This window comes from Leptosomus discolor, chromosome 2 (assembly GCF_034619465.1).
Source record: "Leptosomus discolor isolate bLepDis1 chromosome 2, bLepDis1.hap2, whole genome shotgun sequence".
NCBI classification, from domain to species: domain Eukaryota; kingdom Metazoa; phylum Chordata; class Aves; order Leptosomiformes; family Leptosomidae; genus Leptosomus; species Leptosomus discolor.
Window position 1 is genome coordinate 117,135,478 of NC_141392.1, and position 288,358 is coordinate 117,423,835.

At 40.7% G+C, this 288,358-nt stretch overlaps 2 protein-coding genes across 2 annotated transcripts; one reads left to right on the plus strand and one right to left on the minus strand.

Moving 5' to 3' along the window:
• The first annotated feature begins 14,538 nt into the window (after window positions 1–14,538).
• GDF7 (growth differentiation factor 7) lies at window positions 14,539–18,454 on the plus strand. Its single transcript, XM_086461617.1, has 2 exons — window positions 14,539–14,875; window positions 17,532–18,454. Exons 1-2 carry the CDS (start codon window positions 14,539–14,541, stop codon window positions 18,452–18,454), a joined length of 1,260 nt encoding a protein of 419 aa, XP_086317743.1.
• Window positions 18,455–32,554: 14,100 nt separating this feature from the next.
• Window positions 32,555–198,062, minus strand: LDAH (lipid droplet associated hydrolase). The gene is made up of 10 exons (XM_086460479.1): window positions 197,870–198,062; window positions 194,391–194,517; window positions 157,278–157,340; window positions 155,238–155,812; window positions 141,546–141,704; window positions 122,447–122,581; window positions 99,779–99,948; window positions 68,142–68,382; window positions 45,956–46,038; window positions 32,555–32,746 (listed from the first exon to the last, which is right to left on the minus strand). The coding sequence occupies exons 1-10, from the start codon at window positions 198,060–198,062 to the stop codon at window positions 32,555–32,557; spliced, it is 1,938 nt and encodes a 645-aa protein (XP_086316605.1).
• Between the last annotated feature and the right edge of the window lie 90,296 nt (window positions 198,063–288,358).

Genomic DNA, 288,358 nt, shown 5'->3' on the forward strand with positions numbered 1-288,358 from the left:
TATTAGAGCCTCAGTGGTTTCTGACTAGATGAGGCAAGGTCAAAGATGACTTCTCCAAGTGGAAGAAGATGCTCAAAGAAAAGGAGGCCAGTGTGATTTCAGTCTAAGGCCTCTAGAAAGTGAAGGAAAAGAATGAATGGGAGACAAGTAATTAATCTCAGCAGGAGGTTGAAGGAGCTTCATTTGTGTTCAAGATGTCTGAGCACTGGGAAGAGAAGCACTGGGAAGTCTGAGCACTATACGAGAAGCTCTTGCTGACAGAGTGTCATCCTGAAAACCTAAAGTAGTAGCCCCCACAACACAGGGGTCATGGAGAAGCCAGTTTTTAAACAAAGAATTTAAGGAGAGATGCATATAACCTCTACAGCTGATGTAGCTGTTTGAGGAGTCAGTGACTGTTTCAGTTTTTACCATCACCATCATAAAAAATCTTTTAGCTGCCATTTCACAGAAATAAAAGGAAAAGGCAATGAGTTATTCTCAAAACTCAGATACCTAATGTAGGCAAATCCCAATTGCAATAGTGTATTCTTATAAATCTCATAATTTTGGGACACCTTTTGAACATTTGTGTTCAGTAATACAGTTCTGCTGATCTGGGAGCACCCACTACTAACCACTTTATGGCCTGCGTCCTGAGCTGACTTCCATAAAAACCTTCTTGTCGCACTGAAGTAGTCTAAGTTTCCAGTATATCTAGTGGGTTATCACTTTGTGCTATGAAACAAGAACTGTATTCCCTCAGAGGAGCTATGTCTAGCACTGGAGAGGCTCTCGGAGCAGAGGGCACCTGGTGGGTCAGCAGTGGCTGGTAAATGAGTTGATACAATTTTTCCCCATCCCTTCATGAAATACCTTTCATGACCAAAAAATGTTTCTACTCTCCTTCCACAGTACCTATCTGCCCTTCTACCTGCTGACTGCACACGCAGGAGCAGGTCCTGCCCATGTTTCCTTCAACGCAAGGAGAACCACTGAGAGGCCGTGTAATGGGGAAGGGGTTGGATGTTACCTTGTGCTCCATGTGTGAGCTCTTATCCGACGAGTCGTGCATCCCCCATGACCCTGCACTGCTCCCACATCAAACCTCTGCCCTGCAGGGTCACAGATCAAGAAGACCCTGCTCGGAGCCACCCCCCAAAAGCCTGCTCCCGGACACTCAGCACAGGCCCATGGTGTGTACATATTACAGACCCAACGCCTCAGATACCGAGTGAGGGTGACTTTGACTCAGCTGTTTGCCTAGGAACTAATTTTTCCGTCCACTAGAGAGCACTCAAATACAACCTATAGACGAGGATGGGTTGCTGGTGCTAACTGCAATCCCCAAATGTGTCTCACACTTCGGGAATCAACTGCCCAGCTCCTAGCCTGGCACCATTCACTTGCACAGTCAATCCCACTGACTCCAGTCTAACCCTCAACTCACACTCAAAACCTGACTCTGAGACAACTGGGATTTTCTACAGAGCTGAAGCCAGTCAGTGATACGACCACATTTGCACTTAGGGCTGATGTATCTACTTTTTATACACGGTTGTACTCCCAATAGCTAAATTAAGAGCCTTTCACTGACACATAGCCTAGAGGAGATTTCTCAGCCACCTGCCTCAGCATGAAGAGGGTTGTAGGGGACCAAGTGCAAGTGGGATGAAAAAGGGGGAGAAGAAAGAAATGCTAAAGGTTAGAAATCAGCAGCTTGCAGCTCCTCTTCTCTGTGACTTCTCCCTGCATTAGTCCAGGGCCTTTCTGCCAGACAATAGATCGTTCTCCATCCATTGGCCTGGAGCAGGACAAGCAAGGAAATACAGGGAGAAATGATGGAGATGCAGCAACCATCCCCCTCACCAGCACTCAGAAAGGGGCACAAACACACTTGCTCCCTTTTGACTGACGTAACTTAAAAGCTCTCCCCTTGGTCCTCCCTGTGGCAACCTGAAAAATGCGTGAAATAAGTTTGCAAGGACTTGGGCAAGCTCAGATGGCTTAGGGGCTGGCAGATGGCGGCAGAGCTTATGATCTGACACCTGTGAGATAGCCAGGTCCTCTGCAGAGTCTGTAGTCTGATGCTTGTGAGATAACCAACAACCAGGTTCTGGCCTCCTTTGGGAATAGCATGGTGCCAAATTGGGGACTCATTTGGTGAGCAGGCAATGGGGTGCTGGTGAAGGGGTTGGTCCTCCTTGTCCCTTCAGACCTGTCTGGGACATACGAAAAAGCAGGTTTGCACCAGGTAGCCTTTCACCACATGTGCTGGAAGACTGCCCACTGGCCATCTTCTACAGGCCCTGAGTTCCCACAAAGGGTTAAAGTGAGGAAGAAAAACTTCCCAAAGCTTGTTAAAATATCCAGTGATTTGTGCAGGGGTCTATTCATTCAGTTCGATGAGAAGCAACTGCAGCCCTACAGTTTAATCCCTCTCTGTTCCTCGTGAGGGCGCAAGGGGACAGGGGTCTTCATCAAGGCCAAGGTGTGACTCCATGATCTCATTCCAGGGTATACACATCTGTCTCCTGGCCACCAAGCAGGGACCAGCTCTCATAGCACTGCATCCCTGCCTGGGTGTGATTCTTGGCAGCTTGTGGATTTGCTTTTCATCTCCCCCAAGACAGCAGGCAAAGAACAGTGAGTTTATAAGCCCAGGGGGAATCGTCCACCAATATTTAAATCCCTGGCAAAGGACCCTGCCTGTAAACATGGCAGGATGAGGAGAAATCAGAGCCCTGCTTAGGGTATAGTAAATAAAATGGGGGGGTGGCCCTGGAAGCAAGGGCAGAGGAACATATTTTAAAACAAAATATATTGGTGGTGAAAACACAGTTTAAAGGCTGAACATGAAACTTTTTCAGCCTTGATTCATGTTGGTAGAAATACGATATTATTTAATTACTGAAAAATGCTGCACTAGAGTAATAGGATTCCAGTGAGATGACCCATCACTTATCACTCCTACTGCTCTTTGTTTTCAGACGACAATTACAAAACCCAGTTGTGAACCACTAGGAGGTTTTATATTAGGACTGGGCTTCTCTGTGAGTTTCAAAGTAGCCAAAATGGTAGATTTAAAGTTCACTCTTGTTATATGATGTTGTAAGGTTTCTGATAGCTTGTCAAGGCAGTCTTATAACCTACACACCTCCTAAACTCAGGGTAGATTTATTCGGGGGAGAAAGGAGGAGAGTTATATAGCTATTCTTCATTATGCCTCATGCTTTTTCCCCTCCTTTGAACAGTTAAACTGTGATATGATGAGCCACATGTCAGGAATAATCTAGTAGAAACCATAGGTAATCCCTGCTGAAAGATAAACCTGGTTCTTGACCTGCTGCAGCCCTGGAATTCCACCTCTCTTAAGTTTGGGGGCCTAAGTGAATCATGGATAAATTTCATGGAAGCCAGTGAGGAAGAAAAGATGAGATTTCCTCGTTTGCCCCAGTTTAGTAAAACCAAGCCTTACAATACAGAAAATTGTCTATATTATTAAAAAGTCACAGTAGATTTTTTTTTTCAAAGAAAGGGTAGTTTTTGCACAGTTGATTCTTTACATAGGTGCAATGAAAAGTGTATTTCCCCAGCTCAAGGAAAGGTGAAGGAAAAGTCAGTAATTACATAAGTTTCCAGGTAGAATCCCAAATATATTGGCAAGTTTTTCAAGTACATCTTCACCACACACCTGGCTTAAGCTGTTGCCCAAGGAGTTTACCTTGGTTTCCCTCACTCCCACCAAGTAAACTCTGGAGGTATTGTTGTCCATGCTCATTTATTTCGTTGGAGATAAACAAGAGCCCAAGGTCTGCTTGGCTTTGGTGCTGACTCCTGGTTGCTCATCGCCTGCATGAAATGTGGAGATGATTCCCTTTACGAAGATCCTGCCTGCAGCAATAAGAAGAGAGGTTCTTAAGGGGGTTCTGAGGTTCATGGATACCCAGACTCCACTGCTGAACTACCCGTCGCAGCAGAGGGCAAGCCAGTCAGGTTAGAGCTGGCCAGATTTTGTTCCTGGGTTTCTTTTTAAAATCGGGAAACTTTTCAGGGACACTGTTGGAACAATTCCTCCATTTTATGAGTGATTCTGGACCTGACTGAAATTCTCCCAAATGGAAAGTTTTCAACTATCTGAATTAGCAAGAAAAAGTGAAGGGGGTGGGAGGCGGGAGGGTGTTAGTATGTTATTCTTCAGCATCTCTTCCTAAAAAGGGAAGGTGTGTGCAGTTGCGGTCTGTCTGTCTGTCGCTCCATGTGTCTGCCAGTCTAACTGTCTGCTCCCCACCTGATAACATTGTAGTAACCTGATGGCCAATTTTAGCCAAATACAACAGAGGAGGAGATGGCTGGAGAGCTATTGTAAAGACCTGGCAGCTCAATAGGTGACAGGCCAGCATTTGCGTCCCAATAAGGGAAAGACTGAAGCACAAGCTCAGCAGATACCTGTTTGATTTGGCTTGCCAGTAGGCCAGTCGCTTGTTGTGTACCTCCGGTGTGGGAGGGATGTAGAAGGCAAGCACAATATAGATTTTTTGTAACATGAGTTACATTAGTTCTGCTGCTCTGTGTTCAAGTCAAGATAACTTGGTCTTGTGCTATGTCTGCATCTCTGGGCAGGTGTCTTGGATCTCTGGTACACCTCAATTTATGGTGTCTATGGGTAGGCAATGGAATGAGGCCTAAACAGTTGTAAATTATGACCTTAGAAGCAGATGTCACCATGTTGAGCCCTCATGTGCATTAAATATATATGCATTTATTTCAGTAATTGCACATCAAGTCAGTACAGTCTCTGGAGCTAAAAGAGTGATACAGATGATGTATGTCTAGCAAATCTCACATTTACGTTGTAGATGAAGTGAAATAAATTCCTCCTAAATGCTTCCTTGTCACACTCCTCCAAAACAGTAACTACTGAAATGATATTGTATGAGTGTTGGAGATTTTATGGAAACGGATGACTATCCTTTAGTAAGACAGAGGAAAATACAGCTCTAGAGACAGATGTAATGTTACAATGGTACATTTATGGTACAATGGCATAGCACACACTTTGGATATTTTTCTCATGAGTCAAGTTTTCAGCTTTCTGTAATGCAAGGAGAAGCAACTGTCATCTGGTGACAGAAACAATCAGACTGAGGAAAATGGAAATGAAGTCTCCTTGAGAGATCACATTGTTCTAGTTGGTCCTACAACCAACTGTATCCATTCCTTCTTCACATGGTTGGAGCCTCTGCTGAAATCAGTTACTCGGGTGTTCAAAGCTACAATTACAAAACCAGAATGGTAAATGCCACCCAAGCATTACACAGTCAGGTGAATTGGTGTGGGCTGTGCTGAGCTGGAGAGTAGAAAGGCAGAACCAAGAATCATGGAAAAGCTAATTGCATGGAAAGTGCTCTTCCTTCCCAAGACTCCATCAGGAACGTCCATACCGACCCTGTGCGAGGTTGGAAATACACCTATAGAATTTCCTTAATCCTTTGCCCAAGCTGCCTGCAAGAGCAGGCAGGGACCCGTTACTACAGAGAGGGGAAAATTAAGATGTGAGGGAGTGTGGCTGTCCCAAGGTCCTGGCCAGTACTGGCTCAGGTCCTTCTCCAGGGTCATGCTTTTCATTGCTTTCACTGTCAACTTAGCTGCCCAACAAATACCAAAGGTCTGGACCTTTCTTTCTTCAAAAGAAAAGCCACTGGTTTTGGATAGCTAAGGTTCACCCCAACCTTGCTGAAATAAGCTTTTGAATGAACGAAGGCAAGACTGTGGTCAATCTTGACAATGAGCTAGGTTTCCAACACACAAGCCCATCAGCTACCCTGCCCTGGTCTGCAAGGTCCCCAGGGCTCCATTTACACAAGCAAATAACGCCAGGGAGCAGTGGCAGCGCTGTGACATTGTTAAAAGGATCCCTGGCATGTTTTCAGCCTGAGGCTCTGCTGCACAGCTCCTGGGGGCAGTCCAGTTGTTAACACAGACCAGGGACCGTTCTCAACCAACAGCGTGTACGTGGCCATCAGCCTTGGAGGCTGAGGGAGTTTAGCCATGTGAACATGGGCTGACCCACAGCACTTGACTTCGGTGCCAAAGAGTGGGCCTGCAAACTTTTAATTTGCCTGTACAGATGTAGCCTAAGTGGCTAGCTCTGCTTGCACAAATATGTCCATCTGGAGAGCTCATGGGACAAGTCTTTACATTCACAACCTGTCTTATACATTCTGTATCCACAAGCCATCGCCATACAGAGGAAACACTACTGAGGAGATTCAGAGCTGGTTCACATGCAGTTTCCACATCGATAAATCACCAAGGCCCAGGAAGACCTTTAATTGTCCTTGTGCCTTTGGCTCTTATTAAAACTGTCAGCCCAGGCTTAATCCACAGTGCAGGGTGAGGCCCTGTAGAAAGAGTAGAGCCAAAATTAACAGCTCCTTGTTTCATGTGCAGAGTGCTTGCTAGCAAACCAGCAGCTGCCTGCCGGACAATCATTTTGTTTGTTACAGGAGCCAGTCATATCAAATCATTTTCAGCTGCACTTTTCTTCTGAACACAGAGTAAGGAGCCAAAAATGGCATATTTTGACTTACTAACCTGGTGGGATCAGTGTGTGAACCACAGAAATAGGCAAATCTCCCCATACACTGCTGAAGTGACCCACATTGTGGTGTGCTCTTCAAGGTTTTCTTTAATATTGGAAAGTCCCATCTTATATATTTTTTCCTATTAAATTCTGATCATCTCCTCATAAGGGAATATGCTTTGCTCAGGTGCTAAAATATGCACCTGTGGTCCCTCTGCAGGCTGCAGGGCACCCAGGACATCCACGCGGTGCTGGTAGATGAGGCAGAAGGTATAGGACAAACCCACTCTTTTCTTTGGCAGCAGCTGGAGGTCCAGATGTCTCAGGTGGCACCAGATGCTCACATTTAAGCATCTGAGACAGTCTCAGGTGCCTGAACCTGCACATGAGTGTTTGGGTGGGTAAGAACAGGCAGGCAGGCAAGAAAAAGCGAGCGTGTTGCTTGCATCAGAAATTAAAGGCAGAAACACAGGTTACCAAAATACTAATGTCAGTGCAGCCCACACCAACTTGCAGTCTCTGTGAAGAGCTGTAGACAGGCAGTTGTGAACACGTGCCACTGTAACGTTGTAAGAAAGCAAGGACATTGCTAACAGGGCATTTGACATCCCACCCAGTAGTGTGTATCTCTGGCTTTGTCCACACAGCTGTCACTGCCCAGAGGCCTGCCTTTAACTGTGGTGGGAGCGCTTGATAAATGTGCAGGGACTGCAGGATTTAATACATTGTGTCTATCTCCTTTTCATACATCTATCTAGGTAAAGGTATCCAGGCAAAAAGCTTGCTTTGGCCTATGTAGTAATACTATGCAAAGAACCCTTAAGTGAGATGTGATTTGCTCATTTTATTAACTTGAGGGCTCTTTGAGACAGAGATGGTGCAATGCAAAATAAGATGGAGCTTCACCCGGTACACCTACAGTAAAAGCTCTGTAACGGCTGATCCTGCAACATTTACACACTCAGAAGTCCCTCTGACAGCATGGCACAAAGAAAAAGGGATATGCTCACCTAATGTGTTCCTGTCCACAGCCAATTTTCCATCTCTCTCTCTTATATACGGTAGATACTTTTACTGGGCTGTTTTACATGTGTTTCACAGCCTAGGGGGAGAGAGACCAGAATGAGTGTCTTCCAGACTGCTAGCGCTTTCCAAGTTTGAGCTGTGCATCGGAAAACACCTCGCACGAAGGCTTGCTGCTATAAATCCCTTCACCGGGAGATGGTGCTCCTGCCCTGGGAGTGATCCCTCCCTGCAAGGCCGGGCACTTCCCGGTACTCGGCTTTCTGCTGGTGCTGGGACCCACTGCAGCCACCCAGCCCCTCTGCTGAGGTTGGTCTGGATGGATGGCCCTGTGGAGTGGTTTCTTCTCCTCTGAGCTTCTCGTACTACTCAACAGCTGAAGGAAAAAGATATCCAGGGCATGAAATGTCTACAAAAATGGTTGGAAAAAGCAAGATGGAAAAGGAAAGCAGAAAGTGTCAGGTTAAAATACAGAACTGGACAGGAGGCCAGAAGATACGGTGGTGGCAAAAAGTAGTTTATAAGCTGCTCGGTTTGCCCCATGGTCTATGCTGGTCTTGCTGGGGCCTTTTAGGTGAGAGGCATCTCTCCTGACTGCCAGGTGCCCAGCCTGAATCACCTGCGTCTCCTCCATTGTGGACAGACGTATTGCCCTGGCAAGAAGGTCAGAGAGACATAGTCTTTGAAAGAAGTAGTCCAGGACATGCAAATCTGCAACCACACAGGACTTTTGACCACATCCTTTTCCCCACCGAGACACCCACCTTCACATCTCCTCTTCCTCGAAGCCCCAGCACAGCAACAGGCAGAGGGAAGTGAAGGGAGGAGGACTGGGCTGAAGCAGAGAGGGTGGCAGGTCTGCTCTGACCCTCTCCATGCCTCAGCTGGCCCCTATGGTTCGTTGGTGTTGCCAGAGTAACTGTCAAGGAAACCAAAGTTGATACCTCCAACTAGGTACCTTGTGTTGTTGTCTGCACTTAGGTAGGATGGGTCCATCTGTTGATTCCTGCTCAAGGTGATGTTCCCAAAAGGGAGAGAAATCAGTTCTTGGGGACAGGACTTTCTTTGCCAGACCCCTGTCACTGTGAAGAACTATTGGGCTGGCCTTAAAGGCTTCAGAGTTTAGCTCCATTTGGCTGGTCTACCACAGAAAATAAAAGCATGGGATTAAGAGCATTGAAATTAATAAGAAAGTGAAAGGAGCCCTCTGACAAGGAATAAACAATATCAAAGGATGGGAAGATAACCTAAAAGGGAAAAAATAACCCCTACCTTCCACCCATGCTCGTAGTGGTGAACACCTGCATCCAGAAAGTTAGGAGTGAGCCAGAACTGAGGCTCTTGGTCAGACTTAGCATTTGGATGGAGAGCAAAGGACTTGGTTTTGGTACAGAGAAATTCTTTGTCTCAAGTGGCAGAGAAGTGAGTATGACACAACAGCCATGAGCAGTGCTGGCTGGGGAGGGATGGGGAGAGGGCAGAGAAGGGATCTCCTCGGAATAGCTGGGAACTGGAAAGACTGAGGTGAAGTACTGTGTGCAATGTTCCCTTTCTTACGCTCCCTTGGGTGCCCACTGGCAGACAGTCTCCTGATCAGGTCTCCCCTTTGAGCCTGGCTGATACCTCCAGGTTTGAGGAGCCTTCACAAAGGGGCTGGGAGCTGGAGGACGAGAAGTTGGGAAGAAATGTGATAATTTGAGACACAGATGAGAGAAAGGTACCAAGTGGAGGTCAGAGGATGAAATATGTAAAAATAAGGAAGCATGAGTAGAGCTTGAGGAGAGCTGCAGAACAGCACTTCCCCTGGTGACATCTCACATGGGCAGCCAGAACTGGGGAGGCAGCTGAGGTCTTTCTGCAGAGGCAGACCAAAACCTCTGTAATTGCTCTCTCAGCTGAACTCTAGCTAACGCTGTAGGAATCACTTTCTGGAGGTATGGCTCTCCCTCCAGTAACTATTAGTGGGAGGAAGGTGGTTAGTGAGACTGAGAAAGAAGTTAAAATGAAGCAAGGTGAATCCCACCTCTTCTGACCAAACGCTAGCCTAGGCTACCACCATAAGGACACTTGGGCTGAGTTATCGCCCCAGCTTGGCATCTGTGGCTTGGTGCATTGACAAATTACCTGCTCAGTCTGCACTTTTCAAAAAGAAAATGGGCTTTTTTTAAAAAAAATTCAGGTGGCTTATGCCAGACCCTGTCAATCAGATGTTGAATAGGACAATTTTGCTCGAGGGGAATAGAAAGTCTAATCCAAGAAACTTTTATGTTTCCAGAAGGATTCAACTCTCAGCAAAGCGTTTCCATAAGTCTCCTGTCCCCTAGCTAGAGCGTGGTGTTCAAATGGAAAGTGATGTGAGACAAGCACAGCTTTAGACACCCAGATTGCGGTGACATAAGGTCTCTGGGCCTGAAGTAGAGCAGCCCTACAGGGTCTTTGAATACATCTGATGTTTCATGCATGGACTGTGTACCTTGATTTGTCTTGTCTTCCCTGGCTTTCCCCGTGCAGACAATCAGGAAGAATTCAGCTTGGCTTCAGTTTCAGTAAGTTTTGGAAGGAGTTACTGGAAGATTTGGAAAGAAAATGTTGCTGTTGCTTGGTTACTTGCTGAGCTGGCCTTGCCATCACTTGTAGCCATCTTGCTAGAAGACGTTTGTTAAGTGAAGCCACAAGACGCATCTTGTGTGGTCATCACATGAAAACATTGCTCCAAATAGCCACTAGCATCAATACCCTGACCACTCTGAACTCGCTCAAGAGTTGCAAATTTGGTTGAACCCAGGTTCCACTGGCTCAGCTGGTGGAAACAGCCACAAACACCTCCAGTTTTGAAGCATGGAGGGGGTTTGTCACTGCAGTTTATTTTTATTCTGTAAAAAAATGCTGATGGTAGGAAAATATCTGTGGAGGTACGGGGCTGTGGGAATGTGGCTATGACACCAGGTACGTGGTTATTGCTTGAGGATTTCCTTTCTGCCTCAGTTTCCTCCTTTGAGAAGTGGCCTTCTGCAGCTGATGAAATTCTGGTTAAATAAAATACCCCCTTCTTTCCTTTGCTGAAGAGCATCTGTAGGGCAGCCTCTCTCTGGCATGCAAGAGTCAACCCTTCCCAGGACTCAAACCCATGCATGGAAATGAGTCATTGCTCCACATGCAAAGGTCCCCAACCACTGTGGACAATGCAGGAGGACAGGCAGGGCAGTGCTGGGGACTGCAACGGAGGGGACAAGCCTAAGTGTCAGCCAGGCAGGAACAATTCCTTGCTGATCCTGGAGGAATCAGCATCCCAAAAATATTCCCAGTAAAAAAACAGGCTTAGTGAGCTGACTGCCCTCTTCTTTCCAAAATCCCACCCAGAAGGGCCTATTGGTGAAGGAAGGAGAGACCATGGTGGGACACGGTGCAAGCTGTTAAGGTACAGGAGCCAGGATCCCTCCCAGGCATACAGCCTTTGGCTTCATGTTATTCAGGACTGGTTCTTAGGGAAAAATTAAAGGCAAATGTGGCCCTTCATCTTCGGTTCTGGCAGACTTCTGGTTTGTTTAATACTTAGGGAACAGGGTGACAGGACAGTCTCAGAACCATGTTTTTCTGTCCATGCTGGAGGTATCCAGAGTATTTGAAAGTGTAAGAGCAAAGAGAGATGGAGCTAGTGTCACCATGTTGGTGGAGGGCCACCATGGGTAGGTGGTGGCTGTAGGTAGCACATCTCTGTACCCACAGCAACGGGGAGTGCCCTCAAGAGGAACAAGTCTATTTGCTGGTGAAGCCGAACGGACATAAGATCTCCCTTGGTTATATGGGTGTTTTTTCTGTATAAACTTGCTAATTGAGTTGTAAAATAAAACTGCAGCCTTTCCTCTCCAATTTCTGCTGCTGCAGCAGCGTGCTAATTTGGTTTTGGAAGGGGGCTGGTAGAAGGTGGCTCGTTGCCAGTGTGAAATTATGTGCAAAAGGTTTGCACTGGGAGAGAAGGGAGCCCATCCTTGGAGCGGGAAAGGGCTGGGGGCAGGAGCTGCCACCACTGTGGAGGGCTGGGGTGTCTTGGGAAGGTCCTGCAGCTGGGCTGGGCTGATGGAAATTCAAGAAGTCCAAAAGGGTTTAGACGAAGCTGCAACGGAGAACAGATGGAAAACTCAGCACTCGTGGACCTCGATAGACGCTGTGCGGTTGAGAGGATGGGCTGCAGCATTTCATGTCTCCCCTCTGGCACAGCCAGGCAGGATTTGCTTCTTGGATCTGTGTACCCACGCACGTGTGTGTGTGTGTGTGCACGTGTGTGCACGTGTGTGTGCGTGTGTGCGCACGCGCACCAGCTGGTGCGGGCATATGCCCCTGGTGTGTGCAGATGTGTGTACATGTTGCTCAGGGTTGTGTGGGCATGTGCGTGCCTGTGTTTGGGTCTCCGTACAGACGGTGAGGACAGGGATCTGCCTCTCACCACCCCGCAGCACACGGCTCTGCCGCGGGGACGGCTGTGCACGGGGACGAGGACGGTGTGGTGCAAACCGCCACGGAGGAATCAAATGCTCAGCCGTGCTGGCTTGCACCAAGTGGGGATTCAGCCCTGCTGCCCACACTGGGAGCTGAGAAGAGAACTGGTCTGGGGGTGAAAAAGATGGGGGGAAAGAAAAACCAGAGGGCACAGCCTGGCTGTCTGTTGCATCAATGTAATTTTAATTTTTAAAAGATATACAGAAAAAATGCAGTGACAGTTCTAGTCCTTGGGAATTTGGCGAAGCCTGGGGTTCCTCCCACGTGGCAGGTACACACACCCCAACATGTGGAAGGACTCAGGTGGCCCAGGGCATGGCCTGCACTCACCAATTTTGTACCTTTCTCTGTTTCCCATGATACTGGCTGCATGAAAGGATTCCAGACAGGAGGCTCCAGAAGCCATTCCAAGAAGCCCAGAGGTTTATGGATAGACTTGTCTGCCCATTTTCTAAAGCTCAGCAGTCCTTCCCGTCACATCATCCTTCCATCCTTCTGCTGACCCTTTTGGTCCCTTCCCCGGGCAGCACTGGGAAGGGAGCACTGCCGTACCCCATGGCGGGGGCATCAGGAGCACAGTCTGTGGGTCTGGGGCCACTGGTGGAGGTGTGATTGAGAGGTGCAAGGCAGGACAGAGCTTTTCAGCCTTCCCATCTTTGGGAAGGGCTGCCCTGAGCACTCAGCCCCGCTGCCACACCTGCTCTGGTGCTGTGAGGGCACCCAACAGGTGTCCCAGCACCCTGCCTGGGTGGGAGTGAGGCATCGCAGCGGGGGAAGGTCTTGTTAGGTGCTTTTTTGAAGTGACCTTTAGTGTCTGAAAGCATCAGGCTGGATTTAATAAGGGGCTGACAGAAGAAAAACAGTTAATGAAGCCTTCCTCTGCCTGCCCTTCCTCTGCCTCCTGCCCTAGCTGGGTTAGGGCTCCCGGTGGTCACTGGGTGGGGGGTGCCAGCAGCACCGTGCAAGGCCCTGAGCAAGGCGTGCGAAAGCCATGCCAACCATGTGAACGCCGCGCGAGGTGCCGTGCGAGGCGTGAAAATGGCTTCGGGCCAGGCCACCCCACGCCGCCTGGGATGAGGATTTCTCGGGACGGTGTCCCAGGAGCTGCCTCCTCTGCTTCGTGCCGTGTGTACGCAGCAAGCAAACCCGCTGGTTGGCATCAGGAACCGCGACACAGCGACAAAGCACCTGTGAAATTACAGCAGAAAGAAACCGGAGAGGCTGCAGTGACAAATGCTCGTGAGAAGCGATTGTTTGGGGGGAGAGGGAAAAAAAAAAAGTGTTTGTTTTGGCGAAACACCTACATTCCTTCAAATAAATCATGGCAGCACTTGTTTTTGTATTTGCGGAGAAATCGCAACAGACATAACCAGGGACTTAAGAGACTTGAAATAACATCCTAGTAAATACCCCACTTTGTTATTTTAATCGAGACCCAAGGAAACATCTGAATTTTACCAAGGAAACCCTCCGTGCAAGGGAAAACATTAGCCTGCTGTCCTGCCTGGCCTTTGTTTTGCTCCGGTGTCGGTCTCCCGAGGCGGAATTACCGGGGCTGGCGGAGGCGCGGAGCGGCGCGGGGCGGCGCGGGGCGGCGCGGAGCCCGGACCCCCGGGGCCGCCCCGCAGCGGGTCGCTCCGCGCTGCCCCGGCCGCTCCCAGCCCGTCCCCGGAGCGGGGCTCCAACACTGGGGCGGGGGTCCCCCCTTCTCAATGGCGCTGGGGTGTCTCCCTCCAATATGGGGCGTCCCTCTCCAATACGAGGCGTCCCCCTCCAATATGGGGAGGGAGCTCCTGTCCAAAAATGTGGGGTGGCGGTTCCTTCGTCCAAAACAGAGCCAGGGCTGCCCCGTCTCCAGTATGGGACCTGGGTCCCCCGCCTCAATACGGGGTGACCCCCCCTATACCAGGTGAAGGTTCCCCCTCCAATGTGGGGTGGCGGGGCTCCCCTCTCCGAAATACGCCCCCTCCCTGCAAACAGAGGTGTCGGTGTCCCTTCTCCAATCCCGGACCGAGGGCCGCCTTCCAAAATAAGGGTCGCCCCCGCACCCCAATAAGGCCGGGGTGACCGCCGCAGCACGAGGGCTGCGGGACCGAGGTCTCCCCTCCGAATTCGGGGTGCGGGTGCCCCCCACCGGGGGCACAGGTGCCTCCTGCAAGGCGGGACCGGGGGGGGGGGGGCCGCCGGTGGGACGGAGAGGGGGGTCCGGCAGTGTGTGTGGAGGGGCGTCTCACCTGCAAGGCGGAGGCGGGGCGGGGGCCGGGGCGCGGGCGGCGCTTCGGCGGGGCGGGGCGGGCGGCCGGCAGGGGGCGCTTCCGCGGCGGCGGGCGGGCGGCTGCGGCCGCGGCCGCGGCGGCGACGGCGGCGGCGGCGGCGGCGGGCGAAGACGATGTTCAAAAGCGGGCGGGGAGCGGCGGCGGCAGCAGCACAGCGCCGAGCACCGGCCCGCCGCCATGCGCCTCCGCGCCGCCGCCGCCGCCGCCCTCTGCCTCTGCCTGCTGGGCGCCTGCCGCCTCCGCCGCGGGCTGGAGGCCGCCGCCGTGCGCGGCCCGTCGGTGGCCGCTCCCCAGCGACCCTCGGCAGCCGCGCCTTCCTCCTCCTCCGCCTCCTCCTCCTCCTCCTCCGCCGCCTCCCCCTTTTCCTCCCCGCCGCGGAGGGACGGGGCTCTCCGCAACGGCACCGTGGTGCCGCACCACTACATGGTGGCCCTTTACCAGCGCCTGGCCGCCCGCCGCGCCCCGGGCCGCCGCGCCGACACGGTGACGGGCTTCGCGGAGCGGGCGCGCAGCGGTGAGTGCGGGAGGCGCGTCCCCCCGCGCCGCGCAGCGCAGCGCAACGCCCGCAGCGGGGCAGGGGAGCTGGGGCGGGCTGCCCCGCCGGGACCCCGTCGTCGGACGGGAGGATCGTGGATGGGTTTGGGGATGGGGCTTGGGGATGGGTTTGGGGATGGAGACGGGGTTGCGCATGGGTGTGAGGATCGGGTTCGTGCGTGGGTTTGGGGATGGAGACGGGGTCGTGCATTACTTCGAGCATAGTTTTGGGGAGGTGGTTGCACACGGAGATGGAGCTCGCACGTTGGTCCGAGCACGGCGTTGTGCCTGGGATGGGGTTTGTGCGTTGGCTGGGGAATGGGGTTGTGAGTTGGTTCGAGCAGAGAGTGGTTGCGTGGGGTGGGGTGGCGCAGGGGGTTGCAGATGGAGCTTAACGGGGTAGTGGCTGTGCGTGAGTTTGAGCACAGGAATGGGGCTGAGGACAGGGGTGGGCATGGGGCTGTACGTGGGCATGGGGCTGGGGTGGCGGTGGGGAGAGCAAAGGGGTTATGCCTGGAGCTGGGGAAAAGGGTTGCCGACGGACATACTCGTGGGGCTGTGTGTGAGCGTGGGGTCGGGGATGGCGAGAGGGTTGCACATGGCCGTCGGGGTCAAGGATGACGCTCGGGGCTGAGGATACGATTGAGGACGGGGTGCGAGGTGCAGCCCAGCCGGGACAGGGCGGGCAGGGCTGCGGGCAGGGCTGCGGGTAGCTCTCGGGACCCGCCGCCCCCTGATACGCTGCCCGGCAGCGAGGGCCAGGACGTGCGGCGCGGTTTGGCGGCAGGTTCTCCGCGCAGCATCCCCTGGACCGCGGAGGGGAGAAGCCCCTCCAGAGCCTTTGCAGCCCGAAAAACTCCCTGGGGCACCGCGACGGGCCGGGACGGCGAGGGAGCGCGACCGCTGCGCTCCCTCGCCGTCCCGGCCCGTCGCGGTGCCCCGTGGGGGGCGGCTCAGCCCCGGGCTGCCGCGGCGCTCCGGAGCCGCTGAGCTCCGCATCGCGGTCCCCTCCTCCCTTTTACCTCCTCTTTTGCCCCCTTCATACCCGCAGATCTAATTATAATAATCAAATACACACATATACGCACTTAACGATACATTTTATATATATATATATATATATATATATATATGTATTTATGTATGTATCTATATACATTGCGCCCGGCCGGCGAAGTTCGCTCGGCTGGAGGAAAAAAAATACAATAAAATCCCTATCGAATAAAATGAAAAGACAAACTGAAAAGCATCCCCAGGCTCCCCCCGTGCCTGTCGCCGGCTGCCCCGGGGTGGAAGAGCGGCGGCTGGTGGTGCGGAGCCCCCCCGCACACCCCGAACCCCATCCCCAAACCGTATCCCGCCGGCAGCCGTTGCGGGGAGATTTTTGCTACAAGCTGGTGGGGAAACGGCGGGGGAGCGAGGCGGGACGCGGGGAGGATGCTTCGATGGGAGGGTGGGCAGCGGCCGGCTGGGGGGAAAACTGCGCACAGGTCCTGGGAAGTTTCAGCGCAAAACGAAACCAGATGAACTCCTCAAAGGGATCTCCTTATCTGCTCCTCGCCGGGATTTTATATCGTCTTTTAAAATATTAACAATAACAATAGCAATAACCATAACGCTAACGATATAACAATAACAATAATAACGGTAATAACAATAATAACAATAATAACAGTAATAATAATAGCAAATGACGGGGAGAAGAGGCTTTCCCATCGGGAGGGCGCTGCAGGCTGCAGCCCGGCGGCGCTGCCCGCGGGAGGGGGCTGCGGTGCTGGGGGCATCGGGCAGGGCTCTGCCGGCAGCGGGTCGGGGGGCTCGGGCACGGCAGCAATATTTGCAGCATGCCCAGCAAATATCGTCAGAGAGGGAGAAAATAAAAACCAACCCTCCCAGAACTCATTCATCTCTTTTCCCCAACCCCGCTTCCTTTTTTTTTTTTTTTTTTTTTAATTCACATTGAGTGTATTTAGTCAGCGTCAGAAACTGCACAAGTCTGTGTTTGGGCTTTGGATCCACCAAAAATAGTGACAAATTCAAGCTGGGCTCCCTCTCAGCTTCTGGGAGTGCCTCTGTCAGATACCCCGAGGCACAGCGTCTGCGTCCCTGACGCGTGTGCCCTGTGCCTGCCTGCGAGGGGAAAATGAGATTTTTCACAGCATTTTACTTGGCATGGCTGGGGCTGGGGCGGGGTGTGTGTGTGACACTTAGGGCGGAAGAACTCGGTGATAACCTGCTGATCGGGGAATGGGACTGTGCCGCGCAGGTCCAGGTGGGGTTTCTGTTCCAAAACAGGACAGTGATGCAACTTGGGGGCACTGAAACACCCGGGAGGAGGCAGAGATGCCACCTCGGGACGGGGAAGAGTGCTGATGAGAAGCCACTTGTTTGGACTGATTCCTCCCTCCCTCTCTGCCTTCTCCTCCCCTTTTTTTTTTTTCGGTGCCTCCAGCCAGGGTGACACACTGTGTCCCCACCGGCATGCCCAGCGAGCCTTGCTGCAAGGCGAGGATCTCCCCCGTTAGCGCTCTGTCCTTTGCGCCTCCGTAGCGAGAGCTTGGCTTCAGCTTGCTGGGTGTTTATGTTTTTTTTTTTTCCTTTTTTTTTTTTTTTATTTTTTCTTTTATCTCTCCCAGACGCCTCCCCGTCCGCCCCCGAGCAGCGATATCTCTTCGACATCTCCAGCCTGCCCGAGGCAGAGGAGGTGACGAGCGCCGAGCTGCGGGTCCTGCGCACCCTCCCCGAAAACCGGAGCTTGGCTCTGTCCCCCGAAGGCACCTTCCACCACCTCCTCCTCTCCACCTGCCCGAGCCGGGAGGGCGAGGAGCCCCGGCTGCTGGACTCCAGGGCTGCAGACGTTTTGGACTCGGGCTCCTCCAGATGGGAGGTGTTTGATGTTTGGGAAGCCCTGCGGGAGCGGAGGGAGAGGTCTCTCTCGGGCAAGATGCTCTGCCTCCTCCTGAGGGTCGTCTCGGACCGATCGGGGAGGCTTCTGCCCCCCCGGCAGCTGGGGTTCGGCAAGCCTCGGCCGCAGCCCCACGAACGAGCCCTGCTCGTGGCCTTCTCCCGCACCCAGAGGAAGGAGAACCTCTTCAAGGAGATCCGGGATAAGATCAAGGCCCTGGGCAGTCCCCCCTTCCTGGAGCCCCCCGATCCCGGCCAGGAGGCGTACCCCAAGCGGAGGAAGAGAAGGACCACCATTGCCGCCCGGTCTGGGGGCAAAGGCCAGGGGAAGAAGGCGAAGACCCGCTGCAGCAGGAAGCCCCTACACGTGAACTTCAAGGAGCTGGGCTGGGACGACTGGATAATTGCCCCCCTGGATTACGAGGCGTATCACTGCGAGGGGGTCTGCGACTTCCCCCTGCGCTCCCACCTGGAGCCCACTAACCACGCCATCATCCAGACCCTGATGAACTCCATGGACCCGGAGTCCACCCCCCCCAGCTGCTGCGTGCCCTCCAAACTCAGCCCCATCAGCATCCTCTACATAGACTCCGGGAACAATGTGGTTTACAAACAGTACGAGGACATGGTCGTGGAGACGTGTGGCTGCAGGTAGCAATTTCTGCAGCTCTCCCTCTCCCCACCCCACCCTGCCCTGCCCAGCAGCCCTGCCCCAATTTATATATATATAAATATAAATATATATATATATAAAATATATATATATACACACATGCACATTTTGGTGTGTGCCTTTCCAAAAGCCAAGCTTGGAGCAGGTGTCCCCTGCCTTCCCGGGGCCACCCTGGCCATGAGCACAGGAGGGATGGGGGATGCCCCCCCCACAGACAGCGAGGCTGTAGACTGGCCCCCTCCGGGCCCTCTCAAAGAAAGAATGCCCCCCCCCCCCATGCCGGGTTTCCCGGGACTCAGCCAGGGGTGATGCGCTGTGGCAGAAGGCCAGGCTCCCTGCTCAGAGCTGCCCCCCATCTCTGTGCCTTGCCTGCTCCCCCCCCCCCGGGGAGGGGGGGCACACAGCCTGGCAGAGCCCCCAGGCTCAGCCTCCAAGCTCTGCCTCAACCACTTGGTTTGCCCAAGCTGTGCTGACACCTTCTTTCCCAAAGGTTTTGGAAAATGTCTAGCCAAAATTGTCTTGGTGGGGAGAAAGACCTGGGTGGGGACAACAACCTGGGTGGGGACGGAACAGTGGCTGCAGCAGAGGGGTCAGGCCAGCATCACCTTCTGGCTGCAGCAGTGGGGTGGAGGGGAGTTGGGAACGCTCTTTTCTTTGAGTTAAAGGAGTTTTTCTGGCTGCCTTCAGATCGCTGACCTGGGTTTGCTGGGGGAAAAATGAGGGATCCCCAGGGGGATGCAGGGGGTGGAGAACCCATGGCCGTGGGAGGCTGAAATCATTTGGTCCAGGCCTGTCTGCAGTGCAGAGAGATTTGTGAGCCTGCTGTTGGGGACAGGAAAGATGGTCCCCGTAACCGGAGGCTAAAGTGAGAGTCAGGTCTGAAGTAGAGCTCATGCTCTCAGCAGAGGTGGGAAGGTGTTAGCTTCGCTGGAAGGTGTTAGCTAAGGATGCCATGGCTCTGCGTGGTCTGAAGTGTTGGCCCTGTTGCCAATGTCCTGCAGGAGGTACCGGCTGGCGGGTCTCCTACCTTTCCTGCACAAAACCCCATTTCCAAGGCACACCAGGCACCTGGCATCAGGCCTAAGAGTCACGCAGCCATCCTCAGTATGTCTGGAGAGAAGCAAAGGTCCTGAGTTCCCTCGGGTTCTTCTTTTTCCAAATAATCTCTATAAAAGCACTAAACTCCACCCTGCCTTCCTTTGGCACTGATTTCCCAGCGAGCTCCATCCCTCCGTGGAGCACTTGCCTCTCCCTGCTCCATTAAGGGAGCCTGGATCCGCTGGGAATGGACATTTCCCATGCAAACAGCTGAACGCCACCCACGGAGACTTGCTACGTAAAGCGGGGTGCTTTGACCCATGCTGAAAGGGCTACAGGATTTTAGTAACTCAGGAGCTGAGTATAAATTGTGCCTTTAAATAGGAAAAGCCTTGCATCCATGCCAAGATGTGTTTTGGATGCTGGAAAGCATTTCTGCTGTACCTTGGTGTCTTTTGGTATCAAACTTCAGCTTCGTGGCTGGGTTGGCTTAGACCAGAGATGTATTTGCACAGATTTTACTTTTGATGGTTTGTTTTTTACTGGCAGTCAAGGTGTTGCATGGAAACGTCAGTGCTCATTAGTGACGGTAGTTTGCTTTTGGGGGAGGTAAATCCCTGCTGGAAAACGTGGTTTTCTTTCTATATAAAGCCAGTCGTCGTCCATCACAGGGGTGTTCTGCTAGGGAGAGCTGAGAGCCAAGGCAGAGAGGGGGTCACCTCAAAGAGCTCTACTGAGATCCAAATGCTTTCAAAGGTCAGGAAAGCCTCAGTGAGGGTCCAACAGCCCCCTCCCCCCAAGAAAGTAGTGTATCAGCAGGGTGTAAACCATGCACATCAGTCACGGTGATCTATCTGTGGGACTAACCCCCCCCAGCCTCCCTCCATCCTCGCCCCGCTGAGGTCTGCTCTGCATCCCAGGCTGTGGCTGGTGGCAACTCAGGACAGCAAGTGTGGTAACTGTAAGTCTCGTGTAACCCTCTTGATACACGTGGAGCTCCTCTGGCTTTACAGCTGTGTATCCCAGGGGAAAATCTGGCTCCCTTCCTCAGCATGAATCTAAATATATATTAAGCATGACGTACCTGTACCCAGGGGGCTGTTCAGAGATGCAGGTTAGTCGGGGAGAGAAAGATCAGGTCTGCGCCAGAGGGTTTTCTCGCTGTCAGCATTTGGGGGTCTGAGGTGCAACTAGTGGATGAGGAGGGGTTGGAAGAAGGGCTCATGGCTTTTCTCTGACCTTTGGCTTTAGCACAGGAGGTTAGGAGGAGGAGGTTGGCGTGAGCAGCATCATTTATAAAGTTACCACGCTTTCGCAGTACCTAATTTTTCAATCACTGTTGGTTGCTTGATAGCTTTTCTCACTGCTGAGACAATTGGTTTAATGTTTTAATTTCTTTTACCCCCTCCACTTCCTCCAAATATTTGTGGTGGAGGTTCGTGGGCAGTTCATAGTCCAGGCAAGACATATTTAGTTCCTGGCAGTCCCCGCTGGCTGGTGGCTCTTGTAAGCCTTGGCTGAATGGGTGGCCTGAGACCTGCTCCTGCAGGATTGTGTCCGAGGGGGTGTTGATGCCAGAAATCCCCAGTTCCTGTGGCTCTTGTTCATCCACAGCCACCGGGAACAGACAGAAAGACAGACATCACCCACCTGAGGTCTGGAGGTGGCCAATGGACAGGCAGGGTGACAGGTTGGATCTCACAATGCTTTACCCCAACTCCAGTACTGGGGTGCTGTGGGCTGCTGGGGCTCTGCCCTGAGCCCCGTGACAGCTTCGCTGGCCCTGGCGAGAAAAGTGGTGGCTCAGTCAGTGCCATTTCGTATCCTGGATCACCGAGATGAATGAGGAGGGGGAGGATTTGGGGAAAGCGCAGGGGCCGCTGCTGGCAGCGATGCCGTCCGTGGTTTTCCCCATGCGGGGACCACTCCTGGCTCTCCCGGCTGCAGGCACCTCTCCCTAAACAGGCATGTTTGGCACGACAGCACACTTTAGCCCCCCAGGGTGAGCCCAGTGGCGGTGTGGCCCTTTGCCTTCACACCCGTGGTGACACTGCCATGCCTGCTGCTCTTTTAAGAGAGCTTCTGTTCCTGTCCTGGGCAAACGACCTCTGGAGGACAACAGGAGGGTGAAGGATGGTGTCAGACCTTCTTTCTGCTTGCCTAAGGGGCAGGGGAGGGCAGCTCCCTGCTTGGGGCTGCTCCGAGGGGATGTGGATGAGCAGGGCAAGGCTGGAGGGGAGCGGGGCTGTGGCTTTTGGTGGGTAACTGTGCCGCTCCCCCCTGGGCGCGCCTGTGGGCCGCAGCACTTGGCGGTCACATTGCTCATGGCTCCCAGAGGAGTATTTCCAGAGCAAAAGCCACCGGTCCTCCCTTTACGAATGCCTGCGTGCCAGCTGCAAGGGCTGCCCCTCCATCCCCAGGCAGATTTGGAGACTGTGCCCAAACAGTGGGATTAGGTTGGGGCAGCAGCCGTCGGAGCCATTGGAAATGGAAGCGCTGAGCCCCTGCTAGAGTGCGAAAGCCTTCCCCGAGCAGTGAGGTTCCTGTGGCTGAGATGTTGCAGCCCTGCCGTGTCGGGGATCAACGTGGGGATGTGTCTGCAAAGGGCATAGAGGAGTAAATCCTGCCTTTGGAGGCAGGTGAGTGGGGTATTGGCTGCAGGACGGCGGTAGCCCAGCCCAGCCCAGCACCCCAGCCCCGGGGCTGCTCCTCCGCAGAGCATCATCCTCTAATGGTCCAGGAAAAATGTATTTCTGATCAGTGACCTCTTGCCTGAGGTGGTTTTTGGTCACATGTAAACATTATAAATAGGAGACTAGAGGTTGAGCATGGACAAATATGAATTCAGTAGACTCAGAGTGATTTTAATGGATAATTATAGGTTCTCAATCTGCAGTATTTATACAGCCTTTCCAGTTAAAAATCCCATAGTTTCCATGCAGAGTATATTCTCCTGGAGGATTTGTTTGACCTTCAGCACCGTTTTTATCTGCAGGATGTAGCTGCAGTGAAGCTAGAAATACTGAGCATTTCGAAAGGGCTATGTATCTGTGCTTAACTGGCTCCCTCCCCTCTTTCGGGGAACGTAATTGCGCAGGAGCAGGGAAACTCACTGAGTAATCCCATTTGACTTGAAGGCGCTGGGGCTGCGATTTGGGGAAGCACACCCAGTCGGGACAGGTCTGGTGTGTGTGTGAGACTTCCCTTGGGGCACCTTGAGCTCTATAAAACTGAAGCCTGTGCTTAAGCCACTGCCTGTGGTGTGTCCTGAAGCGCACTGTCTGTTGGAGTCCCACACCAGGGACGGTCAGAAGCAAAATAGCTTTATGCCCAGTTTAACTGCCTGATGACCAGGGGTGCTTCTGGCCTAGAAATAATTCCCAGGAAACATAGATTTTATTCTTTTTTTATTTTTTCTTTTAAAGAATAATTGGGTTTTTTTTAATTCTCTTGAAGTAAGGGGATTGTCTAACATTCTAACATTCCCCTCTTTTCTTTTTTACATCATACTTAAAATCCAATGTTAGAAGGGAAATGAGCATCCTCTGGCAGGGAGAAGGCTGTTCATATGGAAAAGGGCTTGATTCAGGCTTGCAGCAGCTTCGCCCTGGCATAGCTGCATCGATCCCAGCGATCCTACTTCTGGTCAGCACTGGCAGATGGAGCCATGTTCTCTTCGGCTGTTTGCTGATGCTTATGGTGTGTCCATAAGGAAAAGACTGGAAAGGCACCGCTTCCGATTAAAAGCAAACCCCAAGCCTTCAGCCTTCTGCTCAAGTCTGAGTGCCAGCAACTGCTGTGTATATTTGCACCATATGGATTTTAACTCGCGCCTTGATTACACAGCTCTCGCTGCTGGAGAAAATTGGGTAGGTCTGCAGTGATTTGCCACACTCCCATTGCAAACCAAGCAGCTCCTTTCAGTGTCGGCAGCTTTAAGCCCTTAGCCCACAAACCCCAAAGTGTGTGCTTAGGGAGAGTCCCCTGTGCTCGCCCCCACGTAACAGCAGATACACACCCTGCTGTTCGCAGCGCTGCCTCTTGCAGGCAAGAGGTGAGAGAGGCTGGGGCATCACTTAGGACGCCCTGGGGATGCAGGTCCCATGGGGCTGCAGCTGAGCAAGCTCCGAACAGAGCGGAGCACCTTGGGTTGCTGATGGGATGCCTTTGGCTTTGCTCTCCAGACTTAACAGGGGTTTTGCCATGAGCTTCGGCTTGACGTGCTTGTCTGCTGTAGCAGCATCTGCAGTTATTCACATCAAAAACCACAGGACATATGTCGATGTGACAGGTGGGTCATAAGTACTGGTCTGCGACCAGCTCATACTCGTGTTGGAGTAAACGTGGTGGGAAATGTCATGGTTTCCTGCCGAGCATGTAGTGAGTCCTCAAATCTGAGTGCCTTCTCTTTTGTCTGCATTGGGACAGCATGGCAATGTGTCAGGGGGAAAAAAAAAACCTGCGTGGGGCAACAGCAATGAGAGTCTGGGTATTGCACAGGGGTTGTCACCTGAAACGGGGCTGTGCCACTGGATTCGAAAGATGGTCAAGCCAAAGGCCTGTCACATGGACATTGGTTGGGCAGTCCCACCAAACTGCTTGCTTGTCCCCTGTCCTGGGTGAAACCAGAGTTGCAGTGTGATTTTTTCACTCTTCACGTCACCCTCTGGGGAGGTGAGTGGGCAGGAAAACCCTTGTGGGCAAAACCAAGCTCTGGTCTTTGAGAGCGGTGTGGTTCTTAAGTCACCATGGCCAGCAGATGAAGAGACTGTGTGTGTCCCACTGGCATCGGAGCAGCTTCCCCGGCATTGGGGATCCCTTTACAGCTACGTGGGGTCTGAATGGGGATGCTGGGTGGCAGGAGCAGAGTGCGGCAGTGTGCTCACTGCAGGGAGTATGTCCTCCATGAAAACACATTGGGGAGAGGAGTTGGGGAGTAACTGTTCCATGGCTGGGGTGTTGCTTATGGTCAGGAGCCTGTGACCTTGTGTGGTGGGGGGAGAGTTTTTCTGCCTTTCCTCTTTTTGAATTAATGGCTGTTCAATGAGCGAGATGTTCCACCAAGCTGGTTTTATGTGACACCTTGAATTTTGTCACAAGCTGGTTTATGTCTTCCATGGTAAAACCAGCTGCATTCAGTCTTTTAAGGCTCTTTATTCCTAGTACAGCATGTTGTGAGGTACATACTGGTGCAAAAATGATTCTGAAAATCAGTTATGCCCTATCGGCCAGTGTTCTGGAACTACGAAAAATGACCAAAATTTGGAACCCACTGACCGAGGACTCCACCCTACATCTCAAAGGATGTTTTACAGCCTTGTGCCTCAAGACATGTGTAGCTCATGTGGCTGCTTTTTCCTTTTACTGCACCAGTACCCAAGCAGCCCCCTGAATTTACTGTGTTGGAGAGGAGCCCGATTTAGGTGGTGGTGGGAAGGAGTGCACCGGTGGGCTGGCTGATGGACCATGTTTAACTTTTGGCTGAGCAGACTAGGGTAGGAAGCGTTGGGCAGCAGAGTGTTTTCATGTGGATTGGTAGTGAAAAATCAAACCGAAGCTTGATGCATTCCCAGAAATGGCTGAAACCAAAACCCAGCTATTTTTCAGTGGTTTTTCAGCAGGTTTTGCTCTTCATTGTTCTGTCATCACCACTTATGAGTTCATTCGGACATTTCATGAGCTCATTTTTCTTCTTTGATGCTTGTGCTCATACTTTGGGTTTTCAGGATTGGGGGTGTGGAGACTTGCTGTGGTGTTTGGTGGGTGGGGGGAGAGCGAGGAAGGAAAGGCTGATCTCAGCAGCAGGAGGCCGGGGCACAGTCGGTGCCCTTGAGCAGGGGAGAGTGAGGGGGTGGATCTGGCCGGGTTGAAGCCAGTGGGAGGAGAGGACCTGCTCATGATGTTTTCCTGATGCTCAAGTGTTTTCCTGATGGAAGATGGGAGTGTTTGGGTCTCCCCTCCACCTTGCCACAGTGTCAACCTACGCTGGTGCCATCCAGGTCTTCACCATCAGAGACCAAGAGGCTGGGTCAAGCCCAGCCTCCCTGGGAGCTGTGGTGTTGGCTTTGGTCCCAGTTTTTGGGGCAATGGTAGCGTTTTCCATGGTGTTTTGTTCATTTCCTCCATCCTGCCTTGGCAAAGAGAGAGGAGGGGAGCAGGAGGGAAAAAACAAGAGGCAAAGTTTAGGGCTCCCTTGCTCCCAAGCTTGTCATCCCAGGTAGCTGTGTGCCAGCCGGGCACTGCCGAGCGCCACGTGGCTCACAGGAGCTCAGCCATCAGCAGCAGAGCATGAAATAACATCCACAGGCCAGGAAAAGGGACGGTTGCACACAGAGGGGCTGGGCTTTAGTCCTGGAAGAGATGCCAAAGTTAAGTGGTTGTGTAGGTGGTGATCAGTTGGCGATGGGGCATTTTGCAGGAGCAGCTCATCCCCTCCTTGGCCAAGGAGGGGGGTGGTCACATTGGTTATATTCACCCCACATGCTGTGAGTAATTAACCTTTTAAATAGTGCCAAAACCAAAAGGTCTGAGTTTCTGAGGTGCTGAGCATCCAGTGTTCTCATGCGCTTCAGTCAAAGCCACACTCGTGCAGTGCCTTTGCAAACCAAGCTCTTGCAACCTGAGGAGCAGTTGGGGGCTTTGCCCGCCTGGAGGCACGGGCTCCGTCTTGTGCTGTGGCTCTTTGCTGGAAAATCTGGTAGAGATGCTGCTCACGGGAGCTGAACTCATGTCTGTGCAGGAAAGACCTGCTCCACTCTCGGTGCTCCCCACTTTAGATGCAGGCAGGAGCAACGTCAGCCCCGCTTGTGGATCCAGTTTGCTAAGTCTCTACGTATCTCATCACCGCGTGCTCTTTTTTCTGAAGTCAAGTCAGCACCCTCTGGAGCTCCTTTGACAAAACAAGCCTCTCTGCTGGTCAGTCGTGGTTTTATTTATATGTTCTTTTCTTTGATTAGAAAGGAAAATATCAAAAAATGAAAAAGGACTCGCGTTTCCAATAGCCGTATCTCTAGTAGTTATATTTTTGAAGCAATACTCGTATCCCTGTGTGTGCCTCTAAACTATCCATATATTTGTTCAGCATTTTCAGGTCTGAGTGTGTGAAATATCTCTAAAGAAGATAGCTCTGTAAGTGATGGTGTAAATGCATTGTTTGTATGTATTCTAAAGTTTAAATAGATTGTACATATGAGATTGTAAATGAACTGTAAACAGCAATCTATATTTTCTTGAATATATTATATAGCAGTATATATTTGTTAAATAAGTATTCTTGTATACTCCTCAATAACCTTTTTAATATTTTGTACAGATAAGTTTATTAAATATTTTATTGATAACTAGATCTCTGCAAGATTTTTTTTTCTTTTGAAGACTTGTGCCTGTGTCCTGCAACCAGATGGCTCATTTCACAGCAACCTACGTAAGTCACTTGTAGTTCCTGGGCTACCTAAGATGTTAAAACCAAAACTGAAAAAGCTGTTCATTTTACTGGTTCTTCGCCTTCCTTGGCAACCGCAGGTATTTCCCAAGAAAAAAAAAATCACAGAACAGTGAGTGTTTGCGATGAATCTATCATAAAAATGTACCTCCCTTTTCTTTCCTGTGTTTCTGAATACAGTTCAGCTGCCTTGACTGGTAGCTACCCAGCTCCACCCAGCCAAACAGGATTCTCTACATTGACTTGGATAGAAAGCTTTAGAGGCTCAGAAACGTTAAGTTGAAGGGATAAACACGAAAGCTAGAATATCCCCTGCTGACATTGTGCTTGTGACCACACCTGTGCTCAAGTCAGACCCATCAGGCCAGCTCCCAAGGGAGGTGTGGTGCCCCTACATTTAGATATCTAAGACCAGACAGGGAATTTAGACATCTGTTTTGGGAGCACTGCTTTATGAATTGGGGGCAAGTTAGGTAAGCGAGGTCTATTTTGCTTGGAGCATCAGTTTGCCCCTTGGTACCTAATCCAAAGTCCAGTGATGTTAGTTTTAATGCATACATTAACTTCAGTAGGTTTTGGACCAGGCTCTAGCATCTGCTTGAGACTTACCTGAAGCCTCTCACGTACTATCCCACGTAGTTTGCTGTAATGCAGACCAACTCAGAAAATGCTGTATCTGACTGCACTCTTTGCATTCCCTGTTAGGGAAAAGTAGCTCAGTCCTGACCCTGGGAAAGCTTTTCTTCCCTAATTCCAAGCCATCTCATCTTCACACACACACACATTCTTTTAGTACACGAAGCGCAGTGTGTTTTTAGAGCCTGGGGACTTTGAGGTGAGTTTGTTTATGTTCATAAACTGGGAGTGTAGGAGGCACCTCCTGCTGCCTCTTTCATTGTGAATTGCTTCAAATAGGGTGGCAAAAGCACCCCCATCGAGTGTCTGACTGGCAAAGAGTGCAGTCAGATACAGAACGAGTAAGTCAGAGGTAAGTCAGATCACTAGGGCCACAAAAATGATCAGAGGGCTGGAGCACCTCCCCTGTGAGGACAGGCTGAGAGAGTTGGGGTTGTTCAGCCTGGGGAAGGCTCCGGGGGGACCTTATAGTGGCCTTCCAGTGCTGAAAGGGGGCTGCAGGAAAGGTGGGGAGGGACATTTTACAAAGGCACGTAGTGATAGGGCAAGGGGTAATGGCTTCAAACTAAAATAAGGTACACTCAGACTGGATATAAGGAAGAAATTTTTTACAATGAGGGTGGTGAAACACTGACACAGGCTGCCCAGAGAGGTGTCAGAAGCCCCATCCCTGGGAACATTGAAGGTCAGGTTGGACAGGGCTCTGAGTGCCTGATCCAGGTAAAGATGTCCCTGCTCACTGCAGGGGGGTTGGACTAGATGGCCTGTAAAGGACTCTTCCAACCCAAACTGTTCTACGTTTCTGTTTTAAACATTCTGCATTTTAGTAGCTGCTGCAAACTACTTTCCACAACACAACGACTTTCCTGCAAGCATGTTCCTGCAATAGGTGCAATGGAAAACCCCAGTCCATTTACTATCAGCTTAAGCACTTGAAAACAGTCTCTAATTAACTCTTGCCCTGCCTGTTCCATCTGAGCATGCGTGTTAGCCTGTTTTGTAGCTCCTGCATGATGCTACTGAGAGCAACGATCACTTCTGGCAGCTGGCTTGTACTGTTACTGCTCTATCTGCTGCTTGTACTCAATCCCCATCAGCTGTTCCAGAAATATATGCTGTTTTAACAGTTCCCGGTCACTCAAAAATGCTCTCCGGATTCTTATTTTGTAAGTGTGCCAGGAAAGAGAACATTTGCCTGCAAGTGAAGAACCTCAGAAACTTATTGTAGTTGGGAGTCTGAGTGTGACCTGTGACACAGTAAAGCAAGTCTCTGGGGTCTAGTAAGTTTATCCAAACCCAGTAATAGTTTGAACGACTTCATTAATGATAACATTGAACATCTTGTTTGAAGTCTTTGCTGGCAATTAGCTAGACCAAAGAAAGGGATGGGAAGTGGATACACATATAAACCCATTTTCTGTAAAATAAATACATAAATGGCCTCAACTGCAGAGAAGAGATTATCCGTTGTGGCTCATGCACGCAATCTGTCTCCTGTGAGTCAAGAAACTGGTGTTTAGCTTGGGAGTCCAACTCCAAATTCTTCACCGTAAACACTGGGCGAGCACTCATCAAGCTTCCTGAAAGGGACGAACCTCACTAATCCACAAACTCTAGCGCTCATTCAAAGCAGCAAACATGGAGTTGGAGCAAGCAAGGGGAAACAGTGATTGATTATTTTGGAGTGGCTCTGGACAAAAATGCTTACGTGAGTCAGGTGCCTACCACCCACTGATTTTGTCTGTACTTAGCAGATGTCTACATCACATGTGAAATTTGGGGTTTGGCAAGTATTTTTGTAAATTTTATACACATGCAGTAATGAAGAAGGTGAAATAAGACTAAATAAGTTATCAAAATGAAGAATCAAGTTACATTTTACCATAAATGTCTTTATTTTTGTTATTGGAGTTGTGTACTCTTTCATAAAAGGTATCAATCTAGCAAAACACTTGAATGTGAGTCAAAGTCACTGAAGCTAGCAGGATTACTCGCATGGTGAGAATTAAGCACGAACGTGAATGGCAGAGATTAGGTGCTACTGCATACAGTCAATTCATTTGCAATAGGTTTCCCAAAAATCCTAAAATAGCCTACAATATGCAAGACCACACTGTGTTTTCATGGTAAATTGGCACATTTGGACAATAAGCACTTTTGACACTCTTTGCCTGGGGTCATGGTGAACACTACGGGCTTCAGAGGAGCTGGATTCTCATTGTGTGAGATCTGCTCCTCCTAGGAGATACAGCTGTGAAAACTACACCTGTGCTTTTTCTGCAATGAACAGAGAAGCAAATTTTCAGATCTTAGCCTTACAGTAACAGCTTCTAGGAGGAAGTTAGCAATTGAATCCATATGGTTTTGATAATCTTAGAGAAAATTGATTTAAGAAAATTGTAAGGCATTATCCTGCAGTAGTCATCATCAGTGATGACCAGATCTAATCTCAGTTTAGGTCTTAATGCAGTCAGTAGGATGTATTATAGTGGATTAACATTTGTATAAAAGGCATACACAAGTCAAGTACAAGTATTGCTAAATTAATTCCTCATACAAAGTATACGAATAATGCACTGTAAACAACTGCTTCTCATAAGTGCTTCAGTTTCCAGGCTTTAATAGTAGCTTGTCATCTTTGGTTAACGCAAGATTTTTTCTGTCCTCAGGAGATCCACTACAACAGCTGAACTTTTACAAGCTGAGTCCTTGCTCGATTACCCGATTCCATACACTTTGAAGAGCACAGGTTTTGTTCAACCAGATCAATGTGTAAACCAAAACAACCAAGTGAACTGTATTTTTTATGTTGCTGACATACAAACATGTGCATATATATATATATATATATACACGTGCACATATATATTTATCCACATATGTGAGCACCCCCCCCTCGCTCTGCCCCAGGGAGCACCTAGGCCAACAGATGCAGTCACCATCTGCCACAAGGCCATCCAACAGGAACGCATACCAACATCTGGGGGCTGTTTAAACACACACAGACACACACAACTATGGATTTCTAAAGTGAGCACAAGAATTGTTTCGATCACGACTGAATATGGTAGAGAGAAGGAAAGTCCCATGACTCTCCAATAAATAGAATCAGTTGCACGGGCACAGTCCCTTCACTTTGAACGTATCTGGTCCTCCCCATGCTGCTGCAACTGTGGTCTCAACATCTCTGCCTCAAGCATCACTATCCGTTTCATCACGTGGCAGTGTAATCTGAAAATCTACTGGCTAGTCTCAAAAGCCAAACCAGTTTCTGATGCAAAGGTGGTCACTTAAATCCACTGTCTGTCTGCAGGTTTGAAAACTAGTCCAAAATATGCAGAAACTGAACTCTCTAACAAATTGCTCTTAATATTACTGAAAATTCAAGGGGAATTTAGGGAGAAATGGGAGGTGTGTATATAATCGCGTAAGAAAAGGAATTAATTCGCCTTTCTGCATCACAGAGAATGTTCTCTGGTACCATGCTCACTAGTACCACTTTAAAACTGTTAATAAATCATGTAAGTTGGATACCAAATGCGTCATCTAAATTCATCTGCTTGCAAGGGCAGGACTTCCCCTGACTATATTCTGTAGTGTTTTGTTTATTTATAAATGTCTCTATGAACTCCACAGGGAGACTATTTCACAGGTTCATAGCTAGAAAGCTTTTCCTGATTACTTGGCTCTGTTCCCCTTTCTTACATTATTTTGACTTCTAGCTATCGCCTGTAACTTCTTCTGTTATCACAAGTGGTAGGATGTTTTTCTTCTCTATTTTTTTGCTATCTGTAAAGGAGAGGGATGAACAAATGTGAGGAACAATGTACTTGTCAGCAATGTGCTATAGCAAGGATCTGGTTCTCAACAGTAACATTTCATGCCATTTCATGAGTGCAACCATGGCAGAGTAATAGCCATTTTCTCACGGTGGACTTACTTACCTAATTTGTGGCTTGGCAGAAAATTTCATACTTCAGTCCTTAGAGCAAATAACTGAAATTTAGGCATGCATCAAACTGGTTTAATTCTTTACAGTTGCTGAGAAAGCACTGCTCTCATGGACTTCATTAGGAGAGCTAGGCCACCTATAAGTAGTTATATATGGATTCTGCAATCCATTTTAACCTTTGAATACTGGCACTTTTGATCAGCATCTTTTACCTTTTCTACTGTCAATCGAAAAAATCAAATCCTTGGCCGTGCTCTAGACAAAAGCTCCATATATATTCCCTCACTGAGCAGCCACAGTTACCTTACGGTATTTTTAATACCCTGTGGAGTCCTGGAAGCACCATAAACCCCTTCTGAGTCTTGGAGAAACTGCACACCTCATCTACACATCTCCCTTGTACTCATTCTGAACTCAGCCTGACCTCTGATTGACCACCAAGCCCACCTGACCTAAAGGAGACAACGTTAGGGTTGTCCTGGGGCCTTGGGCTGTTCTGGCTCTCATGCACCAGGGTTACATGGACGGATGAGACACGTGGAGGTGGCCAGGTCTTTCACAGCGTACCAGGATCCACTGCCAGGATCCATCCACAGGGGGATTTTTATCCACACAGAGTACCTTGCTATTTCTTTCCAAAGCAGGCCAGCTGAGCTGCCCCAAACCCATCCGGGACAGTTCTCCAGCAGGTGGGTGAGGTGGTAGTAAATCAGGCACACTTGTCGCCAGTGAATCTAGTATCAGTGTACTCTAGAGTAGCAGCAGACAATAAATATTCCACCCTTTGCCAAGTCCTGCAGAGTCCTGAAAACACAGGATGAAGGTACACCACCACTGAACCAATAAAACTATACTTTGGACCAGCCAGTCTCTCTTTAACTTCCTCTAAAACTTCTCAATAGAAAACAAGCCATAATCTATAACAAACAGAAAAAAATAGGACAGACTCTCTCACAAAAAATTACACGTTCACAAAATAGTTACATCATTTTCTTGTTAATCACTATATCTGTGTTTATAATTTGGTCAGGTCATCCTGTAACCAGTCTGTAATCATGGCAGCCATCTCCTTGCTGGCATCTAGCACAAAGGCGTGGCGGAGCCCTTTCTCACAAAGTCGAATGTCCCCGTCTGGAAAATCCATTTTGATCTCATCGTAGTAGTGCTGTGGACACCAGCTGTCTCCAGTTCCATAGTAAAAAATCAGCTAGAAATCAAAGCATATCAAATCATTAATTTGAAAAGTTACTGATGAAGCAACCAATATCCAAACAAAGAGCAGCACTGAATTATGTGGAAATAAGTGATACTTCATGACCCACGATATACTGTGAGGAATGGCAAATTGGTAGGCCTCGGTTGTTTCCAAGTCTGCAGTTACGATGAAGCCAATTGAATGCTCTGTGACTCAGCTTCCTCACACGTAAAACCGTGGGACGCAACACAGGCTTAAATCTGAAAACGAGATCTGCTGATGAAAGTCTGTCTGTCTTAAGAAATTTGTGATTATGGACCAAAACATCTAGTTGTCCATGGAGCCCACCCCTAGCTAGGCAAGCTGCTGTTTTTTCCCTAGCTATTACCTGTTTTCTATGTTAGCTTTCTTGCTGTTTAAGCAAATTGCAAAATTACCAGTAAGCTTGATGCTATGTCCCAGCTGAAGGGGCTAACCATCACGGCTTTTGTCTGGCTATAAACCAAGAGAAAGTAGGAGGTTAATCCACCTTTGTGAGTAGCTCAGTCTTACGGGCATGTTAGGTGTGATCTCAAACCACCTGCCTGGCTGGGGCCTTAAGTGGAGGAGCACCTATTTTTCTTAACCTCAGTGTTAGACGTAAACTAGCCATGTTAGAATAACAGCAATTATGGTCATTCCCAGACGCAAAATGGTTTTTGCTTTGAGAATTTTATAAACGTAGAATCTTGGAATAGTTTGGGTTGGAAGGGACCTTTAAAGGTCATCTAGTCCAACCCCCTGCAGTGAGCAGGGACACCTTTAGCCAGATCAGGTTGCTCAGAGCCCCGTCCAACCTGACCTTGAACCTTTCCAGGGATGGGGCTTCTACCACCTCTCTGGGAAACCTATTCCAGTGTTTCACCAGCCTCAGCATAAAAAATTTCTTCCTTATATCTAGTTTAAAAATACTTTCCTTTAGTTTAAAACCATTACCCCTTGTCCTATCACAACAGGCCCTGCTAAAAAGCTTGCCCCCATCTTTCTTACAGGCCCCCTTTAAGTACTGGAAGGCCACAATAAGGTCTCCCTGGAGCCTTTTCCTCTCCAGGCTGAACAACCCCAACTCTCTATATCATTTTTGTGATGTGCTGCCCATGTAGAGCACAGGCACCTCCTGGAGATCAATAAGCAATGTTCTTCTGGGTTGTAATGTAGAACTAAAATTCTTCCAAAGTCCATTTTGTTTTGATCTTGCCCTAATAACCTTGTTCAATGACACACGAAGCAGGTGCTACAGGACCCACCTAAACACAAGTCATAAATTCCAGGCAAATATATTCAATGAAGTGTCTTTTCTCTCTGTTAGAAACACTGTATGTCACTCTCCCAAGTCATTTCCCCCCATTTTCATCTCAACTTTGCATGCTATAGCTATGTTTTGCAATTTCTATACAGTATTTGAAAGGAGAGTGGTTGGGAGAAAGTAAAAATCGATGAATTTAAAACTATACAGGAACAAGATTAATGATGAGGACTCTTTATACTAAAATGTTTGAATGCAGGTACCAGAAAGATGGTGATTGCTCAACATATCACACACAGAGCTTGGCCGAATTCCTTTACTCTCATTTGTTTCATATTTAATTTCTGTACTTCAGTGAATAATTGAGCAATGCTAACATAAATTAGGGGACAAGAAGTTTTCCTTTCATCACAAAAATCTTCAATTCCATCATTTTTGTAGCCATGTGGAATATAAATAAGTGCACCCACTGGGGCAGAGGTGGGCTAAGAGCCCAGACTGCATTTAACAAAACGTTAAAAGTTTTTGTCTAACTCGCTTTTCTCTTGTTGAAGCATACCCAAATGTGGACATTATTGACTCTTGGCTGTATCCAAAATATATCTTAGTTGCATAGACACCAACCCAAGTTAAACTTCTACGTATATGTAAAACATAGAACATAAACCGTCCCATGTTAACAAGCATTATTAGTTTTCTTTGTCACTCACTAACTGCTGGAAACAAGGTGTGTTGTTTGCTTTAGCAGAAAATTTCTTTTGATCTTGCCTTCGATTCATAAATCACAGGATGTCACACTAGCAAAAATTCTTCAAAAAAGCCAACGTAAAATGGCCAGCTGCATTCAGGCCTTTTGAAAGCCAAACATCTGACCAAATGATGTTTTACCCTGGGCTCTGTTACCAACAGATATAAAGATTATGAAACTGAGGAAAAAAGAAACGGAGCAACTCCAGTTTAATGGAGTAGTCTTTGAAATGATTAGATATTTTGATAGGCTAGTCGTAGAGTCTCATCACACGATCATGTAGAAAAAGATGAAAAATCATTTACACTTACAAAGGTGGATAAAATACTTGGCTTAGTCTGCATGAACTGCAAAATGGGCTGTTCTCCAGGTAGGATTGTAAACTTGAGAGCTCACAGATTTGGAAATGCCTAAACAAAAGATTTATGTGCATTCTTAGCTTGCCCCTGGTACATTTGCATTATGGTTTAATCTTTCATTGCATAATCCAAAGGATCCTTGACTCATTCAATCCACTGACAGGATGACGTTCAGCTGATGAGCTGCTATTTGATAGTATTTTTCATTTTAAATTCTGTGTGTGGTCTGAGGATTTATTTACTACATCTTTCATGGTTTACAGATAGAATTTTTTTTTCTTATGTGCTTTCCTCTGGCACACACCACTACAGGATTTGCATGCTCACATTTATTAATTTAGTTTTGCAACACCTTAGTGGCCATTTTTATCTCCATTTTGCAGATGAGGAGTGCAGAAATTAATGCCAAACTACACACATTAATCTGAAAGTATGTAGTGCAGTCTGAAACACCTAGAGCTGATTTTCCAGTGCGTATAGCATTACACAGTATTGACTATGCTCAAAGGATAGCACTCCTGGACTTCATTTGCGGGTGCTCTGAAACACGGTCTATCTGTCTGTAAAACAGATTTCAAGGTCTTAAATGAGATACTCAGAAAAGTGAGGACAAACTGTGACCATCTATGAAAAATATGAATGACTTCATCAACAGCCCATTCTTGCATGTGAAGTTTAGGTGCATTTACTATGAAGCTACCCATTTCTACTTCATGTAGTTCCCTGTGTCCTTCAACAGGCACTTTACTGCTTCTGCCATTGAGGCAGGAGCTCTGCATCCTGCTGTCTTCCTTACACAGCTCTTTTGGTTAATGGAAGAGGAGAAAGGAAAAGTAATGTTTTAATGAAAGACCACCTCTTAATGCATACGTAAAAGGCTTCTGAATTAAGATCGGTGCTCCTAATTTTGAAATGCTTGGTAATGCAGCAATAACTGGTTTTAGCAGCGCTGGTGTATGCAGTCTGCTAGACTTCAAGGGGATAAACCAGAAAACAAGTATTTTACATGTCGCACCTATATGTACTGGCAACAGTGGTAGCACCTCTAGATCTGCTGCTTTAGGCCTCTGTCTCTTAAGGCAATGGTGTAATTGAAAGAAGGAGCACTGTCAGCTGCTGGCCAGAGGAAGATGGGGCACCTTCCTGCTGGGTGTCACACTGGGGGTGTCCAGCACAGAAAAACTTCTTTACCCCGAGGGTGGCAGAGCACTGGAACAGGCTGCCCAGGGAGGCTGTGGAGTCTCCTTCCCTGCAGATATTAAAACCCCACCCTGATGCGTTCCTGTGTGACCTGCTGTAGGTGAACCTGCTTTAGCAGCGAGGTTGAACTAGATGATCTCCAAAGGTCCCTTCTGATCTCTGCCATTCTGTGATTCTCTATTGTGGTCTTTACACGTGCGCCAGATATCCAAATTCCCCACGCAGCCAGGAAAGATATACTCAATAAAGCAATCAGTGTTTAGAAAGATTATTCAGCTGAAACAGCAGGTGTCTACTGTAAGGTGGGTGAAGCTGCACTTCAGGCTTCACTAAGAACTCAATTCCTTAAGTGCAGTTACCTACTGCCATTTGAGACGCTCTAGATATCTGATGCACCTGCATGAGACTGGCAGGTATGACAGATTTTACATGAGACCCACAACTTTCTGGCAAAACAGCTGGAGGCCAGATGGGGATATTCCACAGTGCCTAAAATTAAATCAGATGACCATCTTCAAGGGCCAAATTCCACCTTGACCTCTTCAATAGATTTCTGTCAACTCTAACGGGGTCATCTGCACCTCTAATGCCTACTGCACCTGTAGATTCCTACAAGTAAACTCACAAAGCATGATTCAGGTGTGCATACATAAATATCTGGTAGTGTTAGGTTAATGGTTTGACTCAGTGATCTTAAGGGTCTTCTCCAACCTAAACGACTCCATGATTTCATGTAACATAAGACTGACATACCAGCACATCCTGTTTGGCCTCCACTGCAGCTACAGGCAGCTCGTGCGTCTCACATGCTGGTCTTGTTTGGGCCGCTCAATTCCACACCTCATATAGCACCAGGAGCCTACCAAACAAAGGGAGCCTTTGGTTCTTCCTGCCTCTTCCTCCTCTCTGTTTACCTCTCGCTCACTAGTTCCCTCTACACTAGCACAGCACGTATCTCCTTTGGACTGGGATGAACAGCTTCCTTCTCCAAGCCAACACTTTTGACCATGAGAAAATAATGCATTTTCCCTTAAGCCTTATTTGTAGACATCGTAGAACCCTTTGCACTGAAATGAAAACTGAACAGTCAAGGCAGGATAGACACTTAAGTCATATATGCAATTAAAGTTTGGGTACATTACAAACAACTAAGAACAGTTTTATAATGGGAAGACTTGGGCAACTGTATTTGATGCTGCATTTGTTTTGTCTGCTTATTTTGTGTGCAGGTGTTAGCGTGTGCATTCTGTGTGTCTACACGCATATATCTGCAAATCTAAAACTTTAACGTACAAGTTTCTAATTAGAAACTACCAATGGAATTCAGAATTGTTTTCAAAATGCTTCCCTATTAACAGATTACACAAAAAAATCTAAAAGCACGATTGCAATTAATGTGTAGATTTTCAGTGATGCAGATGGTGGTACAGGGCATGTGAAACCTGACAGATACTTGACTGTCATTTATGGCACCAAGGGTCTCCCTTTGAATGACAAAATGTCTGTGCTCTTTGCCTATGCCACACACAGCCACAAAATACAGCTGTTAGGACATTACCTATTTACCTAATGTATATGAAGACAGATTCATTTTAGACATATTTAAACAAAAGTTTCCAGAATCCAAACATTCTCATCTTCATTTTAACATCAGGAGCTTTGCTATTGCAGCGTGCAGGCAGGCATAATTAACAAACCATGTGTAACCAGAGGCTCATGGGATCTTCATTAATGGTAGGAAACACTGGCATGCACTGTATGATTTGCACGGACCTGTAAAGTACATATTTTCCTGTGGCCTGTGCATGGCTGTAAGGACATCCCGAGTCAGCACAACCACTGTACCAGCAATGCAAAACTGCTGCCAACCTAAGCGTTCAAAAATGGTGACTCAGGCCCCCAAAATAATGAGACTAGAGCTTAAAAATAAACAGATCTACAAAACAATAAATAGAAGGTTCTTTCTATTTTTCTTCTGGGTTAAACTTTTCAGTATTTGCATATTTTCACTTTTCTGCCATGAGGGCAAGAAGATTATTTTTTATTCTCTTGCAATACTGAATGCTGAGACTTCCAGGTATTCCTGACTCAGAAGGGAAATGGCAGCTACCACTGGACATGACAAAGACTTTATACGATCCCTGATGCAATACCCTGCTCATTTTGAGTGACTAAAACATGTCCTCTTTCAGGATCTGGTGATGAGGGCAGAGTAAAGGGGATGTGGGTTATCTTTGCTGGCCATTTCAATACTCTGAAATAATTATGCAACTTCTAAGTTTCAAATAGTTTTAAAATAACAGCGATGTTCTCGTAAACTGTTTTACCATGAAATTCCTCAGAAGTATTTTCAGCCTTAGCTTCTGTAAAATAAAACACAAGTCAGAACAGGGCTCTGTCAGCCTAGTACCCAATAATATGGTATGTGTACTCAGACACTGCACACTGATGGCAGCTGCTAAGTAAACATCAGAAGAATCTGAGATTCGTATCAACAGGATGTTTACACTTTAAAGAGTTTCTAAGAAGATAATAAAGATTTCCTGCAGTTGACTCCGTTGGCACTTGTTTTAGTATGTATGACAGTCCACAGAAGTATAAATTACAGAGAGATTTCTTTTATGCCTCTTCTGTAGCTGTCATAGGTCAACACTGAAAAACAAATCCAAAAAGTTAAAAAATACTGAGTTTCCTCTATCTCTCTGGAATTTGGTACATGTTATAACAACTTTAGGATCTTATTACATAGGCAGGCACTACTCCAGCTGATGGCAAAGAGTGAAGGACTGATCTCTGTGGATATAAATGAGCGGTGCACGTGCAATGGTAAGCAAGACTGTACCAGTGTCCTTGCTGAAAACCTTGTCTCTGATACATTAACTTTTTATCAGTGTTACTCCCACATGCATTCACTGGTTGAGACAGCAGCTTCTCTCTGGGTGACATCTCTCAACAGTAACCAGCGAATGTTTCATTCGCTCTTTGATGAAAACTAGTTTAAAAGGCATTAGCCTAGAATTAATTTTAGTTTCAGTCAAGGTTTATAGAAAATGACTTAGCTTCTCTGGAATTATGAAAGCGTCTCCACCTTATCCTGCCAAAAGAATAGTATAAACGACATGGGAACAGACTGGTTTGAGACAGGCTTTTTTTTTTTTTTTTTTGGACTTGCTTCAGTTGTACTTTGGCTTTGCTAATCAGATTCTGGGAAGAATTCAAAAAGCTAACGTTGCCCTAGGAAGCCCTAAATGGTTGGGATCTGGTTCTCCAACACACCAGCTCTCTAGCCTCGTGATCCTGCCATGGTTGAGATTAGCCGGTTTGATGGTAAGGTCTTTGGAACTTGCTTCCCAGCTTGCTTTACCAGAACTGGGATTTCTCAACTTTCCAAGGGCAGTGTGAAGCCAAACTTTTTCTGCTGGACTGTTTTGAGCAGAGGCAGTTGACAATTTGGGGTACACGATACTATTTTTAAATACTAATCCGTACAGGTTATAGAAACAGTGTAAGGGGTAGTTCAAGTATTTGTGGTGATTTTATTTAACATAAGGAACACTGCCAGTTTTGTTAAACCAACATAAATAATAAACAAAACTAGCCTCCCTGTCTGGAAACGGAGTGGAAAACATTTTATTTTCAGAGAAATTAGGATGCAAACCCTGAGACATGGCCAGATGTAGTGCCTACTTTGCATGTGATTCAAGACATGTTACTGCTCTCCCTGGTGTCAGGTATGGTGTTCTACCAAACAGGCAGGGTGCAGGCTCCCTGTTTTCATGCCTTTGTCAGTGTTAACTGGAAATTTGGTAAACTAAGGCAGAGGAAAGGGCTTCTCTTTAACTTTGCTGCAGTTTGTTAGCAATGCTACCGGCTGCTCTGCATGTAGACTCAAGAGATCAAGCGAGGCCACTTCTCTTTCCACTTTCTTACAGATAACGAAGGGTCAAACTCAATGAAAAGTAAAAATGTGCTTTTAAGAAGGATGCACAGATTTATCAAAACCATGGTGATTAACTGATTTATACTATCTATGTTACTTTTAAAGACTTAAAAGCATTTCGAGGGTGGATATTTAGATGCGTCAGGAACATGAATATTTGAAAAGTCAAGTCTGTATAAATACCAAAATAAAAACAAACTGACATGAAACCACTATTTAAGCACACTATTACCAGGCCAGACTCTTCCAACCACATTTACTGCAAACAGTATTTCCCTCTGAATATCAGCCTGACCTGTCTACATTGACTGTGACTTTATCTAAGGTGAATCCTTGCAATGGCAGCATCGTCATCTGGCTGTTAATGGCGATTTTGTTCACATGCAATGAGCTCTGTGGCAGAGGGAAGGAATGTTAGCGATTAAGGGGTAGTAAGGGTTGGATGGTAACTTCTTAAGTATTCTTCAGAAGGCTGGAGAAATATTGCTGTCTTTGCTCATTGTGTGTAGCACGATGTGTCACCTTATACCCATCCCCAAAATCCTGGAAATTCATGTCATCGCTTCTTTATTAGAATACCACACAGCATGAACAATGGTAACAGGAGTTCAGTTACAGAAAAAGTGAAATATCACAGATAACACTTTGAACTTTCTGAATGCTCACTGGGATCCTCTTCCATTGAGAGGAGAAACTGCTGATCCCGGATGAGCCATTCTGGGTGTTTCACAGAGAAGGTTGTTCTTGTGGTTAAATGACACAGGCACCAAAATCCCCAAGCACATGTGCATCTTCCCTAACTTCAACTCCACACCTCCAGGGAATGCAGGCCAAAAAGGATGTGAGACCAGCCAAAAAAGAGGTGTTCTTGGCTCAAGAGAGCACTTTGCACCTATTCAGAAAGAGTGTTTGAAAGGTTTTTCACAAATGTAGGCAAGCAACTCACTCAGGCTGTGGGCAAGCAAAGTATTTGTAGTGTTCTTTTAACCACTTACCTTCAGATCATGCACCTCTCACTGGGAATCATTACTAAACCCCTGTGGATGTCAAACAAAACCACAGGGCAACATCAAAACAGCTGCTTCAGGGGTTAAAATAGTTCTTGGTTGCTCAGTTTTAAATTTTCCTCTAGCAAAGATGCTTTTCCAAAAGAAAATACTTGCATTTTTCCATGGAAATTAAATAATTTTTGCAATTTTACTTTAAATCTCTGCATATCACTGCTTAGTTGATACTCTTGGAGAACAGATTTTCTATGGTATTATTGGTGTGATACAAACTTGTATTACTTTAAATTCTAGATACACCATTGAAATAAGCATGAAGTGGTAAACATGTACTTTGTTAATTTAATTTTTTCAAAAGGGAAATTCTTCCCCACCTAACCATCTATATATGGGTGGTTGTAAGCCACCCACAATACAGAGTTTCTCAGTCTGAGTGAAAATAGGTTCATGTGTCCACAAACTTCCAGTTCATAATTTTTCCCATTTGATTAAAAATGATTCTTCTTGGACAACAGATTTTTTTTTTTTTTTTCATCTTTGTATCTCTAATTCAGATGTGTCCTGTCTTTTTGCTTATACAATCATTGTATCTGCTACACCAGGCCCCTGGCAAAACTAAACTCAAGGAGCATATAAACCTTTTTTGGTTTAACATGCTAACTAAAAGAATAACGATTTTCAGTTGCTGGAGGAGGTGACTTATGGTCTGAAGAAATTATGAACACCACAGAAAGTTCACTGCCAAACTGGTTCAAGACTTCCTGAAGTCTGTGGGAGCTCCTCTATTGATTTAGATGTGCTTTGGAGATCCTACACCTAAAAATACACTGTGTATTACACATGGAGTAAAGAACAAAATATATCTCAATAAATATAAAATGCAAGGGATGATTTTTTTAAACAAAATTTCCACTGTAAGCACCCTAGATTACCCTCTAATACAGTACATTCTTAATTACGTTTATAATCTTACTTGACAGAAAAAGTCAATAAGGTTAAGTATTAAAATAAAGCAATGAATGTGGCATGATGCAGCCTTAAAAAGAGCTGTAGAGAGCCTCTACATGGAAATACCATTGTCCATCACAGGCACAGTAGTGAATGTCCGATAACCATCTTCCCTTTCCTTTTAAAAATTTTATTCTATTTGTAAAAGCTCTGTGATGCTCAATGCTGATCCATCTTTGAAGAATAGGGAATTACACCCACTTCCTTTTGTGCATGTAGTACAATAAACTTCCTCTAAAGCAATAGTATCTTTGCCTCCAGTTTCTGTTAGGAAAGCAAGTTGGTTGTTATTACAGTGAAAGAACCTAGCTCAGCTGGCTTAGTCACAATCAGCTAATGATAATTAACCATCAAAGCTAAGCGAATCTATCAGTATCCCCTACCTTATTTGTCTGGATTTTGTGATTTATCACAAGTCCCTGAGCCATTGCAATAAGAAGCTTATATTCATGTACTGCTTGATCCAGACGAATAGCTTTAGAGTCAGTATTTGAAATTCTCTATCATATACTGCTTTGTTAGAAGACAGGTCTCCATCCTCCTAATACAGTTCCACTGCTATTTAATTTCTGTCTTTAGAAGATTATAAGTGAAATACTTCATTTAATTATCTAACCAATATTCCATCTCCCCTTGTTTCAACATAAATCTGAGCCATTAGTATTGTTAGACTGAGAATCTAGGGTCTGGAGATAAAAGTTCTCCTGGTCCCTAACTAGTAATAATTATAGTTAAACCTGGGCATGGAAAGATTGGAATAATTTAGTGTCTCTTCTTCTTTCTTCTTCAGATCACAGAATGCAAATAAGATCCAGAAATAACTTTTCTATTCCACAGCAGCTGGCAAAGTCAGGTGTTAAGATTGGCTTTTAGCATATGATCACAGGGACTACTAAACAGTATAAATTTTTTGAAGTGACAGCTTGCCAGTTCTATAGCAACTTGGACTATAGTTCCTGTTTTTATAAACTTCCAACCTTTATAAGTTAAGCCCATTTTTATTGTCAATACACTTCAAATTTAACATAATGCCAATTCAAAATTTTTCCCTTAATTCTTACATTCCCAGAAATTACTAGAAGATGAAAAAAGAGAAGCATTTAGCTTTATATTTAGACCTGCTCTTTCTTCAGTTTGCCAACTGCTTATAAGCTCGCTTCAGCTTTTTGTTTTCTTGAGTACGTTTGCCACTTTAAAACTATGAGGACACAGAAGAATCAATAAAAGAAAGTTAACACAGGTTTAAAAAAGCTCCTGCCTGCCAAGTCCATGCTTAGATTGACAGAGTCAACAAAAGCACAGATGAAGCAGGCTAGGACACCTGCAAACTCTTACTGTTGGCTACGGGCCTTCAATCAGTACAAGAACTAAGTATTTTTGTTATGTGAAGCATCTGAGCAGACCACCTGAAGTCACTGGAGCTGCAGCTGAGTGTCACCACTATTGTCCTCATCCAGTGAAGCTTTTATGCTTAACTTCAAGCATGTGTGCTTGTGATTAACATTTCCAAATGCACCTGCTTCTGCAGACTCTTCACTTTGGTACCCTGACTAACAGGGTAACCTGCAGTCTCATCCTCCGTTTCAGGGCACTAACAGGCCTTACTGGCCTCGCCTGAGACCCCAACCCATGCTCCCTGCCCATGGGTCCAGGGTCTCCATCTCTGTCCTTCACCTTTAGTTCTGCCTCTCAGGCTACACTGTAGGAATATCTGTCTCCAGCCCTGGCCCTGGCCCTGGCCCTGTGTCCTAGATTGACATTGGACCTACATTGTCAATAGCTTGTCACCTGAATTAATCATAGCATCATAGAACCATAAGGTTGGAATAGACCTCTGAGATCATCAAGTCCAACCGTTGACCTAATACCACCATGCCCACCTTGCTGCTCACCTTCCGTCATGTCTTTGGCCATGCCTCCTGGATGGACTTTGGACCCATATTGCACCCTTGCCTCTAGTCCTGTCTCTGGCCCCATCTCCTTTTGCTCCTGACTGGATTCTCTGGAGGGATGCTGGACCCGGTACATCGCTTTGCCTTGCTTGGGACAGTCGATGGACCCTGCCACCTTGCCCTGCTCAGGTGCTGTGGGACTGGACCCCGCTTGGTGAGGTCACTGCCTGTGCTGGTGTCACCCTCAGGCTCATAGCTCCCTTTCCCTCAGGGAACAGGCAGACCCTGCACCTCCCTGACATTTGGAGAGGTGATTCAGTCAGTAAAATCATTTTGATTTTGAATTCATTTGGCTTTGGATCAAGCCATGGAAAGTTTTGTTTAAGACTATTTGCAATCTGCAAGATCAGCCCTTTAGTTTCTTCACTGAGATTCCCCCTGAAGTGCAGGAGAACGTTGAATGCTCTGCAATAGAAACATGAAAACCCAGGCATGCCTAGTGTAGTGTTCCTTGTTCACACATGCTATTTCAGTTACTTTAAAAAAAACTAGAACTGAACCATCTGAACATACCTTTCAAAGTGCAGAAAAGGCAAATGAGATAAGTAAAAAATAAACTCATTTGCAGCCAAAAAAAGAAGACTGATTTACGAAGTGAACTTTGTACCATATCTGTTTACAAGGCACAAAGTAATCTTACGGACATCTAGGACCTCTGTCCTAGAAAATTCCACTCTCCAAGGAAAATCTCTGCCATTGCAAAGTGCTGAAATCATACTTCCAGCATAAAGACAGAGATGATACAAAAAAATGGAGGGAAGGAAGGGCAGGACAGTAGAATAATATGTTACACTGAATACCTACTCACACAGAGGCTACATTAATAGTAGTTTAATAAATGTGAGTTTTCTGGCTCATAAGCCATCTTGAATTGTCTGACCATGGCCACACTACTAAATTCTCTCAGCCTCCAAAACAGGGTGGCAACATCAAAATTCCAGTGAGGAAGAGTTCCTGGCCTGTGCCAACCCCTGAATCGTGCCTGGGAATTGACTGGGATAATGCTATTGGTCCAGACCAAAACTGTACCAGGATCTCTTTCAACAATAAATCTGTTTAAATCTCTGACAAGAAAGTTCAGTGCAGGAGAAACGTTCCCAAAACTACTTCATTTACTTGTATAGCAGTAGCTCCAGTCTCCTAGGAATGCACTTTCTGTATCTTTCTCTTACACTACAGTGGAATGGCTGAAACTGTGGAGCCATAATAATTTTGCAGACTCCTCTCTATTACATTTTGATGCCATGGAAAAATCAAGCCTGCAGAATCCCATGACGTGAACTGACAACACACAACACAGATGGTAGATGCTGTGCTTGACCTGTCCAGCAGCAAAGTCAGGGGATTTCGTCAATCAGCCTGCACTCATGTCCTGGCTGGCCATGTGCCTGTCTGATCAGAACCCACGTAACTACTGGCTTTGCTGGGAACCCCATCTCAGGCTTAGCCAGAATATAGATTGTTTGTCCTCCACAAAGTAAAACATATCAGATGGGATACTACATCTGATAGTGGTGAATGCTGCACCTACAAAGGTGTGGATCAATGACATTTTAATGATCAGAGATCCATTTAACGGCTTCTCCACAGTCAACAGAATGACCCTAACAGAAAAACAGAATCAAGCCTGCTGAAATTCTGATTTTGCACAAATATAATGGGATGTAACGTTTCCTCATGCACGTGAACTTCCCATGACAACTCTGAGGAATAAATAGTTACCTTCTTCAAATTTTGCTTTATGGTTGTACTGTCTCTCTCCACAACCTTCATCATTTCTTGGCTTGCCATATACAAGATGTTGGCTGCAGAAAAAGAAACATGCAATAATGTAAGCACACAGCAAACCTTTTAGAAAAAACAGTATGGGCCCAACCCTGCAAACAGGTAAGGCAACTGGAGCAGTCATCATCTTGCCAATTCCACTGAAAAGAATCCCACTGACAGAAAGGGCAGAATTCATCTCACTTCATTAAATCATTATGAATGAATTATTAAAAATCATTAAAAACATTAAAAAGGCATATAGACTGAATTATCACCCCTCATTAATTAATTCCATAATCAATGGAAAGAGAAGGACACCTTTAGAACGTAACTGTATCCATCTATCTTACAGACTTCTAAATCAGCCCATGGCAACGACTCTCTCTCTCCTGACCAGAGAAAGAACTTTGATGACTAGCTTTCATTACATGCTTTTAGAAAGGCAAAGGTAAGCATGATAAATCACCCATGAAGTGTTTGCAAGAGTGGGCTTTTAAATAAAAAGCATACAGTAAAAGGCATTATTAATTAATAGATTATTAAATTATTGACATTTCAATATGCAAGTCATTCAAATATTCAACATAAACAAATACTTAAAAAAAAAAGGCAAATACAAGTATCGTTGAAAACTGCAGTCCTGCATAATATTGACGGTACTTACCCAGGGAGGCCTGGACACCAAATGTCTAAGCCTTATCTTTCTGGAACGCAAAAGTATTAAAAATGGCTCAGTGCAATTTATTGTGAGTTGGTCTGCGAGATACTGTCTCAGAGACATAAATGATTGAGACTAACGTTTGGACACCTAAATAAAAGCAGACTAATTTTACGAGGTCTTGAGTTCTGGCAGGTCCTATATATGTCAGACAGCAGTGGGAACTAAGCACTTCTGAAAGGTGGGCCAGTTTGCCTGGATGCTTAATATATCATAAATTTAAACATTTTGACACAGAAGGATCACATTGTGTCCACCTAGCCTGGCTTCTGATACAACAGAACCTACAGAAGTTTGGCAAGAAATTTCAGCACACAGTCCAAAACTTGGCTTTGAACAAGCACATACCTGTTAGATTATGAGTTTTGCTGCTAGAATAAATGTCATGTATTCAACTACAGAATCAAGAGTTGCTACATGACCATCAATGTTGCACTGTGTCTGCAGATAATGAGAAGTCCTCGAAAGGGGGTTCAGACTTCCCCATTTTAATAGCAGCTATCCATTTCTGACATCAGTCTGTACTGAAGAAATGTGCAGATATCACTATCCAAAGAATTAGCACTTCTTTACCCTTTTTTCTGCCCAGTCAGCTTACTGCATTAACAAGATGACCAAGCCTCTCCTGTCCTCACAATCTGAAGCCTCTATGCTTGTTGGATCACAGAGACATTCATAACCTGTATGTGGGAACAAAGGGCAATGTTATTCTCCTTTCTCACCAGTTTGCAAAACCAATGGAAGACCCTGAAAGGCTAAACTACCTTAAAGCATTTCACTTTCCAGGTCCTAGAACGACTGAAAGTATTCTAAAATACAAAATCCTCTCCTGAAAAACAGGAGAAAGTGGAAAGACTCTGACAGTCAATTTTTTAAGTCTGAACCAATGAAGTGCTGTGCACAAACAGTTAATGACAGTGTTGGACCTAACACTGCTCTGAAACAGGAGTAATACATTCCCACAACGTGTGATAGGGGAGGAAATGGCAATCACACAGGTCTTTGGTGGTGACCAAAACATGGAGCTGGTTGAATTCCAGCAGTGCTCTAAGGAAACTGAACGCCACCAGAGAGATGAGTGATGGCTCCAGAGATCAAATGTTAAAAGACAAAGCCAGTGCTCTCCAGTGAAAAAAAAAAAAAATCCTGGAAAGTAGTATCTGCTTCTGAGGCAGCCACAGAAGATGCAGTTCAGCTATATGCCTGCAGAGCTCTGTCTCTTTCAACTGAATGTTGAACGCAGCTAGCGCAATTTCTTCCTTTCCCAGACAAGACGAAAGGGCTGCAGATATGACTCTATTGGGCAAAGGCACCTCCGTGCAGTTTTGTGTCTAGCAACCTGGTCACCTAATCCTGTGCTGCAGCTGGCAAAAGTTTTTCTATCCACAGCATTAAGTGTATACCCTGACATTGGTCTTCTTTTTCTCAATTCAGCTCCAAACACTGATGCGTCATACACCCTTTTTTTTTTTTTTAGACAGACACACATCTTAGAATGCACCTTCAAAAATCATCTAGGAAAACCTTAAATGAAAGGTATGAAAGGCAATGAGGAATTCCATAGGTATTTAATTTCAGATCGATTCCTGTTTCTGATGTGACAAATACGACTTTAATGACTCCTGCCTATAAATAAAGCCATCTGCCTGTCAAAAGCACTGCTCTGTGTCAGAAGGAGGCCAGAACATGGAGAGCAGCCCTTGCTACCCTAGGTGCTGGTCCTTTGGGTGATGGATATGGCTTACTATGGATTGACAAGATTTCACAAAGCACCAAGTGCAAGAGCCTGGACTTTCAGGGTATCTGTGGCAACAGCACTTGCACCCAACCCATTATATGAGGATTTTAGCATGTCAGGCCTCCTATTTTCCAGTCCAGAATAAGGTTCTTGTTAGTGGACATGATGGATAGCCTACCTGAAGTCAGAACTTTGGCCATTACCTTGCAGCATCATCACCAGATGATAGGCAAGAATGAAAATACTGGTGGCCACCAGTGCAGAATCTGACACATACTGGTTCATTCAACATTATTGGGGTTCTGCAGGCAGCTCTCCACCGCCAGTTCAGTCATACAGCAAAAGTGGGAACAGTAAGTATATCTCTGCTCCTCTTCTCCCATCTTACTGGTTTCTCTGTCCTACCTCTTGTTCTTGGTGGGTTCTGTTCATATTTCTGAGTTGCTTGTGTGTTTTTTGCAGTAAAAAATAGGAAATGAAGTCGAATTCAGTAAACTTAGATTAGTCGTAAAGATCCTAAAAGTAAAACTGTAAGACGGCAAAGGCAATAATGAGAGTACTTTAAAAGGAACCGTCTCTGAAGACTTGTGTACTGTGCAAGAAAGGGAACCAGGAAGGCAGGATTAAGCTAAACCGGATGAATGGCAAGGTTCAAGAGTCTATTTCAACCAAATAGAAATCCTTCAAATTTTGGAAACATGATCCTACGGAAGCCAATAAACAGGAACTTAAACTTCAGCAGGCGTTAAGTAAGAGGAAATTGCAAAGAGCAAAAGTAGGTTTCCAAGAACAAACACTAAAAGATTTAAAAATAAACAATAAAATATTCCTTAGGTATATCAGAAACAAGAGGCCTACAACAGAATTTGTACAGGCTAAGGGAGTAGCTAAAGAAGATAATTACACTGGAAGCTAAATGACTTTCCTTTTTTTGCATCCAACTTTCTTGTTCAATACATTCAGGAGGTTTCTGCTCTCTATATTCTTTTTCTGGCAATAATTTCTCCTTGAGTAGTGATGTATCAAGAAGCAGCAACAGTGGAGAATACAGAATATATCAGGGCTAGAAGGTACATTTAAGAGTTTTAAAGAACCTCAAATGCAGAATTGATGAGTTTATAACTATCCTGCTATGTAAGAATCACCCTGTCCTGTGGCTTGGGGAGTAGAAAATACTGTCTAATCACTACTGATTTTACAAAGGAAAATAGTATTTTACTGGTCTATAATTTCTTGAACATTTCAATAAACACAACAGATGACAAAAGTTACTAATTGCCTAAAAACTCTGTTATATTTCACACAATAAACTTTGGTTGAAACTAAACAGCTGTAAAATGAAAGGTTGTAATCTGTTAAGAAATAGTCTGAGAGCAAAGAAAAAAAGATTAGGATTAGATTAGATTAGCTGGTTTTCATCACAGCAAGGAATAAGGTCTAGGTTCATCACAAATACAAAAAAAGCAGTGACTATGACTAAAATCTTTAAATAATCATTGAACACACCTGGTGATTTGATAATTTCTGGAGTGGATTAAATCACTTCTCAAGACAACTCAGTATCTTTTCAGTGATAAGGCCTTTAGACCTTAACTTGAATTAAGTGCCTAAACTGAGGTGGGATGAATCCTGGCCAAAGATTCTAGTCCAGCTTCATATTAAAATAATGGGTAACATTTCTTAATGATCTGGTCAATGGATAAGTAGTTTATTGACATTTGCACAGGACACAATGCTAGTCAGTTTGTGAGGACCAGGCAGTGAGAAATGTGAGAGAGAACAAAAGGGGAGAGAGAAAAAATCAACGCACTAGCAAATGAAATTAAAATTCAAGAAATCGTAAGTAACAAACATGCGGGAAAAAAAAAATTAAAATATTCGTTTCCCTTACAAGCTTCTAAATTAATGCAAAGGATGGAATCAGAAAACAGAGACCCCTAAGATGACTGTTGTTCACTGTGCACATTTACTCAAAATTCCAATCAAATCATATATTATGTTTCATAAACAGTAGGAGGAGGATGATGCAGAATTCTGCAGTACTGTTACAGAAATCACATAACACGACCACACCTGAAGAACTGCGTATGGTGACAGTCATGACCTCTGTTGGGACACTGCAAAACTGTGAATGGTGGCGAAAACAGTCAAAGAAGTACAACTAAAGACGTGTTGTTGCCGTCATGTTCATGATACTTCATGATACATTGGTTTTCCCACTATCATTCTTGCTTGGTTTCCTCTGGATATGTCCAGTGGCTCCCCTCTCTCTTCAGTTTTACTGACACAGGACTTCAGCTCATGCTAGAGAGTATCTTTCTTTTCAAGAGTAGAGCTCTTTCAGCCCATGCACCTCTTCATATGTATGAAAATCATGTCTCACTTTACAACACGACATGTTAACCCATGTTAGCTTGTGACCCACAATATTCCCAGGATTTTTTCCTGCAGAACTATTGCTTAACCAGTGATTTACCATCCTTGTACTTAATTTACATACAGAACAACTTGGCCATTTAAGGAATGACAGCATTCTCCTCTCCCTGCCACCCAATCACTTCTCTTAACTTGTGAAGGTCATCTTGATCCTGTCCCTCTCCAGCGTATCTGCAGCATATTCTAGAGTGGTACTATCTGCAAACTCAGTGAACACACACTGTATTCCATCAGTTACATCCCTAACACAATTAATGAACAGGAAAGGAACAAAGATAAGACAGTTACAAAACCCTACCAGCTACATCTTTCCAGTTTCAAAAATTCTCCTGAATCCCATTTTCCAAACAGTCATACATTTGTCTAGTAGTTGTTTCAGGTATGTCATATTTCCCAAATTTTGGTATAAGAATATAACGGGAGACACTGTAAAAATCTTTATTAATGTCAAAATAACCTAAATCTACTGCTTCCCTCCAATCCACATTACACTATAAGATGTTTAATGGCTATAGAAAGCTGTACTGAAAGAGATACCATTATAGAGCAGGAATAGTAACCTTTTTCTCTTGCTGCTGTGCGATGTCAAACTGGGCTTCTTCAGAAAAGCAATTTTTTTCAAAAGCTAAGTCAGAAGTTCAGGGAGAAATCTCTGTGCTATTTCCTAATGCTATACTCTGCTAACCTTGGCATTTTTTGAATATTTAGTTCTTTCCTTTCAGAAAAAAAAATTGTTCTGTTTCCTTATTTCATGAATACTGAGCTGCCTTTTCAAAGGAAATAACTCAGAAGAATTCACTTGTTTTTTGTGTACAACTGAAAAGCCATCTCAAAAGGCTCCCAGGGATTCTACTATGAGCATTTCAGCAGCTCTGAAAATCAGGCTGTGAATTGGGCACAGTCAGAAGGTGAGACACACAAAATGAATGGCCCCTGAAATCTTTCACTAGGCTATGCAGGTTGTCTTGTGAGATCACGTTGTCAGTGCTTGCTACCTGGTGTTACATCTCTGGCAAGACTTCCAACCTCTGCCAATGCTTGCTTTAGCTGAAAATCTTGAAAGATTTCCAGAATCACTATCAAGAGTCCTGGAAAAATATTTATTGGTTTGATTGTCAAGATGTCAAGTACAATATAAAATGCAACCTAGAGCCCACGTGCTGAACTTCCCAAGTGATGAAGCTGTCCCACCAAAATGTGCAGAATGAGTCACTGCACAAACTGAAGCACATCCAGGAGCCTGCAGGACCCTCGCTCAAAATACAAGCATGAAGAATTCCCATAATGGGCTGTTTGGAAGTTGTATCAGAGTTGTGACCATGGTCCCCATGCTGAAGTTACGGTGAACGTGTAGCTTCAATCTGCTTGGCATTCACCGCTACATCTCACTACTCATTGAAGAGAGAAGTATCTGGGGTTTAGTAAAGACAAAATAAGACTGAAATTAGTATTCTGAAAAATCATTACATGTGAAAGATAAGACTGAATGGGGGATGAAAGGTCAGGAGTCCTGGAATTTTTCCAAACTACCACTGAAGTCCTCCGAGACCCTGTGCAAATTACAAAACCTGTATGTCTCAGTCTCCTCATTTGAAAAACATGTTTCAGGCTGCTATGACAATGAATTGTTTTTTGTAGACCGTCTTAAAAATACTTGAAAAGCATTGTGTAAACATAATGACTGTTAATTAGTTCTTGAAAAATATTTCTTTAACAATCATGAAATTTGTAGATACAAATTGATCATGTCCCTTTAGAATTGCCCACTACTACCTTGAACGTTGCATTTTACAGTGAGCAAATAACAAAAGTCTTCAAAGCTATCTGATGAAGAATACATCAAGAACAGAGCTAAGGGCTAAAGTGTAAGTTCCCAAAGTCAAGATGTGTCTCTGTAAGAAAATTGTACTTGTTGAAATTGAAATCTTTCTCTAAACTGACTTACTGAAGGCAACACAAAAGGCTCGGAGGACACAATACTGCGCACGTACACACTTCCGCATATGATCTGCTGCCTCTTTGCTTTTAACAGGAACACTTAAAGTGCTAATGTTAAATATTTGAAGGATCAGAACCATCCTGTAGTTTGAACTAGGTATGTCTTCCATCCACCCCTAACTGATAGTTGCTCCAACTGAAATAAGCTGATCTCGTCATAAAATGAAGGTGTATGCTGTGTTTGCATGAGCTTTATGAAAGTTGTGCAGTTTTCTACTGAAAGCAAGCCCGTTGTACCTGCTTGCCGAAGGAGGAACTTAACCAGTGATAAATCATGAAAACATTCAGCATGCGAAGAACCTCATCACAGCACAGCTATGATAAGACGTGCAAACAAGATGAACACCAAACACATTGGTTCGTTTGGTAACCTGGATACTCAGACCCCGAAATGAGAAGGGAGTTCTCGTGGACATGAAACCAAGTGCTTCAGAACTTCAGTCAGAGACCCACACAATGACTTGAGAGCACTTTACTTGGCATGGATGGTTTGCAATATCAAGGCTGGAGCTGAATCCTAAAACCTGGCTCACAGAGATTTGACCCAAAAAGCCATCTCCATCCACTGACATAAACTGCAGTCCTCTCCTGAAAAGACTTTGGAAGAAAAGAACAAAGTTTATTCTTTTCTTATCCTTTGCCTGCACGTGGCAAATGCCCAGTACCTCTGCACTCTCAATTCCCATCAAGGAAAACAGGCTCCCAAAGATTTGGTCTTGAATCAGCCTGGGATTTGTACGAAAGCAATGTATAGAAGCTCTTTAGCTTCTCCTGCCAACGTATTTTCACTTATTCAATTTGTTGATCTGGTTTAACAGTCTAAAGCATTTTTTTTTTCTTAATTTTTGTGGTCTAATCTCATTCCTTCAAATCTGTACTTATGCATATGCTGGACTGATATATTATGAGTTGGCCTGGGTCAGTGGGATAATCCAAAGCACAGAAAGTAAAGTGTATAACATGAATCTTTGCAGTATCATGGACTCTGTAAATATTCTTTCACGTGTTTTTTTCACATAGCAACTAGGAAAGGCAAAGTATTTCTCAAAAAAAAAAAAGAAAATGTGGTTGCAAACCTACAGAAACTGGCCAACGCACCTGGTGACAGCCGTAAAACCCCAAAGCATTCTACTCCATCTCCAGTTGCTGATACCCCTTGTAATTCATAAGTAGGTCACCAGAGTTTAACAATGAAAATATCTGTCATTATTCTATAATTATCATAAAGGTCTTAGAGCTTAAAAGTTAAACCAAAGTTTTAACAGAAAAATATCATGTTTATCATGCTTTTAACACACAAATGCTTTCTTAAATACCCTAGCTTTTTATATGCAGATCTTTTATACACACAGATTACCCTGAAAATAGAAGCCCTTCATTTATTCCCAGGTCAGGCTTATGAAATTAACTGCCAACTTAGTTTCTCCCCATGATCCTGCCAATGACCTTTCTCCTGCCCTGGTAGGATCATTCCCTCTCCATGGATTAAAGGTGATTAAGGATCAGTGTCAGTTTAGTCTCATACATTTGCTAAGCAGAGACGACAAACTGTGCCAAAATGTGTTTGATTTATTCGTGGTGGTTTTGTGATAGAGGAACCCTGATTGCGCTCAAATCAAGGATCCAGAAAAGAAAAGAGTGCTTTATATCATTGGTAGCTCTTTAACCCAAAGTGTCACAGCAAGGACTTAATATCCTTTAGCTAAATTATTAGTTTTCACAAACAATAATGACTGAAATCAATCAAGCTTTTCAGTGCTTAGAGTTATTTAACCACCAATTCAATTAGCCAGTTGTTAGATGAATACCTGTATCTATTGAGCTGAACTTCAAACACATTGACATAACCACAATGCAGTCAAGCAAATAACATATGAAATAGAAGATTTCCCGATTTTGAAGAAACACATGTCTAGCAGAATTATCATTACTTTCTAAAGATTTTAGAGCTATATCCTAAACCAATATGTCAGTTGACTATATGGATATCATCAGACCTATGCTGGAACTTGTAAAGCTGTGCTAATTTCAGGGAAGAAACATGATTCTAACTCAGGACAGACAAACTTTCTCTTTGTACTTGATTCTTGAAGCAATACAGAGATTTCCCGTAATTGAACTGAGATACGTGTTTTTCCTCAAGTCTTTAAACTTCTTGCTTAACTATTGAATATCCAAAGATCATTTGTTTGCTTATTTGCAAGAAAAAGATTAGATTAGGGCTAGATTAATTGCAAACTCACACTAGAAACTGAGGGGTCACATAATGTTGTCCATGGAAAATCAAGGTAAGTCGGAACTATGTCTGTATGGAAATAGATCTTAAAAAAAAGACTTACATATGGTGCACATATCCGTAAAATATAAAAAAGGGTTAAGTATTTCTGACTTAACCATGATCAACTTTGAGAGATACGCATGCCCTTGGTTAATTTAAAAAACAACTCTGTGTTGTGGTGCCATGACTAGATCTTGTTCTGTGTGGTGTTGCTCTGTTGTCTGTATCTTCATTACGTAAAAAGAATACTGTATTCTTTGTTGGGCTAAGGAGATGAATTTACTGTGACAGAAAGAATAGACAAAAAGAGATGCCATACTAATGAAACAACAGTAACAAAGAAAAAGAAAACCTTTTCAACTTCATTGGCTAATGAATTTCAGGAAATAATCAGAATAGTTCCTTTTCCAACAAAAATGAGTGGTTGTGAAGATAGCCCCAATCTGGACACTTTAATGTACGCACACACACATTCTTTAATAGCTTGTTCATCAGGTTAAAATAAACATAAGACTACAAAGGGTTACCCGAGCTCACTTCACTTCCCTGCTGCTGTTGGCTTCAGATTATATTGACCCTATCAACAAGGTTGTGGCTGCAGGTGTAAATTTATTAAGTCCCACATATCAAAATATTGCTCTATTTTGTAAATTACTAGGAGCTATGCTCTGGAATGTGTACAGGGAGAAACATGAAGCCAAATTTTTACTTCAAGGTCCAGACAGCACCATTTCAACAGCATTAGCCTTAGAAGAATATACTATATGTTTTTCCAGAGTGGACAAATTCAGAGCAAAAGGAGACCAAGGCCTAACTTCATCGTGCTTCCCAAATGCAAATCTGGTGCCACTACTCTTACCATATTTTGACCAACTGAGCCTCTGAGCAGATGAACACAGACACTGAAGAGCCTTCTTACGCTATTTTACTAAGGCCACCATATACTATTGCATTGCCTTTTTTCAGCATGAAAAGAATAAATTTTCTTTAGCTAGAACTGGAGGAGTTTGTAAGAGACCAGCGACACCCTCGCAACTGTGGTGCAGGCTGCGGGTATTCTCTGTGCTTCTGTAAGGTATTCCGAGACCCTGCAGCACGGCAAGTTTTTATCACCCCTCCTGGCCTCCCTCACCCAGACTGCTTATTGGGAAAAGTTCATGGCAGTGCTAACTCCTGAACCGTGCCTGAATACTAGGAGAATGCTAGTTGGAGAAGGCTAAAACCATACCAGAAAAGTCATTAATAATTAAACAGTATCATACTTGAGTGCTATCCAAGTCCTATGCTCATTTAGCTGATTTCTAGAGGTAACCTACCTATCTTTGGAACGTCCTACTGTAACATTTCTGTATCCTGCATTCAACCTGCAGAACGCAGATTCATTCAGACATTCAATAAGACATTTTTTTGAACTTTCAGATCTGATTTTAACTAATGCCCAACATTTTTGCCTATATTTTGGTTTCCTCAAACATTCTGTGTTGCATCTGTTAATCTGCTTTGCTTGGTTCTCGCTATGGTAAATTATCCCTCATTAGAGTTCTGAAAATCTGGATGCTACTCTTTTATCTTTAATTAGTGTGTATGAAATCGTAGGGCTGGAAGGGATCTCCACTGGTCTTTTTGTCCTAAGGAGACTCAATGATATTGTGTCATTTTTAGCAGATATGTATCCATCTTGTCCTTAGGAAGCACAGATGATGAAAGTTTCATTATCTTCCTAGGAAATCCAGTCTAGAATTCCATTCTTATCATTAACTAAAATTCAATCCGAATCATCTTTGTTGCAATCTACTCCATCACACATTACCACATCTACCATGGACACATGGATTAAATTACTTTCCTTTACTTGAAAACTCTTAGCGTGTCCTTCAGTCATCCCTCATTTAGTCTAAACAATTCTAATTTATTTATTTTCCTTGAAGGTCATAATTTCTTGATACCTGTCATGGGATTCACCTGATTAAATGTGGCTATCTAAAGCTTAATTTTTCTCCCTTCACAGTCAGTGGAAAGAACACAATTCATCTCATCCTAAAGTAGCCATCTAGATAGATTAGACAAGTGTTTCCTATATCTCTCCACTGACTATGATAGGATTTTAAGGGATTAGTGGATGAATAAAGCTCTGTGCTGTAGAAATGTTAAGTATTTCTGTCCTAGCACAAACGTTACCCTTTTGTGAATATATTCAGCCAATCTGCCTCTCACCTTCAAATTCTCTGTATCAAACTGTCATATATTTTTTGCCAATTGCTTTCTTTGCTTTTTATATATATCTATTTATTTCTATCTCTATCTCTAAAAGGCAATGTATTATAAGAACTAGCTGAACAGTCTGTATGTTGCCAGAGTCCTTCCTCTACAGACATCAAACACACTACATACTGCCCTTTGGAAAGCTCAGAATTTTCTCAGATAAAGCCTCTTGAATTTGTCTGTCATGGTTTGGTGGACATAATATTCAACAGGTCTCCCCATTCTTAATACCTGGATATTAGAACAAGTTGATCCATCCATCTCCTTTCTCCCTGCCCTTCTTTCCCAAGCAAGTTATGTCCCTTCATATTGATAATCTAGTTCTGTCAGTTATCCCACCTATGTCTGTTAAGCCAATTAACTAATAGTTTTGGCTTGCAATGTTACTTTTTTTCCCATACTTCCGGAATTCACATTACATTACCTGCATATCATCTAGCTCATCTGCCCTCTTCCTGTCAGTATTCCTTTGATCTCTTATGAAATTCTTTGATTTTAGATCCTTCATGAGCGCACTTTTGCTCATAATGATATAGAAGATTTTCTTAGCTTTCTCCTTAAACTCATGCTCAAGCATTCTTTACTAATTCTGTCAATACTAATCACCTTTTTATGGCTAAGGAAGCCAAAGACCCCATGACAACGGTCTGACTGACTGGTGCTCCAGCCTCTGTACACCTGCTCATACACGCAAATACTCTTTTGAGGAAGTACAGTGGTTTTAATAACAATGTCTTACGCCCTGTGAAAAACAAGAAAACTCATTACACTGTCATTAGTCTCTCAATTTCTATAGTTTGTTTCCATACATCTTTCATTCCCACATTAACGTTTCCCAGGACAGTTTTGACACTCTGCCTTGCAAAACTATCATTTACTGACAAATTTTTCACAGAGCGCATCTGCTATTTCACCATTTGCCATTTACCTGCTGTCATTGCTGTTACGTTAGACTGTTGCTTGTGTTGGCTGAGGACCACAGTAGAGACTGGGGACACATTTTCTCAGGTACTGGCAGTACTGCACATAGAAAAGCCTGAGATGATGCTTTCTTCTGTCACACAAGGTACTCCCACAGAACCTCCAAAAATTCTTAGTCTCCTTCTCCCAGAAGGCTTCACTGATGCCTCCCTTAGTAAATCTGCCTGGCAGAAGGATAATTTCACAATAATCTGGTATTACGAAATGCTTGAGAAAAAAATTTAAGATATGCAAAACATTGGCAAGTTTTAATTCCTATTCCTGGCCTCTGTAAAGGTAAATTGGACAATATACAAGTAAATTGATAATTTGACGGTAATTGTAGCAAAAGGGAAGAGTCCTAACTGACTGCCTGACTGGATCTTTTTTGTAACTAAGAATTAGTTACAATGTGTGTGAGTGCTAAAGGTCCCAGTCAAGAGCTGGCTTCAGTGTGTCAGAGGCTATTCAGACTATGAGGAAAACCACCACTTCTGCTCCACAGATTCTGCAGTCTTTTTCTAAATCCACGACTGTTCAACATCGAGTTGCAGATATGCATGCAGAGTTCTGCTTGTTCTTCTGAGGGACTACAAGCAGAGGGTAGGAGCAGAAAATAATTTGATTTCAATGGGACAATTATTGCTGAAGACTACTATTTTCATGTGCACCAGAGCCCAGCTGCACCTTGCCATGCTGTAATACAACTCTTTCAAAAGTCCTCTAAACTCTTAAAGCAAAATTGCTTAAATTGCAAAGTGATGAAACGATTCTAGGATTCCTAAGCTAAATCGAAATGCTCTGCAAAAAGCAGACTGAACTTTTGAAAGTAAGTTTTCTTTAGGGAATGTACTACTATCTGGTCACATTTTTTTCCTGGTAAGTTACCCGTCTTATTGTAAGGTTCTTCAGAGGAGTCTAACACTAGTTTCCTTTCCAGTTTATCCTCTGCTCTTGAGGAAGCAATCTCTGCCATTCCTCAGAAAGAGTCAGAAAACAGTGGTAAGAACTAATAATACCAAACAGCAGTGTAATTTCCTACAGGGAAAACATATTTTCTACCAGTAATTATTGCCAACAGCAATCTTGGAAATAGCGTATAACTTATTGTTTAAAACATCAAACAGAAGGAACTGCTTAGTATCAAGGGTGACTAATGTAGGAACATGTGCTTCCACACATGCAGTCACACATTAGATAAAATGTTGATGTTCAGAAGTTTACAAGATGTAAACGTTGACTTTGGGTTCTACTTAAGTTTACACTTGAATTTAGTGTGAAACATACTAGTTAATATACAACCATGATCGACATAAATAGGCAGAAATAGCTGCAATTGTTAGGATGGACTTCTCCAGACTGCTTGGTACTATAGTTGCAGGAAGGTCAGAACTAGACAAGAAAACCAGTCAGCTCTGCTTGAGAAAGCATAGTAGAGGCTGAAGACAAAAATGAGAAGTTATTATACCCAGGTGCTTTACCAACAATCAGTACTTTGTTGAGTACAAAACCCACTCATTTACCTTGTGTGATGAAGCATGTGCAGATGAAGCGGGGTGTGTGACAGAAACTGAAATATCTATGGACTTAATCCTGCCCTAAGTTACTTTCGAACAGCTCCCATCATTTTCAAATGACAGAACTGTCTCTCAGCCAGAAAAACTAATCTCCAGTTTAAGGTCTCATACACCCCGGCAGATGGCCATGATGACAGGATTTCTGCTAGGGTCCAGATTTTTGGTCATGTAGAGTGTCTGCTCTCTTACCCTGCAAGAGGGGCACAGAAGAGTCTGGTGTAGGTGGTGCTCAGTCCCACAGGGAGTGGCCAGGATAGACACTGTTTGCAGCAATTTAGCATCTCCACGCTGTGATTCCTGCCTGAGCTCTGCTGGGATTAATGCATTCTACTAGACAAGGGCTTATGCATGTGAGTAGCTATAGGGAGGTCAGTTTAAGTCCTTTTCTGGATTGAGACCTGATGCTGACTCTTTCTTGAGGAACCTTGATGAAATTTAGCAACTGGACCATCCCTTGTTTGAACAAGGTGAACTCCCTCTCAGGCAGAGTGGCTTTGATTTGTATGAAAGGTGAACTTTACACCACCCTTCATTAAACACAAACCACTGTTTCTAAAGCTCATTTTAAATACACTTGACCACTGCACTAACTAGCAAGCAATCTCCTGCACCACTGGGTTTGGTGAAGATAAACCAGCATTTCCTCTGCGGATCCATGAAGACTCTGTAGGCATTTTCTCCTTTTCAATACTGGAACGTTAAAGAATTAGGCAAGGGAGATGGTGAGCGCTGGTGGACATCGTCATGACAAGAAGCAGCAGCAAAGCAGATTGTAATATTGTTTTAGCTGACTGTAGGAATTACATCCAGGCCAGTGCTCCCTTTAGGCGTATGGAATGACAGGCATTGCATTAGTTAGCAGCTTTGTACATGTCATTTAAAAAAAAACCCTTATTCCAAGACACAAATGCCTATAGTTTACCCATGGGTATGGATATAGCATGTGTTTAAGTGCTTTGCTGGGACTGCATGATGAAAGAGCGATCAATGGATCAAGCTAAATTCCCAACCAGTAAACACAAGTTATGATAGAGCCACGAGCTCTACTTCAGATATTCCTTGAGGGAGCTTAGATAGACACCTTTGAGACAAAAGGCATGAGCCTACTGCAGAAGGGAATCCTTCCTCTGAATTCAGGGGGCTTTGTATTGGGCCAAGGGAAAATAAAGTGCCAATTTGCAGATGACTATCTGGCACTGGCTAACACAAAGCAACTGTAGCTGCTACCACTTAACTGGCATATACTTATTTTCAACATCCTTTCTGCTTCATTTATGTTACCCCTGCCTTTTTCATGCCATTTGCAAAACATCATTAGACTGACTGCAAATTTGTGGGAGTAAATAGTACCCCTGGGGATGAAACCCCACCAGGGGTGAATAAACAATTGCCCCTTCCACAATAAAATCCCAACTGTGCCTCACATTTCATGGAAATTATCAGTAGTTCTACTACCAAACATTCACGCCTTATGAGTAATATTTATGATGGGAGTTTTTTACATTGGGTTTTCCCCCCAAGAAGAAAAAGAGCAATAATTAACAGAAATAAACCCAATGAGAAATTTCCACATTATTACTATTATTTTCACAAGGATTTCACAGGAAAGTAGAAGCTTTTGCAAGTAATAAAAGTCCTTGTTAAATATCTTTCTTTCTTTCGGAAATGGGTTAAATTACGAAGCAGATTGGCTTTAAAAAATAAATAGGACTATAAATACATAAAAGTCACTGCCTTCCTCCAGTAATTTAATATGAGCATCCTACTCTGAAACAAGGAAAAGTTTAGTTCACTCACAGAGAGAATAAAGCAGATGTGAGGTTTTTCCGTCAGCTTAAGTGCTGCCTTGGTAAGGTGAGTTGTCCGACTACATTAAACAAATATTTTAGTCAGGCATCACACAGGAAAATAAACAGTAGCAAAGGAAACATGAAAATATTAAAGGCTGTTATTCTTTGGCCCCTTTTCCTGCGAAGCAGGTGATAAAATATTACTGTGTTTCCACAGGTAAGGAAACACGCTCTTAAACACTTTGCAGAAATACATATTACGATCATCACTTAAAATGTCAGAAGTGGATAGGAGTCAACTGTGACAGCACACAGGAGCCTGCTGAGAAACTGCAGAAGCAGAGGATTTAGCATGCCAGGTCAGACTGCTGGGCTACCTAAAGCAGCCTTCTGACCTCCGGCAATAATTGGCAGTAACAAACTCAGGAACAGGCAAAAAACATCTTGTAAGAGACAGCTGTAGAGTTACCCAATTTCAGGAAAGATCGACTTTTCTTCAATCCTAGTTACTTAGATGCTAGTGAGAGGGAGGGAGATTTTCTGCTGTATCATTTGGACCTCTTTCTGCCCCACTATCAAAGGAAGCACACAGGAAGAAGAGAGAAGGCCTGCCGAGCTTTTTGCCCACCTACACTACACTGTTGAGATTTAACATTATTTAGTTTACATCGATATGGTTTACTTACCAGTCGGTAATTTCTGTTCTCCATGAAATTTTGTCTAGCTATACATCATGTCTGCAATTCTATACATATTTAATTATAAGAGTAGAAAAATATTCTTGAAATGATTTCTGCATTATAGCCAGAAGTTATCTAAAACTTACACTCACCAAAAGAAACAAAGCAATCACTTTTTACTACCAGGGCTTTGATTTCAGTCAGCCTGGAAAATCAACTTGAAAATTGGTCTAGGTTCAAAGATCTGCATAGCTGTCCAGTGGCAGGGGGGAGGAAAGCTTTAATTCTCATGCCTGCTACGAAAAATGTAGTTCTGAGATCGTAAGGTGCCATCCGAAATCTTTTGTGCTACCAGTTTCTGTCTCTATTCAAAAATGCACTGGCTTTTTAAATAGACTGTCAGCCTGTCTAGTAAATGTGGTTTGTGGAAGCTGCTCATGACTAACATATGTGTGTATTCATATAAAGTTAAACTAATGGTTAAGCAGGTTCAGTAGATAAACTGTTGCCCTGGGATGTGGGTCTATGTACAGTTCTACTGATCAGCTATGTGATGCTTGGCAATAGCTCACTGCTGGTCTTGAATGTCAGGTTCTTTTTTAAATGTGCTAGTACTGTGTTTGAAATAATAAAACCTAGATGAGAATATAATGCACAACTCCCCTTGGCCTTGCATGCCTCAATGGAAGTTCTATTTCCATTCAGCACAGAAGGCACTGCTCTCGTGATTTTGTTCCATAAAACAAAATCCAAAGAGCTCAGCCTTCCATGCTGAATTTAGAGGTGCTCATCATACCTTCTTTTACTTTTTGGAGTTAACTTTTAATCTCAGTCCAAGAAAAGAACACCATTTACATTTAAAAACAAAGGAAGAAAAGTAAACTGAATTTTAGCCATGTGGTTATAAAGCTTTTTAAAATACTCTTCAGGGGCCAAAGCACTCTTATTTCAGCATTTCAGGTGAATTCATTTACCAAGTGCTTACCCAATACTTCAAACACTGTTTTTTAACTCTGAAAAATATGAAGAGAATAGGAAGAGGCACTATTGAGTGCCACAAACACAACACCACGCACTGTCCTTACCCAAGTACTTCAGTTAGATGGGTATTTCTACAGCATTTTAGTCCCAAAAAAGAACACTAAAAAAAATTTCCAATCTTACTTGTCAGGAAATAGAAGTGGAGATGTGAAATGAATTTTCAAACAAGGTACAGAACAAACAACAGGACTCTCTCTAGAAGCCAACAGATGTAAATTCTAATGCAGCCAAAGCATGGGATATCTGACTGTCCTGGCAGCAAGGGTACAGGCTACATGGAGAATTCAGATCACATTGTTTTCTGATGTCTGCAGCAAAATGAGCAGCCAGTACAGTGGGATTTATCTCCTCTAATTTTAGGTATCTAGTAGAGAAAGTGTCCCTTGGAGGTCGGTAAAGAGAAACAGTCATCTGTACGGTGTGATTCACCTGTCCTGCTCTAGATGCCAACTCTTTGGGCAGCACAATGTCCACAGTGGTCAGATGAAGACCACCCACAATGTCATATTTAAAATCTCTCTGATTAAGAAGAGCACTGGAATAGAAACAGATCTCAAGACATGACAACTCCCAAGGCTAGGATAATTCAAATCCAGGATGAAATTTTCCAGTTGGCTCCCTGGAGATAAAATTTTAAAATAACTTAGTCAATGTAAAAGCTTATGTTCCATTTTCATAGCAACTGGAAGCCTATGTTTCACGGGCTTTTGCTACAAATTTATCTCCCAGATGCTATTTGTCAGTTCTGCAAATTTTATCCTACAAGAAAGCTTTTTAGTCTACGGCACTTCAGGGATGTAATTTTGTCATCCTGTACAGCCAACAGAGAGGGGCAGCTACTGCTGGGAGGCAAGCCTCGATACCTCAGTTGGGACTCTTGCTTCCTATGCAGTCCTGTGGGCATAAGAGTGGAGAGTCTGAAAATGCCTTAGCCCTTTTTTCCCTGTAAAATGAGGGAAATGTAAACATTCCACATGAAATCTGAGTGTCTCCACGCTTGGAACAAGATAAAATTCGAATGCAAACTCTGAAGTTTAATCTTAGCTCCTTGTCTTACAACATCTTTTGGATGCTTAAAATAAACCGGAAATCCACTGTCTCCAGCCTGCATTTGTATGACAGCCTGAACCCATCCAAACTCCTCGTTTCAGGTTTCTGAGTCCTCTCCTTCCCAACCTGCCTGAACTGCACATAGCAGACCCCCCAGCTCCATATCACAGCGCTCCCCTGCTCCCCGAATAGGTTAAACAAACAGGGAGACTCCTCCAGGGAAGTCACAGGTTCAAGATCACAAAGGACACACTGAGTTTAGGCCAGTCGGAGGTTTTTCTTGCTATTGTGCTTATCTGTATCTTCACTGTCATCCAGACGTTAACCTCTGACCTGCGAGCCTGCCTCTCAAAAAAGCCTTGCGGTGTTTACCCATTATGTAATGTCTGTGCTTTTGTGGAAACTTTACAGAAACAAATGGAGGAAGTTTGCCAGTCAAATGGCTGGACAATAAATCCTGTCCCGTGTAGATACAACGTTTTACTGTCACTGTAAGTCTGCTACTGGCATCTGTCACCGAAGAAATGTTTACAAATTTCAATGTGCTGGAGTGCCAAAGTATTCCAGCATTGCAGGACTGTACATGATTTGTAGAACAACGACCACTGTGCTAGATAGGGGTAGCCTTGTTTTGCTAGCCTGAATAAACAGAGTGACAATGTTTCAGATAACTCAAGGTCACGAATGTCCAATATTTCTGCCTATTCATCTCCTAGGTTCACGAATACAAGTACCCAAATGCTAGTTTGTTCATTATAATGCTTCTGCCCTAAGAAACTTCTTCTAGAAGTTTAATCCAGGTAGGCAAACTGCCTTCAGACCTCTTTGCTAATTTCTAATAGGTCCTTTATTATCTATACACTAGTCTTCCCATCCTTCCTTACAATCCATTTTCTTTACAGTCTCTGCTGTCTCTCTGCTTTCTGCAGTATTCCCCCTGTGGGACAAGATGTTATATCTCATTATCTTTCTGCACAGTGCCACCACAACACCTTCTGCTGTGAGACTGGGGCTTCTATGTACCATCAACTATACGGTTAGGACAACGGAAAGATGAGTCTGGATAAGAAGCAGGAGCAAACATAATTCGCAATAGTGGGACAGAGAGGGAACATAATTCTTCCTTCACCGACTCTTTCAACCAAGGGACGGATTCTGCTGCAACTGAATGGAGATTCTGACTCTTGATGTCATCAGGAGCGGCACTCGGTCTTAGAGTTCTGCTATAATTAAATTTTCAAATCTCATTTCCTCTCAGAGGAGAGAAAACATTGTTGTGACTAAGCTTTGGATGTGGTAACAAATCCCTGGCAGGTTGGTTTGTTTTAACGGATGTATTAGTTTTAAGGAAACTTTTACCATCTTTTCTGCCCTTAATCACAGCTTTTATTACAATTACAGTAATGCAACAGATGTACATGCCAAAGGCAATATGTGTATTTTTAATGAGTTGACATGCAACTTTCCTGGAGAGGAGAAACAACTTCATTTGTTGAATGTTTCTGAACCATATGTAGCAGTTTATTAAGGGACAAGGAATCAATCAGAAAAAAGCATTTACCACAAATTCAGAGGCTTCAGTAACTCACAGATGAGCAGCCCCATAAGACAGACTCAGTTGTTGTGCTAGGTTTAGCAGATTTTTGCTGAATGGCTACATTTCCTATTGTCCACAAACAACACAATAGAAGGTTAACAGGCAATATCCGGAAAGCCCTAAGATTATTAATCCACACATGTGGTCCTGAGTCACTCGGCTGTAAAACAGCATCAGTTTCCAAAGATGAAACCAAAGGGGAATTCTGCTTTAGAGAGATGATATCACAAGCCCAAAGGAACTAGTTGCATCAATGAGGCCTATTTATGCAAGTTTTACAAGACATTGTCTCACAGGGGTTTTCATTCTGGTATAACAACTTCAGTCAATAAACTGAACATAAGCACAGATCACATCCTGTGAGTACAAGAGCCTTCAGCCTGGTTTCTTGACTCGATTTACCTTACAGCTCGGTGCACACAGAAAATGACAACCGGCTGACACACAAACACCATACAGGCCCATTCACCTAGGGCTAAAGAGCTCGGAGAGTCAGGCTCCAACAGCAGCACACAAAATCCGTTCTGTTAAATTATTCCTGCCACTGCTGTGGTCTGGGCCAAACAGCCCTCAGAAACAATGGCTGGCCATGCTTTTTTGGAGGTCAATGCAGGCCAAGGACCATTTCCAATACAACCCTGGATGTGGATAAGCTGTTTTGAGAGGTATAAGTTTATCTATGGGGACCAGAGAAGGACTCCTGGCTTGTGGAGATGTGACCCCACAGACCTTCACATACCTTTTTCTGAGACCAAATTATCAAAGGAAGAAGCCTGAAAGCCTGGTGTACGTATGACTGCATGCTTGCTTTCTCCTCAGTCATCATAAAACTGCCATAAATTAATAGGGACTCAAGCAACAAACCATAGGACTCCTATCAGAAATTTCCATTATTAACCAGGAGCCTGATTTTGTCAGGCAGAGGGTACCGCAGTGGAGCGACTGTCATTATGCCAGGTTTGTACGAGGCAAACGGGGCTGCCTAGGTTTGGCAGTAAGAACCCTCACTGCCCACCCTGCTTTCAGTCCCTGTGCGGTCCTACAGTGAGGCTCCAACACAGACCAACACATCCACAGGTATTCGTGAAAGGTATAGGACCTCACTGCAATCACTGAGTTACTCTGGCACATCTGTTTGGATGATTAGTAGGTAAAATTTAACTGATAGAAGACAGAGCACGACTGGAAATGTAGGAATGTTTTTACTACTATTAATGCAATCAAAACTTCCTTCTTGCTATTATTATTGTGTTAGCACGTCAATTCTATTCCAAATTGTTTTCAACTCCTAGCTTACCAAAATACCTGGAGTATAGCACAATCCACCTTCTGGTTTTCATTCTGAACTTAACATGATTTAGCTGAAATTATTTCCTTTCTTAAAGCTGTTTCTTTTGCTAGAATATGCAAAATATGCATACAATATGCACTGGAGGAATGTTAATCTTCTATCTTTCTCCGTATGCCTCAAAAAGTGCTGAAATTCTTCTGTGCATAAAGTAACTTCTCTATGTTTTCGTAGGCTGAAGGCCCTTTTCTGAATTTACCAATATTCCAATTCAGATGAAAAAATCTATACAGCTGGTTAAATCATAGCTTTTAAAAAAACAGATGTAAAGAACTCTTTACGAAACTGATTACTGATTTATTTTCACCATCCAGTATGAATGAAATGCACAAAGCAAGCAGACATAAGTAACATAAACTGGATTGTAAAAGACATTTAATTGCATGAGATACTGTTAGTAGCACAGGTCAGTTCTCTTAAGATATATATATTCCTTGGGAAAATATTTTATTTGTTATTTTCCCCTTAAGATTTTTTTTTAATTGACTCATTTGAGATTTTCCTGTACCCATGGTCTTAATTTGAGAAAAGATTAGACCTGTCCTTCTTAAAAATGTACTCATGCTTCAGTATTAAGCTTTTGGCCACAAAACTATATTAACATTTACTAAATGAGAACAATACAAAAGTTGGTGTAACAGAAAAAAAAAAAAAAAAAAGGTGCTCACCAATGCAGTCCATGCTGAAGAGATTTACGGAGGTTGTTATGGAAGATTCATCACAGGTTTTCATTCCTCGCAGAGCAAAGCGCACCAGGGAGGCTTTGACTCTCTCTGGCAGAAAGGACAGCAGGTAGACGGGCATGTACAGAACGTAACGAAGTTTGCACAGCAAAGGGGTCATGAGCTTTCCTTGAGGGGACTGAGCCATACGCTCTATGGTTGGAAACAGCAGCACGGAGCGAAGAACCTGTCAGGCCATGAGAAAACGACCGTCAGCAAAGTCCTACAGCACCACATCCCGGCCTAAGAGACATAATTTTTAAGTGAAGTTGGGTTTCCAGGTGCGCTGCACCTGAGACACGCAGGCAGGCTTTGTGGTCTGCCCAGGTTAACTTTTTTAAAAGACAAAGCAAACAAGAACGTGGTTATGAAATGCTCAGTTCTATCGGTTTTGAAACAAGTGCCCAGAGCACGAGCCCAGCCGCTTGCTTCAGGAGGATGACAACCCCACCTGAGGGTACTCGGTAGGTACCACCATCCCAGGCCGAGCAGATTTTTGATCTCATCAAAAGTATACTGCTTTTTAGTCCATCTGGTAAACTATTTTCTCTAAGTAAACCAAGCAAACAAAAAATGTGAGGCACTGTGACAGCAACTTTACAGTTTGACAACACAGGGGGTTTTCGGTTTGTAGTTCAAAACAGGTAAACTTGGCCAGAACAACAGTCTAAGCACACAGCCCCTTCACTAAGATGTGTACAGTGGTGCATAATATTGCTTTTTACATGTACAATGACAGAGACATATTCTAAAGCTGGCAATTATTTTATGTTATGATAATAGAATACACTGTAGCCTCAAAAGAGAATGAAATTAATTAAAAACACACCCACACTAACCAAAAGTGAATTAATATACCTACTCTCAATTATATTTCAATGTTATAATAAAAAATATTCTAAAAGGCTATCTGACACTTTTTTATGGAAGTAAAAACATATTGCAAGAATTCATATAGGAAAAACCCTCAAAGGCACGCGACTAGAGTACCACACAGAAGCATCAAGAAAGTAGAGAGATTCTGGATATTGCATTTGCAGATAATTAGGTGTGAATTGCTGTGCTTTGTTGGTGACTCAGCACAAATAAAATAGATGAAGTTCTCTATGTCTGCTTACTGCTCATATCATTCTATGTATTGTGAGAAGTAGATTAATATTTTTGTTAAAAAAAAAAACCACCTTTACTCTCAGATGAGACTGCATGCCACTGCAACTGTGTGCAGCACCAGTGGTCTCAGCAGCTATCCAGTAGAAGGCAGAGCATGCCACCAAGAGATGATTACGAGATCTGGGCATTGTAACATAGCAAACAGAAGAAATTCAGGAAATATCAGTAACTTGCCATACTGCATTTTCTACACTATTTTAAAAGCAGACTTTGAAAGTGCTATTTATATCGAATACAGACCTATTTTAAGAAATCCTTCTGCTTTCCAGCTGATACTACTTTGGTTTTAGACAAAGAAAAACACATTCTCAGGGAAATCAATCCTGGGCCTCTTTTTATTAAAGGCAACCAGCAGCTGAAGTATAGGAATGCAAGACTTGTACTAAATTATATGGTAGTTTCGTGATATTTCAGCTAGAAGCTGAACTCAAACTGTTGTGATCTAAAGCAGATTTGACCTGCGTTCCCAGGCACTCATTAATCCTTTGACATTACAGTTTATAGATACAGGATTAGTTGCTTGGAGTGCTGTACTAGCCGCTGGGGGAAGTTGCTAAACCTTGGAGGAAAAAGCAGAAACCAAGAAAGCCGTTACAATGTCCTATGCATTCCTGCATTTTTTAACGACACAAAAATTTAAAAGATGGTGAGAAGGTGGAGGATAATTTTATTTATTTTCTTTCTTTTTTTAATCTTTTGCAGACAATAATAGAGAAATGCAAAGTTCATATTTTTCAAACAGTTATCAACTATTTCTTATTTTACTGCTAGATTTCCAAGCCAGGATTTTGAAATGTGCATTTGACTGCAGAATAGCTTAAAGATTAGTTCAACTTCTTTGCAATAACTGCAGAAACAACAGATTTAACATATTTTATTATAATGACACACATTCATAAAAAAATATGTCATATTTGTGTCTTGAAATAAGTGAAGAAGAAATACACAGGTAAAACAAAGGAAATTAATGAGATTCAAATCACAGAATCACAGAATGCATTGGGCTGGAAGGGACCCCCAAAGTCATCTTTTCAAATGCCAGGATGTTATCTATGTGCAATTTCCACTAGCTGAAATCAAGAAGATGGCACAGAATTATATTCAAGGTACAACTTTCAGAATTATAAGACTAGTCATTCTGAAGATTCAGGACATTGCCCATCGTAAGCGCCAGTATTGTCACACCTATGAATGCCATGGCATATATCATTAAGTAATGTGGAAAGGTTAATGACCCCTTTATTTATGGAAATGCTTCTCATACTTAATGATAGAAGTTTCTTGTGATAATAATCAGTCAAAATACAAAAAAAATACTACATATAACTAGAGAAAGGAATACAGATTCACCCGGTTTAAATTACCTCCAATTCAAACTCCAGTGATTTTTATCAGTTAAGCAGTGGGAAGACAGAGACAACTGGGCAACTACAGACACTAGTTGCAGAGACTCAAGCAGATCCGGGTAGTACTGAAAGCTGGCCAGTGAATCTACTGAAAGCAAACAGGCTCTGTGCCCCGAATCGCTGAGAGCTGTGGGTCATATCAACGCTGGGTTGCATTAAGAAGAGTGTGGCCAACAGGTTGAGGGAGGTTGTTCTCCCCTCCTACTCTGCCCTGGTGAGGCCACATCTGGAGTACTGTGTCCAGTTCTGGGCCCCCCAGTTCAAGAAAAAGAAGGAACTACTGGAAAGAGTCTAGTGGAGGGCTATGAAGATGATGGGGGGACTGGAGCATCTCTCCTACGAGGAAAGGCTGAGAGACCTGGGGCTCTTTAGCCTGGAGAAGAGAAGACTGAGAGGGGACCTTATCAACACTTACAATAAGGGTGGGAGTCAAGAGGATGGGGCCAGGCTCTTCTCAGTGGTGCCCAGTGACAGGACAAGGGGCAACGGGCACACTCTGGAGCACAGGAAGTTCCGCTTGAACATGAGGAAAAACTTCTTCACTCTGAGGGTGACAGAGCACTGGAACAGGCTGCCCAGGGAGGTTGTGGTCTCCTTCTCTGGAAATATTCAAACCCCACCTGGATGCAATCCTGTGCAACCTGCTCTAGGTGACCCTGCTTCAGCAGGGGGGGTTGGACTAGGTGATCTCCAGAGGTCCCTTCCAACCCCTGCCATTCTGTGATTCTGTATCACCTACCCTTGCTATGCCTTGGTCAACCCACTAAAAACAGTACATGTATTCTTACATTATACTGGAATTGTCACTGTTAGTTGTTGTGACAATAAACAGTATTTGTAAAACTGTCATTCAACTTATTTAACCGTTATTCATTTAACATGCTATTAAATTGCACGATTTCAACACTCAGGATGACACATACACTAAATTTCAATGTGTAAGGCATAGATACTCTTTGGGTTAGTCACCAGGCAGCTACTTCGATTTTCATCATTAATTTTTAACTCTTTAAATTACATAGGGCTCAAGACCTGAACGGTTCAAGGGACTGTAATGAGATGGCAGTGTCTGAGAAGTTTTAGATCTTGTTAAGAACAAAAAGCTAATATTATCAGCAAGCTCTTCACGTAATTTGATGTGGGTGCCAAGGCAGCTCCTAGTCCTAAGTAGAGCGGTATATATATCACTGAAAAAATTAGTCGGTCATGGCCTGAGCATGTGTCCAGAGAACAAACTGCCCTAGAAGCCAAATATGCTCTGCCCTGTATTCCTTCAACACACACCACAGTAGGAAAGTGTGGGGACTTCCGGAGTTACATTTTTGTTACTGTTTATATACTTTTTTATCTAGAGCAATCAGTCCATCAATTCAGGTATGACCTGCACAGTAGATTTTACAACACAGAGGGAAAAGAAACTACTTATTTCACAGGAAAAGTGAGCCCTCAAAGCAAAGAATATTAAATGCCCACTTCCCAAAGGCATGGGACCAAGGAGCTTTGCTTAGGCAGGATCCCTAAATGAATGAGATTCACTTCATGTGATCACTGCTTCACATAAATATAAAAGAATAAACAAAGGCTTTCCAAACTACCGACACATCTGGGCTTTCTATTCAGCTTTTAACCTACCTAAAACAAGACAAAAAGGTGACAACTGAGTATCTTTGAGTCTTCACTGGATAATGGTTATGTCAACGTGTTTTTGGATTTGCAGAAACAATTGGAAGTTTTTTTGCTTTGATTAAAATGAGAAAAGAGTACAAAATGCCAAACAATTAAATTTATAATAAATCGCTGTTTATCACTGCACAATTTAATGTTCTCAACCACACCAGCAAAGGATTTTTGTAAAACATTTAAATGGTTTCCCTGTAAAAGCACTGAAAGTATGCAAATCAGATCAAGCCAAAAAAAACCCCACAGTAATATTTTTTATTAGTACACCCTACTGAAAGAGTTGAAATATATTCCTCATCAGCTACAATTTGATGTTTGAGTGGGTAATACTACTTGTTACAGGGACTGGTAAACGATGGTGCTGAGGATGTAACATCATGCTTAAGAACCGGAAAAAAATGACTCAACGCCAACAAGGAGCTCAATACTTTTGAAATCAGGCAGTTTTGATCATGCAGAAGAAATGCTGGTTACAGATTCAGGCACATCAGGTGTGTACCTTCCTGAGATCACACAGCTGAGGGCCTGCAGAGAGCTGCCACACCGTGCCACCTGCTCTTCATACAGAGTGGTGTTTTGCTAAGAGAAACAAAATGGGAGAGAAAAGCAGGCAGGACATGAAAAGGCAGACACTGACTGACAGAAAGGAGCAGGAGGCATTTTAAAGACCTGTTTCAGAAAAGACCCCAAGTAGGTGAATTCATTAATTACAGCCAGGCTTTCTCAGTTGCGTACCTTGGCTCGCAATGCCAGACCATCCCTGCCCACGACACCTCGCAGGCACGTTCAGATCATAGAATGACAGAATCACAGACTGGTAGGAGTTGGAAGGGACCTCTGGAGAGCATCTAGTCCAACCCCCCTGCTAAAGCAGGTTCGCCTTGATGTCTCTACTGAACTTGTAAAACACCAAAACTCTGACCCACTGAAGAAAACAGCAGAAACTGAAACTTCCTCAGAAATAACCTGCTGCTTCACTCTGCTCTAACAGCAGAAGCAGCAGCTGCTGGCGGCTCACACTGACTTCTGAGCAGGGGAGGTTTTGGAAAGTATTGGCTCTTGCTGCATAATCACCAGTGATGCTCTTAATCACCAGGGGTGCAGGAATGGTTGATATGATAACAACCAACAAGCAGAACATAAGGCTCAGATCCTGCGTTGCTTATGCAACTCAGAGCCCATGAGGAACCCCCGAGATCAAACCAGCGGACAGAAGCAAGGAAGTAACCTATTATGCCTTATAACCAACCCATCACACCGACCGATGTTCAGTAAAGATGCATCTGAGTACAGTTCTGCAGCTCGCCCGCAGGCCCTGCAGCCACACACCCCTGCTCCGCAGCCACAGCATCACTACGTGCATGACTTCAAATCACAGGGCTGGAAAGAAAATGAGCGAGGAAGTTTTATTTAAAATTCCTTCAAAACCCTACCAAAAGCAAAAGCTGTTTCTCTGTCAAAGGTAACACTTCTTTTGATATATATCAGTTCATTCCATATATTCGTTTGTTATTCCTCTGTTGTGTTGGCAGAGGAAAAGCTATTATCTGTCAGGTGAAACCTAGTAAATTTTTCAAAGATAACATAATGATGCACTTAATGGTAATCTACAGTCTACCCTTGACAGGGAATGCCACATTAATCACAATTTCTTTTACTCAGTATGCAGAAACCTGCAGGCAAAACAACAAGGGTCAGGGAAATATTCCCTGCTTTATTACCACAGCTGTGCCGAGCAAATTTCCAAGAAAACACACAGGACAAACCAGACAGCATTGGCTTGGGCCTTCCTCTCACCAGAGTGCAACTTTCTGGACTTGCCCGTTCACTTTGCTCAGTCATGTATTATTTGTAATACAGTATAGCGTAGTATAGTACAGTATCATATAATACAATATAATGTATATAATATAGAGTTATATTTTAAAATCTTGAATGATTTCTTCTTCCATTGTTCAAGATGACAATTTGGTTTGTTGTATCAGCAAGCTGTCTGTCACAGCTCAATATCAACAAACCCACATGACTTCATGACAGCAAAAGAACTAAAGAATGAACAAAAGTGACAAAAAATTATTTCACTTCTGGCATGAAGTAATAACATACTGTGTGCATCGCCTTCTATTTTATCTTACGGATCCTAAATGAATGTCTGGGCAAATTAAATGGGCAACAGAATAAATATCTCAAACACAGTTAACAGAAAATCTTATCACTGAGAATTTCAAAGTGCTTTATAGGAATTAAGTCCCACAGAGAAGTCTTATCATACTTAATTTTATGGATCAATAAATGGAAACTCAGGAAGTTACAAGTTTCAAGTTCCACATGAAAATACACATTGTGAAAGTAGGAAGATTTAAAACAACTGTTCGGTAATTCACAATCCTCTGCTCTAACCAAAGCTTACTTTTCTGGCTAACCAAACTGTTTCTGTAAAACGAAGTGGTAAAAAATATGTAAATAACCCACATTTTCTAGAAAAGTTTGCATTTTTTTACCATGAATGTCATGCTGGCTTAGTTCATTAGTGGCTGCTTAGTTCAAGAGAGTCTTCTGTTAGAGCATCTTCTAAAGTCCCCTCCCAACATACTGCTGTGAGGCATGGGGACGGGCACTTGATTTCACACTTTCAACTTAAATTTTCTACATTTCCTATTTATTAGTGCCCAAATTTTCACTTTGGCACCAGACTAATTTATTTTTTTCTGTTCCTTTCATTCCAGACTTCTCATTATGTTACGTATAATCTATAAGACTAAGTGACAGAAGGAAGGATTTTTTAATTTTCTAAGAAAACCTTTTGCATATGAGGAGCATAATTTGCTCCCTGCATAGCTTAATTTGTTTTCCAAACAAAAGCACAGTTAGTGCATGCAACTCTGTGAATGGGCTGTTAAAACTCTAAATAATACTTTTAGATTTTCTCTGATGGGCTGAGGGAATTATTGTTCCCTAGGAAAAGCAAACTTTTTGAGTGCCACTAACAGCATCATGGCAATGTCTGCCAGCTCGATTTTACTAAGGGGTATTTGAGTTTTCATTCTTTGAGAACAGATTGGATCAACTGTTGATCACAGGACCTTCTTGTAGAGTTTTCATAGGCATACTCAGGATCCAGCTAGAGATTGAGTTCTTCAAGGGAATGGACATGCAGGGCTGTGAAGGCATGTGGAGGATGTGCAGATGTTCACAGACAGAATTTCTCTCATAGTATCTGAAGAAATTATGGTTCAGTTGAGCAGAACTACTTATCGCCATCTTTAAGAGCACAATGACCCAGCCAGCTTTTTTATGTAGGGGAGAGCACAGTAGTGTAAATGTCACAGGATAAAAGCACAGACCAACGTGATTAAAGACAAATGTTATTTAAAAAGTCAGGATTTTTTTTTTCCTGCTTTGATACAGACATACATGAATACAAACAGTAGCGCCAAAGATATAAAGCATTAGTATGTAAACATCAAATGTACTTTTAAGGACTAAACATAAAGGCATGCAAGCAGTCCATAAGATCCATTTACCAAATAAACTTTGGATTAAATTTTGCTTGACAACTTCTGTGCAGTTACCTCTAAGGCGTTAGGTCCAGGCATTGCCTTGGGCACAGGCCAAGTCCAACACACGCACGCACACACGTACACATAGCGCCCAGGTACATGCTTCTAATTCTTTTCTGAATAAATATAGCAAAACCTAGAGATCCCCATCCAGCACACTGGTTACATGAATATTAATGACATCTTACACTAAAAGAGCAAATTCATGACAAAACACAGAAAAGTAGGCTCATATGCACAGAGCTGAGCTGTGGCCAGAACAGGAGCACGACAAACAGTTTTCTTTATGGTACCAGTAGAGAAATAACCTGAGCTTTATCATATCAGAAGCACTGATTATGGACTATCCTATGTGATTTTTCCCCCTTGTATGACTTCTGTAAATAGAAAGAGGTGAAACTAGCAGAAAATTTTTTATCGTCTATGTTTGTGGCTTCCAGTTTGCAACATAGCCTCCATTCTGGTAAACTAAACTGGGCTAGGACCTAGACTCAAGGACCAAAACTTTTTAGTATGGTCTCTGGCATGTCTCTGGCATGTTCCCAGACAATGTCTGGGTACAGGTTAGCAACTAATGCAGTCCTGGAACTGTTCTTAATAGATAATGTGTGTGAAGCAATCATGTTTGGGCTAGGGGGAAAGAAAGAGGCTTCACTATTGGAATATAAGCTGTATTTTGCCACTTGCTGTCAAGAGTCACAAGATGAGCCCTGATTTGTTTTATAGAGAAAAATAATTTAAATACTAGTTTTAGTGTATCTACCTCACTCAATCAGAAATACCTCGAATTGTTCAGAGAGACTTAATAATTGATATTGTCTAAATGAGATTCTAAAAACACTGTATGCCATCCCTGGCAATTACATACAAATCCTCCATTCTGTTATCAAGAGATCATTCCTCAGATGGTCAGCAAGGAAAGAACAATGACTCATCAACTCCATATGTCTTTACATACATACATGTTAATGAAATCTGCAGAAATCACATCATGAAACAGTGGGAAAACGAATCAGAACAAACCTTTGCCCTTCTCAGAGTTCATTTTGACTCAGTTTCATCACATTCATTCACTACTGGCTCTTAACTGAGGTGCCTAAGTTAGGAGTTAAATTACCTGAGGCTCCCAACTGAAGTCAGTCATGGACAGAGAAGATGTCGGATGAACTGAAAACACTTTCTAGTAGAGTCTTCTGCCTCTCACTAACCATACAGAGGACCTACGACTTCTAATTGGGAGCTTCATCACACAGAACAAAATGAGACCCTTCCACAGGAGAAGGAGCAGAGTATACTTTTCAATAAGTACTTTTTAGGCGAGCAAATGTTGCTATAAAGTAGTACTTGAGTAAGTGTTCTCTAAAAAGTCCCGTTCATAGCAGTGTACTGTTTCCAATACCAAAACCACTGTAAATATACTGGTGTCATTTAACATGGTAATGTAAAAAAGCTGGAATTTAGTATTTACTTCCATAAAAGGTGCAGATACGCAATAATTCCCAAGTTCTGGTCTTGAATGATTTGGAATTACTAAACATCACTTCATACTACATGCATAGGAGCTATATAAAGTGCATGACAAGACAAAAAATACAAGTCAGCACTATTAACATCAGTGCATACCTGCAATTGTAGCATGTTTAATTTTAATTTCTGTGCAGTCCCTCAGTTCTAGGCTTCCTCTGCTATTGAAGCAGATTAGCTCTATCATAACTTTCACTTATATACAGAATAAGTTGCATACTGCTTTTCTATTGCTTTTTTAGTCAAGCCGAGTCTGCATTTGCACTAAAGGACCTTGACATTAGTCTGCTTAGAAATCAGAAACATTATGTATTTGGTCAATGTTTGCAGATCTGGTCTTCAAATTACAGATAGGCAGTAGAAGAGAAGGTAGAGGTATTTCATAGTGTCACTACCTCTGTTTTCTAGCTAGACTGCAGTTTCCAATGAATGTAGTGCTTCACTGCATTCATTGGAAATGACTTCACTACAAGCCAAACCAGCTTTCTGAGATCCAGCCTGGGTATCTGCTTCATGATGCTTAAGGCAATTTTTCCAAGCAGAAGTACAGAAAAAAAAAACCCCAAAGCCCAAAGAAACGTAAAAAACAACCCAAAAACGGAAAGAAGCAGCATAATAATGAGGTTCTGTTAAGTTAAATTTGGTACTTTAGTTATTCAGCTCACAGAATCAACTCAGAAGCCACTACTATCTTTAAATGTGCCAGGAAAATAACCTAAAGCGTGAACGAGTGGGAAAAAAACTGGCAAGCAATACAGCTGAAAGGACACATGGGAGTTGGTGAATAGCAAATGATAATCAAGTTTGCAACATGATATGGTGAAGAAAGCAAACAAGAGAGAAGCTCTGCAAGGTAATGTTACATATAGTGAGGAAACACATCACAAATGCCAAAGGAAGCTCTGACTCCTTGGGAGAGAATGCAGATTGCATTCTATGTTGTACATCTTGAAAGTGAAGATTTCAACTAAAAACCAGCCACAAATACAGCATAAAATCAAGGAAGGGCTCAGATGAGAAAATTTCTGAAGGAAGTTATGCATACAGAAAGGAGTATGAATAGCTTGGCAAAATGTGAGCAAAAAGGCAACAGGGCGGAGAATCGTAACTCCACAAATTTTTAAGGGCTATAAATGCAAAGCACTCAAAATAATATTTTGGGTGGGACAAGTGACATAAGTAGATGTGATGGAAAGAAATTAAAAAATTCAAATGTTAAAGCAGGTATCAGAAGCCTGCGTTGACATCAACTTTTACGCTGCACCAAGCTATCAGGTCCCAACTGCAGAACCATTACCAACACGAACAGTACAAGAAAGAGAAATGCCACCTTACATGGATGTGACAGACACTCTTGATTTGCAAAACCAGAACATTTTATCAGGAAGCTGTAAAAAGTTAACATAAGGCCTGATGATGTTTTGTTATACATTTACTTCTCTCATGCAACCATGCTGTCCTAGGACAACAGCATACCCCATACACTGAACTAAACTAATAAGCCAGGAAGAATGAAAAGTAAATACGTTGACTTAAAATGTTTGGGTTTTTATTCCTTCTTTCCCTTCTTTTGTGTAAATGGTTATGTCATTTAAAAAAAAAAATAATTAAAGCATGTTTCAGCTATACAGCAAGCTGGCAGAATCTTTGCAGAGTGGTTATGCCCAGGAAAGAAACATACCCTTTCAGGAGGAAAAAAAACAATCAAAGGTTATTTGCAAAGTTTTTACCCCTCCTCCAGAAAAATCAGAACAAAACATGAAGTTGAGAACACTACAGAAAATATATTTTACTCTAATTCAAAGAGTGCTATTAACAAAATGGACTTGTTAACATTCCAGCACGACTGGTCACTAAACCCAGTCCACAACCATTCTGCATTTCCTCCCATCAACCTGTAAGAAATCCTCCAGCACCCAATGACATACTTTATGATGCTTTGGAAAAAGATCCAAAACCCCCAAACTGATGATCCAGCACAGGATGAGAAGACAGCAGACTCACAGAACTACCACCGGCATGGGGCCTCTCTTTCAGATATGGAACTCACTGAATTAAAATATTAAAAAAATCCCAGGAAAGGATTTTTTTTCAGACAACAGAAAATGCTACCAAAACAAAACATGGAGATCAGTGCTGATGCAGAATTCCTTTGTGATTTCAAATCATTGATGAATCTTAATGTGAGCATGTGAACAAGACACAGCAGTTGCTATCCACAAGGTTTTCAGTGTTATAGGGAACACTGTGTATACTGTCTGCCTGTGGTCAATCGTTACTGCTTCCAAGGAAGGCAATTCAGGCCACAGAAGCTATACCTCAAGTCAGGGCAAGACATATTTCTTGGACAACTATGGGAAAGTCCACAAAAAGCAGTTTAGGTATTGAATATGAAGGCATATTTTATACGAATAATTAAATTTCATACATATATAAATATATATGAATGACATTTACAATATATAACTTAAATACATGAACTTATATAATTATACACAGTACAAAAACTACAGCAACCATTAACAAACCTACTCTTACCTTTTTTTACAGTCCTTTTCATTAACTACTCATATTCACTTAAAAAACCCAAACCAGTTTTCTTGCTGTTACTTCTTTGGATGATTACTTCAGATTTAATATTTTCATGTCCATGAACCAGTTTCAAATTTCTGAATTTATTCATATCCTATATAAGTATTGCAATCCAATATAATAGATAATTGCATAACAATTCTATTTTTCCTCGGTATTCACTCCTTGTAATGTTTATACATGGCACTCATATACACCTTCTCTGTTTAATGAGGTTAAACGAGCCAAGCTATCATGAGCTACTCCCATAATTTAGGTTCCTTATTATCCTCCTAGGCTTTCCCTTTACTTATTTCAGCCCAAATTCCTCTTTCTGGAACACAGCTGGCTAGAAATTACCTTGTATGCTAGTACTTAGGTTTTTCTGTCCCATACACCATACTACGCTGAACTAAAATGCGTGTGAATTCTCTCCATGGTGACATATGTCATTCATTTTAAACAAGAGCACTGATGGAGACCCTGAGCCCCTTACTGTATACTTTGTTATTCCACACATGAGGTGAGAAAAGCAGGCTTTTCTTAAACCTCATCTGTGCAAATAAGACTTATAAGATATACAAGAACCAGTAAGTACAGAGAATATGAAGATAACATTTTTAAGTCCCTCTCCTGCACTCCCAGACTTTTAATTCTTACAATATGCATACCACACATGAGTCTGCCTTCTTAAAGTGCTATGCTGACATGGTTGTCTTCTCAACCTTCTCACTCTTGTTCCTTGGCCAGATTGTCACTCAAAGGTCAAACCAAAGCACAGTCAGCATGAGAGAGGCAGGGGAGAAGTGGTAGCCAAGCTCCAATCAAAGTCCCCTCTAGAGATCTGCAAAGCAAAGTAACTAGAAATTCATAACATACTTTTAACAAAACAGTATTGCCTTAATATTGTGTTGCATCACATCCTAAGCTCCGTTGGCTGTGTGACAAGGGCTGTTTCCTGTTCAAGTGCTGTTTTACGTCCATCTTTGTCTGATGTCAGGGATGTCTCTGCCTCTTGGCATCTGGTGTATTCTCCTTTGTTCATACTTTATGTTATTATAGTTAAAATTACTTATAGCATTGTCTAATAGATTGGGATATTCAATTCAATTCAATTCCTGTTCTGGATTTGAACAAAACAGGCAAAATGTGAATTATCAAAGCGTGCAAGAGAGAGACCACCTATTTTTCTGTGACTGCAGGTACAACCCACACAGACCCCTTCTAACCTCTATAAAACTTCATGACTGCTACTGACCTTTAGGGAGCTGGTCAACTTGGATACATCCACATTGCTTTGAATTACAAAAGAGAGAACTTTGGAGACTACAAGAGGCTGGATTCAGGGTAACATAAATTCAAACAACCATATATCCAATGGTTTTGGCTATTTCTATTTGAACATTCACATAAAATATCAGCTATATCACTTCTTCAGGAAACAGTATACATATATATATATATACTTCTTTATGCAATTCATAGATCCTCTATAGAAAAAAAAACACCTTCTCATAGAAGGTTTCTCTAAGAAACAACACACACACGAATCCTCCTGAAAACCTCAGAAATGCATCGTTTCCAACCATTTCAACAGCATTAACTTCCTTCAAGATACAGGGTAATGAAAGATACAGGACACACTGATATTCATCTTGTGAAGCTGTGCATAATCTTCACAGCTTCACAGTATTCTCCTGAGGTATTAACTGTTGCAAAATGTAAGGTCATAATAAGATTTTTTTTTAAAGGGAAGATTAAACAGCTGTATGGACAACGCTGTCCTCAGTGATATTACACAAAGTCACTATCTGTAAACAGCACATAAATATATGCGAGACAAGCAACAGTTAATGAAATTTAAGGGGAAACTTCCTTTTTGTGTATGCTGGTTCATAATTTCCCAACCATCAGTTTTCTTGTACCTTCCTTTTGAAGTAGGCAAATGTAATACAATGGATCACAACAAACGGAATTCTTATCTTTCCCTGCTCTACAGGCTCATTTACAACGACAAATCTTTTCCTTACTTTTCATGACTTAATCAGAGAAATATTATTAAAAAAACCTTAAGGAACATGTTCTGCTTTCATATTCTGTTCCTGGTATATTCTTTGCCTGAGGTACGTCACTGTTTCTGGGACAAGTTAGTTGAAAGCATTCTTTTAGCTGTATCACATATGCTAGCTACAACTAGCCATGCTATTCCTTACTAATGAAATGCAGAAGCAACATTAATATACTGAAGCACCATTAATATACTGAAGTGGGCAGATAACCCATGCTGGACTTTTATAGAGTATCCTGGAAAAAGAAGACAAGAACAGTATAAGATAAACTGTCAGGAAAACATCAGGACTCCCCTGTTTAAAACGACTATGAACAATTTTTGTCAGCAGCAGAGTCTCCTTAACTCTGCTGTGTATCTAGCACAGCTTTGCTTCCACTCTATGTAGTAAAAAGAATTTAGCAGAAAAAGCAATTAATAGGATGCCTTGAAAATAAAAGTTAATGTACCTGTTCCACACAATTTTAAAAAATATACTTTCTCCCAGTCTGTCCCTCTACCACTCATACTTACAGTTTCTTACGTTCAATATATCCAATATTATCACAGAAATTACACCTCCTTCAACATCTGAATTTGACCCACTATGTTCAAATATATATAAAACACACATTTTTCAAATGAATGAAAACTTGGGTTTATTTTTTTACTACTTTCTTTCAGCTTCCACCTGATGATATAAACAGCAGGCAGTATTCTCATCTGCTTAAAATGTTCTACAGTGATCACAAGGTTCTTCTATGTCCTGGCACTTACTTTATTTAACATACATTATCCAATTTTATTTGAAGTATATCTTTAATGCACCAAACCTCCAGTGCTTCCTGGATGGAAACAAAATTCAAGGACCAGCATTTTTCTAAACGTATTTGTATTTCAAACTGTAGTCTTCAGTGTAACGATGAACACAGTGCTAGATACAATGATTACATCCTTAGGTATGTAGGCCTGAGTGTCATTTGCACCAAGGGACTACATTTATGTCTACTTTAAGGCCACTTTCCACTGACTTGGCACAAATTCGATTCTGAGTTTTATGTATTGGAATCCTGCATCCAAACCCATTGGACCAGCCATATGAAGCATCCTTTTACAATGTGAATCGCCATCAGGCTTCTACAGTATTAGCTTTGCGCAATATTATTAGGCATGTATTAAAACTTGCTGTGCAGTTATAAAATAACTCAGGATACATCTTTCAGTAGGAAGAAAACGAAAGGCATGGAAATCTTGGTAGTAACTTCAGCTGCTAAGAGTAAGAAATACCTTTGCCCACAGTGGTCACAAGCAGAGTAACTGAAAATGTAGAGCCCTAATGAGACTGCAGCGTGCCTGATACCCTACCGAGTGCTGCTGGTCCTCTGTGACTCTGCCTGCTGTACGGCTGGGTGTGTGATCTTGCTCCTGTTGAAACTAGTAGCAAAATTTCCATCAATACAGTGGGCCTTAATTCTGCCCCATGAATAAATTCTGATTAAATTATTTATTTTTCAGTTATTAAAAATGACAGTCTACAGTCAACATAGATATCACCAAAGACACAATATTCCCAGCTATAGAGACCAAGATTCTCTTACCCATTCTTGGATGACAGATGAAGAGTATGGTTGCTGTAAAACACTTCTATGGTAGTTACAGAATAACCTCTTGGACTGAGAAGTAAATTGAGGCCTTTGACAATTCCCTTTGAAATCAATTCGCTTTCAATCACACCTTTCAAAAGGTTGTCACAATCTTCCACAACACCTGACTTCCAATGCTGAAAGCTGTTTAATGGCAACGGGAGAGGGACCATCCATACCTCACCTTACAAGTGGGTCACGGCACAGGAAAAAATGATCTGTTGTTTCATATTACATGAAAAATTTTCCAGTAAGAAGTACTCCTAGAATTTTTCCAGATGAAGCCCAGAATTCTGCTAAACATACAAAAGACTAGAACTCAGAAGTGTTCTCTACAGACACTGCAAAATATTTCTCAACAGGTCAGCTCTACACACTGAACTGTTCGCGAATTATTAAAAATATAAAAAATATTAAACACACAGACTGTTCATTACATTTACAAGTCTCACAGGGCTGAAATGCAAATTACTCTGTACTACAAATATTTGGGTAACTGAAGACTTTTTTGGAAAAAAAAAAAGAAAAGAAAAAGCCTTTTTATGGGTTAAGGTAATAATGAGAAAACTGTTCTCCCAAAAATCTGTATCTTATTGTTGGACTGAAAATAGTTTAATAGAGAAAATATTCATTGACAGAGCAGTATTTTACATAGAGAATTAAGCCTCATCAAAGTGAGCAATATCATTCCATCTACAAGGGAAGTGCCAAAGGACACGGCCAAAATTTGCAACGGTGTGATAATACCAGCAGGGATGGATTTGTTGCTATTATGATTAAAGCATATAAACAGAAGAAGATTAGGAGGGGTGAGAGTGAAAAGAGAGGAAGAATAGTTTATTGGTTGGAAGAAGGGCAGGGAGAAGCTTATGTTGGAATGCAGTGTCACAGTTACACACCATAAAGCTTTCAGTTGCTCCCACTACATGAATGTCAGAACGCAGCTGCCACTTTCCAGGAGAAATTCTTTCCATTTTCATTTGGAAGTACAGGGTGGGATTTTTTTTTTCAGTGTAGCGCTCCCATGAGATCACCGCATTGCATCTGCAGGTACCCTTACGGAACATGGACTGGTAGATGTGATCCTTGCAGACATGATCTGGGACACCTACCACTTAGGATGAACCAGTAATATGGCCTTAAAGTGGAGAGACAGCTCAACAAAAAGAAAGCATTAAGAATTGGATTTTCTGTTGTCTTAAACCAACCGCTTTCACAGACATCAATGTACAGCCATACCCACCAAAAATGTCAGTAACAATCCATTCAAGTTTAAGGAAAAGTGGCTGCATGAGGTGAATGAGAAACCAGCCTTACAATTACAATCTCATTTTGCTGATGAAAAGGGAAGGCCATGGTTCTCCATCAGTGCCTCGAGATCCGTGGAATTCTATTTTTAAGTGCTCCACTTAAGACACTTGGAAGGGGTATATTTCACCACCCACTGAAGTTAGCCCTTGGAAAGGCATCCAGTCAACCTAAGCCCATGGCCCTACTTGGCTAGAAGGGTTATTAGACAGATAAGGAAAGCTGAGCTGATATTTGGTGTTGGAAGGAGTTCAGTCCATTACCATTTTGACCATTTTAAGTGGCTTATTTAATAACATAGTCTGGAGGAAGAAGAGCAGAACAAGTCCTGACTTGTGAATCAGTGAAGAAGGATGAGTGAGCCAGGAAGTATACACTGAGAAGAAACCGAACACAAAGTCAACAACTTTGTATTTTTGTCAAAAGAAGAAAAGAAACAAGGAATTACTGAAGTTCAAGATAGAACTTATATCCCAAAGTCTTGTCAGGGTATCAGAAGAAGAGAAAAGAGAGAGGAGGGAGTGAGGAATTCTCTCAGTCAGCTTGTTTTTCCATCCTTGCATTGACTTTCCTAGAACTGTAATCATTTTAAATAATAAGGGAAAAATACAAAATTCCTTCCTTCGCAATACTACAGACTGCTCCTAGCCTTAATTATTATGACAAACAGAATACAGGCAGGAATCTGCTAAAAGAGCAAAATTATCATATCTAATTTATCACGCAAATAAAACTCTCCATTGGGTAGGAAGGGTTTTAGTGCAACCAAGAACAAGAATTTGGAGAATACCTTTTGATTGCCAATGCCAGATAAAAAGTCTGAACTCTGCCAGCTGCCATTAAAGGTCACAATTCAAATTATATTTATTGAGATTTGGGATCTCTACCTTTCATTTCAGTAAAACACACTCACAGTAGTCATATTGCTGTTTTAAAATAGAGGAGCAGAAATTTAATATTTTCAAGAACAATTAGGAATTAGTGAATTCTACTCCTGATATGCTCTGTTTTGGAATTTGAAGTGGAATGTTCTTACAACTTTCCAGTGACTGGAAATACTGTAACGAAGTTATTAGAAGCATATTTCACTAACATTAATTGAACTTTCTTACAGGACTCCAAAGGTAACAAGTTTACTAAATACATTTGTGATTTCTGGACTTCCACTTATATGTATACTTAACACTGAATTCCACATGGAAGGGCAAACTCCAGTGACCTTTTTTTTCCAAAATGTCACAGTTCAGTAGACAATAGAAATCAAGCATTTCAAACATTTACACATTGAAATAAATGGAAAAGGAAGTGGCCTTCTATTACATTTAATTTTGAAGATAACCTCAGTCATAAAAGCACAGAGGGTGATTCTTAAGAAGAAATCTAGGCCTTGATTTAGATCTCTAAACACAGGTTTACAGTCACTCAACACATCCTCAGATACCTTGAAAGATCCATTGTGGCACTGGCAAAAATAGTAAATAATCAGTAATAAAAGAAATAGTAAAAAGCCAGGGAAAAAAAACTCTCCAGTATTTAGCTGAACTTAATTCAATAGTATTAGTATATGTAATAGTATTAGAAATGCCCTTAATGCACTGAATGTGTAATCAGAGACCTTATAACTATTTTGTATTAAGTTTGTGTCTTTTTCCAATTCCTTTCACTCCTGCAGGGAACTCTTCAAACAGGACACACCATCCTCAGTACAGAAGCTAAATGCAGAAGATGACATTTTTCCACTCTAGCCTCTAAAGTAAGCATCCCTAGACTTCACTGTAAACCATGGGGAATGAACAAAAGAACAATATGGCAGAGTAGGAAATATTTTTAATTATAACATTGTCCATTCTAAGTAACCTCTTCTAACTAGAAGATCCAAGCCTTACTGCTCAGGTAACTGTATTATACAGAATGAGAGGCAAGAGCTGATGAAGCAATTCAACTTCTTTGTTGAGGGCTCAGGATTGCCAGTGAAATTACATTTAAATATCAAGCTTCTAGGAACAGATAGTGTTTACTAGAGTTATAGCCATGCTCAAAGTTTAACTACATGTTTGCAAAGTCTATGTTCAAAAACTCCACAATATCCCTTCACATGCTCCTTTTATGAAAAATTCTTTAATGCCCTAATTGACTGCTTTCTCCTCTTCACTCCATTTTAAATTAGCGTGAAAACTGCCGATTTCTGGCTTTGTTGTCTTCTGTAAAGGCATATTAATTGCAGAAGAAAAACAAAACAAATTCAAGCCATGTGTGACATACCTTGACACTAAATTTTAATCATTTGGTCCAGCCCTCCAAAGAGATGAGTATCTGACTTTCAAGTGTTATGCATACACATCTGCAGACAGAATTTCAGAAGATCTCACCACCAGCATAAAAAGTTCTTTGGGAAATCTGGCTTTCAAAAGGCTGTTGAGCTCTCTTGAAAACATATGCTATAAATCCTAATTGTTTTTGAAATTCACTTCTTGTTAAATGTTCATGATTCCCTCATTTTACAGAATGCTTTCACTTAGTTATTACAATATGAATCCAAATTTTTAGGGATTCAAAATAACAAGATTTTATGAACAAATCTGTAAAAATCCACAGTACTTAATAAATACTGTTATTTTGCCATTTACCATTCTAGCCATCTTTTTATTTTTAGTCCTTCATTTCCTCTTCATTCTCATGTTTTACTTTGGATTCTTGATGAATGATCACAGATTCCGCTATTCAGTTTATTTTTCTTCCTTTTCTGTTTGTACATTTGGCTACTTTAATGTCTTTCAACTTCCTAGAAAAAATAATTTTTATAGGTTTATTTGAGTTCTGACTACATACATCTGAAAAGAAATCAGATGTTTCATTAGCAGCGAAATAAACACAATGTTATTAAAAAATCCAGGTCTTTTGAATTCAAAATTATTGTTCTTATATTTTCATACTCTGAATCACCACAGAACAAAATCTTGGTTTTCACATTGTTTCTATATTCAACTGAGCAGTAAACCAAATACGTTAAACAAGTGGACAGAAGTTGACATTTCAGTGAACATTATGAACAAAATACGATTTTCCTCAGAAAATCCTGGGAATTAGTTCTATCCTTCTTATCACAGGCTTATGATCTAGACAAGCTAATCCTAGGGCAATGTTGTTATCGAGTACAAACCCTCAATCTTAAAAATGCAATCAATGTTAAAACCAGAAACTTGTATTTATATGCTCGGTAATGATGTTCTGACGGATATACTGCTGCTGATTTTGTCAAGCCTGTCTTTTAATTGCACCAGACATAAATTTTAATTAAATTCACACTTGTGTTTTTAATTATCACTCTACTATTTACCAGTCTCACCTGATCTTCAACATTTCTGGACTGTAAGTTTTCCTGACTTTAAAGAGTATTGAACTACATGTAATATAAAAAAGAATGGAATGTAATGTAAAAAATGAACATAATGTAAAAAGGAAGACACAGGGAACTACAGGCCAGTCAGTTTCACCTCTGTGCCTGGCAAGATCATGGAGTAGATGATCCTGGAAACTATGCTAGGGCAAATGGAAAAGAAGGAGGTGATTGGTGACAGCCAATATGGCTTCATTATGGGCTAATCGCACCTGACAAATTTGGTGGCCATCTACAACAGGGTTACAGCGCTGGTGGATAAGGGAAGAACAACTGATGTCATCTACCTGGACTTGTGCAAGGCATTTGACACTGTCCTATATGACATCCTTGTCTCTAAACTGGGGAGACATGGATTTGACAGATAGACCACTTGGTGGGTCAAGAAATGGACGGATGGTTGCATTCAAAGAGTTGCAATCAATGGCTTGATGTCAGAGTGGAGACGAGTGACGATCCTCAGCGGTTGGTATTGGGACAGGTGCTACTCAACATATTTGTCGGTGGCATGGACAGTAGGATTGAGTGCACCCTCAGCAAGTTTGCCAATGACACAAAGCTAAGTGGTGTGGCTGACACGCTGGAGGGAAGAGAGGCCATCCAGAGATACCTTGACAGGCTGGAGAGGTGGGCCTGTGCAAATCTCATGAAGTTCAACAAGGTCAAGTGCAAGGTCCTGTACCTGAGTCAAGGCAACCCCAAGCACAAATACAGGCTGGGCAGAGAATGGACTGAGAGCAGCACAGTGGAAAAGGACCTGGGGGTGCTGCTTGATTAGAAGCTCATTATGACCCAGCAATGTGCGCTTGCAGCCCAGAAAGACCATCACATCCTGAGACGTGGCCAGCAGGTTGAGGAAGGTGATTCTCACCCTCTACTCTGCTCTGGTGAGAAGCCACCTGTGTCCAGCTCTGGGACCTCCTGCGTAAGAAAGAGATGGACCTGCTCAAGCGGGTCCAGAGGAGGGTCGCGAAGACCATCAGGGGGCTGGAGCACCTCCCCTATGAAGACAGGCTGAAAGAGTTGCAGTTGTTCAGCCTGGAGAAGAGATGGCTCCACGGAGACGTTTTAGTGGCCTTCCAGTACTAAAAGGGGGCCTACAGGAAAGGTGGGGAGGGACTCTTCATCAGGGAGTGTAGTGATAGGAGGAGGGGTAATGGTTTCCAATGGAAAGAGGGTAGATTTAGATTAGATACTAGGAAGAAATTCTTTACTGTGAGGGTGGTGAGACACTGGAACAGGTTGCCCAGAGAAGCTGTGGATGTCCCCTCCCTGGAAGTGTTGAAGGCCAGGCTGGATGGGGCTTTGAGCAACATGATCTAGTGCCAGGGCACAGGGTTGGAACTAGATGATCTTTAAGGTCCCTGCCAACCCAAATCATTCTATGATTCTGTGATAATGTAGTATTTCCCATAAAGTTCTAGGACTGAGCAGGTGATACCTACCTGCTTCATCCACTTCAAAACCACACAAAGTATGCTACGTATACACACGGCAGCACTGTTCAGAAATGCATTGTTTTCAAAATACATATAAGGCAGTATTAATAATGGATTATATATATATATTTCAAAACTCTTTTCTAGAAAGCAAAACAGAGCTTTAAAAACTTACTGTACCTTACCTTTCTGGTATCTCTATTTCTAGAGAGGTTTTTAGGAGAGGTATTTAGGAATCAAATGATAAGGCAAACTGACAGTGTATAGCATTTGGTCTATATTTGATAGAAACAAAAAGAGAGGATTTAAAAATCAGTTTTGTTTAATTTAATGTCTATCCTTTTTTTTCTTATTTTTAAGACTGCCATATTGCAATCTTTAAGCTTTTTGTTTTCTAAGCTGAGTTGCTATATTGACATTTTTTACTCAGATACTGAACTCAGCCAGGCAAATCCACAACCCAGCTACCCCCTTTCAGGTGTTGACAATATGATGAACTACAGCTTCCATGTGGCTAACATGAGCTGAGCCATGGTGTACTAACACCATATAACAGAAAAATGGCATAACATACTAGTGAACAAAATAAAACAAAGCAATTCAAGTCAAGGTTAATTTCAAAAAGCTTTCTTTGGACCAGATAATCAGGCACGAGCTTTGGCCAAGTAGGCTGACAAGCACAATAAGCCTCATCCAAATCTTCCATTCATGCTTCTTTGGTAGACTCTAGGTTTTGGGTTATAAGTTTAAGATCTCAACTCTGATGGCACAGAAGATCTTGAAAAGGGCATAGTTCAACAGGCAATCTTTCCCAAAACGAAACTTTGAAGATTTTACATGTTCCTAATTCTAAAATTTTGTGTTGCCAAAAATCCAAAATTTTATCATCTTACGTTGGTGTGGTTACACTCTACTGGAGTCTCACCTTTCATTGCTTCTTGTTTGGTACTTCTACGGTTACAAGCATGAACAAGTCTGGATTGCAGACAGGACAGATATACAAAGTAGAGCCCCCTATAAAAGTCTTTTATTTTTTTATATCTCTCACTCTCCTTTTTGAGGGGGAACAATTTTAAAGCATAAATTCCGTTATCTCATTTTAGAGGAAACTGGATTTTAGCTAGCAGGCAGTTATACACTGTTGACTGCAATGTATCTGGTCAGTGTAAGAGTCAGAAGATGACACCATGTGTAAAAGACTACACAATACATGATTAAAAGCTAATTTCTCTGCTTAAGAAAGCAGAAACCCAGACAGAGAAGAAGCAGTAATGGTCTGGTATCTTCACAGCATGACTGAAGACTATTCTCAAATTGTTGACCGCATTTCAGTTCCTCATCCGTTTAGTTATTTGCTGATAATTGATAGTTCATGCCACTTTGACTTGAAGCCAATTTTCTGTGATAAAAATTATATTCTTAATGTGGAGAAGGATGCATGCCTCTCCCTGTGAAAGCAAAAGACAAAAAATTTGACTCCTTATTTAATTTGCCCTTAGGCATTTAACATCTGAAGATGTATCAATTGCAACAGTTTATTTCTCGTCACATTTTAAGTTTCCTATTTTTTTTATTTTTGTATCCTTGAGATATTTAACATTCTTTTGTGTTCTAAATTACAAGGTGGGTTGTTTGACTGTGAAGAGAAAAGTAATTTCAGGCAGACCTACAAGCACATCGCAATCTAGACAGTGCCCATTCCTATTCACAAAGGCGGTGTCCAGTGAGGGTTATATAAAAAAAATCACAGAATCATAGAATCATTTAGGTTGGAAAAGACCTTTAAAATCATTGAGTCCAAATCCCATCTGCCTGTTGATTGCTGCATTTTCTTACAGTTTACATTTTTTAAAGCTTTTTTTGGCGGGGAGAGGTAGAAAAGAATATGACTGGGACCGTTAGGACTGAAATCTGTCACTGAGCCAGTGAAAATAATGGTTGCTAGTGGTCTCTTGGGTGAGCTGACACTCTCAACCCTGTTCCACAGTTATCGCCTTTCACTGATGGCGTTCTGAAGTTTTGTTGAACTTTCAAATTCAGGCTGGTGGCCTTCTATGAGTGCCTGAGTTAAAAGTCAGTATCTCTCTAACAAATCTTTGTTTGCCATGAAGTCACCCACTATCGCTCTTTGTTTTGCAGCCTCCCACCGCAAAGAGAGAAGGTTTTATGTTTGTCTAAGGTTTTCATACGAAGGTTGTTTTAATTTTTCCTTTTTTTTTTTTTTTAAAAAAAAAATCTCCACAAATCTTTGTAGAAACTTCCTTGATGCTCCAAAGATACAGTATCTCATTTATTTTATTTGGTCAGGTTTAATAAATCATCTGCACTACTTCTCACTTTTTCCAAGTAAGAGAGCGGTATAATGTTTGCATATGGACCAAATTCGTATTGCTTGCCTTACTGGGTATTCCACTGATATTGCCTGGGGCGTCACTGAGAGAACATTATCGTCAGAACTTTGTCATCTGTTGCAAGATGGATTACACAGACTCTTCAATGTGTATACCATCAACTAAAGCAAATTTTAGCTCAATTGCTGGCTCAGACCACCTGTGCTTCCTTGTGTACGCTCCCAAATAATTCCTACCTATCAAGAACTGATAGAGAGAACTCCCCCAAATAAATATGTTATAGAAATAGTCCAATTCACCGACCAATTTAAAACATCCATGAAGTTAAATTTATACACGTCTCACTGACGGTAATTGAACTCAGACTCATGATCAAGTCTCTGCAAAACTGTGTTAGCCTGTCTTTTTTTTGCTCCTTCAACAGTTGAAAGGGGGAATGAAGGTGGATGTATATCAGCCCAAAACTCTTTACTTGTTTTTTTAATATGTAGGTCATTTATCTGGATGGACAGACTAAAGGAGAATAAAAATACATCAGACTCACCCAGTGTAGTTTTATACCATAGCCTAGAAATTTGCTGCTCTCTTCACAAGATACACATTTATTTGAGATGTGTAGCAATTCCCTTGTAAGGTCTGCTAAGTATAGCCACCTATTTTTTTACTGTATAATAATTTTGCAAATGTTGTCATTGGGTTTGTCTTTCTGTAAAGTCACTTACCCATTTTAATTTTTATGGGAATTTTTTGCAATTTATCTTTTAAGCCTGCAAGTAGTACCATGAAATGAATAGAAAAACAGTGTTTCTCCAGATGATGATCCTTACTGCTAGACATAACTATATATCCATATTCCACCCACCACAGGAATCCATTAAGGAACCAAAAGCAAACAGTTCTCAGTAAGGACAAATCAAAACCAAGGACATTTATTCACACTTCTACTGTGCTGTTGGTTACACTGCACCCTGGCACACAGGTATACAAAGTATAACCCTCTACATGACAGAAGATATCTTTTCTCTTCAGAAATCTTCTGGCTATTTTTCTATTTTATGCAGTCTCGCTGTACTCCTCAAAAGATCCGAGATAAGCTTACTTTTGTAAGAAAGCATTCAAGGTGGTAAAAAATACATTTGTTCACCAAGCATATTTTAAACTTTATAATCGTGAGATGATCAGAAGTTAATTTAACCTAGACAACATCTATGTAAACTGCCTTTTTTTAAAGTACTGTGACATCTAATATATGCAAGCAGCATTTTAATTAGATGCTATTATGTTAAAGAAAACTTTCAAAAATGGAATAAAAATTTATATTCCTGTTTATCTCAGATGTGTTTATATCTTCATTTTCCTTCTACTTCCAAAATGCACTAGAACTTGTAAGGACACCAGAACTTGCTAAATTAGTGTCTTTTCAGAAGATATTTTCTGTAATGATGACACCCCCAGTCTTGGATTACACATATAGGTTCTAATCTCAGCAAAATAGAAACTGAACAAATACCATTGTCTCCATACAGTCTTTCCTTCATCCATTCAGGCTGCTGAAGAGATTCCCTTAGTATCTGAAAGGTCAGACATGCTTAGTAGTTCCTGTATTGTTAAAAACCAAGTCCCTCTTTTAATCTCAGAGTCTTGTAGTCACAGAATCACAGAATGGTTTGGGTTGGAAGGGACCTTAAAGATCACCTAGTTCCAATGCCTCTGCCATGGGCGGGGACACCTCCCACTAGACCAGGTTGCTCAAAGCCCCATCCAACCTGGCCTTGAACACTGCCAGGGAGGGGGCCTTGAACACTTCTCTGGGCCCTGGAAGAGACTGGCCCCTGAATTACTGGAAGTCCCTGTGGATTTCCAGTAATTCTAGACTAAAGAATTTTGTTTTCTTGTAGAAATACCTGTGTTTAAAAACATGGTGACTTTTCTCCTTCCTAACATTAGGAAAGTTCTTCCCAAATTCATAATCAAGCTTTCAGCACAATAGAAACTAAATTATTAATGTAAAGGGTCACTGCATTGAATTCTGTATCACAATACATCACTTAGGAGAGGAATTCTGACATGTTTCTCTCTCTTATGGCCTAATTTACTTTCACTAAAGCTAGGGAGAGCTTCCCAAGTACTTCAACAGAAAGGAACCAAGTGTTAACCAGAGACAAAGGAGCTAACTTGATTTGAGGCAGAAAGGCAGTAGTGAGGGAATCTAATATTTTTCCAAGTGAGATTTTAAACCACTGCAAAACATCTTACATGCTTCTTCCTCCCTCCCCATAAGTAACTATTCTCATTACACAAAACGATGTGAAAAACAACTCATTTAGCAGGTGCTATGATGGCCAATTATGCATCTGTCAACAACGGCAAAATAAAATTCTCTCCTTGTCCAGTTCAGCTCTTGGGAGAACCAAAAGCTTAAAAAAAGGACACTTACTTGAAGCTTGTGTCTTCAGGAAACTGCATTTCAAAAAGAGGATTATCTCTGCCAGTAAACTTTGGGAAAGCTTTGGTAACTTACGGAACTGATGTTGACCAACAGACTTGGTAAATTAAAGCCTGAGTAAAGAATATCTAAACACGGAAATATTCCTGAGTAACTTCAGGTGTGAACAGTCTTGTCCAGAATGAATCTAGAACACATTCAAAAACATTGTCTTAAGTTATTTTGAAAACAGATTAAGTTATATCAGAAAATTACATTTGGTTTAGAATCAGAATGTTTTACATGACTTATTCAGGAATAGCTAATTTGCTTTAAACTTCATATCCTGCCTTACGGCAAAGACATGCAAAGATTTCTGGACAGACGTTCACACATTGTTAAGAGAGATTTCTTTCATTTCTTCTGTGAGTAATTATTTATTGCATTTTTTGTTGCATACAAAGATACATTGCAATCAAAACTATTGCCATTTTTCACTGTTTCACTAAAGCTTCTTTCAAAACAAACTACTTCTATATACACAGGTAATTTCTCACACACACTGAAAAAAAGAAACTCCCTGGCCAAGAGACAGTAAAGAGAAGAGTGTTTCTGAAATTTCATATCCCAATCAATGTCTTTGTCAGAAGGGCCATGTGCAGAGATGTTTCCTCCCACTAAGACGTGTTGCAAAGGGCTGCAGGTAATTAGGAAGAAGCAGATTTCTAAACAGAACAAAAAGAAAAGCTAACCGAGTCACGACATCTGTCATTCTGTTGTGTACCTGTAGGCCATCAATGTTTCCAAGCAAGCTGTTCACAACAGATGGAATGTCACCTTTTGGTTCAAGTATGAAACCTCAAAATGAGGACTACATATGTCACACTAAAGGTGTGATTTAGGGGAGCACCAAGGGTAATAAAAGACCCTATTACAATGCAAAACCAGAAACTTTGGAATGACAGAAGACTAATCTTTTATCAGCTAAATTTAAAAAAGAATGCTAAAATATATTTCTGGCTTTTTCTAACATCAGAAGTAACAACAATAATGTTTTATAGATGAAAGCCCCTCCATGTTTTTAACTAAATATTTTTAAAAATTTAAAAAAGAAGAAAGAAATAAAGGACATGCACATATAGGAGCACCATCTAAAATATCTATATACAACAGGCTCCAACAAAATGCTTCCCATTGAGGTCATTTAATCACTGTGACTACTAATAATACTAATAAAGGGTGAGAGAAACATTTTTCTACGGATTAGAAACTGGCTAAACAGACAGAAACCCAACAGCAGGGATATACAGCCAATTTCAGTAATCCAAAAGGTTAACAAAAAATGCCCAGTACCTTCTGTTAGGCATGTTTAATTTATTTATAAAAGGGAATGAATAGCACCAACACTTTACACATCATAAAATAATTTAGAATAGTCAGCAATGAAGAATGTTTGATTAACTCAAGAAAGCATGGTTAGTGGACAGCCTCCTGACGGGTAAAAGTCAGTACTGATTTATGAAGAGTAAGACACATTGCAGAAATCTTCTAAGCTACATACATTACCAGATCCTGAACAAGTTGTAGCTCCTCAAGTGAAAGACCTGAATGCAATTTGTATATAGACAAAAGAAAAAACACGAAAACACAGTTATGCTACTGTATAAATTTGTGAAATCATTAAATGTGAACTGTGTTTTTTTGTTGTGCTCATCAGAATTCTCCAAAGAAAGTACAGACCAAGAGCTTTCTGTTTGGAGGAGAACATAGTGAAGGAAAGGTAAGGCAGACTCACACTAATGTGTGCACAGAAATTATGTGACACAGTTTCCAAGGTATGAACTTGTTTCATACACAATTATTCTCACTTGTGTTTTGTTAGCTATTATTTATGAAATCAACCACATTCTAGAAATACCCAACATTATTTTGCACATTGAGACACAGTAGCATTGCATGGTTTTGAATTAGATATTACTGAAATTTTATTTGCTTAAACTGATACATATTTAGAGGTTTTAAACTCTTCCTCCTCCATGAGTTTTACAGGAAGGGCAATGCTTATACTGTATGGTAGTTTCACTTATTAGTAAGTTTTAATTTATTACCACAAAGGTGCTGGCACTTCAAAAGCATCATTGCAAATGAAGGACTAATGCTGTAACACACTGAATTTCATTTGCAAGGAAATGTGTCAATCTTTTGATTACATTAATGATCAAACAGAGTGTTTTAGGGAACACTCAGCAGTGTCGTGCAGCAAAGGACAAGGAAATCCTCCAAGTAAGGATTTGTACTTTAGAAGACAATGCCTGAAGGATGTAGCATATTTATGAGTTAGACTCAAGCTCCAACAAATGAGAAAATAATTTTGTCATTCAGTTTCATTTTTCAGTTCTGCTGGCTGAATGAAGAGCGAAGAAGATTATGAGGTTAAGACCAAGTATCAAGCTGTATATTATCGCGCTTTTCCATCTTCATAGACTACGGCTGATTAACATTTTTCCTTCCCAGTGTCAAAATCTTCTAGCAGTCTGACGAACTCTGGATGCTCTATGTCCCATGAAGAGGTGAATCTTGTCAAGATTTGATGCCCACCACAACAACCAAGAAGTGTTCACAGTTATATGTGTACCAGCAAACATACTGGCCAGGAACTGTTCCCTGCTCCTGTTGATGGCATGGGATGGTCTGTGTCCCCATTACTGAATCTTCCCCTGCCTCAAAACAGGATGCCTGCACCCAAACTAACTACTGGGAATAGTCCTGGGCCTCTGCCAAGCCCAGAACCATGCCAGGGTGCTGTCTGGGAGCTGCTGGCTGCTTCAGGCCAAAAAGCCTCTTAAAGACTAGTCCAAAAATGTCACTGCATAGCTGGCCCAGTACTCAAATCCACGCAGTAGCCTTACCTAGTTACAAGTATGGATGTAACCTTTGTGGCCCTTCTCTACTAATCAGACTTAGTTGAAGGCATCAACCTAAGACCCGGGTTGTGTTAAGGGGTCTCCTTAAGAAACCGTTAAGAGAAGCCTTCGTGAGAGTCAACAGGAAAACAGGGATGGGGTCCAAAACTGAATTTATCCTGGGGTAAACTGGCAATTTCTGCTTCATTTCTCTCAAGAAAGCATTATTTCACAGAAGTTTAAGAAAAAATTTCACAGTACCCCATTAACTTGCAGAGCACAAGGGCCCAAGAAATTAGCATCATTCAAAACCAAGAGCTGAAGAGCAACAAAGAAGGAGAGATAAGGAGATAGTACATTCTCCTTCTCATGCATGCTAGCTCAAGTTCATCAGCTTCCCTCATCACTCCACAAGAGTTAGATTATGAAAGAGCTTTAAATTGGGTAACAAAAATCAAATCTGCTAAACATACACTCCAAATATAAACATTTACTGAATTATTTGAACAATAAATACAACACATTAACCTCTAGCTCAGAATAATAAACTGTAAGCAATCAAAGGCTCTTAAAGCAGAGAATTTAAGACCAAAACCAAAACTAATGTAATAAAAGAATATCACATAAGAACTACACAAAAATAAAACCAAATGATCTAGCTACTAAAATACACATATGTGCTCAAAATCTTGTGGGAATCAAATATGCCAGTAAAAATAAAGGGAGAGATGGAAACACAAGTTTCTTATTATCACACTTCATATGTTATAAAACCTAACAGTTAACTTATTTTTGGCAAAGGGACAAAGGTTGCACAATGCTCTGGCTTACACAAATATTTTCTATTGTTAAATGCATCTTAAATGTAACTTGTCATAGATTAACTTCATGCACACAGTGCACCATGCAGTCTAAGAGTGTCCCAAAGATACCTACATTTCAAAACATTGATGAACAGCAAGCTGCCAGTATCTAGTGAGCCAGGTGTAAAAAAATTACTCAACAATTCATAGTTTAATTGAAAACAGATAAAATAATTTGTGTAATAAAGACTGTACAGATGTTGACCAAAGAAAAGTTGATATTTTTGGACAAATTACTGCATATGATACTTTCTAGAACACTCCCTCTTGAAAAGATAAAACAGTAATAAAAGTTCTCTCTCAAAAAATGCCCTTGTTTATGATTAAAAAGTGAAATATGCCTGTGGAAATATATTAAGTTAACCTTATGTTTCACATTTTTAGTTGCTGTTTCCTTTAAAGGAGAAAAAAAGTTAGATGGCAATGGTTATGAAGAAGTGCAAGAACCCACGCATGCATATATTAAAAACACACTTTACTCTTAACACTACACTTCTTTCCACTGAAGATTTTATAATGTAAAGGAAGAGGCAATGATTTAGCAAGAGTGAATGCTTAAGAGTAAAAATTCAGTATTCTTCATTCATTATCCACTAGCAGAGTGAGCTATTACTGAGTACTAACGGTTTGGCATTTCCAAATTTGTAAGGACATGGTCCTACCTCAGCCTTCTTATTGCTTCATAGAGACAAAGGAAAATATTCAGATGCACAAGAACATGCAGCAACACCTCTCACTCTGAGTTACACAAACCAAGACTGAGTCGCAGAAGCAATGATACATATGCATTATGTATTCAATTTTAAAAACAGTGTCCTTCATAGTAGTACTCATCACAATTTATATTTCCATTCTTTCCCATACACTTCCCCATGTATAGCCATCAATCTACTTGCCTTGAGATAAGAAGCTGCTGTTAAAATCATAACCACTCTTAATTTTTGGTTTAGTAACATAATGGCCCAAAATCTAGTGAACTGTTTATAAATCATTTAAAGATGAGAAGACAACAACAAAGCCCTAAAGATATTTATCATCATTATTAACAATTTATCTTATGAAAGCATTTAAAGGTCCAAATTCAGAGCAGGAACTTTATTTTACATCAAACTACTTTATTATATATTGTTGGGATTAGTCAAACAATGTTTTTATTTCATTTTAATGAGAACTAGGATTGAAAGTTTGTGGATAGCAGAATATAGCTTCCACAGGAAAGACATGATATTACCCGTAGGCTAAGCATGTGCACTGCTTTGCTAATAATGTAACTCCCATTCTACAAGGTTAATGTACCTGAAGTTCTGATGCTCGCTTCATCATCTCCAGTGTGATGTAGCAACCAATAGAATGAGCAATCAGTACCAGCTTTATATCTTTTGATACATTCTTTTTGAGGAAGTTCAGCTTATGCTCTACTTGTCCGCTAAGTCCAAAAACATCCTCTAGCTCCTTAATATCTGTGTCTGAAACATAGAAGAAAAAAAGTCCTTTGTTTTAATGACAGAAATTTCAAGTATCTCATGTTTTTTTTTCCACTTCTTTGGAAAACTCTGAAATAATTAAACTTATTAATTAAAAAAAAAGAACAAACAAACTTAAAAATTTAATTTTAAGTTACCACAACTGGTAAATACAGACTTATGAATCACATGCACAGGATGTGAAGCCTTACATGTAGCTGGGGAACCAGGGAAGGATACGGAAACACATGGAGCTTCATGGCACATCATCTAGCGCTATGTTCCCCTTCATTCAGAACGAGACCAAACTCAAGGCATTGGATCAGCTTAAATCAATCCAACTTTTCATTAAGAGATCAGGACGTATAATAGCAATCCTTCCCAGGAACAAGAGTCCCTTCACTCAAGACAAGCTATCCTACATGTTATCAAGCACCAAGAACCTTCAGATACCCAAAATCTCCTGTCTCAAAATAAAGATGCAGAAAAAAGTCCCACGGTATGAGGAAAAATATGAAATACATATTGTGCCAACACACGGAGCACTAGCACTTACATAAACTACCCCTGTTTATGCAGGTTCTTGTTGTCAATCCAGCTACAAAGAGGAAGATAAGGTTAGAGCTTCACGGTTCTATTTCATAGTGCAATTTCATTCCTGTTTTGCCAGGGACCTCCTACAGAAGCTTGAGCAATCACGATAGGGACTTCACTACTCGCTTCCTGGCCAGTCAACAAGACAAGGATTATCTGGTGCCTGTAACAATTTACAGTAATTTGGGCATTTTTAACTCTTGATCAAGAAGTGGGTAACATGGCTCTCAAGTTCTCCAATCTAAGGGCATTTACAGCTTTTTCATCTGCTAGAAAAGTGCTCTACCACTATACTAAAAGCTATATTAAAGATACACCACTCCAAATTAAGCTGGACTACTTGATGGAAAAGACTGTAAGAAGAAAGCCTGAAAAAAAAAAAAAAGAAAGAAGAGAGGCAGAAAGCATGAAGGAATGTATGCCTATAGCTTATCTGAAAGAGATGTACTGGTATTAATATCACTTAATCTCTTAAATCCATGCTATTATCTCATACTCCAGTTTAAACCCCTGATCTTTTAACGTGTTGACTTGAAATACAGCTTTAGTCTGGAATAAGCCAAATCTCCTTGCAGCAAGGTTCAGTCACATGGCTGGGACTAGCTCACTACTGAGCCACGGTACTACAGGCAGCATACAGGTTCCTGGCAAAAGTCACCCACCTCTGACAATTCAGGAGCAGCTACCAGAGGTAGTTAACACACAACTCTAACCAGCCCACCAACAGTGAGGTGTTTAACTTCTCACTTGGTTTCTTTTGATGTCCTCTGCATCAGTTCCCTATGTAAAAAATAGATGTGGAAGAAAGTATCCACCAGACAGAGACACTGTGAAGATACATACGCTAAAGACACTGAAAGGCACTGAGAAACTACTTGTAAGAGAAAGCTAGCAGTATAGGTCCATTTCAGATGTAGTTGGTTTTGTGATTGCTTGGAGAAAGAGGTTAGAGAAGCCTTTCTGCCTCTGTCTGTGAACATAGTCCATCAAACTATAAAGGCGGACTGTTTTCTTAACATGCATGTGGTAAATTTGATGGCAATTGGTCAGTAACCTCACATGATAAAAATTACTAAAGCTATTGTAGTGAAGTTATCGGGGGTTGACAGTGACAGTATTAATTGGTAGCCTGAGCTGGCACTATATTGCCTTTTTGATCATCTATATGAAACATAACCTTTTGAAGGAAAGTAATTGCTAATGCATGTGTTCTGATGCCTTTTTTCTTAGCTGAAACTATTACACAGAAGTCACGACAAAGAAGTTCTTCAGTTAAACTAATATTTCTACTAAAACTACTAATGATCATATCCCAAATAATTTATAGTAGTTTACTCTAAATGAAAAAGCGGCTTACTAAAACACACTCAAGGAATGCAAAATTAGATGAGAAGTAATACTTTGCCTATTAGGCTTTCTACAAGTAACGGAAAACAAATAGCTTGTTCTGTTTCCCAAAACCCTAAATAAAAGCCTAAGGCCAAAACATTGTTTTTAAATTTAGTTTCTTTTTTTAGCAAAAGCTGTCTTTCCTACTTTTTATTCATTTATTTACACAGCAGTTTAACCTCATGCAGGAGTGGGCTGTCTACATCGCAAGTCTAATTAAGGGTATATACAACACATGTAAAACACAGAATACTAGAAATACAATGGCCCACTGGATATAGCAACAAGTGAAAGAGTATGTTATGTTGCATATCTATGTATTACTCTGTGTTGGGTTGAATAGGTCAATTTTCCATTATAAACATTTGCTATCATTTCCATACCGCTTTAGCTGGGCACTGCCATCTCCAGTGATTTATCAGCACATCTTTTAATGTTTGAGATTCCACTCATAGCTTTAATTCTTGAAAATAAGTGATTTTACAACAATTTCATCTTATTTCCAGGTAAGAGCAAGGGAAAAGGAGGTAAAGTAGGTGTATAAATCTTCTAGAGAACTTCTCATGGTTCACAAGACCCCAGAAACCAAGCAGGAAACAAAACAAATTTTTATTTGTACTGTTCAATCTCATGAGATAAACGGCTGCTTTTCAATACACAAATTCAGTATCTGCTAGAACAGATGCTGAACATGACTGCAATGCAATTAATAAACAACACAGCAGTCTAGCCCAGTCTCAACATTTTCCGAGTTAAGGTAGATAACTATGTTAAACAAACACAGTTAATTATTTTAGTTATTAAGACACTAGATAACTAATTTAATATTTGGTTACCTAATAAACAGCAGTGTAGAGAGATTCAGGGCAATATATTCATAGCTGTTACTGATTTCAGCAGAAATGTGCCTATTCAGAACCAGTTTTGTTGCCAAAGCAAGAACCCTGAGGAAGGATACAGGAGAGGATTAAGAGTAGAGTGAAAATAAGGGCTTTTTCCTCCTCACATTTGCCCAGACTTCGGTTTAGGACTTGAACATACTCACCTCAAGCCCATGCACTAGTGTTTCCTTAAGGGAGCAGGAGAGAGCAGAGCTTGCAGAAGTACTTTTCAGTTGGATGAGTCAGTTGTGATTGATGATGATCACAGAGACCCATCCTACTGCACTGGGCCAAAGCATCCTCAGTGCAGCCCTGCTCTGCACCACTCAGAGCAGATTCCCACGTTTACTGGCCTGTTACATACACATACAATCTTCTCTTAGACTGAAAGTGAGTCCTGACAGCCAATGCTGACCCCAGAGAATTGTTTCATCTGTTTAATACAACTTTTTCTTTTCTTCTGAAATACTGGTTTGTTGCCAAACCAAATCCCATTGGCACTACTCCTAGAGAAGCCACACTGGAGGATGAGGGTGCAGTGTGGGGTCTGGAGATCCACAGGTAAAACTCTCCCCATCACTGACTGACCCCGCACTCCTGTCAGGTGAAACTCCAACGTCCCATAACCCTACATTGAAATATGCATCCTATTTTACTTCTGGACAAATGTAAAATTGCCCATGCCTTGTGTCAGTTCATGTTTCCACAACACAAACGCTACACTTCTAATAGTCCAAAATACATGAGAGCTGGGCCACGTCACAGGTTTGGAAGATTTATTTATTTATTTTACAGAATAAAATTGCCCAGGAATTATCCAAAATCAACATGAATTTCTTGGGTGGAGAAGCTTAAATGGGTTCTTTATATAAGCAAACAGACTTGCACAAACACACTGGCAGTCAGCTCACTGATGGCTCTACATCAGAGAAGGGACCAGAGTTACTTCACCTCAGGTGTGGAATAAATGGCACGGCTGAAGGAGAGTTCATTTAAGCAGTTTTCAGACAGTAGAAATTATATGACTTGTACCTTATGCTGCAAACACCCCATCTGGGCCAAGGCATGTGATTTTAAGACTTTATTTAGCTCAAGTGTATTAAAAGAAATACAGTATATTTCTTTATTTTCTTTGGCAAAGCATTAATCTTCTGATGTGCTTTTGGAAAAACAAATGCGCCATCACTTTAATGAATCTCTTTTTCTGACCTCTGCTAAACCCACAGTCAGAAAACAATGATAGATTAAAATAAAGTGTTTGCTCTAAGATTAGTCGACAAGTTAATCTTGCTAGGAAAGAGGACTGGTTTTCAGGGAAATAACAGAGAATTGTGTTTGTTTTTCTGCTGCATATGCAAGGGAAATTCTTAGGCAAAAAAAAAAAAAAAGCCTATCAGTTATATGAGCAGACTTTAGACTGGAGATTCATAAAATTTAGCCTTTTATTAAAAACTCTCAAAAATCACAGGGTCCTTTCACTGGATGATTCAAAAAGATATTGGAGGACAGATTTTCCAACACTACCCTCAAATATGTGCATATAATTTGTGCATGCCTTTGTACTTCCCTGATTTCACAATGGAATGCTTGTGAAACTCCCAGCTACCCTGGTCACAAGAGGTGACTGAACATCTGAGGTCGGTACATATGGACACTTGTCCACTTGTCATGGAGTGACTTCAAAGTCTGTCCCAGGATCCGCTCATACACAAGGTCTCCAAATTACTCACAAAGAAGTAAGAAACTGTGTGAAAAGGTGACTTGTAATTATATGCCATGAAGGAAAGGGAGGTAAAAAACACTGCCCTACCACCACTGTATCTTCTTCTTCCCTGGGTCATTTACTCCAGGAGGTAATACCAGGATGTCTAAGGACAAACTCTAATGAACCACTCATATAAACTCTTGTGGTCAAGAATTTTCAGAACAGGACCTTTTACAGCATAAGGACAAGTAAGGTACTGGAGACTGAACTAGGGGACTGGAAAAAGATTCACCTCCTCCTCTGAAGATACTGCTTATTTCAGCTGCATGATGCATCACCATTCTGCTTAATGTTAACAGCAAAGAGAAATAACAAGTTTAAACACATGAAAATGCAACAACATCACAAGTAGGAAGAGGAAGAAAAGCAAAGAGGGAGAAGATACTGAAATGTCAGTAATGATATCAAAGTGTATGAAAACGGAAGGCACAAAGCATCAAGTACAGCCAACCAAACAATCAGGACAGCTAGCTCAGGGTCACGTTAAGTCCACTGCACCTGCATCAAATACTGTAAGCGCAACCAACATACAGGGCCAAGTGTTTCAGTCTTTATGCCCCACCTACTTCTTCCACTACAAATACATACAAACACTGGTGGGAGGAGCAGCAGCTGTGACTGAGTAACTACTGTTCAGACGGAGCAACCTGTGGAAAGTTTTATCTTTGCCTTCATGTAGTGACAGGCAGAAAGCAAATCCACAACTAAATTACTCAGAAGGATTACCTGTTAAACTGGCGTGCATAGTCAGAAGTCTAATTCTGGAAATCAGACAAATCATTTGGTTTTGTTCTTACAGCAAAACACAATCATTCCCTGCAACTGAATGATGCCGTCTGAAAATGTTTAAATATAACTGTAAGCTTAAAAACTGAGATTTCAGGTTTGTGGGTCTAGTATGGGCAAACGTGTTAGAAAATACATCTTCTAAAGATATGTTGCTTGAAGCCTGAATGCTTCACTCAATCTTTCATTTGATTATTGAACCCTGGATAATTTGTATCAGCAAGCGATAAAATGCCAAAGAAATGGGATGGAAACCATGAAAGAATGTTCAATAAATACTGAAGAACTCCTCCTGACACCAGAAACCAGGTCTTAAAGCATTGTGTTTTAGATTAACCCTTAGACCTTAATCTGGCCCTAGTACCCTCAGGAACTGTTCATGCAACTTTTAAGATAAACACACCACTCATTAGTGTTTATTGGAGCAATTACTTTTTGTAAAGGTATCCTCCACAAATAAATTACCATTTACTCAAGATACTGAAGTAGTCATATGTATTATTTTCTTTATTAGAAAAATAACAAGACCTTAATTTACAAATTGAACTACTGATTTCCTTTGTATCTACATACCTATTGCCGAGACACTTGTTTAACACCTAATCTGTTTTTCAAAGGAAGCTGTATTATAATTAAATTAGTACTAGCATAGTCTGACAGAATGAACTAATAAACATGACAAATACTAAACCCCAATTTTTTATTAAAAGCATACAGAAGCACACTGAACTTATTAAATGAAGGTATCTGTGGGAGACTTCTTTTTATTTTGCATTCCCAGGCTCGCTCCCCTCCAATTGATTAGAGTAACTATTACCAAGGTATAACGAGATAACAGTACAAATTTTGAAGTAGAATTTTGTTGGTTGTCTCCAACTTTGCCAAGGCAAACACCGTTGAGCAGTGTTTTGTTATGCAGTTCTACACCAATCTGTGCCTCCAGAATCACTGTAACATCTATAAAGCAAATCTAATATGGGTGTTCTACACCACATCGATGGAAAAGTTTTCTGTATTTAAATGACTGTATTTTACAGTCAGTAAGCTGAATAACTACAGAAAGTGCAATTTGTAAGAATTTTCAATATCATATTATTTAAAAATTAAAAAAGTAAAACAAAATTTAAAAAATTGCAAGGGTAGAGGTTAGAGAACCATCACTATATAGGAGCAGATCTAAATTGCCATCATAAAGTGACCCCAATGAGCAAAAATAAAGAGGTCTGAGCCTATGGGAAGCTGATGGTTTATGCTACATTTCTCATTTTCTGGACACGCTGAGGCCAAACAAAAGGCTCTGTGAATTCCTTTCTTCACCTGCCCCAAAAAACTAGAATGGACTTCCTTGCTGAGGCTGACTGCTAGGTAAAATGTATCTTGATACAGAAACAAGTATAAAACCCTTTGTGACTTTTTTAGTCTCATACTTTTTTAACTTCTAGGCTGCACCTTTGATGGCAGGACACTACTTGGACTGTTAAGGACTGCTTTTCAGCAGACCTAATTATTTCGCAGAAAAAGACCTGTAACACCACGCTCATTGGTGTTGGTTTCGAGTAAGGTCATTCCAACACACCTGGTATCCGACTCAGCACACCATTTTTATTTACAGAATACCCTCTTTGAGAGAAGTAACTACAAAGCATACGAAAACAACGGTATGCCCTTACTTTACCATAAATTAGGCTTTTATCTAGACTTTACCCATTTTTTCCCCAGTTTTGAAGTAATTTCAGGTCTAGGTGTGCATATCTACCCCTGCAAAATAACAATTTCAGTATTGGCAGTCGTTCAAAACATTCCAGTAATTCTCCTCTCTTCCAGTAATCCCAAAATGAATCAACTTTACCACAACTTATTCAGGAAAAATCACTGAACATAGCCTGAAATAGTTAGGACTACATACAAGTAAACAGGTACCAAAAAACCCAGCAACACCAGTCTAGCGGGAACATCTGAACACGTTACTCTTCCTGGGGTGCTGAGGTCTCTAGGCATTCTACAGTAGCTCCACAGCAAAGACAAGCCACCAGAGCAGATGTCAGCATAACCAGTCTCAGCCTTCCCATACCAGGTGCTGAAGTGAAGCACACCGCTCTGGCATTGCCGGAAAAAATCAGGTAAAAAGAGGGATTAGGAAGAACACAACGAAGTAGCCTTGCATTGGCAGAGACTTCATAAACAATTAAAGGAAGCAGAGGTCATGTACTCTACAACTGCATGAAAAGAGGTTGTAGCGAAGAGGGTGTCAGTCTCTTTTCCCAAGTAGTAAATGACAGGACAAGAGGAAATGGCCTCAAGTTGTGGCAGTGGAGGTTTAGATTGGATATTAGGAAAAATTTCTTCACCAAAATGGTTGTCAAACACTGGAACAGGCTGCCCAGGCAAGAGGCTGAGTCACCATCCCTGGAGGTATTTAAAAGACTAGATGTGGTGTAGATGTGGTGCTTAGGGTGATGGTTTAGTGGTGGACTTGGCAGTGATAGTTAATTATGGGACTCTATCTTAAACGTCTTTTCCAACCTAAATGATACTACTATTCTGTGATTGTACTTGAAGATCTGATGGTTAAAAAAATGAAGCCAGTAACAAGACCTTCAGAAAAAGTGTGCGCTTCTACCTGAAAGGTCTCAACATTCAGTCTGAGCCTCTGGAAAGGATCATTGTACCTGTAACATCTGGCCAAGCAACACAGAGAAAATTTCCATTATATTGCTGATTTGCTGAGGCTTACGCCATGAAAAAAGGCTAAGTTGTAAAAAGCAGTCTAGGTCCCCCAAAACCCACTTTCAACTGTTCAAAAAGTCTATTCTCCTTGCTTTGCCTGACTAGCAGGTGATACTCCTGCAAATGTCTACCTGGCATGTTTCCCTTAGGAACACTACTTCAGGTCATATGTGAAATCGGTATCACCCAGTTTTGTAAGGGCAAATGCGCTTCACTGGTATTTGAATTATCTTGCACCATCAGCCTGAGGCACGTGACGTACGAGTCTCTCCAGGAATAATGCACAGAAAGAACATTGTTCCTTCAGGCAATCCTTTACTAGAAAGTGTATCATTATCAAGATCTTTTCATGTTTGGCCAGATGTAACATCTTCCAACTTAACAGCGGGAAAATTCAGTCTTGAATCTGAGAGACAGAACTTTCTTACTGAATGAAGCAACTAAAACCAACTTCAGAAAATAGCATACTTCAACAACAGTTTGCATTTGCACAGTTTAACAATAGGAGAAAAAAAAAAAAATTATGTTCTATAGATCACCAAGACTGGGTAGATATAGCATAGGAGGTAAAGAAAGGACAGCAGCAATTGTGTTGAATGAGTGTTGAAGGAACAAAAATGGATGAATTCTCACTTCACAGGAACCGATTCAGCTGATGTATGATAAATGAGGTGCTGTGCCACAGCAGGCACGTCTAACAGACACACCTATTGAAAACAGCACTTCAAAAGTTTGCGAAGTTTAAACAGATACAAAAAGAGAAAGGGACTGAGAGCAAACAAGGGAGAGCCGAAGTTCGGAGCAAAGACAGACAGCTGGCCAAGGAAGACAATCCATGTTATTCCACAGACAGGGAATAAAAATAATTATTTTAAAAGTAGGAAAAAATGACAAGGATCACATCGCAATGTTAAGAGGGGGAAAAGGGAAAAAAAGCAAGCGGCTGAGAGTATATCTAGAGGGGCAGTTATACAGCAGCACAAGTAACAATACAGACTTCGTACTTCACAGCAACCAGACAGATCAATGGGTGACATTTTCTGAAGTGCTCGATGCTTCTACTGAATCCAAGCTAAAACTTTTAATTTGTTAGGCCAGTCCTGATTTATCTTGAAAACCCATCCCAAAATTTTATTTAGAACTGTGATATAGACTGAAATGTTCAAATAAGTATGACTTTTCAGAATAATACTACAATAACACCTGTCTTGAGAGCAACACTAAAATAACACGAATGCATTTACTACTTCACGAGCTATTATAGTGGCATTAGGATGGCATTCAGTATAACTTAGTCCTTTTCCTTTACTCCTGTGTATAGTCATCTTGGATGATACTATTTTAACAGAAGTATGGAGGAGAGTGTAGGTTTCTATCTTCATTTGTCCACAAAAATGTTAAATTTAATATCTAGAGTAACTACCTGCAGTAAACAGATCCAAATTATTTAACAATACTCTCTAGCACCCTTCTTATCTTAATAAGAAGTAAACGACCCACTTAGGCAAACACAACATTTCATTTCATTTCATCTTTCATCAAAATTGATGGATTACAAGAAGTTTCCAAAATTATCATCTTAGTTTCTCTGATGCTGTAAACCAGTGTCACACCGCCGACTGCAGAGCTGTACCAGTTTATCCCAGCACAGAACGTGACCCCGTGCTACTGGCGCTGCGGGCTGTAGCACGAAACACATGCAAATTATTTTGCAATGCAGTGCTGCTCACAGTGCTCAATCAATGTTTCTAATTGCTACCTGTCTCGAAGAGCCCTGTAAGTCTGTTTGGGCTCCTCTTTGCGCGAGGAGCGCGAGCTGACAGAGAGGGGAACCAGCTGTGGCTCAGCGACTCCCGGCATTGATCCTCACTGGATGTCGGAGCAACAGGGGGCCTGCTGCCGGCTGGCATGACATGAAGCGAATCCAGCAGCTGGGAGAATCTAGTTCTCTGGTCTGACACTCTCCACTGAGTTACGCTTTCTGCCATCATTGGAAAAGGCCACGATTTTGAGCACTCCGTGCTCTGTCTTTCATTACTTCGCACAGCACAAGGCAAAAGAGAATTGGACAAAACAGCATATGTAAAAGCTTGATTTTATTAAAATCAGTGGCAAAACTGAGGAAGGGAAATAGAATTTCACCTTGTAGTTTCTTTAAGTACAGCAGGTTTCTTTGTCAATTGCTGATGCTTTAAATAACAATCTGCATGTGCTGTATAGGGCAAATTTTATATTTTTGAGGACAAAACATTTTTGTCAAATTGACCACTTTAAATTCTGATTTGTATCTTCTCAGTATTCTGTTACACTATTTTTTACACTATTAATTAATAAAAATTAATTGGCAGATTTATTCTCTCTTACCAAGACAGCAGTTTCCTTTTTAACCTCCCTGAAGAAAAGGCTGAAGGTTTCATTCTTAGTCACCTTGCTCAATTGCCTAGCATAGCAAGTATAGCAACATGCCAAATACACTGCGACGGCTTTATTTTTCTTGACATTTTATCTTATAGCTGAAATAGACTAAAGTACCACCACTACAAAATTGATCTGTCATTATAGACGAATAAGAGATTTTTTTGGTCTTCGTTTTGCACAGGTGCTGCATAGAAAGCAAACCAATTCACCTGGGACCCATGAGGAGCCCTAGGGTTACAGGCAGCCAAAGGCTGATTTTCTCATTCATTTACATTAGCAGACATTGAAGCCATAGCTCATTACAAAGTCTTTGAAATTGCCTGTGGCTTTACAGTATAATTTACACAAAAAGACAGCAACAGAATTTGACCTGCACTCTACACATAAACAGATCCACATATGATCGTATAGAGTTTAATATATAACAAAGTGCATTCAGAAATACTGAAATTGGTCTCTTCTTCCTCCAAATCATGTAAACACCAGTACAGAAGTCAGAAGAGTCTCTGACAGCAAAGATTCAGGTTGCATGTTTGAAACCACAGTTCGTTTCTGAACAAACTGACACTACAATTGTTCAACCCGAGTCCACAGTACTGTATCATTTTGTGCTTTATCACTTCTCGAAGCACATGGCCCCCACTCATATCGTGCTGAGAGATTTAAGTAGATACACTAGAGGTTAATTCATTAGCGAAGTGATTATCTAAGAATGATGCCATTTGCAGTTACTTCTTCCTGCACAGTCTCCCTTACAGTTTCCTGCATTTCCCTGAAATGCCTACACTGCTCCTTAAAGAAAGGGAAACTCCTCAAACCAAAGCAAACACAAAGACTCCATCTGCCAAACCTGATTATTTTTAGAATCTGGGGTTTATGTTGTGCATTGGTGATGGTTCCTCAGTCTTACAACTGTAGATCACTGTGAATTAAACGTAAAATTGCCACTAAACACTGGATAGATCCCATCAAGATCTGCACCATTTGTTGCAAGTTTTGCAAGAATCAAAATTAAATCAAAGGTCTCTATCATAAAGTAAAAATTTTTATTAATAAATAATCAGCTTTCTTCCTACAGCTAACCTATGCAATGAATAGACTTTTTGACTCAACTATCAAAACAAATCCAGACCTGTTACACCTTCAGATAGAAGGGATTATTCTCTGCTATGGGGACAGATCGTTTTCATTCTGTTAGTGAATGCAAATATATCTTTCAAACTGACTTGGATTAAACAATTCCTTAGCATTCTCCCTGGGGAAAACAATCTGATTCATCTCTATTTTGTTTATTGAATTATTTTCCTTTTTTAATTTCCCTGCAATAGTACGGTAAACATTTAAACGAGGTACTCTGAAACATCACAGCACTGCTCATCTCAGTGAACTGTGACATGTCTTCTGAAGTCAAGACACCAAAAGATATAAATGTTACCTTTTCATAAGGTTCACATTCTTGAACACTTCCCGCCCCCCCAACAGCCATCTGCATCTAATTAGAAGTGATGGTATCAGCTGGAGAACATACCTATGTCATGGGGTGAAAGGTGGAAAATGATCCATAAACAATCTCAAAACCTACATCCAAAGTTTCCTGGAATGCAGTAAAGACATTACACTCTCCAATGGATGGATGTCAATTTTTATTTTTTTTTTTAATGTCTTGTTTTCTGGATAAGGATCCAGAAGACTGTATCAGGTTTCAAAAGTTGTTACTTTAAAACACATATTTAAAAAGAGAATTACATTACCCTTACTTGTAGATGAGACATTCTGGTTCTTTTAACAGGGGAATTAGTTGAATAAAGTACTAGAAGGGATTTGAAAGCTATTCATGGACATTTTTAATAATATGCCTACAGATACTATGTTGACAGACTCAGTGGAAAACCTTGAAAGAAATAGAGAATATAGAGAACCTATTTTTCATATAGCCATAAGAAATGTAAAGACAAAGTCCTCTTCTTAGTAACATCAACAAAATTTGGTCACTACTCCACCAAAGTCAATGGAAAATAGAGCTATGCATTAAGTGGTACCAGACTCAGCTTAATACCGTTTAAGTAATCATTACAAATAAATACATGGCTGTTAAGGCTTGATGCTATAAGAAAATTGTTACAATCTTGGTTGGCCAGAAAAGAAAACAACTGAGCAACTTAGAAATACTTCACATATGGCAAAATTTTATATTCTTAGTTTTGATTTTGAATGGAACAAGATTTTTAAACACATGCTTAAAATTAAGCAGAACTGATAAAGTCAACACCAAATGCCAAGATTTCACTCAAAGGATCTATTTGCATAATTATGGAACTTCTATGAATAATTAACTGCATGTGGCTCAAAGAAAAGAAGTAAATGGAGTTCCGCAGCATCCCTAGGGCTGCTTACTTTTCACACATTTAGATTTAAAATATTCCAGTGGGTTCACAACAAGAAATGATCATTTGTTTCCTTAAAACAGACACCTACCACTAAAACTAGATGGTAAAACGCAGATCTTACCAGGCAAAGACAAAAACCTCAGCATTTAAATGCCTCACAATAACTTTTACATATGCACACATACTTCCTTCCTCAAGCTGCCTTTTCCAAGACAAGGAAGGAATAAGGTTTCTATGCAGCAGCAACTGCTGCATCAGGAGGGGCAGCAGGGCTGCGCTGCACTCAGCTGACAGTTCCTGTCCTGTCCTGTGAAAACAACCAGTTCCTCTGTGCACACCCCGATGTGGGATCCCTCGCTGTTGACGAATACCATGTGAAAAGCTCAATGTGATTAATCAGTGCCAAGGCCAGCTTCATAAACAGGAAGCTTCTCCTTTCCATACATTAAAAAAATGACACTTAGCTATGAAAAACTTATTTATGAAACTAACTTAATTCTACCTGGATGGCATGCTCACAACTTGGTTCTTTTTAATGTATCTACAGTGTGATACCATTGGACTGGGAGACATCTTGCCATATAATTCTGCATTAAAATGTAGCAAAATTTTATTTGTGTCCCTATGTGTTCTGGGATGCAAACATGACTACAGAGTTCTCCAGGTTATAATAGTTAAGCATACCTGACTAAACCTTGAAAGAACTTATACTAAAGATAATCCATCTTTCAATGATACTCAGATATTTTAATTCATATGCCTAGGAAGCAGAAAATATTGTTGAAATAGAAATAAATGCAAATTAAATGTGTGTAATGTGAATTAAATGTGCGTATGCATAAGCTTAAAGTATTCACGTGAGATGCCAGCTCATCTACTTTTCTATTGCTCTTGTCCCTTTACTCGTATAACACAAGATGTAAAAGCCTTTTAAACATGGTTATCACTGTGTACCTCAATGTGGCCAGATACCTGCCACTACTACTAACCAAACTGTGCTGAAGCCCAGATAAGGATCCACTGGTCGAAAACCTCCTAAGCGCTACAGACACTAATTCTGAGGTATTTTTGTACTGACCGAACAGACTGTCAGTAGCTCTGTTTCACTTGATTCAGCAGTGTAGGTATTCTCCAGCATCATCAACCATTAAAAACATCCGTACTACTTAAAATAAACAAGAGTCACAAGCTAGCTAAAATTATCTAATGCATACTGACTCTCTGTGCCTGCATAAGTTCCCTCCTTTGGGGCTATACACAACAACAAGGACAAAGGCTGTTAGCTAAGGATGCGTCCCTATTTTTAGAAGCCCAATTCTTGGAACACCTAGCTTTTATGATCTCCTCCTCTCCTGTTCGCAGCAGCGCAGACCACAATCCCACTCCTCACCATTACCACACATTCATGGTGGCAAAACAGCTCTACGTCCGCAGCAAATGCTTACACAAAAAAAGCATTATTGGAAAAGTATTCTTAGCTACCATTAATTCCTCTTAGCAAGTGGAAACCGGTGAGAGAGCCAACTGCATCTGATCAGCCAGCTCTTCTTGGACCACAAGCAAGTGTCCTGGGAATCACCAGTGGCCCACAGACCACAGTTTGGGAATCACTGTCCTAAATAACTCACAACCCTCTTATTATAGAACAACATGCTCCTTGTCTTGCTCAGGCTACTATTTTAGTTTTTTTCCTGCCAGCACAGCATATCATGATGGTAGAAACTTATGCCTCATATGTGCTAATCCTGCCCACACTTACATCTGTCATTTGGTGGACAACTATCTACCAATGAATGAGTTGATTAACCTGCTGAAGAATAAATTCAGTTTTATCCAAATTATTTCAGTTTTTGTGTTTTTTTGGTTTTTTTTTTTTTTTTTTTAAGATTTATATCACTTTAGCTAGAGGCAGCATCTCACTGATAGTCAATTCTGCAGTTTCATTACAAGTCAGAGGGCTAGAAAAGCAAACTGCATTCAGATGAATTGTAACAGCAGCTAAGAAGCAATATATCAAATAAATTCAAGCTGTTCATGGCTTCCAAATTTTCCTGTAACGTTAGATTATTTTATTTTTTTGTAATACAAAACTTCACTTCAAAACTTCACACTGATGGTACATTAACATTTTCGGATCACATAATCAATGTCTTCATAGATAATTTATTATCCCTCCACCACTTCTGTGCTTTTTCCCATATCGCTTCTTAAGGATATAATTCAGTTTCAAAATGGTCTGAAGGCCTTATTCTCCCTGCATAAAGAGAAAGTAATGGAAACACTCCTTTGATGGACTATAAATCAATCCTTACCTACCTCTTTTTATCATGGAAAATGAAATAAGGAGAGTTAAACAGATTTAAGGACACACTATTATCTTCTACAGTCCATGGGACATAAAAGATCAAACCAGAATTTTATCTTGTAGCTTGGCTATTAAGAATGTCACTCAAACCTCCCTGTCATTCAGAAGCTACTTAATACTGATTCAGAAATAAAACAACTGAAAATTCAGTAGACAATCTGTTCCAGAGGATAAACACGCCTTGCTAAAACAATAAAAACTATTTGTACTAAGATTGTGTATAGCTCAATACTCATCTGTGCAGTTTAGAAAGTTCTAGAGATTTATCTCTAACAGAATTTATCACATGACCAAATACTGTATCAGTAAGACATGACTGACGACCAGCCATTTATTAGATATGATATTTGAATGCATCAGTTGTGTCTCTTTAACCAATTAAGATATGAATCACACTCTTCCATATTTCTGTAGCACTTGGCAGACATACAATATTACCTAAAATCAGTAAGTCATTTAATTCTGATTTCACTCTTCTTTACTTCTCAGTCTTACTTTGCTACAAAGAAAAGTATCTTGGTGGTCCCTAAGGACAAACAAAACCAAACCTGCTGCCTTCTATGCTGATTTCTGTCTGAGATGTTGTACTTCTCATTTGTTATCAAACCACAGCAGATGTCCACAGAATTAGACCATTTTGAGCCATGGCTCTGTATGTACACCTACTGTCTATATAGCCTTTACTGGCAAAACCCAACCAGGGTGTTAAAAACGGGGGGGTGAGGGATGTGTCAGAGGGCTGTGTCAAGTGTGTGCTATCCAATCTCCCATTTTCCACAGCTTTTAAAGACATTTTGGGCAAGACTGAGTCTGTTAATCCTCATTTTAAAGTAGGATATTCATAACACAGCACCTGAATTAGCAAGGCTTATAAAATTAGCAATGAGTAATTTCAGGATTTGTTCATTGATATGTGTTAGTTCTAACCAGCAGTTTGTTTCCTATCAAAGGAAGTTGAAAGGCTGTTGAAAAGCTTCCAACTGTCTACTGTTCACTGCCATCAGAGGAGCTATTCCTAAACACGGGTCTTTAGCCCTTCTGTAGCACTCCGGCATTTCTACTCAAGTGGATTTCACAATATAAAGTACAGATCTTCAGCCTCCACAATCCATAATGTACTACAACGCCCACCCCCACAAGCTGAGCAGCTACACTGCATTTTGAAAGAATACTTTGAGTGTGAATAAATATGGAATATTTTTATCTTAGTTTTATTTTTCAGTTTTACCCTTATATTTTTTTAAAATCAAAAAGCTTACAAAGTATTTAAGAACACTGTTTAACGATTTAGTTTCTTTATAAAGCACTGAAGTACTTCTGCATTCTTTCCTTGAACTGTTTTCTGTTCCTGTTTAAGGGAAATTATACATTTAAAAGAGAGCAATGCAACACAATTTATTTTCTTCTGATTTCACTACCTACAAAATGAAACATTCGGTGATGGCTATATACCATGAAAACATTTAGTCTTGAAACTAAGTCAAAAGACCACCCATGTAATCACTAGGAAATTACTAACGTACAGATACCAGCTTTGTGATGGTACTGAGCTATAGTGTACCTCTAACACACTCACATAGGAAACAGTAACTTGCACTTTAAATAAACCCTCACAACATCTAATAAGTGATTTGATTAGACATAGGAGAATATCTTATCAGATCAGAAGTCTCAGAAGTAGTGTAATGCAAACTGTTCAATGGAGTGACACATTAAAAGAAGCTCCAGAACTTAAAAAAATAAATCAACTGTGGGTATACCTGCCTGTTGTTTTTACTTCTAAGGAAAGATTTGCCATACCATAATTATGATCTATTTGTATAAATTTTTACTTTCTTATGAACATGTCTTACTAAGGTAGAAATTAACCAAATGATGTGCAACTACCTGCACCTTACAATACAATCATAATATATTCGGCATGGTAAACAATTGGAGTAAGTAGGCAGGGGTTTTGGTATTAAAAAAGAACCTGTTTGTAGGTAGCATCTGTTCAAGAGGCACGAACATCTAGGAAAGCTATGAGTCAAAGTCTCAGTATCAGGCACTGAAAAGGAAAAAAGCAACACTTTTACAACTGCTTTTTTTTTAAAGCTGAAGAGGAGGAGAAGGAAGTTGAAATCGAGGCATAACTTTTTCATTGCATTCACTGAGTAAAAACAAGTTTCAAATCTTTTTGCACAGGGGATTAATTGCTAGGAGCAGAATTACAGCAATGAAATGTTCAATTAACGTGTCTCTGGAGCATGGCTTGTGAGAGCTCTCTGAACAGAAGACATCATACAGAAGTAAAAGTGAAGGGTGTAGCTTTGTTCATTTTTCAAATCGCTATTGTCACATGCCTCTAGTAAATTATGAATAGTCTGTGATTGATGGCTGCTGTTGGAAAACTTGCTCTAGTCTTTCTGAGACTTTCAAAATCTACCTGATCTAAGGCATATTATTCCAACACAGTTTGCTTCATTTTAAACTCTTTATTACTTTATAGGCAGCATCATTTATATGTTAAGCGTACTATTCAGATACTTGCCACCACTAAATCAATGATCTCTAAAGTGAGGTGCATGCAGAGTGGGGTGCAGGAAGAAAATATTAGAAATGCATTAGCACATGTACACTATTTATATTTTTAAAAAAGATATACTGGGGGCACACTCTCAAAAAATCTTTTACTGATAGAAATTTTTTACTGAATAGAATCACAGAATGATTTTGGTTGGAAAACACCTTTAAGATCACCAAGTCCAACCGTTATCCTAACGCTACCAAGCCCAACACTACACCATGTCCCTAAGCACCACATCTATACGTCTTTTGAACACCTCCAGGGATGGTGACTCCACCACCTCCCTAGGCAGCCTGTTCCAATGTCTAACCACTCTTTCAGTAAAGAAATTTTTTCCTAATATCCAATCTAAATCTCCCCTGGCACAACTTGAGGCCATTTCCTCTTGTCTTGTCATTAGTTACTTGGGAGAAGAGACCAACACAGGCCTCACTACATCTTCCTTTTAGGTAGCTGTAAAGAGCAATAAGGTCTCTCAGCCTCCTCTTCTCCAGGCGAAACAAACCCAGTTCCCTCAGCCGCTCCTCACCAGAGCTGTTCTCCAGGCCCTTCACCAGCTTCGTTGCGCTTCTCTGGACATGCTCCAGCACCTCAATGTCCTTCTTGCAGTGAGAGGCCCAAAACTGCACACAGCATTTGAGGTGCAGCCTCACCAGTGCCGAGTACGGGGGCACAATCACCTCCCTACTCCTGCTGGCCACCCCATTGCTGATACAGGCCAGGATGCTGTTGGCCTTCTTGGCCACCTGGGCACACTGCTGGCTCATGTTCAGCCGGCTGTCGACCAGCACCCCCAGGTCCTTTTCCACCGGGCACCTTTTCATCCCCACGTCTGTAGCGCTGCATGGGGTTGTTGTGACCCAAGTGAAGGACCTGGCACTTGGCCTTGTTAAGCCTGATCAAAAAAGTTTGTAAACCCCTGTTCTAAATGCATCAGTATAAATTCTTCACTTCCAGTAGCTTGCCCTCTCTCCCTTTTTTCATATTTGATTTGCTAGATTCCAATCTGAAAAAAAACCCCAAGAATCAGTGGTGTCAGAGATTCCAATGTTATCTTCATCAATTTATGCCCTCATCCTCCTTATCAAGAAATACTGAAGTTCCTCAGAGGATTTGCATGAGGCTATTTTAAATGAAGTATTACAAAACGCCCATCAGAAGCATGAAGGAGCGAACAGAATTTTTACAGTAACAGTTTCGTGCCCAGTTCTTTGCCAAAATATCCCCTTCTGGTTTTATGCAGCTTATTACTAACTGGCATGGTTTTCACAATCCTATACAGTGGTCCTTGTTACAGGAACTTTGACTGAGAAATCCAGAACCTAGAAGGCAACAAAGAACTGCAGAGAACAGAATTATCTGTCCCTATGCATATGCTTCTGTTGGTCCTTGGTGTTCCGTTTTTTTCTATAATGCCACAAAATGTCAGTTAAGAACTCCTGTGGGATGCAGGAGCAGAACATGAGCAATGAGTCCATGACTCCCTATTTCTTTCAGTTGGTCACTTGGGAAATTGCAAAGTTGCTCAATTTTTAGTTTAGTGGTTTTGATCACACCTTTACAGTCAATTCATGAAAATTACATTTTTGGAAATAAATAAGTAAAAGATAGAGAAGTAGCTTCTAATATCCAAAAGTTGCTTTTTATTCCTTTTGTGTCATAAGGATGAGGGAACATTAGTCCAAATCTCTCCTCTCACTGCAGGCAACCTACTTTGTCATAAAATTTGTGCCTTCCCTTGAGTTTGTACAAAATGAACCATAATATTTTTGTTACGTTCAAAGCTACTGCAAAACACAGCATATTACCCATGAACACTGTAGTAACTTCATTATTTCCAAAGGTCACTAGACTTTTCAGGGTTCCCTTAAATGACTAGCTTGAAAAAAGTTCCCCATGGAATATTCTGGAATACTGTCTAAATGGACACTAATGACAGTATGTGAGCTTCCTGCTCTTGTGCCCCTAATAAAATAAATACGAAAACAATCTCATAAATGTCTTTTCATTATTTTTTAAACTGTCCATCTGTGGCTTTCTATGCTTTTCTTAGCTCCACGGTGCTACAGTAAGTGCACCACTAAGTATAGAACCTGGCACCTAATACTGAGAACACACAAAACACCTCAATGGGTCAAGCAAGCAAGTCCCCCAAGCTCAGCAGTGGCAAAAGTAGATGCTATTCAGTGAGAGAAACCAAGCCTGGCCACTTTCTGCATCCCTTCGCCTTGCGGTGAATCTCTTGCGCTCACAACCCTGCCACAAGGTGGCACTGGGACCAGGAGGAGCACAGAAGCATAGAGAAGGTCAGTGTCCAACTCGTGGATGGCAGTGCACCTGCACGACTAAGAACCTGGCTCTTTCAGCAGCTGTTTATGGACCAGCTATCCATTGAGTTGTTTTATCACTTCAAGTCTAATATAATTTGCCCACAGTATACTGCTTTGGCTGCTAGTTCTCTAAATTTTTTACTTGTCACATAAATACTTTCTTTTATCTGTTTTAAACCACATAGTACCATTAAGTGACCATTAGTTCCATTACTGAATCTCGTGTATTTTATTCTACATTTACCTTATTTAATGTCATGATTTTGATAATGCTTCTCAGTCATGCCCGAGAAGCATTCTGCTCCCCAATCTCAAGAGCCATCTGATCTCTCATAACAAGGAAGCTGCTTCCTCCCTGTTGTTTTAGTTGTCCTTCTCCATATCCTCACCAGCTTCGCTCTTGAAATGTTGTCCTTGAGATGCCCACCAGAACTACACTCTAATATTCAAGATGCAGGTCTACTATTGTTATATCCAGTAATAAAACAATGCCTCCTGCCTTGTCTGTAACACTGGTAACGTCCAATGTTTTCTTGATTTAAATTTTGTCTGCTGCTGTGCAATGAGAGATGATATTAAAGAACTGACAGTGACGATGTCAGTATCCTTCCTCAGTTTTAGAAATTAATTCCAAGTCCAGGATCGCTGAAGCACAGTTAAAGGAAAGCTTTTTTGTCAGATGCATTACCTCACATTTATCTACCTTGACACTTGTCTACTATCTTTTTGCCCACTAATTACATTTCATAAGAAGTTTCTGTAGTTCCCTGACATCTAGTATCTTCTCAGTAATTAAATGCTACGAAGTACCAACCACGAACTGAGAAATCTCACTGTTTACTCTCATTCTGCAGGTCATGGGTCAATATATTGAATAAAACTTGACACAGCACCAGTCCTTCTGGCACTTCGCTTCTGACCTGTCCATCCTAACAAGCTACCACATCCTTGAAAATCCCCTGTCACAGGAGCATTATCAGTGCAAAAGGACACAGTGAAGTCAGCTAGAGGTTCGGTTTCATCTTGGATATCAGCTCCTTTTTCCTACTGGATGCTCTCCTTCCCCCAGATTTACATGCTTAGCAGCACAGGGGCTGTCACAGCGGACACGGGACAGTTGTACAACATCACTGCTGGCTCCATCTAAAAATCTCTTAATTTCAACTGGCTCAGCCATCTCAAGCCACCAAACACGTCTCATCACCAAGGGCTCTTCTCACTAACTACACACTTACAGACGTGATCCCAGGGCAGGTGATGTGACCTACAAAGGTTCTCTGCAATAAAAACTCAGCTCCATTCAGTTGCCAGACTTCTACCTGTATCCCATGGTTAATACTGCACCAGAAATTATAGACCTAGGGATTTCTCACCTATGGGGAGAAAGTGCTAGCATGTGGTAGCTTGACACTTGAACACAAGGACTGGCATGAATTTTACCAAAGAAATACAGGTTTCATGTTTCAGTTTCAAACTTGAGGTTAAATAAACCATTAAAAAGGCTTAAAAGCTTGGGCACAAAGGTTACTGAGGGCAGTTATGTTAAACAGCTAAAACAGTTTCTTCTTCAAAATCTTCAGGCTGCTGCACATTGCTGAACCCTTCAGTCCTAAGGAATCATACTGATTTACTGCTACATCACTGCAGCCTGACCAAGTCCAGAGGTCTTCTGACACTAAGCAGCTTTCAGGCCAGGACTTGCTATTGGCTCCCCCATCTTACAATGCTCTACGTTAACAATATCCATTTCGAGTCGGCTACCATGTCTTGCTGGAGATTTGCATGTCAAATGACTTAACAGATAAACAAGCAACCTCTCCCCTGCAAATGCCCTATACCCCAGTCTCTGAAAGATTTCCTTGCTTCCTGGAAATTCACTGATTAAGTACAACTATTTTTAAATTCAGAGATAATTAAGTCTCTCCTAAAGTACTCAATCTCCAAATTGGATATTTCATCAAAAAATGTACTTTTCTAACCTACCCTTCTCAATGTAAGCATATTCTTGGACCTTCCTTTCTATAACCTGTCTCTAAATATTGCCATTAGCAAACTCTCATATTCTCTTCATAGCACTTATTTGACTGGCAACTCTATTTACCTAAAAATACTGTTTTGTTTTCCTCAGTAACTTCTCTTCTCATACAACTGTTCTGTGGAAATATAATGGACACATTTAAAAACCATGTCATGCTGTTTTTAACATGTTTTAACAGGCACGAGTTCCGCTAGGGAAATCGGAGGGGGTGTGTGTGTGTACAAATATTCGTATGTACAAGTCACAGTATTGTACCTTCTATCATCTCCATACCACTAGGAGGTTTACAGTGTCCGGCATGGCTCACAACCCAAACGGGATATTGCTGATTCAGTCCACAATACAACGCCTGTATAAAGGTCCTGTAATAACCTGCCAGTCCAGGGTTACCTGCCAAAAAACAAAACACACAAGCACAGTCATTATTAACTTTCCAGCAGCAAGCAATCTGCTTCAAAGCAAACTAAACAGCATTATACAGTAATCTGTTAATTTATTTTCTCCAGCACATTTCAATTTTTATTTTCCCAATTTCAGGGGCTATGCTATTGAACTGGTTTAATTCCACTGATCAATGAGAAGCATTTTACAGAACTACTCTGAAATTGCGGAAACTAAAATTGAAGCCCAACACAAGAGAAAAATCTCCTTTTCCATCAGATGTCAACCAGCTTGCTTATCTATCCCATCAAGTTACAGATACATAAAAATTGCGCAAAGAAACATCCAGATCTTATAACAATATCGCAGACTACAGCATATATCACTTGATCCAGACATCTGCCCTCCAGAATATCTCAGTGTTACCACTTCAAAATAGGTATATGGTATCCTGACAAAATAAAGTCTGTACAGACCCTAAAAGAGAGGATGATTTTATTTTAAACTCATTGGACTAAATTAATTTTTTCTGCTTGCAACATCATATTCTCTCTGTCCTCTTCCACGTTGCTTGAGAAGCTCTTTCCTTTTCAACCCTAATGCTCCAGAGCCACGAGACAATCTGTCCTCCCTCCTGCATCCCATCTGCTTTAGAGAGAATTTCTCAGGAGAGGCTGGTGTCGGAACGAATCCGGCTTGCCCTGAGAGAACAGACCACCTTGCTCTAAATCCAGCGTTTAACAGTGACAATGTCAACCGTCAGGTACTACTGCTGAAGTTTAAACTGAAATACTGTCCCAAAGATTAAAATATATATCTGGTAGGGATTTCAGGATTTCCAAACAAAACTCTTAACCTCTAGTCCTCCTTTTTTTTCCTCTCTCTTTCAGGTATCAGTAGTGACAAGTCAGAGAGTAAATCCATATGAAAATGAAGCAGATTTTGTTTCCTAATTCCCATAGCATGCATAAGAATTCCACGCACAACATAAACCATATAATTTATCTCTATTTATTTACTAATTTTCCAGAGTAGTTCCACTGATTTTTTACTATCATTTAGACACCAGGAAAGCCCACCATCATGGTTAGGATTGCTCAGCTACATGTCTTTCACTCCCATACTAGGCAATTCTTAGTTTGGATATCATGAACAGCAAAGGGCAGCGAGAGCAACATTGTGTAAAAAAAGGCATTCACTTTTAAGATGAAGACATTCCAAAATAACACAAATGTATCACTGAAAGGATAGGAGAGAAAAAGAAAACAAACACAACCCACTAAAGTTGTGTAAACCCCTTTAATCAGTCTACAATAGCGCAGGTTGAGCTGTGTAAGTATTGATAGTGACAGAGAAGAAGAATCAGACCTGTAATCAAATTCGTGCTTGTGGAAATGGTGTGTGGAGATAAAAACTAGGTTTATTCCACCTCTTCCCTCTCTATAGTGGGCATTTGCATTTTGTCTTATTTTACTTCAACTCTCTTGCTCTTCAGGTAACACCCGGTAAGTTCATTGCTCTCCCAACACAGAGCAGCAGTGCACCAGGCACCCAAAGCCACCTCCAGCAGAGACACCTGCACAGGAGCTGATGCCACAGCTCACACCAGTGACGATACATAGGCAGAGTAGGAAGCCTTCCACTCTAAGTAACATATGACACATGCTTCATCCTGCACTTACACCTAAAAAGTGTCTCTGACGGTTTTTTAAACCTTAATAAAATTAGTGATCTTCAAACATTGTTTTTACTGGATTTTTACAGATTTGGAAAAACCAACCCAAACCCACAGTATCAGTTATTACATATTTCTAAGCATCTCTTTGTAAGCTTGACATTAAAGGAGAATTAAAAGAAAAAAGTTGTTGTGTATCTAAACGCCAGAACGCATGATCAAGAAAAACAATTTAAAATTCACAGGGGTCACACATCCGTACAACTGTACCCTAGAGACAATAAAATCAAATGTAGACATCATCTGTCAAGCTCCTTGGATTGATGTCACACAGAGGCAATCTGCCTTTCAGCAAGGTTGAAGATGAAAGCAGTAGCAATCCAAAATAAAATGGGTCTTTTTTAGTACAAATGACCGTGACGTTTTGGCACTACACTTAGTCCTGGAATACAATGCAATTAGGTATTTTGAGGTCAAGGAATCACAAAATTAGTCCCAAACCCAGCCTTTTTTTGAGGTCAAGGAATCACAAAATTAATCTCAAACCCAGCTTTTTTTCTTTACATTTTTCTCTCCTTTAACAATGCAAAAGAAGGAAAAGGAGAGAAAAGGCAACAGCCGTCTCAGACATTTCAGGCTCTTTCCCATCATCAGTCAGGTGAACCTACATCGTGGTTTAACCCCAGCTGGTAATTAAGCACCACACAGCTGCTCACTCACTTACCCCACCCCTTCCAGTGGGATGGAGGAGAGAATTGGGAAAAAAACACCCGAACTTGTGGGTTGTGATAAAGACAGTTTAATAGGACAGAAAAGGAAGGGAAACAATAATACAATAGAACACACAAAACAAGTGATACACAATACAACTGGTCATCACTTGCTGACCCATGCCCAGCCAATCCCCAAGCCACGGCACCCTCTGGCCAACTTCCCCCAGTTTATATACTGCCCATGACATCATACGGCATGGAATATCCCTTCGGTCAGTTGGGGTCAGCTGCCCCAGCTGTGTCCCCTCCCAGCTTCTTCTGCCCCCCAGCCCACTCGCTGGCAGGGCGGTGTGAGAAGCTGAAAAGTCCTTGACTTAGTTGTTGTTAAGCAGTGTTTACACTAAAACACCAGTGTGTTATCTCATTATTCCCATCCTAAATCCAAAACACAGCACTATACCAGCTACTAGGAAGAAAATTAACTTCATTCCAGCTGAAACCAGGACACCCTAACATGTAAATATTCTCAGGGTTCAGTCGTCAGGTGAAGAGCAGTGAAGCAAGAACTGCTTGTGAACAGTGAGGCTTTGCATCAAATACTATACAAAGCTCAAGGCACTCTGATACTTTTTGAGGGAAAGGGGATTTTTATCCTGTGATAAATGTAACGTGTATTTTAGGCAGGTAAAATAAAATCCATAAATGCAAAAGAAACCCCTTTCCCCACTCTATAAGCATCTGCCTACGGTAAAAGCCATTCTGAGGGATCAGCTGTTAGAACTGCTACTGACACTTTAAAATGCCTTGAAGGGGTATGAATGAGAACCGCTGGCACAAATGGAAAGGAAAATCACCAAAGATTTTAACAGCAAAGATTTCTATAGAGCAATCACCACATGTAAAGCAGCTATAAATTTATTCTTTATTGAACTTCAATTTCAGTGGAGTTATTCCAGATTTGCACTGACTTAAATAAATGCAGGTTAAAAGTTCTTGCTCTCAAAAGCTTGCATCTACAATATTTATAAGTGGAGAATGTTTATCTCCTAATATAGTTCAAACCTGCATCTCTGCAAAGTCAGTCATTTTATATGCTTTTACTTTAGTTGCTGTCAAAATACTTTAAGGGGAGCAAACAAAAGCCTGAACAGATAAAAAGATAAAAGATTTTATTTTTTTTTTTATATACAAGAGAGTTACGTTAACAGCTAACGGAAACAACTGGCGCTTAATATGCATAGTAGTCTGTGATCAACAATATTTTGGGCTCATCTACTGCACTTGAACTGTTGTTCGATCAAACTATTTTTATAGATAACGAACTACCAGGTTCATCACAAAGGTGCCCAGGCAATGCAGTGCTTATCTGTTCGTTTTAAGGATTTCCTAGTACATCAAAATAAAACTGCCTATGTCCTCTGACTCAGCAACTAAGTGACAAAAAATGGAAACCATAAGTAAACGCAGTGTTAACCTCCGCGATTTGAAGGTTATTCCAGTTGTTTGAATACCACATCAATCCTCAGACACCTCAGGGCAGCGGAATCATTCATTCATGCCAGCAAATCTCAAGTTGCAGTCATCTGAACCAAGAAGCACATCTTAAGCAGTTACTCTCAACTATGCTTAATTTCCAACAGCGTTTATGCTGTTTCAGAAATCTTTTAAACAAGAGCAGTAAATGGTGACCATAACAGAAAAAGACACAAAACTACAATGCACCACATATTAGCTTAATTTGCAAAAGATATCTAAGCATCTCATGGGAAGAGTATGTCAAATGGACAATTTGCACAGTGAATTAGAACACAGCAGGGCAACAACTTTATTTGTTGTACTTTGAAGTTTCCATAACCAAAGGACTCTAATACACAACATTTCATTCAGCTATTCTACATTAAGCTCAAAGTCCTTCCATTTTTCGTTTGAAGAAGGGAATCTACTTCTTCCTCTTCCCATCTGTTCCACCCACAGCTAAAGCAAAATGGTAGAGAATGACTGAATGTGCAGAGGTGTAACTTTGAGCTATATTAGGAGGTAAATATTCTCCACTTCTATATACTGCAGATAGAGGCTTTCAAGAGCTGGAACTACTACTCTTTAATCATCCACACAGTTAAAACCAGGAAAGTTACTTATAAACATGCATTTGCATGCCTTTCACTTTCAAACACTTTTTTGTTAATGCTTTTTCCAACCACCAAGATTTTAAATACCAACTACTTCTTATGAGGACAGGTAGCAGCAGAGAGAGAACAATTTGGACAAACTATATATCTGCCCGAGGATATCACCGCTAAAGAATAACTTTTATCCTAATTTCATGTGATTTCCTATACAATGTGTCATAGAGTCAAACTTGGCCTGTCCTAAAATGAAATACTGAACAGTATTTGAGATGCTGCATTTCCAAAAAAGAAGTTATTCAGACTCAGGAAATTTAAATTTAATACACTATGCCATCAGGGCAATGCAATCAGCTTAATTCTCAATGTAAAACAAGAAAAATATAATGCTCATTTTAAAAGTCACAGGCCACAGCTTCTCCTCACAAGCAGTATCAGCTTTGGTGGCTTACAAATTGTCAAGCATTCTGAATTCTTCTGCAACAGAAAATATTAACGTAAAATGTAAACTATAATTAAGAGAACACTAGCATTAGACAACCCCATGCAAACATAACTCCCAGACTTACTGAGGAATGTACAACGTAAACCACAACAGTAACATGTTTCAGGTTAGAAACAAAGGTATACACCAAAACATGTAAGAAAAGCCTTCTGTCCAGAAAGGGGTAGGTCAAAAATATATACAGCTTACTCAAATGAAATGGAGACTAAAGCATAAAATGAAAATAATTCTTAGCAGTTCTGGAAAGGACATCTAAATTGAAAAGTATGTATTTACACAGTCTACAGTAAATGCCAAGAGTGGTGGGGGGTGAAGGAGAAGAAATATATGCATAGCTAAATCATCCCAAACAGCGACGAGGATTCTTGCACCTTGTTTTGAAACAAGCTTTTGCGTTCTGTGCACTGTCCTGTGAGATGTTCCCCAGTGTTTTCAGTTGTGTCTCCAGAATTCTGACCATCTGCAGAAGCAGTAGCTGGCATTCAGCTGCGATGCTTCATGTACTTCTCCAGCAGTTGCTTTCTGTCTGCTCTGGGATCTCAGTAGGACCATAAAGAATAAAGGCAGCTACACGAATAGAAGAAGAGAAATACACAGCCAACAGTGGGTTTACAGAGAACTTTGAGGAACTGGAAAATATGCCAGCAATTACCATGAGTTTAATTTTAGAAATAATCCACAGTTTCAGAATTAAGCATGTATGCTGCAGTATTTACATGATAATCTCCTGCAGCAAAACCAAATGCAGACTTTTTTTTTTTCTTTTTTAAAAAGCAAGCAGCCATAAATCAAATTTGAAATCCAGGGACGCACAGCAGGACAACACAAAAATCATTTTTGTGGCAACGATTCTCACTGCCTCTTCACAGAGCTGCCAAAGCTCCCAGCTCCAGCTTGAACAGCCTAAATGACAAGTTCCTCACTCAAGGAAACTTAATCTGCCTTTGGCGTCTGACCAGCCACCATGGAAGAAGATGCAACTCCCCTATGTTAATGAATGGAAAGCAGCCCACGCAGATGTCAGAAGGATTTAAATGGAGCATGTAAAAAACACAATGATGTTCTCACACTTGGGAGAAAGCTGCAGAAACTGACACCATGGCTGATGATCAGGCCTTAAAAGGCAACACACAGGTTTCTCTGACACGCAGGGTCAAGGGATTTCAAATAAAACATGTCAAATAACATTTGAATGATCATCATAAATTCACATCAACTAAGCTTTCACCTGTTTGCATGTCGAGGGCACTAGCATTCTTCATCCTATATTCCGTTTATAGCCCGTGCACTAGGGGAACAGCATCAGCCAAACAGCAAACAATTACAAGGTCCTTATAGAGAAACATATGTGAAAACTCTGTTTGATCCTCTCTAACTCTGGAATCATGAATTTGGCTGGAAAACACCTTAATATATTTGCTTGGGTTGTGAAAATAGGGAATCTCAGAAGGATTCAGCCAGGTGCCTGTAACATAGCTTATTAGAGAGGTTTCTCAAGAACATTTCACATTTTTTCCCCTACACATGTATATACACAGATAGGTTTTAGTTTGATACAGCTATAAAACTTACGTATAGGATTTTTAATACACATTCTTTATATGCATTTTGCAGAGCAAATAAGGTTGTCTGCTGTTCTCGAACACCATTCCACCTTTAGGGCAAATGTGGGTTCATTTACCTCTAAAGAAAACCCATGGACAGTCTGACAAACCTGAATTAACCTAACACAGCTGGTTTTGCCCAAGTGACAATTGTGCCTGAAGCCTGCGAATAAAAATTCCCCACTAGAAATTGTGACAGTACATGCCTGTTTTCTCACATGAAAACACATCTATCCAGGCAGATAAGGTACAAAGTCCAATATCCTGATTTTGTCCACTGCAAACCTACTGGACTTTGTGATTAAGTCATACCGCAAGGGTTATAAAGTCCACAAATGTGTTTCAAAAGTTACCTCTAACGTCTGAATTAGGTAAAATAGGTACATAAATACAAAAAAAGCCTTGATTTTATTTTATTTTTTTAGTATGTCTGTAAACTAATGGTTCTTGGAAGGGAGTACAGATTGATATATGAAACTGAAAAATTGAGTTCATAATTGAATAGTGAATTTTTGACATTTATTAAAGGTAGAAACCAGGATTTTCTAGTGCTTATTAAATAAATATTTTTTTGTTCCATTTTCTCCAGAGCAAATAAAAAATTAACACATGTAATTAGGTCTCCTAAACATACACAGCCTCTTATGCATCTGATTAGGCAGATGAAGAGAGATTTAGCTACTATTAACACCCCAGATGTGGTTGGTCTATCTGATCCAATCCATCCTACAACTGATGCTACTGGTAGAGAAGCTGCAGTGAGCTTTGAGCTAAAACCTCCTTCTGCAAGAAAGGGGGAGAACAAAGGAAGTGTGCAAAGAGGAATATGAGACTTAATGTCAAATGGGTTCACAAGAACAACTATGAAACATCCGAACAACTCCACAACACTGATGAGACAACATCAGCAGGAAAAAGACAGACAAGAAAAATAAACAATTCAAAACCAAGATAACCACAAATTATTTGCTTTGTGCAGATAAATGGCTCTGCAGATTCAATCACTTTTGAATAATATACAAGGAGGAAGCAAACAAGACATTCAAAAGGCACCAGACGGTACATTTTCAAATCTGTATCAGAGATTACCCTGTGCTGTACCACTGGTCAGAGTTACGAAAAAAGAAAAGCATGGGTTTGGGGGCTTTGGGGTTATTTGGTTTTGGGGTTTGTTTTTGTTTTTTAAGGTAGTTTTTAGAATAAAATTACAGATGGGAAACACAGCAGTGGAGAACATGAAGAATTTCTGAAAAAAGACTGAAAATGCATTTCTGCAATTTTTGTGTATCAAGACTGTCAAGGGAATGTAATATTTGAAACAAACAGTCTAAAGTGATTTTGCAAACAAAATTTGTATTTGCACTTGTTACCAGTCTTCAGAAATGCAAGACAAAAGAAGAAACTGTTCTGCACATGGATAAACCAGGATTTATCAATCACAGCCTTAGGAAAAAATTCTTTGCATTGACACCACTGTATTCCCCATTGAAGAAAAGGGTCTTGTAGTTGGGATATTAGTACTGCTCCTAAGTAGATGCTCCGTGAAGACTTCAACCAAAACACTTCATTCAGGCAAACACTTTCCTCATTCACAAACATAAGCCTCTTCACAAGCACAGTTCTTTAGCCATTTAAGAACTATTTTGAAGAGCTTCTGCCTCTTAAGAGAAGGCTGCAATAACAGATACAAAAGATCTGAAACTTAAAGGTGGAAGGCAGTATGAAAGTATGTATTACTACATATTTATTTACTCTTATAGGGGTTTTTCAATCCATCAAGAAAAATCAAGATTTGTTTTCAATAAATGGAAATCAGGACAATGATCAGAATCTTCCATCATGCCCTTAACAGGAAAACAAAAGCAAGAGCTATGACTTACTGAATTTTTGGCTCTACCATTTTCCATAATCTAGATACTGAACATAATGGGTCAAGTTTATTTCTAATATAGCTTCAATGATCCATAGGAGTTACTATCAGACAGAAATGAGGCCACCTGTTAACAAGAATCTGAAAGAGGATATTTTTTTTTATTATTATTTTCAGAGATAACTAGGTCAAAATATTTAGTATCAAGGCAAATCTGTATCAGCTCAAGTACTTCTGGCAGCAGCTGCCGGAAAGGAAGAAGTACATTATACACTGGTGCTGTAGCTTTAAGCATTTTAATTACATTATTTGTACATGATGCACATGGAAACACTGGATTTCCTTCACAGGTAGGTTCTTCGGTAAGTAATTTCTTCTTCCCTCCTGCCTCAGACATCACATGAAGAGAAGCAGATCCATTTTTAAATGGTCAAATAAAGCAAAATACCCTAGAACACAACTTTTCCATAACTCTGGCCAACTCAAGCCTCTGCATGCTGCAGGAGAGGAATCACTTCCTCCCCTGATTACTCTGCACGCAGCCAGGCAGGAAGGATCCATGCTGAAAACAACGCCTCATTAGCAGGGAGAGGACACCGAAAGAAGACTGTGGATTGAGAAATTTCAGTAAGTCACTTCTGTAAGTCACATCTGCCACCCAGATTTAGTGGAGGGAAATACTGTCAAGCACAGTTGGATGCTCAACCATCCTGTCATTACTCTGCCTCCTCAAACTTAACAAGCTCAAATGTGCCAAGCCCCCATCAGAGGTACTTCTGGAGCACTGGGAAATTCAACAGAAGTGGCATATTTCAAGCCTACATCTGACATAGAGGCTCCTCTTTGCATGAGGAAGTTTTTATTTTTAATGAAAGATTATTTTTTTTCTTTTCTAAAGACAATGGAAGTTGGTGGGCTAACCCAGTAAACAAAGCACAACTGTCAGCATAGTTTGAAATATTAGTCACAAACAAGTAGTCCATAAGCAGCCAAAATAATGGAGAGCAGTGTCCTAAGAATTAAATTTTCTAGTATATAATACGGGATAGAACACACACCTTTCCTTCAGGGAGCATGTATGTTTTCTAGCCAAACTGTTACTTCTTTGGTATCATTTTGAGCCCCCTATCTCTCAGAAAAATTTGGGGAAAATTGACCCATGTAGTCAAAGTTTTATGGGGGTTAAAAGCAGAAAACAAATAAGTACAGAAAATTAGGGTTATCCCCCCAAGAATAACGTTCTCAGGAAGTCAAACTATTTAGCTCAGTGAAATAAAGGGAAGAGCCCTCAAAGAATCTTGGTGTGAGTCGAGACAGCACATCCCATTGAGAAGTCCTCAAGCACTTGACCGAGAGAGATTTCCTTATTCCCATTTTACAAATGAGAAATAAACAGACCAAATAATCTATCTGTGAAAATTAAAGCACTACTAACCACAAAGAACTCCACCAGCTAACAGTACCTTAAATGCATTTCCATCTGAGAAATATGTGGTCAGCTGAAAATAAGACTGATCTCATAATTAAGCCATAAATATTCATGCTAGAGGTAAAGAAATGGCTAGAAAAATTGGGAGTGGTGGCTTTAGAAGTATCAGGAAGATGGGGTGGGGGTTTTTTTTTGTGTGCTCTTTTGCTCTTGTTCAAGCACAAATTTGCAAAATATGGTCTATAATACCATAATACACATCCCATGCAAGTATGTCAATCAAAAGTGTTCTGCTGCATTTATGTCACACTGAAACAGAAAGCTGTGCTCTTACTACCTAATCTGCTGATAAGAAGACCTGTAGTCATGGGGATAGAGGAAAACATATTATGTTGCTCTAGGTAGGCCCTTCTACCTGGATTGCTATGTTACACAGACTTTTAACTCTGCAGTGTAGTCTGTTGTCATTGATTGCTTTTGCATCACGTATACCAGTTACTGGAGAGTAAGAAAGCTCCCTTCCCACTGTCAATTTTTTTATTCAGGAAAAAAAAAATTCAAAGCAATGTAAAATACAAATTCTCCATATCAAAATCTGAGAACTCGTGGTCAAATGCAAAGAGTTGGCAGCTTCATCTGGAGCTGCAGTGTAAACAAAAGCAGAAGCCACGAGGGAGAGGCATTCTCAGTGAATCACTACCACCTGGTATGACTGGTGGGGTACCAACTCCTTCCAGCAAAGTCTCAAGACTGAGCGTGTGAACCCACATATATGTATCGTGGACTGACACCATATTTTAACAACAGAAAGTTCTGCAGCAAGTCCAGACGAAGGAACTCCCACCTTCTCCCTTGATTGTCATTCCCACCCTCCCTACCATGGCTCACCAGCCCCTGAATTACACTGGCACAACTCTGTGGGGCCATGCTGTGAACCCAAACAGGGAACTGTTCCAGCTTTAAAAAGACCCCCAAAAATAAATGTATGTATTTATTTAATTCACAGCATGATCTCTCAAACTATTGTTCTGGCATAAACTGAGGGGTGGAGTGGCACAGTGTGGTGGGAACAGGGATACCTTATGCCAGTATTGTTGACAAACATTTTGGGTTGTGCAATAATGGCCTTAGGAAGTTTTCTAAGTGCTCCAAGCACTAAGCTCTTAGATTTCCAGTGCCTGGTGGGTCTTAATATATACTCTACAAGTAGTTTCTAACTTCCACCCTACTTTAGACTCAGCAATGTCTGCTTTAGAACCATCAAGTATGGTATAAAAGCTACCTGAAGGCAAGAGCTCTATGAATAGCCCAGTCCTGCCACCCAGTCTCCTCACAGGCCGCCCAAATCCAAAGAAAGGTTCAATTACTTAAGTCTCACTTGCTAATAAAAGCAGGGAATGGTAGAGACTTTCCAGGAAGACTCCAATTACATGATGTTGATCACATAAGGTCATAATAGACAGGTGGGACACCTGCCAGGCAAGTAATACGTTCACAGCATCAAGTGGTTGCTTCAAGTCCTATGCTGTAGTTGTGCCATGATAAACAGCATAGCATTTATCTTCCTCTCTCCATGAACGGGCTGTAGATTCACTGCCATTCTCTCCTGGCTAACTCGCAGTCAGGCATGATGTTCTACAGTGAATACTCTGCTCAAGCATACTATCTTCAGGACTAAGTTTAATTTCAAGCACTGCAAATACCACAGAACAGACGAATGCTGCTGCTAAGTTAATGTGTAAAAGACGATCCTTTCTTCAATAAATAAATAGAGTATCTGTGTGCATAGAGAAGGGATCCTGCTCAGCTGTTTGGACATAAATATTGACCTCAGGACAGAATTTTACATGCAAAATTTGAGATTTTTTTCGTTCCTGTTGATTAGCCACATGTGAATCAAGTGCGCCAGCTTGATTAGATGCCATTCTGAGCTGCACAATCCTCCACATGCCTTGTCAAGGGAGCCAAGGCTCCAGCCGACTAAGATTCTTAAGCTCATTCCCTGGACCAGGCGTGTTAAATAACATCACCTTGATTTTCGAGCACCAAATTTTCCCTTCTCTGCTCTGTTGCTTCAGCTGAGGATGGACAACAGCAGCACTGCTCTACTTGCGAAGGTATGGTCAAAATAAGCAAAAGTAATAGAACCCATGCAACCTCTTACACTAGTAGAGGTAACTGAAGATAAATACTTAAAGCATAGTTCTAATATGATGGAAAATATACATTCACACAGGAAACTGCTTTTCAGCCTCAGCTTTAGGTCATCAAAACTATGTGACACAGGATTAAGCAAAATAAAGAGCAAGTTAATGTGTAAACAGGAGTCCTATGTAGCTTATTTCAACATTAGCACCAGTGAAATCACACTCTAAAACTTTCACCTAAAAGTCTCATAGCATCTAAAAGCATTACTTAATTCAAACCACTAAAATCCAAAGTTAAGTGAATGATCCCTTTATTAAAAGACTTGAAGTACTTAAATGTGGTTAGTTATTTTCCTTCATGTCCTTTGGACATTTACTGCTGTACATCAGAAGATGATATAGGTCCTGGTGCAAGAATTTCACACCATCAGTAAGAGCGGAGCTGCCCATGGAGTTGGTCAATGATTTAAACATTCTAGGAGAGGAAGTTTTGGTCATCTCACCTTATGCAGCTGTGCTTTTATTGTTAACTTGTTTACTCAGTGTTAGCTGATTGTAACGGAATACTAGCTTAGACACTTTGGTGACATTATATAAATTTTGCAAATGTGAACAAAGATTTATTTTGTTGTTTGGTACACAATTTGTGAGGAAGACTGGCCATCTACTGCAAAGCAACCCAACGGAAAGGTCGGGAACAGAAGCTCCAGCCCTCCAGTCCTTATATTCTCTGCTCTAGTGGGACTTCCTTTATTTCACTCCTCCTAACGCGAGTAAAAGGCATTTTTATGATCCTCAAAAACCAACATAACCGAATAATCACTGTCACATGAATAGTCTTACAAAATCACTACATTTTTGGGAAACACATACAGTAGAGAAAGTCAGTGCTTCCCTACACATTCAGATGAGAGCCTGAAGCCTGCTAGTATATGGTATAGCTGCCTATTACAGCAATAAGCTTTTCAAAAAAACACTATTTTTTTTTCTATTCTTTGAAACAGCTCCCTCTTCTGGCATGCCCCTTCCATACTATGTTTAAGTACCATGCTTCATTCCTTACCAATTTTTAATTCTATTTTGTTCCTAACACTCAACAAACCCCATATCAGTGTTAAGGCACTTACTGCAGAGTATGGCTGTGAAGGCACGGAGAAGGTACCTTAAATGACAGCTCTCGAAAGAGTGGCTACTTCTAATCAACTATTTATCTAAGATTATCATACACTTATCTTTACTACCTTTTGAAGCCCCCAAATCAACCCAGATCAGAATCCACACCTGGACAGGGAGCCTGGATGGCCAGTCCCTTGGTCACATTTGCAGGATGACTGAAGTCAGAAGAATCACCTGAGATCTCCTAGCCCCCCCGCTGCTCATGTACGGTCAGCTACAGCAGGTTGCCCAAGTGTTCACCTAGTCAAGTTTAGATTAGGTCTACAGCTGGAGACTTCACAACATCTCAGGGCAACCTGACCTCTCAGTAAGCCAAAATGCTCATGGCAGTGCCCATCCCTAGCTGCTGATTATACAAAGTATGTAGGAATTTATGCTTCTTAGTAGAGCATCTTAATTAAGGTGTTTAATATTAGGCTGGATAAAATTGGGCCTTAAGAGTCCCTTTGTGAACTAGGTGACATGGACCCAGCCTGACTCTGAAAAAAAACCCAAACAAAACCCACAGAAACAAAAAAACCCCACCCCCAAAACCCAAAAAGACCAAAACAAAGCAAACCACAGGAGAGCTCTCATAACCAGGCTGACAGCGACAAAACTACAGAGGTAAAAGATGTGGTGAGGCAGCACAGACATTTTTTCCTACTGCTGATGTTCTGGCACTATTCAGTCAAAAAAAAGCCCAAACCACAAAACCAGAAAGAGGAAATAAACAGCTTTTACTGCCTAATGCATTCAGATAGAATAGGTTCTCCACTTTGTTCATAGAATTGTTGCTGGAGCTCATCCAGTGACTGTGAGCACAAAGTGTCTGGAGCAGAACACAACCCAGAACCCAGAAGTCCCCTTGCCCAGGAAGTAAAAAGTCATCTTTTCTCTTAAACTGGCCGTCCATTTCCAGCAGCATTCCCCTTTCCTCCAGTTGTATTTCAAAGGCAGACAATGAACACTACCATGCCTTGGGGGAGAAGACACTGGCTGCTTAAAAAGTAGTGTCTGAGAGGACAGAAGTACCTTCCTTGAGTAACTCAGTGGTCTCTACTCCAAAATCAGATTTTGCTTCACATAAACAGTTCTGATCTACCTTCTTTTAATTGATTTAACCACACATTAAGTAATCAGATTCACATACAGGATTCTGGATGACATTCTGGTCAAGGTTGTCAGAAGCTACATACTGCAACCTGATCTGCCGATACTATGAGTCCTTACTAGATCTAAAGCAGTTCTTGCAGATGAATGGTTATAACATACAGGTTACATACCAACAAGCACATTTAATCATATAAATTTTGTACAAATCAAAGCACATTCTAAAACCAAGCCGAATAGGAGTAAACATGCTGTACACAGTTTGCAGAATGAGGAAATAGATTCTTTTATTATTAAGCAAACCCCTTGCTCTCAGTGGTGACAGCAGACCTCTGCAGAACTATTGATTTCAGTGACTGCTGAGCAGAGTGAATGATTAACAACTTAAAAAAAGCTGTTTTAGTGGGAGCCAAAAAGCCAAAAGACAAAGGAACTAAGCTTCAGGGCTATGCAATTAGTTTTAGTGTAAAGTATTACTATATAGTGATTCTTAATATAACTTTTCTTACGCAAATGTTGAGAGTGATGGTTGTTAAATATCCAAACAGCAGGTGAAGACAAAGCCAGATAATGTATTGAAAGCTTTTCAGAGTCCCTACATTAGTCAAAAACAGAACTTCAAAGACTTTAAATCTAACAAGAAGTCTCACTTCAAGGGAGAACATATTAAAAGACTTGTCATAATCCAGGCAAATTATTTGCATTATTTTCACTGCTGAAAAACAGTTAGGTAATCTACAAGTGACAACGGTCTTGTTGATGTAAGTACATGTAACTACTCCTAAGAGAAAATCAGAATCCAAACTCTCACTTTCTGCTGTGCAGCAAATCATAAGCAACTCTTGACTCTGAGGATGAGCTCAGGAGATTAAATCTTTATACTTTGAAAAAAGTGTCTGGTTAAGTCCTCATAGGCCTTAAACATCACCAAGTCACTGCAGGAGTCAGTAAAACAATAAGATGATCCAATAACCCAGCAGCAATCCAACTGCAAGCAGGCAGATTAAGAAACTTGGCAAGCATAGGGAGCACTCTGCATGCATGCCAAAGAACTGAATTCTGAAATTATTTCTGTATATTAATGAACGAAACTTGTGTAGCATGCTTTATCACCAAAAATGCTATTTACTTTATGCATTGTCAATCATGAACTAAGCTTTCCGAGTACAAGATGGCAAATAACAGAAGTGCCTAGTCTACAGCAATTGCAACAAAAATTACGAAGCCTGGAATGAAGGTATTGCAATGCACTCCTGCAATGAAATGCAAGGAAAACTTGATGAACAGCAACATTTCATGAGCTAAACAGCACAGTGGTTTTAAAATTTGGACTATATCTATTTACAAAGTTAAATGTTTCATAAATACACAGACACAAATAGACAGATACTCTTAAAACAGTAAAAAAAATATTCCATTACACTTTGTGGATCCTGGTTTTCAATGAACCCAAGCAACATTAAATATTGCTGTAGTATATTTCATACTTCACTGCTAATTTTACACTAAACAAACACTGCAAAAGGGAAAATAGCCCTTTATGACAGAAGAGGAAAAAAGTAATTCCTGTCCTTTCCATAACGCCTACATTTCCAGAAAACCATGGACCTGATCCTTCAACTGTACACATTTAATTTCTCATTGAATTTAAATCTCATTGATTTCAAGAGAAAAGAATTCATATTAAGAAAGAGAAACAGGTATACACATATATTCTGGACCAAGAGAAAATTGAGCCTTTTAACACAGTAAACACACTATTACTCCTATACAGAGGTTTTGCTTACACAAGGAAAAAAACATTACGGAAACGAAAAAGTGCACGTTAAACATTTCAACTAATACAGTAAAACTTCATTAAAATTGTAAGTTTATACCAACTGCCATTAATAAAAACCATCAGTTTGTAGTTAAGTGAGATGGAATACAGAATGTGCAGAGGAGAACTGCTTCAAGCACAGTGAGCTATCAGTCCTCAGGAGGCAGAATCCTGTCTCAGTTAAAGGCAGTGGCAATTTTACCATTGATTTCAGAGTAGAAAAATGCTTCCTCCCTCTCCCCCCTTTTTTAAAAAATGTCAGACCAGAGTGAAATCCTCCCCCTTCTGAAGAAATTTGACTAAAACAGAAAAAGAAAATAAGTATACAAGATTTATTCTCAAATCTCTTGCAACAATTTGATTCCAGCAGCTGAGAATTTTATCATCTTTCTCTGCTATACCCAACCCTGCTTTGTCTGATTACATATAAACAAAAATCATATGCATGAATTCCATTAAGACTGGAGAAGTATGTACCAGAGCAGTTTAATACGCAGAACAATTTACCACATGCAGCAGGACTGACCATGTTCGGTTCAGATCACCGAACACTTGGCTGTGCATACTCTCCTTTTGAAGTGAGAGTTGCCCTTGTGTGGATATTTCTTTCCTTGACCTGTACCAAGCTATTCTTTTGCCCCTCTTCATTTCATTCCACTAAAAAAAAATCTCAACTAGGGATACATGCCTTTCAAGTGTGAAAATCGCTGGACTCCAGAAGGGCTCCACATTTCATACTCGGGAAGTTACCCAAGCACGAGGGGAATGCTATCTAATCCTAACTGTTTAGGTACACGAACATGTTGCCAGATGACCCAAACGTCCAGATCTCTCCTACGGCTGTGTTTTTTGTGTTGGCAGACAGAATTTCCCTTGAAGGCTAAAAATGAGGCATATACCAGTAGGAAAAAAAATCATTTGATTTATGAGAAGCAAAACTGCATTATGTTATGCCAGGTCCTAGTCAGCTCCCTGCCAGCCACAGCAATGAGCTTGGGTAACTGGATTCACTACTGAATTCAGGTACCTAAAAGGAAGACAGCATTATTGTGGTTGCTGTGTTTTTTAAATGTTTTCTCAGTGAGAGAACTTCCAGTTTGTTACCACCATAATTCTGAAATAAGAGTAAAACCATAAATCAGCTGCTTGCAAAAGCTTGCAGACCATGACAGAAGCACTCTGAATAGATCACTGATGTCTATTTCTGGATATCTATCTAGTTAGTGTAAGATGTTATTAAGCAGTCTTCACAGAACTGTTCTGCAGCAAATAAGCTCAGTGTAGCCCTGCCACTACATTTACTTGCATGAAGTTTCCTGTGATGAATATGTAGTCCATAAGTCTGTTTGACTCGGTATATTTTGAGCAGAATAACTTAATGCCTTGCTGAGGTACCTTGCCTTGGATGCTAATGTTTGACACTGAAGACTTGGATGCTCTTCCCCTACAAATCTTCCTACCAATATAAGTCACCTTTACAGATTTAGCCTAGTTACAGGCTCTACTACCAACCCAAACACAAGCGCATCATAACCTGAAGACTGGCAAAAGCTCTAGAACTCAGGGGGAAAAAGAAACACTTAACTTAAGCCTTCCAGAAATGCTTTCACTGGAAGAAAGCAGCAATTGAAAAGCATCAGATCAGGCTTGTGCCTCTGGAAAACTGTTTGACAATTTGGATCCACGCAGATAGCTTTTTACTAAAAGAGTTACACTATGCAGGATCCAGCTTAAAAAGTTGTTCCCATGAAAGAGTAGCAAGATGTAATCATAGGAGGTTTTTTCCTTCTTTTCAGTTAGGGAAAGAATATAAACTTCACTGTCACTGGGTTAAAAGTTACACCATTATTCAACTCCAGAAGGCAAAGGCATAAAATCATTGTGCCCAAAGAAACTAACATAAAATATTCCATGGGGCTTCCAAAACCTTGCAAAAAACTGAGAAATGGAATCTGTGCTCTCTTTCACCACTAAGCAAGAATCAACCCGCACACCTGCCCATTAACTGCAAAAGAACACACTCTAACAGAAACAGTGAGGCAAAGATGTGGACAATCAGGAAGCATTATTCACACCACTAATTCTTGGTGAAATAACAATAGTATCCAAGGTATTCAAATAAACCACAGGAAGCATTAGAAGCCTGCAAACTCTTAAGGCAGTGAAAGAGTTGCAGTATCTGTGCTTGAGCGGGCTCAAGCTCTACTTTTGCTAATGGCAGAACTCTTACAGTTCATTGGCAGACTGCAATGAATTTAGTACTTCTCCATCAATTTTAACATATACTAAAACAAAGTTTAGAGCTTTCATTTTAAGATGACCAGATTTAAATAGAACCCAGAACTATATGATGTTCTCTGAGATCAAGAGGCTTATCATAAAAATTCATGTGCAAAAATCTAAGTAAAAAGAAATTTACTATAAAAAAACCCCTGCAACTTTAAGAAACTACTGGATCCAGAATTTTCCCTCAAATATTGCAACTCATCTTTCAGCTGGCACACAGATGACATTGCAGTACCACTTCAATAAGCAAGAAATAAACGGAAGGAGATCAATGGGGAAAAAAAAAAAAATCCACAATGCTGTCAGCGACATCCTAATTTCTCAGTTTCACCTTACAGCACTGTTATGAATGCAGATAACAGTAGTAATCAAATATAACAAAGAAATTGCACCATTGCAATACTATTGATTTTTTGGCCATATGCATGGGCCAAATTCTACCACTTATCTAGTGAGATTTTTTAAATTGAAACCAAACATAGTTTTTCCAATCATTGCACTTCTAGACTTAAACAAAAAAAAGACCCTTACCAGGAATAATCATGAATAAAAGCCTGGGTAGATTTTTACTTTCATCTTTTGAGAGGTCTTTCCAGGGCCCACACTTTAAGACATGGGTAGCAGCTCCACAACAGTAGATAAATTCTTCATGCAATGGGACTGGCTCTTCTGACGCTGACTTCACGTTTGCTGTCAGACAGAATAAGATACTGTTATAACAGACTAACAAACATTTACATAGCTGGATCTTTGCTATTACACCTTCCCATAGAATAATTGCAAAAAAAACCAAACTACCCTCCCCAAACAGCTGTAAATACCAGTAGAGAGAGGCCCAATTCAGTATTTCACGTTTGAATAGGTCATAGAAGTTGATTCATGTTATTACTATAGGAGAGAAAGCATCTTTCAGTTACTGTCACAGAAACGTACGGTGTTGAATTGGACAATAGGATCTATTCTACCTTAAAGGCAAATAATTTTAAATTTCTTATTCACACCATCCACTGAAAAGATTCAGCTGAAACCAATTTGAAGGCAAACAAATGCAAAAATACCAAACAAGCAGAAGTACTGCATGAATGTTTTCACAAGTTCTGTGTGCCTCAACTACGGCAGCACAGCACCACTTTAAAAATACCACCAAAAAAACCCAACAAAAACCCACCAGAATAAAACCCAAAAGAAAATACCAGAGGCCAAAAGGAACATGCTAACTACTAAGCAACTAGTTAAGGATAACATTAGGCCTTTCAAGTCTTTTTGCTTAGTGTAAAAGGCCCATTGATTTTTGAGTATAAGGATCCAAATTCTATTTCCTAGTCAGTCGGTGAACTTTTAGGCATGGAAGCTGAAGCCCACGATCTATAAAGTTCGCAGGACCATAAGGTGGGGGGCGCTACCTTCACAAATAGTCACTGGAAAATTCTCAATGCTACACAGCTTGAAGGGAACAGATCTGAATGAAACTAAGTAATGACACTCAACTACATTAAAAAAGTACACTCCTAGAAACAACATTTCCTGACTTCCCCCAGTTCTAATCTGAACTTTTGAAAGGTTGAAGTTAAACAACAGGCTGTGCAGAAGAGACAGATAATGTTTTCTTTTGAACTAACAAGTACCACCTTGAAAAAAATTGAGTATAATACAAATAAAAAATGCTTCTGGAGGGAAGGGAGAAGCATTGTTTAATACTTTTAATTACTGCACGTAATTAAAATTTAATTCTCTGAATTAAAATTTTTTCCCCACCTCCCTAGCTCACACCCCCTCTCCCAAAATATTAATGCCAACAGAGATATCTTTACTTCTTCATTATTTGCTATACTATTGCCTTTAACTTACAGTTACTGGAACAGATGTAATTGAGGCAAATTTCATCAAACTATAATACAGTAAATTTTTAATGCATTATTCCTGCTTTTATTTCTTGACTATTCAAAGCTGAAAAAAGTCAAGAGCAGAGCTCTGACAGAGAAACCCAGTTACATCAACAACCAAAATAAACATTAAGCTTGTCCTTCCTTTTCTGAGGCACTTTGGATTGCTTTACAATCCAAGAAGCAAAAGTTACAAGTCCTTACCCAAGAAAGTAGGTTTTAGGCAAAGGTTCTGATTATGAATCAATAAAATCAGTTGTAAAGTTCCATTTTGAATTGATTTCACTGAACAACTCCAAATGAAATCCCACTGAGAATTCTTTATTCACAAGTAGCATTTGCAACATAAGGTCATAAATTAAGCAACGAAAAACGGAAGCTCAGCAACACATTTTGAACTGGAGCGCTAGGCTTTTCAGGTTCACACAGACTCTTGTAGTAGCTTTGGTCCAGTTTTTAACTCATCTTAACTTCTAATTTCTAATATGCGCAGTGTTGCAGCACCTGAAAGCAAGACTGCACACTAGAGAAGAAAAGGTTTTCTGAAAAACTGCCCATCTGAGAGAACCCTAAAGGGTTTCCTAGTACTAACTCTCTATATAAATTGACAGATTTTTATCTATTTATTGTTGGGGTTTTAATCGGTAACTTTATGGCCCCTAGTAATAGAAATAGTCTGATGAGAAAAACAGAGAAAAGACAGTGGCTATACTGCCAGGTTACTACTCAGACCTGTTTTAAGATAAAATCAGTAATACCCAAAAATACTTCTGGATCTCCTTCCCTCTTCATAAATGAAGCTTTGAAGAACGGTATTTCCATTACAGGTATCTATCTTTGTCATGAATTGCCTGCATTTCCCCTAGAAATATCTTAAGATGGCCTATCAATTTCCAAACACATTTAATGGGCAGAGGTCTTGAGAGATGAGACTTCTATCAGCTCAGTCAGCTGGCAGAGAGGGCACAGCTTGTGCTGCAGCTCTAAGAAAGCCAAGGAGAAGACAGAACCACAAACTTGATCAGTGCGAGTTTCAGAATTCTCACAGTGGAAAGTAATAGAGCAAGAGAAAGCGACGGAACGATGTAGGAAATCAGGCCTTACGACATCCCATGCAATATTTTCTTCCTTCTCTCCAATCCCTGCCCATAAACTCTCTAATCACATTTTTCTATAGAAAAATACTAGAAGAAAGACAACTTCCATCAACAGTACTAAATCTAGTAAGGAAACTTCTGCTAGAACACATAAACAAGGGCTTTGACTTACAGGGTAGGGCTTTGGCACTAGATTAACACACCCTTAATGTAGGTGTCTACCTGAAAGCAAACTCCTATTAATAGGATACAAAGATCTAGGTGACAGCATATGGACTGATTAGTGAATAACCATGAGACCAGCCACTTGGTTTCTACCTCAGGATGAGACAAATGATCCCCTAGTTAGCAAAGCCTATAACGAGAACTTAGACATACACTTGCACTTACAAACACACACATATATTAGTTGTCTTATTACTGAGCTGGATTCCACCTACTGTCATGGTTTCAGATAGGCATCTTTGGAAATGGAGTTCTCAACAAGCAGCAGATTATTTCTGCCATACGACTAAGTCTCTTCATATTCATCTTTGCTTCAACTGACTTGAAAGTAAAATGCTGACAGTAAAACTAAGTTTCCTTTGCACACACTGTGCTTAATTATTTATGCAACTGTCCTGATAACATATTAACTGCTCCATCCTACACTGTTATTTGGACTTGACATTTTATTTGGGCATAAGAAAATTTGTGATCTGCATCCAAACTAGCATTTAATGAAAGAATTGTCACAAACTCAGTCTAGCACCGCATAATGTAACCAGAGTTAGTTGATAGAGATTTGGTCTACAAACTACCCAATTGCAAGACAGGACAAACAGGTTGGTGTGCCTGATCTGAAGAATGATGCTGACACCTGGACAATAAGACATTATGCACACTCAGCAAGTTTGTGCATAATACCAGATTGAGAGGGGAAGGAGGACACACTGAAACACTGGAGGGCAGGGCTGCTATCCCAATGGACCTTAACGGGCTGGAAAAACAGGAACCACATGAAATCCAAGGGCAAATGGAAAGTCCTGTACCTAGAATTCAGTAACCCAATGCAGCAACACAGGCTGGGGGCTTGAAGGCTAGGAAGTTACTTTGCAAAAAAGACACTTGTGGGTAACAAGTTCGAAACGAGTCAGTAGTGTGCCCTTGCAACCATAAAGGCCAAGTGTATGCAAGCCTGCCATAGCAGGAGTAGCCAGCAAGTTTTGGGACGTGATTATCTTCCTCTGCTCGGCATCGGTGAGCCTGCATCTGGAGTATCATGTCCCATTTGGGACTCCTCAGTATAAGCAAGACATCAACACACTGGAGAGAGACGGTATGGATGACGAAGCATGTGATGCACGTCCAAAGGACAAGGACCAACAGTCAAAAGTTGCAATGCAGGAAACTCTAAGGTTTCAAAGAGGTTTCCCAACATGCACAAAGAAGATTATTAAATAATGGAAAAAGTTGCCCAAAGAGGCTGTGGAATCTTCAACCTTGGTGACATTCAACGCTCGACTGAACAATGCTTTCAGCAACCTGACCTATTTTGCCCTTTTTGAGAAAGGGGCTGGACTACACCTTAGGGATGACCTACAGAAGTTGGATGTATGTAAATTCATGAGACTGGACAAGATACACCTGAAAGTGCCAAAGAACTGGTTGATGCAACTGCAAGGCTAATGCTTATCAAAGAATCACAGTAAAACAGGGGAGCTCTTGATGGCTAAGGGGAAAAAAAAAAAAAAAAAAGCCAAGAAAAAAATATCTAAAATCATATCCATTTTCGATCAAGAAAGGTAAGGAGATGCATCCAAGGCACTATAGCTGGCTCTGCTGAGTCTTTTGGGAAAAAAAAAAAAGTCACAGGAGTACGTATTCCTCTAATCACATAAAGGTAAAGGCGTTAATCCAGAATAGGAAACAAATGTCTCAATGGCAAATCATGCTCAAGCAACATGACCAGCTTCAATGATAAAATACCTGGCTACAAGAATGAAAGAAAAGATGTAGATGTAATGCACATTGTCTTATTAAGACTTCTGGCACTGTCTCCCACTGAGTTCTCCTTCCCAGGCTAAGGAAACGCAGGCTGAATGAATTGACTGGCATAGTTTGAAAACTAACTGAACAAGCTGTCAGCTGAATGTAAAACAAGTCAAGTAATCTTGAGTCAATATTGGAGCCTATAAAGCTCAACATTTTCATCAGAAACTTGGATGATGAGACAAAAAATGCAAACAATACTAAATCATCTGGGATGGTGGATACAGACAGAGCAGAGCTTCAGTTCAGAGGGTTGTTTCCTTGCGAGCCTTAAGGACTGGGCCAACAAATCCCTTACGATGCTCAACAGTGGAAAGCACAAAGATCTGCATCTGGAGCAGGCTTCAGAAGCAGCTCAGAAGTAATTGGTTGAGTAGCAGCCCCGCTGAAAAAGGTAAGTTTGTCATGACGGATGCCAAACTGAAAGACAACAATGCGCCCAGTTTTGTTCACTCCACCAGGTCAAGGACACAGGGAAATGTGGGAGCGTCAAGTAGATGACTACGCAGAGGTTGAGCAGCCTAGAGCACAAGTCCTCTAAGGAAAAGCTTTATGAACTGTGCTTTTTTAGTCTGCCAAGAGGAGGATAAGCTGTAATCAAGTAACAACCCAGAACTATTTGAAAGAGACTTGCAGAGATAACAAACTCTTCTTTGCAATGGCAGATGGTAAAACAAGAGGCAACAGCCACAAACTGTGCCTTGACAGTTTAAGACATTAAAAAAAAATTTCTTTGCAGTGGAACTTCTTTTGTTGGTGGTTTAAGACTCAGCTGGACAAAACAATAATTTTGGTCTGGACAGAAGGACGGACTAAATTTTCTCCCGAGTTTTCTTTAAGTCAACTGTTTACAATTCTTACAGCCCTAAAACACCAGAAAATGATAAAAGGTGAGGTGTAACAAGGGTCTCAGCCAATATTTCTAGTACCTTAGCAAATGCAGAGGGCTTCATGAATTCAGTAGATGACAATAAGTATATAGGTCAGAGAAAAGGAATCTGAACTCAATTAGCTTCCCCGAAACATAGGAAACTGAAGTAAATGTATTCCATGGATTAGCTGTACCAGCTTAAATAAAAAAGAAACACTGCCCTACTTGGTGAGCTTATGTGGCTGAATTCAGTATCACAATGCAAAAGAATAACTGGAACAACACAAAGCGAGATTCCTTCAGCTGCCTGCTATTCTAAGGCTCTAACAATTTCTGCAACATCATCCCCAGAAAAGAATCATCCAGACCTGACATAAGCTCCTTGATTTGCAGACTGGAACTAACATGCTCATAGCTAAGAACTAGAAGCAGAAGGGGCAGACTGACCGACCTGGTAGAAAACCTGCAAAGATGAATAAGGGGAGGAGGGGAGGAACACAGGATACTTAGATCTCATCAAGGATTTCTTTGGACAAACTACAGACAAACTGGATGCCAGATTTTCTACAGAAAAACAGCAAACGTAGGCCAAAGACTTCACAAGTTGTTGTGACATCAGTCACAAATCTTCACCAATTCTGTGTAAGAAAAGCAGCAGCAGCAGCCAGTAGCACATAAAACTGAAACATTTCTTCATTGTACATTACAGTACAATTCTCTTTCAAAGTGATATGATGGCAAGGATTTGCTAGTCCCTTTCACACTGGTTCTGAATTAGTAAATGAAAACTGTTAGGTGTTATTTGTAAAAATGAGCAAAGCTAAAAAACTAACACTATGGACATACCAAACGAAGCAACGCAGTTATATTAAATACCCCCCTCCCTGCCAAACATCTATACCTAAGCCATCTCAAAGCAGCAGGCTGCTTTTGCCTAAAACAAATGAAGCAACTAGGTGGCCTTATTTTCAGGGATCACTCAAAGATTTAGCTGATTCCTTCAGTTTGTTTTGTTCCCGTGTCATTCCCCACATGCCCCTCCCTCAAGCAGTAAAACTGCCAGGAGAATTTCACTGATGACTGTGCAAAAATATCTGTGAAATGCGTGGAAAAGGGGTACAGATTACTCATGCTTAGAGCTGCAATGATAAAAAGCTAAAGTGCAGAATGAAAACTGGAATCAGTTTTCATTTCTGAACTTTGTACATAGACACCATACAGGGGACTGTGCATAGACCTAAGGAGGAAGAAATCTAGTTTTTAGAACTGGACCTATATCATCATCATCACAAAATTTGGATTTCATTACCACTAATAACCTTGTAGCAATCACCAAGAAAGTGTGTACTGTGCTGGTGGAAGGGAAGCAGGGAAAATAACTTCTAGGTATCCATTTTGTACTGGACAAGTGGTCCCTTGTCAGTACCAAACCTCATAAAACCAGTTATTGAGCCAGCTTTTCAGCAAAGCAGCGCAGGACTCACAAATCAAAAAAGCGTTAGCTTGGAAACGTCTAGAATTTGTGGATCCAAATCAGGAATAGATCCCCCATGAACTTTGTTCCATCAAGGTGCTTTGTTCTGGTATGAACAATTTGAAAGAGTTTCAGGGGTTAGGAATCAAGAAATCAGAAAACATTTTCAGATCCCACAATGATATGTGTCTACATCGATCTGGTACAAAATTATGGCCCACCATAACTTTTAACCAATCTTTACATCTTACAGAGAGTTTTGGCTTTAAAAACTTCAGCATGTATTAATGACTGAAAAAAAAAAACCTGATAAGGAACTTGTTTTGATTATCGTAATAGAACTATTACAGTAGTCTTGGTCTTGATTTCCACACTACTCTCAAGAGGATGAGGCAGCAAATGAAAGACTTCCAAGGCAATCAGGTACAATGGCAACCTTTATGAAAGCAGTCACAAACTTGAACGCATCAACTGTTGGTCTACAGCACTCAACATAGTCAGCAAGGGGATCTGACATTTCATTGCTGTTCTGGCAACAAGACACTAAGTTTTATGTCTGGTCTCTTTTTCTCCTTTGAGAATCACAGACCTCAGTTTTTGTTTATGCTGATGCTCATTTAACAAAGGTCTCAAAAACCCAGTTATGCTTGCCCCGTGCTCAAATAGCAGAGTTTATGTCCCTTGTTACCAGGTAGATCAAAAGGTGCTCCCTTTGCCATTGTAACTTTAACACTCAGTTAACACATGTAGCACTGGAGTCACAGCAAGCATAAGTAAAATCTGGGAAGTTATCCCGGTATGGTTGAGTGTCCCCTGAAGCTTCATACAATACCAGCAACTACAAATGTACCCAAAAGGAAAAAGACATGACATTCTAAAAGTGGAATCTATTTTATCAAACATATTTCATCATACAGTGGAAGAGGTCCTACATATCATGTCCTGTCAATCTATTTAATCATACTCAGATGGTAACTCTCACTTTTTCAAAAGAGCTAAAGCATCACAAACTGTATGTGAACTGTTCAGAGCTACCAACACGAAAATGACTCCAAAAGAGTGCGAGTTCATTTGCGTTTGTTTTTTTCTTAAAGTAACTTTATAAATATAACTTTTTTTCTTAAAGTAACTTTGTAAGTATAATTACTGTGGGGAATCTCACAGATTAAAAGTGCTAGCTATACTCCTAGCAACTCCCTCATTTCCCAGTTAATACGCAAGCCTGATGATAAAGCTAATAATGTTGATGACCTAAAAAGAAATGAGCAAGAAACTTATTGCTTAAAGAAACAAGCACACTCAAGGACTTAATGACGGTTTCATTTGCATGAAAACAAATAGGATTGTTCAATTTAGTGTAATACGGTGTATTTTCCACAACAGAAAATGGGATTTTGGGCAACTTTTTAGTCCCAAAGGAAGAAAAAGTTGTTCATTTGCACATAGTATTGAGATCTACTAGACAAACAAAGGAACCTTCAAAGACAGCTTTCCTTTCAAATACTGCACTGAAGTATTGGACCAGTGGAAAATCTTGCGGAGCTTAAAACCGAAATCTCATGGAGGAATAAACCAAAGATGGTGGGCATGAATAACAGTTGGGCACAATAAATATATGTTCTGAGATTAGACTGCAATGTTAACAAAACCTTAATCAAGTAAAGACAGAATTTCTATGTGAGAGAATATAAAAAGCTTCTGCTGAAGTATAGTGCCTTCATGGTAAAGAAGGTTTCCTGGCAGAAAACTATGCCAGGTTTCATCTGATCAGCAAATTTCACAGAAACAGCAGATTTGTATCAAGAGAATCTTGTAAACGAACTTTCCCAGCTGCCTGCAGGAAAACCAAGCAAAAAGTAAAAATTCTACATTAAAAAATCAATGGGAAATAAATCACAGCTTGGAATGGATAGCATGAGAAAACTGTCACAAATACAGCAAAGTCTGCAAAGTATGCTATTTGTTTAATTGTTTACTTGAATGTGGATTATGTTGAACATCAGTGTTTTGGAAACCACTGGGCAAAACTGAAATGCTACACCGTGATTACCGAGGGTTAAAATCTTGCTCAAGCTAGAGATGGGAATGTTATACTTCATGAACAAGAACCCATCATGCTTATGTTTGGATACAGAGGAAAGAAACATTAGTGGCCTTCAAACTTCAGCGTATATCACTGTCCAAAACAGAGCATGTTCAAAATTGAACAGGTATGAATTATGTGGGAGAAGAGTTGACATGGCCTTTCACAGGGTGTTGTTTCAATAGGAGAGACAGAAATAGCAGAATATACTGCAAAAAAAGTGAAAGACACATGCACAAGAAGAAATTGAAAACGGTATTGAGAGAAAGAAAACGTGTGCATGAAAATAGGTTTGCTTGTAGTCTAAGGGCTTGGAAAAAATGCTTGCTCACTAAACAAAGATGATGCTTCTTGGCCATTTGATTCCTGCTATCTCGATGGAGAATGAGAACTTTGCATTTTTTCAAAAGAAAAAAAAAAGTCAAAGAACTATTTGGCTCTGCAACTACATCTTCTATAATCTTATCTTTTCTCCTACATCAAAAAACCTACAAGCCCCATATTTCTGTTGGATAGCCGTTTAAGTCATACAGGCAATTTGGACAACATTCAAAACAGCACAAAAACGCAAGAGTTTAAAGTACCAGTTAACCTATATATTCATTTAAACCACAGCACCCAAAACTTGAGGATTTGAAGAAACGTCCCTCTTTCAGCAGCAGTAATGACAGGCAAAAGTAGTAAAAAGCATTTACTATTTATCTTCGTCATGATGGTTTTTTAAATGACTCCTTTTCCACCTCTGATCAGAATAAGATCCCTACTCAATGGAGAGTGCTATTCTTACTTTGTTCCAGCTAAGGAAGGCAAAGCTCAGAGAGCATAACGAATATTAGCAAGAAGAAGATATCAAAGGAAAAAAACCATACATCAATCCAATTAGCATCCCGCTGTCCTTGATTTGGCTTCCCTCATCCTTCACTGTGCTGTTCAGCATGAATCTCCCTACGGAAGAATCCCTTATTTCTATATGTTCCTTCAGTATTTCCACATTAATAGTTCTCCCTTAGCCTAACATTGCCCTGAATTCAAAACATTTTTTTTCTTTTCTTCCCATTTTATTATTTCAACTTGGATGTGTTCTTACATCAACTGTTTATCTCACCTTCAATTTCGCTCTCTAGCTACCACTGGTTTTCTTGCTTTCTCACAAGGACATAAAAGAATTAGTCAAAATACCATCTGCTTACTGCAGGCCAATTTACTAGCCACAACAGCATTGTCCAGTAATCTCTCAACCTGTGTTTGCTGCTTACCACTTCCTTCTTACGTTTACCGCAGCAGCTGTGCATTCTGATATTCACTTACCTAAACAGGCTAGGGAGGCACCGCGAGCAGAGACATGAAAACAAATGGGCCGTATGCAGCTCTGTGCAAAGGACAAGGGAAATCAAACAGAAGAATCAATGAACAGGAGACATAAAGAAGAGACTATGCAGAATAATACTAGATAGCATTAAATCCCTTTCTGAGTCACTACAGCAATATCATTTCTATACTATTAATACGAGGCCTAGAGATCAAGTCCTTCCCAGCAAGAAGCAATGGTGATGTTCATCATTCTGCTGATCAGGCGGATGGGACAGGGAGTTGAACAGTGATGCTGGAGAAAGTGGTGCAGTAGCCAAAAACCTCCTCCCAGAACCAGTGCTGCAGGAAGGCCTGCACATGCCAGTGCTCTGACATACAGACCTACCGCTCTAGCGACAAGAGGATGGAAGTCAATTCACCATGCTGTCTTGTTCCTCAAAATGAGAGTAACCCTTGAAGTACCACTATTTTGCAGAGGGACCCAGCTCCTCCCATCAAAATAATCCTGCTGAACCCTGACAACACATGACAATGTACAAATACATACATAAACAAAGCCTGTGTTCATCCCAGGTGCAAATAATAATGCAGTTATCCTCTGACACTCATTTTATTTCCAATTAGCGTTACAATTTCTTTCGAGAGGTAAAATTTGGGGTCCTTAGATTTCCACAAGAAGTTTGTATCACTGAAGGGTGGTTTGTTTTTTTTTTTTTAAAAATGAGAAATTTGAGTAAAGAATCTGTCTAAACAAAGGACAATGGGAACAGGATCTAAACAGAAGCAGGAGATTAGATGAAAAAAGGAAAGACTCAAAAAACCAGCACGATTACTGGCAACAGCAGGTGGAAGCAAGGATACTGAGGAAAGAAGTCCTGCCATATTTGTAGTTGTAGCATCTCTGGTTAGATGTTGTTCTGGCCTATCAGGATTACCTCACATATGATAACAAGGCACTTACCACAAAACCCACAGCTGCATTAGGTGGTTGTGCTATCCCAGCTAGGTAAACAAACAGTTCTGTCATTCATTTCACTAGTCCAACTATGTACTCAGGCCAGTCTTCAGTGTGAAAACTTGTTTGGTTTTTTTTTAATTTTTGAAAAACAAGCTTAAAACTCTGTTAAGTTCAGACCTTTCATATTACACATTTGTTTCCTATTAAGAATACTCTTATCAGAAGGACTTCCCCAAGTGTAACTTGTTTACAAACCTCACTGGACAGATAAATATTATCATTCAAAGTGTCAGCTGGAATGAAAACCAGTCAAGCACTTTACTGAAAAGTCACAGTATTACACAGTGGTTTGTCAAGCGCATTAAAAAAATATAGCTATACTGCTATTAAGAGCATGCCCCATTTAAATAAAAAACTACCTGCCCTTCACATCCTGCATGCATGTTGTCTGTACAATGCGTGCACAACATCACTAAAGCTTAGACATTGAAATTTTGCATCTAATACTTGGCAAATATAACCTTGGTAAATATAACCTAGACATTATTCAAAATGGGGACCACCCCTTTTTTCAGACAAGGTGCCCACATGATAATAAATCACAATAATAGAAAAAACGTAATTAAGGAAATCAAAGCTATCAATACAAAAAACCCCAAAACAACCCCAAACCAGGAAGCTTTATAGTAAATCCTGTGAAACCTACTGGTAAGTTCTTGGGTTTGGCAGTCCTATTGGAAATTTTGTTTTACCATTACTCATACACAATTTATTGTAATTGCTTTTATGAATCACATGAAGCAGATAAATAGGTAATAACCCATCAGTGTCTCTTCTAATCTAAAAAGTAGGAAATACCAAACAGAAGTAGCAGAAAGCGCGTTCAAAACCAACGGAGGCGCCTCCTGAGTTAGTGGGTAGTTGACCCATAGAAGTACTTGAGGCTGGATGTTGTGAACACTAGAGCTCCACATGGGTTACAGGCAAGGATGAGTTGATGAAGAATAAATCCACTATGTAACTTTAAGTCTTCAGTACCTCTGTTCCAGAAAGTTCCTGGGCTGCACTTTGTTGCAGGCTGAGAGGATACTTAGAGTGTGACTAGGTAAAGAAGAATCATATAAACTTGCCTCTTTCACAAGCATCTGCTTAGGGTTCTGACAAAGATTCTTGACATATCACTGACTTCAACGCCTTTTATACAATCCTTGTAGTAATTCCATGATGGAAAATATTGAATGTCAGTGCTATTGCTTACCCAGGTCTGTAAATGTGACCACTTCCCTCACTGACATCATAAGCAAGTGCCACAAGAAAATAGGGAATTGCAATAATCCTAATTAATAATTGAAGGCTTCTGATCTCCAAGACACGCAGAATACAATTTCGTATCCAGACTCTGCAACACGTCCATGCTCTCAGACCTTAACTGGATATCATAAAGACCCAGGAGGCCAGGAGCATAGTGCACCATGAAAATTAAGGCTATGCATCATTCAAGCGGTTCAAGTCTTCTGATGATAAGGCTTTAATACTACACTTAAGTTGTGAGAAAAGAAGCTTCCATCATTTTCGCAAACACAACAAAAAAGTCACCGTTAACAATGCCCTCGACAACTGTCATGCCTCAACAGTGCTTCATCGTTATCCTAATTTCTTCAACGATACACTTCCACGCCAGCATTTACACTGCTTCCTGAACCTGCTGCTCGCCTCCTGTCTGGCACAGGCACTTCTGTTTCATAGCAGCTGCCCTCAAGCCTGTATTTAGTGACAATGATGATGCTCTGGGATCAGTATTAAGAACAGACCTGACAAACAGAGGGTTCCTGAAGAAGGGTATGTAAGCCTGCTAGACTCTCTCTGCTTTTCCAAACCAATTAGTTCCTCCATTAAAAGACAGTTCTTTCAGTTATAAATCCCATCTCACTTTTAACTTCTATCTTATTTTCCTCCTTTCAGGCCACAGACTTTTTCTTCCTACCTGTTTTATAACTCGCCGCTTAGATAACGAGTGTCAGACAGCCCCAAGAGCTGTTTCACAGGAACAAGCACTGACATATAGAAAAAAAACACAACAAGTAGCATCACCGCCTTTATTTTCCGGGAAAGCAGACACTGCTTCGCACTTGTTTCTTGAAGCCTCCTCCCAATCCACGGAAAAACAAGTCAGGGCAGCATTGCTTACTGCGTGGGATGTGTTACTCTACCCTTAACCTTACGCCTAGAAATCACCAACATTATTTAGCACAACGCGACTCCATAAACCTGACTTCGGCACGGCCGTCACAGAAGGGCCAGGGGACACCCCGCTGCCCAGCGAGGCACCGTGTCAGCCCCACAGCAGCAGCAGCAGCCGGTACCCGGCCACCGGCTCGGCGAGGCCCCAGGCGCACGGCCGCTCGCTGCACGGCTCTCGGACCCGCCACCGCCCGCCGGGCAGGGGACGGGAAAGGCGGGGAAGGAAAGAAGGGAGGGGAGGGAGGGGAAGGAGAGGAGGGAGGGCCCGCCCGACAGCCCGCAAGGGGCTCGGCCAGCCCCGCCACCCCGGGGCGCAGCCCCTCCGCGCTGCCCCCGCCCCACTCGGTGCCCCGAGGCGGCGGGGAGCGGAGAGACCGCCGCGCCGCGGAGGCACGTACCTTCCCCCTTCGCAGGCTCCCCGACACCCAGCATAGCGGCGGCGGCAGCGAGGCAGCGGCCGGCACCAGCGACGTCTGCCGAAACCGGGCGGAAGCAGCCGGCGAGGCCGCGCAGGGCGGCGGCGGGAGGGGGCGGGTGCGGCCGGGCCGCTCCTTCCGCCTGGGCCGCGCGGGGTGGGCTGAGGGCGGCCCCGCCCCGCCGCCCGCTCCGGGAGGGCGGCTGCCGAGCGAGCCCCGCTGAGGGACGGGGCGGCCCGTCCGAGGCAGCCGCCCGGGGCAGCGCCTCCCCGGCCTGGCGGCGTGGCCCCTGGGGTCGCCATTCCCGCCGGAGCGGTGGCCGGCGGAGCTGCCCCAGCCCCAGGCGAGGCGCCGAGCAAGGGCCGGCGTCCGTCGCCCGTCGCCCGTGTAGGGAAAGGCGAGGGCAAGAGCTAAGTGCTCCCGAGGTGCGTGTCTTGGGGGTTTCCTTCAGTTTCTGTCATTCACGGTTGCTCAAGCTCACGGTTTCTTTGGGAATTCTGGCAAAGAAAAAAAAAAAAAAAAAAAGGTAGTTTTGAAAGAGCGAAATAAGCTGGGGTGCTTAAAAAAAGGCAGAGAGAGGGGTAGGAGAAGCACAGACTCAACCCTCAACATGCTTGAAGTTGCATCGAGATGAGGAAACTGGATGTGGGTGCCTGGAGTGTACCACCCCGGTAAAGCAGGCCCCTCCCAAAACGATTTTGAGGATCAACTTGCAAAAGGCTTAGAAAGTAGCAGTAAATCCTTACTCAGCCCACTGGGATCCTGCTACGGAGTCTGTATGGCCGCTGAAGAAGGTGTGAAAAGAGCTCAGGGAAGAGAAGGCTGCAACAGAAAAACAAAACCCCATGTTTGTCAAAGAGGACCTTAGGGAGTTTTTCACGCTGAAATGCTGCTTTTTGGAGAAATGTGTTGGAGGAGCTGTTTCCAGTTGAAGTCATGGTAGAAAGTAAAAAGAAAATAAATTGAATAATAGGAAATTGGCAAGATCAGGTGGTGTTTACCCAGGAGTTACAGAGGGATTTGGGCATGCAACAGTTGGACTGCAGAGTGTGCCATGTAACCACATGTTACAGACAGCATTGGAGGACAGGGGAGTGCTGCCTGTAGCCAAAACCTGAACAGCTCCAAGAGGAATCCCTAAGGCCAATGAGCATGTTGATCAAACCAGTAGGAAGAGTAACAGAGTGAGTGGAACAGGAATTAATACGATGCACCGGAGAACCATTGGCATCATTTTTTTATGGAGGGACATTGTGCCCCAGAAATCTGTAGGAGTCTTTGGAGAAGCCAAGTGACCACACCTTGCCAAGGTAAGCCGGGTCGATGAACTTGGATTTCCAAAAGGTGTTTGGGCAAGAGCTTTCATCACAAGTTCTTGGAAGACTCAGTGCTCCTGAGATGAAGATTACAGCCTTCAGATGGATGCATATGCAGTGAAAAAGATAGGAAAAAAAAAAGGTAGGAATCAATTAACGTCTTTTTCAATGGATTGGCGTAACAGGTAGGGTTTTACAGGAATTTGTGTGAAGATCAGTACAACATAGTTGTAAATAGTCTGGAAAAGGGGGCGGATAGCAGAGTAGTAAAATCGGTTGTTCATACTGAGTTAATCAGGTTAGTAAGAATAATTGTCATGTTGCAGAAGGACCTTTGAATTCCTACTGAGAGCAGTAAAATGATAGATACATGTTGATGCGTGAGATAAAATCGAGTGTTTAGATGGAATAAAAGGCTCTTAACAAATGATTGCTGTTCATGAGCGAAACCTTGACGTCACAACAGGTGGTTTATGAAATCTCAGTGCTTTGTGCTTCCAGTGGTCAAAATCAAGTAAGATTTAGTAACCATCTGGAACCGGACACCGTCATTCTCACTCTGTGTGATGGTGAAGTACTCACTTCTTGGATGGGGTCTGCAGGTCTAGCCATTCCCACCTCTCAGAAAGGGTCAAGGTAGTAAAGCTACAAAAGATACAGAAAGGTGTGACAAAGTTTTTCACAAGTCTGAAATTCTTCCACATAGAGAGCACTATGTAAAATGGAAGTCAAAAGACAAGCTGATGGGAGGAGGAGGTTGGGGAAATAATGACAAAACCCTGTACAATGGTTTTTGAAACTGAGTTGAATGGATGGTGATTCTTCATTGTAACTTCTAATGCAAATCCGTGGAAAGCAAATTAAGCTAATAGGCAGCATTTTTCAAAACAAAAGTATTTTAATGTAGTCTTAAACTTCATTGGAAATGTCAGAGATTCCTAAAAGTTTGAAGGGATTTGCAAAAAGGTATGGCAGATTTATGGGAGGGAAATCAGTCCCAGGCTATCAAACATGAAGATGCTGCTTAAAGGCTGAGGAAGCCCTGAGAGCCCTCAGTCTTCTGGAGGTTGTACCAGGGAAGTAGCCCAATGTGCTTGCCCTTTCCTTAGCACCTGCTGTTGGATGCTATTAAAGACAGAATGGACTGTAGGCCCGATCTGATACAGTTTTCATGTTCCTATTTGCAAAAACCGTCGCTATTTTTTCTCAAATTCACGTCAAGTCCTGCAGCTCATTTCTTATTCCAGAACGCTGTTTATCGAATGTGCCTTTAAAAAAATCAAAGGGCCACCTGGGTGCCTGAGGTACTGTTGATCAGAGTACACCATTTTATTAAACTGTTTATAAAATTGATTCAGCAGCAGGTAAGCTCATGGGTGAATATTAAAGTAATGACTGTGTGTATTACATTTGATATGAACTGGAGTTGGTAAGTTCGTGCAGTGAAGTCATGAAAAATATTTTCTTCTGCTCTGTAGAAGAATGAGGCAGGTTGCCCTGCTCTGTCCTGAATGGACGTTCAAAGGAATTGGAGTTCCTCAGCTCTGTCCTGGCCCGTGAATTTCTGTTCTTGAAGAAAACATTTCAGTGTTTTGACATTCAGGTTCCGCACTTAAACAAGGGCCCACTTAAAACAGCCTGAATCATAGTGTTTAGATGCAAATTCCAAGGTTGCTCGCGTTGCCTCCTTTCCTGCAAGAGGATCAACATTAGGCTTTTGCTCAGCAGCTTGTGATCTGAGTGCTAGCTGCAGCGAGGACAGGTGACAGAAACTGGGCGGAGGGGATTTGAATGGTCACCCCAGTATGATCATGACAATATTCTGTTTATCAGTGGCTGTGGTGTAACTTGGCTGGGCTTATTTTCTTAAATTTATCTTAGTAGTTGAGAAAAGTGGTAGTCGTGGTCCTCACAAGGAGGGGTGTAAGCCATATGTGTGGTTGGCATATGGCTTTCAGAGGACAGATTCTCAGTGACTTTTAGTTTCTTGAGTGAGACTGTAAAATTGCTCATTAGCATAGATTTTCATAGCGGTTTCCCTCAGGGAAGGGATTGCATGAACAACTCTTTCACTTGGCATGAACCGCAGCGGGGTGGCTTGAAGCATCTCATGTGCATTTTCTTCAGTCAGGGTTCTGTGATGCGTTTGCGTTGCTTAGACATTGCTCATATGCAGCAATATTTTAGTAGAATAATAATAATAGTTCAGTATAAGCTAGCTGTTTGTTGATTTGTTTTCTGTCTTGGTATTTGCAATGTGCTTTTTTTTGGTAGGTATTCTGTGAGTTAACAACTAACTTATGGATTACAGACCTGTAGTTGATCTGGGTGTTTAATGTAGTAAACAAATAGTGAAAACAGAGGTTAATCAAACCAGTGTCTACACTAAAGAATCAGTAATATGGTGGCAGAATGTAAGTCAATAAAGCAGGTGAAGCGGGTGTTTTCAGGGCAACATGTTTTGTTTAATATCCCATCGTCTCAGCTCATCACTTTCATAGTTGCTGTGTGATCATCTGTGACATTAGGCAGTCATTCCTTTCATCTCCAGAACTGATTTTTAGATAGGTGTTTTCATCACTCATATGCTCACATAAGGGGAAAAATCTCCTTAACCCCTTAAGATTGTCAGTTCTCCAATTTCTGAACTTTTTTCTTCAGTTAAATTTCTATGTATGATGTAGGAATCAAAGATTTTGAATTTTTGCAGCATTTTCTTCAAAGATTCATTATCATTCAATCTGGAGAATGTATTTTCAGGAAATCACAAATTGTTCCAAATTTCTGTTTATGCTTAGTAGTAAAATGGGACAGTATATATTAATTCATAAATATGTATCAATAAGACACCCCTAATGATTTCTTATTTTCAGTAAATTATCTGTAAATATAAACCCCAGACATCTCTAATATTGAACAAATTATATAAATGCCTTTACTCTTTGTTTCTTCTGTTCTCTGGTGCTTTGAACAGATGAAAAGGCATTTCAGGCCTGTGTAGCTCCTCTTTGATGGACTCACAGAAATAAATGCAGTAAATTAAAGGTGATGGAGAGAAAGGTGGTGCCGTAAGAGTAGCCTAGAGTCAAGATAAAAGAATTCAGTGATTCTTTTACAGTTAAAGCATTAGTCTTCATGTTGTTAAATTGTAGTATTTTTGGAAACTAAAAGGTAGAGTTGCATTAACAATAAATAGGATCTATCACAAGCCACTGATACAATTCTGTTTGAAGAAGTCCATATGTCTGCAGTGTCACTAATGTTATAAATTACCTGTTTAATCAATGGGAGGAAAAAAAAGGGTTTCTTTGCATCTTTATGTCCAGCTTCCATGACATTTTTTTATTTTTGTTTTGGTTTTTGTTTGCTTGCTTGTTTGTTTTAAATTATGTCTCTTATTCTGTGAACACAGACTGCACTAGCTAATAGGGACATTTGAGTGCACTGGGAAGGCAAACAATGGATTGCAACATTTGGATCTGAATAGGTTTCCAGTAGAAATATTCACTCTCTCAGAATTACATATCTCAAACCTCTATATAAGCAAGATCTTAAAATTAAGAATTTAAAAATATACATGGTTCATATAAATATTTATGTTGCTCATGGAAGTAGATTTCACACTGCACAGTTCAGCTATTGTGTGCATACGCTTTTTGTCTGAAGAGCATTTTTCGGAAGTAAGTAAATTCTTTGTGGTTTTCAAATTATGTTTTTTGGTTTTTTTTTATTGCAAAGCAGTTAGAAATGCAGGTATTTTAAAATTATGAGTTAGGAGAGATTTCCTAGAGACAGTGAAATATTTCAAAAAATAGTTCCATCGTCAGTTCTCAAAGCAACTGAAACAGAGATTACAAATTAATTAAGTTCTTCCAAGGACCAAGCTGGCTTTACAGGTAGTTAATGTAAGAAAGGAGAACTTTAAGTAGGATAAGATTATTATTCCACGTCTCAATGGAAAAAAATGGACCTCTATCCAGAGGGACCTTGACAGACTGGAGAGGTGGGCCCAGGACAACCTCATGAAGTTTAACAAGGCCAAGTGCAAGGTCCTGCACCTGGGTCAAGGCAATCCCAAGCACAGATACAGGCTGGGTGATGAGTGTATTGAGAGCAGTCCTGGGGAGAAGGACTTGGGCGTGCTGGTGGCTGGAAAGCTGGACATGAGCCAACAGCGTGCGCTCACAGCCCAGAAAGCCAATCTCATCCTGGGCTGCATCAAAAGGTGTGTGGCCAGCAGGTCGAGGGAGGTGATTCTGCCCCTCTACTCTGCCCTCATGAGACCCCACCTGCAGTACTGCGTCCAGCTCTGGAGCCCCCAACACAAGAAAGACACGGAGCTGTTGGAGTGAGTCCAGAGGAGGGCTACCAAGATGGTCAGAGGGTTGGAACACCTTTCCTATGAGGACAGGCTGAGAGAGTTGGGCTTGTTCAGCCTGGAACAGAGAAGGCTCCGGGGAGACCTTATGGCGGCCTTCCAGTACCTGGGGGGGGCCTGCAAGAAGGCTGGGGAGGGACTTTTTACAAGGGTCTGCAGGGATAGGGCAAGGGGTAATGGTTGGAAGCTGGGAGAGGGCAGGTTTAGGCTAGATACAAGGAAGAAGTTCTTCACCCTGTGGGTGGTGAGACACTGGAACAGGTTGCCTAAGGAAGTTGTGGATGCTCCATCCCTGGCAGTGTTCAAGACCAGGTTGGATGGAGCCTTCAGCAGCCTGGTCTAGTTGAAGATGTCCCTGCCATGGCAGGGGGTTGGAACTAGATGATCTTTAAGGTCCCTTCAAATACAAACCATTCTGTGATTCTATGACTCGACATAGTGTTGACTGGCTCATTGTGCCCTTATGTGTGGGCACATGCAGGCCTTGTGGTATGTATTTGAGTATGTTCATGTCGTAAATGGCAGCAATAATATTTTAGTATGTATTCCTGTATTATAAGACTAAAAGAGCTAACTGCAAGCATTTGGAAATTGAAGTTAATTGGAGATTGTATATTTTTATACATCATATATATATAGTATTGGTCTTGTGATTCTTTTTTTAAGTATATAAAGTCGGAGTACAGCAAACACAAAACTGAGCATGTGAATGGTCTCACATAAAGCAATGGTCCCAAGCTTCTGAGCGTGTGTAGACTTTGCTTATACAAACAACCCCCTTGAAAACAATTACCTTAAAGCGGCTCACATGCATAAACGTTTTGCTAGATCAGGATGGAATAGAATAAGTACATTTAAGGGCCAGTTTAACTTAGGGATAGGGAAAAAAAAAAAAAGAATTTATGTTAGAAAGCTTGGGGTAGTGCTTTATAAGGTCAGGTCTTCCTGAGTATTTTACATGACTTGCCTGGTTAGGTTTTTACTGCTACGTGAAACAGGACCAGTGAGTGTCCTTCAGAGCTGGACCACTGATTGTCCAGGCTGGTTAAGTGTTAACCTGTTTTGGGCCTGTGAACACTCACGTGAACAGTGCTGGGCACAGTTCAGTGTACAGGCTTGCACCAGAAGGCAGGATGGACAAGACTGTGCCAAACTTGGTGTTCTCCACCTCACATGGTCTTTCAAAGCTCTCCCAGCAGGCTTTGCGCTCTCAACCATTGCATACTCTCACACTGCATATGACCTAGATTTCATGAAATGGAGAAATCACAGGGGAGGGCTGCAGTACAGTCTGTATTTTTCAGGCACTTAGAGATAAAAAAACCCCTATGCAATATAACAATTGTGCCTGATGGCCACCTAGGTCCAAAAGGAGATTTAGGCTGAGTACTAAGAAGTGTAGATGTGGCCAGACTGTGGCCCTTTGTCTTGTTAAGGGTCCCTGGTGCGATTTCATTTAACTGCAGGGCCATAGCCTCTGACAAGGCCCAAGTAGAAATGTTTTCTATAGCCAGGTACCAGGAAGGCCTTGAGGAATGTTGGTGTTGAAACAAACAAGCCCGAAATATTTTTACTGGCAACAAACGAGAGGCACAATGGCATTCAAACAGGTTTGAGAAGTTAGTTGGTGGTATCTCCGAGCACCAAATAAATCTGCAGGAGATAGATTCTTCTGGCCTGGGCCCTAGAGGCCATCTGCCGCGTACTTGTTTAGTAATGTAAATAACACAATAATTGCTGTGACCTATATATTTAAGACTATTTTCATAGTTCGGTTTAAAATATTTAATCCAAAGAAAGCACAATTAATGTCCAATCAAAATATAAAATACCCTTTACATGTCAACAGTTATATGATAGCAAATCCTGTCGAGGAACAGATGGTAGTGTCTTTGTTAATCTTGCCCCACAGATGAGTGGAAATTAGTTTTCAGGCAGCAGAGACAGAAAAAAAGAGCATATATATGGAAAGTAAGATATGGAATTAGATGGAACTGAGTAAATACATGAAAAATGTTGATGGTTAAACTTCCTGAAGAGACATTTCGTTCTTGAAAGTACCCACTAGTGTAAAATGTATTTGTAGTTAGCTGTTAATGCAGCTGTGTGTACTGGAACAACTCACACAGCAACTGCCTCATATTTAATAGCTGCAAACTGTAATATGAAATTTCATGAAAGTAAATTCCATTTAAAAGTACATTTGAGAACTAGTCAAATAATTTGTTTGTTATTTTTTTTTCCCTTGCCTTCCTGTTGCTATCTAAAACTGACCATGAAAACTGCAAGTTGTAAATCACACCAGGGTTTGGCCAAGAGTCTTCACCAGAGATTTTCTGGTGTTTCAGAGGGTGCAAGTTTCAGCTCATGCATAGAAAATAGTCTGTTGCAAAAAAAAATGTCAGCTCTAGCCCTAAGCGTTGCCTAAGCCCCATGAATCACTTTTCTGCTTAGCCTTTGCAGAATAGTGAATTTTATTCTGAACTGTTAGTTATGATTACCTGTACGTGGTCTCCCACTAAGCAATCATAGACCCATATGCAGAATTACAGGGAGACAGTGAAATCTAAACCATTAGAAAGTAGTGAACTTTCCAAACACCTTTCTACACTTTTTCATTCTTGTTATTGATGCAACCAACTACTTTTCCCTTGAGGTCAGTATTCAGCAAAGACCTGCTGTGGTAATGTTTTGGTTTTAGTCCCTCAGCAGATAGTAAATTAAAATTCTTTCTGCTTCAGCCATTTTAAATATATGAAATTGCACTCTTTTGCAACAGCTTTTGCACAAGTTTAGCTACATTAAATTCTCTAAAAAGCTATGTATGTGGTGTCTGTATCTTTGATAATAATGTAATATTCTTCATATTCTAAAACTCTTTTCTGTTTAATGGCAGGGAGATAGCTCAGCAATTACAGTCATAGGAAAAACAGACTCGACTTAGGGAAATTAATTGAATTTATTACCAAATCCAAGATTAGGGTAATGGAAAATAAAAACAAATCTTAAAACATCTTCCCCCCCTACCCCTCCCTTTAGTCCCAAGCTTAAGTTCAGTCCCAGTTTGTCTACCTCCTTCCCTGTAGCGACCCAGGGGGACAGAGAATGGGGGCTGTGGTAGTTCATCACACATTGTTTCTGCCTCTCCTTCCTCCTTAGGGCGAGGACTACTCACACTCTTCCTCTGCTCCAGTGTGGGGTCCTTCCCATGGGCTGCAGCTCTTCACAAACTGCTCCAGCATCGGTCCCTTCCAGGGGGTGCAGTCCCTCATGAACAGACTGCTCCAGCGTGCGTCCCCCACAGATTCACAAGTCCTGCCAGCAAACCTGCTCCAGCGTGGGCTCCTCTCTCCACAGGTCCAGCTGGGAGCCTGCTCCAGCATGGGCTTCCCACGGGGTCACAGGCTCCTTCGGGCATCCCCCTGCTCTGACGTGGTGTCCTTCAGGGGCTGCAGGTGGATATCTGCTCCACCGTTCATCTCCATGGGCTGCAGGGGGGCAATCTCTGCCCCAGCGCCTGGAGCACCTCCTCCCCCTCCTTCTTCACTGACCTTGGTGTCTGCAGAGTTGTTTGACACATTCTCACTCCTCTCTCTGGCTGCAGTTGCGGTTGCACAGTTTGTGTTCCCTTTTTTAAATATGTTATACCAGATTTCCTTACAGTTTGCATGAAAGTGTCTAGAATGAGTCACCTGTTGTTCTTTGATACATTCTTCTGCCTTTTCCTTGTACCTGTGTTTCTGACTTTGCAGGACATCTTTTTCCCCTGTACAGAAGAAGCTCATTCTGGCTTATTTGTATTTTCTGCCATTGAGCATTAGTGGAGAAGCTTCTCCTGTGTGCCTCTCTCCAGAATGCTGCCTGGGCACAAACTTTTCAGAGTCTCCATCTTTCTTTCTGTAACATTACTCCACATTTTCCCTGACAAGCTTCTAAGAGATGGCAGACTTTCCTTCTGGCTTAAAGACAGACACATCTCTCCAGTTTCTACTACGTTTTATTGTTCGGGTCCAAGGCAAGTGCATGCACTACGTAATTTGGGGAACAGGAGGGGAGGAGGCCCCAGGGGTTGTGGTCTTTGTTTGCTTGTTGCTCTGGGATACTTATTAAAATAAGGATACCTATTAAAAATACGGTAATGTAGCAAGGATATGTGGGATATATGGGATATATGATATATGTATAATGATATGTGATACATATAATATATCATGATATATGATATATATAATATAGATGGGATACCTGTTAGAAATACAACAATATAGCAGTGATACAAATGTTCGTCTGTGGCTTGCTGGCACGTGACTATCAAACAAACTCCTGTTAAGTTACAAGATATATTGAGAGAATAGAAACAGACAATTCCATTTCAGCGGTACTCTATAATGTTCTACCTTTATTTTCCTTTATAGTTTTAGGGAACCTGTTGGGGTGGTGCATTTCAAGTAGCTGCTATTTTCAAGGCAAAGATTTTTTTGAAGCAGCACAGAGGTGGAGTTAGGCTGTTACCGCAGCTACTGAGCTCTCAGCTTTTTTGCTGTTGTGGCAGATACGCTGTTCATTCCATTTGCAAAGTCATTGGAAACTGGATTCAGCTGCTTAAAGCTAGGCGTCTAGTGCTATTTGAGATGTTCTTGTGCATCTAAGACATCTGCAGGGGTCTGGCACAGATGAGACGGGACTATCACACACTTTCTGGTCTGGCAGGTGGTGTCCAAACATCTCAGGACACAGCGACATACACTAGGACACCTTGGCTAGCACTTTCACATGTGGTTATGCAACTGAATCCTATCCTGGCGGTCAGCCATCACTGAGTGAAGTCCAGTGAGCAGCACTACACTATCAATTGAATTAAAAAACCCTCTAGAATTAACATTTCCAAATTGTCCAGTAAGTTCACCAAGTTACTATGGCTGAAAGAGGGCAGAAGACATACATCATACCTCCTGTGCCCACTGACACCTGTATATGCAGTACATGATTGCATATGTATTGGGTTGAGATTTTTGGAAAGACTATAAAAAGGTCTTTAATAAAATTATGTGAGACATGGGACAGAAATAAGAAAGACTGCATATTTAATTAAGAAAACAATTCCATTTACAAGCTGTGAAGGACATGCACTAGATTGTGCTTTAGACAAGAAGCAGCATTTTCTTACATTTGATGTACTTTCAGAAGTTCTTAGTAGCCTATATTACAAAAGTGACATTCTTGCACTGAGTTTGAAAGTGTTAACTAGCCTCAGCATAAACGTACGTTACGCCTGAAGTGGAGCCGGGGGCATTGTACTAGTGTAAGTGCCGAACCTTCTCCGCTAATTCCTGGGCAGGAGCCCTGTAATCCTCTGGGAAGATGTTTTGACAGTCTGTTTCGTTGCTGAAAGCTGTGCTGAAAGGAATTTCCTGCCTTAGATTTCAGAGGTCTGTTGGAATTGCTTGCCTTACTGGGTAGACTGACTCTTCAGCAAGCAGGAGGGAGGTGGCTACAGTAGGGCAAGGCTTGCTCCATGAAACTTGGCCTTGCTGCAGCTTCCAAGGAAAAGAATGGAAATTGGTTACTTCTTTTTTCAGACTCAGAAGTCAGCAGCTTGGGATCCCACAGCCTCGCTCTGCATTTGTCAACCTTCTTCCCTTCACTTGTATTTCTTTGTGCTATGTGTATAATTTAAATAGAACAAATGTGTTCAAGAATTTACTATCAGCTTTTTCTGGATCATATTTCTGAAGATGTCACAAACATCATGCTGCCGTTTGCCAAAAAATTAACATAAGATAAAGTGAAATTCCAGTATATGGCTGGAAGGAGTCCGAGTGAGTGCAATGTGTATATAATCAGACTTTCAGCTGCTGCCCTTTACTAAAGGTGTTTCCTTTGTTACAACCAGTTCTTTATTATTTGAATATATCTCATGCCATTCTTTTAGTCACCAAATTCTCCACTCATCCTAGCTTCTTTCTTTCTCAAATAAAGTAGGAAAAAATATGTGTTTTGCTAAAACATACTGGGTTTAATATTGGAATTTTTTCATAGAGTTTCATACTAATTAAGCTTTCAGTATCTCTTGTTTATTTTAAATCTTACATTGCTGAAAAATGGCAAGGAAAATTAGAAGTGGTAAAAATTAACAGCTTTTTTGACTGCTGAAATTCAAATGCAACTAAATATAAACATTTAGAATTTTTTTTCCTCTAAATTGAAATCATGAGCAGACAACCAAATCTTTCACAACTTCAACTGACTAAATCTAGCTATAGTTATTTTAAGCACATAACGCTTTTACTGATGAATCTTTTATATGTTTATCTTCACAATATTCCTGTGAATGTAGGATTACTGTTGTCTCTGCTTAGAAAACAACCTTAAAATCTAGCCTGACTAGAAAGTCCAAGTTTTTACATACAGCTAGCTTCTTGCATGAGTTTTCAAAGATGTATTTGAATTATTTGTGAAAATTAAAATTTTGTAATATTCCACGAAACCGAACAAAGCCCCTGAATTAAGGGGTTATTCTTCCCTCCAGAGCAGTACGATAGAGTGAAACAATTCTTTTATTCTAGCACTGAATGGAATTTCTCAGAATAAAGTTTTCCCTGGTTTGGGGGACATATTGTGATGAATTTGAGAAGGAAAGCCTCTCTTCCCAAGCTACCATGTTCTCTGGGTGCTCAAGCGGAGTCTTGCTTGGCTACAATTGACCTCTGATTTCTTTTCCTATCTGTACTTGTCTGGCAGATGATATAGCCTAGCAAATTAGCCAGCTGCAATCTCTTATTTGTTCAGTTAACCCCTGTGCTGCCAGGTATCAGCCACTGGAGCAAATGGGTATGATTTATATAGGGTTTTGTTACACCTTGCAGATACTGAGTATTAGCAGGTTTTGAATCAGCACCGCGAGCCTCTGATTGCTATGTAAAATTCTCACTTTGGATGCTGAGAACAGAAATTAGCAAAGTAAGAGGTTTCAGATGGTTTGGGGGAGTTTTCTGTTTCAGAGGTTGCCTTTTCTTTCGCTTCTTTTTAGAAAAAATTAATTAAGCTTTAATATTCTGGATACATTTTTTGAAGTGTAGTCTATGCTTATATTATTTGTCTAATAGTATTTGTATGAAGTGGCCGCCACCTGCATTTAATTTGTCTTGTGACATGTCTTTCCTGCCTTGATCTAAAATTCTTCAGAACACAGAAGAAATTACTGTTTTCTGCTTGGACTTTCCTGGCTAGCTCCAGTTTGATTGTTGTGGGCCTCTTAGAGCCTAAACAGATAGCATACACTCAGCACACAGGTTTTTAACTAATTACTAATGTTCCTAGAGCACTTTGAAGAGAAAAAGCACAGTACATGTGTTAATTATTATTAAGAACCTAGCTTTGAACATCATGTTCTGATATGAAAAATGTTTAGTGAGTCCTCACCAAATCGTAGCATTATAAATGTATTTCATTAAGAGATCATTAAGACATTAGAAGACATCATTATTAATCTATACATGATCTAAGCTTGGCAAACCTCTGTAATCCAGACTCATTATATTAGCATGAGTGCCTTTCCAGCCAAAAAAGTGCTGAGATTTTGCATGGTAGCGTTTCCATTTATCAACGATATTACAGATGAAATAAAAAGTCCGATTTTTGGAAAATCTCCCTTTCTAGTCCCATTACTTTTTCCTGGGCTTGATATAGTGCAGTTGTTGTTTCTGGCATTAATGCCTCTTAGGTTCAACATTGCACACATTATTTGAATTGAGTAGTCTTATACATGAAGTGCAAAAGATCTTCAGCAGGCTCTATCCAGGGGTTTCTTGGACGTGCATCAGTGGATTTTGTGGGAGAAAAAAATCCTTCTGGAAAATAAGAGTTATACATGTTCTTTGATAATGTGTTCTAGAGAAACTGTTAATTTTTCTAAATTACTAATTGTGATGTGTAACACAATAAATAGGCTGTTGAAAATCATGGTGATTTTGTTTAAAGTATGTACGATGAAAAAAAGATTAAGTGATGAACTTCTGAAGTGAAAAATCCTCAAAGAAATATGCTAAGAAAAATCCAAAATAACCAGTAGGCTGCCTTTTCAGTTTTCCTGCTAGCTTTTGTCTGTCATTTATAAGTGCACAGTTGTTTCTTAATTAGAGCTTTTCTGCTTTGAAAAGGAAAAGTGTGTCCAGCCACTGATACGTGAAGAAGAATCCCAATTTTCTTCTTATTGCAATTAGTTACTCTAAAACACAATAAGTAAAATGAAATATTTTCTTAAAATGTGAAAGCAATTTTTCAAAATAAATTTGATGCTTCCAAATTTGGCCATGCATTTTCTGGGATAATTGGACGTACTATAAGAAACTGTTAACATTTTTAAAAATAAGTTAAATCAGTCTAAGAGGTCTAAGAGAAAATATGCCAATTTAATATAATGAGTGAGATGCGCAAAACCCCTTTTGCATGTAATTACACCGTGTCATAGTGGTACTATGCAATCATCATGTTAATATTCTTGCTTATAAATTCTGAAGTATTTCACCCAAATCATCTACTCCCACCAGTGTATTTACTTTACTGTAAAATTAATTTTATTCAGAAGAATGCAGAAGATTTTTTGGAGTCCTATGCTTGCAGACTCTCACATATTAGGTCATTTAATGTCATCACTTAATATACTGAAGGACCAAAGCACATAGATATGCAACACTGGGTTTTGCAGAGCTTCTAAATAGCTAGGGTACATAGTAAAAATCTAGGGATTTTACCACTGACTTCCTTTAAGCTTTTTGTAATAGAGTGCTGGTTAATATGCTGCCATGGAAAATGCTTTCTTTCCAGTTATGGAAATTTATGCTTAATAGTAGATGCCAAGTCAAAACTCCTGTTGGGATTTAGATTCAAATTCAGATGCAGGCATCTAAATTGAGATATCTACAGTATAGGTACTTATGACCTCAGTAAGCAGACAAAACACATGGGCTTGATTCTGTTGTCCGCACTGATGTGTCTGCTGCCGCTTGAGATGCCCTTAGACATTTGACACAATTGCTTCTGACTGGCAGAGGTGTTGCAGGATCTGTGGCTTTCTAGGGAGGTGGCTGGAACCAGATGGAATAAACATGCTGGGCATCGCAAATGGAGCCTGTACAAAAGCAGAGGACCTAGGCGTCTACTGTAGGGTGAGACTACTCTAGGCTGCAGTGACTGTACTGAGTAGGTCTCCACTGGCTATAATAGGAGCTTAGACATCTAGCTCACTGGTAAATGCTTTATATGGAAGACATCTAAGTTCAGATGTCTGAATCTGAATCCCATTGCTTGGGCTCCGTTCACTTGTCTACAGAGCTATACATAGCTATTTGACATGCTTTACAGTGTCTGTACCGTCTACATTAGGCTGGCAGGTGAGACATAGAGTGTAGGGGGGGAAAGTGCCTTACTCAAGCAGCGTCTACATGCTAGACAGTAAATCCTGCTTCATCTAAAATGACATGAGCAGCTTATGTGTGCGCAGCTGGATCCAGCTCCTTATATTTATAATAAAGATGCCTATTTTTGTCATCAAAGCACTTCCAGTTTCCAGTCAAAGGCATAGAATCTTCCCTCAAAACCTGAGCATAGTGTGAAAGGTCACTTCTAAGTAAGTGGTGAAGAGTCTTGCACAGAGAAAAATATTTGAGGTCCTCAGGAGAGCATGTCATGATGATACTATTTAGACTGAGTCCGTTATATTGGAAGCTGTGAAATTTCGCTGTTTCGCCAGTAGAATAGCAAGTCTGTCAACCACAGAATTCGGTATCTGCACTATAGTTTTGCAGTGTAAAAGAAAGATCCACTAGAGGCGCTAGTGGTTCCAGCCAAGTGAGTTTAGTCCTACTTTCAAAGGTGACATAGCACTGTTAGGTTAAGGTTTTTGTTGTCATTATACAGTGCCCTATTAGAGATTCTTGAGTTGTTTCCAGAGAAGCTGTCAGGCCTGTACAGAACTTTGAAAGCCAGACACATTTTGACAAATATTCTTGAGTAAGGAAAAGTTAAGACCTGAAAAACATAAATATTTTCTGTAAAATGTTATGCTATAAGAAGATTAGTGATTCCTACAAAACAAATTGGGAAATTGATTATTCTTTTAATTTTACTTTCCTATTGGTAAAGAATATTAAGTGTATGATCAAAATAATATGATAATATGATCAAAATAATATCCTTTATTATTATTAAGAACTATCTTATGGTGTGATGTTAACATTTTCTATCAGAAGTGAGAATTTTTGTACAGAAGACCTGCTCAGTGTAAATAAGTTGAATATATAAGGCCAGTTATGTCTGCAATTTTTGGTTGTCACAAACTGACTGACTGACCCATTTATTCCAATCAGATCAGTCGAGTCGTAGCTCAGTGTTACAGAGAACACTCTCAGGTTGAGTATCAGATAGCAGACTAATATACTGCAGATTACATTAATCTTGCTTGTTATCTTTTCCTTTCTTCCCGTTCTTTTCTGTTTCTTGTGGTTTTGATTCTGTATTTGTTTTCACTGTTCCATAACAAAGATTATCTTTACAGACACAAACTATAATTACATATACACGTATTTCCTATATAATTTACTTATGACTGGTGCTTGAACTCTTAGTTTCTTTGCGCTATTATATACATTTAGTAAAGAATAATTTAAAAAAAAAAAAAAAACAGCCTTAACTGATTTATAAGCTTTTATGCTTATCACTCAGAACAAAACTCAAGAGCACTTGGCTATGATATTAAACATCTAGTCACGGTTGAATTAAGACTTCCTTAGTCAGCACCCACTTAGATTTTAAAATATCTTAAGCCCCTATGCATCAACTAATGGAGCAGCAGCAATGTCTTTTGTATAGAAGTTTCACAGGTTTATGGTTAAAGTATTTACCTATCAAAGAGGATTGAAGGGACTGGGAAGGTATCTCATAGTCTAAGAAAGTATGCTAACCACCAAGCTGTCTGGCAGCTGAAGAGAAAAGGAAGAAGTAAGATGGTTCAAACCTTACCTCTGTTGGTGAAGCTAAAATATTGTGCACGTATGAATGAGGAAGTTGTGGTGGCTGGAAGGAGAGGCAGCCCAAGGAAGTCTGACTTTGCAGTTTACTAAGGAAACTGGTTTGATGTTATCCAGTGACTGCCTTAACATAAAACAATCCTAGGGTCAGCATCTACTATCCCAGCAGAATGCTTTTTTCTCTTTGCTCTTCGTTTCCTATCAATCTTTCTTGTTAGAGCAGCTTCAAATTTGTAAGATGACTGAATGTTCTGCTGCTGTAGTTTTTGGAAGACAGTTGTCCACATCCTAGTTGGGTATTTTGGCATCGGCAATAAAGAGTCAGGTTTCATAGAGTCACCGACTCACAGTACGACTGACGTCAGAGATCTGTGGAGACTGCTTAGTTCAACCCATCTGGTCAAAGGAGGGTCAATTAGATCCACTTACACAGGGCTTTATGTCCAGTTAGATTTTTAACATCTCCAACGATGGAGACTCTGCAAGTTTTCTGGACAACCTGTTCCACTGTTAGATCACCTTCACAGTAAAAATAAGTTCTTTTGTTTTTTGAAATGGAATTTCTTGGGTTTCAGTGCTTCTCATCCTGTCCCTGGGCAGCACCTTTTTCACTCCTTCCCATTTGAACTCTTTGAGCTAATAAATGTACTAAGATTTTAGGACTATATACTATACAGCACACTTTTAGATACTAAGCTTATTAAAAATTATTGTAGTTGTGCTTAAATACAAACACTCATCTTTTCAAAAAGGCACAGCCAAAAGTTTGAGAAAAATCTTGAGAAGAGTCTGATGAAAAGTCATAACTTGTCCCAAAAGTGAGTAAAAAGAGATGAAGAGTTCTGGAAAGGAAAATGTCACTGGGGATACTATACTATTGATAGACTTCAGTGTTTTAATCTGTATGCTCTCATGTCAACCCATGCAAGTAAGTTGGCCTGTTATAATGATTTATAAAAAAAGGTAATTTCTATCAATTTTATATGACTGAAGTCACAGTGGCTTTTGTATCCAGAAGCCACTACCTTCAGTTCCTTATAGAAACAAAAATAAATCCAAGAATCCAGGAAAAAAAAAAAAAGAAAAGAATTTAACCTTGACTAAATGGGATTCTCCAAGGCAAAAAATATTTATGAATACAGAAGAAATAGATGGACATTTCCAATAAAATCCCCTGACACAAAGCTGAGAAGTATCCTTGGGACAGGGAGAATCAGAATGTCATACAAGAAAGAAAATTCATGTCTTGCTTGAAAGACTATGCAGTTTGAATCATATGAGTTGAAGAAAAATAAGTACAATCTGGAACACAGTCATCGTAATAAGATGAGAAGATGATCAATTACAGGAGCATCTAAATAGATTTGGAAAAGAGCACAATTGCTATCTCTAGCTGTATTAGGAAGATGACAAAAGAGGGAAAAGAGATAATTAAACTAATGAACAGCATAACAACTGTATATAAACAAGCCGTGATTAGGCTTGTTTATATAGGTTCAGCATTAGAAAGAGACCCACGGCCTTTGCAAGAGTCAAGAACAGAAAGCAGCCTGCAAGGTTTCAGGTAAATAAGGCAAATAAATTTTAACCTTTCTGTTATGGACTTTAGAAAGGTTAGGTAAGGTTTTGTGATACGCAACCTGTGTCAACAAGTGACTAGATGGGGTTACTCAGGCTGTTCTTCTAGCCCTGAAGCCTCAAAACATGTGAGATGACTTCATGACATGGATTTGATGGATGGACCACTCAGTGGATCAGGAATTGGCTAGATGGTCGCACTCAAAGAGTCATGGTCAACAGCGCGGTGTCCGAGTGGAGACCAGTGATGAGCGGCATTCCTCAAGGATCGGTATTGGGACCGGTGATATTTAACATCTTTGTTGGCTACATGGATAGCGGGATTGAGTGCGCCCTCGGCAAGTTTGTCGACGACGCCAGCCTATGTGGTGCAGTCGACATGCTGGAGGGAAGGGAGGCCATCCAAAGGGACCTTGACAGGCTGGGGAGGTGGGCCCCTGTAAACCTCATGGAGTTCCACAAGGCCAAGTGCCAGGTCCTGCACATGGGTTGGGGCAATCCCAGGCACAGATACAGGCTGGGCAGAGAATGGATTGAGAGCAGTCCTGGGGAGGACTTGGGGGTGCTGGTGGATGAAAGTGTGAATAAGAGCCAGCAATGTGTGCTCGCAGCCCAGAAAGCCAATGGCATCTTGGGCTGCACGAAAAGAAGCTGGCCAGCAGGTTGAGAGAGATGATTCTCCCCCTCGACTCTGCTTTGGTGAGACCCCACCTTCAGGGCTGCGTTCAGCTCTGGGGTCCTCAGCAGAAGAAAGACATTGAGCTGCTCGAGCAGGTCCAGAGGAGGCCATGAAGATGATCAGGAGCTGAAGCACCTCTCCTATGAAGACAGGCTAAGAGAGTTGGGGTTGTTCAGCCTGGAGAAGAGAAGGCTCCAGGGAGCCCTTATTGTGGCCTTCCAGTGCTGAAAGGGGGCTACAGGAAAGGTGGGGAGGGACTCTTGGTCAGGGATTGTAGTCGTAGGACAAGGGGTAACAGTTTCAAACAGAAAGAGGGTAGATATAGATTGGATATTAGAAAGAAATTCTTTATTGTGAGGATGGTGAAACACTGGAACAGGTTGCCTGGAGGAGCTGTGGCTGCCCCCTCCCTGGCAGTGTTCAAAGCCAGGTTGGATGGGGCTTTGAGCAACCTGGTCTAGTGGGAGGTGTCCCTGCCCATGGCAGGGGATTGGAACTGGATGATTTTTAAGGTCCGTTCCGACCCAAACTGTTCTGTGTTTCTATGGTTCTATGAACTTAAACTTGAAAATGGTCTTCTGGTAAGAAACTGCAATTTAATTTCTAGATGAGAAATTATGAATACACATGAATAATCATGAATTCAGAGAAGTAGTCAGAAAAATCTTGCAAAAGGCAGGAAGACTTTGTTGGTATCATCTCTTATATCAGTCAGGACCCTACAGGCTTTGATCCTGAGACAGAGTGGGGATGTAGAGGTACCTGTTTTGCCACAAGAAATAATAGTCATTGAAGATTAAAGCTGGGCAAGATTTTTTCAGTTTAATAGATTTCTGCTAAATGTAGTGCTGAGCTCTTTGACAATAGTCAATCTGAGATTTTTTCATGTTGAAATATCATTATGGTCCCAAATTTAATTACATTTTATTTAAAAATAAATGCAGAAAAATCCCTTTAAAAATGGAAATAAATTTATTATTATGCAGCAAATATAAAGTGTAACTTTTTTGTACAACATAACTTTGTTAATTCTCTCATGGTGTCATCTGAAAGCGTAATAGTCATGTTCTACTCCTATTATCTAGGTCGTTAATGAAAGTATACAATGTGGTGTGCTACTCATGTGCTTAAAATTAATTGGGCACATAAATGTTTGCAAGACAGATTCCTTTGTGGTGCCTCAGTTTCAGAGGTTTTGGCAATTTTATACTTTTTAAAGCAATTGAAGCTTTTGGTTGTTTTTTTTTTTAATAAAGCCATAAATTGCAAAACAGGCTTTTTAAACATTTCTGATATTCTCTTGTTCTGACCCATTTGAAAGACTATATAAATCTTATCTGCAAAGTTTGGAATTTCCCATTAATAATTATAAAGAAAGAGAAAAGAACAATAAATTGTTCAAGAAGAGCCTGGAATTTTTCACTGCGAGTTATCCAATAGAGTGGAGAACTGAACAAAGATATAAACATCAAACAAATGAAATTTTGATTGTCATTTATGAGGAGAAAACATCTGTAATGGATATAACGAACAATCTTGAATCTTAATATTCAGACTTTAATGAGTAAACAGATATTTCACCATCTTGTAAAACAATAGTATTATGAGCTCAATCTGGTTAGAACTACTCTGGTGCTTAAAGACAGGCTTAAGTGTTTTTCTGGATCAGGCCAGAATAGTCAGCACCCTGCCAGATTAATTCTTGGAAGAGTTTACAAAGAAATAGTGAGAAAACTTCTTGCACATAGCAAGAAATCCAAAACAGTGACCAAACTTAAGCTGCATTGACAACAGGGTAAGCCAAGTTCTTGAAGAGAATGATCTGAGGTATAGAATGTCAAAGAAAGGTAATTTTTTGTTGTCTTTTTTTTTTTTTGATGGTAAAATTTTTGTCTTCTGTAACACTCGAATGGATTCCAGGCCAAAGGCAGGTTCCAAAACCTTTTTGCCTAAAATGCCAGGCCTGAAAACCCACTTCCATTTGCACAAGTGAGCTCCCTTGTGGTTGGATCTGTGGGAAATGCTAATGTAAAGAAAATCGCAGCTTTCTCTTGTAAAACAGTGCAAAAAGCAGGGAGTGTGCCTAGATCTATGGAAACTGCTTGAAACTGGAAGAACTTTGAAATAATTTGCCTGTCTTGCTGCTGGTTTGATAATTCCTCTTTGTCAGAAGGAAGAATTTGCATGTACTATTCATATTGCATTTCAAGAAAATGTTTGTTAGACTTCTTCTAATTACCCGTCTCGCATTACACCCCCCTTCTTTTCTCCCCACAGAATGGGTGTAATTGCCAGTTCTGTTTTATTGCAGGATGATGAGATCCTTCACCTGCGTGAAACACTTTACTTTGTCCCCCCCTGCCTTCTTGTGGGGTCACTGAAGGTCGTGCAGCATGTGGTTTGTTGGACAATGGGATCCTCAATGAAGTCACTATTCACTGGTAGCTGGTGACTCTTCTAGAGGTCTTTTAGACCCTTCTTCCTTCCACAATTCATCAACCCAGTTACACGTTAATTAGTCTTTATTATCTATTTACTATCCAGCCACTCGGACAAATTCTAACTTCTCATTGATGTGACTGTACTGGGCCTGCTTGGGGTGGAGTTAGCTTTCATCACATCAGCCTGTGTGGTGCTGGGCTTTGGATTTGTGGCCGAAACAGTGTTGATAACACACCAGTGCTTTGGCTCTTGCTGAACAGTGACTACACAGCGTCAGGGCTTTCTTCCCGCTTCCCTACCCCTGCTGAGGGTGAGTAGGCTGGGGGAGGGCAAGAGGTTGCAGGGGGACGCGGCTGGGACAGCTGACCCCTACTGACCAAAGGGATATCCCACAACATATGATGTCGTGCTCAGCAGTAGAAGGAGGAAAGGGGGATGTTCAAAGTTACGGTGTTTGTCTTCCCAAGTAACCGTTGTGTGCAGAGGTCCTGCTTCCCAGGAAGAGGCTGGACATCTGCTGGCCAATGGAAAGTAGTGAATTAATTCCTTATTTTGCTTTGCTTGCACGTGCAACTTTTTTTTTCCCTGTTAAACTGCCATTATCTGAGTCCAGGAGTCTTCTTACCTTCCTTCTGCTTTCTCCCTGTCCCAGGAAAGGGAAGCAAGGGAGTGGGTGGGTGGGTGTTTGGCTGCTGGCCCCGGGTCAACCCACCACATTTGCTAATTAAGTACTTGAATTAAGTAGAAACCCTTTCATTGTATAATCTTCAAAATTTATCAGCTGAATTGATCCTAAAAATATAATTCACCATAAAGTGCATAAAGTCCTAATTTTTTTTTTGTTCATTTTATCCTAGCTTTGTTCTATAATGTTTAAATTTCTTGTGTGTTTCCAAGTCTGTAGGAGAATGCTGTGTTGGCAGAACCGCAGCAATTTTACAGGCTCCAGCCTCAGTCACGTATTTCATGTTTTCAGAGTTCTTTCACTACCTACAGTACATCTGAAGACCTTGTCAGTTTGTATCCAATTTTACACGTTTTTGCACTCTCTGGGCAGACTTTGGCCTATTTTACAAGAAGAGTTAGATGATCTTACCTTTGAAGTCTGGAAGCACTGCTGCAGGGATCAGCTATTAAGGGAGAGGAGGCACAGCGCCTGCTGTAATGGGGTTTCAGTCCTCACTGATCTCTTTGACATTACTGGGAAGCAAATAATCCTGATAATATGACTAATCAGTTCAGGGTAGTCTTTAAAGCTGATCCAGACTGACCAAAGCAGAGAGGTAAACTCAGTGAATTATGTGTATCCTGTATTGCCCTCCATTTACTCACCTCTGAATATTATAGTGATACTTGTGAGGGTAATGAATGTTGAGGCACTTTGATAGATAAGCCTCTGTCACTTGATTAGTGTACCTTAGATGAATTTGAAGTAAATGTCCATTGAGAAGCCAAAAATAATAAAAATATCTATAATTCTTTGACTTCCCTGAATTCAGTGGTTACCAGAAAAGCCAAATACTAGTAAATTAGTGCACAGGACTGTCTAAGGCACTGGAATTGTTAACTTCTTTAAATGCAGAAATAACTACTCTGCCTGTGATGGTGCAGTTGCAGGCAAACATCAGTAAGCAAGGAAACACCAATAATAAATTTGCATGAACAAAGACATAATTCTGACCTAGGAGAGTCAATAATTTATGAATTTAAATAATTTAAGTAATTTAAATAATTTAAATATGGTGAGACTTTAGCTTAAGAGCATAACGTAAGCAAATCTTCCATTTGGCTACCAGCTCTGGACCAAACACAGCAACTCTTACTATTAGTTCTTTGAACAAGCATTGTGTGCTGCAACTAAACATAACAGAGTGCCTTGCCATATTATGATCTGCCAACCTTCTCATCATATTTTGACATAAGTCTGGAGCTTGTTAGATGCATGTTCTGAAAATTCTGGAAGTTTTATCCTGCTTTTTCTAAACTGTTTCATTTGCGGTATATCCCACTGAGACTTCCATGAGAGTTCACTTTCATCATGCTGTAATAAAAATAATGTACCTTTTAATGCTGGTTGACACTTTAGGTCTGTATAACCGGAGAGGTAGTGGAGGCTTCCAGCTGTAAAGGGGCTGCACTGAACATCAGCTGCACTTGAAAAATACCTGCACTCTTTGACCAAAACTACTGACAATAATTTAGGGAACAAATGTAAAACACAGCCTTTGATACAATTCTGTCCAGTATTTTGACTATTTTAACACATTTCAAACCCAGATGATGTAAATATTCCTTCCTATTATAGCCTACTTTTCATTAAATTTTTGAGATGCCTTGCAACCGTGCTTGTCTTTTTCCCCTCTGTTTTCTCCGGGACTGTAAATCTGACAGATGCCAGTGCACTGAAGGAGGAACATAAATGTTCCAGTCATCCTTTTATTCATTAAATGCATCATAAACTTCAATAGGCATTGGCCTATTACTGTGCCTCATCTCTGATCTTGAAAAGCCACTCCCAGCAGTGAGCTGATCATGCTTGTGGTGCAGTTCAGTTGCTCCAGGAGTCCACGTGGCCTCAGACTGACACCTCAGAAAGTCATGGATCTCCTCTCGCTCCTAAACTGTACCTGCCAGTGTGATGTGGGTGTTTCAGATACTCCAGGCCATCTCAGGTATGTAAGTTTAGGCAGCAGACTTGAACCCTAAGAGCTTGCAAACGGGTACCTGACGTAGCAACAGGTAGAGTTCTAGCGTTGCAAAACAGTGTCTTTTCTGTGTGATGTAAATGCTGGGGAATAACGTGAAGGGTAGGATTAATCTTCCATAATTTGAGGGCTAGAATTCAGTTTTAAATTCAGAACCATATTTCCAATTCAGAGCCTAAACTTAAATATATATCAATATTTGTGCGTCCACATGCGGGCTGGTATCTAAGATTCCCTGGTACTTAGTGAAGATGTAGGTAACTACTGAGTATAGGTGCCTGAGGCCTGTGGCCTATGGTACCTGAGATGTCCACCTGGAGCAGCATGCAGTGTACAAGAGAAACATCTAGAGGCCAGACAAGATACTATAAGATATATGAAATAGCATGGGACAACTTTGTATAGACAACTGCCATTGAGCCATAGAGCTAGGTGAGACATAGTTCCTATAGAAAGAGCATTTAGCACAAAAGGGTTTGTTATGGCCTGCAGTCCTAAGGAGGAGGCTAAGACTACCTTTCCATTTTACACAGGCTATAAAAAACCTTGTCAAATGGTAATAACCAGCAGCCAAAAATTACTTAGTTTATATTCTCAGGTCTCCTTAGCTCCGGTGAACTAGTCCTGTTGTGGTTTTTTTTTTTAAAAAAAAAAAAAGAATGCGACATTTAGTTATATATCGTCATTTTATAATAGCTTCTCCCATTACTGTTATGTTCATACAGTTCCTTCAGGATTTGGTTTCTTTGGCAAAAATATATCTCTGTTGCAGCAGCAAGTGTGTGGATTGCCTTAGATTACCTTTTGAATGCTGACCCAATCTATTTGCTGTTACAAATTATGTGCTTGACAATCGCTATAATAGACATAAGTATAATAGGCCTGCATTCCCAGGAACTTGCAGTATATGAGACTAAGGTTATAGAAACAAGATTGTGTGGCTTCTCGGTTTAGTTAGTACAGCTCTAGGTAGTTCATCTACAGAAATTCAACAAGATGTTACACTGGAAAATACGGCATGCTGCTTAATATGCCGAGCTTTACTACTTTTTTAGAAAAGAGAAGAACAATAGCGTGACTTTAACAATCTCATTGTAAATAAAGCTACATTCTTTGACTCCGTGAACCCTGGTAGTATCTCTTAGCTTCTGCTCATCACATAATCACGAAGTATCCGTAAGCATCTTAAAACCTAATATCCATTACGGTGTGGATCTTTGCAGAGGAACATAATCTTGTTATGTTTAAATCAGTAGTATCCTAAGACTTTTTTTTCTTTTTCACAGCTATAGGAAGAGATTAAAACCTCAGGTGTAGAAAAAACAGCTCTGTGCTGTTTCTAGCATCTTTAGAGGCAGCCAAGTGGAGAAACGAACTTTTCTGGGTAGGAGCAAGCAGCAATGACTCTTTACTACAGATTCTGCTTTTTACTTTGTAGATATCTATAACATATTACTTCTTACATTGTTAAACTATGTTTTGAAAAGATTCTGCTCTGAATCATTGACATTGACTTATCCTAATATATTTAATATCCTTCTGATATTCTGCATCTTCCTTGAAGGAGACAGAATGCTTACTTGCGTTAGAAAAAGGTTGTAAAGAAGATCCTTATGGCTGCTATGGGTTTATTAAAATATTGATGCTTGACATAAATGTTCCAGAGTTGTCTGAAATAGCAAAATACAAAAAATATTTAAGGAAGCCATAGATCCTTCCAACTGAATGCTAGGGCATCCTGACCGCAGATGTGGAACTACAAGAAACAAGTCATAAACCTCTGAACCTTGGAATTAAGAAATCTGGCACAAAAAGGCAATCTGTTCATCCATAGTTAATAGTTGTGCCTTTTTCACAATTGTGTATGCAGAAGCAAAACACTTTTTGTTGAATAAACAGTGCTTACCTCAAGCAAAAACAACTGATGCTATTGGAAAAGTGTGAAGGTCACTGAGGAATGAAACGATTGTCAAGCTGGAGAGAAATGTGGAGAAGAAATGCATGAGACAACCGGAACCCCAGTGCTTTGACCAGTAGGCTTCCTTTCATGTGTTGCCTTATTCCACGCTCGCTAATGCTAATGTGTGTGTTCAGTGGAGAGGGAGGTATTATAGAGAGCCTCAAAAAAAAAAAAAAAAAAAACAGAAAAGGAAATGGAAAATAAAAGAAACTGGACAAAAAAGGAACATGAAGGAAGAGAAAATGCAATAGGTAGTGTTTATATGAAAGGACGAAAAGTAGGAGGAAGAAAAGGCGAATCACACAGAATTGTGAATAAAGGTAAGGAAGATGGTGGAAAGCAGAGAGACTGCAAAAGGAAAAGGCAAAGCTAGATAATGAGGAAATGGACAGATTTTAATTTTCTAGGGTATAAGGGAGGAAAAAAACCCCAACACATAAAGCAAAAAGTAGGTAGAGTACCATTAAAAAGGAAGTGGATTATCAAAATACAAAAGAGTAAAGAATAATTGAGCAAAAGCACTAGAAGTAGAACCTGCTTAAAGACCTGCAAGTAGATGGAAATTGAATAGACAGGTGTACCAAATTGCCAAAATATCTGAAGGGGAGCACGCTTGCAGAGTATCAGTCCTTTCTGATGATGCTGTCATCCTTGTTCCTACACGAGAAGTGTAACTTGTGGAATGAAGTTTCAAATGTACCACCTTGCAGTTCTTACTCCTCATTACCAGAGGCTTTGCCCAAATTATTTGCCTGTACGTTGTCATGCCAGTAAGAGTCAGGTTTCCATAAGCTTGCCAGGTGGTCTTCTGTCTCAAATTCTCTGTGCCTAAGGCAGAAAGGTGCTGAATTGGAGAAGACTAATAAAAAGGGGAAAAAATATGCCAGTGCTAAATTCACTGCATATCCTTCCCACCTCACCTCCTAGGAGGCTGGCTTACATCTGAAATGCGATGTTGGGGCCTTGTTGGTGTTTTATGCCAAAAACCAAAAAAGAGTAATTAATATCAGGCTGCACTAGGCAAGTGGTAAAAGCAGATCAGTAGGTAGAAAGAGCAAAATTCAGTTCTAGCGTGGAAAGCAATTCCTCTAAACAGGAAATCCTGTGGAGAGAAGTACCATTGTTCAAAAATTGTTTCTCTTTCTTAGCTAATTATAAAGCATTTTTTGTAGCGTGGTTAGGCCTCAGCTGGCTGGGATACAAAATCCAGTCATGTGAGGCTTGATGAATTAAAGTCACAGTTTTTCTCATCTATTTGGCTTGCAAAATTTTCTCCATGTTTCTCTTATTAAAAAAAAAAAGCTTGCTTTTTGTAATATTTTGTCTTACGTTGATAGCAATGAAGTGTTTTGGTGAGTCTCTATGCTGTCTTTTATCACTGATTCCAGCCAATAAACTATGTATGACTTCAACAGATGTTTCTTCTACTGCGGACAATAAGATGTTTTGAAGTCCTCAGAAGCAAATTAAAGTAAGAAGTTTAGAAAGTTGTATGGAAATGAGTGACATTTTTCTATGCAGATTTTAAAAAAATAAACTTTGATGTCCTCTTTAGGCCTAATAATAAAAAGCAGAAAGATATTCAGGTAAAGACATAATCGTGCGTAGGAAGGAAACATCTACAACGTTCATAATTAGTCACAGTTAATGTTAAAGCTGCAGTTTAGATGCACCACGCCAGATTTTCCTTTGGTGTCTCTAGCTTTTTTGACTTTGATAATGCTGGACTGACTGTTTTATATCAGGTGAGGATCTGCCCCTCTGAGTCATGTTGTGAACAAGAAGAAAAGAAGGGACAAAACTTGAAGAAGGATTAAAAGATGTCTGGTTTTTATCTCATTTAAATTCTGGTTTCTTTTCCAAAGCATCATGAAGGCTTTTGTATCTTGTGATGTCTCATGCTGTATGGAGTATTATTAAAAGTACCTGTAATATAATTCTTCTTTAAGTAGAAATTATTTCAATTCAGATGTTAGATACATATTCAGACATATGAGAAATGTGTCATAAATATTTCCTTCTGTTTTCCTATCTGGTCTTAGCCCAAAAGTTTGCCATCTTTACCCATTTCTGTAACATTTTAGGCTTGTCATGGTGCTTAATCATCTGATATAAAAATGTTGAAGGCTTGGAAATGTAGGGAAAAAAACCCAAATCCTGGACGCAGTGTTTTTAGGATTTGGAGGTGAAACTACACAAAATTCATGTATCTCTAGCGAAGTTAGTTGTAAGATCTTGTCCGTGAGAACACCATACTGCAAAATGTCATCCAGCGAGCCTGATGTTCTGGGAAACAGCAGCACATGTGAAGTGACCACTCATCCTCCAGAGGGCTGTGGGAAAACTATGCTAGAAACAGGAATGATCCCAGGGAGAGCATAGAGGAGACTAAGGAGGAGATGCAACAAATTCACTGGTCGATTATGTTAAGTAAATTTCCATACAGCAGAGCTTCTACCAACAGTCCAGGTGTTTCTACCAGCTGATGGATATCGGCTCAAATACTGAGTAGGGGTGGAACAATGGTGTTAGATTGTATGGATGGGATTCATGAGACATCATATGTGAGATCCCACCTGGCTTTCAGTTGGAGAACGATGTGGCTTCTCTATAGGTTCTGTTTAATACCTGTCGGCCCCATGCACAAGTTTCAGACATCTAAAATGTCATCTAAGTTGGCTTCTGATGCCTGGATCCCACCATAAGACCTTAATTCAGTTGCATCCCCACTGCTGCTGCAAAAGGCCTGAAGAAGGCTGCAGAATGTCCATCACCATGTGGTCATCTCAGACACAACAGGGAATCTAAAATGACACTAGACACCTATATGTAGGCAAATGAATGGAATCCCAGGGTTCACCATCTAACTCAGCTTTATGAAATTATTTTCAATGAAGAGGGATTGTTAACTTTCTCTGTCCTATTTTACACATCTCTGCTAGGATGGGATGAATGGATGTTACTCTAAGAGGACCCTTGTGCTTCCCAATGGCAGCAGATGCCTATGTTTAAGTAACTGAATCCTACTCTAAGTATTCCAGATGAGTTGAATTGCTGTTTCAGTGCCACCAACTGCACTGTTTAAACTGGAAATTCAGATTATAATGGGAATATAATTGTTTCGTGACTGACCTCCAGCTGCTGCTCCAGAAGAGTGTTAATCGTACATCAAAGCTGCCAGCTCTGTGGGTGCCTTGGGTCTCCTGCAGTACCCTCGTTGTTCGGCACCTTCACTTAAGTATATGTCACCTAAATTTCAGTGGCTGAATCAACTCCCCAACATCGATTAGTATTAGAATTAGGTGAGGGGAATCACACCTTAAATAAGTGTCTAGGCATAACTGTTTAAAAAGAGAAAGGTATTTATATCATGGAAATTCTGGAATTTAGATCTGCCCTTCTAGTTCTAACCTACTTACTTCATGAATAATATTTCTGTGAGGTATTATTTATGGTCATCAATAACTGAAGTCACTACTGTTTCTTGGTAACCGTGCTAATAACTATATTAGTATATAATATTATAATCAATACAAAACTGGTCACAGATTTTATTTATTGATTGACATATCTGATCACATTACAGATATAAGTAGGGAGGTATAGAATAGTCTTTGAACACTTCACAAATAAATCGATGCCTTTATCAAAAACACTTCCAGAAGAAGAAGAATTTATGACACATAGTCAGAATTGAGTTATAGTTGTTTGAAAGTAAAATACATAAGGAATTTTTTTATCATATTAGTTTAGAATTATTTTGGTTGAGCCTGGGACAATATCACTGAATATATTTAATAGCAAAACTTCCCAGAAGATGATATAAAAAACTGATCTTGCAGTCACCACATATATGACATAAAAATTACTCATTAAGTAATCAAATAGAGTCCAGTAACACTAGAATTGAACACAATGTGACTGAGCCTGGATTTTTTTTCATTTTTCCTTTTTTTTTCAGAAAAAACTTTTTCTTTCTGCACATGTAAAATTGGTGTGACTGAAACTTTTTGAAAGTGTATTTTTGGTGAATTGGAGAAATAATGTCAAAGCAGAAAAAGTTACCACTCTTTTTATATCTTCCAAAGAAAGTAGTATTAGTATTATTACTACTACTACTATTGTTAACTGTCATTATTACATTACCTCAGTGTTTTTGTGTGGCATTAAATGCAGCAATCAAAATTGTGAAAGGAAATGAAGCCTGATTCTTTAGGCTGATTGATTGAATAATTTTTCTTCAACCAGAAGGAAATTTCAACTTTTTGAATACAGTGAAATGTTCTGAAGAAATATAGATGGACTTAATCTGAGTTTTTTGGTTTGTCCATTTAACTAAATTAATCATATACCCTCAGAGCACCAGGACAGATCCCTATTTCTAAATGATACTTTATGAGAATCAGTCCGATATTTGTTTTGTAAATGTCTTTATATCTGTTAGTGGGTAAATGTAATCTGATTTAGTATATAAACATACAGCTTATAAGTTTTCAGAATTTTATACCAGTCCAAATCAAACAGAATTCGTTAATTATCAATTGCAGTAAAACGTTGCTAAACTAATATACAGGTGTACTGTCTGGAAAGAGGCCAGAAAACACACTTGAAAAGTCGCACAGTGAAATCATAACAATTTGCAAATGATGATGGATCGTGCTTTCAATTATGCAAGGAGATATGCATATAAACAGGCTAAAGGAGCTTTCATCATGGCTGAGTGAGTTTAAGGAAATGCCATCTTGTTTTAAATGTTTGTAGGCCACAAATCTTCTCAATCTTTTTTCTTTTTTTTTTTTTTTTTTTTTTTTTTTAATAACTCCGTTTGTTACTGACATCCTTTTAACAAACAACAGTTGCTGTCTTTAAGGTAAAGCTTTTCCTGAAGCAGGAAAAGTACTGTCTGAGGGCTACACAGGTATAGGACTCTGAAGAAGTCTGAATGTTTACTGAATGTATTTGGATAACTTTGTCCCATAAATTTGGCTCATATAGAAAGGCATATGGATTTAATCCTCCACTTCAGTACAACAGTTTTACACTGGTGTAACTTTGTTAGAGTTGCAACGGTGTACAGTTGGAATAACAAAGTGGCGAATTAGACCCACATGTGTTTCATATCCCCTGAGAGCTGTATATTATGTGCTTCTCAGATCTGGTGCATATGGAGTGGCATGTAATATCTGTGGGACAGATACTATATCATGTTAGTTCATGGGAGCCAGTATATTATCACATATATTATACCGGATAAAATATGTGCTCTGAGAGTTCAATCTCTGAAAGGGAAGGAAAAGTTCTATAAAGTTATGCAAAATCTGCTGTTGGAATAAGTGGTAAGTGCTTACAGCTCTGCATGTGTTCAGGTATTTGAGATACAGAGTCAAGGCACTGGTCCAGTGGTTAGAGATGGTTCACCTCTGCAAGCACAGCGGTGACTGAACCCAGACCTGGTTTTCAGTGAGTATGGAGAAGTGAACAATTTTGCTTATGGAAGGCTATCACTGCTTCTAAAAAATATCTGAATGGGGTTTTAAAGGGTTTTTTTTTTGTTTTATTTTGTTTTGTTTTGTTAAAATCCCAACCAAGCTATGACCCAGCCCAAGCCTGTTTATCTTATGAGATCTGAAGCGTCTGTAGCACAAGGCAACAAGACTTGACTAACACTGCAGAGTCCTGATCTGTGTACGAGATTCACAGCATATGTTAAATAGTTATTGTGTACAATGGAATGAATTTAATTGTATTTAGCCATGCTGTAATTTGTGAACCAATTGTTAAAACATGCTGCAGGATGTCAAACTCATATTTTTAATAAGCTGGGCAAACTCTCAAGTGGTCAATGTTCTTGTGCTTCAGCCTTTTTTGATTAGTTGCCTTGCAGGCGGATTTGGACAGTTATATGGAAACAATACAGGGATGAACAAAGAAGGAACTGGAGTGATAATTTGAGAGAGTAACTGGGAAATTGGTCAAAGGAGAAAAAAAGCATGATGTAGATGGTTCACGGCATGTTGCTTTTTATCCTGTTCACTTAAAAACAATGTGCTGTAATTTATGGGTAGACAGACCTAGTTAATCCTTGCTTGGTTTATGTAGATGCTTGGGTGTCCAAAAGCCCTAAATCAGTTTTATAGTATGCATTACATGTACTGTTGACTGGCTGACCTGAATAAAATGAAGTTTACAAACTGGTTTTGATTAACCATGGCTGAATGTAGACATTTAGCCCATTATTAAATTTAGAAGCCATTGGTTTATATTTTGTTTTATTGCTAATCATCTTTTACATTACTGTCAGAGTTTCCATAATGTCCAATTAAAAAACAAACATTGTGCACAGATAAATAAAACCTCTCCAGGTTTATGTGTTTGGAAGGCACCCATTCAACTGCATTGTATTACTACGGAAGAATTACTGCCAGGGACAAAAGATATCTCAGTTTCTTTTCTCTACAGCAGACTGGATGGATGGTCTGTTAGTTTGACCAATACAGCTCCACTGGGTTTACTTACGACAACAAAAACTACTGGAAGCACAGCTGCTCTGGCCGTTCATCCTGGTAAAAGAGCATCATCCTAGATACTGCTTATTGTTCATTGCAGTATTTCTGTTGGGAGGCTGAGAGGGTAAGGCATCCAGAAGCAGCACTGAAGATATCCCGGGCTGGGCTCTCATGGCTACTGAACACTTTGACATTAAATGATTAGAGCTAAATATATTGGCTGCATCTCTACTAATCAAATAATCAGTGCTGGCCTGGGTCCAGGTGTTGCCACACGGTCACCCGTATTGTTTGTCAGGACACAGTCTTGGGTGTGCTTTTCACTTGTGCCAAGGCGCTCTCTTCCAGGTGATGCTTGAACAGAGATCAAAGGGTGGCATATATCAGAGGTGGTTCCCAAAAAACAGAGCTACCATCTGGTTTGGGGAGTAAGACAGTTCAGTCATATGGATGAAAGCTCTACCATGTCAGCTGGGCAGAGAAGAAGTCGTGGTTCATTTTCATTACTGCTGTAAATGGGGCCATTAAGATGCTTTCTGCAGAGAGGCACAACTGAAGTTCCTGAGGTATGTGCTGCCTCGGAGGAGGCTTGCATGTGTGCCTCTCTAAAAGCGAAAACATACAGTCTGAATAGCTGTTGTGCTTCAGGGTGCTTACAGGGGGCTTAGCTTCCATCTGAAATCTATTTTTCCTGGTTCTGTACTTTGAATATGGCAACTCATTAAGATATCAAGTATCTTAATGTGTGTAAGCAGCAAATATACAAACTGTAGATTAAAATCTGTTTTACATTGAACCTGTGGGACTGAAGTATTCCACTCCAACTCCAGCGTTTACTTTGAGTATGTGAAAGGGCTGGGAAGGATCATCTGCTAACAGAGACTCACCTTACCATATCTAAGGTCGATTTCCACCATGCATTTCAGGGGAAATATCTGTATATTTTCCCAATAAAAGTAGTCGGAAGAGAAATGAAACAAAAAGTGGTGTGCTAACAGGGAAAAATCCAGCTAGAATTGTTAGGGGAAGGTAATGGCACATCACATACACCTTTCACATAGCATGAGTTGACCAGGTCTTATTGCATGTACCGTCACAGCCACTGGTCTGGCTTGGTTTCAAGTCTGTAATTGTGGAATAGGACATACATTTGGAGGAAGGTGGTAAAAAAAATCACTTATTGTCTGTGCCCTGGATCCTCTGCTCATTGAAATTTATCAGACCTTTGTGAGTATTGTTTGAGGTTCCCTTGAGACATACATAAGAATGCAGCCCTTACTGCCTCCAGCCTTTGTTCCTCCTCAGCTGAGATTCAACTTACATATCTTAGAGTAAGTCCCTGTTAACAAAGCATCCCCTCCGTCTGCGTGACATCCACAAAATAAATTCTGCATCTCACAAAAGAAACCAAAGCTCCTAGGAGGAGCAATTGCAGTGGGTCTTTTACCTCACTGCAGCCTGGGGTCTGCAGGGCTTAAAACGCGATGAGAATAGGGAACACACTGCTGCGCTCATAGGTCAGGAGGGAATTGCTGTTTCCTTATCACCACACCTGTCGAGTACGAACAGCAGAAACATGAATGCTGGAAGAGTAAAGGCAAGCCTGTTTTCTGTCTGCCCATCTGGTAAAGAGGACCTACCTTTACCATCCATCTACATCCTGTCCATCAACCCACTGCCTCACTGGGGCCATAGGGAAAGCTGAGGTCTTCCATTCCTGCTCCTCTGAGAAACAAACAGTCAAGCAATCTGAGCAGAGAAATTTGCTGGATGGAAAATGGGCAGGTAGATGAATCTGACTGGGCAAATAAATCTGTAGTCAATGGATTTTCAAAAGTTTAGAAAAAAAAAGGGAAAGTTTTGTTTTTATGAAAGGGTCAAAACATGGAATGATGGATTCTTTTACTATCATAGAAACAAGTTTTCTCCTGAGAATGCTTCATGCACCTCTGCCCAGCTGGTATACTTTTTTTAGCTTAACATCTTGGCAGAACATTGTTGGATCAAGAAGATCAATTTTTTTGTGTAGAAATTTTTTTCTCCCAGAATTTGAAGACCAAGATTTACTGGGCCTGCCTTTCTAAAATATATTTTACTGCATCAGAATGACGTGTGAATTTGAAAATAAATGAATTGTTAGTATCATAGGCTGCCATAAGTACATCCAATAACGTTCATGGAGTTCATGGCCAGAATAATGTTATATTGTTCAATATAATTTCATTATGCAGTACATATATATATGGTAAATTTTGAACAATTACTCCTCCTTGCATGTGATACCTTGTGGTTGGTTAACCTACAGTGGCAGGAAGAGTCTTGATCTGAAGACACTAGGAGGAAAAAAGATACCATATTGCTATGTAATTTATTGCAATGAGTACATTTGAAAACGAGTACTTTTTCCTACTTTGAATTTTCTGCCTTAAGCTTATACTTATGTGTATGTAGGTATGTTGTCAAACAAAAGCTTGCCTATTAAAAGTTTCAAGTGTTCCTTTTTGACTTTGGGAGTTGGCAACTTTTGAAATATTACATTTTGAGACATTAACAATTATATCTAATAAAATGAAAGTTATGAAAGTTATAAAATTGATAAAAATATAGTGGGATCGTTGTCATAAGTTCAGCTGTAGCTCAGTTACAGAAAATTATTAACTGCCCAAATTAAAATTCACTTAGTAAATCTCAGGTAGAGCAAATCCCTTTTCCATTTATGAGAGTACAGGCAGCAGTGGGAAAAAGAGCATCATCTGACAGCCTTGCTTATCCTGCAGTAGTCCTGAAAGTCATAACTGTATTCCAGAGAAGTGCATGTGATGGGGTGATGTCAAAACACCTGGGTGAAATTCTGTCAGCTCCTTGTCTTCTGTTTGTGCGATTCCTGTGTGGCTGTCAAAGAGGCTGTACAGCGTGTCGGTTCTAATAAAAGCAATGAGTGAAGGGAATGAAGCAATTGCAGAGCCATTCAGTTGAAAGCAGGTCCTTCACAAATGATTGGATAATTAAAAATATGATTGCAGCTAATCCATGCTGACATTTTTATAGCCTTTACATGAAACAACCTTTAAGGGTATGGTGGAGTAGAGAGATAAGATTCTACGGGAGGACCACTGGCAGTTGATCACAGAAAAAGAAGGTATCATATGAAGAAAATGCTGGTTAAAGCGTAAGAAAATAAACTGGATACCTAAAAATAAACATCAATGGGAATCTCCTACATGAAAAATCACTGCTAACAACAAGCAGTAAGCTATCCCAGGGAAGACTGAAGTGCAGAGTTGCACACCCTTAGGTGACATGGAGACTGGCAAATAGGGGGCAGAAATGAGGAGAGTATTCTGTCTGTCGATCAGTCGTTAACTTCTGCATTTAATACAGCCACTTTTGGCATGCTCTGCCCGTTCCCCATGTCCATATTTTATAAACCTAAAAGTTGTAAGAAGAAGCAAAAGAATCGTTCGTGATTTGGAAAATAAAACATAAAGGAGTTCAGTGATTTACAAACCAAATTAACAGATTTATTAAAACACATTGTGTGTACAGAAAACAAAACATTTAGTATTCCAGCATTCTTCGATGTAGCTTGATTTTCACAGTGATGCAATTCCCAGTGAGTGTTGTGCAGTGAGGACAGTAATGGGTTTGACATCATGTAAAATAAAGAAATAATGGAAGTCTTTCTAACAGATACAGTCTAGCTGTCAGTTGATAAACTACGGGCCTTGGTAAACAAGCTGTGGTGCTCCATAGTGCTTGGTATAAGGTATTTGGCCTGTGCTATTCGACAGGTGAAAACTTAAGACCATGCTTTGGAAGATGGTAGATTCTTTGTCTTTTGGTATTGCTCATGCTTGCAGGACAGTAAGACATTTGAAATCAATCAGACAGAAGGTCCGAAAGAGGATGCGTGCACAGGTTGTTTCTGACCAGTGTTATGTATTATGAGCTGGTAATGGTTGGGAATCACTGGCTTAGAACAGCATAAAGTCTTTAGTGGTAACATCAAAAACTCTATGAAAACATAAATGACAGGGGAAGGATTTTCAAATTCAGTAGTTTATTTGTCTTTGCTTGACCCCAACCATACGTTATAGTTCTTGAGAATAATTTAATATATCAAGAGATCTCCTGAGCTCCCATGACCTGCTCTCCTAGTTCATGGCACCTGGAGTTCATGCTGCTGTGCTTACATCCTCTCCCTTTTACCTCTTCCTGCAAATTGGGCCAGACTCTCCTTCCCACCAGGGAATTTGTTGTCAGTACAAAATTGAAAACAAAACAGGCCATAGTCTCTCTTGGTTGAATTGGGTCAGATAATTCCTAACAGTAGTCAGAGAGCATTTGGCATGAGTCACCTACACAGAATCTGAACTGTCACAGGGCATAATAATGAAAAAAAGGGAAAACAGACCAGACAAAGTTATTCTTTATAAAAGAGGTAATGAAATTCTGAAATGTACTGCCCAGGATGTTGTGGAAGCAGTGTCAGAAGGTTCAAAACAGGATTAGTCAAATTAATGAAGGACCAGACAAGTATGTATTCTCTGGCATCCCTCATATGATGGCTGTGGTGTATAGGGGTACAAAAAGTAGCCACAATCATGTGCTGTCTTGTGCTTCTCCTTTTGCCACTACTGGGGACAGCAGGGTTAGATGGACTGAGGACAAGTTCTTTGCTCCAGGTATGCACAAAAAAAACAGTGAGGGAAAGCTCATATTGAACAAAATTCTGCTTTCAGTATTAATATAGAGGAAGACTGTGAGCATGAGCAGAGGTGAATTAATTTTTCATTTGCAAATAACTGCAGAATATAAAGCAGCACATTGACATTTCAAAGAATATATTAAAAATGGGGCACAAAATATCCCAAAGTAGAAAAACCTTTGAAGGAACCTTGATTGTATTTGTTTAGGAGTGACTTCTATATGCATCATATTCTCCTTATTTTTTCTTGATAAGAAAAAGAAATAATAGGCCATTTTTCAACTGCGTAATTTGTCAGAGGTCACTTGAATTCAGTGTAAATATTCCGTTACACACAAGCTGAGCAGCTGACTTAAAATTTGTAAGTCCATAACTCTACGTATTACCTCTCAAAGGTTTTAATCAAAGGTATTAAACTACTGAGCTAACCTTGAAGTCATGGAAACTTTGGCAGAGGGTGGATCCCAAGAAATTTAAGTGAATTAGTCGCATTTCATGTGGAAAATTGGAGAGAAATATGCATGCATTAAGGAAATATGCAAGCTAATGTTCTAGATGTTTATTGTTTCCATGTGTTTATTTCTAAACAGAGTAATATAAGAAACTCACTTTGGGCATATGGAAAAAATATAGAAAAATATCTGACAAATATGGGGAAGCAGACCTAACATGAGAAGCTTTTTGAGCTTTTTCTTCAGTTCTTTCCATCTACAGGAGTGATTTTTAGTAGTGAGTTCCTGAGGCTGCTGATGTTACTGATTGGTGTGCTGCTTGATCATTCCTCACTCTGCTTTCTGCATTTCCCTTTTCCCCTTCCCTTCCCTTCCCTTCCCTTCCCTTCCCTTCCCTTCCCTTCCCTTCCCTTCCCTTCCCTTCCCTTCCCTTCCCTTCCCTTCCCTTCCCTTCCCTTCCCTTCCCTTCCCTTCCCTTCCCTTCCCTTCCCTTCCCTTCCCTTCCCTTCCCTTCCCTTCCCTTCCCTTCCCTTCCCTTCCCTTCCCTTCCCTTCCCTTCCCTTCCCTTCCCTTCCCTTCCCTTCCCTTCCCTTCCCTTCCCTTCCCTTCCCTTCCCTTCCCTTCCCTTCCCTTCCCTTCCCCTCTTCTCCTTTTCCCCTTCCCCCTGTCCCCTCCCATGTTCTGACTCCTAGCTCTCTAGGTAGCACCTCAGAGCCTTCTTCCTTGGCCACCTCCCTCTTTTTGACCCACTTGGGTTTTTTACACAGGCAGCAGAACGTTTCATCCTTTCAGCAGAATCAACCAAAGCACAACCACGTGCTTTCCTTCCCACCTGTTAGCACCTGCAATAGCACCTGCTCACTGATATCTATATTCACACGATGGATGATATTTTTCTTATTTTTTTAATTCTCTTCTGATTATTGTCATTACTTTCTCCGTTGAGTTCAAAACCCATTCCTACCTCTTCATCCAATTGCCAAAATATTACATCATCCCTGCTTTCTTCTCCTTTTCCTTCACAGCAGCCACTCCAAATACGTTTTCCAATAGTCTTTTTGTCTGATATGAGCGCTGAGAGAATGGGAGTGGCATGGTTATACTGCACAAGTGCTATCTATGCCTTTTGTTCCTCCTCGGGCGTAACCTAGGACTTGTCTATATTCTCTGTTCTCAAGCATTGGCCACTTGCTGGCTCGGGAGTGAGACATTTGCTCTGTAGCAGAAGAGAGGGGGTCATTTAGCTCCTCTTGTGGTTACTTCATGTGGCAATCTGCTTCTAGGTAGTTGATGCTTTCTTGTCGGTCAGGTGGTATAATCTCCCAATTCTGGTACTGAAGAAGATCTTTAGGAATGACTTTGAGTTGATTTATTATAAGTGGGTATTCTTGATGAAGTAAATAAAAAAATTATGTACAAACATAATTGGAGGGCAGGGGATGCCATAGCCTGTGCCATTTCTGACAATAATTCCTGTTGAGCTCAGCTTTGTACAGCAGATAAAGAACGCATCTGGAGAAAACTGTAGTGCTGGACTGACCGCAGAGTCAACCCAACCCTAGTAATACAAACTGTGTGAACAATATTGAAAGGAGGTGGAAAAGATGAACTGTAAAGATAATTCTTTACTTTCACTGTCTTTAGAGATTTGCAACTAAAACACACTGGACTGAATACCAAAGTTTTCATTATTTGTTGCAATATTACTGAAACATTTGAGATCCTTGGATTCCTGTTGTGCTAAGTGCTGTAAAAACAGAGAAAAAGATACGTGGAGGAATTTACAGTCTGGTTACAAGACAAGAGACAACAGATAGCTATAGGGGAATGGGGAGCACGGGGAAACTGTAAAATAGTTTTGGTCATCATGACAAACAGTGATCTCAGCACTCCAGCATTCTCACTAGTGTTAAATGTTTTGTAGACATCATGGAAAACATTGGGTGGAAACAGAACTCCTGTTTGTTATTATAAACAGAGCATTCAGAAATCTTTTTGTATTCTGTTACAATTGTAGAGCAATCCTTTTAAAATTGACTGATACCAAGTTCCCTCATTGTGTAGCAATGGAATGAGTAACTTAATACAAATAAGTAGAGCACTGGGGTTGTGAGCTTTGTCTTGCAAACAAAATTCCGAGTGATATACACAAGAATAAGGCTTACTGAGCAAAATGTAGCTTTGTTGAAACTAAGCCTTTGGCCAGGACAAAGACTGTAGTTAGGACCGTGCCATGTCATAGGCATAATGTTATAAAAATAAATGTATTTTAAATATGAAATAGTAACTCTAGATAATTTTGTAGAAAGTAAACTGCATATATTCTTTGAAATGCCTGGGACCATGAACTTTGACTGCTGGCTCCAGGTCCACACAGAGGGGAAAGGTACACGATTGAGTTAGAAACCTGGAAGAAACCTTGTTTCTTCTGCCAACAGAGGCCAAGGTGGTAACCTGCGGGATCAACAGGCATGTTATTACCAGTTTCTGCTCAGCATACTCTTATTCACCCCGCTACTATGGGTCTTGTGCTTCCCATGAGACGAGTATTCAAGTCATAAAACTCCATGACTAAGATCCTAATGCAACTGAATAACAATTTTCTGACAACACACCATTTCACCATTTATTTGGAAAGGAAACTGTTTGCAGGTTCTGTTTCACTGCTGCATTAGCAAAGGAGCAGTTTTTAGCATAAAATTGCTTTTCAAGCGATGTATAGCACTCGGAAAAATATTCTAGATGATCAAAGGAGAAGCAAAATATGTCAACATACCCAATTTTTCTATCAGTGTTTAAATTCCTGCACAGGAACACATAAATCCTAAGTGGCACAGTAATGAAACTACTGGACTCAGTTTAAACATCTCTCTGCTCAGCTCAATACAAAACCTGAAGCACTGGGGCACTGCAGGAGTTAACATCAGGAGCTAAAGGTCTGTTAAGTTGTGGATGTCTAAGATGAGATCCAGAATAACACAAAGTTGCCCGGAACACAACTGATGTGAAACATCTAAATCCAAGAATAATAACTGGGATTGTTACAGGGTCCTAAATATTCTGGTAAAAGCTTTAAGTGTCTACAGTTTGGTTGCAGCATGTGCTTTAAGGCAGCTTTTACCGCAGCTGAATGTTTTGAAACCATGTCCTCAGAAAACAATGCATGGCACCCAAGCTGCCTGATGCATAGGCAATGTTAAATCCAATATGGAGCATAACAGCCACAGCTACACTTAAAATACAAAGTCGAGGGAGAAGATGGGGAATTCAGTTCAGCAGCTTCTGCTTCTGCTTCCCAGGACTGTGGGTCGCCCAGCAGATTACACAATCAGACTTGGTTAAGTGTCTGTCTGGCCCCATGAATCTTGAATTCTTGGCTGTGGCACAGAACAGATTTCAACACCTTCCCCCTTTCCTCTCTGTGTGTACATGCTCACATGATTGCACAAACAAAGCGTGGTGCATAGCCTGCTGTTCAGAGCACTGGGAAATGGGAGCTGAGGATTCAGGCTTTCTGTAGCTGGAGGGGTACCTGAACTCCAGGTATGTTCCTCCTGCTTCTGTGCTCTCCTTACAAGGCTGTGGTGTTGCAACAATGAACTCTTCTCCAAGGTTTCAAAGTGAGTGAGGTGGTCTATGAATGTTATCAGGAAAGGGTGAATCTGTATGTGAAGGAAAAATTAGAGTGACACCACAGCTGAATTAGTAGTTTCAAAATAAATTGTCTAGAAAAGAAAGCTAACGTTGAATAGCCTGTGTGTCCTGTGGAGCTTGCCATGCATATCTGAGTAGTGTAATGCAACATATGAATACAGTTATCAACTGATAGAGTTCTGATTAGTGCAGTTGACATCAACCTATGGCTGAACTGGTTCTTCAAACATTGTCAAAGTAGCCCTGATCTGGGTTGTCAAGTGCCTCTCCAAGATCCAACAAAAGCAGGAACAAAGCACCAGTAATTGTTACCATGTTTATTTGATGTTTCTTAGTTTCATAAAATATTTATGTTCCAATGAAAAAATACATGCATAAAATATGTGAATTCACGATTAAGATGGGAGTGTTGTCACTGCATCTCCACAAGGTAAGACAGATACACAATCCAAATGCAAATCCTAGGGAGATGGCAACTGCTTTTTCTGCTTGGTCCGTGCTTCTTTCTGCCTTCTACGCCCCATCCTCCTTTCTCCTTTCTCGTTCCTCTGGTTAGAATCCTGGATCATCTTGGATATGGTTTTTAAAATGGCTGGAAAGGGGCAAATGCTAGACCAAATGAGATGGCTAATTTATTCTAATCAAATTCAAAACACTTAATTAGTGCAAAGTTCAGATTACGGAAGTCAGCCAAGTCTCTGTTTCTGTTGGAGCCTTAGCACATAGATTTCTTTACTGTTTATGATTTTTAACTGTACAAGCCCATCAGAAACATATTCTTCCTCTCTAATTATTATTTTTTTTTTTTCCCCAGATAAAAAGATTAGGGCTTTGGGTGCAGGGGAGGGGTTTGGGGCTTGCAAAAATGATGGGAGAAGTTTAACTAGGATAGTTCATTGCCTTTTGGCTAAGAAGCTGGAAACTGAAAAGCCATTGCTGGCTGTTAGTGTCACCTCCTGTGGGGAAGCCTGTTGTGCCATCTGTACACATACACCCAGGAAAAGTTCTTACAGTAGACAGAGGCACCATAAAGTCAAGCTACCCATGGTTACATAGTCTAATAGCAATTAATCAATACCCGATACCGCCTCTGCTGTCTGGTGTTAGTTCAGGTTCAGATGCCAGCATCCATTTGTGCAAAGCTGTTCCTGAAGAAATACAGTCCGACAGGCATGATGCATCAGAGCGGTGCAGCTTGGCGGGGCTGAGCTGCTGAGCAAGGCTTCCTTGGGCGGGCAGTAGGGCATGGCCAGGGACTTTGTGGTGAGGAAAGCCCATAAGCCTGCTTGAACGTGCCCACAGGCATGATCTCGGCCTGTGACTTCATGATTTGTCACTGAGCCTTTCCCATCTACTCTGGGCAAAAACTGGGTTGCACTGTTTCACCCTGGACATGGTGTTAGGATTATGTTCCTTCTCATTCTTGCAATGGCAAAGGAGAAAGGGAGGGAGAAGGAAGAAAGTGAAGAAGAATGTTGCCTGATACGGCACAGCCTGATCCTTCCCTTTTGTTTGTTCTCTGCAGTATAAAGGAGAAGCAGCAGCCCAGGTGAATGGGAATGGGGTTCAGCTATTGCAGAGGTCTCACTGCAAACCTGTATTCTGTTTCATCTGCACAACTGTGAAAATCACTCGAAAGATGCCAACATAAAATATCGCAGCTTTTAATTGAGTTCGGTCTGTCCAAAGTCCTTAGGCTTTTTGAAAATCACAACCTTATTTTCAGCATAGAGCTCCAGCATAACACTCAGAGCTGAAACAAAAGGCTAACCTGGATGAGCCTGATTTACTTAAAGGGAAAATAATCTACTTTATTTCAAAAAAAAAAAAAAAAAGGAAAGAACAAGAGCAATAAGAGAGCACCTCCCTGCTCTACAGCTGCAGACTCCTTCTCTGACTGATCTGTCCTTTGAGAAACACTTGCAGGTTGTTCTTGTCCACCACTCCTGGCTAACTGCTGGAGCTGACTCCTTCCACATGGTTTCCAAGGATCACTGGGCAATTAGACTTTGTCTCTTGGACTAATATCACCACAACCCACCTGGATCTATACGCTATTGGGGCAGCAGAGGACTGCAATTGCACTGGCAAATGCCGACAAGAGTTTCTCAGAGGAGGGATGGAGCCAGAGAAGGAGAAAGAGATAAAAGGCAAAGTGATCCTTCACATTCTCGTGTGGTACATTTGCTCACCCTTTCATGCCATGTATAATATTTCACAGAAGGCTGCACTGGAGAGGTCAGCAGGGTAGTCTCCTGCCTGAGCACAATGAACTATAACAAGAAGTACAAATTGTTATTTTTTTTTTCGTAACAAAAAAGAGAGTAACCCATGTGATGCATGAATAATTAAGTTCTTTTGTTTCATGCAGCACATGAAATATTTAAAAACCTGAATCAGCTTCAATATACTGGTGAGAAAAGAGCAGTTAGCTCAGAGGTTTGCAGAAGACTGCAGTGATTCAGTTAGGTAGCATCAGTTTTACTTAAGGCTTTTTCAGAAGCCCAGAACACAAAGGAATGTCTGGGAGAGGCTTAATAAGCAGAGGGACAGAACTGTATTCTGTGATAAATTGTGTACATAATGAGTAATGACAGCGCTTTTTGCTTTTTCTTTTCATTTTGGGTCACAAATAAACAAAATAATTAACCAAGTCCTTTCAAAAGGGGATTTTTTTTTTCTCAGTGAGCATCAGTGAGGACTGTATTTTTTCAGCTGCGCTGATTCAGAGTATTTTGTATCACCTTTTACAAAGCCAAACAAAGCTTAATGGTATTTCCATTAAATTTCAATTGAAATACTTCCAAAACAGTTCTTCCATAAAGATAGGCTATTTGTCCTGATACAGCTCTCTGATAAGACCTTATCTGGAATAGCGTGTACTGTTCTGGTAAGCATTTTCAAGAAAGCAAAAAAGTCCAGCCCAATAAGGGGAATTAAGTTCTTATCAGATGAGATGAAGTACCAAGCTTATTCAGTGCAGGAAATAGAGGCAGGGGGTACACGCTTGCTGTCGAGTCGTGTGTCAGAAGGGGTTGCATACACACAAGGAACGACTGACTATCGGACAGTGCTGGCCCAGGAACAAATCGAGATCAAAGGGTCATGAAGCCTGGCATGGAGAACTGAAAGGTTTTAAGCATCATCTTCTTGGATGACATTCCAGTGGATGTAAAGGGCTTTATTTAGTTTTAGGGCAGAACTTGCTCACTTCGTAAAACAAATTGCATAATACAATTCCCTCTGACGAAAATGGATGTTCCTCTCAGTCACATGTCCCCGGTGGTAGCAAGTCCCAATGAATGTGTTCTTTACCATCTCTAATCTTTTCAAACCAGAAATAAGGATTTTTAAATTGAAGCCAGCCAAACTGGGCAGGGCAAATATTGACTCTTTCTGAAGAGAACACATTATTAAAAACACAAGCAAATCTGTCTCTCTCACCATGCAGCCATTCCATGGTAAACCAAAAAGCATCAGGTTGCATCAAGGAAAAAAAGAGGAAACTGATTTAATGGCTCTGTTTCTCTTCCCATTTGTGTTAATAAGTAATGACTGTGAAATAAATAGAATTGTATCAGTGAGATTAGAATAAAATCCAACCTTAGTGTGAGAACAAAATAGGGAAAAATATCTCTTTTATGTGTAATACATTTAACTAACTAGTTACTGAAATTGGTGAAATACTTTTGTCAATTGGGTGTAAAATTATAGCAGAAAATGTTGTTTACACTATGAAATATTGAAAAAAGTTGCAGTTAGTTTTTTGGTGTGACATTAGAAGTTACCAAGTTTGATCATGTCTTGCTAAAAGTTTGTCTTTCCAACATAGGCATTTTGATGAGAAGAGTCCCATTAATTTTCAGCTAATGAAATTAACATGCAGGACTTCAAAGTTACAGACATGTTGCTGGAGGAATTTTTTTAAAAACTAGCAAAACTGTCAGTTCTTGTACCTGGACTTTGCAATAGACTAGCAGCAGCTTTAAAAAAAGAATTAACCCCTCTTAACTCCATATCTGAAATCAGTGGTCCCCATAGGTACTTTCCTCTTTCACATAGACTTTATTTTAATCTATTCTATAGGAAAATACTGGTTTCTACCTTAAATGATAAGTGAGATTATTTATCAGATGGTGTTGGCTGTTAGTATAATAACTAGAGTAAGTTCCTTATATGGGAAAGACAGATTTTAAGGGCCATTTGTTACAATGAAAATTGCCACCAAGAGAACAAATTTAGCAAGACAGTTATTTGTTATTTTGGAAAGACAGGGAATGTTACTCAGTCACACACTGACAGTCCTTTGGATCAACGGGGGGTTTTTGTGCTGCCTTTGCAAAACTGATGGCTTTCATGAGCTGTGAACTGATACTCCTCTCGAAGGGTTTTAATGTAGTAATTGAACAGCAAATAAAAAGTCTGCACAGTGTTTATAGTCGCATTGTGAGCTAACATACTGTATGAATACCTATAATTGTATAATAGCAAATATGGTCAAAATAAACCATAGCTGTCATGTCCTTCACCGTCCCCTCTGACAGCTACCAAAGCAAGTATCCTACCTAATGAATCCACAGTTTCCCTTATTCCTTCAAGTTTACCTCATACCTTTTTCTTTCCTCTACTTTCTGATGTGGTGACTCTCCAGCCTGCCCAGGGCGTGGAGAAAGGGGTCACTTTTCACAATAAAATTGAGACGGTTTCATGATACCACTCCCTAGCTGTCGGTCAGAAAAGGGTTGCACAGGTGGATGGGTGAGTGTCTTCCAGGTGTAAAACTGTGGACAACTTTATTTGGAATCTCCTATCATGTCATCTAGCTGGCCTGAACCCCTTGAAGACTAACCATAGAGACTGCCTGGGGCAGACATCAAAAAGCTACTCTACAGGAAACACCTGAAGAGCATCGTCCAAGACAGTGGGGTCAGAGTTAATGCAGCACCGCTGTCATGTAAAGTGACATGGATCTCTAACGTTTCACTTTGGAAAATGTCCCTTCGCTCCTAAATCAGGAAGGTGATTTCAAAATTGTCATCCATTGCTTGGAAAGATAATAAATCTTCTAAACCATGCTTTTCCTTTAAATGTTGTACCACAAGAGTGGTGGATCTCTACAACCCTTGTAAAAGCAAAACTGAATTTCATTTAAGGAATAGACCTTAGGTCTCCTTATTCCACCCCTATTCTTTATCCATGAGAGACTTCTCCTTCCCCTTGCTCATGGCAGAGAAATTGAAAGGTCAGTGCAGAGTGTATTTTAGTATCTTTTATAGTATTAATCATTGACCAAAAGTTTAAATATGGAAAGTATTACAGTACTATGCTATGTTACATGATTAGAAGCACATTTTGCTGGAGATACGATCTGTGTTACCAACAAAATAAGTATGTATAGGATCTGGTTTAACTTAGTTATCCTTTTGTCCTTTTTTCTGCTTATTGTTATGTAACAGTTGTGATGGTGAAATGCATAATGACTATTCCGGACAGTATGATAGAGCATCATATGGCATTTATATTGGAGGGTAAAGCATATAAACATATGAAAGTCATTTAAAGATACAATTAAACTTCTAAACAAAGAACTTCATAAATATTTCATTTGAAAACTCAGCATCAACCAACTACCTGAGGGCTAAGGGGACTTTTTTTTAATACAACATAATAAAGATTTAATAAAAATGCTCTTGTTAGAGGTGCAAGTGTGTTAACTCTCTCTGACAGAGGGCTATTAAAATGTATCCTTCAGTGAGTGCCTTCTTGCATTTTATTTAAACCTGCAAGGTCCTGTGAGTTTACTGCCTAGGATTATGGTAAACAATAGAAGCAATATTTGCAAGTTATATTGTATTGTATATACCCATATAAGCCTTTAATTTAGATAACTCTTTTCATCCTGGGGATTTTCTACTAGTTGATACGAATTCTGAACTATCCACCTAGCTTGTGATCAAGTTTTATTCAAGTCAATCCTTTGCTGCACTCAGTACAACACAACAGACTTCGTGGGTTTTCTTTCAACATAGGGCTAGTGGTAGGTCATCTGTTTTTCAGGACTAAATCTACCATTCCAAAGACATGGTATATTTGCCATTACATGAAGATTTTAAATCCAGAGTGAATATGATTCTGAATCATGTTCTGTATCAAATAAAAAAAATCAAGTGAGTAATGCAGAAATTATTATGGAAGATTTATAGTATGTTATGTAAGACAGATTAGGCAGTCATAAAACTCTCTTTGTCTTTAAAAAGTAGGAACTACTGAATAAATGTGATTTTTAACTATCCTAAGCACTCCAAACTAATATTCATTGAATATCACTGCTGTATTTCATTCCAGGGCAGTATTTTGCAATAAAATTATTAAAAAGTCAGTAAAAGACATTTTAAAGTTTTGAAGTAAGTTCTGGCCCACGAGACTGGAATCCAGGGTAATCAGATGTTCTTCAATATTTTGGGTATTGGCAGAATGGGAAGAAGAGAGAGAGATATGAAAGAAGAGGCTTCGCTAGATTGTAATCCACAGAGAAGATGAAAATACATTATCTGGAAATTCATTGTGCTACATTAAAGCAGCCAGAAGAATGTCAGAGGTTAGGTGCTAGATTAGCCATGCTTTAATATAGGGAAGCAAGGAAGCTCAAGGACTCTTAACTTAATATTTGCTTTTCTTTTTTTTCTGGCAGATTAAAGTTATGTTTTGTGTTCTTTTGTTTTTGGACTGAGGTGAAGAACGCTCAAGACACTTGCTGTGTTAAGGTGGAGAAATATATGTGTCTTTATTTTTTGGGGTCAGGATGTGATATTTCATATTTTTGCAGGTTTGTTTTTTCTCCTTTTCGTTTCACTAGGACACTTTTTAATAGGCCTTTTCGTGGTATTTGTTTGCACACATAATATTTTGTTATGTTTAAAGGTTTTATAGGTGATAGAACTGCCTATTATTAAAATTACCTAATGCTTCCTATTATGAAACCTTGATTTCATCTACTTAGAATAGTGCCAAACTGTAACTGTTTTGACTGAAGTTTTCCATGCCAAGTAGCTGTCCCAGGCTGTACTTTTCTGGAAAGCTCCAGCTAAAATAGTCCTTCCATTTCTAGGAATAATGCGAGGAAAAAATATGTATTTTTGCCCATGTCACTGAAGTTCTTGAAATCCATGCTTTGAAATGTGCCAGTGCTCCTAAACCTAGGGAAAGAAAAAAGAAAATTCTTGGGGGAAAGAAAAGTTATGTCTGTGGTGTTTTTTTTGCTACTTCAGTGAAGATGCAGATAAAACCCCTTAAGTTTTATGGATTAAAAACTCCACAAAACATCCCCAGGTGTCTCAATGTCCTTCGATCTTTCCCTGGTTAGTAGCCAGCACCTCACACCACCCCCCCCCCCCCCCAAGAAACTGAGCCTGCCCTAGCTCACAGTGATAGAGACAAAGACAGACTTTCTGGGTTATAGGGATACTAAAAGCAGGGAACTGGCCTTGCGCTATACTTTTTATGACAATTACCTGTTTTCAGCTATAACCTTTCTTCTGTCACAAAAAGCTGAAGAAGCAACTGCTTGTTCAGATGCAACAGAAACCAAAGCTGAATTTCAGAAAGATATGGGCTGAACTGGAACAGTATGTCTAGAGAAACAAGGACTCAGGGATGTAGAGGAGAGCTATAGGAAAAGAAAGGGCAAACTAGAGAGAGGAAATTGAGATTACCTGGGCAAAGGGTCAGTAATAGGGAAAACTGGAAGTGGGAAATAAGTCATTATTAGGATTGAAAATTCAGGTCATCAAAGAGTAGGAAATTCTCCTTTGAAGGTTTACCTATATTTCATGGCACAACTTTTAGTTAGAGATCTGTATGTTTTTACTTCTAGGATCTCTGTCCTGATGAGAGGATGGAGATTATCTCTCTCGAGTTCGTGTCATAAATAAGGTTGTCTTCATCACTCATTTGTTGCAGAAGTGGGAAGGAATGTAAAGCTGAAGCAAGAGATTTTAGTAAGAGAAAGGGAGAGCCTTGTAATGAAGATGTGGATGCTGGTCTAGACAATTTAATTCTCTTCCCATCTCAGCTCTAGATATGTGATACTGTGAAAGTAACTTAAAACAAACTTTGCATAGATTGCTGCTAACAGAATGTGGTTAATTTTCTTGGTACCCAGCCTCAGATAGAAGAAACAAATTTGAAGAAGCGCTGAAGACTCCCAGCTGCAACTTAGGTCAATGGGAGCTGTAAATCAAGCCTAAGGTATTTCAAACTGGATACTCAAAACTCATGGCTATTATTAACTATAGTCTCCTTGCTTCGGCTCCACATTTGTAGGGTGTGCATAAACTCCATCATCTCACATGCATATTGTGGATATAATTAATATTTGTAAAGCTTTCAAAACTATACCGATGAGCATCATAAAAGAAAACTCATGAGGAAGTTAATAAATGTCATTAAAGAAGGGTTTGAATAGTGTGCAACAAAGATGGCTTGAGGCCATCCATTGAGCAATGGGACCGTGTATTGAACAATGAAGTAAATATTGAACAGCTGTTCATTAAGTAAGCACCATCCAATCTGAGCACTGAAATGTCTGAGGTGCTTTGGAAAAAAGTTTGCGATCATGTAATTAAAGCCTGTATCAAAATGCATAAGCCCAAGATAAATCAGTAGATGTTGAATGGGCAAGCTTATTTCTGACATATTCTCACTTTTGCATATGATTTTAAAATGTTTTTAATGTTATTTTAATGGGGTTTTTTATACATACAAGTTCAACAATAATACATGCTCACCTATTAATGGATACAATAAGCAATAGAGATAAAAAGATGGGGAAATAGAAAAAAAATTGAGATTATGCTGAAAAAGAGTGTCTATGAATGGAGAAGAAGAATGAGGTGGATGCAGAGAAGAAGAGAATATGGAAGGATGTTCGCATCAGTGCCTGGGAAGTCTGTAGCAGAACATAGAAAGACTTTCTCTGTTATGCTTCATATTTCCAGTTGAAAAGTGCACTTGAAGTAATGGTCTTCAAATCCACTTCTGAAAATGATACGTAGAATTCCCATTGATTTCATCAGCTGTTGAACCTTTTAGGCAATGTTCAAAAAATCCCAGCCTTAGAGTTTTCTACATCCAATACAGATCAGCGTGCACTTCATTGATGTCCAGCTGACTTCCTGAGCCATACTGCTTTCCCAGGAGCTTAGCAAAAAAGTGACTACAAGTTCACAGTTATTCACTTATCCATGTGCTTCCATCTCGTTTAGCATCTTCTATCATGTTTGAATGATGCTTTCCTGTTACACGGGTTTTAGATTTTATAGCTTATATTACAAATATTTTCCCTTGCCTTTTACTGTGAAAAAAGTGAAGCTAAATAATAGCTAAGAAAAAAGGCTGAAAATACTTTGCACAAGAGTTGACATTGGAAGGCGCTAAAATCATGTAGAGTATTTTACAGTAAGCTGTCATTGAGTTGTCTTTTGTAGTCAGAAAATGTGTTCATTTTTGTTCTCTTCAAATACACATTTGTATCCCTTTATTTTTTTGGTCACATGCCATTTTGCAGATCAGTTATGAAAGGTCACTGAGCAATTGCTGTCCATAATCCTCTCACTGTTGTTTTATGTTCTCTGCCTTTTGGGCTCTAAGACGGGTGCTGTTTGGTACCATTATTGTGGTACAAGATTTTATAATATTCAGTTTCACAAAGTTGGAGCTTCTAGCTACTCTAGCAACGGTATATAAAAAAAGTTAATCCAGAGTGAATTTGTTTCAATAATTTTTAGACTAAGACTAAACCAAAAATTGCCCCCAATTGTTCTTAAAAGCAAAGAACCAGAAGCGCAAGGAAGAGTAAGAATAAAATGAGAGATAGACTGGATGTAGTTGCTCTTAATAAATACTGATATTCTGTACACTTATCCCCGTGATATTGCTATGATTTGATCTTTCAAGAATGCATTCTAAGTAAAAGTTATGCTGAAGATATTAAAATATGTTTCTTGAACTAACCATTTAATTTTAACAGAGGTAGGGATGATCATAATGATTTTGAGGGTCTCTAGGTCAGAACTAGAGGTTCTTTAATAAAAGCTTTTTACTTCACATAGCTTGACCTTTATACTGGTGTTTTATTATTTCTATAACGTACCCTTTCCTTATAATTACTTGTGCTTCTATAAAATGTTAACCTTGACTGTTTGGAATGATGAATTGTAACAATGATTTTTTATGGTACTGTTGGAAAAATGGGTAGGAAAATCTTTTAAAGAGGCTAGTATTGCACACTGCAACACAGAGCACTGTATTAAATACATGGAATTTCCCTTAAATACGCATGCTTCATCGTTAAACTCCGTTTGAGGTTTTCTTAACTTACATTATCTCAGTGGGCAATCATTCCCTGAAACATATTGAAACAAACGGTAATTTCAGTTCTAACTATCACTCAGTCTTTCAGAAAACACTCTTTGCCAATCATCATGACATATTCTGGCCTATAATTTTAATAACCTTATCAAGGTAGAGAAGTGTAATGCACAAATCATGGGAATACAATATATTCTGATTATGAGCACTAGCTCATAATCTGTTAATTCTGTTAATGAGCACTAGCAATATTATTTTCATAATATATAAGCCACAAAAAGAGAGAAACTACAGAATCAAGTAAAAGAAGATTAATGAACACGTCCAATGGGCAAATATTAGGGTAAGTGCAGTACTAAACACTCATACTGCTTCAGGAGTTTTAATTAGGCAATTTTGCATAACATGTTTCTTATGAATTTATTGAATTTTTACTTGCTTTGCAACTTAAGAAATTTGAACTCTATGAATTCAAAGCAAAGTTTAAAGATAAATAAAAGCGATATGAAGTAAAATAAAGATGGAGGGGTTTTAGTTTATATCAGATCTCTTAGTACATCAAATTACTTAAAACAATAGGACTCAACAGTGTATTTATTCTGATTGTATTGTATTGTAAAGTAGCAATTTTTGTATTAAAATGAAATCTGACCTCTTCCATCCAGATTTTTATTCAGTTTGTGAGCAGGGTTTTAATGTGCTTAGAATTTATGCAACTATCAATGATCCCGTAAACAGTTCCATCAAAGAAAGAGAATTGTCATGATTGAACATTTGAAATTTAAACTATTTAAATCAGTTCAAATATACACTCCTACATAGTGAGAATACACAACCATGATTTTTTTCCGGTAGACACAATGTTTTTCTGACTCGGTCAAGTGGTCTACTTGTCCCCTTCCTTTAAAGAATCCGAAAGGAACTGATCAGAATAAAATGTATGCTTTGCATTGAGTGGCAGAAACCAAATCTGTAAGTGTCATAGTTTTGTCAAACAAAAATGTTTCCGTTGTGTTCTCACAGCAGGAATTCAGGCTGTCTAACTATAGGCACAAAGCTTTGTGACATTTTTTGTAACACATGCAGTGTGCAGTGTAGTCATGTGTCTGGGGAAGCATGAGTCCCTGGAAGAGCGGAGGAATTAGAAATGCATTCTGAAGCAGTGACTAATCAGTGGTTAAGTTGCACCATGGGCTGTCACAATGGAGTAGGATTCTGGGAGTACCGGTAATATTCATACTCAATGGTGGGAAACAGCAGCTGGTTACCAGTGAGAAATGAAGACCTGGGAAGAGCAGTCAACAAGACACAGTGCAGGAATTTGTGCCATTTCACATCAAGTCTAATGAATATTTGAAGTTAAAAACATTCCACAGGATGTCTAGGACCCTACATGAAAAGACATGGGTGTTTACTCTCCTAGTTGTAGCAAGGGGAGAGATACATAGGACTAGGCATTGCAAATCCATGTTCCTGCAAGTCCTTCTCTAGACTTCTCTGAAGAATTCAGGGCAGAAACCTCACGTAGATGCTTTGAATCATTCTTCATGGTAGTCTCTCTTTCCTTCTGTTGACACCGTAAGAAATCTGTAAGTTAGGTGGTAGAAATGCTCGTCACTTTGAAACTTGTCATGTCTATGATTGTATGTTTGGGGGAATTGTAGTTTTGTGTACAAAATGTTAATGTATTACATTATTGTAATCTAACCTACATCTACTCTATGTGTCTTTTTTTGGATTTTCTTGCTTTGCCATCCCCCTCTGTAAGTGCTTTGTGGAGTTTCCACCAGGTCTTTCTTTTCAGAGTACTGTAAGTTTCTTAATATCCCCATGGGCCTTCCAAGGTTAAAATTTTTTTGTTGGTAATTTTTATTTCTTTTTTAAAAAATACATTTTGAAGCACTGTGGGATTTAGGGAGAGTCCTTCTATGCTCTTTTGGTTGTGTTTAATTGTTTTCCTCATAAATCACATACTTTGTTTTGGTGCAAAACACAGTGACAGAAGAGAATCTGACATTTTATGTAACTGGCATGTCATTTATAAGATCTTCATTAGAAAAAACATTTGTTTAGATACTCTGTTATTCATTTATTTTCATGTCAACACCAAAACCAACTGCAGAAATGAACAGAGATGAATAATAAGACAAACTGGTTTAGTATCAATGTACTTTGCCTAAGGCAGTATACTGTGCAACTGGTGAAGAATGCTTATTTCCTTCCCAAAACCTCTGCTGAGAACCAGCTCTTATAAACAATCTTTTACTCCTTTGTCTTAAGGGACTATTTTCAACTATCTCCAAGACAAATTCTCAATTGATATTTCACTTGAAAGATTTTTATGGTAAATTGGTAGATAGGACCTATCAATTATGGTTATCTTCTCTAGTGTTGCATTATCTTTGTTGTGTCTGCTTTTTGCCAGTTGCTTTTCCTGGAGTAGTAAATAAAAAAGACAGCATACAGGAAATAAACAACGGTCTCATTAGCAGACAGATTTCACAAGATATGGCTTCTGAGAGATATATGTAAATTTGGCAGATATTACAAAGAAAAAATAAATATTTCAGCTGATCTACTGCAGTAATATCAGTGTTCCTCTCATTAGACCTGGGAGGATACGGTCTTTCTTGAAAAAAGATGGTGGCTAGGAAGTAGTTGAGGTTGCCCTCAAAGCATGTATAACCCAAGTTGCCTTGGGAGGAAAAAGGCAGCCAGGAGTAACCTGTCCAACTGTTAATAGCAGAAGTAGCCCATTCTCAGATATCACCTTTGACAGCCAGCTAAGAGCTCCCAGAGACTTCTGGGTGGTATTGTGTTGGGTAATGTACGTGCAGTAAGTGTGATGGGTCCAAGACCAGCATGAATCCAGGATTCAAGTATGTGGAAGTAATACATGTGGAAGTCAGATGACTGACAGATGTGCAGTACTTCTACTGCTTTCTGGGAGCTCTGCACCTATACACATGTGAAAATTGAACATGTGAACGCAGTCTTTTATGGTAAGGCATACGCGTCTCCAAAAGTTGATGAAAGAAGATGTGACTTACTCAGCCAGAATGGTTAAACGCCAGTCATCTAGTTTATACTCTAGAAAAAATTAAATTATTCTCTGAAGAATAACTTTGAATAGATTGAGCTGCCTCATTTAAATATTCAGAGTCCTGAAGCTTCCTTTACTTTCTTTTGTAAACTACTCTGTGGTTAAATAGGTGTCTTAGTTAATTTTGCCTGAATTTTCAGTTTCCTGCTGCCATCCTACTCCTCCACTTAAACTATGAATACCATCCTAAATAATTCTGTTACAACTTCAGTGTTTAGGACTTTAAAATATATGTATGTTGTTATTATGTTCTCGCCTTCTGATGTTCACACATTCATTCTAAATCAACTGCTGTAAAACTTTGGATAATTTATGTACTTCCCTGTGTATTCCCTCCAATCTCTCAATAACTTCCAAGAACCAAGGTGGTTAGGACCATGGAAAACTCAGTGAGATAAAAGGAAAAAGAACATTCCTTTTCCTATATATATATAATTGAAAGCTATATTTACCTCTGCTACGGCCATTTGATTTTGCTTCTTATACCAAAGGTTTTCCAGCGTTACTACTTGCTAAGTGTCTTCTTCAATGTGAACTGAGTGTCTCTGTTCTGAGTTCTTTGTTCTAGGAGCTTTTTTCATATTAAATAATACTTTTGTACCTGTTAGCATGATTTTTATTTTCCACAGCCGTGTTAATTATGTGAATTCAGAGGGGCTTGAAAAACTTCTTATTTAATGTAATGATTAAAAAAAATCAGTAATATATTGCTTTCCAAAGGCCTCAGATGGCATTGGAAAACAGGTGTTTGAAGAATGGAAATCTGGTGAAGTATATGTTGGGACACAGGGAACTTAAATTCTCTTTGACAGAGAAATAATTAGGAATGTCAAAAGAAGAAAGTTAGAAAAAAATGCAAAACGCCATAGATAGTTTGGTGGTAGCCAGTTCACTCGAGGTCTTACATTGTGTTTTCTCTCTACTCGAAACTTACATTTACTTCATGACCACTGGACACCAAAATGGAGAATGTCTCACAGATACTCGTGATAGCCTATAAGGGGCAAAGTCTTGCAAACAGAAAAATACATTTTTGATTCTGAAGACTGTTGCAGTTCTGGTTGGGGATAATGTGTCTGAGTGTTTGCGACTAGGAGTTACAGCCTGATGGTGTTGGTCTGCTTGTAGATGTTGCAGTTACTACTTCTGTGGAACAGTGATAAACACACTGCTATTTCCTTCTCTTATTTTATTGTCTTAAAAATTAATTAAATTGACAAATTCTTCCCGTGGAAAGTCTTTTGCAGCCATCTGGCATCCTAATAAATAAAAGAAAAAAACTTGCTGCTGATTTTTCGTATGAACAGGGTAGCCACCCACACCCAGAGGTGTAGCTTTCTGCTATTTGAGTTTCCATATGATGGCAGAAGGTTGAGCAACCTCTTTAGTAAAGGCAGAGAATTTAACTTCCAGATTTGGGTCAGGTAAGAAATAGTCCAAGAATAGCTCACTGACTCTTTTACCAGTTCAGCCTGGAATGTTATGTTGGTTTATGCCAGTTGGTTTACAAATCAGGGCAGAGACCCAGGAGAATTTACCAAACTATTCCAACTTTCCTAAGTGTATAGAAGACGGTGACGTCCCTGCTTTGTCATAAATAATTTTCATATATGTTTCAGGCCTGAAAAAGGTGATGAAAACTGAAGCAGAATGCTAGGAGACCTACGGTGGAGGACATTCCCCAAAAGAATTCAATGGCTTGAGTAATTAACTTAGAGCATCTTCAATATTTCTGACACAACTTTGTTCAGCATTAAACTAAGTATTATCTCTGATACATGCCCAATCTATACTCAGTTTTGGGTTGCCACTTAATGCAGATTTGTTTTTCTCTATGTTTATAGTTGAGGAGTTTGTAAGAATCATGACTGTTAAAGCCCTGTTTGTGACTGACAAGGGTAGATTTCTGTATTGGTAAGGATTCCTGATAAAATTACAAATGGGATTCAGGAATCATTCCATCAACTCAGGCTGAAGTTTTTCCTTTTGATATGTTGATTAGAAATGGTAAAATTGAGAGAAAATTCCATGGATAATTTGTTTGCATTTAATCATGAGTCTGTGTTGATCATTCTAACTAAACAATAAACATGACATTTCAAATATTTACAACTTATCCCTAGAATGCAATTCAAAAAGGTGTTTTTCAAATAATAAAGTCACGAAGTACACAGCTGTTAGGAAAAACGCTGTCTCTGGTTAAATAAACTGCTTTTTTTGTTTGTTTTTTTTTTACACATGTACATATGTCCATATTTTATTCTGTATAGTACAAAAAAGTCAATAAAGGATGTAGGCTTTGCCAGCTGGAGGGATTTGTCTACTCTTTTGTTGTTGTTGTTTTTTGAATAGATGTGCAATAGATAGGAACTTGCTAGATTTCTAGACGCTTCTGGTAGATCAGGTGGTGGCTATGTTCTTCTGTCAGGTGTATTTTTGTCTTGCTTATCTTTGAAGACTGCTGCGTAAGTATTCTCAGTGGAATCTAGTATTCAGAATACAATTCTACAGTAATTGTGCTTAAAAATAAGGTGCAAAATTCATCAATACCCATAAGTAATATTTGTAATAACTATGTGATAGCTTCTTAGCATCGTTTTAAGTCTTTCAGTCAAGACTGAATGTCTTTCTAAGGATGATAAGTTCAAGGCAAACAGTGTTAAGAATACGATGTACTAGCTATTGGTCAAACCCTTTGGCGTCTGTATTTTGAGAGTTCAGCCCAGTGGCTTTTCTTCGCTTTCTAGAGCTACACGATTTGTTGGTACAGGACAGAAGTGGTAGGTTTTCAACAAGAAATTGCTTAGAATGTTATGTATGATATGCAGTAATTAGGGAGTAAAAATCATAAATGCAGTGGCAATAATAAGATCTCTTTTAAGAAAATTAGTTTTTTAAATACTGTAAGAAGTGGTAAATTTTCCCATTCCTAGTGCCATGTTTGGACATAATCAGCTATGATGGAGTTACTGCTCACTTTCACTCACCATAGAACTTCTGTTTATGGATTTTCCTCTATACCAGTTTTCTCTTTCCTCATATCAGCTGTTTTGCATGTACCCAGGAAAAGAGTTGACATTGCTTCAGCTGTAATTTTGGCATTGTGGTAACTTGTACTGTGGCTGCACCGGTATGAAGTGATGGCTTCATTGAAGGGTTTTCTCCCTGTGCCAATAAAATGCCAAATTATTTCCTACTTTCTTGATATTTTTTTTTACAAAAAGAGGGATTAATGTGTGGTTACATTTGCTTTCCAGAATGTGACTGCTTTTTTATAGTGTGCTGGCTCTACTGCTGGTATGTTCTTTCATGGTTTGAACCTACTCCCATTGAAATCAATGGAGAAGTTCCTACTTCTTTACTGAAAGTAGTATCGTAGTCTCACTTACTAATACGGTGAGTTTTACCTGTTTATTACAGTCCCAGTGCCAAACCTCTGTGTTGGACTTGTAGCTCCGCTGAAGTCACCAGAGGCATGTGGATTCAATACCAGCTGAGAAGCTCTGTGCTTTCAGTCGTTATCTTGCTTTTCTTCGCTGCGCTGTTCCAAATATTGTTTTCTTTGAGACTATGGTTTCCAGCACTAAACTCTGTCTTGAACTGGCTGTTCGCTCTGTACAAATAGAAGGAAGGAATTTTTTTTAATGACTGTACTTAGTGTTTGATATGGTGTCAAACTGATACTGGGAAGAAGTCTGCAGTTTAGCTCACCTGCTGTCCCAGCTGGGATTGCTGTCTGTCTGCCAGGTTTTTTTTTCCCTTTCTTTTTTTTTTTAATAAAAGGAGACCAAGAAAATGGAAATAAAAATCACAGTTATCAGAACAATAAGAAACAAAAATTCAATGTATGCATATATTAAATCCTGTTGTACCTAAAAGTTAACTTTCCTCAGGCAAAAAAAGCAAAGTGGTAAAAGACTGAACTTGACCCAACAGATTGTATACACCTTATCTGGCAATATTAACATGCACTTGAAAGTTATTAGTACCCCAAACCTTTCAATACCAAAGCGTGCCCTAAATGTTATTTGATACTAGATGTTACATAAATCTGTATTTTCATTACTAAGCAACTTTAGGATATGTAGTGTATGTTTGAAAAAAGGCATGGTAATAACTCACTAATAATGGGTGCCATGTGGGGGAAAAAGGCAATATTACCTACCTAAGAAATATAAAACATGGTTTATATTTTCAACAGTTTGAGAATGAAATGAAAACAGAATATTTGGTGCACCTGTAAAAACATATTTGATCATAATGGCAAGTACAGCATTCTTAGTGTGGGATTCATATTTCATAACTCATGTTCAAACAAGAAAAATGATTATAATGTTAAGTATTTCCTGAGTTTATTTTGATGGATGGCAGAATAAGTATCTTTTACTCATTAAAATACAGATTGGTATAATTTAATAAATGAATTTAATACACAGATGTTCAAGACTGTTTGAGCAGAGTGCATATTAATCAACTTCTCTATAAGTGATCCTCTTTTATATTTTTTAAAAGAAATTTGCGGGAGCCAAAAGTTTATTAGATCTGTATGATCTTGGTCTGGTATCAGATATCAAGTATGTTGTTTGAATCATGTCAGGTGATCAAAGTGTTTCTTTTTGATTGATGAACCTGTAAACACCAAGCTATTTGAGTGGTCATTGCTTTTGCATCTGTTTGAGACACTGACACATCCTTTGAAAAAATGGCCAAGATTTTTAAGAGTGACTCGCAATACTGGGAACTTCACTTTTGGGTGCCCTACAACAGACTGATCTTTAGACGGTATTAAGTACTCTGGTTTGAAAAGCTGTTTCAAGTTAGATACTTCCAAGATAGGGCCTCAGACTCATTTGTCACATGAGAATAGTAACCAAGAAATGCACAGCCTGATTTTTCCTATTATTTTTGTACACTTTTGCTTCACTGGTGTCAGTGGAGTTGCATTGGATTTACATGTACATAAATGAGAAAAGAAGTAGGACCGTCATTTTTCAAAGTGTGTATTATGGAAATGCATAGAGCTGCAAATTATCCAAGTGAGCTTGTAGGAAGTATTTGTAGGAAAGAGTGGATTTCGGATAACCTGTGGCTATAAGATCCACATAAGAATACCTCTGTCCTGCTACCCTTAATGCACCTGAAGGAGCCTGGCCTCCTGAATGGGCTCCATAGCCTTGAGAAGGTGCCCGAGCACCTTGTGGAGAGATGCTCAGGAGGGACGACCCCTGTATGCAGCCCTCTCAGCTGCCTTTGCTTGCTAAGTGCTGAACACACACATGTTTCTGAAATTAGTAACATAAATCCCTCCCTTCAGGATCTCTAGTTTGGTTGTCTTTGTTGAAATAGCACTCCATCTGGTTTTGGTGATAAGTTAGAAGGGTTTTTTTTTGTTCTTGCAGCAGGGTGCGTGTATGGTGCCCTCCTTCTTGCAGCAGATCAGGACACTGCGGTGTGGGAGATGGACAAGGATTCGAATCCATTCTCCTCCCCTGAGAAGTGACTTAAAAAAATCAGGTGCTGGGCAATTCTACAGTGGGGACAATTGCATCTGTGCCACTTTACATACCTCACGATTTCTTGTGCTAAGACGAACCATGAGTGAGCATGATTCCCTACAGTCATTTATGGGTGAGCAACAATACCCATCCTCCAAGGATCATTTTCCCTCACCCTGATTTAGAGCTTCTGCCACCGAACAATTGAGTAAAGCCAAAGGACTTCTTCCTCTTTGACTCTTTCAAGAAAGGTTTTGGTCTGTAGCATTTATTCTGGGTTCCTGTCTTGTAGGTGAGCTCTGAGCTTACATCTCAGCTTGTAAATGTAACAGTGCAGGGGCTGGCACAGTCTGGCCATGTCCTCCTGTCAGTGTCCTCACGCAGCTCCCGCATCCTCCTATTGAACAGGACGGTCAGATGTAAATGGTCTGTAGGGAATGTTTCTTGGCTTTTGCTAACTTCCTGACTGCACCCAGAAGTTTAGGAGAGTGCTAGTTGGTCTGGACTATAGGTATGCCAGAGACTACTCTAATAAATTCCCAGAGTAGCTTATTGAATGCCATTATGTATGCTGGTGTGCTGGTGCTGCTTCAGGTACTAGTATAGATGCAGCCACGTGGTTCCTCCAGATTAAACACTGCAGGTAAGTCTAACTGGGAGGTGTCTAGTTTATAAAACCCATTTGAGCAGAGATGTGAGAGACTCAGGTATGTGCTTGCCCCTCAGGGCAAGAAGCTGGATTCTTGGCAATCTGGAAAGGAGCACCACTGAGCAATGCCAGGGTTAAAGGGCAGCTGAGAAGGCTCCAGCGTTCAGAGCAAGTGTTGTAGGCGTATGTGTGCATCAGTGATGTTTGATCACAAAGGACAAACTAACCTTTTACTCCAGGCTTTATCTTTAAGGGGCAATACCAGATTAGAGGCAGAATGGAAAGGAAAACAGAGGCATGCAGTTTTCAAATTCTTAGAGTTCACTGTTCCGCCTAGTGACAGCATGCTCCTAGGTGCATTCCTTGTGATCAGGGAGGACACTAAACAAAAGTCTTAGATGATCACACAAGTTTCCTTTCAGGTGTGGTTAAGCCTCATAGGCTCAAAAGAAAAACTTTCTCACCTTCATAGCAGCAGTTCCAGTCATCCTGACATCAAAATTGGTACCCAGGTGGGTCACCGAGAATTAACTGACCTCTGTGTTAGTCCCCGACTCTGCTCCTACCTATTTAGCGGAACATCTGGAGGGAGATAGTGCTGCAGTGACTCTGGCAGAGTTCACTTGGGGGCTGCTGGTGAGCAGGGTGGCTTGACTGCTTTGTGCACAAATTCCTGATTCTTTCTGAACTGCGTGGTCTTGCTCCTTCACTGCCCACACAGTGCAACCATTTGCACCTGTACGGAATGAGTGTAAAAAACTGCCAGTCCAGATGGCAACATTTCTCACCTACTTTGCCCAGGTTTTAAAGCCTACAGAAGCTGCAGGGAAGCAGGAAATCATGCTGAGGGACTTTTTCCATTTCTGCTGTGACTCACTCCAAAGTACATTGTCGCACTTCCCCAAGAGGGGAGGGAGGCAGGAGGAGTAAGTGGAAGCATTCTTTGCGGCAACCTTTTCATCTTTAATAGTCAACAGGAAAAGTACAGATTTACTTTGTTTTTTAGACAACTTAGCTATGATATCATAATGATAAGAAGTTTGCCTTAATGTCCACTTCTGTAATGTATCAGCCAGATAATCAGTTTCTGTTCCAAGAATTTTAACAAGATGTTTGTGGTCTGCAATCAGAACAGCTCCTTCCAATGTAAAGACTCATAGAATGTCCTCATACCAAAACACAATAGTCAGGGGATGAGTCTTGTTTCATATGTTTCATGAAAGTGAAAGCAATTATTCTCTTTGTTCCATTATTATTTTAGGTGAGAAGCATCTGTACATACAGCTGAAGCATCGTCAACTGAGGTGGAAGAAGGGGAAATGTAGGAGTTTTTCCATATCTTCTTACCTTCTTGATTTCATTAAATAACTTCTTAAAGTTTTCGGCCCCAAACTGTCCAAGTAACATCTTTGTCATTGGATTTGTTAATGTAGATAAGTCAGAGAGAAACTCTCTATAATAATTAGCTTTACTTAAAGAGGATCTGTAACAATGTATTCTTTGGCACATTTTTTTTTTGTCATAAGCTTACTTTGTCTGGAAGTAGTTTAAAAACTTACACATCACTTTCATAACCCAGTCAGTGGCCTGTGAATGGAAAAAGCCATATCTGTCCTTTTTCTTACCTTTTCCAAATTGCATTAGACATTACAGCACAAATTCCAGGCTTCTCAAGTGTGTTTTCTCACTTGCATTTGAATAAAAACCTCTCTCCACTTTTATCTTGCATACTTGTTCTATTATAAATTGAGATATCACTAGTACAACAGCTATATGCTGCTATTCCAGAAAAGAACCTTATTCATATTAATGTTGATGCGTATCAAGGCCCTGGTTCCAACTCCATCTGCTGGTAAGCCTGAGAGAAACCTACCTTTGTAAACTTCTGTTCCCCATTTAGTGATGGAAATATGCTTTGGCAACTTTTGCATAGGACCTGGGAATAATACTTACATGTGCCACAAGTCACATCATTCCAAGATTTTACTTGACTACAGAATGTGACCCTCGGTGCTTCAGAAAGAGACATTGTTTGGGGTGATCTTAAGAGATCCAACCTCTGGCTTTAAGGACAGGGGTTTTTACAACACTGACCTTTTACCCCTTTCTCCAAACTTGATGTTCTAATTGTATCTATATTAACTGAAGAATATGCAACCAATTACAACGCTATGAGTCACATATAAAATAGTTCACTAATGTACATTTATATAAAAGCACAGCACACAGATTCAAAGACAAAGGTTCTTCTTTTCCATCTGGGTTAATCATTGCCAAGTCTCAGACTGTACAGGTAATGCTTGTGTTCTAAAGATAAAACAGCAACTAAGCTGTTGCTGAACATCACATTGCCTTCCCTTTCCTTCTTTTAATATTAATGTAACTCAGAGAAACTACATACACGCTTGACAGAATTGACCTATGTATAATAAGTTTACATAAAAGCGTGTCCACTTCAGGTGTTCAAAGAGACACAGGCTTTAATGGAGGGTGTTGAATGAGAATCTTTTCAGAGTCTTGCTGGCATCAGTGACTTATGAGCCAGCCCGTGGTGGTGTCTTCCTTTGGAGAACAGTGTTGTGCTGTTGTGAACAGGTTAGTATCAAGTTTTGGAGACCCTCTACAGTTTTGATTATTGTGAACAGGACTCAGAAACCTGGGCACTCTTGGCAACTTGTAAAATCTCAACTAATAAGCAACCCACTGAGAAATCTCTTTGTGTGTACTGTTCTTTTGGTGAAATAACTCAAAGAATTTTTTTCAAGTATAATAAAACCCAAGGTAAGTCGAATGGTGAGTCCCAAGGATTAGGGTTTTTTTATAACTTCTTCATCTTTTGTGCCTTTGGCACTCCATTTCTTGCAACAACAGATATCAGGTACCTCACTTAAGAACTGCTTATTAAAGCAATAATCACTGATCTTCACAGTGGGAGCTGCAGGACCGAGCCAGAGTCACAGGTGCCAACTCCACCATATTTGGCAGCAAATCTTTATACATCATCTACTGTCCTGCTGCTTTTTTGGCCATTAGTCTAGGAATTTCAGGCAATTGGCAGGCTTGTTTGAGAAGCTCAATAGCTCCAGTGAAGCTGCCCTGTGCTCAGATATCCTGAGCAAATGGCCACTGCAGATGTACAAATTGACTTTGCGTTTGTCTAATGGATTCGATGTGTGACATCAGTTGCATCAGTGCTGCAAGGCTGCAGCAAGTCGAATTCCATGGCTATGCCCATGCTAGTAAATCAGTCCGTGCCAAGGGACGTTTCTGAGGGCTGGACCCTGGTTGTGTACGAGCAAAGTGTTTGAAGGCCTCTGCCACTGTTTTGCCTCGGGCCAACTGGAAGCAGCCTTGTCACAACACTGGTGCTACAGCTGAGCTGATGTTATGGAGAGGGAGACCTTAGTACCTTGAACAAGGAGCAGCACTGATACCCCCCAGCTGCTTTTGAGAATGGGTTTGTACATCCAACATGAAGCATTTTGGGTTGGTGTTGACTGCTGTGTCTCTGCAGTAGACGCTACAGAGAAAAAGGGTTCTCTTTTCAGATCAGGAGCAAAGCCTACAGGAAAAGGAAGTTCAGACACAAGAACTGAAATTGTGTCTTACACAGGGCATGTGTAAAGGTGTTGGAACAATGTCCAGAGACACCTAAACTAGCACTGACACCATCTGATATATAAGCATTGTACAGCCTAGCCTCCTGAGAAGCGAGGTCAGTTGCATTAGAGCTGCGTGTGTGGCTGCTGCTGAGAAGCAGGGCTGACCTTCTTGTCCGTCACCCTACCCTGACACTGCTACTCTAGTGCTGATTCTGGATCTAACACAGTCTAGGAGATTTCTGCCTTGCAGTCCACTGCACAAGGAAGACATGTCCTAAGGTTAGCAGGGATCCCAAAGTCAGTGGTGAGCAGATCCTAGAAACTCAGCCGTTACATGAAGTATTTATCATCAAAGTTATTACAGTTAGGCTGTGTGTGTGCACACCATACATATTGTAGCACATACATCAGAATTAATATTGATCAGGCACAAATGTCAGAAACTGGAAAGAAGTAGTTCCACTATTAAAAGTTCTTCATAGTTCTGTCAAGTTAAAGCAAGCCACTTTAGGTGGGAGATTTAACCATTGCTAAACTTGTAAAGATCTTCTATATCCAGTGAAGAAAAAGAAAAGATAATTTAAGTTATTAAAAATTACCGTTTGGTTTTTATCTACACTGATTATTACAAGCTTTATTGCAGTTATACCACTATTATTGGAGTGACGAGTGAGTAATGACCTCATTACAAGAGCGAGGGAGCAAGGCTAAGCATGGCTCCCCAGGTGTCTGGAAATTTGCTCTTTGCTTGTGCTACAACAAAACTTTATAGCAAAAGTTGAGACTGGACTGTAAGTAAAATACATGTATGTATATCTGATGCTTTTTATCATACTGGGATTTAATTTAAATGCTGATCAAATCGTAGAAAGTTCATAAGTGCTCTCATTTTTTAGCATTTCTATCAAAAATTCTAGCAAGCTCTTTTGAGAAAAAGCTCTTTTCCAAGTTATGCTTCCCAAAATCAATGTCCATTATCTATAACAGATTATTGGTTAACCTGTACTTCATTTTTTTCCCCTGTACAGACTCAGTTTGAATTTCCACCTGCTTTTCCTGACTGACATCCAAAAAAAGCTAGATAGATTTATGCATATTTTACTACATTGCAGTGAAAACAATAAATTTTGCTTTAGCTTGGCAGTTCAGAAAACATGGAAGGGAAATAATTGTCAGTCAAGGCAGTTTAAATTATTTTGCTTTTTATTCAAACAGGAAAAAAATTGAAAATATTTTGAGTCAAAAAATGCTTCGTTTCACTTGAAATGAATTATTTTGATTCCTAAGGCATTTTACATTTTTGACATTTGAAAAAATACATTTGAAATACATTTCAAAGCTAAAAGTCACTTCAAATGGGAAACCAGAAATCTTTCAACTTCTAGGGTGTTTTCCAGTTTTTTTCTGTTAATGAACTAGTTGTTGGAATTGATTAGAAGTCATAAATGTCTCTCCGGACCCGCATTTTCCACAGCAAAAAAAGAAAATGCCATGAGCTATTAATTTATCCACCCAGAGGAAAAAATGAAAATAAAGAAAGCCAAAACCCAAAACAAACTGGAGGCCATGTAAGCAGCTCTTGTGGATTTTCTTGCCCTTAGTTTCACGTTTTTCTTCTTCTGCTGACAGACCCCTCTCACCCACTGATTGTATAGAGAGGGAAGGAAGTGGTATACGTTCCTTTCCAAATTGGCCGTCAACTCGTTGGTCACATATTTGCTACTCGGTTAGATTTTGCAGGGAATTGGTAACATTTTTTTTCCAAAATGTGTATTTCAGCTCCTGAATTTCTGACATGTCTTGTGTTCTGCCACATTTTGTTATGTCTTTTCAGACATGGCAGTATGAAATAACACAGCGTGACTGCTGGTAGCCAGTCATAACTTGAAAAGTGGTGCAGCTGGGTGGAAGAGACTTCCACATTTCCTTTTGAAGATTGTTTCACAAAAAAAAGTAAAGTTAGCATGACACAAAAATACAAATCCAGTAATCTTATTACACAATGACTTTGAACAAAGTGATATTGCTGAGTATTTCTCAAAAGAAATATGCAATATATACTGTATCAAAGAAGAATAAATGAAAGATCTGTTCACCTTTATGCTTAGCTACAGCGACAAATTTGACTGTTCAGCTGATCTCAGCAGAATCCAATGCAAAATTGGTTTTGTGTTCATAAAGTAGTAAATTTCAGAATTATACAGATGATCCAGACAGTTCCTGTCATTTTCATTGACGTATTTAACTCAACATTGACATCCTTCAATGCAGAAATGCAACAATTTATTAATTTGTTTCCGAAATTGTATCCTACACCTCATATTTTTCATATTATTAAAAGAGGTTAGATTCACAAGCTAAATAAATGGTTTCTAAGCGATGGTTGCTAATGGGTCACAAATCTAGGTGGGTTTTTTTCCCCCTGTAAGCTTGGGGAAAACCTGAGTAAAGTAAAAGCTGTGTCATCTGCGACTGGAGCCACTGCAAATTAGCAATGCAAGTGCAATGCATTCATTTAAATCGGTTACAGCATCTGGCTTTGAAATCCCAGCCATGTCTTCGCTGCAGCTTGGAGGTGTGACACCAGCTCGCAGGGACATGCCTGACCCGCCCGAGGGGGCACACTGGGCATCCACAGGGGCTCTGGCTTCTCGCACCCCAGCGGTGGGACTGCAGCCACAGCAGCACGGGTACCTTGCTAGCTGCTGTTCAAATAAGCTTGAGCAGGTCTCTGGAGGCCAACCGCACCTTCTGATCGCCACACCGACATAACCAGCTAGACTTTCCTCCTTCCTGGCATAATGATGGGAGGACAACCGAGCCATCCTTGTATCACCTCTGGCTGCCTTTGTCTGAGGTAGCCACAAGTGGATTCAGCTCAGAGCTACCTGACTTACACTCCTCAAAGCACAAGTGTTCAGAATTGAAGTCTGACTTCTAGTCAGTAGGCAGTTGCATTTCTGGCATATTGTTTGTATGAAAGCTGCCTTGTGTCATATATTTTCTATACTCCAGTATTAGTATTACGCATGTTTTTAAGACCAAACTCTGAAGTTTCACATTTCAATACTTACTGGTGAACAATTCAATACTTCCTAGTTAATTAAGCATTTCATAGTATAATACAACATAGTTGCAGAATGCATATGATTTCAATATGGAACACACACACCTACACGTGCATTATATCTGCACAAGCTCTCTTTATGTGAGCAGAGAAACACACACATGATAAATAGTTCACTCTGCGTACAAAGGCATATGAATTTCCTGAGTCAAGATGATGTTTCTTATGCACCTACACAGATTTCATAGAATAAAGCTCTGCTGGAATTTGCCTGAAAATAACAGGGGGCAAATTAAATTTTCAAGTGGAATTCAGAACAATAGTAATATTTCCTGAAAGGCTACTAATTCTAGTGAAGCTATTTCAAAGGCCACATTCTTTGCAGGTCGCTATGGAAGGCTAGCTCATGTTATAAAATGATAGCACCCTTTTGTGGTCTGAGCTCTCTGTTACACCTGCTGTGTCCACTTTTTTTCCCCCTCATTTTCAGTTCTGCTTGGTCTAGCGTGGACTGGTGCTGAGTGAATAGAAAGCAGCAATATAAAGAAATCTGCACCACATCTCAGGGTTTTTTTTTTTCCTTTTTGACTGTGTCTAAGATGCAATTAACTTCTCATAAGACGTAAAATAACAACTATCAAAGCCAAAATTACTAGCTGGTATTATTCCATGTGTTAAATTACCAGAACACTGAAGCTAAAGATGGGAAACACCCTATAAAATAACTCATTATGAACAATGCTGGTTTTCTCTTCTTGTTATTTTGGGTTTGCACATCCCTTTGATAAATTTAGTTAAGAGGGACAATGCACCCACTCTAGTGCTGAGGGCTACAAGATAAATGCCTGTTCCAATCATAAAATATTTTCAGATGAACCAGTAGGGAGTGGGCTCTAGAGCTATTTTATATTTATTTGGGTTTCTCTGAAGATGCCAATACATGTCAATCACACTTTTAAATAAGCTCGTTCAGACCCTGCAGAGAGTGTATCCTGTGGCTGTGTGAAGCTCAGCCTGCTTTTGCAAAATCTGTTCATAACCTGTGAATACTTAGAGGGTGAATTTAAGCTAATCTGCCTCTTCTGTGGCTAAACTGGTGTCAGAAGCTTCCTCATTCTCAGTAAATCGAAAGCTTGTTGTATTTTTTCCTCCAGTGAGACTTGTCTAGTCTCTCAAGTCCTACTTCACCTGTCTAAAAGACTGCCATACCCCTGACTGATGTATCTTCATGCCTCATAATCCGTGGTGAGTGTATTCCTACAGCTACAGAAAAGGAGAAGGGAAATAATTGAGGAGGAACAAAGTTCAGACATGAGAGTCCTCTTATATTAGAAGGAATCAAAGGTACAAGAAAAGCAGAAACTAATGTTTTCAGGGCATCTATGATATAGTCTTGAATACCAATGATATAAAAGCAAGCAAAAAGACATGGGGAAAAATAAAATAGAAAGTGCCTGAGGCAGATAGGGATGTCTGTGAAGAAGCAGTGCTGAAAGGTATGGAAAATTAGTTTTGGGCTCAAAAAAGAGAAAAGTAGCAGATCTTTGTACAGCTCTGTGCTTTCTCCTCTGTGCTGCTCAGTTCTGAAAACAGCATTGTCAGGAAAATGCTGACAACCTACAGAAAAACAGTGCAAATCATTCTGGGAAGAACTCATGGACAATCCAGGTTCCCTGCAGATGAGTCGTGTGCCTTTCTTCACTGCACCCATCCACTGCAGTTATCGTAGATTCTTCCTTCATTTTGTCTGTGATCATCTCCCCCCTCAGTGTCTTTGGAGCACCTCCAATTCCCTACTTCACATCTGCCAGACTCTTTCCCAAGCTAGCGAGAAAACATCATGTCTGTTCTCATGCTGAAGACTTTCCCACAGTGGGCAGAGTAGCTACATCACTGTCCTCTACTTAGCCCCTGGTTTCTTCAAAACTCCCAAACAGTGCAGGGTAACCTCTGTAAATACTGATTTTGGCCAATAGGTTCTGATGTTTTTAAGGCAGGTCTGAGAGATAAACAGACAAATCCTGCAACCATATAAGTTTCATTCGTGTAGGAAGCCAGGCTGAAAAATAGTTAGAAGCCTCAAAGGATTGATTTATGAGGAGAGATGATCACTGTGGTATTTGTTATTATGAGGTAGATCTTTCTCCCTCTCTCTCTCTCTCTGTGGTTTTGACAAAAAATTCCATTCTGGACCCAAGAAAATTTTCCCAACAAAAGTTTGTTAAAACTTGCATGTTCCCATGAAACATGTCAGTTTCTAGGATTGGCATTTTTCCGATGAAAAAATATTTTCTTGAAACACTTGACCAGCTCTAGTGACCACATGAGCTATAATAATTGGTATTTACAGACTGGGCAGACTGGAAGAGCAGAAAATGTTAAACCAAACAGCATCCACCCAAGCTAGAATAACTTAAGAGGGATTCTCAATCCTTATGTCACAGGATACTGTTTTCTGTCAGCTGGAAATAGGAAAGCTTTCATCCCTCAACAGAACTTTAGTTTCAGGTTCCTGTCTGATGAGTGAACTTATTTTGCATTACTTCAGGATGGAAAGACCTGAAAAGTCCACATTTACATTGAGGAAAAGTCTTATGGTGATGGGATTTTTCCACCACTTGTCTTGGATGAAACCCCTTTAAACTGAGATGCCTGTTTTCTTCGGTAGCACCTCGTTGCCCATAGGAACCATGTTTTTAAAGCATGAGTGATAGCATCAGGATCTGTCCCTGAATGGGGAGTTCATTCACTCTTATCAGTGACTCCACTGCCAGGAATGTTCACTGGGGAAGCAAGGTCAGTTTTTGCTTGTACAAGGTGAGGCTATAATTTAGCAAAGGAAATCCTTTCCATTTGTGTGCTGTTTGTTTGTTTGTTTGTTTGTTCTACATAAAATTGTTAAGAGTTTAGCTAAAACCCATGCTTAGCTTGTCCAGATTGTTTGCTTTACTAAAAGGTTGCAGTCCAACCCCTGCAAAGCAGTAATTAGAGAGCTTTGCTTTTTACTGTTGCATTTATGTGTTCCTGGAGTAGTGGCTGCTCTGCTGGAGAAGGAGCAGATGATATATGTTTTGCTTCTTTTTAATCTGTCGTCCAGCGTCACTACTATTCCAGCAGTGGGCCTCCTGACTTGTTCATTGTTTTTAAATTAACTGAAAAAATATTGCTTTTGAAAGGTGAAAGCATAAAGAATTACAAGCAGCCCAATCAGCTTTGCTACGTCCTTTAATGTACTACTGCTCACTAGTAGCCCTAAATCATTAGCTGGGAGACACTGGCCATTTTGGAGTACTTGTGCATTGTGCACTGCCTATACTAAGACAACCTGGAGGGTTTTCTTTCCTTTGTCTCTTTCCATTTGGCTCCTTTGCAAATGGAGCCTCTACTGACATCCACTGGTAGCCACAGGACAGCTGCAGTCCTGCAAACTGCTTGTAACCCACCCGTGCTAATCCCGTCTCCTGTGCCAAGTCATTGATTTAGTACTGTGCTACATGTCAGCTCAAATGTAAGGTCAAAATAATGTAATCCTTCCAGCTTCTCCGTCCTTCCCAGAGGAATGGCCCCCTTCCCCTTCCATGGTGGTAAATAAATTCAAGAGATGAAAACCTGCTAGAAATTTTTTTGGCTGCGCTCACCAATTAGCAATGCAGAAAATCAAACCACAGTTTCCTAGGTGTAGTGGGAATTTATAGGGAATGAGAGCTACTAGGAACATGAGCTTGTATGTTACTCATTATAATTTTTTTTTGTTTAAACTGCAATAAATTAAGACTTAATGATCAAGGGTGCAGGAATGAGGATTAGAGACCAGATGGGAAGAGCTGAGGGCTCTTTGCTGTACATGCTGTGCCACTGACTCTTTCTAGTCATTAATCCCAGAACCTGTCCTGTCCATAAGTACTACAAGTACTGCAGTATGAGATGAGTGTGAAGATAATTAAGAATACGCCTATCAGTGTTAGCGTCTTCTGGCTCTGTGTGACTCTCTCCAGATCGTGTAGGCATGTCTGTGATATAATAAAATTCCTGGAGCTGTGGGACTTTGGGTTGGGTCCCTGTGAATTTGCATGGCTTTGCACAAAGGAAATGGAAAAGAAACTGTGTTGTAGACATCGTGAGGCTTGGTGGGTAAATCAGGAGCCAGAACAGGGTGCTCGTTAAGTTTGGCCAAATACGTTATTTTCTATATACTTTTAGCCAGTTCTTTGCACACAGACTTAGTAAGCTTTTAGTTAACTCATTTGGAAGTTATAGTCAGTGCTGAAATGTTGACTCTCATACTTACTCATAATCTCCATTCATTTATTGAAGTTATTTTGGTTTTTTTTTTAAACCATTTAATGGTCACCTTAGTCCCATGCTATTGTTCTCATTCCTGATTTGATAAATGTAATTAGTAAGGAGGGCTGATAAAGAATAGGAGGCTACAGATCAAGCCATTCACTTTTTACTTTCGAAACAGGAGTAGCAGCCATTTTAAGAATTAGAAAAATATAGCAGAAATCATTAAGGTCTTTCCCTTTTTTTGGATCACAACATCGTTGCTAACCTGCATCACTGTAACTGGAACACAGAACTGAATATGCTTGTGAAGGCTCAGCAAAATGTTTTGCTCATCCCAAATTTAGAGGTCTGCCTTGTCCCACCAAACCCAAGGATTCCTGGCACCAAAGACTCCACATGCTTGCCCCTCACACTGCATTCAAATTTCTAGAATGGATCGACTTAGTATTTTCTGGAGAAAAGCATTAGCTTTCTATTCGCTAGTAGCGTTGCTTCTAAGCCACAGTACCAGAACCACATAAAATTCTCACTGGTGGTAGCTGAGGAACAGCTGAGTTGCTAAAAGCAGCAGCAGATTTGATAAGCACATGTACCTTCACATAATAACATTGCAGTTGTGCAGTCAGTTTTGATGTATGCTGTTTGCTGTCTGCTTTTGCTTATGAGGAGCCTTATAAGGTGCCTAGGAGAGAGAGGCAGAGCTGCTGCTGCTGTGGTGACACCCAGCACCTACCTACCTGTGGCTACTGATGGAGAGATGTTTGTGAGAAAGTATTCATTATGAGCACCATCCCCAAGCTCCCCATCGTTGCCCCACAGCCCAGCTGGCTCCCAGCCTGCTTACAGGAGGGTCACTCCAGCCCTTCATCCTTGGCTACCACAAATGTCAGGATTGTGCCTGTTTGCTAAGGAGCCTCAAATGAGTCCTGCAGTAAATGGACAGTAGTTTTTGTCCACAGAGGTGTGGAAAAGCCTTCTGTTCCTCAATTTCTGTAGATATTTAAGATTTATATATTTTTAAAACCACAAACGATTAATCTGCAAGAAAGTGAAGCTGAACAGATGAGTGGTGGGGTTCCCAGGGATGTGAAGGGAGTTGTCCAAGCAGGCTGTTAGTGGAACCTAACTTTATTTGGCCGGATCTTTGAGCTCCTCTGTTCCCCCAAGCTATTTGATGCTATTTTCCACTGTGCGTATGCATCTGTTCATGTAATTTAGAAATTAATAGTTTAAAAACACTCCAGAAAATTACTTAGTATGTTTCAGCTACTTTTAAAATAAAACCTATAAATTCTCTATGAATGAAACTTGGGGGGGGGAGGAACAGAGCATACCTACTTCATTACCCAGGCTTTGGTGTGCTGACTGGGCCGTGCACATCATCTTTATTAAGGCATTTGCTGCCTAACAGCATAAGGATAAGCGTTAGCATTTTCTCCTGGACCCCAAGCAGTATTTAAATTGGAAATTGGAATGTCGGAGGCGAGAGATCTGAGTGTGCCTTTTCCTTATGGAAAGTTCAATGCTTGGGAGTTCTTAATCAAGATTGTCAGACGTTTCCTGCTCATTTTCAGCCACCAACGGCAGGCATAGGTGACTCCCTCCTTGCTGTCGAGGGGCGGACAGAGCAGTACTGTGTGATCTGTTGCCCACTGAGCCACCTGCAAGTCGTTTCGCTCCAGCTGTGGTAGACCTCATGCAGAAACGCAGCCTCGAAAGAGCTGGCTCCTGGCCAACAACACTGTTAGGGGTTTTTAGCTTAATTCTTTCACTGACCTCCTCCTGAGGAGCATAATTCATTAAGTACAGTATCATAAAGGCCATGCCGATTAGAAACAGAAAACACTGCCACCAGTGTAGCCCATAAAGGAAGGATCGACAATACAGTGTGTATATATATATGTATATGTATATGTATACATATATAAAAAGTTCATGTTCGTTTGTTCTGGTATTAGGAGCTGAGAAGGAAATGTCTCCAGCTTTGCTTGCTTGGGATCTCTAGGTATAAGTTTCAATGGATAATATTTAGTCTGTGCTACTGTAAGTCTCAGTGTGGGGCACAGCAGGCTGTCCAAAGCGATCATGCTCCTAAGCAAGGATGTGTGGCAAGGATAAGGGTCACAAGTCAGAGCACTCCACGGAGACCTCTGCTGTGAATGGAAATGCAAGATCACCTCACAGCATCACTACTTACAGGGGAAAATAAAAGAGAGGGCAGGATACACAGGGGTAAGCATGCTTTAAGTCTATTTTGTACGTTTTCACACGCTGATCCAGAAAAACAGTTATGTTTAAGCATAAATATCATTCTGTTATCCTACAGATGACTTTTAGGTAACTCAGGGTTAACTACCTGGCAAAGAGTCTTGCTGGTGGAGATAGTTTTGAGACATTCTGAAGGTGTAAGACACTGGATAACCTTTTTTTTAAACAACCAGTCCCATTCTAAGTAGGACTGTCATTAAGCTATAACCATATTTGGTTTTGGATTGCAGCCAAATGAAGAAATTTTGTTCATCTTCAGAGTCTGATGACTGCTGTAATGATTATTAGCAACAGCCGACTTAGAGGGCTTGCTATGCAAAAGCTGAAGGAATTTGAAGTTTTATTTGTGCTCTTCCTTGTGTGAGCATTAAAAAAAAAAAAAAAAGAAAAAGAAGACCAGTATTACTGATGAGGGTCATACCCATTGTATTACCATTATATGTTTTATCATAACCATCCTGCTTCCTCTTCTTCAGTTTTTGGTTTCTCTGTTCAATTTTTGGGGGTTATTTTAGGAATCTATCACTTCTTGGAGCTCCCCATTTTTCTTCTACCTGCCTGTGAGTGCAATGCAGATTTCACATCTGACTCAAGGCGTAGAAATACATAAATACTAATGGTAAAGTACAGCTTATTTTAATTATATAAATACTGGATTGCTTTATTTGCACAAATCTCACACCTTCAGATACAAATAGTAGTGGAAGACTGAGAAATGGAAATGACTAAAGAGTTATCAGGAAGTCTGCAGCAGAAGCTATATGTGTAATTATGCCAACCTAAGGCATCTTGCTTCAGTTCCTTTGACTATTTTGATTGTTTTTATTCTGAGTTGGGGGTTTAATGGGTCTTTTCAAATTTATGGGAGATAAAATTCCTAGGGGAGAATGAGAACCTTAGGTTTGTTGTAACAAATACTGCAGTAAACACTGCAGCATCAATTTACCCGTCTTTCTTCTGTTTCAACAAACTGTGATTCTTCATATAAATGATACAGATTACCTCCATTTAGAACCTGGTGAGTACTTGAAGATCAGACCATTTTTTATTTGGAATGACAACATTTTTTTTTAATGTACAACATAAAACATTCACGATTTAGGCATATCCAACCTTTCTGGATATGGTTTCCTGACTAAATAGCCATATACACATTCGTCTGAAAAGTGTTGCAGACACAGGACTTGGTTGCTTTATTGGCAGCAGTATAAAATTACAGAGGTATCAATCATCTATAGGATTTGAAACATGCAATGTCTCCTCATTATTGAAACACAGCGCAGTACAGCAACTGAGGGCTAGACCATGCCTCGTACGTCGTTAAGAATGAAGTGTTGAGGGATAACACTATAACCACGAACTCCTAGGGCTTTCCTAGTCGGTGCACCCTGTCTTCAGTTATATGTCATCCTTGAAGAAAAGGTGATGTACACCTTCTCCTTTCCTCAGGAGTTCTCCTCAGAGATTTATCTGATTATAGGAACATGGGACTATTTTCTACCTGATCAATTCAGTTAGCTCCTATTCATGGGAAAGAAAGGTCCTGAGAAAGGAGTCAGTCAGTTGTCCTGACTGGGCTTCTGCTCAAACCATGCCTTTGGTGATAAACTGCCCTCACTTGATTTCTTGCTGGATACTCAGGACCAGATCCAGAAAGGGAAGGAGTCATTATAGCCCCAGTGTTGCGATATTTTGAAGTTATATATAGCAGTGGTATTCAAAGTATTCGTGTGTGTGTCGGAGCTGCTGAAATATGAAAAGGTGAATGGTAGGCAGCTCACAGTGAGATTCACAAAAAGCATCTCTTCTAGTGGGAAAATAAAACACACTGAAAAAGGGATATTCCCTGAGATTTCTCTTGGCAGTTTTGGGACTGCAGTTAGATGATGCTGTGGAATGGATTCCATGCCTGAAATCCCTCCTGGTTTAGTGTCCCAGTTCTGGAAGATGACAGCTGCGAGATGTATTAGACCTCATTATAGACTATATTTTAATTGTTTGTCAGTCTAATTCTTATTTTACTTATCTAAAACCCTTAAGTTGTGATAGTGACCAGCGTAGGCTTCTCTGATAAGAGGTTAGACAATTCAAGAGAACAATTCATCAAGCATCCCATCTGAACTACCCTCTTAGGGCTGTGTATACTAGTAAATTAAATAATGCCAAGGTTCCCTCTTTGGCCTTTAGGCCAGCTGGTACTCTGATAAGATCCATATTATTAAATTCTCTTATTCTCCAAAATGAGATGGTGTTGCTGAAACTGCCCATGGCAAAAGGTCCTTGGCCTGTGGTAATTCTCAGAATGTACGGCAGAGTACAAGTTGGTCTGGATTAGCGTACTCCACAGAGTCTAGTGACTTAATAATTTGCATGGTCAAGCTATAGTGCATGTGTTATGCCCTGGCTCCAAGTATAGCAGTAACCTAGAGGCACTTTCTCTCTGCTGACTTTAGAGCGATCGCAGGATGACTGGCATCCTTATTTAGGAAGTCATTCAGGTGCACAAAGTCAGTGGGATATATATGGGTCCAAGCTGTTTCCAAAAATATCTGTTGGACTGGGTGCTCTACATTATTCAGATGATAATGATCACTACTTTGATCACCATATGAAAGAATACTGTACACTGATCTGACTCCCTCTGTGGACCAATTTAAGCTTTTCTATCACCAATTTAGGGACATCTGGAAGCCCTATTATTATATAGGCCATGTTACTGTGAGAAGAACGATATCGCTTTCATGCAGGAAACACATATGTGATATCTTTATGCTCTGTTTTGTTATCCATTCCACTCTTGTTATTGGTGATAGAAGATAGAAGAAAGTCTGGAAAGCAAAGCAAATTGTTTGAAAAACAGAGGTCTCTTAATCCTCTCTTTAAGTAATTTCTCTCTCTTTCTCTTTTCATACCAAACGTTCATTCAATAGCTGTGTTTTGGGGTTGGGGGGGGCTTTTTGCTGAGTGAAGGTTAATATTGTTTGAAAGTTGATCTATAACAAAGCAGGTGGATAGCAGAAAGTTTCACAAAGGTTATAATATCTGCTGTGGAAGGGCACCTTAAAGCCAGAGGCAATCTGGCATGACATTTCTAGTTCTAGTGTGTTGGTTATTTCTGTTTGTTGTTCTACCATATTCTTCATTGCCTATAAAATAACATAGTTGTTCTGAGTATTGCACTAGTTTCTCCCACAAAACCAAAAGCAAATGCAAATACAGGATCAGAAACCTGGTCATGAGTTTACATGAGGGAGATCTGCAGGAACTCGATTGCGGAGCACACCGGGAAGAAAACATTCCCTCTTTCTTCCACTATTGTTCTGTTGTCATCTGGACCTGAATATTATAGGCATTGCAGTAGGTCTGGGTCAAGGCAAGATGAAATGTGCATATATTGAAATTAGCTATGTTTTGCCTTTGCTTTTGCTAGAATTTTTGGTCTTTTATTCAAGGTATTCTACTCTTAGCTGGGTTGAATCGCTGCCCAGAGATGCCTCTAACTTGCCATTCACTCTAGAGGGAGCCTAGGGTGTAGGTGGCTCAGTAAAGCACTTTCTTAAAAGTCACATAATTCAGGCTTGTGGGTACAACACATTCTTGAATGAGTCTGATGTTTTGCCCAGTTGCTTGGCTGAATGAGCAAGAACAGCTTCCTTACTTACTGCTTGGGGAAGAGCAGCCCTTTGGGGAAGCCTATTAGTTTCATCCCAGGAGAGCAGGAAGAGTTAACCCTTCAGTGTTCACTAGGACCACTTAAGAAGCAATTTCCTATGGTAACAATGCAAAGCATATGCTGCTTGTTAATGCAAATAGGCAGTGAACTAGCCAGGCATTTTAGAGTCTTTCAGTGCTGTATGGTGCGGTAAGAATATGCAACCTTGAGCCAATATCTGAAGTATGTTTGTCCACAATTTCATTAGTGTATGTGTCTGAGTTAGCGTCTTCATTAAAATGATAAGTTTCTCTAAAAGCTGCAAATGACAAGTGACCTTATAATGTAACATGGTCCCGCTTAGTCTGCAGGAAAGTATTAAATGTCAGGACTCATAATTGTAAGGATTTGATATTTATGAAGGTCAGTTCAAGTGTGAGTAATATAACATAATATTACATTTAAACTAAAATCTGTTCATAGGAACCTTTTAAAAACTCCCAGCTGCCACTGCTGAAATAGTGCAATGACAGATGATGATTTTTTTAGACTTAACACATATTGTGAATTTGCAGCTCGTGTAGGGTTTGTATTAAAAGCTGACACGATATTTTAATTTAAACAGAGGTTAGATTATTAAAGTTGGCAAACAGCCAGAAGTACAAAAAAATGTCTATTTACTTGACTTTTGTTCTCCTTTGTTATGGTAAAGCACATTACAAATTCACCTGAATTCTTACTCACAATTAATATTTTTCATTCAAAAATTGGCACATTTTGCCTTTATTTGAGGCTTGACATTGCAAACCAGAGTATAATAAAACTTTTTCAATGATAAAGAGAAAAGAAACACCGTTCCACAGATTGTATATCTCATTAACATTGAATTTATTCAGGTCAATTCGCTGTTCACAATGATGGAAATGAAAGGCTTGAAGTAGCATTTCTATTGTGTGTTTCCTGCAAGGACAATTTCTTGGGGAGGTTCTGTTCCCCTGGAACATGATGGCCGAGTGCTCACAAGTTAGACAGATGCAGATCAAGCACAAAAGTTAGTCTTCATGGATGCAGAATGTCCATAGTTATCATTAGCTACAAAACCTCACTGGATGTCCAACACCTTCCAGCATCTGGCAGGGTTGTGCTTTGTGTTTGTATCTTTCCTCTTTCCATCATCATCAGGGCATCTCATATCTAATGAGTAAAGTATGGAAAGTGCCTGTGGCAGATGCGATGGGTCAGAACAAAATTTGATATTTTTTCTGTTTTCCACAGTGAATTCGAGCTCTTGTGCTGAGTTATTGTAGAAGGAACATGCCTAATGATTAATTAGTTGTTTGGTCTAATCATTTAGGTGACTGCTGCATCCATTTGGACCACTGAGATATGCAGAATGGAGGGCTGTACTATCAAGGAGCCTGTCTCACAGCAAATGCCATAAAAGAAACAGGAAAGGATCTCCAGTGATTCATGACACAAATATATTACAAAGATGGAAAAGTTTTTTGGTTACAGAGGAGTTATAAGAATGAGGAAAAGTTTGGAGCTGGGCCCTTTATGGCTGTAGATTTATTGGTAGAGCTGCAGTATGTTATTTGAGGAGGATCAAGTGATGTGATTCTGGCTTTTTAAATTCCACAAGCCTCCTGCAGAAGGATGTGAATACCTCGGACAGCATTCATATAGCCAAACGTAGGTAGCTATAATGCAGACAAGTCTGAGCAAATCATCAAAATTCCTTCTATAGTCAGTGGAGAGGAACAGAGTCTTTTAGGATGCAATTACCAAAACAGACCTCTAAGTTAAGTGAATAATTCTCTGAAAGAGTCAATTTCTCTTGTCAACAGGACAATTTAAGATTAATATTTCAAATATAAATATGATAATCTATACCCTCTGTCTGTACAAGACAGTGAAACAGTCAGGGTCAGAGGCAATGTAGGTATCTGAGGTGAGGAGGATTAGTGGTTCTTCATGGATGACTGTTACGCTAGGGTCCAGCTTCATCTTGCTAATTCAGGAATCTTACTGATGTGCTTAATTTAGAAATCCTGGTGCCAAAAGTTGCCCTACAATTTTCATTTGTTCTACAGTTTCTGTTATATGCAATAGAAACAGACAGGCATATTCAAAGGGGACTTGGGGCTTAGGTGGATGGAATAGCTCTCTGTAAATGCTGATTTCTGGAGTATCTGCTGCTACCTGTGAGTTGTCTTGTGATACATGTGTTACAAAATCCTTACAACACCTTCAAATCTATCTCTGTCATACAAAGAGGTACCTGGGTCCAGTGACTTGTAAATCCTGAGTCAGAACCACAAAAATATTCAGTCAGGGTCAGAAATTTTGGTATCAGAGTTGTCTAAAGGCAACTCTAAAGACATAAAGGATGTATGCTTCAGCCCCCAGTGAATCCAGATCTTTGTGTGAAACCGTTTTGATCATATAATCTCCTAATTTACATGTCTCTTAGCAATACCAAGTATATTCAGCCTACTCCTTCTACACATCCTCCCTTCAGACTTACCTCTGCTTCAGCTATAGCATCTTCCTATCCCACACCTTTAGGTGGATCAAGCAACCATTCGTTTCTCTAGGGAATGATGCTGTAAGCAAAAGACGGTGGGATGAAGAAAGAAGTATATTTTCCCATGCATCACAGCAGAGGCAGACAGAGGTGGCTGTCTTGTGCTTCTGGGACTTTCCTTCCTCTTTCTCTTTACCTTCCTACCATTGAAACAGCATCACCTTCCTAGGAGACAGAAAACTGCAGCGTCCCTAAGTAACTCTTGCTGGGAGAGGTCAACAACTGGATAGAGCAGCCCATCAGCAAGGCTTTCTCTTTCTCCCTCTTCATCAAGATTACCATGTGAGAGCTGATTGGTATTTTGGAATTAGTATTTCCCATGCTGGAAGCCCACTGCAGCCTAACTAACTGTATATGCTGAAAAAGAAACAGCTCATAGGAGCTCAAAGATGAGGTGAAAAATAGACACCATGTAGGAAAGTTGTCAATGCACATGTCCTGCCTGAGAACAGGACTGAAATGAAGGGGAAAGTATATAATTTGACTAACAAATCTGTCTAGCACAAATGGGCTCAGTTTGCAGCAGGACCTGAGGTGTCTTCAAACCTTCTGCTAATTGGATCACTGAAAAGACAATTAGGATAGCTGTATAGAGGAGGATGCAAGGACAAAAGAGGAGCTTGAACAACACTGTGGCAGGTGAGTCAAAAGTATTGACTAAGTAGTAAAAGTTGGGAAGAAAAAATAAGGTGGGACCTTGCATTTGGAAAAGGAAAATTTTCAAGTGTTACAGTGCAGAAAGTAAATAAGTGGCAGAAAAAAGAGTTTCTTGATGCTCCTGGGCAGTGCAAAGAGGAACGACTCATAAAGAGAAATTCCCTCATTAAAAACAAACAACTTACAATAAAGGGTGATCGAGTGCATTCCACATCAGTGCAATCATACATCAGTTAGGCAATTACTAGCGTAATTGCGCAGAGAAAGAAGAGTAGACAGAGAGGGTGATTACATGGATGGCAATTAAAAGTGCATCCTTTCTTCATAGGAGGGACATAGCTTAAACTAAGTTTCAGAGAGCAAACAAAAAAACTATCATTGCTTGTGAAAGACGATGGAGCTGTGTGCATTTCAGAGATGGGGACACCTTGGCACATCTTTATTATTGGAAGTGTATTTCGTCAGTTATATACCTAAGGATGAAGTAAAGTTTGTGCAGATATCTGGTGCATGGGAAGCTGTGTTGGAATGGATAAAGTGTGGTAGCTAGGTAGATCACGAAGTGGCATCCATGCTGTCTGTGTGGTTCTGAATAGGTGGTGGTGGGTGTTTTGAATGCTACTATCTCCTTGAAAAGTAATTTCACTGGGTTTCAGTGATAGGAAAGATAATTTAGCACTTTTAAGTGTAGTCTGAATTAGGCTGTGTATATGGGTGTCTGTGTAATGGCAGTTTAGATTGAACCAGTTATTTTATTCTAACAGACCAGGGTTACGATCCCAGTTGCTTTTTAGATGTTTGCTTTTGGTGTTCTGTAGGATTAAAACAGGTTATGAAAACATTGGTCAGCCCAGGCCTCTAGCTCCAGCACCATTCACTTTGACTGCAGATGAACGTAATGATGAGGTGAAGGACTAGCTCTGATGTATGGGAAAGAAATGGAGCATTTCCTTCTGCAAGGACCATGTGTTGTCTTTCATAGGAAAGTGTACACTCTTTTTTTCCTTTTGATCTTTATACAGTATTTTCTCTGTACTGCTGAACCACACCAAATGTCTCTTTGAGAGTTAGGCAAACAAATGTCAACCTTTTGCCAACTGGTGTGAAATTAAAAAAAAAATTTTTTTTAAAATCTATTTCAACTGCTTTTCTGTCAGACAATGATTGTATAATTGAAAGACATCCAGTTGATAAAAAAGAACATATTTTTTATTGGCAGCACAGTAACATGAGTTCAAAGACTGTATTTGCCAAGAGTGCATAACTCTGTAATGGCCGGCATACTTTTACAAGTGTTCAGTGGTATTACTGACAGAAAGATCGCTTTGGTCCAAGACAGATGTAAAATACTTCATTTAACAAATATTTACTCCACAATTATCTGAAAATGTAGAAAGTACAACCTGACATGTTTGAATATCTAAAGAACCTGTTTATGGGGTATTCTATTATTGTTCCTACATAATAATCCAAAAAATATAGTTGCAGGGGAGGCTGGATGATTTAGGATATAGGTAATAGGATACAAAACCTTTCACTTCTTGGTCAGCGGTTCAAATCTGGCTTAGGTTGGTAGTAACTCAAAATGATTGCTGCACTTTGTGACTAGGGTTAATCATAGGTTGGTGCCTTCTAGCTTTCAGGCTCCACCACCATAATGATTAAATTGACATGATGACCATAGACTTTTGTCACTTTTGCAGGAATTATTGTCACTAAGCAGAAGATAATGAAGGTAGCTGCAAAGGTCTTGGACCCCAGCACCTCTTGCATAGAACTGTACAATTGCCTGCCTTTTGCAGTCTCCAGGAACCCATCAGGAGTTTTCTCCTAACTCAGCAGTGATGGAGACAGGAAAAACTTCTGCAGATTGAACATCACTGAATATCAGCATGGAAGTGTTAGGAAATATGCATGTCATTATGAACTGTCATAGAAATAGCCACGCTGACGGAGAACTGTGTGGCATAATTTTTAACAGGCAATCCGAAGACTAGCTGAAGCATGAGCATTTATCTCAGTTTTTATTTGGTGTTTTGAGTTTGGGAAGCAACAGAACACTTGAGTTTTTGGTCAGAGGTGAAGATTTTAGACTGGTAAGTGAACATAGTTGCATATTTCAGGTGTATAGAGCGTTGCATCTGTTCGGGTCCTATGCCTGTCACTGGTCCTTCGTAGCCATGCCTTTAACTGGGAAGCTGAATGTGGCTGGCACCCATTTCCTATCACCGAGACCAGCTGGCATGGCCTAGCTCACATCCACACTCTTCAACTCTCACTGTCCAGAGCAGGACTTAATAATAAAACTGCTCACAGGCAATAGTCCCTGACCCATGCTAATGCCCAAAGTGTTCAGGGAACAGTTTTGGAGGAGTATTAGCTGGCCCAGACCGAAACTATACCAGGGACCATTTGACAGGATGATGGTGCAAGCAATCACTTTCTGGTGCTCAGACACTCTTTAGTTCAGTAGTGTAAGGAAAGCTGTGTAAGCTTAGCTAAAAGAGGTTTTGTCTTCTTTGTTTCAGTTAAATATCTCTGAAGTGGAAATAGCGGCGTTTTTGTTTCTTGTGCGCTTAGAGTTTTTAGAATAAGACTTGTCAAATGCCCGAGCCATTCTTCATAAAAGGCAACAAATTTGATCCGTATCTCTAGGCTGGGTATGCAAATAATCATATGTGAATTGAGGTTGAACATTCATAAGGTGTTGCTCCTCTAGCTGATGTTACTTTTCTGCTTCCGTCTCTCATGTGCTGATGTGTAGATGTTGTACCTAATGAATTCCAAAATTTCAAGGAATTTGCTTGGTATGAACAGACGGAACATTACTGATTTCATGTAAAAAACAGGCAGGTACTGGGCATTTGAAAGTTGCTCCTTGCTGTCTTTGCTGCGAAGCACCTAACAGTTATGGAACAGAAGGAAGAGATCGAAGAACCAGTTGTGAAATGGAGATGATTTGATTTCCATTTTCCACTGTGCATTTGCCACAGGCCAGACAAGGGGCATGCAGGCTGCTGGGTCAGATGGAGCTGAGCATCACAGAGTGTTTGGTTCGGAGGAGAGGAGGAACAAGGCAGCACGCACACGAACGGCATGGCTTAGGGAAGAGAGGGGAAACCCAGGTACATGGGGAGGAAGAAGGGCAACATGGATAGGGGAAGAGAAAGAATGAAAAGCCCACACAGTTCCTCACACTGGGGGACGAGAGAACCTTGAATAAGGGCAGGCATAATAGTGGAGGGTGTGTTCAGGAATTTTATTCCAATAGATAAGGTTTTTATTAACTATTAAGCTAATGGAGGTTTTACATCCTCTAAAACAGCACAGGTTTTACATAACCACAGTTTACATCTGAAGTTTTCCTTTTTCAAATATATTTAACACCTTTCGTCTCCTTGATTTTGGCAAACTGGGAAAAGCTGTTTGCAGGGGCGCCTTAGTGACTACAGTGTTCTCAGAGAGGGGAGAGATTCCAACACTGCTACTTTTTCTTCTTCTTCTTTTCTTTTTTTTTTGGTAGAAAAAGGTTTTAGGCTGTTCGTACTTCTTCCCTGTTTTCAAATTCAGATACTTAGCAAGAGAAGGTGCTTACAGAAATTGCCCAAAATGATCCAGTGTGCTTCTACCATTTCAGTCCTTATTTTCCTCCAGGTAAAAGTCATAGAAGTCTTTACTTTAAATTATATTCTTTCTCTCAGTCAAATGTTGCACTTTCTAGCAGTGACTGATGACTTTGCACTTTAAGAAGTTGTTTAAAAATATGCATACCATTACAGGTGGTTACTTAAGTTACATAAATTTAAAGAAAGATATTTAAACACAGAAGCCTGGATTCAGGTAACCAAATTAAGGTGCCTGAGTTGGGATCAAAGCCACAGTTTGTTCTCTTTCTAATTATTGGAGAAATGGTACCACCAGAAGTAATTTGGTCTCCTTCAGCATCTGAATTGCTCCATAAGTCCTTTCTGCAGATACCTGTCTGTACTGACTGATGGGCGAAGGCAAAGCCAATCCTGTTCATGATGGTGCTGCCCCAGGATGGCGTGAACCCAGGGCACTGCAACCAAGACTTCTAGACAGCTAGTTGAATTTTGAGTGCCCATTTTTCATGTCTTAAAGGAGCTGACTTTCTTGGCTTTCAGCTGCTGTTAGAGTATCTCAAATTGAGCACTGTGGAAAACTTGGCTTATGCTTTTACCTAAAACATTTTCTGATTCCTGAGTCCATTTAAACAAACAGAGTCAACAGTTGTAGACAGCTGCCTGGTAAAAGACAGAGTAATCCTCTCCTCCATCATGGAGGCAGGGAACAAGGAAAAGTCAGGTCACTAACCAGACCCCCATCCTGGACATTTCATAGTATCACAGAACAGTTTGGGTTGAAAGGGACCTTAAAGATCATCTGGTTCCAACCCGCCTGCCATGGGCAGGGACACCTTCCACTACACCAGGCTGCTCCAAGCCCCATCCAGCCTGGCCTTGAACACTGCCAGGGCGGGGGCAGCTATGACTTCTCTGGGCAACCTGTGCCAGTGCCTCACCACCCTCACAGTGAAGAATTTCTTCCTAAAATCTAATCTAAATCTACGCTCTTTCAGTTTGAAGCCATTACCCCTCGTTCTATCACTACACTCCCTGATCAAGAGTCCCTCCCCACCTTTCCTGTAGGCCCCCTTGAAGTACTGGAAGGCCACTCTAAAGTCTCCCCGGAGCCTTCTCTTCTCCAGGCTTTCGTCAAAGGGAAGATGCTCTAGCCCCCTCATAATTTCTATTTGTTTGTTTTGTTGCTTGACTCTACCACACGACACTGGTTGATACTACTTACTCTGCAGGAAAAGAAAGCAAAATACCATGGCAGGCGCAGAGAGCATTGCTCCTTGATGGTCTGTCAAGGGGCAGGTAGGACTAGTTCCCTAGTTCATGTTGGTTGCTTGCTGTGGCATTCTTTACTACCTGTAGTAGCCCCAAACCGTTTCTAGTTTGTTTTATGAAAGTTTTCCATCCTGAAACACAAATCTGCTCTGGCAGCCATATGCGACTCTGGAAGCTTTATCGTGCATTTGGTCAGACCAATACAGGGCAGCAGCCCATCCCTTTGCCACGAAACGGAGGATCAGGGTCTGCTTTCCCTCTGTACATGCTCTGTCTTCATTTGCAATGTGCAGACCTGTGCTAGTCTACAGGCAAAATCTTCCCTGTCTTATGCCTGCGTAGCCATGTCGATTTGACCATAGTTCAACGATAATTAAATTAGATCCAATGACACTGCATGAATGGAACTGAGAATGGTATTTTGCTATTGTGCACATACTTGTAAATGAAAGAGAAAAAATAGATTATATCCTTTAAAAATAAAAAACAGACTCGAAAAAGTTGGTCTATAGATTTTTTTAAGTGTAGTTCTACTGACAAAGCTTATAAAAACATTCCAAAGTAATGTAGTGTGATGACCCTTGCTCATAATCACAGGAAACCTCTCCAAGTTTTTCATTTTTTAATAAGCCTATCATTAATCTTCAATGAAAATAATACAGATTTTATGAAGAAAGCTCAAAAAAGTTCTTGGAAAACTTACAAGACATTTAACAGCTGAACAGTGTATCTCACAAATGGACTTTAAAGGTGCTCTTTCAAACTGAAGCCTTTATTTGATCTGGTTTTATAGTTAGCAGTTGCTTTGGTCTGAAACCTCACCCATCCTTTCCAACTAATAATCAAAAGAATCCTGAAATACAGCACTTGTTGGAGGTACAGCATGACAGCCCCTGAACCAATTAGTATTACTCTTAGAGTCTTGAGATTGGATTTATTATTTGTTCTAAAACATCCTACTCTAGCAGAACTGTGTATATGTATATTCTGAACAAAATAAACTACAGGATTAACAGTATTTGTGTGTATGTAATAAACATGTAACTGAAGTTATAGATTTTTTTTGAATTTTCTTTTGTGGTTGGTTTTTGTTCATGGGTTGGTTTGTTGGGGGTTTTTTTTGGTAACATTGAGCATTACTCAAATGTTTTCTCCAATAACTTTAATTTGGATTTCCTTTCTGATAAAACTCTGGTTGTTTGCAGATACACCCGTCAGTTTTATGAGGATATCTTTGAGACATCACAATTATAAAACAAACTGGAAGGAAGAGCAGCTGTACTTACAAACAAACATCACAGGCACAATTAATCTGCTTAAAGGGTTTATGAGGGGAAGCATAAAATATCAAATAAAGGGTAATGGGAAATATTTAAAAAATGCTGAAGCTGGTAACAATCCACAGAGCAGAGCAGCCAGTGCACGTTCAGGAAACAGAATGTAGCTAGTAACTCATTTGGTTGGAAGCCACCAGCTCTCTACCTCCCAACCTGAACTGTAGGGCTGTTTCATGTTTCTAAAACAGATACAGTTCTAGATATATATACTCCATTTACTTTGTAGATTAAAATTTAAAGGATATTCCTTTTTTAAAAGTGAAGATGGTAATAAAATCTTAAGAGGCCAGTTTTGTTTTCTGTTGCTCAACTTAAACCTAGTATGATCCCATTCTTGTGGTTGAAATTTATGTCCCTGCTTAGATAAGACTAAAACATATACATACATGTGCTCTTGCGCTCTCTCTCTTGCTTTTGCTCACGCACATGCATGCTCCCCCATGCCAACAAGCATACTGGAAAGAGGCATTGAATCAAGCAGGTGTGTGACTATTTTGGATACTTTTTTAAAGTTCACAACACACTTAAAGATGAAAAAAAGATTCTTCTGTACCCAACAACAAACATTACCTTCAACTCCAAAACCACATTTTAGAATCTGAATTAATTGTATAATGCATTTTTTATTTTCTTATGTTAACCGTAACAGAAGGTTTCAGCATGTACCAAACAGTTTGGCATATAAAATAGCCTCCTCTGTCTCATGTATAGCATCTTTATCTCCCTCTCGCTGTTCATCGTCATACAAGTACCAAAGAGTCTCTAGTGGTCTGATTTGCTGGTTGTAATTCTGCCATATCTACCATGTATTTTTTAAATCACTGTTTTTAATCTGATGATAGCGTGTGTGATAGTGGATAGATGTTGGCATTCATATGATGTAAATTCCCATTTGCCCCAGAGAAGACGTTTTGTTCAGGATGCATGACAAATATAATCAGAACAGTTCTTTAACAAAAAAAAAGACCTCTTGCCTTCTCTCGTGGGAACATAGGACAAGAAGGTTCCTTTTTATCATAAAGTCACTTGGCTTTGGTTTTACATAAGCTTTTTTATCAACAAACTATCAATGTGGGACACTTCCTACAAGCCGGTGGAGTGTCATGTACTGTCTCAAGGGAAGCTGTGCATTAGATCTTTCTTGTTTGAGCTATATAAGCATTCAGGCTTTCATCAGAGCGACAGTTCCAATTTAAACTTTGGATTCAAAGGGTGGCTTAATTAGTGGTTTTGAAAGGACCTGTCTGTGGTTGATTCTGATCTCACTTAAATCGATGCAGTTGTGTAAATGCAGTATGAGATCCTGTCTTGTAAAGTGATTCCTTGCTGCTTATTTTGAGAAAAATTAAAATGTATTTTTAAAAAAAAAGTTTAGCAGAGAAAACAAATCAACTTAAAATAAAATAAAATAAAAACCCGTGCAAAAAAGCAACAGTCCAATAATTTTTCCAAGAAGAAGAAGGCATAGTGCCTTTGGATTTCTGCCTATTTGTGCACATGAGGAATGTTGGTGTCTTGGGATAACCACGCTCCTTGTCATGTATTGTGCTTTATATGGACTCAGAACTGTCATCACAACGCACATAAACATTTTTTATTTTCTTCACCTGCTCATGTGGTGCACACCTGGGGCTTGCTGGCAACACACTTGGCTTCAGCAAGCGAAGGAGAGACACTGCCAGTTTGGAAAGCTAGCACTGTTCCCTTCATGTAAGTTAAGCTGAGTCGATCCCCCACTGTTTTTATGGAGTGGTTACGGACAGGGCTGAAAAACTTGAGCTTCTACTGAAAATTCAAAAATGTGGGGGAAAGTAAACTTCTAGAGACTCAAACAGAACCATCAGTGCTTTGGTTAGACCTTTAGAGCAGATGTCCCTCTTCTTTGCCTGTCGGCTCCGAAGTTTACCCCTGGTAACTCCTGAGTTTTCTGTCTTTGCAACATAAGCAGCCTCCGTGCAAACTGCCTTGCCAGGTGTGGCAATGAGCAGACCTTTAGAAGTCAGCTAGATGGCACAGTACTCTGTTGTTGCTCTGTTAACTTAATAGTTTGGACTGAAACCTTTGTTGCTGCTTAGTGCTTCCTGGAGTAAAGAAAGTGTCAGCTGTATATTTCTCAGAGCTGGCTGAAACTTTTATAGAGGAACTGAAATTTTTATTGATTTGAGTTCATGGGCATTACATAAAAACGCAAGGCTTCCTGCTAGTTTTTTTGCATGAGTAAACATTTTGTTGAAATGCTTTCTGGTGTCTGGTTGTTGGTCTCCTAGGCCTGAAAGCTGCAGAAGAATGGAAACGGAGAGAGGGGAAGCTATTTGAAGGTGTCTTTTGATGAGCAAAGAATTGAAACCTCAAGGCTAAGTCATCTTCTGGACCATGAACAGATGCCATCCTTACAGGTACACATACCGACACACACAGATATCTGTATATGTGGCAATTAGAGGACTGGAAGCTTACTCCTGCTCAGAAGGAAGAGGTTTTACCTCTTTCTATGTGAAAAAATCATAGAATCATAGAATGGCTTTGGTTTGATCCTAGAGATCATCTAATCCAACCTCCCTGCCATGGGCAGAGGCGCCTCTCAACTAGACTAGGTTGCGCAAGGCCTTCTCTAACCTGGCCTTGAACACCTCCAGGGATGAGGCATCCACAGTCTCTCTGGGCAATCTATTCCAGAGTCTCACCACCCTCATACTGAAGAACTTCTTCCTAAGATCTAGTCTAAAGCTACTCTCCTTCAGTTTAAAACCATTTCCTCTTGTCCTGTCACTGGACACTCTTGTAAAAAGTCCCTCACTAGCCTTCCTGTAGGTTCCCTTCAGGTATTGGAAGGCAGCTATAAGGTCCCCCTGGAGTCTTCTCTTCTCCAGGCTGAACAATCCCAGTGCCCTCAGCCTATCCTCATAGCAGAGATGCTCCAGCCCCTGGATCATCTTTGTGGCCCTCCTCTGGACTCATTCCAACGGATCTATGTCCCTATTATGGTGGGGACACCAGAACTGGATGCAGTATTCTAGGTGGGATGTCTTGATCTGCTGGCCACACCCCTCTTAATGCATCCCAGGATACGACTGGCCTTCAGGGCTGCATGAGCGCACTGCTGGCTCATGTTGAGCCTCTCATCAATCAACACCCCCAAGTCCTTCTCTTCAGGGCTATTCTCAAGCCACTCTCTACCCAGTTTGTACTCGTGCCTGGGACTGGCCCGACCCAGATGCAGGACCTTGCACTTCGACTTGTTGAACCTCGTGCAGTTTGCATTGGCCCATTGCTCAAGCCTGCCAAGGTCCCTCTGGATGGCCTCCCTTCCCTCAAGCAAGTCCACCGCACCACACAGGTTAGTGTTGTCGGCAAACTCTCTGAGGGTGCACTCAATGCCACCGTCCGTGTTGCCAACAAAGATGTTAAACAGCTCTGGGCCCAGAACAGACTCTGACATGTTCTCGTTGATCCCGTGACCAAGCTGTTTGGGCCATTTGGGATAAGAGGAGTCAGAGACCTGTCTCTGCCCACGCCTGCCTACTCCTCACTCACTTATGTGAACAGATCTTCCTTCCCTTTGACATAGTGGGAGCTGCTTTCTCAGGGAAAAATGGCTTTCTTAGGCCCCTTTATTGCTGCAGGTGCAAAACATTGTGGTCATAACCGAGTTTGAAATAGAAAATTTGTGTTTGGAGTTAAGACTGATATTCATTACTGGCATAGGTGAACAAAATGAGCACACTTGGATTTGATTTATGGGTGTGATCTTTGAAAGTTAAACTCTGTGATGATAGTTATAATGTAAACAACAGCACCAGGAACACCAGTTTGGAAGAATCCATGTACCTCTGGCTTCCTATTTCCACTACGTACCCCAGTTATTCAGAGGGTGGATATCTACATGTATTTTTAATCAAACTAATTCACAACTATGTAAGTGATCAGAGTATTTTCAGGTGCAGTTCTTTAGGAACAGCATTCATATTTCAGTAATTCCTGCAAGGCTGACTTGGACAAGAGTCTTCCCACACAGTGTGTGGCATTCTGCTGCAAAAAGCCAAGGGTGTTTCCAGTTAAAATTTGGCCTTCACATCAAGTCCATCCTTTGGCAGAAGAGTTTGTATTATGTCATGAAGCAGTCCAATAATCCTATAAATGCACATCCTTGAGCTATGGAGCTTTTTTAAAAACAGGAATATTTACCATGTTATCAACATTTATCCAGCTGGTCAGAAAATGAAAAGACGGAGAGTGAGAGAGTATGCAAGAATGTATATGTCTTTAATAGATTATTGAAACAAGCAGCAGAACGATTCAACGCTCTCGGGCCAATTCCACAATGTTTTAAAAGCAATGTTTATTACAAAGCATGGAGTTCAAGCTGTGGAATTCATCTCTTTGCTTCCTGCCTCTTTCCACTCCCACCCACTGGCACACGGCAAACTCAGTGCCTTCAGACAGAGTTTGCGATGGTGGGAGGGGATTGACTGGACCTGTTTTAGGGACAGAAGCTCTCCTAATAATTTAGGATCTGATGAGGATTTGGATTTCAAAGTTCATGGCTGATCAGATCCCTGCTTTTCATTTTCGTTTGTTCCTATTTATTAACATTTTTGCTACTGGCCACTGTCAGAGAGAAGACTTTGGACTAGATGGGCCTTTGATCTGACCCAGTACATCTGTTATGGCAAGTGGTGCATTGCACAGGAATTAGGTGACGCAACTTCACGGATTACTGGTTGGGTCCAGACTGGAGTTAAAGATGCTGCCTTTTCCCTCTGTAAAGCTGAAGATGTTTTGCACTTTGGCCGCCACATAGATGTCTTTCTCTTTACTTCGGGGACGCTCCAGCTAGCTGTTCTCTGATGGAAGATAAGGACTGTTACTAATACACTCTTTGCCTCACTGAAACACATTTTTCTGCTTTGGCCAATAAAATACTGATTTGTAGATCTTTGGAACATTCTGTCTGGTTTATTTATTGATTTATTTATTTACTCTTCCTGCCAGAAGGGCAGAAGTTGCTTATTTGTGGGACATAGATTTTGATTTTTACTTTGAGCTCTTCATGACTTAGGTTAATTAAACTCTGTTACTAAGTGTTTCTGGATTTAAACACCTGGGGAAGGTAGGGAAAAGCATTCTTGAGATGCTCCACACAATTCTTTGGCTACCTTTGGTAGAACAAACAGACCCGGGACATTGCCTCAAGCACTGGCATGTGGTCACCCATATTGTTAAGTTGTTCACACAGTTCTGGGCTAGACAGCATTTCCCAGATGGTACCTGGCTACAGTTTGGGTTGCTGTGGGCCAGGAGCCATTCACAAATAGAAGTCTGATGAGGCCACCGAAAGGGGTGGAGTTTGAATATTTAGCTGTAAGGATACAGGCTGAGTTGTGGTGTGCCAGTTCATTTCAGGACTAAGAATGTTTCTTCCTTACAGTTCTGATCCTGTTATTTCTGACGTATTTTTTTCACTGTCTTCAGAAAGCACTGGATCTAGTCTTTATTGTCCCATTTCTTTTGCTATGCTAAGGGATGTACTTTCCCTCTTGTTAGGCTGGAGACTTCTAGACCATTTAATGACAACAATTTGTTCTTGCAGATGACTGTCTTAAATACTAACTTTTTCAAATACATCATAACTTCCTAAATGAGTATTTCTCATCCATTATTTATATCTCACAAGTGTTTTTTGCCCTACTATCATGTTCATTCTTCACTTGACTCTAATAGTCAATGCTTTCCTAGAAGTCAATTTGTTATGATTTCTTTGTTATCTGAACAGCCTTGCTAAAAGCGAAAAGACAGAATATCTGTTAACTTAGTGATTATTCCCTTCTATCTGGCATTTGTGTCACCACATCGAGAGTACTGCATCCGGTTCTGGGCTCCCCGGCAGAAGACAGACGTGGACATACTGGAGCAAGTCCAGTGAAGGGGAACAAGGGTCTTTCTGCTGCCTACAGCTACCTAATCAGATTATATAGTAAAGGAAGGGCCAGACTGTCCTCAGAGATGCTCAGTGATTAAGTTCTGAGGCAAAAAACACAGGAAATTCCAACTAGGTAGTAGGAAACAGTTTTTCACCATCAGGGTGGTCAAACACTGGAACCAGTTGTCCAAAGATTCTCTGGAACCTCCAGAGACCGGAGATACACAAAGCTTGACTGGACAAGAGCCTGAGCAGCCTGATCTAAATTGACCCTACTTTGAGTAGGGGGTTGGATTAGAGACCTCCAGAGGTTATTTCCAACCTGAATTATTCTATGAGTCTATGATTATAAACAGGTGATAAATCTAATGGAAACTTATTTTCTTCTCCCTCACAGATTATTAGTACTTGAGGTTTCTAAGTGCTGAAAGGCATATATTTTGTTACTTATTTGGACTTTTTTTCCCTTTATTTACACCAGATTTATCTACATTTGTGTAATTCCACTCTTTTTGTATAAAATACTAATGATTCATATTAAGAAAAGACAATTCCAATGAGTCATTATTTTAAGTTCGTGTGCTCTATTCTTCTCTGTAGAGAAAATTAAAATACTAGTTCTGAGGAGAACGGTGCTCATATCTAAAAAATTTTAGACATGACTACTAGTTTTTGATGCCTCAGATTCATCTAATTTAAATTAATTTAATCATATTAATTTAGTGTAAAAAATAGAGCTTATTTTTTCAGTCTCAGTCAGCTGTAACTCAATTGCCATTAACAAAAGCAGCAAATACATCAGCATGTCCACAAAAGAGAAAACGAGGTTTTCATATTCAATATGCAAAACGAGACCCTTTCAAAATCTGAGATTATTTCAGAAAATCTGATGAGCACAAGTAAGTGAAACCCAGTGATTGGAATAAGTGCAGAGTAGTAATGAACTTGTGATCAATTTAAAGGAATGCTAATAAAAATTATGTCAGTCATTTAGAATGTCAGATGAACAGCATCCTTCCTATTCAGATATTCAATGTGGTAGAGATAGATACTCAAATTACAAGATGAGCCATAGAAATACTTTGATGAAAAATAGTAAAGGATGTGATTTATAATGTTAATCCACTGAGTCTGTCTGGTGTGAACTAGACGTTCCCTGAAACTTGAGCACAGTCATCCGTATTTGACTATTTATTGAGTCAATAAAATGAAGGAACTGTGTCTTCTCTCCAGCCAGCTGACCTCATGAGTGTATGTTAGATCTCAGAAAGGGGAGTGATGACCATAAAAGTAGTGTTTTGCAGAAGAAGGAGAAATTTAGAATCTTGTTTGGTTTTTAGACTTTAAAAAATTCAGTAAGGGAGAGCTCCTCTTTGGTTTATATCTCTGAATATATTCTGTCTTTCCTCAGCCTCCTTGCATTCATCTCCTTTTCCTGAGTAAATACAAAAACAGAAGGAAGAAAGGAATTAACTGAAATTCATTTTTAAAATATGAATATTCATAGCTATTGGATGACAGATAATTCTGTATGTTCTTTAACAACTGGATGCAATGTGCTTTTGTGTTTGCCCAGCTCGGTGTATGTGTGTGATTGTACATGCACTTGTATCGTGGTGAGGGCAGGGAGGCCTCCAAGGAAAACAAAAAAGGCTGCAAGCCAACAAAATCGGAAGAACGCTTACTCTGAAATGGCTTGATCTGATGTTATGAAAATGCTAGAATGTAAATACAAACTATTTTCATGCTGACATCCTGGCCCTAGTGAAAAGTGGTGTTCATTTCCCAGACCTTTCTCTGGAGTAATCTGCAGTAATTTATAGCCACTGTGAATAGCCGCATCTCCTTTGTGCGGGACACATTTGTTTGAAATATTAACCAGTTCCATGAAAGGAATTGCTGTTTTGAACGTTTCCCGCTGATAGATGACAGACTATACAGCCATTACTCTTTTCTGTGGTTTTCCTAAAGGGCTATTTCCCCCATATTTTTACATCAGGAGTTCGAAGCTTTTTCAACACCTGCTACGGTGGCTCTAAAATGAGAAGTCAGAAGACCATCTGCTTGACGGCCCTTCCTCTTGTTACCATGTTTACATCAACTTCTCTTAAAAACCACCCACTGTTTTCCTTAGTAGAAGTATTCCTCACTTCTGGAGGAGTTAACTAAGAAGAGAGGCATGACTTTGATGAAGCCATACATTTTAGTGGATTTATACATGCCAAACCTTGCTAAGCTAATGCCATTGTATCTTACATAGAAGACATCAGTTGTTAAGAAAGCTGCCGTCATGAAAAACCACTGGAATATTTACTTTTCACTCTAAACAGTCACCACAGATCAAGCAAACTGAAACTTCAGTGCTAATTGTTCAGTGCTAATTGTTTTTTTCTAGCACTGAACTATCAAACATATATTGAAGGGGTGTCAAAAGTCCAGTATGTTCTGACCAAGTTCTTTTAGATATTCTACATGTGTAGTGTTTAATATTTAATACCAGTTTTACTTATCTGAAGGTTTATGATGTTACATGGGATTTTGATTTAGCAGAGTGATACAGCAATGCACTAAAATGCATACACTAAACAAAGAGGGATCAAAATAATTTCATGGAATGATCCCAGAGACAGTGTTAATGTTTGTTAGTGTTTTTCTAAGCCTGGAAGCCAGGAAAGCAGTAGTCTCTGTCATGGATATTGTTAATCAAGCTTCTTTGAAAATAATCTACTTATTATTATGTGTGATTAAATTAACTGCTATGTAAATGAGATGGAGTCATTTAAGTAATATTTTGGGGATATTCATCAGAGCTGTTATGTGTGCTGTGGGTTGGATTAACTGCTCCTGATTTTGGCCACTTCTATAAAGCCAACTATATTAATGTCTCTAAGATATTTTAGAATATCTGTTTAACAATGTCTATAAACCTATCACTGCATGCATTCGCATCAATGGGAGGATCACTTCAGAAACAGTGAGGTTAGGAATATGTGTTTCCAACTATAAGCTCTAGAATTATGTATGAGATAACATCTAGAGCTTTGGTGGACAAATGTGAAAGAAAAAAGATAAGCTTTTCCTTTTTTTTTTTTCCTTCAGCGCTAGCCAGATTCTGGTAAAATATTAGAAAGTACACAACAATGATTTGCATTCTTGGTATGTAATGAATTGGCCGCTACCATCTGTAAATATTTGGTGCTTTATGACTGTCATGATTCTTGCACTAGCTGACATATAGTCATTTCAATGGATGTAGAAAAGATTTAGGAAAAAAATCATATTATTATGGTCTCAGAGGTCATAATCCTGAGTGCAGTGATACTTCATTTTACATAGTCAATGTTAAGAAAAGTGCACGTCACTTAGAGTGAAACAGAAAATTGCCGTAAAAAGCATGCGCCAAGACAGCTTGTGGTGCACATAACCTGGACAAAAGTTCTCTTGTCTTAATTTTTTCCAAAATTCAAATGATCTGTTCTTGGCCATTTCTCTGCTTTAAAGTTGTTCTTGAAAAAATCCAAATTCCTTTCCTTGGCTGAAATATCTCTGAGAGGCTTCCCCCATTTGACTCCTTGATGCTTTATTCCGGAATTGCTGATCACTTAACACATATGGATCCCAGAATATTAGCTTTGGCAAGATCCCCAGGTTCTTTGCAAAATAAGAATTCACACTTCCCAAGCCAAGTGTAAGTGGAAGGTTCCCACAACATTGGTGAATCCAGAAAGATTCTTGTAGGCCATTCACATCCAGACAACTTAAGAGCTTAAAGCTGTTGACTGGCAATACCACTTACAGTCCATTCTTGTGGTAAGAAGCAAGTTATTAAATTTTCCTTTTGAAGGCATACTGCTCGAAGGTGACAGAAAATTAGGACTTTTCTTAGCCAGTGTTAATAACATGCAGTTTAAGCTGGAGAATTTCAATCTATTCAATTTCATTTTATTTTGCATGGAAGAAAACCTACTCCTTAGCAACAACTTATGTATGGTAAAAATAAATGTTCTGTGGAATTTTTTTGTCTGTGACTTCCCTACCTGCTTATCCAGTAAAAACATGCATTCGTCAGTCCATCTCCATGCTTGGAGCTCGAGTCAGTAGGAAGAAAATCACAAGCAGAGGAAAAGTATACTCCCATATATGACTTTAGCAAACCAATCTTTTTCAGCTATATTGGTATCTTGCCTACTAATCCTTGACTCAAAGGCAAGTATTAGAAGTACTTCTGTCACTTGGCTTTACAACTTAGCAAATACATGGTACGTGATTAAAAAAATCCAGTAAGTAATTCATGTTCATCCAAGAAGGCAAAACTGCATTGGGGTGCTGCGACCTGAGAGTTACAACTGCAGAGGAAGAGAAGAGTTTCTCCCTGGGATTTCGCAGACACAGGGTGGACCCTTGCGCACCATTCTTCTGCAGGAGCTTGATTTTTACCTCCAGGAGGCTCACACAGGGGTTCATTCAGGGGAGGTGAAAGTTGCTTAGTGCTTTCTCTTTTACTGTTGTTAGAAAGACTCCTGCATGGCTTTTTAATAGGATGCTGGGATAATATATACATATATCCATACAGCTGTCTGTAAATTCAGAAACACCTTCTCTTGATGCTGACACCAGATGAAGGTATGGCCTGGTACTGTATCAGTCAGGGATCTAGGGCTTGATCTACTTTTATACTGAAACAGACTGCATCTCTAGTTTTCCAAAATATGTTCTTCCTTTTTATAGGTAATGGTATGCTGGTTATCAACAGTGTATCAGAGAAAAAATGGGAAACTATGGGAGAAATTTACCACTAAATTTTACTTTTTCTTCAACTCATTTTCCACAGACCAGGTAGTAAGAACTAATTAAAAAATGCAACTGAAAATAATGCCTTTTGGATAGTTTTGAAACTAAAGTAAGCATAGGAACAGGAGGGGTAAAATATTCCTCCTCCAACAGAAAGATTCTTGCAGGATTTATTTTGAGTTAAAATGTATCTGGGTACATAGCCATCTCTTTATAACTCCATCTATAGTTCAGCTACAGCTTATCATTTACTATAATGACATTTTACAACTGCAGTAAAAAGTGACAGTGCAGATTTACTCCAGCTTCTTTTAATCTGACTGACTCAAGTATCAATAATAGTCTACATATGACAACATATACGTGAGCGTGGGCTGTGTGACTATGCTTCTTTTCACTATTCCCTTAGATAGATGGGAAAAATTAGTTTTAAGTATAAGATGTAGTCAAGTGCTCCTCCTTGATCAGGATCACATGTATAATGAGATTGACAGCAATCATCAAGAAACAGCTAAGAGGACTACTGATGGTATTGGAAAACATTAAACCTTTACTAAGTAGCCATATATTTACGTACATAAGTAGGAAACATTAAAAGAATAGTAATAGATTCTACAGCATAGTTCTGGTTTCTGTACAAACAGCACTGCTAAAAGATCCTTTCCTTTCCTGTGTGTGAATGCATTTGTTATCTCTTAGCCAAACAGTTTGCAAACATATGAGGTGATAGAACTAGCCAAATCCCTACAGAGAAACAAGAGCTTATCTGAAAATGAGGCCTGCTGGAAAAACTCCAGCATGCATGGGTCACTTGCAAATTACAACCTGAGGCCATTACCATCTCATAGCCCTTAATTTGCTTGTGAGAAATGCATTGATGGTCTCAGCCCAATTCCTAGCAGACAGGTGTCCTCATCACTGTAATCACCAGGTGGAGATGACTGCATTTTTTCCCATTAAAAAGGTGATTATGGCTAACACAGTGTAAAACATTAATATAAAGTACTTATAGTTCGCACAGCAGATGTTACAGAAACTTGGAATCCTACTCACTGGAGAAAATTGTGCCCAGATGCTTGTACTTAAACTTTATGGTCCAAACTCTGCCCTCAGATGTACACATAACTCACAGAGATTTCAAGGGGAGTAATGTTCATGTATGTCAGGTCCATGTCTACCTCCTTTCACAGAGTACACATTGAAGTGGTAGGCATATTGTGGGACGTGCGGTCAAAAACCAGCATGCGTGGTTGAGGATGATGAGAATGATAATACTACAGTAGCTCATAGGAGCCCCATCCAACATCAGGGCCAAAAGGTACCAAGCATTGCTGAAACACAAATCAGGAGCGAGACATATAGATAAGCACAGAAAAAAAGGAGAGGAGAGGAGAGGAGAGGAGAGGAGAGGAGAGGAGAGGAGAGGAGAGGAGAGGAGAGGAGAGGAGAGGAGAGGAGAGGAGAGGAGAGGAGAGGAGAGGAGAGGAGAGGAGAGGAGAGGAGAGGAGAGGAGAGGAGAGGAGAGGAGAGGAGAGGAGAGGAGAGGAGAGGAGAGGAGAGGAGAGGAGAGGAGAGGAGAGGAGAGGAGAGGAGAGGAGAGGAGAGGTTTGAAACAGGCTCAGAGTGTGAAGTGAGTTGCACAAGAGCACAGAGTAGTTCAGTGGCAAAACCATGGTTGATACTACCCTCCGATTTATATCACTGAGAAGGATATCCACTTTTGTAGCTATTCAAATATCCTTCAAGACTAGGATGGAGCACACTTGGAGCAGTCACTTATTCCATGCCTTTATAATGTACTGTCTAGAAAACACACAGAAATCTGTATCCAACAAGAGCTTAATCAAAATCATTGTGTTTTATTGACTTTTCTAGTTTCTGTTCAGTCCTTTGAGGGAAAGGCCACTCTAGAACACAGTAGCTATCCTCACCCTATCAATGTATGGAGAGAAGCACTTTGGAGAGACAGGTAATAGCAAATGTGGAGCAAGAAATAAGTCCAAAGGCACCTCTGGGAGATGAAAGAAAGAAAGGCAGAGGATTACAGGTGTAGATGTTTATATCTAGGCACATAGCCTGTCACTCTGCAGCCAGATCCTATCTCTGCATCATGTACAGCAGTAACCTGTCCTTCTGAGAAGGCGAGGAGCAAGCTAGTATTTAAGGAGAGAGGAGCATTGTGGTATGAACAGCCTAACAGTGGAAATGGTCTGCTCATGTGAAAGAGAGGCTACTGAGAGTGTCCCATGGGATCTCAGGTGCAGTGCAGCACTGCCTGAGTCTCACATGTGCATGCTACCAGAGCTTGCTTGCTCAAACTTTATTCCGCATTTTAACATTTTGCTCTGCTAGGAGGGCAGCCCGCTTGCTTTGCTCAGGTTGCTGCAATGTGTGTTAGGTAAAACCTTCTCGAGGGAGAGCAAAGTTAGACTTCCCTGGAGGTCAGCTGGGATGCTTGCTGGGGAGACGTTCTGCCATACAAGACGGGGCAGACAAGCCTATATGTTTAGGGCAAGAGGAGCATGGAATGAATACACAGGCAAGTTTAAGAAGGAAGGAGCCTTTCTCAAAGTAAGGAGTAGGGTCTATTCAAACCAAGAAAATGCTGAACAGTTAAAGAGCAAGATGGGAGAAAAGGATACAATGGGTTTAGGGTAAGATCTATTGTGAACTTTTTTATTGTTTTTATTGTTTACCATCTTTTCCCAGTTTAATGTTTTGTGTACTGATAAAGCTCAGCTTCAAAGACTGAGAGCCTTCAGACAGTTTTGCTTCCAGGAAAGGTGTGGTAGTACCCCGTGGAGATATTAGCTGACTGAGTGTCCCCTCTATTACTACTGATGGTAACAAGTTCTACTTGTGTATTGGCAGCTCCCAGAAGATCTACTTATGGTTCTAGACATCAATGTATGCACTGACCCAGTAAACAGAGGTCTGTTTGAAATCGTATGCTGTGCCTGTCATCATTGCATTTGCATGCTTATGTATAATCACAGAATCACAGAATGGTAGGGGTTGGAAGGAACCTCTGGAGATCACCTAGTTTGACCCCCATGCTAAAGCAGGGTCACCTAGAACAGGTCGCACAGGATTACATCCAGGTGGGCCTTGAATATCTCCAGGGAAGGAGACTCCACAACCTCCCTGGGCAGCCTGTTCCAGTGCTCTGTCACCCTCGGGGTAAAGAAGTTTTTCCTCAAGTTGAGGTGGAACTTCCTGTGCTGCAGTTTGTGCCTGTTGCCCCTTGTCCTGTTACTGGGCACCTCTGAAAAGAGCCTGGCCCCATCCTCTTGACACCGTCCCTTGAGATATTTGTAAGGGTTGATAAAGTCCCCTCTCAGTCTTCTCTTCTCCAGGCTGAAGAGCCCCAGGTCTCTCAGCCTTTCCTCATAGGAGAGATGCTCCAGTCCCCCCATCATCTTCGTAGCCCTGCGCTGGACTCTATCCAGTAGTTCCCTCTTTTTCTTGAACTGGGAATTCCAGAATGGAACACAGTACTCCAGGTGTGACCTCACGAGGGCAGAGTAGAGGGGGAGGAGAACCTCCCTCGACCTGCTGGCCACACTCTTCTTAATGCACCCCAGGATACCATTGGCCTTCTTGGCCACAAGGGCACATTGCTGGCTCATGGTCAACTTGTCTACCAGGACCCCCAGGTCCTTCTCCACAGAGCTGCTCTCCAGCAGATTGATCTCCAGCCTATACTGGTGCACGGGGTTATTCCTCCCCAGGTGCAGAACTCTACACTTGCCCTTACTGAACCCCATTAGGTTCCTCCCCACCCAGCTCTCCAGCCTGTCCAGATCTCACTGAACGGCAGCACAGCCCTCTGGTGTGTCAGCCACTCCTCCCAGTTTAGTATCATCAGCAAACTTGCTGAGGGTTCACTCTGTCCCTTCATCCAGGTCATTGATGAATATGTTGAATAAGACCAGACCTAGTACAGATCCCTGGGGAATACCGCTAGTTACAGGCCTCCAACTAGACTCAGCACTCCTCGTCACAGCCCTCTGAGCTCTGTCATTCAGCCTGTTCTCAATCCACCTCACTGTCCACTCATCTATCTTACACGTCTTAATGAGGATGTGGTGGGAGACAGTGTCAAAAGCCTTGCTGAAGTTGAGCTTGATTTTTGGCACAGTTAATAAGAACATGAATTTTAGCCACTACGCAATCATTATGGTAAATACATCCTGGTTTATTATTTGGTTTTAGAAACGTTGGAACATCAGAAGAGCCCAAATGAGAACTATGTTCAAACAGAAGGTTAAGTCATACTAACTATTCTTTTCTTCATATTCGTAACATTGGAGATGTGATATGATGTGTCATAAATTTAGCTAACACACTGCTTGATTAATCTGTCAGCATAACCAGTAGATAATGTCCCAAGGGCTGTTGTAAATCAATTAACAAAAGCAGAGGCTAGACATATTTTTTTTTAATGGTCATTAATAATGATATGTATAAAAAGGGATTTCTCACTTTAATGTGGGATTTTGAAAAGTTAACTTCAGCTGTCTAACTGCTGGGTGTTTGACATGTACAGCTACGTGCTCCCTGTAGGGAAATAGAGACATCAGAAAGTTGTTTAATTCCACCCTGAAATGAATGAAATGAAACCTCCCTGGAGATTCCTTCATCATTTACCGATGACTATTGACTGATCCCGAGACAGCGCATTTAAATTAATCTACCGATTTTTACCTGGCCCCTCACCAAGAAGATAATGTTGCAGATGTATATTTAACATGGCTACATTTGCCTCTGATCAAACTAACATCTATGAAAACATGGTCCTTTAAATAACATCTATACAGGTATGGTCCTTTAACATCTTATTTCAAAATCACAGTGGGGTAAAAGCACGTCTGACATGTAAGTGGTTCCTCTGATGAGCAGTCGTGGTCCTCAATTCCCCTTCTTGGCTCTGCAAAAAGGAAAAGATTTCTGTTTTGAGAGGACCACTACTAGTTATACTGCAGAGACTAATCATGGCTTAAAAAGTATTTTGACGATTAGGCATTAACGTGATGTATTTCAGAGAATTTATTACTTATTATCATTATTCATTGTTACTCATTATTATTTATTACTCAAGAAAGAAAAACTGATGACCAGGATACCAAATGAGACAGATATAAGAAATTAGCTTTGTCAAACTGAAAGCATCAGGATCAGGCAGTGTTCTCCGTAGCTCCAGGAAAAGGGCTCATGTGCTTATGGTCTGAGCACAAGCAGGAAGAAAGTCTGGAAGAGACATTGCTGAAGGTACTCCCTGGTTGTCAGGTCTCGCTTTCAGCAATGTGGAAAATACCCTGCTCTTGCATGGGATGGAGAGTTGAGTATGTCGTCTTGTCTAACCCACTTCCAATCTTTGCAAGGCTCTTGCATTTTAATGAATCATTTAATTATTTTTGGTGGAGAAAGAAGAATGTTTGTCAGACATGCATTACTGGAGAAGGAGAACTTGGGAACTTCACAGTGAACCCAGTTAGAAGGCACTGTGCTGACAGAAGAAGGGAAGGAAGGAAGGAAGGCTAGAAATGCTGACCTCCCTGCCCCCAGACCTGAACTAAGAATGATAAAAATTTTTGCATCAGAAACACTAAAATCAGAGTTTTACTTAAAGTCTGAGACACAAGAACTGGTAAGAAAATGAGGATCAGTACAATGTAGATAAGATATCCATTCATACATGGCACTAGTATGAAGTTTATAAAATACATGATCATATCAATAACAAAGGAGAGTTAACATAAATAAAAAGATTAAATGTTTAAATGTAAAACTTACATTTTACCTTGAAAATTCTTAGCAGATGGCCAACCTGTTAAGAAAGAAATCCTGTCACCAACCTAAAGTTAGAGGCTATGAGTTGGATTCTGTTGCCTAAATGTGCGCACCCAGGGGCATTTGAAGTGCCTCAAAGTATCCAAGATAACTGAGTGGAGCTAGGAGGTCTCAGGACTTCAGGAAACTCTGTTCCCTTCTGCAGAGTCAGGTGGAGGCCAGGCAGGACGCAACTGAGTGCCTAAAATGACACTGAGTCCTTCTGTTTAGGCAATGCAATCTCTCCCTGGGTTTCAAAACAGACTGTGGGTAACTGCTGAGGTACCCATATGTATGGCTGTAGAAACTGCTATAATAGACAGTAGCAATGAGCCCAACCCTTCTCTTACAAGCTCATCAAAGATAAAAACATTTATTCCAGTACATACAGGAAAGTCAGATACCACTAATGCTAAATTACCCCTATCTGTATAAGACACATGTATTTATTTCTAATTTCTCGTATGAAATTATTCTACCTGACACCACAGAGTGTCTAACTTTCGGTGGGGTTTGATCAGATGATTGGCTTTTTGATATCTGTCCATGGTAATCACCTGCTTATTTTAACTTCTGAATCTCTGCCTCTTCAATATTTTCTGACCATCTTATTTAGTATTACTGTGATTATAATTCAATAATGGAAAGATCTGTAATTTGCATTTATGTTCTGCTATGCTGCTATTCATACTGTGATTGTAATTTGTTTCTGAATTATTGTCAGTATTGGTCAGTACAACCAAATCAAATAAGCAGCACTGATCTTCAGTGCCTAGGGAAGAATGAAGGGTTTCTTTTGGGGTACTTCAGGAGGCTGGGAAATGCTAGCTGGCGACTGCATGCTGCCGGTACTGAATGTCCCAAGAATTTCAAAATATTGTACATGTTGATTGTCTAAGTCAGAAAGTGTTGCATACAGCGCAGGACAACTCTGAGTTAGACATCAAGTTAGTAGAAGAATTTCGCAGTACTTGTGGTTCAGCTCAAGTGTTTGTGACTTGATTATAGTTGCTTTGTATAAACATAATAAAATCCTAACCATCTGTGCACAGCTGTACGAGACACATACAGACACACACCCGCACGCACTCCTAATTACACACACACCCCCACATGCATGTATTCCTGTCTGCAGCATGTGTGTGCGTGTGCGTGTGTGCGTACCCTTTGTGCTTTAAAAGGGTCAATTTCACAAAGCTGAAAACAATTACGCATCAAATCATCTGGGAGGAAAAATTTAATTTGAAAAATGTGAATGGTAATTAAAAACTGTTTACTTCAAACCCTAAACAGCATAATCCCACAACTGAAAAGCTTGTTTAAAAGAACCAAAATGCTTACCAATGAAAGCACTGGTAACAATACCTATAACAGGTGTGGCAAGAAAACTATATATAAAGTGGATTTGGTTGGGATTTTTATGTTGGAATCTGTAGAAAACCAACGCAGTGAAGAGGAAATCTAGCTTAAGTGTTAAGGACAGTATAAAGAAAGCTCTTTTTGAGGAACAAAAAGAAAATGAACAGGGTTATTGATCCGTTTTTGTAACAGTAAATAACAAAACATAAAAAGACATCTGTGCTTAATAAATATTTTTGTTCTGAATTGAAAGAAAAAGGTAGATAATACATTTACATTAGGTAAAAATATTATCTAGTAATAATCAAAGTTCTTAAGTATTGATCAGCGTTAGATCCATACTTTTTCCATTTGAGAGTTTTAAAATAGCTGCCCAAGGTAGATTTTAGAATCAATAGCGTTCACTTTCAGTATTTCAAGACTTTGGAAACACCAGACAGTTGGAAGTAAGATAGTGCTGAGCCTGCATGTAAAAGGAATAACTATGGTGGTACTGGTGATTACAGGATTGTCAGGGGGATAGTGATTTCAGACAAAAGCATGGAATATATGTTAGTCAACCTGATTCCTAATAAATTTGAAGAATTTAATTAAAGACAACTGATACTTGCTTATGAAAATAGATGTCAAAATACTTCGATGTAGCAATTACATTACAGCAACATATTACACTGATGATAAGAGAAAAAGGTCAGCATTATATATTTTAATTTTTGTTGATGTTCTTTAATTGAGATGGGAAGGGCATAGAATCAACATAACATATTAAATAGATGTAATCTGCCTAAGCAATAGAGCCCAATAAATAATTTTAAGCAGAGAATCATCAAGAAGGTGAAAAAGAAGTTCATATCTTTAAAAAAGGATGAAAAATCATGGTGGATAAACAGCTGCAAAGAGACTCCTCATGTGGACTAATGGATACAAAGCTAAATGTGGTATTTGAACATATAAAAGGGAAGCATTTAGACATCAATAGCTCCTCAAATTTGGTGCAAACCACCTTGGAGCCTTATTTTGATGTCCACAGAGCAAAGATCTATGAAGAACAATGAGATGGAGCCAAAGAAGAGCACCAAGGAGTAAATGAGATTCTGAAGAACTCACCTGAAACTAGGTCCCTTTTTCAGAAGGAAGATAAAGAGTTGGAGTTTAACCATTTGTAAATATGCCTATGCATAAATCGATGCTGCAGGATACATTAAGGTCAAAGGATCCTAGATTTCTTCACATACGTTTTGCAGGCATTAATTCCGCTGCCTCTGAAATATCGGAAGATAAGCTTGAAATATATTTCCAGAATAATTCTGTCTGAAATAATTGCAGCTTGATTTACTTATATACTTCAGTATTTAACAATTATTTTATTCCACAGATTTATCTAAAGGGCTAAAACAGCTGGCTTGGGTTGCAGAGTCTGAGCCCAAAGACCACACAAGACTGGAAGTAAAGAGCAGAATAATGACTGAAGTTTGCACCTAAGTATTATTTATGGATTTTCATGGGTTGAAATATCTGTTAGGGGTATAACATCAGGGTCACTGTTTGTGTCATAGTGTTTTATCAGTGAGTTCCTGAAAGAAAAAGGCTGCTCTTTCCAGAAGGAAAGGGGAGATGAGGTTCTATGTATCAGTAAAACTGCTGTAAGGCTTTTTTAAAATGGTCTACACAGAATTGAATCAGATGTGCATATTGAGCTGTTAGAGGTAAGAAAGCATGAAACGAAATGGACTGTAACAACTATTCTAGCATAACGTTTAAGAGGAAACTGCTCCCTTTTCACTGAAACTTTTTTTGTTAAGAAATGCCCAATTCCCAGCATTGTGGAAGCAATAGCAGTTTGTTGTGATGTTATCCGAGGTCACTGTTGTAGATCATCTGCTTGTGACAGCTGTACGTATTGCCCGGGACTTGCAGAAAGCCAGCAGAGCATCCTGGTAGGATAAAAGCTTCTTGTATTCCTGGTAACACGCGTCTCTTTCAGTTTTGAGGACACCTGCAGACATGGTTGGGAAGGGCCTTTTGTTCATACAGTCATGTAAGCCTCAAACCACAGAGTTATCCAGAAATCTGAGATAAACATCTGCTACTAAATGGAAAAATCAGAGCCTGTATAGTTATTTTCAAGACACTTAAGAATACCTCAAAATGTGAAATGTAAATTAAAAAATATTTTTTTTTTAAACGTTGACACTATTGCCGTTTGCCATTTGCAGCCTGTTAATTTTGTGAAATTCCAGTTTCTACGTGCGTGGTGCAAAACAAGAACATTGTTTCCAGCAAGTTGCACTTTTTCTAAATTGCACAATACACAATATGCACTGTAGAAGAAACATCCTCCGCCTAAAAAGAGAGAGAATATTTTTTTTTTCCTCATGTTGCAAGAGATTTTCAAAATTACATAATTATAGGAAATATTTTGCCAATTTAATACATAGAAATGCGGAAGTTCTACGTTCCGTAGATTGACAATTCATAAACTAGTATGTTTTTGCAAACAAAAAGCTCCTAAGCTGGTTTCAAGCTGTTAGAAGTTACCTTTGTGTATTAACTGGTCATTAGACTAACAATGTACAAGTCAGGAAAGATGAAAATGAGGGTAATGGAGAAATACTTTTGATGACAAAGAAGTGCTTGTATTTCTTTCAAATGTATGACAAATTTGTATGTTTAAAGTTTAGGAGTTGGAGTACTCTGAACTTGTAATGTGTTGATATTTATAACATAATGCTTAGAATGAAATCTAGATTACAACAGAAATTTTTACGTACTTTTCTGATCAAAAGTTTAACTCACCTAAAAAGACATCACAGCAAAACAGAAATATTGGAACGAGCTTTCATCCAGCAGTATGTATTATCTACTATCTGACTTCACAATTTGATTTCAGCAAACAGTGAGTTTGTTGCAATTCAGCTGCTTCCTTTGGGAAAAAAATGTTTTACCTTTCAGAATTCCAGAAGGCAAAAGACTCCATATACATCATTTGGATAAGAAATGCTGTACACAGACATTCAGCAGAACATTCATCCTTCAGAAATCCTTTGGTGTGAAATGGTCTAATACTGTCTTCAAATCCTCATTTTCAGTCTTCTGATACTTATATATAATGAGGATTTCTAACTCAATTGTAGAAATGGGAATTTTCTTACATAAAAGTGGACCGATTGTACAAACCTACTGTGTATTATTTCTCCTAAGGCTGTGCTTCATGGTGATTTTAATTCTACATGTAGAGTTTTGTAAGCTTAAAGGGAAAAAAAAAGTGCAACTTTATTAAGTTGATTTTTTAAAAAATTAAACCATATATCTAAGAACACTTAAGAGATAAATACATGGTACACAAAGGAAAATGGGATTCCTCCTTTGTTTCCCTTAAAACAAAATGTTTTTTCTTGTTTACTCCAGACAGACTTGTTAGGGTACAAAGTGTGTGCGTGTTGGTGAAAAAATAGTACGTGTCAACTGAATGTGATAATTCTACCAGAAAGTTGTTTCCCAGAAAATCTGGGACATTTCTTCAAGATCTTGTATTCAGAAAAGTATTTCACCATAAGTGAGAAACAATGTAAGCATCCAGCTTCCTCAGAAGACCCTAAACAAGCAACCAGTAAACAAAAACAAAATGCAAATTGTTCTCATGAAGACCAGACCTGAATAAGCCTTGCTCTGGGGAGAATCTTTCTGAATGGCTTCTCTGGTGTCTAGTACTGTCACCGTGCAGCCTTTCTGACAGTAGGAGTGACAACCTGTGGTCTCTTCTTAATCCAGTAGTCTATTACCCAAATCTTTTAGGAGCTTAATATATACGAATTTTCTGTTCTGCTGAAAAATGTGGTTGAATTTGGTGAACAAGGTTAAATTTATTGGCAAGCTGAGATAAATGACAAAATAACATGCTGTGGGCCAAGTAAAACCCTTCCCTGCACTCACATCCTCTATCCCAAGCAGGATCTTCATCCGTTAAAGTGAGAAATGCCAGAAATTCCTTGAAATTTCTTATAGTGCTGCTGTTTTCAAGTCTGGCGCAGATGCAACTGTGATACTGATGGTGGCAGTTCCACCAACAGACATCTTCTTGCCTTCCCACCCAAATTCCAGGTTGTTTCTAGAGCTGCTGCTTGGAGGGATGGGGAGTGCATGGAGGACTGCTTCATTCAGCTTCTTCCCTTTACCTGCCACCCCCACACCTTAAACACACCAGGGTATATAAAGCCTGGGTTGCTGCTGCCAGGCTGCAATCAGAACGTGTGCAAGTTCTCTTGGGTATGTTGGTGTGATACCGGGATATTTTTTGACTGCAGCACAGAAGTGCCCTGTGAGTAGCATCAACGGGCTGGGAGGAGGAGCTCACAAAATTCTGCCTGCAGGTCTCTTTGCCTGCATTTGCAGAAGTGGGGTCTCACCATCTCTTGGCTCACTTTGTAATTAGAGAAGGCCATTAGGGACAGCCTGTCCTTGCCGTTTCCCTGCTGCAGCTGGGTTCCACAGCTCCTCACCGGCTCTCCGTCCACAGTTAGTATCTCAGTCATCATGCCGATCACAGAGCAGAGCCAGCCATCTGATGTTTACAGCTTTTAGAAGGAAAGATGAATTAAAATCTCATTCAATTTATATATTTACTACTGAACAAATCTTTTTATTGATTGTCAAATGCATTTGTTATTTGTTAGTAGTCAAGTTTCCCAACAGCATTGTGAAGATCAAATAGACTGGAAGTACTGGTAATTTGTGGGTCCTGTAAATTCAGGATACTGATGAAGTTTAAAAGTGCCATCATTTCAGATCCCAGCTCAATCACTGCCATCAGTTACAGTAGCCCTTAAGATGCATATCTGCACTTACCAATAAGAAGGAAAAGACTCAGTAGAGGATGACTTCTCATTTTTTTAGCTCAAGAACTGTCGTGGAATCATATATTTTTGTTCTCGTTTTTTTCCCCAAGTTCAGTGTTATTTTTTCACTTGTAAAATCAGTTCCACCTCTCAGGCTAAGGCTAATTCTGCTGGTGTTGTGAATCAGCTCTGGTACTTGTATCTCCACAATGGATTTCTTCTACAGTGGAGACCAAAAGTCAGGGACTTACTTTGACATAAGCCTTGAACCACATCTTGTTCCTCAATACTAGCAAATTAGTAGCTCATTACCAGCTTTCCTGTTAAAAAAAATAGGATTAAAGCAGGATCAACAAGTTGAGAGCAACCTGTACTCATGATTGCACATTGCTTTTTTTCTTATCTCTGACAGTAAGCTTATATTACCGCATTTTGTCCCATTGGGATTTCTGGTGACTGTCATGACTAGAGAAAATACTTTTCTTAAGGTTTCATGAATTCTTTTTTACAATAACTGACATATTCCATCAAAGTGGTCTCAATATGTTTTAATGTGGCAAACTTAAACAATATTGGTTTTTTAAAAACATGGTAAAAGCAATCTATTGCAAAGATTTTAAAATTAAAACTGGTTTGGAATTTTGCTTCTTTCTGAAAAAAAAGTTTTCATTTTTAGCATTGTCATTAATATTCATATCCTGAATAGATCTTTAAATAACTAGAACAGACTGAAATAATCTAAAATATTAAAAATGGAAAGAGATCATAATTATATTTGTTGGTACTCTGAGTTCTAGATGTTAATGGAAATTAATTAGTCTGAACATTTTCCTCAAGGAATATGAAAATAGAATAAAAATAGACTCCTCCATTTGTTACAAAATATCTTGTAAAGATTGATACTGTAATTACAAGTCTTGCATAACCTCGTGTGCCAATTATCTTACTGAGCTAAGCACATTTAACTGATGAAGTTGAAGAAGTCAAGCAAACATTATGTGAAACAAGTCAAAGATCTCAGCTGAGCCATGGTGATGGTTAAAGTCCTGTCCTTTGGGAGAGTGGGAGCTAGTTACAAGCATTCGGTGTAGATGTTTTTGAGTAATTTCCTTTTTGACTTCCATAAATCACACAGTACTTTAATTGCGAATATATTACCAGCAGACCATGGCCTAAGGAGGATTATGGATTTTCATTTGTTCATAAGATTAGCTGATGCTTTTGTAGTTTACTTAAGATCCTTTCAGCTGCTTTTCTCTTATCTGTAAACTATAATAGTGATTGCATTTCAGGCTGCTTAATTATTAACCTTTATTTAACAAATGTAGTAATTAAATATTATTTGATATAAAACATACTTATGTTGAATACTGAGTTCATTTTCTGGCTAAATGAAATGAGAAGTGGGAGAGGAAAAGACAAATATTGGACTCTTCTCATTTAAGCCTCACTTTTTCCAAGTTCACAAAGCAGTTGTAAATATGGATTCTGTTTGAAAACTTCTGATGTTTTACAATGACATTTCCATCCAAAATACAAATTGTCTGCAAGTTCTAGAAGCGTTCTTTCCAGGCTGATTTGAAATAGTATGATTGGTTCAGACTGATCAAGTGAGTCGTATGGTATTAGATCTGTTAATTAAGTCATTCCAGATATGCTGAATCTGGCCCATATAGTCAGGGTGCTTCAAAAACAAGTGTTTGGGTTTTAGGAGTCTTTAAAATACATGGAAGTGGAATAATCTTCTCTTCACAGGCATGATGCATAGAACAAGAAGTAACCAGTTTAACTTGCAGCGAGGGACAATTTTTTTATATATTAGGAAAAAAAAACCCACAGTCAAGGAATGTAATAAATTGCCTGGACAGGCTGCAGAGTCCTGGTCACTGGAGGATTTAAAACTAGATATGCACGTCTGTCATGGTGAATACGTGGCCTCTGCATGGGCATGTAGATATATTAAATGTTTTATTTATATAATTTGTGACCCCGTTTTATGTTATTCTCTGATTTTATGTCCTTTTCCTGAGCCACTCTCAGATAAGCAGTAGCATACTTATTGATGCGGTATGGAAAGAAGTATGTACTGATGGAAGTATGTCCAGCTTCCAAAGCAGTATGGAAAAGAAGAATAATAAATGAGAATGAGCAGGAACTAACAGTATATGTAACAGATATTCCTTTTATCACTTAACATACCAGTGGTAAATGTTTACAATTTAGTGATGGAAAGGATGTGAAAACTAGACCAGAAAAAGTCACCCAGACCAGCCTAGTAAGGGAGGAAGACAGTCTTGACTGTTCCTTCAAAGACACTGGAAAAGAGCGATCCATCTGCAAAAGCTGGTCCAGAGGAAGGTAAGCAGTAGGCCCTTTTCCAGCATAAGATTCACCAAGTTGTGACGAGGAAACAAAATTTTCTGTTTCAGGGCAGGTTATGTGATAAGTTGGATGGAAATGTCCTCGATAGGGGTGGTCTGTGTGGAACAGGGAACAGGATTTGGTATAGTCCTTCGCAGATTCCAGCAGCCATCTGTCATGAGATAATATTTAGAATTTAGAGATGATTAGGCTAGCTGAAAGGTTGCCTTTACTCAGCTTGTTTTGCTGTTGTTTATATTTGCTGTGCTTGTATATTTTATGACTTGGATAAGTAAACAATAAAATCTGCCTTAACTCTATTTTATAACTTTTAGTCGTAAATAATATTTTGGACATATTTTGGGATCCTGCTGGGTTACAAATTAGCTTGCCTGCTGCTCTTAAACATCAGTATTAATGCCATCTACTTTCCATCGAGCAGTGCCAGAGGTACTTGGAGGTCATCCACTCTGATGCTAACTAGTTTTGGTTATTGTCTCATGTTGAAAACTGGTGAAGATGTTATATTTCAAGACAGGAGTATGCCTTGGAGAAGATATTGCTGGCAACATCATCTACAAGCTAATCAGCAAAGATCAAGTGTCTGCTGCTAAATTTGCAGGGTCTGCATGATTTTTTTCCCCTCTAAATATCCTGGCCCAAAGTTTTCAAGTAACTGCTTATTAGTCAAAACAATGAGAGGAGCTTTAAGGGTCTGGACGCAATGCACTAAGGGCCCTTTGAGAACACTGACAGTTAAGTAAAGCCATGTGAAAGAGGAACATTTAAAAGACTGTACACAGCCACAGGACTCACAAGACCAAAATAAAATTGTCATGGAGATGGGTGTCTACATATACATATACATGTTTATCAAAAGACATTGTAGAGGCTGAACTAAGATTTATGTTTGGGAAAGGCTGTCTTGCAGAGCAGTGAGGATAGAAGGAAAGGATCTCTCCTTCAGTGAGGAGGTTTGCTGAAAAGAATGGACTAGAAAACAAAAGGAAAACAATACAGCAATTGAGCCCAGATCATACACAAACAGGGGAGAACACCAGCAGCACAGAAACTATACATGTAAATTACCCCACCGTGGCAGAAGTAGCATGAAAAAATAGAAAGGGATGGTTCTTGGGCACATTGAAATTAGGGTTAGAAATCCTAATGGCTTTGCTGGAGTCATATATTTTATCCAGTTTTTGTAAAGATATTTTATCACCTGAACATGTATTCAGTCTGGACTGAAAATGCCAGCTCTTTCGATAAATGCATGCGTCCAAAGAGCATGTTTTACTGAAGCAGAGTTTTCTTTCCTAACTTTTTTCCCTTTTATTTTCTTTTTCATAAAATGGTGAAGAAACTGTTTGATATAAAAGACCACCAGAAAATTGAGTATCCCCCAGAAAAATGTAAAAGTAGGCTCACTGGCTAACGTGTGCCACAAAAGAAAAAGGCCCTGTACCTGTAAACTAAGGTAGTACCTACTGAAAACTATGTAAAAAAAAGAAGTAATTAACTGTCCAAGTCTTCCTGGAGAAAATGTTCAGCTATAGAAAGCATATTATAAAAAAATCAGAGGATATGATGTTATTTTATATCCATTTGCAATGTATTACATGCACATATATGGTGCTTGTGTGCACATGTGCTTATGTGAATAATATGTGTATATTATAGAGTAAATAAATGTAATGCATGATTTTTGATATACAATGCATAGCTGTCATTGAAATAGATGATTATAGAGCTGTATTTGTCTGCTGTTAGGATCAGAGGAGCTGTGGAGGTCCTACTAGAGACAGGTACCAGGTCCCAGAAGATGGTTTATTTCTCTGTAAAGCAGCAGAAGCTGCATCTCCTCCCACAGGCCAGAGCTTTTGGTATTTTTTCACAGGATCACTAAGAACAGATCTTTGTATTCATGAGCAATGTAGTTTTGAACAGAAATTTCAAGCTATGAGATGTGCTGTAAAGCTTCAAAGCAATCAGTCACCGATAAAAATTCAGGTGATAAATGTGTATGAAACATCCAGGATGGGAAGAGCTGTTAGATCATGGGTTATTTGAGAAGCCTCATGTAATGTTTTATGCTTACAGTCTCTGCTGAACAAAGTCACATGGTATCTACAGGCAGGATTTCAAGAGGACACAAAAATCCACTTCTTTGATCCATTTATCCATCCATAGAATCATAGAATCATTAGGTTGGAATAGACCTCAGCAAGTCCAACTGTTGAGCTAATACCACCATGCCTAATAAACCATGTCTAGAAGCATAACATCAACACGTTTTCTGAACACCTCCAGGGATGGTGACTCCACCACTTCCCTGGGTGGCCTGTGCCAATGTCTAACCACTCTTTCAGTAAAGAAATTTTTCCTAATGTCCAATCTAAATCTCCCCTGGCACAACCTGAAGCCATTTCCTCTTGTCCTGTCACTTGTTACTTGGGTGAAGAGACCAGCACCCACCTCACTACAACCTCCTTTCAGGTAGTTGTAGAGAGCAATGAGGTCTCCCCTCAGCCTCCTCTTCTCCAGGCTAAACACCCCCAGTTCCCTCAACCTCTCATCACCAGACCTGTTCTCCAGACCCTTCACCAGCTTTGTTGCCCTTCTCTGGACATGCTCCAGCACCTCAATGTCCTTCTTGCAGTGAGGGGCCCAAAACTGCACACAACACTCGAGGTGCAGCCTCACCAGTGCTGAGTACAGGGGCACAATCACCTCCCTACTCCTGCTGGCCACACCATTGCTGATACAGGCCAGGATGCTGTTGGCCTTCTTGGCCACCTGGGCACACTGCTGGCTCATGTTCAGCCGGCTGTCGACCGGCACCCCCAGGTCCTTTTCTGCTGGGCACCTTTCCAGCCACTCATCCCCCAGCCTGTAGCGCTGCATGGGGTTGTTGTGACCCAAGTGCAGGACCTGGCACTTGGCCTTGTTGAACCTCATACAATTGGCCTCAGCCCATTGATCCAGCCTGTCCAGGTCCCTCTGCAGAGCCTTCCTACACTCGAGCAGATCGACACTCCCACCCAATTTAGTGTCATCTGCAAACTCACTGAGGGAGCGCTCAATCCCCTCATCCGAATCATCGACAAATATGTTAAACAAGACCGGCCCCAACACTGAGCCCTGGGGGACACGGCTTGTGACCGGCCACCAGCTGGATTTAACTCCATTCGCCACCACTCCCTGTGCTCGGCCGTCCAGGCAGTTTCTAACCCAGCTCCGTGTGCACCTGCCTGGGCCGTGAGCCGCCGGCTTCTCTAGGAGAGTGCTGTGGGAGACGGTGTCAGAGGCTTTACTAAAGTCCAGGTAGATGACATCCACAGCTTTTCCCTCATCGACTAGGTGTGTCACCTGGTCATAGAAGGAGATCAGGTTGGTTAAGTAGGACCTGCCCTTCATGAACCCATGCTGGCTGGGCCTGAGTCCCTGGTTGTCCTGCACATGCCATGTGAGCGCCCTCAAGGTGAAACGATCCATAATCTTCCCTGGTACCGAGGTCAGGCTGACGGGCCTGTAGTTCCGCGGATCTTTCTTCCAGCCCTTCTTGTAGATGGGTGTCACATTGGCAAGCCTCCAGTCATCTGGGACCTCCCCTGTTGACCAGGATTTCTGATAAATAAAATCCTCTTCTGGTGAAGTATTCATGCAATTTCTGTATTGCAATTTCCGTATTGCAGTTTCCACATGCAATTTCCATATTTTTCTCTTCCACTAGACTCACCACAATATCACACATCCTAAAGGCAGAAATGACCAAAGCAGTGTGATGCAGCTGTTTCCCTACTGCATAGTGAACATTTTTTTACAGATACCAACTCTGTGCTAAGTTGAGAAATATGTTTAGTCCAGGTTCATCACTTTGGAGCAGCTGTTTAGGAGGCCATCACCCCTGAAAATACCTCCAGGTCCTGGGTACATGACTCACCCAGGGGACCTTGGCGGACTCCAAGAGTCTCTCCTGTTCAACTTGCTGAGTGAAAATGAGCGAATGGAGGTAGGGGAATCCAGGTCAGTGTCTCACGTGTCATTTGGTGGTCTTTCAGTTGTTGATTGCTTTCTCCATCGTAAGGTCTTTGATTTTAATCGGATCATTGTGTGCACATATGGATATTCCTGGTGGCCTAACCAGTGAACATAATTAAAAGAAATGATTGCCTTTCACTTTAAGCAAACATCTGGTTTTACTTGAAACAAGATGACTTAGCTGTTTCAGAAACATTCTTGTAACCCTGGATTCACATTTTCATCTTAAAATATATATTTTCTCTGTTCAAGCAGCATGTTAATGTAAACACTATATATAACTGACAACCAAAATTTTCAGAAGTATTTGGTGCTCTGAGCATTAGTGAAACCACAAGAATTATTACATTTTTGATTCGATCTCTGTAAATCTGTTTCAACAGTCACTCTGATTTAAACAATTATTCTGATTTATACTCCAAGAACTATAATTTGCAGAAAATGTAACCATGTGAAAACATGTTTTTGTATAGTATATCTTGGCAACCTTGTTTTGTTGTGATGTCATTGCCTTAGGTTTCATGGAAATACTGAGGGAATAAAAGGAAAACAAGACCCTCTCTTTGAAGTATATTCTCATATCCCCTCTCTCCACCCCAAAAAAAGTTTTAATGTCTTTCTTCCATAATGACACTGAGTTTTCTGTTATTTCTTCACTGACATTACAGTCAGAAATGTACTAAAGGCTCTCATGAAAGGCATTTAACTGAGAGGGAAGGATTTGTCACCTTTCAGTTCTCCCTATCAGGCAGGAATCATCATTTGTATAATGAGCTATTTTGAGATCCTGGGGTTCTTTGCTTTCATGTCATTACAGGGCCAGATTCTAAACACTTAAACACAGGCACGTATGCAAGATACACAGAGCAGAGAAAATGAGATTTCAGACCATTTATCAACAGCAGAAGTAACGTTTGAGCTTTCTCCATTAGAGCTCTATCTAATCTGGTTTATTGTAACATCTGAGGGAAGATGACTGTGCTTTATTAAACCAATAGCTCTCATTCACTTCATCACATCTGCTCTTTCTAAAAAAAATAAAATAAAATAAATACAAGGTTATTAAGAGTAGCCCTTCATTATAAAAAGCATACGTTACAGATACGTACAATAGAATGAATAATGGCAAAAGAAAATGTCTTCATATGGAAGCAATCCATCTGGATACACCTAGATATGGTATATGGGCATTTCCAGTACTATTAAAAAGGTTATCCCTAGTATAAGATATTAAAAATATGCCTTGTATGATTTAGGGATTTAAAACATCTCCAGTGTTTTTACTGAAAGAGAGGAAAAAGAAAGAAAACGGAAAAAAGGAGAGCATCACATTCAGAAACATTCCTAACTGGCTTCACGTTTTTCTTCTTTCCAGCACTGACAAGAAAACACATCAGAGACAAACTGTCAGATGTGATCATATGCTAAAACAAATGACACCACTTGCTAATTTAATTTCCCTAGCACGTGCATTTGTGCGTCTGTCTGGCTGTTGTGTGTCTGGGATGTTTGGAAACAGCTTTTTCTTATCTGCTTAGTTGCACAATGAATTGTAAGAAATTTTCCTATTGGTGCTGGTTCTGCACTCAGTCACCTTACCGTTAATCCTGAGCAATTTCATTGGTTTTAATGTATTTCTTACCTAAGGAAGAGAATAGTTGGAGAACAGCTATCGTTACTGACCCTGTAAATATCATCAGTCACAATGCTTAGTACTAAGTCTTCATAGGACCAGGCCATTAATAATTTTTTAAAAAATATATTTTTCAAGGATAAAAAAATCACAAATAGTTTGTGTTGTTTCTGAGTTTACGTGTTTGCTATCAAGTAATACTTTTCGTTTAGTCTGTCTTCACAAATCTACTTTTCAGCATATTGTTATCAAAATACCCCTTTCATTTTGTAAATTGGCAACTATTTCAACTCCACCTGCAAAAGTAAATGAGCAAAATGAACATTGGACATGACCTCAGCACTAGTCATATATCATGCTCTTAACTATTGAAGGGAATGCTTTATGAATCTCTACAGCTATATCCATAGCCTTGAGTAATTTACCATATTTCCTTCAAAATGCCAATCATGGACTATGTCTCTAGTAAATTTTGTTCTTGGTACAATAAATAAAATTAATGTTCATGTATTAAGAAGAGTTACTGTAATAAGTTATTGCTCCCTCTTTCGGGACTATTGCTTTAACAGTTGGTGTAGGAAATGAAGTCGTTTTGGGGAGTAGGAAACAGCAAGAGTTGTAGAGTACATTTCAAACCCAGGTTTAAGCTGATCTCAGCCTGCCTCCATGTTAGCCATTTCAAGGTCTGCGCCAGGTGGTCTTCACACAGAAGCTCAAAAGAGGCCGTTTGTGCCAAAACGTGAAGCTGGAGGGGTAAGTGATGGAGCATTCACAGGCAACAATAAAGCTTTCATAGTATGGAGAGAGTGAAGAACCAAGCTGAGCAACTTGGAAAAATGTTAGCGAATAGAAGGTAAAAATAAGTAAATGGGTTAAAAAAGTGTATAAGAAAAGGAAGGGCAGGCTCCGTCTTTGGACAAGCGTGAAGACAGTTTTCAGAAGAGACTGCTAAATTGCTTTTGTTCTGCTAAGGTATTTTTCATAAAAGAAGAAGAATCCAATCCCAGCTGAAACAGCACTGTAATTTTTGACAGTTTTTCCCAATTCTACCTCAGTTGAAATTAATTTTAATTGTTATTTCACCCTTAACTTTCTAATTTCTCCCTTTTCCCAGTCCCATCACTTTCTCCAAAGTTGGCTTTCTACCCTGCTGGAACTTAAAACTGAGGGTGAAGTCTTGGCGCTGCTGAAGTTAATATAATTTTGGCCTCTGCGATGAGGTCTGGATTTTACATAGATGTTTAAGAAGTTCTGTGGGAGAATTCATGCCTTCACTTACACATTTGGCAGTTAAGTATTAAAGTCTCTTTCTTTCCACTGACCTACAAGGAGCCCAGATTATTATTTGAGATTAGGCACTTAACTTGGATTTCAAAGTGTCATTGTTGTTATTTTATTCTGAATTTCAATAGTTAAGTGCCTAAGGAGGAGCTACGAACTGAATATGATAGTATCCTCCAAGCTTTGTGTAAACCTGGGCTAGAGGAGGTAGCAATCCCTCTAGACGTGACAAACATGGGGTGAAGGCAGAGAAGTAACACAGAAAAAGAGTAAATGTCGTGGTGGCAAACATCAAACAATTTTCATGACTTGCGAGAGCTAAGTTCACTGAAAATGATGGGTATCCTACTGTGGGATATCTTTGACTATTGTCTTTGCTGTTTCCCCAAAGAAGACACTATCTAGTTGTCCTGGACCTTAGGTTTGCATGAGAATGGTAGAAGCAAATGAATCCAGGAGAACCCATTTTGCATGGTAGAAAGGTGAACTCAGAAAATTGTCCACTTTGAAACAAAATGGTTTTGGAGATAATGGTTGGGGCTTTGCCAACATCTTCTGTTTGGGCAGTTTGCTGTTCCTCCACTCTGTGGTTAAGCTAGAAGTCATACTGTAGCTCAGAGAAGAATAAGAGATCAGGTCTTATAACTTGTCTTCTATGAGTAAAAACTGCTTACTACGTCACCTTAGTGCAGAACTAGATTTTGTTCCACAGATATGGCTTCATCAAAGCAAAGCAAATTCAGCAAACAATTCGTCATGACTTCAGTTGTGTTACTCTTGCAGTGGAAGATAACTACATGCTTAGATTTTTGTTGAATTAGGGTCTAATTCTGCTGTTGTCTTCTCAGTATGTATTTAAAACAACTTTGGAATTAATCAGTGGAAAAAGAGCTTGAACATGGCATAGCTGATACTCCATGTGACAACCCTAATGAGTTTTCTTCTAGAAGTTGTCTGTGGCTGACTTTGCGTTTGAGCGCTGTCACTGATGTAAGTAGCATGTGCAGTGTCACTTTCAGGTGACCGACTAACAGTGGCACAAGGACCTCGCTGAGTAAGAGCATCAGAACAAGAATATGAATGAGAGACCAACACTGTCATTCAGCTGTGATTAATGGAGGTTTATTGCTGCTTTGATAGAGGGACTGTCTTCACAAAACTTGGACTTCAGTAATGAGAAAAACCCCACAATATTTGATAAGTGTCAGAAACACTGCTTTTGGCCTCTTGATGTGCTATTATTGCTATGATACAGTATAGTTAAGTGATCAGAAAGTAGCTGTATGTTGTCAACACGTTACAGTGTACATAACCAAGTTTTTCACAGAGCAAAAGGATACTTGGAGTACCCTAACATAAGCTGAGCTTACGATTTGTTCTTTTACTGTTTTCACACAATAAATTGGTGAGTGCAGTCACACAAGTGAACTGACTGCAGTGCTGAGGTTGTGGACTTGAAATTTTTCGTAACCTGTTCTGTGTGTAAGATAAAATTCATTCTTTCACTGTCTGGGTTTTTAGAGTTTCTGAAGTTTAGCAGAGCTCATCATGGACCCCAACTCTGCTTCTATTAAATAAACTAGGGAATCAGTGATTAACACTAGGACTAAGCCAGCATGGGTTTACGATGCAAACTGTTGCTGCTGCAATGGCATGTGTGGTTAAAATGGGTACGAAGAATTTGTAGGGCTGATATAGAAGCATTTGCACCGTTTGTTATGTGTCTTACAGCGCTGGTCAAGGTAGAAGTAGAGGGCAAAAGCAGCATCACGCTCTGCAATGTGATGTGAGAGAGGCTGTGACATTCTGCTACTACACTGAACAAGTCTCAGCTATTGAACGCTGGTCTGGCTAGAAAAATTGACATCATCACTGGCTATATCATGGCTGATCTGCACTGTGTCCTTTTCTCATTAAAGCCGTGCATACAGTAGACATATGCTTATACTGGCTTATTGCCCTGTTATGTAGGAAGGGGAGTGTGGAAGAGTGGTTTGAGACACTTGTACGCCTGTGTGCGTGCCAGGCTATGCGTCTAATATTCCTTGCAGTGTGAAAATTGCACCCTGCATTCTTCACAAAGGAACCTATTAATGTAGAATGTCATTGAGCCATTTAATGCTATGAGGCAATCAGAGGCTGAAAACATCACAACTGTTAAGAAGTACCAGGGCATCAGTGGAGAACCGGTGGGAAAGCAAAGAGAATAATTGGTTATGGCTCCTAGCAGGCAGGGCACAATTCCCCCGCCATCCCTCTGTTTGCCTTAACGGGCACCCACTGTGTTCACAGGTCTGCACACCAAATTCGCCTTCTGGGAAGGGAACGTTAATTTATTTGACAGCGCCGTGTGGAAGCGATGCGGTGGTTTCACTTTCCCCTTCCACAATCGGTCTTTTCCGTTTGTATGGGAAACAAACCACTTCTGTAAAAAATCCCCAGATCTCTCGGTGAGTCAGTTCCAAGCTGGAGTACATTAGCATACCTCCATTAGTGTTAACTGGAATTCAGACAAGCTGAAGGTCAAATGAAGAAAACTGTGATCTTAAACCCCCAGAACAAAGAAAGAGAAACAAGAGGGCAGGTATGCTGTCTGAAATATTGCCAAGTTATTTAATAAACTAACTTAAATTTAAATTGGTATCCTTTTAAATTTGGCAGCTTTGCTCTATACTGTGCAAGCCTAAGAATTTTGTAACAGGTAATTGAGTGAATCAGTCCCATTTTTTTCTGATAATATTTTAAACGTGTGGACAGTCTGATGCAGAGGCCCTGTATCCAAATATCTTGAAAGATACTGCATATATCCTCCTGGTTTGCTCCTTCAAGAGCTGAAGAGACTACTGTGACCACATTGTATGATGTGCTACAAAGAACACTAGAAAAAATTACTCAAGTCAGACCTGGATCAGTTGTGTTACCCATAAGTGAGCTAAGGCATGCTGCTGAGATGATTCAAGATGAGAGTCTTGAATCAAAGGGTGGAGGGCCTGTCCTACAAAAGCTGTTTCAAACATAAGTGGTTCTGACTGTGTGAAATGTTTGTCTTGCTTCTACTCTGAATATTGGCAGAGATTTTTCAGGTTGGAAGTGCATTTGAACTGCAAATATTTATTTTTCGTGTGAAACTGGGCATTTCTAAAATAGACATAGAGCGTTTTGTCCCCTCCATCATCCCTGAGATGTGCCAGTTATATACAGTCTTTCACACCCTTTGGTATGCATAAGCTGACAGCATGCACAGAGAGTTGCAGAAACAATGCAGCACTTAGGCTGGTTTATGTTGTCTGTTTAAACTTATTTTAAATAATGAATCAACCAGGATAACAATGAAAATAAAGCTGTTCCTGGCTTCCAGGACTATTCTGCTCAGTCCTAATTCCTGTAACTATGCATTTGCATTACATGTGCCTGCTACACATATATCTATATGGTAGACATATATTTCCGTATTTGTGAATTCCATTATACATATATTTCGCTATATATAGTAAATTATATTTGACATAAAAAAGGCCTGGCTGATTCAGATCCTTTCAATCTGGCAGAGGAGCATCATCTCTTGGACTAAACCAGGAAAATTTTCACGTTCACCTACTTTTTTGGCCTTTCTGCAGATGCTGTTGTTATGTCTGTGTTCAGAGCTTCAGGTTCCTTTGTGCTCAGATTTTGGATTGAGTAACTATAGTAGACATGAAGTTAAAACACCTTGGTTTTTCTGAATCTTATTTTTTTTGCTTTAAGGGTATTCCTTTTCTTTCAGTTTGTCACAGCCTGCTCCAGTTTTCCTGTCATCATTAACAGTGCACTAGGCAAAAGGAACAAAACAACTAAGATATTTCACAAAGCTCAACAAGTTTTCACTCAGCTTTCACCTGTTTGACCCCCTTTGGCCCCTACTAGTGTGACCCTAAACTTATGATTTATAAGAATCCAGTCGCAAGAAGCTGTTCAGCTCTTAGTTAATGAACTATACTTTTAGTGTCATCTAGCTAAATTGGATAAATACAAAAAAACCCTGATGGAAGCAAGCATTTTACAAGCACTGAAGCAAAGTGAAGCCTTTTTACAGAGAATTATTGGAGAGAAACTTATACTGATGAAGAATTAAAATACAATGCAAAACTGAACATTTTGAGATATATCAAACAGCTGCATATTTTTTATATTAAACCACAGAATATTCTGTAAAACAATGGTGCCCTCTTTAATGAAAGTCTATTAAAGAAACAGACCTGTCAAGGGAACACATTTTTATATCCAGTTAGGTTTTGTATTTAACAGATTCCCACTTTGTATATTTTTCTGTGGTAGCTGCTAAGTAAAATATATATACTCTTGAATTTTGCTTACTTCTGGAATGGGAAATTTCCACACAATTTAGTGATTTAAGAACTGATTCTAATCTAATAAAAAAAACCCCTTTGGGAATACTTAATGTCACTCATTCTGTGGAACAACAGCCCTTGTTCATTTAGGGCATCATCCAGTTACCAGAGTCTTTTCACAAATTTCAAGGAGGGGCTGAACTGCACCCTGGAGCCATCAGTGTGCCAAATTGCTAATCTGATGCTCGGGCCTCAGTAGACCTTCTGAAGAACTGCTCTGGGAGTTTATCACCTCTCTGTGATTACTCAGTCACTCTTTCTTGCTTTCTTAAGTAGATTAATAATGAAGGAGACTAATAATGAAGGTAGTCAAAGTTCAGAAAGAAGCACAGGAAGGCTCAGATAGATCATCATGTCACTGTTCTTTGACAAGCTACAATACATCTGAGGTGCTCCCGCTGACTGTGAACGTAGTGTTAGCACATGGAAAGGGCAAGGTAATGCAGCTTGGCTGTCAGGGACAGAGCATTTAAAGCTAAACTACATTATATTTGCAATAGGGAAGAGTACATGCATGGAGAACTGCGGCAGCTCCACTGATACCTGATAACTTCTTGACTAGGTGTCGCCATCAGGGATTTGGTTCTCAGGTTCACAGTGCTCCGCTGGCCATACATACAAGCAGTTGCCTCTTAAAAGGTTTCAAAAAAGAAGACACCCAAAATCACAAGTCACTCACACAAATCCCGTCCCTAATAACAATCATGAGACAATGCAATACTTTTGAATACCAAGTTTGATTAGGAGTCTGCAAGCCAAAGGACAAGCAAAGTTCATAAATTTCTTCCCAATTACAATAAATAAGTAGCAGCAGCTTAGAAATTGTATTTTACCACTCATAGAATCACAGAATAATTTAGATGTGGAGGTTATCTGGTCTCATCCCCTACTCAAAGCAGGGTGGAATCCAAAGCTAGACCATATTGCTCAGTGCCTTTTCCTATGAAGGTTATGAATATATCCACAGACGGAAGTTTAACAACCTTTTCATGACATTGGTTCCTAAGCAACAATTATGATAAATAGGCAATGCTTTCTGAAACCCTAGCCTGGTAGATAAAATGATTGTTTTTAGCCTCTGGACTAAAACCCGGAGTTTAACCCTGAACCTGATACAGGGTTTCATTTAAAGATTACTTTTTTCTGAACGATTGAAATAATTCAGAATGTCTTCACAACTTAAATCCACAAGCAGACTTCCAGTCTTGATAGTGTATTAGGCATTACTTTAATAGTGGAAAGTGCAGAAAAGGTGTGAAATACAAGGTCAAGATAATTCTTCAGGTTAAATCAGCATTTTTCCCTTTAACCTAGTAGATCAGCATTTTTGCTACCCATCTCTGCCATTTTTCATTGAATTCTCTTCCTCTTCTGTACTATCCTGTTCAGCTATGAAAAACCAGCAAGAATACCTTCACCCCACAACTTTAAGCACATTTTTAATTTTTGTTTTATCTGCCATATATGTGTTGTTAACAAAATTTGTCAGTGGGTTGCAGAAAGGTGATTCCTGACAGTTTCACTTACTGTGATTCCAGCCATTTTATCACCTTTTAAAAAGATAATAGAAAGTCAAAGTTATCTGCAAATACCTCCCATAGAGCAAAGTGATTAGGAAGAGTGATGGCTATTTAATGAAAATTAGAAAATGTCGCTGATGCCATCCAGCTTCCCTTTCCAGGTTCTTGAAATACTCGTTCTGTGAGTAGCACTGGAGGTGTGTGCAAGTATAAGAAGTAAACCCAAGTACAGCTGCTGCATGTTCTCTGTACAAAATGCAAGATGCCACAAACTCTGAGCTGGAAAATGTCATCTCGTCTGTTCTCCCTTGAGGCCAGACCAGCCCTAGCTGTGTAATCCCTGGCAAATGATTGTTCTTAAAACTTAATAGTGATAAGGATTCATAGCCTCTATTTTATAAAATATTCTATAAAATATCTATTAAATGTTCTGGCAATGTGAAGAGGCTGTAAGACACCAATTGTACTTATTTCAAGGTCTTTTTTGCATAGCAGATATAAAATATCTGCAATATAAATGAGAATACATATACTGGATTCGAAAGCCTTTAGTTATAGACAATGTCAGAGTTTATAAATCCTGAATCCTTCAGTGCCTTTGCACAAAACTTACTGACTGGACGACTCCGATATAATGGTACAAGTTACCTTGAGCATTTCCTTCTGTTAAGGGATAGATGAATATTCATACTTGAAAAATCCATAACAAAGCAGCACTTTTCTGGGGGAATGCATGTACAAGGGGGATAAGAAGAAAGGAGAAAAGACATTTGTAGAACAATTTCCTTACTCAACATTTTCTAGTTATGCATACATTGGTTTCATTCATCTGTACCTCTGCTGAAGTTGAGCACTTCACTGAAACATCTCATTCTCTTCACCACTTTATTTACAGAGAAAGATGAGCCTTAAACCATTTGGTCCAGTTTTGCTGAAATTTTTTCTCAAGTGATTTTTCCTTAACTGTTTGTTTTCATTTCTTTACAGAAGACTTGCAGTATGTGAGATGTTTGGTTGCCAGCAGAGAACCTTGATTATCAAAGACAATGCTGCTATAGAGTGCAAATGTACATTTGTATGGCATTTGGCTCAGTTTCTTCCAGAAGATAAGTGAGCAATTCTCCTTGGGCTAGCTGTTAAAATGGAATCCCCAAATAAACTCAGTAATGAACGAGGCCAGCACTTCTTATGGCAGTGAGTGCAGAGAACTGGTTGCACCTTCTTTCTTTTAGCCCTGTTAGATAGTCAAGAGCTTAGACCAAACACAGTATCAGGAAGGGAAACAGACAGGGACAGGGTTGGATTCAGGCAGTACCTGAATGGAAGACATGTGTAAGCCTTTATCCTGTCGTATTCTTCACATTGTGGGTAACTATACAAAACGGACAGTGAGTATTTGCTGTGTTTTTGTGGCTGTGCTTAATTTCTGTTTTTTTTCTGCTGTCTTTCAGATTTTGTGTATGTATTACTCTGACACAAAACTTTCTTGAAGGGTGAACAGTAGGAGACCAAGATGTATGCCTAAATATAGATATCTAGTGCTGTCCTTAGGTGTCCAGGCGTGGAGGGTTGCCTCAGGCCAACAGCCAAATGCCCACCCATCCACTTGCTCACTCTTCTCCATCAGGATGGAGAGAAAGTAGAAGGCAAAACATCTCATAGATCAAAATAATGATGTTTAACAGGGAAAGCACAAGCAAAGCAAAAAGGGGCATTTGTTCATTCTTTCCCATTGGCGGGCAGATTTTCAGCCATTTCGAGGAAAGTAGGCCTTTGTCACACCTAACTGTTACTTAGGAAGACAAATGCTATAAACGTGAAATTCCACCTCCCATTCCTCCTCCTTCCCCTGAACTTTTGTTGCTGAGCACAATGTGATACGGTATGGAACAACCCTTTGGTCATCTGGAGTCAGCTGTCCCAGCGGTGTCCCCTCCCAGCTTCTTGTGCATCCCCAGCATCCTCGCCGGGGCAAGGGTGGGAAACAGAGAAAGCCTCAATGCTGAACAAGTTCTGTTCACATATAGTAAAAGCACTGGTGTGTTATCAGCACTGCTTTAGCCACTGATTCGAAGCACAGCACCATGCAGGTGTCTACCTCCCTCCCAGACAGTTCCAGTACACCAGGGTACTCAGACGAGGTTGGCATGTAAGACACAGGACCTGCTGAGGCCAGTACCCTCACAGGGCAGCAGGTAAATGTCAGATAGGATGCCCTGAAACACCTGAGGCAAAAATAGTTACCTATTTTAGGCATACCTACGTTATGTATTACTTTGGGTCTTGCCTTTATCTCATTCCTATTAGATTTTTATCTCCTGTGAAGCCATATTGTTGCATTGTGGTGACTCCTTCAGAACATAGCAAGCACTCGGGAAAATGTACGTGAAAATATGTGCATGTGGATATTTATCTATCTAGCCACTGACAACCATGTTTTAGCCCAGTTGAGCCTATTTCTAATCCTGCCAGAGATGTTGGTATCACATACTCTAGATAACTTACAGAGGCCATGTGTCTTCCACAGCAAATTCTACTTAGGTACAAGGCATACAGGCAAAGAAGCATAAAGTGGTAAGTCATTTCCAGTCCTGGGACAGAACTTGCTGCATCTAGCACAGAGAGGCAGTTTTGCCCTGACATCTTTATGTCTACTCTGTTAGTACCTCTGAAACCTGTGCTAGCAGCCAGATAGGAGTTTAGATGCTGAAGTACTTTTGGTGCTCTTGATTTAAACTGTAAATCCACATATACATTATTTCTAGTGGAGAATTTATTTGCTATAAGCTAATGAGGTGAATGTAACATACATAGTCCAGAAGAATTATAAGTCTTGACATCCTTTTACTGCATTTCTGGCTTAGTATTGCTTCAGAAAGGATTTAAGTAAGTTGTACTTACTGAGAATTTAATAATGAGAGAAGAGGACAAGTGGAATTTACCTGTCTAGACGACTGTATCTCCATGGGGTAACCCTGTCTGGCAGTATAAAACTCTGGACACACAAGAGATGGATCTCAAGATTTAATCTTACAAATAAGTTAGCTTTCCATTACAAAAAGAGGTGTTTGGAAGCGTGGGAGAGTCACCCTTGACTTGTCCAGGGTGCCTCTGCAGCTGTGGAAATACAGCAACTTCATCCACAATTCTGGCCCACCCTTCCCTAGATGAGGTTCTGCCCTCCCTGCAACGGAAATGGGAGCACCCACCAGATAGCACCCAGGATGAAGGGGCCCCTGTGTCCTGCCGCTGTCAGGTGAAAGACAGAAGCCTAAATGAAAGAGGTGAGTGGAGGCAAGTTCATGGCAGTGACACAAGGTGAGCACCCTCCTTGCCTGCCTCACCTCCCCAGGTGCCTCTGAGAAAAAAAATATGAGGCCCTACTGGAAGATGGCCAGCCTTATGAGGATGTGGATGATAGGCAACCTATACCAGAGGTCTTACCACAGTCAGATAGACCTTCCAGCCGTATAGCCACCTCTTCCACAAGGAATAAGAGTTATAATTCTTGGAGACTCACTCCTAAAGGGAACAGAGGGCCCAATATGTTGGGTTGACCCCCATCATAGGCAAGTCTGTAGTCTTCCAGGAGCCCAAATTAGAGATATCACCAGGAAACTCCCCAACCTAATGTGGTCATCAGGCTATTACCTGCTACTGGTCTTCCAGGCAGGAGGGAGGAAGCTGCATCCCATAGTCTGAGGGGAATGAAGAGAAACTTCAAGGCAGTTGCTGAAAGAGTCTGGTGTGCAAGTTATTTTCTCTTCCCTCCTTCCAGTTGCAGGTGATGATATGGGGAGCAATAGAAGGATCCAGTCTGTAAATACCTGGCTTCCAGACTGGTGCTACAGGAAGGGCTTTGGGTTCTTTGATCATGGCTGGTTTTATAAGACACCAGGCCTGATGGTAATATGTGGGAAAGTCTTATCTTGTAGAGGGAAAAGCGTTCTAGGGCAACAATTAGCAGGGCTCATATACAGAGCTTTAAACTAAATTCGAAGGGTGATGGGGTTGTAGCTGGGTTTGCACCACTGGGCCAGTGTTCTACTATTAATGAGGACCAGAAGACCTCCCATCCCCCTACGGTGAAGTCAGCCTGCTCAGCTCGCTCCCTCAAATGCCTGTATACCAATGCACACAGCATGGGGAATAAACAGGAGGAGTTAGAAATCTGTGTGCGGTCAAGGGATTGTGATCTGGTGGCAATTATAGAGACGTGGTGGGAGAGCTCACATGACTGGAATGTGGTCATGGATGGCTACGTCCGTTTTAGGAAAGACAGGCCAACAAAGCGAGGAGGTGGAGTTGCTCTTTACGTGAGAGCTACTAGAATGTCTGGAGTTCTGTCCAGGGGTGGATGAGGAGTGGGTTGAGAGTTTGTGGGTGAGAATCAAGGGGCAGGCTAGCATGGGAGATACTGTTGTGGGCATCTATTACAGGCCACCTGGTCAGGATGAGGAAGTTGATGAGGCCTTCTACAGGCAGCTGACAGCAGCCTTGCAATCACAGGCCCTGGTACTCATGAGGGATTTTAACTACCCAGATATTTGCTGGAAGGCCTGCACAGCTAGCCATTCACAGTCCAGGAGGTTCCTCCAGTGCATCGATGATAACTTCTCGATGCAAATGGTGGATGAGCCAACTAGGAGAGGAGCACTGCTGGATCTTATACTCACTAACAAGCAGGGTCTGGTTGAAGTGGTGAAGGTTGAGGGCAGCCTTGGCTGCAGCGACCATGAGATGATCGAGTTCAGGATCTTGTGCAGTAGGAACAGAATACCAAGCAGGATCACAACCCTGGACTTCAGCAGGGCCAACTTCAGCCTTTTCAACCAATTGCTAGGGGAAGTCCTATGAGACAGGATACTAGAAGGTAAAGGGGCCCAAGATAGTCGGTTTATATTCAAGGACCACTTTTTCCAAGCTCAAGATTGGAGCATCCCAGTGGGTAGGAAATCAAGAAAGGGAGCCAGGAGACCCGCATGGTTAAACAGGGAACTGGTGGGCAAACTCAAGTGGAAGAAGAGAGTCTATAGATCTTGGAAGGAGGGGATGGCCACTTGGGAGGAATAGAAGACTGTTGTCAGAGGATGTAGGGAGGCAACTAGGAAAGCTAAGGCCTCCTTGGAGTTAAACCTTGCAAGGGAGGTCAAGGACAATAGAAAGGGCTTCTTCAAATACATTGCAGACAAAACTAACCCTAGAGGCAATGTACGCCCACTGTTGAATGAGGTGAGTGCCCTGGTGACAGAGGATACAAAGAAAGCAGAGTTACTGAATGCCTTCTTTGCCTCTGTCTATACTGCTGGAGACTGTCCTCAGGAGCCCCAGATCGCTGAGGCCCCAGAGGAAGTCAGGGTAAAGGAGGAGTTTGCCTCGGTTGATGAGGACTGGGTTAGGGATCAGTTAAGCAATCTGGACATACATAAATCCATGGGCCCTGATGGGATGCACCCATGGGTGCTGAGTGAGCTGGCAGAAGTCATTGCTAGACCACTCTCCATCATCTTTGGTAAGTCGTGGGGAGCAGGCTAAGTGCCTGAGGCCTGGAGGATAGCAAATGTCACTCCAGTCTTCAAATAGGGTGAAAAGGAGGATCCGGGTAACTACAGACCAGTCAGCCTCACCTCCATCCCTGGAAAAGTGACGGAACAACTTGTCCTTAGTGCTGTCTCTAGGCATGTCAAGGATAAGAGGGTCATGAGGAGCAGTCAACGTGGCTTCAGCAAGGGGAAGTCATGTTTGACCAACCTGATAGCCTTTTATGAAGACATAATTAGGGGATAGATGATGGTAGTGCAGTGGATGTGGTTTATCTTGATTTCAGTAAAGCATTTGACACCGTCTCCCTCAGCATCATCGCAGCTAAACTGAGCAAGTGTGGTCTGGATGATCGGGTAGTGAGGTGGATTGTGAGTTGGTTGAAGGAAAGAAGTCAGAAGAGTTGTGGTCAATGGGACAGAGTCTAGTTGGAGGCCTGTATCAGGTGGAGTCCCTCAGGGGTCAGTAGTGGGACCAGTACTATTCAATATACTCATCAATGTCCTGGATGAGGGAACAGAGTGCATTGTCAGCAAGTTTGCTGATGACACAAAACTGGGAGGAGTGGCTGACACACCAGAAGGCTGTGCTGCCATTCAGGGAGACATGGACAGGCTGGAGAGCTGGGCGGGGAGAAATTTAATGAGATACAACAAGGACAAGTGTAGAGTCTTGCATCTGGGAAAGAACAACCCCAGGTACCAGTCTGGGCTGGGGACTGAGCTGTTAGAGAGTAGCGTAGGGGAAAGGGACCTGGGGGTCCTGGTGGGCAGCAGGATGACCATGAGCCAGCAATGCACCCTCACGGTCAAGAAGGCCAATGGCATCCTGGGGTGTATTAGAAGGGTTGTGGTCAGTAGGTCGAGAGAGGTTCTCCTCTCCCTCTCCTCTGCCCTGATGAATATTGTGTCCAGTTCTGGGTCCCCCAGTTCCAGAAGGACAGGGAACTGCTGGAAAGAGTCCAGCAGAGAGCCACAAAGGTGATTAAGGGGGTGGAACATCTCCCTTATGATGAAAGGCTGAGGGAGCTGGGTCTCCTTAGCTTGGAGGAGAGGAGCCTGAGGGGTGACCTCATTGATGTTTATAAATACGTGAAGGGTGAGTGTCAGGAGGATGGAGCCGGGCTCTTCTTGGTGATGGCCAATGACAGGACAAGGGGCAGCGAGTGCAAGCTGGAGCATAGGAGGTTCCACATTAACATAAGGAAAAACTTTTTCCCTGTGAGGGTGACAGAGCACTGGAACAGGCTGCCCAGAGAGGTTGTGGAGTCTCCTTCTCTGGCGACATTCAAAACCCATCTGGACATGTTCCTGTGTCACCTACTCTAGGTGGTCCTGCTTTGGCAGAGGAGTTGGCCTAGATGATCTTTCGAGGTCCCTTCCAACCCCCAACATTCTGTGATTCTGTGAGGTGGCTCTGGTTGCTGGAGGTCAAGGAGATCACTGCCCATGACCACAGCAGTGAAATTCTCCCATCCAGGCAAGCCCTTGCTTTCAAACTGTTTGATAATTTACTAGCACCTTAATGCTGTTGAAAAACACATCATTCATAGCTTTACAATGAGAGAAAGCATTAAATGACTGGCAGGAGGACTATCTGCAGGAAAGTGGCTGGTATTTAACACCTAATTATCACTTTCCAGTGTCCTCTGGCTAGATAACTGAGAACTGAAATACAGAAAGGCTTCAGAAGTATTTTGGAAATGTAATTACCTAGCTAACAGAAAATTAAGCCTCTTTTCTGTCCTTTTGAAAGTGTTCTCTGTTATCTTATTTTCTGGAAACAGAAACTGGCAAAGGCAGAGTCAGTGTTACACAAACCGGTGACAATCATGTCTCAGCTCTCTTTCTGTAGAAGATGTCTTGACATATTTACTGCGAAACATGACCAAAAAGGATATCAAATGAGAAGAGGTACTCAGCAATGGCATATGATAAGCAGGTGGCAAAATAGTATGAAAAAGATGGGGAAACTTCTTCCAGCAGCTCTGTCCTTTCTCGGCTGCATGGGGGAGCTGGGTAATGACTGTAAGGTAGTGGATCTGGGTGAAGGAGTATGAAAAAGGTCTGAAAGACACAGTCTACTGCTGTCACATGAAATTCCATCAGACAGCTCTGATGATAAAA

Coding starts and splice junctions, on each gene's coding strand:
- GDF7 (XM_086461617.1), top strand. CDS start 14,539: ATGCGCCTCCGCGCCGCCGCCGCCGCCGCCCTCTGCCTCTGCCTGCTG. Junction 14,876..17,531: donor CGCGGAGCGGGCGCGCAGCG/GTGAGTGCGGGA, acceptor TATCTCTCCCAG/ACGCCTCCCCGTCCGCCCCC.
- LDAH (XM_086460479.1), bottom strand. CDS start 198,062: ATGGGCTTTCCTCACCACAAAGTCCCTGGCCATGCCCTACTGCCCGCC. Junction 157,341..194,390: donor GAAGCAGATTGCCACATGAA/GTAACCACAAGA, acceptor TATCTTTTGTAG/CTTTACTACCTTGACCCTTT. Junction 68,383..99,778: donor AGCGAGCATCAGAACTTCAG/GTACATTAACCT, acceptor ATGGCCTGACAG/GTTCTTCGCTCCGTGCTGCT.